General features: G+C 39.0%; 3 protein-coding genes and 1 non-coding gene across 41 annotated transcripts; 2 read left to right on the forward strand and 2 right to left on the reverse strand.

Moving 5' to 3' along the window:
• Window positions 1–10,238: 10,238 nt before the first annotated feature.
• Window positions 10,239–16,001, reverse strand: LOC104610266 (CBS domain-containing protein CBSX3, mitochondrial-like). Of its 2 annotated transcripts, XM_010276800.3 has the most exons (7): window positions 15,890–16,001; window positions 15,713–15,739; window positions 14,104–14,362; window positions 12,866–12,947; window positions 11,028–11,101; window positions 10,841–10,901; window positions 10,239–10,706 (listed from the first exon to the last, which is right to left on the reverse strand). In XM_010276800.3, the coding sequence occupies exons 3-7, from the start codon at window positions 14,359–14,361 to the stop codon at window positions 10,564–10,566; spliced, it is 618 nt and encodes a 205-aa protein (XP_010275102.1). In that variant the 5' UTR covers window position 14,362; window positions 15,713–15,739; window positions 15,890–16,001; the 3' UTR covers window positions 10,239–10,563. The 2 variants fall into 2 exon arrangements, with proteins under 2 accessions (XP_010275102.1, XP_088752636.1); XM_088896510.1 differs by lacking the exons at window positions 15,713–15,739; window positions 15,890–16,001 and adding an exon at window positions 15,229–15,407.
• A 27,911-nt stretch (window positions 16,002–43,912) lies between these two features.
• LOC104610268 (putative cyclic nucleotide-gated ion channel 5) lies at window positions 43,913–176,575 on the forward strand. 34 transcript variants are annotated; one of them, XM_088890611.1, is made up of 13 exons: window positions 50,255–50,694; window positions 51,159–51,213; window positions 63,484–63,526; window positions 68,031–68,134; window positions 68,527–68,639; window positions 74,759–75,435; window positions 96,315–96,906; window positions 101,215–101,253; window positions 128,725–128,937; window positions 130,863–131,179; window positions 138,177–138,315; window positions 173,590–173,826; window positions 175,556–176,575. In XM_088890611.1, the coding sequence occupies exons 6-13, from the start codon at window positions 75,341–75,343 to the stop codon at window positions 176,294–176,296; spliced, it is 2,373 nt and encodes a 790-aa protein (XP_088746737.1). In that variant the 5' UTR covers window positions 50,255–50,694; window positions 51,159–51,213; window positions 63,484–63,526; window positions 68,031–68,134; window positions 68,527–68,639; window positions 74,759–75,340; the 3' UTR covers window positions 176,297–176,575. The 34 variants fall into 34 exon arrangements, with proteins under 34 accessions (XP_088746748.1, XP_088746731.1, XP_088746840.1 ...); XM_088890628.1 differs by lacking the exon at window positions 74,759–75,435 and adding an exon at window positions 87,166–87,282; XM_088890622.1 differs by lacking the exons at window positions 50,255–50,694; window positions 63,484–63,526 and adding an exon at window positions 43,913–44,127.
• A 14,231-nt stretch (window positions 176,576–190,806) lies between these two features.
• On the reverse strand, window positions 190,807–248,754 carry LOC104610270 (uncharacterized). 4 transcript variants are annotated; one of them, XM_010276810.3, is made up of 5 exons: window positions 248,595–248,754; window positions 248,084–248,249; window positions 236,943–236,994; window positions 218,777–218,843; window positions 190,807–191,105 (listed from the first exon to the last, which is right to left on the reverse strand). In XM_010276810.3, the coding sequence occupies exons 2-5, from the start codon at window positions 248,237–248,239 to the stop codon at window positions 191,015–191,017; spliced, it is 366 nt and encodes a 121-aa protein (XP_010275112.1). In that variant the 5' UTR covers window positions 248,240–248,249; window positions 248,595–248,754; the 3' UTR covers window positions 190,807–191,014. The 4 variants fall into 4 exon arrangements, with proteins under 4 accessions (XP_010275112.1, XP_010275113.1, XP_019055467.1 ...); XM_010276811.3 differs by having other exon boundaries at window positions 248,602–248,750; XM_019199922.2 differs by lacking the exon at window positions 190,807–191,105 and adding an exon at window positions 206,944–207,443.
• A 213-nt stretch (window positions 248,755–248,967) lies between these two features.
• On the forward strand, window positions 248,968–249,039 carry TRNAP-AGG (transfer RNA proline (anticodon AGG)). Its single transcript has one exon. It is a non-coding gene; the product is annotated as a tRNA-Pro (tRNA).
• Window positions 249,040–258,187: the final 9,148 nt, after the last annotated feature.

Genomic DNA, 258,187 nt, shown 5'->3' on the forward strand with positions numbered 1-258,187 from the left:
GGCATCGATTATGAGGAAACATTTTCGCCTGTGGCCATGCTTAAATCCATTAGGATCCTGCTACCTGTAGCAGCATACCATGATTACGAGATTTGGCAAATGGATGTCAAAACTGTGTTCCTGAATGGAGATTTTACTGAATATATCTATATGCAGCAGTCGCAGGGCTTCATTGCTGCTGGTTAGGAACACATGGTATGTAAACTTAACAGATCCATTTATAGACTTAAGCAAGCTTCTAGAAGTTGGAACATCCGTTTTGACTATGCTGTCAAATTGTTTGACTTCAAGCAGAATCCGGATGAGCCCTGTGTTTACAGGAAATCCAGTTAGGATAAGGTTACTTTCTTGGTTCTGTATGTAGATGACATTCTACTCATTGGGAATGATGTAGGAATGTTAAGTACGGTGAAAGTATGGCTTTCATAGCAATTCTCCATGAAAGATCTTGGAGAAGCCTCCTATATACTGGGTCTTCGACTCTATAGAGATAGATCAAAGCGGATAATAGGATTATCCCAATCTGCTTACATTGACAAAATAGTCAAAAGATACAACATGGAGAACTCCAAGAAAGGAAATGTTCCTTTTAGGCACGGAGTCACTCTCTCCAAGAAGATGTCTTCCAAGACTTCTGAGGAGATTGAGGGCATGAAAGACGTTCCCTATGCCTCTATCGTAGGGATCATCATGTATGCTATGCCGTGCACTCGCCCTGACATTGCTCAGGCAGTGAGTGTGGTAAGCAGATTTCAAACCAACCTAGGGCAGGAGCACTAGACCGCTGTGAAAAATATACTCAAATACCTACGAAGGACAAAAGAGTTTTGTCTGGTATTCGATGGTAGTTCATTACAAATCCAAGGGTATACTGATGCCGATTTCCAGTTGGATCCAGATGAAAGAAAGTCTACATCTGGATATGTTTTCACGATAAGATCATGTGTTGTTTGCTGGAAAAGCAGCAAACAGGGGTTCACTGTAGACTCCACAACCGAAGCCGAATACATTACCGCATGCGAGGCTGCCAAAGAAGCCTTGTGGATGAAGAAGTTCGTTCACGAGTTGGGAGCAGTTCCATCCAGCACATCACTCATCCCGTTGTTGTGTGACAACAATGGAGCAATTGCTCAGGCTAAGGAGTTATGAGCCCACTCGAAGTCAAAGCACATCGAGAGGAAGTACCACGTACTACGGGAGATTGTTGGTAGAGGGGACGTCCTGATTCAGAAGGTAGTGTCAGCGGAAAATGTAGCAAACCCATTGATGAAGCCACTATCACAGAAAGTGTTTGAGAAACATGTGGAAAGCATGGGACTCCGGCTTATACCAGATTGGACCTAAGTGCAAGTGGGAGCTGTTAGACAGTCTTTGTATGCCCCTAGCTTCAATCAGAATGATGTACTTTTGATGTTTATTGTAAATGAATAAAGTGCATATTTGATTCATGTTCTTGTGGTTTGTTTCTATGTTATACCCTTAAATTGGACACTTAATGAGACTCGTGTTAGTTTAGAATGTTCATACCCGGTGGGTCAGTCTAGGGAGACCTATCCTGATAAGGCTAACACTGATGTGCCACCAAGTCGGTTGGGGTGGCCTGTCTCAGCCGCTAGGGTGAGATCCAAGGCACATGCAGTGTAGGATTAATTGAATCTTTGAACCGGACCATATTTCCAGTATTGCCCTGGACCTTAGAGATTAATGGGAAAAACTGGAAAGTTACACCTGACCCCTAGACTTGATTATGATACTGCACTAGGTGTCGGATTGGGCCGTCTTTGATGTACCAATCAGTGAGATCCTTAGCGGGGGTCAAAACCTGGGTATGTTGGGACAATCTGAGAACTCATCTGAGTGGGTGATCATAGTGACAAGATCAACCCCTTTGTCGGACAAAGGTAATGATCAGGGATGCACTCTCTCTGATGGAAACCAAGACTGCCGGCAACCGATTTCAATCGTTGAGATTTGTTTTGCAAAATATATTTTATATGAGATATAAAAGTATATATTACAGTTTCTAAAATGTTTGCAAAATGTTTTAATTCCCAAGATCCATATAAGCAGAGAGTGCAACACTGTTCCTTGCAGTCGAGGGAGAGGTCATCTTTTGTTGGGCAGTGTTTGATCATTATGGGCTGAGAGGTTAAGTGTAAGGCCACTGAGGGTAATGCCTGATGGGCTAATCTTGCATCTGCCCGCAGTCCCTGGGTTTTTATAAGGTGGTTGAGCCCAATAGAAGCCCATGTGATGGGATTCAGGGGGTGCACTGTCCACAACAGTGTATTCGGCCGGGCCTTGTAACGAAGGCTGGGCCGAACCCATGTGGCTGATGTGTAGATCAATGCTTGGGTCCCACACCATACAAAGAAGCCCAACTGGGTAGCGGTTTGGAAGCAGTTTTGAGCACATAGACTTATTGGGCCTGAAGCCCATTTCGAACTGGCCTATTTTAATTAGTTAAATAGAAGGGGCGGATCTGGGATTAAATCAACTGATAGGATAGAGTCCCACTCTATCCACTCAGAGAGACCAGATCTGAATTCAAATCTGGAAACCTCCTGATAAGATCAGGAGAAGGCTGATCTAATCTGCAAATAAGATAAGGGTCTTATCCTTATCACTTAAGGATAGTCCAAATTTAGATAATGATCTGAATTAGGAAACTCCTGATAGGATCAGGAGCTTATCTCTTTAAGTTTGTAAAGCAGGAGGGGGCGAACAATCTAGATCATCCCAGAAGTTCCAGAGATACTAGATCTCGAATTACAGAGAGAAGAATACACAGTATGACTGCGCCTTCTCCCTGCGATCCCTTCCTGCTGCCGCCATACTGTCAGTTCGTTCTCCAACACTGTAGGAGTGGTCAAGATTGGATCTTGATATCAGTCTTTGCTGAAAGGCTGATAGGAAGTTGTGCTCACTGCCTCCATTGGATTCTTGCTGAAGAATTCGGTTCGTGGGACGGACCCTGCTGATTCTGCTCCTCCATTCACAGTGTCATCTTTAGTGGGAGCAGTTTTTGGTGATCTTCTTTAGGCGTGAACACCTTCATTGAGAGATATTATTTCTCTGTATCAAGTATATCCCTCTCTCACTATTTCGTTTAAAATCTGGTTCGGTTTATGGTTCAAGATTGATCATTGAAAATATGATTTTTCTAAAATAGGGAATACGATTCCCAGTTGAAGGGAGAGAAATTTTTTAAATTCGCCCACCCTATTCCGCAACTTTTGGGCGTCCATGTGATGGATCTCGCATCCCTTCAGTCAACAGTTTTGTGGACCGGTTCTTGGTTTTTCCAATCTGGTCTGGTTTTGAAAACCATGACCTTTGGTAGCTCGTTCAGTCGTATTAAACTGCAAGCAACTCCATTCTTTTTCAATCCAATTAGTGGCTTTTACATAATAGCCAAAAGCAAGTATCGTGGAGTGTCGAGCTGGGAAAGAGTGAATGCTCTACCATGGGCTTCATTAAAGTCAAGCTATGTTTTAGGCCAAGTTTGTGAGTATTTATTTGAAAAATAAGTGCTAATTCAATTAACACTTAAGAGCATTTGGTGAAAAAAATACACTTATTTTAAACAGAGATAGTATAGGTGTTTTTAAAATGATATGGCAGGCCAATATAGGTCAGAAAGGAAATAAACATTTAAAAATAATCCCAAAATTTGGAGCTTTCAAATAAGTGCTTATTCTCAAATACAAATAAGTGCTTATCAGTGTGGTCATGATCGAAATACGTGCTTATTTGAATAATCACTTATTTTTAAACACTCCCAAACTTAGCCTTAAAAGGTTAATAGCAGCGACGAGACATTTGGGTGCCAAAGAGAACTCTGGTGGCTCTCCTCAATTCGTGCACCACCTCGGATTGAGCAACATCAGATAGAAATAAAATCTTTAAACCTATTTTGAAAAGAATGGTCAACAAGCCCAACAACAGATCAAAAAGTTTAAAACATTTATTAAAAACAAAAGAAGGCATTACAGAGTAGACTGATCACCAATAACATAATAGAATGTAAACCACAAAAGAAACTCAAATATGAAAAAATGGTTAGAAAAAATAAGAAAAAGAAACCAAGAGTTGAGAAACGAAATGGTGTGTCAAGCAATGAAACTTTTCTAATGAAATTAATAAGTTGTTCATGAATCATTTTGAAAAATAATGGATGGGGATCCGTCCTCCCATATTCCGTTAGAATTAGAATAATTACAGCTAGCTTGGCTTACGCCCACGTGGCAGTTAGTTACAAACCACTTGTACCACTTGGGCCAATTTGTTGCAACTTGTAAGTTGGTTACCCATCGACCCAAATGTATTTATACCTCATTTCCCTATCAATTAATGCAAGAAAATACGTGTATTCAGCCTCCCTATCTTTGCAATGAACTTACGACATTTGCGATAAGGCTACAAACCCTGCCTCTGTTTTCTCTGCTTTTACATGGTATCAGAGCCTATAATCTCTTCCGCTGCTACTACCTTTTGCAGCTTAAACAACCTGTAATTCCCTCCTGGTTCATCCCTTTTGTTCTCATCATTATCAAAACCCGTTGTTGCTTCTAGTCGTGATGGCCATGGAATCTGATCCAAGCTCTCCTTGCTACTTTCATTGACTCGGCTTCTAAGATCTGGAAAGAGTTAAAGGAGAGATTTGCGTAGAGCAACATCCCACGGATCCATCAGTTGAAACGGGACTTGGCAATGCTACAGCAAGGAGACCTAACGGTAGCTGATTATTTCACCAGACTCAAAGGGTTATGGGATGAGCTCGGAAGCCTCACCGATCTGCCTCAGTGTACCTACGGAGCTTTGAAACAATTCATTGCAGACCGTGAGAAAGAAAAACTCCAATTCTTGATGGGTTTGAATGAATCTTTCAACATCATCCGATCGAACATTCTAGGATCGGATCCATTGTCGAGTTTGAACAAAGCATATTCTCTTGTGATCCAAGAAGAATAACACTAGATGTCTATCTCCCTTCGAGGACCACTCAACCCTGAAGCGGCTGCATTGAACAGTGTATCAAAATCCAACCCTCGAGAATTCGAGAATCGCAATCGTTCTAAGTACGTTTGCGATCATTGCAAGAAAGCTGGGCACACAAGGGAACGATGCTACAAGCTTGTGGGTTACCCTGTCGGATGGAAGAAAGGCAAATCAAATCGTTCTACAAAGTCTGGCAAGACCCCCCAACTGAGTTCATGTGCCAATGTAGACACCAATGATGACGAATCACCTATTACTGGGCTGAGCATTTGACAATATAACCAACTGATGGGCCTGTTGAGCAGAGAGAACCATGAATCAGCTACACATGTAAACCTTTCTAGTAAGCACTCCAATATTTCCATTGGATGGATCCTAGATAGTGGTGCTTCTGACCATATGGCTTCTACTGCATCATTATCTAATTGCACTCAGCCACAAATCTTCTAAACCAATCTTCCGAATGGGATTGTTACAACTACGTCTCATTACGAAACTATGAATCATGGACCGAAACTGGTCATCAATCATGTTTTACATGTCCCAAAATTTCACTGCAATTTACTCTCTATTAGAAAACTTACAAAGGAGCTGCAATGTATTGTTCTATTCTTTCCTTCATTCTATGTATTCTAGGGCCTTAGCCTCGAGGAGGTTTGAGGCACAGGCCTAAAAGTATAAATATATATTTTTTTATTTTTATGTATATAAATACAATGTTTGCACATATGTATGTATATGCCAATTTATTTCATTTTATAGCCTTTCATTTTTATTACATACATATTATTTTTAATATGAACCTTATGTTTTTATTTTATTTTATTTAACTATGTCTATCTAAATTAGGTAATATATACATACATACTAAAATTATTTCTAATACTTTATGCTTTAAGGGTACAATTTATTTTATTTTATAGCATTTTTTATATTTCTATTCATTTTTGTCTTAAAATTAATCATAATTTTATGGTAATAATTTACCTAAATAAAATTATCCATTTATTTAATTAATCATATATATATGATTAATTTCCTTATATATTTTTCTTTCATAGTTAATTTATATATTTATTTTTTATTAAATTATGTTCTTTTTAATAATTTTATTTATAGTTATAACCATTTTTACTAAAAAAAAATATCTTTACTTAATTTATATATGGACAAATTTCTTAAGCTACCCCTACTTTTTAACTAATTGACTAACTTTACCTTTACTGTTTAACTATTATCTTACACTACCCCTACTGTTTTTGACAATTTTCATTGCTATTAAATTTTAACTGAAATAGTAAAATGGCAATTTTACCCTTGGATGGCAAAGTAGGGTGAACGCAAGCTGAACTCAGGGTGGACTCCATATACCGCTGTGACGATGATAAAGATAACAACGATGAAGAATTTCTACGTCACCCATCAAAAACCACCTCACTCCAGAATTCCACCCATCTGGGTGTCCTCCCCCTGCTACCATCGGAATCTAAGCTTCTCCTTGAGAAATTAGAAGACGAACCATACCCTCTTTACTACTCACCAAGCATGGATTTTCGTATCACGGGAGCTCGCTGAAAAACCAACCCAATATGAAGCATAGTCACGGGTAGCGTTGAATTCTCCACCCCCTTCTCCTCTATGTGTTTTAGGAACAACCAAAATTGCCACTGCCACTGAAACTTCCAGCGGTGACAATGATCTTCTTCTTCCTTTACCCCTTTCTCCTCTGTTCATTTTTTGAATTGACCAAAATCGCACACCGTCGCCGCCGCTGCCTCCGCCCCTTCTCCTCTGTCTGCTTTGGATCAACCAAAATTGCTGTTGTCACTACAACTTCTAGCAACGGCGATGATCTTCTTCTTCCTCCAACCCCCTTCACCTCTATTTTTGGAACGACCAAAATCACTGCCACCACTATAACTTCCAACAACAGTGATGATCTCCTTCTTCCTCCACTTCCCTTCCCCTCTTCGTTCCCCCTCTCTGCCTCCCCTGCAAGTAGACCAATTGAAAGTGTTAGTGGTGGCACTAACAAATCAACTTCTCATTGCATCGGAATACTGACTCATGTTCAAAGAAATCAGAGAGATCCACTCCACAACAAAAGATGTGATTCTCGTCTTGGGTTTTTAGCCAAGCAAGTATTGCAGGGGATGTAGCAGTGGTTGAAGAGAGGGATCAAAAGGGGTGCCCTCTTTAGAGCATTTTGAGCAATACTTAGTGCCTTTTTCTGCCTCGTTGAAGCAAGTGGTGAAGCAAGACGACCTCGGCGGTTACGGCAGTTCCCCTGTGGCATTGGGGAAGAGGCAGAGTTCGATGAGGCGGAAGCCCATCTCATGCACCCAAACCCACAGGTTAGACGACTTCTCCTCTGCTCCCTTAGCGGTGGTGCCACCAACTCCCCCAAACCTATGCCACCAGCTTCGGCCTCAAGATCACTAGCTTCAAAGTTCAATAATGGTGTGACCAGCTTTGGGGTCCAAAGAGTGTGTCTTGACCTAAGCATATCCTTAGGCAAACCTAAAAGCCCCACTCCCTCTAATCACTGACATCACTCCGATACCAGACAAAATAGGAATTTGGATTTTACGGAGATCGAAATCTGAGTGCGTAAAGATCAGATTCTGTCAAATATGCAAATCTAATCTCTGTAAAAAAAAGAGAAAAAGAATTTGATCAGATTCAGATGACAAGGACCAACACCCCCTACGTTTCAAACGACCAGTACCGGCGTGGGGGGTGAAGAAAAGGGTATTACTATCATTTTTGAATGGTTTGGCATGTAAGGAGATTATGATGGATTGTGATGGAACCTTAACGGTAGGGGAATAATTAGTTAATTGTCAGAAACAATAGGAGTAGTGCAAGACAATAATTAAACAATAAGGGTAGAGTTAGTCAATTAACTAAATATCACGGATAGTTTAAGAAATTTGCCCTTTATATATTTGATTATAAATGATGAATCCCCCTTACACAAAGATGTTAGGGGAGTTGGGAGCCCAACCCAAAGCAAAAATTGTTTATATGAGGGTATTTTTGTTCATTGCAATGTTTTCGAACCGTCGTTGGCCCGGACGATCAGACCGTTTAGATCAGAAACCATCCAAGCAATCAATTTCGTTTTATCCCAAACTTGATCCCTGGTAAAAAACCATTGAATCAGTCAATGAACCATTGACCCAGATGGTTTGACCACAAAACTGTTCGACTCGAAGAGCGGTTCATGGTTTATTACTTCTGACGAGTTATAACTAGAGTGAAAAGGGAGAAGATCTCTCAAATTTGTGATCTACTAGAGAGTGAGAGAGAGAGAGAGAGAGAGAGAGAGAGAGAGAGAGATCAATTAAGAGATGTGTGAGACAGTGAGAGATTTGAGAGATCTCATGTTTAGAGATTTAGGAGAGCAATGTAGACAATAGATTTGCGAGAGAGAGTGAGATCTGGGACTGAGAGAAATCTCATATCTATTTTCATCACCAATTCGCCACCATCGCCGCCATTGTTGTTCGCTGTCGCTATCGTCGTCGCCGCTGCAGCTTGCAAGTGACCTCCTCCTCTTCCTTCCTTCCTTCTTCTTCTTCTTCTTCTTCTTCTTCTTCTTCTTCTTCTTCTTCTTTTATACTCTTTCAACCGCCGATAGCTTCTCAAATCTCTCTCATTCTCAAACAGTCAAACCTTATTTCTCTTATATTTATATGCATCTTACCCTAATATTTCAATCTAATAGGTACGATGACATATCACATGTTAAAATATTTAAAACCATTTGACCCAAACTATCGAACCGCTGACCCAAAAACCAATGGCCAAAACAGTTCTGTTTTTGAGTCGATTTTTAAAACCTTGGTTCATTGTAATTAGATTTGGTAAAAGGAAACCCTATTCTAACATGTACATTCAGGCCTCGTTTGTTTTCCGGTAAAGAAGGGTGTATAAGTTGGTTCCATGGAAAAAAAGGAAACCCACTTGCCACTATAATGAAACCCATGGAAAATAAATTTTTCAGAGATTATTGATTGCATGAGTAAGTGATACTTGTGTGGATAAGTTACCCACCTGCTGAAAAAAAATGCTCGGGCAACATTTCCCTTGGGAATCACTTACCCGGGGAAACACATTACCCATGTACTACAAAATGAACAAAACCATTAGTAAGAGAAAAACAAATGCATATTTTTTGTTTAAAAGAAGTATTATGAGAACTTTTTTAGTATAAATTGATTTATTTTATTTATAAACTAGTGAATGACCCCGAACCAAGTATAGGGAATTAGTAATGTTAAATTTATATTATGGAATCAATAATGTTAAATTTATATTTAATAATGTTTTAAATAATTATTAAAATTTCAAGAAATATTTATTTCAAATAATAGATTTTCAATAATTACTAGGATATGGATAATTTTCTTTTGGTATGATACGTAGAGGGCTAATGATTAACTGAGATTGATAGAATATAGGCAGAAGTAGTTGTGGATAACTACTTCGCATTTTCTGCATTTTTTAGGAATGGATTGAAAATGATAGTAGTGTTATGGGCTTTAACAGTAATTTCTAAGAAAATGCCACGTGTCTAACTTTCTAGAAAAACAAGAAAACCATGTGTCTGAATGGTGGAGGGTTATAGCCTGATAGTGCATTGTGGACTTAAATAAGAATTTCTCAAAAATTGTCACGTGTTTAGCTTTCTAAAAAATGAGAAGACCACTTGTTTGAATGGTGATAACGGGTTGTGGGCTTTAACAACTTTTCAAAAAATGACATGCATCTAAATTTGAAAAAGCCTGAAAGCCTTTAATATATATATATATATATACGAGGCTTAAATCTAAAAAATGTTAACTAATATTTTTTCTTTTTCTTTCAGATTTAATGCTTTTTATACGAGGCTTAAAATAGAGGCCGTAGTGTTTTCCTTTGGGTTCAAGGGGCCATCGGACTACACAACTGGGTAGCCCATCCCCAAACCCATAATGCCCCCAACCCAGGTACAGACCCTTACAATCAGCAAGAGACCCTACCAACCAACCGGTTGGCACTTTGCAGGCCGTAGCCTCTTAGTAGAGGGTTAAAGGTGCCTGAGACCGAGCGTTTTGAGGCGTGCATAAAATTAAGTGCTTCAGTTTTATCTGTACCCCATTAAAGGCGAAGGGGTATACCGTACGTAAACCATAATCCGCAAACAGAAGCTCCACAACCCACTGAAGTTGAGATCAACCCAAAACGTTTCAGGTAGAGACCTCAGCATGGCCATCAAACGAGAATAGAAAGTTTATAAAGGAATACAAAGTCCCTCATCAGCTTGCTTCCATTATATTAGTTGCTTATTATTCACCGTTTTATACATCAGCAATTCAGCAAAGTTGTAGCAGATAAATGGCAGCAGGAGACGAAGCAGCAGCAGCAGCAGCAGGCACACTATTTACAAGCATTCATTGACGGTCTACCAAATACCAGAAACTCTAAGAGAGCATAGTTTCATGATTCTATATCAACATCTTTCATCATCATCAGAAACGGCAGCAGCAGCCCAAGTAGTAATATGGTATCTTGTGTTTAATAACTCCCCTGTATGTATGCATTCAGGCGGTCCAACTCCTCCCGGTATTCATTCACCACTGCCCGAACAACATCTCCAATGGACACCATGCCTATCATCCCTGTATCATTGATCACAGGAATATGCCTGATGCGATTATCTGCCAATTACCATGGAACCAAAGCCTACATTGTCATTCTCGATTCATTTAATCACCAGTGGATGGTGGACTGCAGCGTCACACCATCAATTACTATTACTAAATGACTTGATAAAGAAAAGCAGAAGATATACCTGACATCAGTTGCATTGCCTGCAGAACTTTGGTTTCAGGTCTAACTGTGATAAGCTTGTTCTGAAATCAGCAGCCAAGACGGCAGTAGATTTGTTATCACAGAATGACAGCCATAAAATATAAATGCCAATATGGCATTGTGAATGAGGAAACTCCAATCAAGTTTAGGGGATGCTCAATGCATACCTCCTCAGTCATTATATCTCCAACCTTAGTTGACTTGGATGACCTTCCTTGAACAATGATCTTCCTGAGGTAGTCTGGAAACAAATCACAAAATTAATAGAAGTGATATCTACCTGGCAGCTATACCATTAAAGATTCGGAGCATCAAAATTATGTGCCCTTATGTGATCATAGAGGACCACATCAATTACTTCTCAATCAACCTGACACAACAATCGTTGACCAAGATGACTTTGCCACCAACAAAAATAGTGTTGACATGAACTCTGTGCGCGCACGTTTGGAGAGAGAGAGAGAGAGAGAGAAATTGCTAGCCATGTTGTCTAGCAAAGAAGTCTAATCATCCAAGGAAATTTACATGTGAAAAGTTAGTTTGGGGATTCAAAAGGAGTCCCCATATTCATCTCTCCATATTTGTGGAATAAATACATTTCAATAATTCCTGTTCCAAGAAAGACATTTCTTTCAACAGATTGTAGTGATATTGATAAAATCCTAAAGGTGTATAACCTCAGTTATAGGTACCTCATCCATAGAGACGAGGGAATGTTTATAAACAAAATATGCTTCCTTGTAAGAAGAAAGGAAATGTTGGTAGTTGTTTTAATGTGTCCTCTAAAGCATATCAAGTTGGGAAATCATTTACATGCACCAGAAACACAAAACAATTAAGTAAACATAAGTTGCATGGGTTCAGATGCATATTTCAGGTTATGCATCCAAGAGTCAACTCTGTTGAACCCCAAAATCTTAAGATACAGTTACTCAGTGAAGATGGTTCTGTTAACTGGGTAGTGCGCACAAACACATTTTCTATCAAACAAAAGACCAAAATTCGTCTAGTAATTTTACACATTATGTGATGAAATCCAATAAACAGAATACTAGCAACAAAAGGATGCAATAATATCTACAGGTTGCAACATCACAATAACTCAACAGTCTACCAAAAACTACACTGTACAAGGCTAAATGGACATTGTATCACTGCATGCATTCAATTTAGGGGGGTGTAGAGAGAGAGAGAGAGAGAGAGAGAACTTTAAATGTTAATTATATCATTTCTTCTTTCAATGAAAGAAAGCATGCTTCAATTTTGATTAAAGTTAAATTCCTTGCAGAAAGTAAATACCAAGCTTTCCAAATACCTGGAGGCCCCCATAGTCCAAAGATTAACATGAATAGATGGTTAAGATCATCATATCAGGTCAAATTAGGCTGATTAAGTGGGCCTATAAAGTGCTGGTGTGAAACCCTAGATCTATCCATATTTATGGCAAAGACAGGATACACAGACCATCTTTAAGTTCTTGATGCTGACCTTCCTCTGGTACACAATATTAAACTTTAGAAATTAATTAAGTATGGTGTCACAAATCACAAGGGCTTGTCTATTGATGTTGCCTCAAATTACCTCCAAATGTAGTTTCGTTCAAGTAGATATTTTACTAAAAATCAACAACATATCACTGGGATTGTTACTCCAATGCATGACAATGTGCACCATAGCCTCACAAGTATTTAACAGCACATAGGGAAAATTATTAGTAAAATAACCACAATTACACTTCAAAGATTGATATCATATCCCAACTGTCTAGTCTTGAATGAATAAAATGTTACACATATTTAATGTGCATTATGCTAGCATTCCTCTGAGGTTTATAATGAAGAAGAGAAGCAATAGCTCAAACTGAATGATGAAAGCATTTTAAATCTCTGCAACTGAAGCATGCTTCATCTTACAAGAAGAATAATCAAACTCACAAGGTATATAAAACATGTTCAATAGACCACTGTCACCACTCACAGAGCATCTTAAGTCAACATTTCATTACCTCTTTCAGTAATAATTCCAGCAATTGACTTCTGCTCCCCTGGTTTCACCACCACCAAAGCTCCAACATTGTTCTGTGTCATCTGGAATAAATAAAGTACACTAAGTGTGCTATACCAATATAACCAATAAAGTGCATCTGCCCTATAGCTAGCAAAATTATGTCAGAACAGTCTGACATGGTTGATAGACCAATGGGTACTTTATCATCATAACAGAAAAACATTGGCCTCGAAATTAAGATCTCATCAGCTGGATCCCAAGATTAGCAACTCCTTAGTCGATGCTCTTACTAGAGGTGGATCAGGAGGAGTTCCTTTTAATTGGGGTATGCTCCTAAAAAGTGATTACCACATATTGTGGGCAGAAGATTGTTTCACCATTTTGTTTCACTTATGTGGTTGGTAAACCCTTCACCTTTCTAGGTTTTTTTTTTTGATAAATCTTCACCTTTCTAGGTTTTGGACAATTGCATGCTCTATTTTAACTTTTTCTTCCTTCTCCTTTAATCAAATCATATCAGTTAAAAAGAAGAAGAAAAAAAAAATTAACCTGATAAAAGAGAAAGTGAAATCCCTTATTTAAATCTTTGAAAATAAAATACACTAGGAAAAGGTTTCCCAATATGTTCACTTAGCAAATGTATGCAAATGGACATATGTAACCTAGGAACCTTCCAGATGGAAGCTCTGATAGTGTTTGGCCTGCTTGCAGAGAATCAATTCTAATGATTAAAAAAGATATTTAAGTTGGGAATGTAAGAATCACTAAATTTGGGAATTAATCATCAGAAGTGATTGTGCACAGCTAGGAAAGGACAGCTTGGAGAAAGAATAGCTTGCAGATCAAAATTCATGCTTGAAGCACACAATTTTGTAGAACAAAATTATACCAAAGACCACCATATTTGGGGTTTCAACAACAAAATAAATAAGTGATTTTTTGGGAAATTTTCTAACAGAAATTTCTAAACATCATTTGGCGATTGAATGTATAATGGGAATATGGGATATACTGCTGGTATATCAGCAATAAAATAAATAAATGTGCAAAATAGTGCACCCACTATGCAATGAATGATCTAAGTCAGACGTATCTTCCAACAACAAAGCTGGTAATAGGAGGCTTGACTGGAAAAGATATCTCATTTACCACCTATAAACCTTTTTCCTAATGCAATGTCAAAAAAATATTACTAAGAACTCCAGAACAGAAATATATAGTGTAGAACATACATACCGATTTTACAGCATCATAAACCATGTCATCAGTTGTGCACCAAAGCCAAGAACCATCAGCACCCTTACCCTTGGTTTTTAGAACATCTGAAATTGTTGTGGTTTCAAAACCATTCTCTTCCAATCGAGCAGAGGACACTGACTCAAAGCGTGAACATATAGCAGGCCGCATGACTGGATCCACTACACGGATGTGTTGCAGAACTGCATTTCTGAGAAAGTTTCCATGTGATCGGATTGCTTGAATTGCACCTTGCATCCTACCAGCAAACAAAATGGAGGCTTTATAAGAAGAAAGCCTTGATAACTCTTTTAGTTCATGTACACCCACAGCTACTAAATATGTGTATGGCATAAATATGATAATAGGAAACATATGTGCATAATTTGGAACTAAGAACAAAGAATAAAACAAATAATTCAGTCAAATAAGCATAATAAGGTAGAAGACTGGCACAATATGCGTTTTTGTTTAATATGTTCTCATTTAAAAGGTTTGAAGTAAAAATTCGGTATATTTTATTTGTGAATACGTATATAATATACTGAACATGCATATGTAAATATTAATATATTTTAAAATTATAAAAATTTATATAAAATTAAAAAACCCAAATCATCATCCCATAGTTTTCGAAATCAGAATTATTCATTTATTATATGTTTTTCCTAATTATTCATGTATTTTTGTATTTTAAAAAAAAATATATGCAATTCTGAACATTTTCTTCCAAAAAATGTCATTAGCATATAACACACATATCATATGCAAATTTGCTAACTATGGATACACCACGGCATGTAAGCAATCTCATACAGAAACCACCAATTCTGAGGTGTGTCTTGGAAAATCTTAAAATGGCTGCATACACCTAATGGAAAAGGTAATTGGTTATAACATTTTCAAGTAGTACAGTAATAAAATCATCATTTCACCTTTATAATTAGATTGAAATAGTACATTAGAATGCAGGCACATCATGTCTCAACAGAACTTCAAGGACAAACTATAATAAGTATATAAAAGAATTCTGGGAATCTGTATAGGTTGACAGTGTGTTGATTCTGGCAACCGTGTAATATTAACAAGAAAAAGGGCATATACATCAGTTGAGATACATAATACCTTTTTCATTAGGAAAAAGATACATAATACTTTCTCAGATGCATAAGATGCATTTTGCTTGTAAAGTGCCGGTGGGCTACTTGATCATGAGCTTGATAAATGATAACTTAAAAAAAGTTGATCATTCAGTAGCTCATAATATTTCATCAAACAAACAAGAATTGCAATGTCTCGCAAGTCAAATTATGGGAAACATGCAGAACTGAACCCCCACAATAAAATACAACAAGATCAAGTTATGAAACCACTATTTGAAGAAGTCGACAAACTGCACAGGAGTGTTAGATATTTCAACTGTGAAGCATCCATCAAAGCACAACTCTACTCCAACCCATTGTTGATTCTAAAAACAGAGAAACAGAAACCAAACACAAAAAACAAATCCTCCAGCAATTTTGATCATCTACAACCTTCTAGTAAAAAAACAAAACATACACACACATACTGTAGCACCCCTGCAAGGCTGCAACAGAAAGAGATATACCTGGTAGTGACAAGTACAATCAAACTTCTGCAATGGGAAGAACAACGGAGACAAGGGAAAACGATGTGAAAGGTATTAGATGAAAGACAGAAAACAAAAGCACACAAGGGAGAGCTAAAAGGAGATTGGGGTTAACAGTAATGGAGTGGCGATGGCAGATAATTCCTGTGGGCGCACCTTAACAAACCCTAGAGCGATGCTCCTGCAATGGAGAGAGGATACAGTCCACTTGGCGAGCAAAAGTATGCCCTTACAAATAAAGAAAAGAAGACAAAGCGGAAATGATGTAGACACCCTTATCCGCAACGCACAAAACGCCAACATCACTCTCCAGTCTGTTCTAAAGAAAATAATATTTTCTTGTCCCCTCCGTGCTCACCGTCCACCGAAGTCATTAGATGAAGACATGAAGTAGAAATTGTATAAACAAAGTGACATTGGTGATTGGACTCATAACATCATGTGGGTCCAACTTGCCACGTCTACCTTGATTATACATTTATATTATCTGAAGTTAGGAACCTGCCACTCAATCCAATGGGTCCCTCTCATGGAGATTCATCGTACCAGAAAATCAACTCAAAATATTAAGGCTCCGTTTGGCTTCATATATTTGCGGGATCCATTTTATTATGGGAAAATTTCCTACCTGTAATTTTGGTCCTACGGCCACTTTAGTCCACGAACTTTAAAATGGATCAATTTAGTACTCAAACTTTTAAAATGTGGCAATTTAATATCCGAATTTTAAAATGAATCAATTTAGTACTTAAGCTTTTAAAATGTGGCAATTCAATACCTGCCGTTAACTAGTTGTGAATAGAGTTGTCAATTGGACTGGATTTGGTCCAATCCGGTCCAATCCAATATTGGTCCATTTATAAATGGATTGGACTAAATCCAACCCAAACCTCATACAAATCGGATACAGTCCAGTCCAATTGAAATGTAAATGGACCGGATTGGACCCAATCTGGTCCAAATTAAATGTTTTCCTCAGAATTTTTCCTATTCACAGTCCGTAAGAGTCCACAACAGTGAAATAATAACAACAATCAACATACAACAGCCTCTCAACACGTACGTGTCATTTTTTCATTGGTCGAGAATTTTGGTAAAGCAACATTCCTTCCAAGCCGCATACTAGAGGTGTAAAGTGGGTTGTGTAGGGCCGGCACGGCACGACCTGTGGGCAGCCTGCGCAAAGTGCAGACTGTGATGTGTTGGCTCGCAGGCTATCACGGGCCATGCCGCCTTCCCCGATGAAAAATTTGGGAGTTGTCCTAGAACATCATGTGGACTTCGAACCCCAGGCCCAGCACAACACGGACCATAGTGCTGGGCCTAGCATGGCTCGTGGGCTGTCGTGCCGTGCCATATCGTGTCGAGCCGCAGGCGGCACGGCCTGATTTACACCTCTACCGCGTACAAACCCTAAAAGGCTAGAAACTTCACCCCCTTCCCCGATAATATGCTATCGTCCGTCCCTACAAATTTGGAGAAATCTTAGTCGTAGACGGTGGCATCACTTGTCACTCGCCAGTAGACCTGTTCATGGGCCGGGTGGCCCGGCCCGCATAAATTTCAAGTCGGGCTCGAGCTTTGCCAAAATAGCCCGACCCGGCCCGACCTATAGTTAAACCTAAGTAAAAGCCCTATGTGATGTCCATTTGAATAAATTTTTTGATTTAAGAAGGTTGTTGATTCACTTATAGGCCCATTGTTCATTTAAATAGGGAAAAAAACATCTGAATTAAAATAGATAATGTCCATTTGAATAGGGAAAAATTCAAATTTCTTTTATTAGGTCGGGTTCGGGCTCGGGCTTCGGGCTTTTTATCAGGGTCGGGCTCGGGCCCAAGTTGTAGGCCCGTTGGTCGGGCCGGGCTCGAGCTCGGGCCTAACATTTTTCTGTTAATAAAGAGTAAAAGCCCGGCCCGAGCCCGGCCCGGCCCGGCCCATGAACAGGTCTACTCGTCAGTTACCACTTTCTCTTTTCTCTCTCTTTGGTTTCTCGACATCAAGTCGGTGCCCTGTATGTGATGCCCGTAGCTTTCATAAGAAACCAAGAAAGAGTGAAAGAGTCAGGTTAGTGAGCACTTTCTCTTCTCTTCTCTCTCTCTCCTCTCTCTGGTTTCTCGACATCAAATCGGTGCCCTATTTGTGACGCTCGTAGCTTCATCAGAAACTAGGAAAGAGTGAAAGAGTCAGGTGATCAGCCTGCTGCGGTAATGAGTTTATCGACGCTTGTGGTCAGAAGAGAGATGGAGGCCAGCCTGTCGGTGGCGTGCCAGGCACTTGTGGTGGAGACGGCGATGGTGGAGTGCAGAGATGGAGAGGTGGGAAGTGCACAGGTTAAGGGCGAGAGGAAGATAGCCGGAGAGGGGCAAATACCGCCGAAGTTCGTTCGAGGCTTCCAACGAAATACTGCCGACGAGACATTGAGATGGAACGACAGAGGTGCCGAACTAGCCTTCAAAAGTTTCCACGCTTCAAACCTTCAACGTTCAAACTTCAAATGAAAATAAACAGACCACCGGGCTCATCTGAAACTTTTGGCCTTGTCCACTTTCGGTCCATTCTATGAATGGACGAGCCATGTTTGGACCGGTTCGAGTCCATATCAATTTTAGGACCGTCCAAATCCATCCATAACACTTTCGATCGGACGGAATCCACCCTGAAACCGGTCCATTGACACCCCTGGCTGTGAACTAACTTTTAAGTGACATTTCAAAAAGATATAAATGCCCTTCAAGTGTTATTTAATTTTCTTTATCAACCATCTAAACGTTAACAAAAAATTAACAGTCTCAAATCCTTGTCTTTTTCCATTCAAGAAAGTTGAGGTCATGTTTGAGTAGGCATTCTAGTGATACCAACTTTCTTGAATAGAAGAGGCAAGGATTTGAGATTGTTAAATTTTTGTCAATGTTTGGATGGTTAATAAAGAAAATTAGATGACACTCGAAGGGCATTTGTGTGTTTTTCAAATGCTACTTAACGGCTGGTTAACAGTTAGTTAACAGCAACTACCGGATTGTCATGTTTCGAAGTTCGAGTACTGAATTGTCGCATTTTAAGGTTTGGGGACCAAAGTGGCACTAGGCCAAAAGTATCAGAAATTTTCCCTTTTATTATTTGAGCAAATTTCTTAAAAATACCTCTATGGTTTAAAAAAACTTACTAACTCTATCCTTACTGTTTACATATTGTTTTAAAGTATCCTTAAATTTTCTAACAATTATCTAAAACCTCCCTTTTCGTTAATTTTCTATCACACTCCATTAACATGATTGATATTTTTTTAAAATACTTAAAATACCCTTCCAAGAAAACTCTAGAAAAACTCTATCTTCATTTTTCGGCCAAACCTCGAGAGGGAAACTAAGTACACTTTAGAAATAACCCAACCATGATTCACAAACTCTTTGCCAATGGCTTTACAATCTATTTTGGTAAATGTTTCATTCTCCTGCGATGTGTTGTCAATTCAGACACCAATTGGAGCATTGAAATCCTGTTATGCAGCCCTAAAAAAATCTGATAAAGTGGATCCAAACCCTAAAAAATTCCCAATTCTCTCATATATGTCATGTCTTGAAGCTTCTATAGTGGCTTGTTCTTAATACTTGCAGAGAACGTGAGAGAGAGAGGGCTAAGGAATTGGTGCTTGTGAGATTTTTCTTTTGCTTATACATTTGTAATTTGTAATTTTGTAATTCTATTTTTCTTTCTTGGCTCGTGAAGACTGAAGAGGCATGATACAAACCACTGCTGCTGCATGATATCATAGGACTCTCTCTTCTTTATGTTTCATTGTGTCCTTTTTTAAGGTTTTATTTGGGTTTGGTTGATTTGTCTATACGAATAGTTGATGGATTCATTCAACGTTATGCTAAGTGGTAGACTTGCTCATGGGCCGGTTCAGATCGGGCTTTGCCTTTATCTTAACAGAATATGCTTAGGCCCGAGCTCGAGCCCGACCCTCATATAAAGTCTAAAACCCGGGCCCGAGCCCAGCTAGAAATTTGGAAAAAAAAATTCTTTTTTATTCATTTAAAAAACTATTTTATTTATATTAAAGGACCTCAAAACCTAAAAAAATAATGAAAGATCTCAATTACTTGAAAAAAAGAACAAATATTGTATTTTATATATATATATATATATATATATTTTTTTTTTATTATATAATACATTATCAAGTCGGGCATGGGCTCGGGCCCGATGTTTTAGGCCCGACCTGAAAAAAAAGGTCGGGCCCAATGTTTTAGGCCCGAGCCTGAGCCTGAGCCCATGGGCTTAAAATCCTATTCAAGTCCGACTTAGATCGGAGATCGGGTCGGGCCGACCCGTCGGGCTTCCCAGCCCATGAACATGTCTACTTAGTGGAGCTATTGGAGTTCAATTTCTCCTCCTTCTACTTTGATTTCTTGGGTTTCTTCTTTGATCTTAACGGAGTCGGATTTTTTGAGTTACAAGTGTCATTTGGGATAGGGATTCGAATGGGCCAGGGTCTTCTTCTTTGATTTTTTTTCTTCTCTGAATTTTTCCAAATGCCATTTTGTTACTTTGACTAAGATGGTTAGATTTTGTAGGTGTTTGGTTTCGTGGGCGCTTTTGAGTTACATACTAATATTTGTTTCTTTGTTTTATAATTCTCAGGAACAATGGAACAAGTATAATTAAGTGATGATGAATGATGTTTTGGTAAGACTTAATCATCTTTACAAGTGTAATTATTTTTCTACAATTTAAAATTTCATTTTCCAAGTAATTTGACAATCTAAAACAAACTTTTCTTGTTTGTTTCTTGACAGTTGAGTCATTTGCAGGGCAGCATTTCTTCTTCAAACATGAAGATCCAAAGTCCATTAGGCCACCTAATTTTTTGAATGGCTGCAAGAATTTTTGGATTAGTGATTAATGAACAACTTTTGTCATTGATTTTTCATTTAAATTTTATCATTGGATGGGTGAAATGATGTTCAATTTATGACTGTTTTTTTTTACACCTTACTTGTTTTTAAGTCCAAAAGTTTGTGATGTTCAGTTGCAAGTTTAAGCTTTATTGGAACTAGAAGTTTTATTAGAAGCCAAGATGGCTTTATTAGTGATGTTCAATTCAGTTTATGGCTGAAACGATGTTCAATTTATGAATATTTTTTTTTACACCTTACTTGTTTTTGGGTCCAAAAGTTAGTGATGCTCGATTATAAGTTTAAGCTTTATTGGAACTAGAAGCTTTATTAGAAGTCAAGATGGCTTTATTAGTGATGTTCGATTAAGTTTAAGCTTTATTATTAGTGATGTTCAATTCAGTTTATGGCTAAAATGGTGTTTTGTTACAGGTTTAAGCTTTATTAGAAGCTAAGATGGCTTCATTAGTGATGTTTAATTACAGGTTTAAGCATTATTGTTAGTGAAGTTCAGTTCAGTTTATGGCTGAAAATTGAAATGATGTTCAGTAACTTTAGTGTGGTGCATTGGTAGGTTTAAGCTTTATTGTGTGTGGTGCATTGGTAGGTTCAGTTCTGTAGCTGAATCATTCAGTCAAATTGGGAGAGATTTTTTTAGCAGCCAAACCGAGCCAAACCAACCCTTCATGTTTAGGTCGGTTTTGTTTAATGGCGGGTTAGTTTCGGTTTGCTCTTTAAGTAACCTGACTAGGTCGGGTCGGTTGAAAAAAAATCTATTAAACCGATCCAACCCGACCCATGAACAACCCTTTCATATTTCTCACTCTGAGCTAATATGATCTTCTACAACACTAAGGGAACCCCTTTATGAATTGTTGATAGATTGACAAAGTCTAGCATTGCCCTAATGGGTGAGTGATGAGTGAGAGAAGATGAATAGGGCTTCAAAGGGCCACTCTGAGTGGAAACCCCCATTGCCATAAGCTCTGTAGCCTTCCTAAATAGAGAAAATAACCTCAAAAGACACAGAATATTCTTTCTACTTACTTTGATTGGGTTTCAATTCAATAGAATTGAAGACGATAAATAAACCCTCATTTCCAATTTTTAGGGCATAAATATGTGGGTAAAACAAGGAAGCTCGATGGGATTGAAAATATAGAACTAAAGATGAGAAATGGAGAGAAAGAAGGTTTCTGAGATGGTGAATGTGCGTGCATGTGTAGTGATTTCAACGTGTCTACTCTAAATTCTTAATAATATTGATTATAACATTCTTTTCACTCATTTTTTCCTATCTTTGTACATAATCAGGTTTGGTAATTTGTATGATCAAATCAATTGAAGTGGAAGATAACGGATAATGGCGCAAAATCACCACCAGAGTAAATTCATTATTGGGACCTAGGAGCTTGGTTTCACCATTTTAGGAGAAATCCAGACATTTCATCGAACACCGTGTCGACATCATCTACACCCATCTCTATCTCCGTTCCTCTCCCGCAACTCCAACTCCACTTTGAGTCTAAGTAGAAGTAGTAGTAGATTACTCATCTAACCGTGCTCATCCTCTATTTATTTGTTTCTGCATGGCAGCCTTTGCAAATAAATATGAAAATGGGTTTGGTCCTATGGAAAGAGAAAAAGCCACCGTTCGCCTTTGTCGGTGGTGACTACTCGTTCCAAACCGTTGTATCCTGTATCAACATCATCACCATCGTCAATGGTGGCTCCTCGTTCCAAACCATTTGTTAATCCCTGTGTCTATGTGAAAATTGTTCTAATTTTTCTAGATGAAATCCCTTTGTCCCAAATCCACTGGTTGTAGATGAAATCCCTTTCCCCTAAATCCGAGTTCATCAGAGGTTCACCTACAACGAGTGATGAAGAGGGGAAGGGGGGTGGAGGAAGAAAATCATCACCATTGCAACATATTGGACCTGGGTGACGAAGACTAGACCAAGGAAGAGAAGCTTATGATTTGACTTAAAGGGCAAAATGGACATTTCAGCCCTTCCATCAATATTTTGATGACAATGATAATTTTCCGAAATAGTAGGGTTAGCATTAGACAATAGTCAAACAGTAGGGGTATACTTAGTCAATTAACTAGACAATAAGGGTAGTTTAGGAAATTTATCTTATATTTTAAGACTGACTAAAAGACAAAACCATTTTTTATCCAAGTGGTGGTTAAGCAATTCAACCATATGAATCAAATTGAGCAACCTATGAAATCATAGTTAGGTAATGAAAGTTTTAAAATAGAAATAAATATAGAAAATTACAAAAAAAACAGTAGAAAAAAATACACATTTAAGATATTTTTATTAATCAAATTAAAAAACAAGTATAATAAACAAGAATTGTTTTTATTGATAATGAAAATAAAATACATAATTTAGAATTAATCAAACATGAAATATAAAAAGGTAATAATAAATAGTTCAACTTTTGGGTTAAATGTGTTAACCTTTAATGTCATAAATAAATAATAAAATATAAAAAACAAAAATAAAAAAATACATAATTTTTGCAAAAAAAACAAGCAAGAACATTTATAATATCATATAAAAATAAAAAGTAAGTGTGATATATTAGAATTATTTTTACACAAAAAAATACAAAAAATAAATGTAGACAAAATTGAACACATCTATAATTCTACATTTACACTACTATTAAAAATATAAACAAGATTATGGAAATTTCTTTGAACTAAAATACTCATTTTTGAATTTAGTCTCTTAATTGTAATGTTCAAATTGTAAATTGAGCTACTACTTTTCACCTCATTCAACTCCCTCTGTTTAAATCTTATATTTTTTTGATAAATGAACAAAGGAAAAAATATAAAACACTACAAAAAGAATAGTTTAGCTAAGCAGGTAGGCCTCTCAATAATACTTAAAACTTCACAACTCAATCCGATTATCACATGTGGATGAGGTGTTTATGCAATTAGTGCAATATGGATTTGATTAATAATAATAAAATAAAATTTATAAAAATAAAAAATAAAAAAATACATAAAATATATATAAAATTTTGGATATATTATTAGTATCAGTACCCGAGGCCTCAACCCAAGCCCAATCTAAGTTTAGTTTAGGCCCAAGTTTTTTTGGCTCAATCCCTTCTTAAAGTTAAAAAACTCAAACCCAACCTGTGCAAAAGCTTTTATTGAATCAGGTTGGGCTTGAATTGGGTACAACCAACTTGCACCCTAGCTCTATTGCTTGAAACTATTTTAACAAAGCCCATGCATCGCACTTGTCCCTACTAGTATAAATCTAAATTAAAAAAGAAAAAAAAAACTTGTTCAATGCCACTTACATATATTGTAGTAGTGGTACTGCATCAAGTAGATCTATGGTGTGGTCCTTAATAAGTAGGCTCATTATTTTCTCATCTTCCTCTACTTTAACTTCATCTTTCAATGAACTTAAATTTTATTTGCAAAATAAATTTTTAAGTTTTCTTAAATAAGGGATTAGAAAACTTTGATATTTTAGCCTAATGGATAGAACCAGAAAATAATTACCGTCTACTTGCCGCAATGAGACGTGATCTACTAACCTCTTTGGTGTGTATTGTAGCATCGGAATCTTGTTTTAGTGCTGGATACAAGGTGCTAGATGAGAGGAGGAATAGGATGACAAATGAAACATTGGAGATGTATATTTGTCTAAAAGTTTGGTTGGATGCAGAAAATAGACTACAAGTCTACAAGATAAAGGAAGACATGACACAACATTCAATGTATCACTAGAAGAAGAGGAAAGTGGGACTTCAAGTTGAAGACTTGAAGAAGTTTTTTTTTAGATTATTGTAAATTTTGAAATTTTCAATTTATTTGTACCTTGTAGGTTATTTGTATTTTTTTTCAATTTCATTGTAAATTTTTATTTTCAAATTTATTAGTATTTTTCTGATTTCATTGTATTTTTTCAATTTCATTTAATCATTTTTTATGTATTGATTATTCATATGGAATAAAATTTTAAGATTTTTTTTTTCAAATTGTTCTTGCAACCATTCAATTTGTCATTTTCCCTTCAATTTTCATTATTTTTTATAATTTTTTAGTTTTTATTTTTTTTTGTGAAAACAAACAAAAAAAAAATAGTATAGGTTAAATCAACCCAGGCTCATGCTAGGCCTCACCCCCAACTTGTACAGGTTGTGCCGACATGACTTACTACAATAGTGATGCCAAGTTGACGCGACCTACTACAAAAGTTGTGCCAAGTCGACATGACCCACTATAGTATGGGAAGAATGAAAATGTGGGTCATGTTGACATTACACCTCTATTAGAGCTCCTGCAAGCAAAAACTCTGCTTGTATAGCATCCAACAACACATTAGGAATATATCTCATACTTTTTTTATTAAATTTAAAGGGAGATGCTCCTAGTGTGAAGTGGGTTTCCCACGCTTTCACATTGTGTGTCGAGTTTTTGTTTGTAGGGAATCCCATCATTTCATTTTTGTAGCTTTTCTTTCAAACCAAACACAACCTTAAAATTTACCCTAATTTTTCAAAAACCTATAGAGTCCCGACCCAGTTAAAAAAAACATTTGATACCTTTGACTATTATCAGAAACTAGGTCATATTATTTTTACTGATAAAATTAACTCTAATCATCTATTAAAAAATTGTTTAAAAATCATATAAAAATCAAAAGATATTTCTTCATTTGTCCTCCTTAAACCCGAGGTGCCATCTTCTATCTATTTTCTCAAGAAAGATGAAAAATTTTGGAAGCCAAAGATCCTACCTTTCCATTGTTATCTTATGATATATATACAAATTTGATGGAGTTCTTGCTCCCCAAAACTTTCTAAAATCCAAAAGACTTCATAATCCAAAAAGAAAAACAAAACTTCTAAATCCTAACTGTACAGGAAATATACAGAATACAGATTCAGGATCTCCTAGGACTCTCACGAACCTTATCTTCGTCCAATACTCCCCCTCAAGGTGATGCATGAGGATTGCGAATGCCCAACTTGGGAAGGAAAAAATCAAACTGTTTTTGTCCGAGAGCCTTTGTGAAAATGTCGGCAACTTGTTCACCAGTACGTACATAGGAAGGCGCAATGGTGCTGGCTTGGAGCTCATTGCGAATGAAATGACAATCAACTTCAATATGTTTGGTTCGCTCATGGAAGACAGGGTTCGCAGCAATGTGCAGAGCAACTTGATTGTCACAAAACAAGCGTATAGGTTGAGGATGAGATATACCCAAAGACGACAACAGACCTTTCAGCCACTTCAACTCACAACTGGTAGTAGCCATTGACCGGTATTTAGCCTCGGCAGAGGACTGAGAGACAGTATGTTGTTTCTTAGTCTTCCAGGAGATGGGGGAATGTCCTAACATGACAAAGTACCTAGTAAGAGAGCAATGAGTTAGAGAACTACTCGCCCAGTCGGAATCACAATAGGCATACAATTGCATATCACTATCAGAGCGCAAAAATATTCCTTGACCAGAACGTCCTTTCAGATAACGAACCACACGTAATGCTGCATCCCAATGATCAACACGAGGACATTGCATAAATTGAGCCAGGACATGGATGCAATAACTGAGCTTCGGCTGTGTAGTGGTTAAATAAATCAAACGGCCCACAAGACATCGGTATCGTTCAAGGTCATCTAGGAGTGCTCTGTCAGCAAGGGCAAGTTTATGATTCTGAGCAGGTTTAGACCCCAATAAGCCAGTTTTTGTAATAATATCAAGTGCATATTTTCTTTGGCAAAGAAATATCCCCGATGATCCGCGAGTCACTTCGATGCGCAAAAAATATTTAAGAACACCCAAGTCCTTTATGTGAAAACATCGGTTCATATACTGTTTAAATTTGTGTATGAACTCCGGGTTATTCCCACCAACGATTAAGTCATCAACATAAACCAGGACGTGCAAGACAAGCCCATTCTTGCGATATGTAAATAAGGAATAATCAAAATAGGACTGTTCAAACCCAAAAGTTTTCAAGGCATCACCTAACTTAGTGAACCAGTTCTAGGGGGCTTGCCACAGACCATACAAAGATTTCCGGAGTTTGCATACCTTTCCAGTCCCGGGGGGCTCCTCCTCATGGAGATCACCGTGCAGAAAAGCATTGTGGACATCCATCTGATGCAATTCCCAATGTTGCGCCACAACAACTACTAAGAAGGTTCGAACTGTGACCATTTTAGCCACAGGGGCAAAGGTCTCGCTGTAATCAAAACCTTCAACTTGAGTGTTGCCTATGACTACCAACCATGCTTTAAATCTTTCAATGGATCCATCAGAGTTGTACTTGATTTTGTAGACCCATTTACACCTGATTGCCTTTTTTCCAAGTGGGAGGTCTTCCAAGGTCCATGTCTCATTATCTTCCAAAGCCTGTATCTCTTGGCACATAGCCTCGCGCCACCGAGCATTAGTCATTGCCTCAGAGAAACGAGTAGATTCTCAGCCTGCAGTAACAGCTCCCAAGAAATGTTTGTGTTTTACAGAAAAAATATCATATGTCACATAATGAGTTATGGGATAAGGAGTACCTGAGGACTGAGATGATGCGGAGAAACAACAGAGGGGTCTAAACGACGAGTAGAGTGCGTGACAAAGTTCTGTAAATAGCTAGGGGGCCACTTTTCTCGGTGTTCGCGGCCTAATAACTCTGTGGTGGGCTGAGGAGCAGCTGGAGTTTCATTATTTCTGCAATCTGTATGGCTCCTTGTCTCATCAAGAGGACCTGCCTCCTCATCATTACCCATGTTCTGATGTCCTTCTTCATCGATTGTGTCGCTCCCCCTGACTTCTATATGAGGTGACTCAGATACCATGTCAGGAGGAGTGGCCCAAGGCAACCCAACATTTTCTTTGGCTACGGGAGGACTGGTTACTGAGGGTTGATGTTCCGGAGTAGCAAAGGGAAACTCGGTCTCACTAAACACCACGTATCATGAGACGAAGTAGTCACCAGACTCAAGGTCGTATAATTTCCACCTCTTTTTCCCAAAAGGGCACCCAATAAAGACACATTTCCTATTCCTAGCGGCAAATTTGTCACGGTCCCGAGTATGCGAAAAACACAAGCAACCAAAAACTCTGAGATGTTTATAAGAAGGACTTTGTCCAAATAGCATCTCGTAAGGTGTTTTACCACCAATAAGGGTTGAAGGTGTCCAGTTGATCAAGTACCCTACAGTCAAAACACACTCACCCCAGAAATTGATCGGAAGATGTGCTTGAAACCTGAGTGCTCTGGCCACATTCAACATATAACGATGCTATCTCTCCACACGACCATTTTGTTGGGGTGTTCCAGCACAGGAACTTTGAAATAAAATTCCTTGCTCGTCAAAATATGATTTCAATGATGTAAACTCTGTTCCATTATCACTTCTCACCATCTTAACCTTCTTATTAAATTGTCGTTCAATCATGGCACATAAATTTTTGAGTGTTCGACCAACTTCACTTTTTTCAGCCAGCAAATAAATCCAAATCGCTCGAGAATAATCATCAACAATTGTAAAAAATTATACAACACCACAGGATACAGGTACTCTATAAGCACCCCATAAGTCACAATGAATTAATGCAAAACAATCAGTCTCTTTAGTGCTGCTTTAAATAAAAATATATGTAGTTTGCTTTGCCTTCAAACAAACATCACAAGTTTTGTTCTTACTATTACTGATATTAAGAAGTAAGCTAACCATTTGATAAGAAGGGTGTCCCAATCTCTGATGCCACAAATCGCATGACCCAATTCTATCTGTCTTGTAAGCATGAACCAGCGCCACACCCTTGAAGACATAGACCCCATCAAGTTGTTCACCCACACCAATCAGAGTCCTCGAGATGCAGTCCTGTATCACACATAAACCTGTTCATGGGCCGGGCCGGGCTTTGACTCTTTATTAACAAAAAAATGTTAGGCCCGAGCCCGAGCCCAGCCCGACCAACGGGCCTACAACTTGGGCCCGAGCCCGGCCATGATAAAAAGCCCGAAGCCCGAGCCCGAGCCCGAAGCCCGACCTAATAAAATAAATTCGAATTTTTCCCTATTCAAATAAACATTATCTATTTTAATTCAGATGTTTTTTCCCCTATTTAAATGAACAATGGGCCTACAAGTGAATCAACAACCTTCTCAAATAAAAAAATTTATTCAAATGGACATCACATAGGGTTTTTACTTAGGTTTAACTATAGGTCGGGCCAGGCTATTTTGGCAAAGCCTGAGCCCGGCTCAAATTTTATGCGGGCCGGGCTTTTTGGCCCGAGGTTAAGGCCACGGGCCAAAAAGCTTGTTCAAGCCCGTCCGGGGGTCGGGCCGGGCCGGGCCTGCCCGTCGGGCCACCCGGCACATGAACAGGTCTAATCACACACAACTTATTAGTAAACGACACAATATAATCTATGTTACGAAGTAACCGACCTACTGACAATAAATTACAATTGAGTTTTGGGACATATAATACGTGCAACAATTTAAAATTATTTCCAAGTTCAACAGTGCCTCTTTTCACGGCCTCGGTGTGCGCACTGTTGGGTAACCTAACAGGACAAGGTGCAACATCATAAGTGTCAACGAGCACATTTACATTCTCTGTCATGTGATGTGACGCCCCAGAGTCAACAATCCATTCAGTGGAGTAATTCTTACTAGAGAGTTTTTCATTAGTCCTGGTTTTGTAAGCATTAAGCATGCTTACAAGAGTCTGCCATTGCTCGTCGTTAAGCCCGTTCAGTCTGGTCCTGTCTCTGTCAGTCACAGCTGCATTAGCAGCCACCTCACGCTCCACTGATGACTGAGCAGCATGAGCTTTTGTCGTACCTCGGCCACGTCCGCCAGAGGGTCCACCCTTGATAATTATTCCAGGATTATCTGATGGATGCAAATAGAAAGGAGAAGACGCTCCAACAGACTTACTCAAGCTCTCACCGTTCATGTCGTTGTTGGCAGCCATGGTGACCGATCAGCAATGCCCGCTGTGACTCAAGAGATTGTGATAAGGTGCTAGTGTTGTTGCTATCTCTGCGCATCAAATCTGTTAGAGTGGGAGGTGTTACAGAGATTCCTCGGCTGAGCAAGACTTCTAATGACGTTTGCTACGGTTGTATTTGTTCGTCCAGCGAACGCAATAAAGAGATAGAGATAGGAGGCAACCTCTATCCCTGTTCAGTTCGTAGGAAAGAGATGATGAACTGTGGATTTCGAAGGATTCATGTTTTTCCCGCTGAGAAGGAAATGTGGATGATGGGGAATAAGCACTGGTCCGCAGAAGACGGTGAGGATTCGCTGAAGATCTAATGACAAATGAGCCGGATTTCTCCACTGTTCTGGTGTCGCGAGGTCAGAGAAGATGAACGGTACCGCCGCTTGTTCCATTCGAACAAGAAGAGGAACAGTGCTCGCCGCCAGTCTTCTGGCTTGGGTTCGAAGGACAGGGATGAGCTACAGTCCTTGAAGACTTCTCCCTCGTGGGATTACGAGAAGAAGAGTGGGGTGTGAAGTAACTGCCACCCCGCCGATCGACCGCTGCTCTGTTTCGGTCCAGAGGAGGAAGAAGAGTCCAGACCTGCCACTGCTACAACAAAGAAATCAGGGACTGGGACTCAGAGTACATCAACGTCGGTGTCGATAAGCTTTACCACCTTAAAGGTCCTACCTTTCCATTGTTATCTTATGATATATATATACAAATTCGATGGAGTTCTTGCTCCCCAAAACTTTCTAAAATCCAAAAGACTTCCTAATCCAAAAAGAAAAACAAAAATTCTAAATCCTAACTGTACAGGAAATATACAGAATACAGATCCGGGATCTCCTAGGACTCTCGCGAACCTTATCTTCGTCCAATAAAAGAGTATCTCAAAAGTGGTTATTCTCACTCTTAAACAAAAGCTTTCTTTCTCACAAGTCATAAGTGTTTACCCACTCAAATGCTAGTTGCATCCACTCTAAGAAAACAAAGAAAAATAAAAACTCATTTCAAATGATGTAGGATCTATAAAGTGGGTTAGAAATAGACCTTAATTTAATCTTTTAAATTAAATAAATAAAATAATAACCTAAATATATAACATAAAAAATGGGTGTCAAAATATATTTATTAAAATACATAAATAAAAATAAGAATACTAGCCTCCTACTTAGTATGGGGTCATTCTCAAGTTTGATGAAGAGAATACCTCCTCCCCCCCAGAAAAAACATCTCATATAGAACGATGGTGTAATAAATTTCATTGTCACAGTTTTCCTTCATGGCAAACTTAATGGGAAAGGTATTACATAAAACGTTAATATCCTAATTCCTAACCATGGTTTCAATCCATCGGTGACCTGGATGGTTGAACTGTTTGGCCCAGAAACCATCAGGAGACCAGTTCTATTTTTACCCTAAACCGCTTTTTGTCTAAAAATTGTTAACTTAGCCTATGACCTGCTGACCTAGGCAGTTGAATGGCCGATTCATTTGATCCGAACAACAGTTTTAGGTGATTTTTATTTTAATTATTTTGTCATTTTTTAATTTTTTATAGACAATTACAGGCCAATTGATTTAGACATGTAATTAAACCTTTGATCCAGAAATCGGTGGCCAAAGCGGTTTGTGTTCTGAATCGATTTTTAAAACATTAATATTGCCGATAAATTTTTACCAGATAAAATGGCCATAAAAACTCATTATAATATAACTTTTAGTAATAAAAAATAAATACTAATCTTATACGCCCACGGTGTTTTGCTTCAACCCCGCTCATGGCTGAAGTCTTTGGCTCTTTTTGAAGTAGTGAAGAAAGCGTTTGGTCTGAGGTGCTCAAACTCCATTATTGAGATAGACAATCTCCTGCTTTTCAATCACTTGCAGCGCTACAGTGACTGACACAGTGAAAGAAGATATCTTGGTTTTATAGAGAGGGATGGATATCAGTTTCAGGTGGGTCCCCTGTGCAGCTAGCTAATTTTGCAGCTCATAATTTGACAAGGATAGGTTTCTTTAATGGTTTGTTGTTTGAAGACAGGGTTTTCCTATTTGGTTTCAGTCGGTTGTTTTTTATTCTTGTTAGCTGTTTTTGTGTTTGTGCTTTTCTCTGGTTTTTTAATCTGTAGGGTAGTGTTGTTGTGGTTTGGTTTCTGTTGTCTGTCCTACTCGTGTTTGTTTCAGGGTTCAATGAATTGACATTTTACAAAAAAGTATACGCTTGTCATTAAGGCTGAGGAAAACAGAGGGCGTGATAGATTCCTATTCCTCTAAAGTTTGGTATTTTGGGCAATCACATTTCTGTCCAAAATATTTATTTTTCAAATTTTATTTTTATATGAATTGGGCTTAGTTCAAATCCTTTTAATATCTTTTTCTGAATTTGATTTATTTTCTAAATTTTCCCTTGATATCGATTTCTCAATAGAAAAGCTATAGCTTTAAATTAATCATTCTTTGTTATTTATAAAGTTTGTATATGGGTATTTTGGACATTTTTATGTCTCTTGTTAGAGGATTCTAATAAAGGGAGACTACTTGCAACTACCAGAAAGTTCATAGAAAGAAATTGCAATTATCAAACTATAGGTGAGGTTTCAGCAATTTAATATATTTGGTTTTTATTTTTAGGGTAAATTGTTTATTGCAATCACCTCCTCTAAACCTTTTAACATAGTTGTAAGTAGACTCTCTTTGTTTGAATCCTCTAAAAAGAGTCATGAAAATGTCCAAAATACCCATCCAATTGCTTTTGACCAAAATGTTTATTTTTCAAATTTTTTCCTCATATGAATGGCTAGTCCAAACCCTTCCATCTATTTTCTGAAATTGATTTGTTTTGCAAATTTGCATTTCATATCAATAACTCAAAGGTGAAGCTACAACTTTAAATTCTTATTTTTTTTATTTTATTATTTATAAAGTTTGTGTTGTTTTTTCCTATAAAAACCAACCACAATAGTAATTACATGGGTATTTTAGACATTTTCAAGCCTTTTGATAGAAGATTATAACAAGGGATCTACTTGCAACTGTTTCATAAAATTTGGGAGAAATAATTACAATTACTAAATTTCCGCAAAGATTTGAACAACGGTGAGAAACATCAAAGGGAGGTTTCATCAATTTACCCTTATTTTTATATGATAAATTTCAAAATAGGCAAATGGATTACAGTTACACAGTTGGGCTAACTCTTTCATACCCCAATAAAAGCAGTAGCCGCATGACTCCCATCCCAAGCTTGTACTACAACTAGCCTAGTCAAATTCAAATCCTCATCAACAGGTGAGCTAGGATATTGTGCTTTGATTACATACTCTAAACTAGTCAAGTATTGTGTATCCCACAACTCTCAATGACCATGTGTCCATGCAATCTAGTTGTTCTACAATGTAAAGCGAATTATCTTATTTGAGTTTAGGGTATTCCATACTATACAATATTGGGGACTGGCAATGGATAGAGCGGGGCATCTAAAACTCGAGACGACATCTCCACCCCACAACACCCCACAATACATCTCTATCGTGTATTGGGAATATCTCCCGATGATATACCAGAACCAATGATGTCATCATCGGGAGATACTCTCAATACACGGCAGAAATGTGCTGTGGGGCATCCTGGGGAAAAATGTTATGGGGCGGAGATATGAACCATGAAAAGTCCATAGTCTCATTGGGGATGGGTAGAGCAGGCCCAACAGGGCACGTGAAACCCACTGATCATACCATGGGAAGCCTATAGTCCCACGGTTTTGATTTGTAGCGTGGTTACTATCTCGAGGGGTGACAAATGACCATCACGACTATTGGATCATTGGTTACTATCTATAGTTGGAGACTTTGCCATCTGATCTTGCCTTCACCAAGATGGGCCTGCTGGGTTCCATCCCAAATGTGCATTCAATCGCTGATGACAAGGATAGGGATAAAAGTGAAGTCTCCACCCTTACATACATACATATACTCGAATCTTTCATAATGGTTGTTTTGAGTAGCACAACGTTACACTTGTAATCTTCCTTAGGGGTGAGCATTATTTGATTAAAATCGAATTATCGAATCGAAAATTTCAGTTTTGGTTTTTTGGTTTTTAGGTAATTCGGTTCTTAATAATTTCGGTTTTCGATTCCGGTTTTCAGATTTAGAAATTCGGTTAACTGAAAAAACCAAATTAGTTAAAATTCATTATATAATATATAATATGCTATATATTTATATATTACATATAAAGTATTATGATGAAATTAAATTTATAATATATATATATATATATTATAGGTTATAATATATAATATTATATATATAATAACTAAATTTGGTTTTTAACCAAAATAACCGAAAACCGAATAAAAAATTTCGGTTTGGTTATTTCAGTTTTATTATAAATTGGTTTCGATTTTGGTTTTCATTTTATTATTTTGATTTTAAAAATTTTGGTTTATTTAATTCAATTTTTAACTGAATAAACCAAATGCTCCTCCTCCCTAAGTTTGATGGTAGAAGGATTCGAATCCACGTCTCTACTGAAATGAACAAAATAATTTGACTGCCAGTATTTACAAAATAATTCATTTTTCTGCAGCCAAATACAACCTAGATGAATAATGCGTTGCTGCTTCAGTACATCGATAAGAAGAAAGAGAGTATGCGCAGTTCACTTTGAAAAACAAACAAACTTTAAAACGATGCATAGTAGTCATCTTTCGTGTTGGATGGGACCCACCTAACAGTGGGCATTGATTGTCTCTTAAGAAGGTGGAAATTAATCGTTTTGACTTGTACCAAACACTAGGGGTGTAAAATGGACCGGATTTGAATTGATCTAAATCAATCGTTATGTTCTTTCCTTTTAACAATTTGTTAAGTTTTACATAAATTAAATTGAATCAAATCATATTTGAATATCGACAATGATTTTTTTTCATAGATTGGAAGGGACTACACAAGACCCGGGGTACCGTGTCCCTTGACGTCAAAGAACCAAATAAAATTAGGAGACCATGGCAAAAAATCCAACTTACATGACCTCCAACAAGGGCATTACGAGCTAACCAATCAATTGCTTGATTTGCGTCCCGAAATACATGACTAAATGTGATACCTGAACTCAAACAAGAGAAAAACATAATGGCACTCCTCAATCATATTCTCAAGTTTCCACAATGGCTCCACAGTCTTGTTTAAGCTATCGATGACGAGTTCTGAGTCTCTTTTGAGGCTGACATGGTATTTGAGGGCGGATTTGGCCCTCCAATGATATTATGACATATGACACCTCATGACAATTAGGTGTAGCCCGACGCTTCACAGGCAGCTCGCCACTAGGCAGCTTGCCACCAAGCAGCCCGACAGCTCGGCATAAGCGGACCAGTACGTGGACATGACTCGACGCAGGTAACAGCTCAGCAAGTATCAACTCGCCACAGAGCGAGCTCGAGCACGCCGATGTCCCGAGCTGCAGTCCGAGTTAAGTTCATCCCAGTTCGCGAACTAGAACAACAAGTTCGCTCCAGGCCCAAGCAAGTGGGCCACCTCGAAGGCAACTCACCTCAGGCAAAATCACCTTGGCACGCCACCAGTAGCTCGTCACAGGGTAGCTCAATACAAAGTAGCTCGCTACGGGGCGGCTCGGCGTTCTACGGGAAGTTTCTCATCTGACAAAGTCGTACCTGCTAGACTGCTCTTGCGTCCCTCGTCTAATGGCGCAGTGCTTGCCAATTCAGAAGGTTGCACCCCTATCTCCCACCTGGCGACGTCGTGCCTACAGGTTGTCTCCCAGCTAGCGGGACCGTACCATGCAACGGTCACTGTAGCCCGCCTGCTCTCGGCCCTGACAGTGATGGCCAGCCGCTCCGAGGTACGACCTGATAGCGGATCGCCACAGTAGGGATTTGGGATCAACCCCACCGAACCTGTCAGACGCCAATATATAAGCACTCTGACCCCCTCAGAGGCAAAGGTATCGCATATTCACCACTCTCTAGCTCTCATCTTCTTGCGTATTCATTCTCTTTCTCAGCTCGCTACCGAGTTCTGACTTAGTATCGGAGAGTCCCCGCCAGGTGTTCAACCCCAGGTCCCTTCGTCCTTCTTGCAGGTATCTCTTGCCCATCGCTAGCTAGAAGTCTCGTCACTTTTAGCCAGGAGTGGCCGGATTGCGCATCATCATTTTTAATATTGATGGTGCTTGTTGTCACTATGGTGATGAGGAAGATATTAGCCATATTTTCAAAGATTGCGATGCATCCATTATTGATTAGTGGATTTGAATTTCTTGGGTGAAGTGCCAAATTTACCCACTTGTCAAAAAAATGTGAAGTTATTTGCTGGTTTATTTGGGAAAAAGAAATGAAAAATTATTTAATGACAATACTATTCACCCTCCTATTCTACTTAATGAGGCCCTTTCTTATTTAGTAGTAGAGGTTCATTCATGTTTTTTGAATGAGGAGATAGCTACTATTCATAAAGTTTGGAGCCCAATTGTTTGGCTTGCCCAATTGTGGGCTCTATCAAGATTAATTTTGAAGCTTGAACTGCATGGGAAGCTCTCTACTTTGCCATCAACTTCAAAGAATACTGATGATGCGCAATTCGGTCACTCCTAGCTAGAAGTGACGAGGCTTCTAACTAGCGACGAGCAAGAGATACCTGCAAGAAAGGCGAAGGGACCTGGGGTAGAACACCCGGTGGGGACTCTCCGATGCTTAAGTCAGAACTCGGTAGCGAGCTGAGAAAGAGAATGAGTACGCAAGAAGATGAGAGCTAGAGAGTGGTGAATATGCGATACCTTTGCCTCTGAGGGGTCGGAGTGCTTAAATACTAGCGTCTGACAGGTTCAGTGGGGTTGATCCCAAATCCCTGATGCGGTTATCCGCTATCAGGTCGTACCTCGGAGCGGTTGGCCGTCACTGTCAGGGCCGAGAGCAGACGAGCTACAGTGACCGTTGCATGGTACAGTCCCGCCAACTGGGAGACAACCTGTAGGCACGATGCCGCCAGGTGGGAGACAGGGGCGTAGCCTTCTGAATTGGCAAGTGTTGCGCCGTTAGACGAGGGATGCGGGAGCAGTCTAGTAGGTACGGTTTTGTCAGATGAGAAACTTCCCGTAGAACGCTGAGCCGCCCTGTAGAGAGCTACCCTGTGAAGAGATACTGGTGGCGTGCCAAGGTGATTCTGCCTGAGGTGAGTTGTCTTCGAGGTGGCCCACTTGCTTGGGCTTGGAGCAAACTTGTTGTTCTAGTTCGCGAACTGGGATGAACTTAACTCGGAGTGCAGCTCGGGACATCGGCGTGCTCGAGCTCGCTTTGTGGCGAGCTGATACTTGCTGAGCTATCACCTGCATCGAGTCATGTCCACGTACCGGTCCGCCTATTCCGAGCTGTCGGGCTGCTTGGTGGCGAGCTGCCCGTGAAGTGCGGGGCTGCACCTAATTGTCATGAGGTGCCATGTGTCATAATGTCATTGGAGGGCCAAATCCGCCCTCATCATTTGCCCCCCACTCCCGAGTTGAGAGTAATTCGGCGAAGGGAGTAGATTTCTCTTTTCGGCCCGAAATTCGATGGGCTCGTAAGCGCTGATTCAGTTCCTTAGGTTCTGGGAGCGACTCGCAGTCCACTCTTGGATTTTGCCCATGCCGAAGAGGCGACTGGGTCTTATGTGGTGCCGAGGTCTCTGTTAGTTCGGTACTTTAGCCCTTAGGCTCTAGGAGCGACTTATAGTCCACTCTTGTTGATTTTGTCCATGCCGAAGAGACGACTGGGTCTTAAGTGCCCATGCCAAGGAGGTGACTAGGACTAGCTCACCCATGACGAAGAGGTGATTGGGTCTTAAGTGCCCATGTCGAAGAGGCGACTGGGACCTAAATTGCCCATGCCGAAGAGGCGACTGGGTTTTAAGTGCCCGTGCCAAGGAGGCGACTGGGACTAGCTCACCCATGCCGAAGAGGTGACTAGGTCTTAAGTGCCCATGCCAAGGAGGCGACTGGGGCCTAGCTTGCCCATGTCGAAGAGGCGACTGGGATCTAGCTTGCCCATGCCAAATAGGTGACTGGGTTTTAAGTGCCCATGCCAAGGAGGTGACTGGGACTAGCTTTCCCTTGCCGAAGAGGCGACTGGGTCTTGAGTGCCCATGCCGAAGAGGAGACTAGGATCTAGCTTGCCCATGTCGAAGAGGCGACTGGGTTTTAAGTGCCCATTCCAAGGAGGCGATTGGGACTAGCTCACCCATGCCGAAGAGGTGACTGGGTCTTAAGTGCCCAAGCCAAGAAGGGGACTGGGTCTTAAGTGCCCATGCCGAAGAGGCGACTGGGACCTATCTTGCCCATGCTGAAGAGGCGACTGGGTCTTAAGTGCCCATGCCAAGGAGGCAATTGGGACTAGCTCGCCCATGCCAAAGAGGCGACTAGGTATTAAGTGCCCATGCCGAAGAGGCGACTGGGATCTAGCTTGCCCATGCCGAAGAGGCGATTGGGTTTTAATTGCCCATGCCAAGGAGGCGACTAGGACTAGCTCACCCATGCCGAAGAGGCGACCGGGTCTTAAGTGCCCATGCCAAGGAGGCGATTGGGTCTTAAGTGCCCATGTCGAAGAGGCGACTCGGACCTATCTTGCCCATGCCGAAGAGGCAACTAGGTCTTAAGTGCCCATGCCAAGTAGGCGACTGGGTCTTAAGTGCCCATGCCGAAGAGGCGACTGGGACCTAGCTTGCCCCTGCCGAAGAGACGAATGGGTCTTAAGTGCCCATGACAAGGAGGTGACTGGGACCTAACTTGCACATGCCGATGAGGTGACTGGGTCTTAAGTGCCCATGCCAAGGAAGCGACTGGGACTATCTCACCCATGCCGAAGAGGCAACTGGGTCTTAAGTGCTCATGCTGAAGAGGCGACTGGGATCTAGTTTGCCCATGCCGATGAGGCGACTGGGTTTTAAGTGCCCATGCCAAAGAGACGACTAGGAGTAGCTCACCCATGCCGAAGAGGCGAATGGGTCTTAAGTGCCCATGCCAAGGAGGCGACTGGGTCTTAAGTGCCCATGCCAAGGAGGCGACTGGGTCTTAAGCAGTGTTGTGGCCCTTAGGTTTTGGGAGCGACTCATAGTCCACTCCTGAACTTTGCCCATGTCGAAGAGGCGACTGGGTCTTGAACAGTGCCGAGCTGCTTGTGAGGTGTCGGGCTGACCGGGTGTCGAGCTGCCTGTGAGGTGCCGGGCTGACCGGGTGTCGAGCTGCCTATGGGGTGCCGAGCTGAATTAATGAGCTTTGTTGCTCTTTATAGACTTGACTTGCCGTCTCCCCTAGTCGGGGACTTGCTCTTCTTCCTTTTGCCGCTTCCGTGGTGCATCCTGTCATCGTCTCTCCTCCTCTTCTCTACTGGAGCTCCGGCTTTTTGATTCATTTCCTCTTCAGTCTCGATGAATTGGTCAGCGAGCTTGAGGAATGCGATGATGTCCTTGGGCTTGTTCACCATTACATGCCACTTGAACTCCCGGTGAGTGACTCCTCCCTTTGCTGCGGCGAGTCTCACAGCGGGATTTAGGTCTGGGATTAGGAGGCAGGTGTCGTTGAAGCGCTTGATGTAGCTCCGAATGGACTCTCCCTCTTTCTGGACTATGCTAAGAAGGCTTTCTTGCGACCTCAGACACTTCTTGCTAGTAACGAAGCCCGAGGTGAATGCTTGTACAAATTGCGCCCAATTCTGTATTGCTCCAGATGGGAGGTTTCTATACCACGTGCGCGCTACTCCTCTGAAGGTTGTGGAGAAGGCAATGCACATGCAGGCTTCACTGGCCCCGACGAGGCGCATTTGGGACTGGAAGGAGTCCACATGGTCATTTGGATTAAACGACCCATCGTACATGTCCAAAGGGGGAATTTTAAAGCCTTTTGGCATGGGATTCGTTAGGAGGTCAAGAGAGAGGGGAGATGGTACCGAAAGAAGGGGCGCGGCCTTCGTGACCCCCGGGTCCCATCCCACCTTACCTTCGGGCTGCTCGGGCTGGTCGAGCTCCGCGAGCTGTTCGGGGATTAGTGCACGGCGGGCTTTGGAATGCCGCCTCCGCTAGCTTTTGGCTGAGTCCGCGCTAGTGCTGGTTGTTTCGGTGCTGTCGGGTCGGGCCTTGGCCTGGTGAGAGTCTAACTGGAACTGGCTTTCATGAGGTGAAGGACTTCGCCCAAAGTTTGTTGCCAGGGCTTCGAACAGATTGCCCGTCAACGAGGCTTCCGGTTGCACATGCCGGGATGGACCGGCCTTGGTGGGGCAGGCGCTCCCTGATCTACCTTGTTGCTGCGAGGCAGCGGGGGCTGTTGGTCCTCTCCTGCCGTGGGATGAGGCCTGGGAGGTCTCCCCCTTGCGGGGAGGTCGGCTACTTCGGTGGCAACCGAACGACTGCTGTTTTAGCGGTGTTATGGGGCACCGCGGTTGGGCTGGCTGCTGGCTTTGTTGCAGTGCTAGGAACTGTTGCTGGTAGAAGTGACACAAGACTTGTTGCTGGCAATGTTGAAGTTGCTGGACTTGCTGCATTTGGGCTTGCATGACTCGTACGCACTGCACTAAGTCACCAAGCTGGCTCTGCCCCACTACGGGGGGGACCACGGCGAATGCAAAGGTGGTGTTCACCGCAGAAGGGAGTGGGGGGTTCACAGCTTCGGCGACCTGGGGTAGGTCCAGCGTGGGAACACCGAAGGTGTTGAGGGGTACAGTAAACTGTCCAATACGTACAGTGGGAGCTTGGAGGTGCCCCCCAGAGGTGTTTGTTCCGTCGTTAAGCTTGGCGTTGCTAGAAGACGCCATTGATGTTGGTGAAAGTTTGGTAGAGAAGCCTTTCAAAATGTTTCCCACAGACGACGCCAATTGATGATGCACAATCCGACCACTCCTAGCTAGAAGTGATGAGGCTTCTAGCTGGCGACGGGCAAGAGATACCTGCAAGAAGGACGAAGGGACCCGGGGTTGAACACCTGGTGGGGACTCTCTGATGCTTAAGTCAGAACTCAATAGCGAGCTAAGAAAGAGAATGAGTACTCAAGAAGATGAGAGCTAGAGAGTGGTGAATATGCGATACCTTTGCCTCTAAGGGGTCGAAGTGCTTATATATTGGCGTCTGCCAGGTTCGGTGGGGTTGATCCCAAATCCCTGCGGTGGCGATCCGCTATCAGGTCGTACATCATCACTGTCAGGGCCGAGAGCAGGCAAGCTACAGTAACCGTTGCATGGTACGGTCTCACCAGCTGGGAGACAACCTGTAGGCACGACGCCGCCAGGTGGAAGATAGGGGCGCAACCTTCTGAATTGGCAGGTGCTGCGCTGTTAGACGAGGGATGCGAGAGTAGTCTGGCAGGTACGACTTTGTCAGATGAGAAATTCCCGTAGAACACCGAGCCGCCAAGTAGCGAGCTACCCTATGACGAGCTATTGGTGGCGTGCCAAGGTGATTTTTCCTGAGGTGAGTTGCCTTCGAGGTGGCCCACTTTCTTGGGTCTGGAGCGAACTTGTTGTTCTAGTTCGCAAACTGGGATGAACTTAACTCGGAGTGCAGCTTAGGACATCGTGTGCTCGAGCTCGTTCTGTGGCGAGTTGATACTTGCTGAGCTGTCACCTACGTCGAGTCATGTCGACGTACCAGTCTGCCTATGCCGAGCTGTCGGGCTTCTTGGTGGCGAGCTGCCTGTGAAGTGTCGGGCTGCACCTAATTGTCATGAGGTGCCATGTGTCATAATGTCATTGGAGGGCCAAATCCGCCCTCATCAAAAACCTTTGTTGATTATTATTATTATTTTTTTTTTTGTGTAGGTAACTTGTTGCCAAGAAGCAAGACCATGGAAATCTTTATCTCGCGAGGGATCCTTAGTGTCAAGATACTATTAAGAACTTTGTTAATAGAAGTTGAAGCCCCTTCTAATCAACATACCTCATTATAAGCCAATTTGGTTGTAAATTTGCCACCAGGAGTTAATTTTCATATAATGTCCTGTTTGGTTCACAAGAATAGGGGTCTGGAATGGGAACCAGAATGCGCTATTCCGATTCCAATTGCTTGGTTGGGCGGAATCGGAATCCCATTCCCATTCCTACTGGAATGGCATTCCCTCATTGGAGGGAATGGCCATTCCCTGTCCCTCATTTGGGAATGAAATCCCATTCTTGCTGATTTTAATTCCCATTCTCATTCCTGTCTGAACCAAACATATTATGGGAATGGACCATTCCGATTACAATTCCGAAGGATTTCGATTCCGATTCTAATTCCAATTCTAACTGTGAATCAAATGAACCCTAAGTTTGTCCTCAACTTGATTTGTAGGAATTTAGATTGGCTTAATCCATTGCCAAGCAACATTGGGAATCAAGGAATGAATTAAACTTTCATTCCAAATATTCCTTTCATTATCAATGACATCACACACCATAAGCTCCTTAGTCTTAATCCGGTCACGGCTAACTATATCCAAAGTCCAAGTATTAGACCAGAATTTTATGTTTCTTCCATTGCCTAGAATCTAACCATATCCTCTCTTGGTCAAATGATGAGATGAAAAAATCCCTCTCTAGGCCCCTGAATCGCCTTTTCTATAATTAGCCTTCCATTTTTGTTTTTTTGTTTTTAAATATTTATCTAACATTACTTTGACCCAAAAATTTTTTTCATCGATGAGAATTTTCTAGCCTAATTTGGCTAACAAGGTCTTATTAATCCAGTGTAGATTCCTCAAACCCAATCCACAAGCCTTTGATGTGCACACCCTTCTCAAATTTACTAGATGGATAGACCTTCTACCAATAGGGAACCATCCTACTAGTGGAATTAACAATAGTCAACTTTTTAGCCAAAGAAAGTGTATTCTTTTTCCAACCCGCAAGGTTGCTAATAATCCTTTCTTTTAGATATTTAAAAAGATCTTTTGAAAACCTACCCTTAATGTTTGGCACTCCAAGACATATCTTGTTTCTCATTTCCAATGGAACTTTAAGAATCTTAGACATTTTTTGGGAGCCTATTAGGTATACCATTAGAGAAATTTATCATCGATTTAGCAAAATTTGGGCTTTAAATCAAAACTCTAGCAAATTTGTCCAAAATGTCTCTAATTTTTAGACAAGCATCAATCGAAGTATTGGCAAAGATGATATAATCATCAGCAAATTGAAGGATGGGGATAATGGGCACTTCCCTCGCAATTTTACACCCAATTATTTTTTCACCTCCAACAGCTTTTTTTTTTCAAGTTTTTTAGAGAGAGCTTTTATACAAAACTAAAATATATGGAGATAAGGGTCTCCTTGCCTAGTGCCTTGAGATAGAACTATATGTCTAATATGTAAACCATTGATAAAAAATTGAAATGAAACAACTCTAATACATTCCATGGCCCAATCAACCCATTGCTTGTGAAACCCAAATTTAATAAGAACTTTCTCAATAAAACTCCATTCTAAACAGTCATAAGCCTTTTCCGTATCGATTCTATATGCCAATATGCCAAGCGTCCATTTTTTTATTTTTTTATTGAATGAATCATTTCATGAGCAATGAGAATGTTCTTAATGATTTATCTATTTAGCACAAATACACTTTGATATGAGAAAATAATATCATCCATAAAAGGGTTAATTCTATTTATCAGAATTTTAGAAGTAATCTTGTAAATCACGTTACATAAGCTTATGGGTCTAAATTGTTGACTATTTGGGTTATTTGTCTTTGGAATCAAAGTGATATGGGTGACATTGAACACCCTATTCATCTTTCTGGAGTGGAAAAATGCATTTATAGTCCTATAGATTGAATCCCCAATAACGTTTCTTTTTTTTTTTTTTTTTTAAACAAAGCATTTAACACATCTAAGGTTGGGGCTTTTAGATCCTTAATAGAGAAGAGTGTAAGAATGACCCGGTTTGGGTCATGACCCGATTTGTGGCCCATCATAGTGGCCACAGCTTGGGTTGGTCAAAACTCTAGAGAGTTCCCAACATGAGCTCATTGGGAATGAGTTGGAGACCTCCCACAATCACTCCATGTTTGTAGGAGTGTAATTGAATTTGAATTTTAAATTCAAATTTAATTAGATAATGGAGATGATTTAGAGAAATAATGGGATTTGGAGAGATTCTCTCTCAACAAAATAGGGAAATTCATTGATAGGAGGGACTAATTAGGAGGTGGAGAGAATTAATAGGATTTTATTTTTCTCCTTGAGTCAAGAGAACCTCCCTATCATTCTCCTTGAAGGTAAAAGTGCTCTAAGAGAGGGATTGGCTTGAGAGGAAAAAGAAAATAGTGGAAAGCCAAAAGAAAAAGAAGGAAACTTAGTGCTGACATATTGGTCTTACAAGAATAGCTCCAATAGTTCCAAACAACCATTGCTTAAGGACGTGATTGCAAGAGGGTTACACAATCTTTCTCAGAACAAAGGAACCTCAACAATTTACACTGGTTTTGTCACCCACCAAGAGATCAAACTCGTGGTCATGGCTTCTGGAGGAGGTAATTTTTTTTAATATATATATATATATATATATATATATATATATATATATATACTGTTTAACATGGTTCTACCATGCTTGATCACCGCCCTGTATTGTCCATTGGATCGGAAATCTCGGGTCCTGGTCATGTTGTTCAATGGCCATCAGAGAGTTTTGTATATTTCCTCATTGCTGACTTCCATGGTAATATTTTGATTCATATCATCGGTGACACACTAATTAATCTCACTAATAAATTCCTTGACACCATTCACTTCCATAGATTTGAATCTTTCCCAAACTTCTTACAAAAGTGGTTTTTAATTTCTCTTTCATAAAAATTCTACTCATTCAAATCATTTTTAATCAGGCAAATCTTAATTTTAATCATTCTGATGGTAAAAAAATTTGTTGTTTTTAATTTCTCTGAAAAGCTATATTCGTGATTGATAAGAGACCTATAATTGGGGTTTTCAGAAATCTTGCATTGGAGTTCCTAGAGATTAAATATAATATCAACCTTTTTCCTCTTTATATTACCAAAATTCTAGGGATTCCATTCTTTAAGTTTAAAAACAAGATTATTTCTTCTTTGTATGAACTGAAATGCTCTAGAATCATTAACGTTGCATTCCGAAGCATTTTTAACTACACCATTGAGAATTGGGTCCAAACACCACAAGGCTTCAAATCAAATATGATTAGACCTTGATGAACATTGAGATTTCATTATTTGGAGCAGAAGGAGAGTATGGTTAGAGATAAGAACCACAAATTTATGAGGTTACTCTCAGGGAATTCACATCTCCAAGAGGCATTTGAGAGCACCCAATCCAACCTTTATCTAGTATGTCCATTTTTTCAAGTAAATTGGGCTCCATTCATTTCCAAATCGATAAGGTTACATAAGTCGATTAACTCATTAAAATCTTGAGTTTGGCTAGGACTAAGACTCCTTCCACCGGTTTTATTAAGACTATTAGCAGGGACCGTGCGATGTACGGGAAAATTTGAAAGATTTAATAATTTTATTTTTTATTTAATGTTGATTTATAAAAAATAATTATTGTTAATTGAATATGAATAAATATTTTTTAATAAATTTAGTTTTATTAATAATTGATAATTTTTATTCTCTTTATTATTTTTAAATAAAATTTTGATTAACTTTAAATAAATAAAAATAATCATAAAAGCTAACATTTTTACTAATTACACTAATAATTAACAATTATATAGGAATGACAACAGGGTGGGTTCAGGGCAGGGCACCCCATCCCTTTCCCTACCCTATAGTCAAGACACTCTACCCCATCCCTGCTCCGTCCCTAGTGTCATGTGGGTTCAGGGCAAGCTAACCACTCCTCAATGCCGGGCGAGTTCAGGGGCAAGGCAGCCCACTCCTCATCAAGGATGGAGAATTCTCGAATTTCCTTGCCTCGTCCCTAGTATTGGGTGGGTTCAAGTAGAAGTGTAAATTTGGTCGTGTTGGGTCGGCACGACACGACCCGCATGTGGCCTACTTGTGTAATTTTGAAAATTTATTTAAATTTTTATTAAATAATTTATTTTCTTTTTAAATGGTTTACTTACATAATTATACTAATTTATCTTATAATTTCTAATATAAACTAACCAATAATTTCCTTTTTTCCAATATTATACTAATTTATCTTAATAATTTGTGTAATTATTTGTTCAAATTATAGTTTTCCATTTCCCATAGTCATTTATCTTTAATAATTTTTAATAATTTGTAATGAAAATTACATAATTTTTCAATGGTTTTCCAAAATCTATCAAATGTAATAAATTTTCCTAAAATTTCCAAAATATTCTAATAATTTTCAATAATTATTTAATGCATTTTAAATAAACTTTCAAACACTTTATTTTACGAAAATGTAGTTTTATGAACTTTTTTGAAAAATTTATTACATTTGTGTAACTATGAGGATTTATTGATTTTTTGCAAATTTTTATTAAATATATATTTTTATTTGGTAGTTTACTAACAAAATTACACTAATTTATCTTTTATTTTCAATATAAATTAAATAATAATTTCATTTTCTAACATTATAATATTTTGTTTTTCAATTTCTATAAAATGTTTTTAATGAGTTAATTAATAATAATATTTATTAATTTTTGGTAATTTACTAATAATATTTATTAACTTTTGGTAATAACACTATTTAATACTCATTGATTATGAGTGGAATTAAGTATTAATCGTATTTAACTATTTATTAATTAATATGAATATTTTGAACGAGGGAGAGGATATAGATTGTGGGGATGCATTTTAGGAATTGATTAGGGAGTGGGGCAACGTGATACTTTCCTATTAGTTTAAATGAGATACCTTAAGAGAGAGATTATTGGAATATTTTTAGGTAGTTGGGTGACATAGCTTAATGGGAGTAGTGGGAAGGGGAGAGGAGAGAAAGTCAAAGAGAATGTAGAGTGGGGATAATGGAGCAAGGAGAGGCATGGTGACGGGGAAATTGCGATGCATGGGCTTTGTTAAGCGAAAGTTAAACAATAGAAATACATAAGATTATATAATTGTTTTATATTTTAACTTTTTAATAAACAATTTGATCAAACTCAACCCTAATTGGTCGGTTTTCTAGTATTTCAGATTGGCTTTGGTTTAATAAATATATATTAATATTTTATATTTTAAATTTAATTTTTTATTATGGGAAAGTAGGAAAATTCCCATATTTCTTATTCTAAGATATTTTTTATCATAGATTTAACTTTTTAAATTTATTTTTTAATAATACCATTGTAATTTATGAAATTTAAAATTAATTTTTAAGTTTAAATCTCTTGAACAAACAAACTAAACCAAAAATAGACCCAAATCGATACAACCCGAGTTGGTGGGTTTTCACTAACGGTCAATCGATTTTGAGTGACAAACTGTAGACTTGACAAGATTGATTTGGTTGGCGAAATAGCTTGCAACTGAACTGAACCAATCATTGAACACTCCTAATCTGAACTAAATTTATAGTCTAATCTCTAATAAATAATAATAGTTTAATCTCCAATAATTATGGAAAATTTATAGCAAACGTACACAATCATTGAAAATAAGTTTATAATGAAAATATAATAGATATATAATAAAAATACAATAATTACAAAAATATAATAAATACTGAAGATATACTAAATCAGTCAATAAATAGTGTAATCTTAAATAATAGTTTAGTCTCTAATAAGTATTAATCTATAAATTATAAAAAATATATAATTATTAAAAATCAATTTATAACAAAAATACAATAAATACGATAAATTAAATTTCAAAAGTTAAATAATAGTTGTTTAATCTCCAATAATTATTGATAAATTTTTATTAAATAACAAAATAAAAATAGATTTATAAAAAATTATTGAAATCATATTTATAAAAAAAAATAATTACTAAAAATAAAATAAATATTAATTATAGTATATACAAATATATAATGAATATACACTATTATTGTAAAATTATTACTAATATATATAATTTTGTTGATAGTTATTTTCTATAATTATTTAATTGATATAAGTGAAATTAGTTATTTACAATATTATTTAGTTATTGAAATAATATTGTTATTTAAATTCTTAAAATATTAATTATTTATTGAATTTAATAATCCATAAAATTATAACTGTACTATTTAAAATTTTGTCACGTTAAATATTTAAAATATTTAAAAATTTTCATTATTTGAATTTTATTTATTTTAATGTTATTACATAATATTAAATATTTTGTTATATTATTTAGCTATTTTTAATGTTTTTTTATTTAAGATTTTTAGTTATTGAAATATTTAAATAATGTTAAATTTTTATTTTTTGAATAACATTTAAATTGTATAATTCGTAAAATTATAATTTATATTGTTACTACATAATTTCATGATGAATTTTGTAAAAAGATTGAATTATTAATGATGTGAATATTTTTAAATCTATTAATTTTTTGTGTTTTGAATAAATATTTTAAATTTAGTATATAATTTCGTTATAACATTTAAATTGTTCTGAATTTTTTTAATTGGAACTTTCTTTTGATAGATAGAGATAAAAAGTGGGGGAGAGGATAAATAGGAATTAGATATAGTTTAGGAGAGAATCTCTCTACTAAATTAAAGATAATTTAAGAGATAAATAGGAATTAGAATAATTTAGTAGATGAATAGAAACTAGAGACAGTTTAGGAAGAAGTGGGGGAAAGTGGTGCCACTTGGCTAAACATTAGAAAAACAAATCCCTATTTCTTTCACTCGGGATTTTCTACTCACTTTTCCTATCCACTCTCTACATGCCGTGAATTGGAGCCACACATCTCTATTATAAATTAAGGGATGTGTGGCTCCAATTCATGGTACGTGAACAGATCAATTTTAATATATATATATAGAGAGAGAGAGAGATTTATGAAAGAGTTGAAATCACCATAAGACAGCGAGCACCATCAATAGTGTCATCAATATTTTTTTAACCAATTCAACATTACCAATCATTCAATTTTATTTGGAGAAGCATAAACAAAAGTATTGAATCACATTAACAGTACAAGTATCCCATAGGATCCACAAGCCGGCCACTACAACAACCCATAGAATCAACAATATGGTAATTACGAAAAGAAAACCTTCTCTAAGGGGGTTAACAGTTTTGTTTATTTGGCCCATAGCGTCCTTTGGTATGCTTTTTGCAACTGGTTTTGTAGCCTTCAAATCATCAGTAGTAGAGTTGCTGTTTTGATCGTACTATTCTTCATCATGGTCGTCTTGCCCATATATCCCAATCCTCATCCATCACTTCATCCCCCTCTCCTTCAAAATTGTCTTCACCATTATCACATATATGATCATTAATTTGTAATTTTTACGTTTTTATCTTTCTTTTTAGCCACTAGATGATCATCATTTGATCTAGCAATTAATTGAGGAAACGGGTCATGGAAGCTTCTCGATCTTGTAACTGTGTTTGAAGCTGCTGCTTCTGAGACTAGTTAATGACTTTATTGGGCCACACATTTCTCCTATTGGTGTTACTATATACGTACCATAAGTATTCCTTCCATATTAGGGAGGAGATATTTTCCATTTTTTCTCTTCCTATTGATTGTTTTTTTTATTTATCGTTAAAGTATTTGCATGGTTTTTAAAACCGATTCGGAGACTGAACCGGTCAGGGGTCCGGTTATTGGGTTGAACAGTCCGATCGTTCAAACTGAACGATTAACCTGTTTTGACAAAAAAATAAAAAAAAATAAGAAAATGTCAAAACTGTTTGAACAATTAACTGTTCAAATCAACGGTTTTGATCAGCAAAATCAATGGTTTTTTGAGAAATCCTAATTTTGAGGAAAAACCAGAAACCAGTCAGGACCAATTCCCGATTTTTCCAATCTGACCATCCAGTCCGATCCGATTTTGAAAACCATGAGTATTTGTGTCCTCTCCATCTCCATCCACAAGAGGTACAAATATATCATCATGAATATTGGATGATATATCATCAAGGTAACAGGGATCTCCATAATGAAAGGCCTTGTCAAATTAACTTTCAGAGAGACCCCAGGAAACATAGTGTGAGCCTTCTTTTCAGTATCATCGTCGAGTTTAATAACTGATCCCACATCTCTAAGGATAAGGATGATTTCAAAATCATCCATCGATCGACCAAAACTCCAAAGGCAGACCAAGGAGTCTGACCGAGATGTCCTATTCTTTCAGTTGTGCTCTTAGAGGATTGAATCCTTCTTTCCGCTGCATGCATGCGCCTTTAACAACAAGGACTGGAACTGGTCAGGTGATCGGTTATGATTTTCCTTAAAACTAGATTTTCCATAAAAATCGTTGATTTTGATCAATAAATCATTAATTCGGACGGTTAATCGTTCAAACCATTTAAACGGTTTTAATTAATTTTTATTTTTATCAGAATAGACTAACCATTTGATTCAAATAGTTACATCATTCAACCCGATAATTAGACCCCTGACCGGTTCAGTCTCCAAATCGATTTTAAAAACCATAGAAAAAACCCTTGCCAATGATTTGCATCCCTATCAAGACGGTCCCAAGTTAAAAATTAGAATGTTGCGGTGACACAAGTGAGAAAATAGGAATATTGTAATAAGATTTCTATTTTCGCACGACACACACACGTTTGTTAATTGTTGTAGGCGAAAATAGTGGAATGGGATGAGAAATAACATGTTAGAAGATACGGAAATAGGTCGACCTCACCGAAAACAAAAATACTGATTACTGAGAAGCGAATGAGAAAAAAATAAGAAACCGGATTTCTTCCTCAGAAAATTTGTGCTTGCACCGTTCTCACAACAAGTTACATCCGTGCATTTGGAATCATTTCGTGCTTGTGTGTTTTCATTGATGGGAGATGTTCCCAATGCACGGCTGACAAATTTTGTGAAGGGAAAATCCGGATTCGAAAAAAAAAATATCGACGGCGGCCAACTTTTTCTTCCCAACCGAGCTTACTCCCAACGGGGTTGACTCTCCGATCATCGTCTTCTTCATCTCCGGCGAAGGTAAGATCATGAATATTCTCCGTTTCCTTTTGTCGATTCATTCTTTCTCTGAAACCTGATTGTTCTTCTTCCCCTCCCTACTTTCTTGGCCATCACCGGTCGGCATCCTAACCATATCCTCTGTCGTCTCCGGCAACTGTAAGGCCAAAAATAGACCCTTCATCTCTACTAGAGATGTCTTCCATTGAGCTTTGTTTGAATGATAAGGGTCATATACACCTATCGGCGATGAATGTCCTCAAAGGACTCGCCGCCATTTATTCCGGCAACCAAATGGCGTTAGATCTGCTAAACCAATCTCAGTGATTATTGTTTCAGCTCTTTGGACCTAACGATTCATTATAATTATTTTTTTTTTGTTTATTGTCCAGACCTGCTAAATCGAAAGTGGTTTGTTGCTGATCTAACGTCTTTTTTTTTTCTTCATGAGATATTGGTCCTAACGATTTGAGTTTCTTGTCCAGAGCGAAATCGAAAGTGGTATTAGAAATCTTTTTTTGGAGCCAACACAACTCGCAGGTACGATATATGCATTTGTTTTTCTCCATTATTCTTCTGTTTTTTGGTAAAAAAATAATTCAGATTACTGATAACTATTTGCTCTATGTTAGTATGACAACTCGAATGCTTATTTTCTTTGTTCAGTATGTTAATGGTGGTTTTGTTTTGATGCATTTATTTATTTATTTATTTGCTTCTGATCTAACCTATTATTGTTTTTTCCTGGATCATCTTCAAGGCCTCTCATGTGTAACAGGGACTCTCTCTCTCTCTCTTCCATTGTCTTTCTCTTTCGTCCCCACACAAATTCTGCTTATTCTGGCCGTATTAGGTGTTATAGGAATACACTTTGTCCTTGCTTCATGAAATTTCTCGATGATAACTTATTTCTTCTCAGTGCAATCAATAGCCATTCTCTTAATCCTAACTAATTTGCTACATGTAAGATTTATTGAAAACCCACTAAGCACCTTGCTATACGTGTACAAAATGATCATTACAATTGCACGCTAATAGGAAACCATCTTTATTGGCCACAAGTTCAATGCCCACCCTTATATTGGGTCTTTCCACAATGATAATGATCAAATGTTCTGAAATATGGGAATGATGTTCCCAATTCCCATGTGGAATTCAGAAAGTCTTGATGCAATTGGGGTTGGTGGTTATGGTTTGGGTCCAAGCCAAACCATATTTAGAGGGACCAACCCACCTTAAGCCTCAAGCCCAAGGTGACTCAATCCCTGCCCAACTTGACAGTACTCTCTCCGATTTTGATTTGCTTCATTCTTCAAGTGCAAATGTGCAGTCATGTAGAATAATGGATCCTTTTTCTTTAGCTACCCTGCTGCTCTCTTATTGCTTGAATAATAGAGAGCCATTTAAAGTCTTCTCATACAAAACCTATGGACATCCTATAGCTTCCAAACCATTTCAAGTCTTCTCTCTGAGGTGCTCTTTGTATCTTTTTCTGTGATTAATGAAAATTTCCTGTTATTGATAAAAAATACAACTCTTGGCCCAGACATGCATTCAAACCAATATTCTTAGAATTAGACCCTAGGCTACCTTTTTTTTTTTGATAAAAGATAAGAGTTTTATTAATTAAGAGAAGTACATGGCAAAGGGGGAAACTTCTGGAGATTACACAAGAATCAAACTTTCACTATATAAGACATCCAAATGGGTGTTTAGCTAGAACATTAGCAAAATAGTTTAAATCCCTTGGAATCCAAATCAAATTTGCATTTAGTGGTTTCAAAGAGTTTCTAGCTTCTGTCAAGAAGTGGTTTAACCTCCACGGGTGATGGGGATCGGTCCAGGCATTATAAGACCTATTATCATAAGAAGAAGGCCAACAAACAGGTTCTGATTTGGCACGGGAAGACTCTTGGGACTTGGACTGATCTGGTCAGGAGTATTTTTGTCATTTTGACCAGTCCCATATGGGCTTGTGCTATAGCATCTTGTTCCTCTAGCTTAGTAGTGTTTCTCTTTTAATTTTCAGTTAATTTGCATTAGTAGGTAGAAAGTTATTATGTTTCTTGATGCACAAGACAAGGAGTTTTTTTTTTTGTAATTATGGTGAACAGTATTCCGGGCCACACAAGTCTCTATAAATAGATATATTCTCTTCCTTTTGAAGCTAATGAAGATTTTTTTAGAGCTCTCTTGCAAGTTTTTTGTATGGAGTGATTCTAGGACCCTTGGAGTGATTACTTAATTATGGTGTGGTGTAGTGAGTGCTGCATAGTGAAGGGTGATCTTTGTGGTTGTTTTTTTTTTTTTTTTTTTCTTACAATGGAAACAATCAAACAGGGTAGTGAGAATAAAACTGGTACTTTGATTTCCATTGATTACCTAAATGTATAGATGTCCTTCAAATTAAATGGTGAGAATTATGTGCTATGGGCTGTCAGTAGAAGTGTTTATGAGAGCCAAGAAGAAGGTAAAACATGTGAAGAAGGAGAAACCCTCATCTAAATCTCAAGGGTATAATGCGTGGGAACATGCGGATGCATAGATTATGACTTAGTTGTGGAATGGCATGGAGCTTAAAATTAGTGTGAATTTTATGTTCTTGGATACAACCAAGGAGATATTGGAAAGGGATTTTGAAGAAGAAGAGATTAAGAAAGCTGTCTTTCTAATGGATAGACCCAAGGCTCCAGGACAAGATGGCTTTGCAATGGGTTTCTACCAAGATTGTTGGGAGGTGTTGAAAGAGGACTTAGTTGAAGTCTTTAAGGAATTTGTAGACAATCATGTAGTAAGCCTTGGAATCAATGCCACTTTTTTGGCTTTGATACCTAAGAAAACTGATGCCAACCACCCAAAAGATTATAGGCCTATTAGTCTGGTGACAAGCATTTATAAAATTCTGGCTAAAGTGCTTTTGTTGAGGATCAAAAAAGTTCTCCCCTCTATCATTAGTGAAACCCAGGGGGCCTTCATTCAAGGGCGACAAATAACAGATCAGATCCTCATTGCGAATGAGTGTGTGGAGGAAATGAAAAGGTCTAGGAAGAGAGGTCTCATTTGTAAATTGGATCTTGAAAAGGGCTATGACTTGGTGGACTGGGAGTTTTTATTAGAGGTGATGTGGAATTGTGGATGTGGGGACAAGTGTAGTTGGATATTTGGGTGTATTAGTACTAGACCTGTTCATGGGCCGGGCCGGGCCGGGCTCGGGCTGGGCTTTTAGTCCCCATTAATGAAAATATGCTAGGCCCGAGCCCGAGCCCGAGCCCGGCCCGACCTACGGGCCTATAACTTGGGCCCGAGCCCGGGCCTGATAAAAAGCTCGAAGCCCAAGCCCGAGCCCGACCTAATAAATTTCGCAGAGAGAGATAGATAGATAGATAGATAGATAGATAGATAGAGAGAGAGAGAGAGAGAGAGATAGAGAGAGAGAGAGAACTCACCGTCGCACTTTGACAGAGATCCCTCATCAGTTCACAACTTCGCATCTGAGAGGGAGAGAGAGAGAGAGAGAGAGAACTCACCGTCGCTGCCGGAGTTATTGCACCGGTGAACGTTCTCCGCCTCACTGTGGAGTGTGGAGGATGTGGAGGTTGGAGAAGAAGGGTTTGGCTAGAAAAAGAAGAGGGAAAGAGGCAAAGAGATAATAAAAAGATGGGGCTATTTGATTAGGGTTTTTTAGGTCTAGGTTTAGGTCGGGCCGGGTCGGGCTATTTTGACAAAACCCGAGCCTGGCTTGAATTTATTGCGGGCTGGGCTTTTTGGCCTGAGTTTAAGCCCACGAGCCTATAACCATGTTCAAGCCCGTTCGGGTGCCAGCCCATGAACAGGTCTAATAAGTACCTATCACTACTCTATTCTGGTGAATGGTATGGTGAGGGACTTTTTTCCAGCTTGTAGGGGTGTCAGGCAAGGAGATCCACTCTCACCCTTCCTTTTTACCTTAGTAGCTGATGTGATTAGTAGGATCATTACTAAGGCTGACAGTGAAGATGCCATATGGGGTTGGAGAATAGGGAGACACGAAGTCCCAGTTACCCGCCTTCAGTTTGCAGATGACCTAATGATCTTTTGTGAAGGAGGTTTTAGTGAAAAGGTAGCAAACCTAAAGGAGTTAATCAAAGGATTTGAAAGTATTTCTAATCTGAAAATAAATCTGGAAAGGAGTTGCATAGCGGGTATAAATTTGGAGGTAGGAGAGGTCAAGGCTATTGCAAAGTGTCTTGAGTGCTCCATCTTTGCTTGGCCCATGTCTTACTTAGGGCTTCCATTAGGGGCCAATCCTAGGGAGAGTAGATTTTGGACCCCAATGATAGAAAAGTTTGAAAAGAGATTATCTTCGTGGAAGAGGAATTATATCTCTTCGGGAGGGAGAATTACCTTAATAAGAGCTACCTTGGCCAACTTACCTACCTATTTTTTGTCTGTCTTTAGGATACCAGTTAGGGAAGCTAGGAAGTTGGAGAAGTTAATGAGAGATTTCCTGTGGGAGTCGGGACAAGAAAAAAAGGATCATTTGGTTAATTGGGAAATTGTGTGCAAAAGTAAAGAAGAGGGGGGTTTGGGACTTGGGAGGGTGACTAAAAAAAGTCAAGCTCTGTTAGGGAAATGGTTGTGGTGATGGCCATTGGAAAGTGAGATGCTGTGGTATGAGGTGGTGGGAAGCATTCATGGGAGATCAGAGAATGGATGGGATGCTGGTGTATCAAGGCAGGCTAACCTAGCAGCACCTTGGAAGGCCATTCACTACACCCTTCCACAATTCCTTAAATTTATCAAGTGTGTTTGGATCCCTCCAAGCCAGATGAAAGGGTGTGGACTCATAGACCCAACGGAACCTTTTCTTGTGCTTCTTTCTTCAAGTCCATCTCTCAACATTCTACTCAACAACCCTTTCCGTTAAAGGGAATTTGGTGTAGGTTAGTTCCCCCAAAGATTGTGGCATTTTGTTGGGAAGTATTCCATGGGAAAGTAAACACTCTAGATAACCTACAAAAGAGAAGACCTTTCCTCTGTATTTCTCCCAATTGGTGTATCTTCTGTAGAGCTCACGACGAGGATTGTTACCACCTACTAATATCTTGTCCCTTTTCTCCCGACCTTTGGGCTTGGCTACTTTCGTTGTTTGGGAGTAGTTGGAGTCTACCAGTAGAAGTTCACATGCTCTTCAACCATTCTACTTTCCTTTGGCCTACAAAAAGAGGGAGACTTATGTGGAGATGTGCTCGTGTTGCCTTGACTTGGGACTCTTTGGGAAGAAAGGAATGCTAGCATCTTTCAAGAAAGGGAAAGGAACAGTCAAGAATTGAAAGACTGTGTGCTGAATAGGGCAATACCGTGGCTAAAGACCTTGGAAAATTTTCATCAATTCTCTTTTAATGATCTTTGGAGAAATTGGTTAGCAGTAGCGAGGTATTCATCCCTAAAGGACAAAGCAATTACAAGCTGGTTTCCTCCATCTGAAGGCTCATTGAAGTTGAACTTTGATGGAAGTAGCATGGGTAATCCAGGATTATCCGGAATGGGGGGTGCTTTGAGAAATGAGAAGGGAGAGATTTTGTTTCTCTACTCAGGTCCCTTAGGAGTTGGGGACTTTATCAGGGCAGAGCTATTAGCTGTTGTACAAGGGGTGCAATTTGCAAACCAGCTGGGGGTACAACACCTAATAACCGAAGGGGACTCCAAAGTGGTGGTGGGTTGGTTGAAAAATCCTAAAGAGGCTATATGGTGCTACAAGAATGAAATGAAGAAATTCAGTTGGTTGACAAGGAATATGTTGGTTACTGTACAGTGGGTGGGGAGATCAACAAATATTTTGTCAGATGTGTTAGCCAAGCAAGGGGTAAATAGGGAAGAATTGTTTTGGGCTCAGCTGTGATTCCTGTATTTCTTTCCCAGTTTACTTGTAAGATTCAAGGAGGGGTTGCAGCTCGCGCCTCTTCCTCGGATGTTGTATGAATTCACAACTGTAAATCAACTTTTGAATTAATAAATTTATTATTATTCATAAAAAAAAGAAACTTTATTTTGGCCAAGATAACATTACCAGGGATACCAACCTTTTCAGGAGTACTTTAATCTGAAGCAAGGAAATTAGAGCCTAGAGGAGTATTTTGCTAGTATGAAAAATCACCGTAATGAGCTTAATGCGTGTCACCCCTTGGTTTCAGATGTTAAATTTCAGCAGCAACAATGGGAACTGTTAAGCAAGAACTAGAGAAGAGAGGAGAGGAGAGGAGAATAGAGAGGGAGAGAAGAGAGGAGACTCGGGTGGACTGAGAGCCCTCCTTAACTCAGTGGGCGAGAGTTAGTATTATTATTTATACTAGCCCAGTCGTACAACATAAAGACGAGAAAATTACAACAGTACCCTTGCGGTACTAAACCTGAGAACATAAACAACTGTTAACACTCCCCCTCAAGTTGGAGCATAGATATCAATCATGCCCAACTTGTCACACAGATCATGATGTCTGGAATGGTTTAGACCCTTTGTAAAGATGTCTGCAAGTTGGTTCTCAGAATTGACATAGGGAGTACACACTTTGCCTGTGATGACTTTCTCTCTGATAAAATGCTTGTCAACTTCAATGTGTTTTGTTCTATCATGTAGCACTGGATTGGCAGCAATGTTTATAGCTGCTTTGTTATCACAGAATAAAGACATAGGTTTGTCCACTAAGAAGCCCAACTCACTCAACAAATTCTTTATCCACATGCCTTCAGCTACCCCGTGGGCCATAGCATGATATTCAGCTTCAGCACTGGATCTAGCCACCACATTTTGCTTTTTACTCCTCCATGTAACAAGGTTCCCTCCTATAAATGTGCAGTAGCCACTGGTAGACTTTCTGTCACTTTGGGATCCAGCCCAATCTGCATCTGTATAAACCTCAACTTTTAAATGTCCGTGCTTTTGAAATAACAAATCAGCACCCGGATACTTCTTTAGATATCGGAGGATTCTCTCTATTGCTTCAAGATGAGAGGACCTAGGAGCATGCATGAATTGACTGAGGACACCAACAACATATGCAATTTCTGGGCGAGTCATAGAAAGGTATAACAGCTTCCCTACAAGCCTCTGAAACTGTTTCACATCCTTGAGAGGTTCACCTCGACTGTCACCTAATTTATGGTTGGGGTCAATGGGAGAGTCAACTGGCTTCACCCCCATCTTCCCTATGTCTTAAAGTAAATCTAGGACATATTTCCTTTGAGAGATGAAGATACCCTTCTTTGATCGGGCAACTTCAATTCCAAGGAAGTATCTGGCCGGTCCTAGATCCTTCACTTCAAACTGAGTGGCAAGAAAGACCTTCAACCTCTGAATTTCATCCTCCCAGTCACCAGTAACAATTATGTCATCTACATATATAATTAGGGCAGCAATTTTACCTTCTCCTTTTTTCACAAATAGTGTGTGATCTGATTGACATTGCTTGTATCCTTTCTGCTGAACTGCCACATGGAATTTGCTGAACCAAGCTCTTGGTGATTGTTTCAGCCCGTATAAAGACTTCTTCAACTTGCACACTTTCTGTTCATTGCCTTGAGCCAGAAACCCAGGGGGTTGAATCATGTAAACTTCCTCTTCAAGGTCACCATTCAGGAAAGCATTCTTGATGTCAAGCTGATGTAAATCCAAGTCCAAATTAGCAGCAAGGGAGAAAAGGACTCTAATGGAGTTCATCTTGGCAACAGGAGCAAAAGTTTCAGCATAATCAACTCCATACACTTGAGTAAACCCCTTTGCCACTAAGCGAGCTTTGTACCTCTCCACTGTTCCATAAGCCCTATGTTTGACAGTGAACACCCATTTACATCCAACTGGAACCTTTCCCTTAGGAAGATCAACAAGATCCCATGTGCCATTCTTATGAAGGGCATTAATTTCTTCCTTCATGGCATTTGTCCATTCAGGAACTGAAAGAGCTTCTGCCACATTCTTAGGGATAGGAACATTGTCAATGGAAGTAAGAAAAGCACGGGATGAGGGTGAAATGTTCTCATAGGAAACAAAGTTGGAAATGTGATGTTTAGTGGTGCACAATCTAACACCCTTCCTGTGAGCAATAGGACGGTCAAGGTCATTAGCAGCAGAGGGATCATTTTCAATAGATTCAAGGACATCATTGGGAGCCAAAATACCTGAGTGAGTATGATCCTCCCCCGAGGAGTCTGGTGGCACTGGAGGTACAACTTCCGGATTTTCCACAGCTCTTGAATTTGGTTGGCCTTTGCGACGATGAGAAAAAACACGAAAAGGCGGAGGGTCAGGAAGAGAAGGGGAAGAAGGATTAGGAAGAGGAGACTGAGCCAATGGCGAAGAATTAGGAAGAGGAGGAAGCTGAACCAGTTTCTCCTCATGTCTACACTCCCCCTGAGGAGAAACAGGAAAGAAAGTCTCATCTTCAAAGAAAGAAACATCCATGGAGACATAGAATTTCCGAGAAACAGGATCAAAACAACGGTATCCCTTCTGAGTAAAGGAGTAACTAAGAAATATGCAAGGGATAGCACGAGAATCCAATTTCCCATAGGTGGGCGACAGATTTTGGACAAAACACCGACAACCAAAGACACGAAGAGGAATAGAAAGAAGGGGAGTCTTAGGAAAGAGAAGTTGATGTGGGGCTTTGTACTCTAACCAATGAGAGGGCATATGATTTATAAGGTAAGCGGAACAAAAAACAGCTTCAAGCCAAAAACGTTTGGGGACATTCATATGAAGTAGTAAACCCCGAGCCACTTCAAGGAGATGTCGGTTCTTCCGTTCGGCCACACCATTTTGTTGTGGCGTGTGGGCACAAGAGCTACGATGAAGAGAACCACATGAAGCAAAAAATTCAGTGAGGTCACTATGAAAAAATTCTTTGGCATTATCTGATTGAAAAATTTGAATTTCAGTCTGAAATTGAGTAAAGACCATCCGTTGGAAATTTTGAATGATTTTTGGTACTTCCTCCCTGGTTCGCATCGGGTATACCCAAGTATATCTAGAATAATCATTAATGAGGGTAATGAAATACTTGTAGCCACTCTCAGATGGTAAAGTAACAGGGCCCCATACATCAGAATGAACAATGTGAAAAGGAGATTCAGATTTACTATTTCGTTGAAGAAACTGAGTTCTACAATGTTTACTTAACTGACACGTTTGACAAGAAAAATCAGAAACAAACATTGACTTAAACAGTTCTGGGAATACAACTTTCAAAGACTGAAAAGACAAATGACCTAGACGACAATGCCATAAATAGACTCTCTTCTTGCAGGGCTGACTCATAGACTCTGTAACATGAAGACCAGCCTTATTCTCCAGCATGTAAAGTCCATCAACCATACATCCCCTACCAATCATCCTCTCTGAGGCCAGATCCTGAATCACACAATGAGAAGGGAAAAAGGTCACTGAGCAATTCAAGGAATTACTAACACTATTAACAGAGAACAAATTAATGGGAAATTTTGGAACATGAAGGACATCAAAAAGGGTAAGACCAAGAGGAAGTGATAGGGTTCCTTAACCAGCTATGGAAGTATATGATCCATCGGCTAGTCTCACCTTGTCTCTTCCAGAAAGAAGGTGATGGGTTTGAAAGTAAGAGGACGTACCAGTCATGTGTTTTGACGCTCCAGAATCAATGATCCATGGAGAGTCAGGGGTGTGAGAAGTAACATGGAAAGCTGTGGCAGGGTTACCTGACGTAGATGCAAATGAGGTTGAGGGAGGAGCATCCATCTGATGAAGTGCTCTACCATAGAGCTCTAAATGGTCACGGAAGGAATTGATAATATCCTCCCTCGGGTCATATCCAGTGAGATGTGTCTGAGTCACAGTAGAAGTGGAGGGCTGATTCTCCCGAGTAACCAAGTTGGCCATGTGATGTTTTTTTGTACCTTGCTGTCTGAGCCTCTTATTCACCTCTGAACCTTGCTTCTTAGTCAGATCTTGAGCCCATTTTGGTTTCCCATGAAGATCCCAATAGGTATTTTTGGTGTGTCGGGATTTCTGGCAATGAGTGCACCACAATTTATCCTTATCTTCTGTTTTTTTCTGGAGATCTCCTTTCCTAGAAGAAGATCCCACACTAGTAGAAGCACCCCCTTTTGCTACCAACACAACTGCATCCCCACCAGGACTGTTCATCAAATTTCTTTTGCTCTCTTCAGATTGTACAAGGGCATAGACTTCTTGAACTGATGGGAGAGCCTTAGAGCTGAGAATCTGAACTCTGATAGATTCATACATAGGATTTAGACCATGTAAGAAGGCAAACACCCTTTGTTGGGAGACAAGTTGCTTGTACATTTTTGCATCCTCATCACACTTCCAATCCACACTCTGGTAATGGTCCAACTCTTTCCAGACAGAGGTCAAGTCAAAGTATTATGTAGATAAAGACCTCTCCCCCTGTCTACAAGTGGATGATGCAGCCTGTAGTTGATAAATTTTGGCATAGTGTCGCAATTCTGAATAAGTAGATTTTGCTTGTTCCCAGATCTGATTTGCAGTTTCAGCCCACACGAAGTTTTTTCTTATTTGTGGTTGCATGGAGATCAAGAGCCACGACATAACCATACTGTTCTCCTGAGCCCATCTATCATATTCAGCATTCCCAGAGGGTGGTTCTTTGATTCTTCCATTTATATAGCCTATTTTCCCCCTTGCAGTGATGTATAATTTGATCCCTCTTGACCACTCTAGGTAATTTAAACCATCAAGAGGGACAACAGCCATAGGAAAGGATAGGTCACCCCCACCCATTCCATTCAACATTGAGGAAACTCCAGATGTGGCTGAATCTTCACTACTCATGATATCGGGATTAAAAAAAGAGGAACCAAATGAATACTGCTGTACAAGGCTTTTGCTGAAAACAGGTCCTTCTGACCTACGGTTTCATTGGGAGTAAAGGCTGAACCCTGTTGATGCAACACTGGAACAGGTCTGTACGACCTACAATCCTTTTAGGAAACTAAAAAAAAATACTGCTGTTGCAGTACATCACCAGGTCTGAATGACCTACAAATGAACCGAAGTCATATGACCTCCCAACAAAATGAAAAAGATGGTGGAGTTCACCACACAATCGGCAGGCCTGGTAGCCAAACAGTCACTGAGATTAACAGGGTAGCCGAACAATCAATCAATAAGATCAATACAACATCAGCTTCAGGGCATCAACAGTCCATCATAGGGTTGAAGGAATAAAAAAAACTCAGTTGAATAGAGCAGCTTGTTAAGGAATACAACCAATCAATAGTCCATCAATCGGCTGAACATTCAATCAATAACCAATCAATCAGTAGGGCAGTCGAATGGTAGATGACCAGTACCTCTTTTAACTTCAGAAGATAGCTTCTCTGTAAGCTAGAACTCCCTCTGCGAACCTCAAGAGATAGCCTCTCTACAGTCAAACAAACGGTGGATGCAACTTCTGGGCTGGAAGATGAAAGGTCTCTATGACTTCTGGGTCGAACTGAGTACACCAGATTAGCAGTTCGATGGAGCCAGCTCTGGAAGATGAAAGGTCTCTATGACTTCTGGGTCGAACTGAGTACTCCAGATTAGCAGTTCGATGGTGACAACTCTGGGAGATGAAGAGTCTCTATAACTTCTGGACTAGAAGATGATGAAGACCATCTGCTCGACATTGAACAACAGGTTTGCTTGATACCACCCTTCAGGCCTGGACGACTTGCTTTGATACCATGTTGAGCAAGAACTAGAGAAGAGAGGAGAGGAGAGGAGAATAGAGAGGGAGAGAAGAGAGGAGACTCGAGTGGACTGAGAGCCCTCCTTAACTCAGTGGGTGAGAGTTAGTATTATTATTTATACTGGCCCAGTCGTACAACATAAAGACGAGAAAATTACAACAGTACCCTTGCGGTACTAAACCTGAGAACATAAACAACTGTTAACAGGAACAACTTGATGTGATAAGGTTTTTGAAATTTGAATATGAACTTGTTAAGGCACAAATACTATGCAAATTTGCTCTTCCCTCTCTTGAGGAGGTGTTTGCCCGACTCCGAAGGATTTCTATTGAACCTTCACATTCTACCTTCTCTGACAGGTCTGTTTTTGTGGTGGCGAGAGGGTGAGGTTGTGGCAGTCGAGGTGGTGGAGGTGCTCGTGGATTTCTAGGGAATCGAGGTGGTTCTATGTTTAACTGTATTGGTGGACGAGGTGGAGGTTGAGATTAAAGGGGAGGTCGTGGTAGAGGACAGAGTAATGGTCCTAGGAGATGCACATATTGTGCATTAGAGGGACATACTGTTAACTTCTGTTATGACTTGCATGGCCCACCCAATACTTAGGCCAATCATGTTGCGACTAGTGGTGGTGGTGTAGTTAGTGAGAACCAACAAGCTGATTAGACACCTTCCACATCTACAAGTGCTTCTAGGAAGGAAATGGTGAACGTTCCATGTGATGAGCATGAGAAATTTCTTCAGACTCCCTCTTAGTAGAACATAACTACCCTTGATCACTCAAGTATGGTTTGCTTGGCATCCAAACCTTCACATTGGATTATTGATTCTGGAGCCTCTAATCATATGATTGGGACTCCATGTGTGTGTTTCTTCTCTTTCTCAGTTTTCACATCTCAAACGGTTATTGTAGCTAATGGTTCTACTTCTCTTATTTGTGGTGTTGGTAATGTTGACCTCACTTTTTTATCTTTATCCTCTATTTTATATGTACCCAAATTTCCATTTAACTTCATGTTTGTTAATAGATTCACTAAATCTCTTAATTATTCCATCACCTTTTACCCCTCTTCTTGTGTATTTCAGGATCTCACGACGATGATGAAGATTGGTGGAGGGCATGAAGCTGGTGGGTTGTATTACCTTGATGGTGGTGGTTCGAAAGTAGCACTTCAATATTCTTTCACTTCTCTCTAGTGGCATTATAGACTTGGTTATCTGTCTCTTAAGGCTCTAAAGTTGTTCCGTCATTAAGTCATATTTTTTCTTTGGATTGTGAGTTGTGTTAGTTTGGAAAATATCACAGAGTTTCCTTGAGTCCTAGGGTTGATAGTCATGTTTTGAGTTCATTTTCGTTAGTTCATTCAGGTGTTTAGGGTCCAAATAAAATTGTGTCATATAATGGCTACAAGTATTTTGTAATTTTTGTTGATGATTATTCAAGGTTAACATGGTTTATCTTATGAAAGACAAAAGTGAATTGTTGTCTATTTTCCAAAAATTCCATGTTGAAATTCTTATCCAATTTGGTGTTCATATTAAGATTCTTTATTCACATAATGTGAAAGAATATTGTTTAACACCATTTCAGCAATATTTATAACAACATGGTGTAATTCATCAAGCTTCTTGTCCTTGCACCCCGCAACAGAATATCATGGCTGAATGGGAGAGTCAACATTACTTGAAACCAAATGTCAAGTTGAGTACTGATGCACGTGAAGAGTTTGAATATCCTGAGAGGTACAAAGATTGGTGGGTAAGTTGGACTATTTGACTATTACTCGGCCAAATATATTATTTGCAGTGAGTGTGGTGAGTCAATTTATGCAACATCCTTGGGTTCCACATTGGGATGCAGTTCTAAGGATTGTCAAATACTTGAAGAGAGCTCCAGGCCATTGATTGTTATACAAGAATGGAGGAACTCTTGAGATAGAGGGGTACACAAATGCTAACTGGGCCAGATTTGTTTTCGATAAGAGATCCACTGCAGGATATTGTACCTTACTTGGGGGGAATTTGGTGACTTGGAAGAGCAAGAAACAAACTGTAGTAGTAAGAATCAGTGCTGAAGCTAAATATAGGGCCATGGCACATACTACGTGTGAACTATTATGAGAGAACAAAGCTCCAATCCGCATTTCTTCTAACCTAGTTTTTTATGAGAGAACAAAGCATATAGAAGTTGATTGCCACTTTGTGAGAGAAAAGGTGATCAATGGAGTGATAAATATGACACATGTGAGTTTAGGTAACCGGTGGGCAGATGTGTTTATAAAAGGGTCGAGTTAGGGGAGAGTGGTTACATATGTAACAAACTGGGATTATATGATATATACTCACCAACTTGAGGGGGAGTGTTAGAGTCGGTAGCATAAGGGGAGTTTAGTTTTTTGTGATTTAACTAAAGGTGAGTTGCTTGTTTTATTTGTGTTTAAGTTGTGTGTCCCATACTTCATGAGGGGCATTATTGCCTTTTTTATTCTAATGCACAAACTATAAATAAAAGGTGGGTCGACTGAGAGAGTGTGATCTTTTTCTTTCTAGCTGAACCCTTTTTTTTATCTCATCTCTTCTCTCTTTCCTCCTTACTTCAGACCTAGTACTGAACCAGTGTTAATCGAACATTAACAATTACCATCCCACTAGTGACATCGACACTTCCAGGTAGAACACTAGTGGTAATTTGAATATCTTTGGGAGGTTCCATAATTTACAACTTTTGGTTACACCAAGCCCTACTTCAAGAACACTCTTACCACTTTCAAGGCACCCTAGTCACAACTAGACCAAAAATAATCCCAACAATTAGGTGCAATCATGGTTTAGCAGTAAAAAGGGCAAAAAAAAAAGGAATTGGTTGCAAAATAGATGGGAAGAATAAATCCCCAATAATTTCCTAGGGCTCAGAAAAACATGAGACCACTCCTCTTCTTTAGAGAAATTAGAGCTGACCTGAATGACATATCTCAAATATTCAAACATCTGCCAAACAAGTAGGAAAACCCATTTTTGAATTTTTCTGTAATTTCAGTCCAAAAAATACAGAGAAATATCTAAAAACCTTCAAACACCCACAATATGCATATCAAGATTTTTCTAAAAGAAGGCACATCAAATCCTACCAAAACAAAGTTCAGTTGTCGCTGGTTGTATGAATGACTGTTAGACAGTGTATGCCCTTAGCTCCAATCAGAATGATGTACATTATGACATTTAATGTAAATGAATAAAGTACATATTTGATTCATGTTATTATGGTGTGTTTCTGTGTAATACCCTTAAATTGGACACGTATGAGACTCGTGTTAGTTTAGAAGCTTCACAAACGTTGGATAGATCTGGGGAGATTTATCCTGCCAAGGCTGACACTGATGTGCTGCCAAGTTGGTTGGGGTGGCTTGTCTCAGCTGCCAGGGTGAGACCTGAGGTACATGTAGTATGGGTTTTCTTGAAACCCTGAACTGGACTAGAATTCCAGTATTGCCTTAGACCTTGGAGATAGATGGGCAAAATTGGAATGTTACATCGGATCCCTAGACTCGATTATGATACTGCACTACGTGTCGGATTGGGCTGTCTTTGATATGCCAATTAGTGAGATCCTTAAAGGGAGTCAAAACCTGGGTATGTTGGGACAGTTCAAGAATTCATCTGAGTGGGTAATCATAGTGACAGGATCAGCCCCTTTGTCGGACAAAGTGAATGATCGGGGATGCACTCTCTCTGATGGAAACCAAACTGCCGGCAGTTGATTTCAACCGTTGAAATTTGTTTTGCAAAATATATTTATATAGAGATATACATATATATTATGGTTTCAAAATGTTTGCAAAAGGTTTTAATTCCCAGGATCCATGTGAGTAGAGAGTGCAGCACTGTACCTTGCAGCCGAGGGAGAGGTCCTCTCTTGTCGGACAGTGTTTGATCATTATGGGCTGAGAGGTTAAGTGTAAAACCATTGAGGGTAATACCTGATGGGCTAATCTTGCATCTGCCCACAGTCCTTGGGTTTTTATAAGGTGGCTTGACCCAATGACCATTTAGTGTAAATGTTGGGCCCATTAAGAGCCCATGGTGATGGACTTAGGGGTTCACTGTCTCCTATAGTGAATTCGACCAGGCCTTATAACAGAGGCCAGGCTGAACCCACGTGACTGATGTGTAGATCAATGTTTGGGTCTCACGCTACACAAGGATATCCAACTGGGCAGCAAATAGGATGGTAAGTGAGCAAATGGACTTAATGGGCCTAAAGCCCAAATCGGACTAGTATAATGTGATTAATTAAAAGATGGCGATTTTGGGATTCAGATCAGCAGATAGGATAAGGGATTATCCCTATCCACTCAAAGAGTCTAGATCCAAATAAAGATTTGGATAAGGAAACTCCTAATTAGATTAGGAGGGCTGATCTTTATCTGCAGATAAGATAAGGGATTATCCTTATCTCTTAAAGAGAGTCCAGATCCAAATACAAGATTTGGATTAGGAAACTCCTAATGGGATTAGGAGAACCTCTCTTTAAAGGCTATAAATAGAGCAGCAAGGGGCAAACCAAAAACACACAGAAAAGAAGAGAGATCTTCTGATTCGCAGATCACAAGAAAGAATTCTTGCAGTTCGACTACTTCAGATTTCTACCCTTTCCTACTCTTGCCACCTCTGCTAGTTCGATCTCCACCTGTAGGAGCGATCAAGAAGAGTTCTTGATATTATCTTTTGGGAGAAAAGATAATCAGAAGTCGTGCTCACCTGCCCTCCGTCGAGTTCTTGCTGAAGAATTCGGTTCTTGCTGAAGAACCATCCTGCTTATTCTGATCCACCCTACGCTGTGTCATCTTCAGTGGGAGCAGTCTTTGGTTTTCTCCTTGGGCGTGAACACCCTTGTTGGGGGTTACTACTACTCCATATCCGGTATATCCCTCTCCTACCTTTTGGTTTCAGATCTGGTTCGGTTTGGGTTCAAAATGATCATTGAAAATGCAATTTTCTAAAATAGGGAATGTGATTCCCACATGGGAGAGAGAGAAATTTTTGAAATTTCGCCCAACCTACCTGCAGGGTTCGGCCATCCATATGATGGATCTCTCATCCCTTCATTGATGTCATTTGGTAGTGTGTGACATCAGTAGGCTACCAAGACAATGAAGCTCCTCAGCAGAAAACCTTTGGACATCCTTGCTTTGATACCAAGTTGTAAAACGCAGGCTAGAAGGAGGAAGAAGATGAAGAAGAAAAGAAGAGGAAGAAGAAGAATAAGAGAAAGAACCATTCATATAAGTGGTGTGTGTTACTGTTCACTCACACAAAGAAGAATTTAGATTAGGTGACCAAGTTTCATATATGCCCTTAGTTATAGGTGCCCATATACAAATAAGCCCTTACCAACAAAACATATTCTCAACAGAACCATTAATCTGCATTGGTGTTTTCATTGATTTAGCATAATCTGGTAATTTTGATTCACTGTGGCAATTGACATTTATGGGGCTTGGGATAGAGATATTGGGGTTGGATTTGGTATGTAATGCAATCTACTTTAGAAGAGTTTTATCCAAGTTGATTGTTAAAAGCTTTTATAAAATTCTGGTGTTGTAATTCATTCTGGTTCTCAATGACAATAACAGGTTTTTGAATTTGAATGGGGAGGGATTTCGACAGGAGCTGTTGGGATTGTAGCTTCATTGTATATACGTTTAGCATCATACGGAGATGGAGAAATTATCTCAAGGTGTATGTCTTGTACCCTGGAAAGTCGATTTTTGGTTGTGTTTGAGTTTCATCAAAAGTTTATGTTGGGGAAAATTTTAATTAAAAAATTAAATTTCTTAACACTTGAAACAGTTAATTGGCAGGATTCCTTCCTGTTCTAGGCTTCTAGCTGGGATTGTGTTTTTTTTTGGTTTTATCACTTGTAAATATTAATTTCATATGTCCTCAAAAGGTGGATTAGTGGACTATAGTTTGCTCCTTGAGCACCATAAGTGTTTGAGAGGCATTGTAGATGCATCCGTCCTCTGACATGTTTAAGTTTGCATTGCAAGAATTTTGTTCAGGTGGTATTTGGTACTTCCATATACTAATTCAACCAAATTGTTTCTAACTAAAACTTGTGTTGGACAGAAAATTTGTGATGTTCTATGATCTGGTGTTGATTTGATTGCCAAGTGGCACAAAATGTTAGATTGTGGTTACAAGTCACAGTTTATGGATGGCCAGAAAGAGAAGTTTGTAAGGTAAAAAATGTATGGGTATCTTCTATCATTAGATTTTTCTTTTTTTTTTTAATGTGGATATGAAAAGTCTTTTTTTTTTTAGCATTTTGGACAATACTTTATTTTTTGTCAAGCACTATCTTTTTGTTTGACAGGCCCTTTTAGCAATTTTGTGTCATTGGGAATTACTTTACATACCTCTGTTGTCAGGAATGAGAAAAAGGTTAGCTTATAAACAAGTAGAGTATAGAAAGTTGGAAACTAGAATAACCCCATGGCAAGAATAAGTGACCAGGATATCCAATCCACAACTTCTATAAAACATCAAAAAATGGTACAAGGATTATAGAATCCATGGTACATTGTTTCTATTTTGGCCTTTCTATTTGAAGATTATTTCCTAAAGCATTTATGAATGTTGGCATTCATTGGAATGACATGTTTATCCTAGATGATAAAGTATGTGCCTCTTTAATAAGGTGTGATAATTTCCTGGGAGCTCTTTCTTGAGAAAGCTTAAGACCCCAAGGTTCTTGCTATCTCAAAAATAGTACTAGTTTCAATTGCTTGTGAAGAAACCTCAAAATTTTGGAAACTGGGGTTCTTGATGGAGTATGGGGGTGAAGTTTTTGTAGAATGAAATATTCCTTTTCCATTTACAAGATCTGTTTTCTATGGCAAAAAAGCGAATACTTGTAGGAAAACTAGCTCAGCATTTGAGTCTTCTTGAAGCATGTTTGGTAGGAAGATTCGTGGGCACTGATTCTGATGCAGAGGAGGTGAGAAGATGAATGGTAAAGGAATAGAATGTGGATGATTGTTGTTTTTTTGATAGAACTTTGATGGGAGTAGACAGTGTGACCCAGGGACCCTTTGGAATAGGAGAGGTGTTGAGAGATAAGGACTGTAACATATTATCTCTTTTCTTTGGTCCAGTAGGTTTGGGAGACTCTAATGGGGCTGAACTCTTAGCAGTTCTACAAGGTATTCAATTTGCACATCAACTTGGAGTGGAGAATTTAATAATTGAAGGAGACTGTTAAGTTGTTGTGGGTTGGCTGATTGATTCGGATTCAGGGGTTTGGTGCTACAGGGACCTCTTAAAGAAAGCCAAGTGGGTAACAAGAAACATGAGCATTATTTTACCTCATGCCTCTCCTTGGGATGCCTGTAATAGTTTTCTCATCTTGTTAATAAAATCACCATTCAATTATAAGAAAAAAGAAAGAATAATACCATTAGATAAAATGGACTTTTTGAATGCAAAGTATAATGTAGAAAGAATGTTAGAGAGGGAGATACAAATAAGCAAATCCTTGTTTTTCTTTTTATTGGGGAGGAGGAGCTTTTGCTAGGAGGCTTTTGAAGAGACAGAAGGCAGGAGAAATTGTAGAAGAAGGTTTAATTAGATTAAAAATTGAGGGTGTATAAGATTTACAGGAATCAAAGCATTGGCTAGTTGGGGAGAAGGGGGTAAAAAATAGGGAGCTATCTAAACTGATAAGATCGGGTGGTGAAGAAATAAATAAAGGGAATTTATATATAACAGGGCTTTGTTTGCCGAACAATGAGGTTTTTGTCATGGAATGTGAGGGAGTTAGTGATGCTTGAAGAAGAATGCATGTTAAGATTTAGTAAGAACCAACAAGATAAAATTCTTATTACCACAAGAGACCAATCTACAGGATTTTGACGTGAAGCTGAGAGTTGAAATTTGGGGATCTGATGCTGGTGAATGGGTGGAGGTATAAGTTGAAGGTCTAGCTGGTAGAATGGTGATAGTGTGGGATTGAAGGCTAAATTCTGAAGTGGGGGGAAGAGGTATATTTTCTATTTTTTCATATGCATGTCTTAAGACTGTGGAAGGAATGGTTGGTCTCAAACAAATATGGACATACTGAAGATGGGGAAAGGGAAGAGTTAGAAGGAGCACATCAACAGTGGGATCTTCCTTGATGTTCAGTGTGGATTTTAACTTGGCCAGATGATTGAATGATATGAAGGGGGGGGGGGAGGGAGAACTAAGTTAGGGGCAATCACTTTCAGCTCAGCCTGACCTGCACATATAAACACACACGTGTATGTGTTATTACGTGTTATGTTTTATGTTTTATACATAAATATTATAATATGACACCTACAGTACATATTATATAGAATATTTTACATTATATGATGTATGACACAACTTCTATATTATATGCCATTTAATATAAAATATTATATATATTTAATACTTTAAGTATAAAGACATAGTCCTGGAACCTGGTCCATGTTCACCCCTAAACAAAGTTATGGCAAGAATACAAAAGTTTCGTGTTTTTATAAGAAGAAATGCATTACTAGATCCTATATCAGGTGACAAATTCATTTTGTCAAATGGTCAAGATCCTCTTATCCTTAGAAGGCTGGATAGACTTTTATTCTCTACTTGTTGGGAGATCTAACATGATGGTTTGATTCAACAAATTCTAACCAACCGTTTATAAGGCCATAATCTGATCTTATTAACTGTGTTTTCTTTAATCCGTGATGACCCTTTATCCCTGTTGCTTTTTGTATTGGTGGTTGTGAAGTGCTAAATGTCTTATTGAACAAAGGAATGGAGTTGGGAATAATAGAGGCTTTTAGGTGGGATATATGTGGATGACACACATTTTTTCTTGATGTGTTGGTGGATTAAGTCTTGAATCTAATAGCCATCCTAGAGAGTTTTGAGATGCTATTAAGCTTGAAAGTGAATCTTTCAATGAGTGTTATATTTAGAGTTAGTGAAACAGCAGTGGGACAGCTAGAATAATGTGCACCTGCATTGGGTTGCCAAATTGGAGAGTTCCCTTTTACTTACTTGGGTATGTGTTGTGAGACATAATATGTTAATGGGCTTAAATTTGTTTTGGTTAGTAGTGGACGGGGCTTATATATTATGTATTTCTTTGTTTTTTCTCAGCCCACCTAGTAAGGGGATTCTATGCAATTTTCTTCTCCTTTAAATCTTAATATAAATTTTTCTGGGTAGAGCAGAAGAGAAATCTTCCACCCCATTCTCAAAACACTTTGACGCTTCCATTCTCTCTTCTTCATTCTTCCTTAACAAACTACATGGTATCAGAGCTCTAGAAGTTTTCTCTTCAAGAATTGGAGCTTCTTCTCTTGTTTTCTTGCTGTTCTTGTCATCTTGTCCAACCCAGGGGAGCTGAAGTTCTAGATTGTTTGTGGGCTCCTAGAGCACCTGTTCTTCCTCTAGGGTCTTTCCTTGGAAGAGAAAACAAGGAAACCCTAAGAAATATTGTTTATGCCCTATTAGGGTAAGAAAAGGAGCAGTCACAGACCGCTAGTGAGATTTGAGTTCCGGTCAAGGATTTTGCAGCAAAGGGGAAATAGCTAAAAGTTTGTTACACCAAGAAGTGTAATCATTCTTGAGATTTCTACTTCAGAAAATTATTAGTGTGCAACATTTTCCTCTTTTTGAAATTTTAGGAACTGTTTTTCCTTGGGCTGTTCCTAGTTTTGGGTCTTCCATTCTCCCTTGCTGTATTTGTTTCTTTATTCCTTGCTCTTGTGTTGTTGGGTCTGACATTTAGTACCTGCTGTCAAGAATATCTACAACCGGTGAGGTTTCATCAAAGGAAAACAAATCAGGAGAGATTCTTCCCATTTTTTTTTTTGATCAATAACAGAAACTTTTATTAATAAAGGAGAAGGAAGAAGATACAACAGGAGGGGAGGTAAAAACTCTTACCCCACCCTAAAAGAAAAACATCATATTCAACACAGCCCAAAAGAAACTAGCTCTTCCCACCCCTCGTTTAGCTAAACAGTCTGCGAAAGAATTGGCACTCCTCTTTGACCATTGAAGCTGAATTTGCATGTCTTGAGTAAGCTGGTAGATTTTCTTTTCTTCATTCGAGAATTTCCACATACTAGCATCTTCCTTTTGCAGCCAGTTAATAGTCAATTTAGAGTCTCCCTCCACCAGCAATTTCCTAATATTCATCTGTTTGGCTCTTTTTATTCCTTCTAATACTGCTGAAATTTCAACTCTCAAAGAATCCCCCCAACCTATAGGTCCTGAAAACATGGCCAAAACTCGACCACCTTCGTCCCTAAACACTCCACCTATACCTGAAGGGCCTGGATTTCCTTCGCTACTGCCATGAAAGTTCAATTTAGTGAACCCCAATGTTGGAGGAGACCAAGCTGGAGCCGGGGAATTAATCAACCGAGCGGACCAGGCAACTTCTTTCCAATTTCTAATGATATCTCCTGCTGAGAATCCTTCAAATAGCTTCATAGACTTGACCCAGTGAATCACCCTAACATAGATTAAGTCAATGGTGGCTTATTTGTTCTTTTCTTTATCATGGAAAGTACGTTGGTTCCTTTCCTCCCAAACTGTCCAGCATACAGCTGCTCTTACCTCTCTTTTTGACATCTCTACCTTTCAAATTACCAACATTAAGTTGGATGAATTCAACTATGCTGAATGGGCTATTTCGGCTAAGCTTGCTATTATTATTAGAGGAATGCAAGGACACATTAATGGACAGACCACTGAGCAAAGGTTCATCAACTAGAGTATAAATCTTGGTGTAAGGAGAATTCCATTGTGATGTCTTGGCTTCTCCAATCTATGACACCCAAGATTGCAAGAACATACAACATTACAGCACAGCGTATAAAATATGGACATGCTTCAAAAAACCTATGGACAGAAAGAATTTTGCTTGGGTGTATAGGTTGAACCAGGACATTGAAGCTATGAACCAAGGAACCTCACTATGGCCACCTACTTTGCAGCTTTGGAGGGTCTTTGGGAGGAACTTGGTCATCATCTGATTTTAGACTGGGAGAGCACCAAAGATAAAGAAAATCATGATTAACAGATTGAGAAAGGCTGGATATTTATGTTTCTTGCAGGGCTAAATCCCTCTTTTGAGAGCATTCGTTCCCAAATCTTAGGGAGGGATGAGCTACCTAATCTGCAGCATGTTTCTATTTAATCAGAAATGAAGAACTGAGAAGAAGTCATTTTCAGCCTACTGAACAATCAGCACTGGTTTCAGGCATTGGTAAAGGAAATACAAATGGTGACAAAAGAAACTTGAAGTGTACTCGTGGAAGAGAAAAACATACCAAAGACACATGTTGGATTCTGTACTCCCATCTCAAACCAACTATGTTATAGAAAGACGGAAACCATATAAAACCCTAGTGGTGGTGGTCATGTGGCTATATCAAATGTGGCTGATAGTGGAAAGAAGAATGCTCCTTCATGTACTTCTACTCATCAGTGATAGACCACTACTCCCAACCCTAACTTTCCTGACTTTATTGCTGAGGAGGTAGAAATTCTTAACCGAGCTATGGCTTGGCTGAAACAATCCTCATTTGCTTCCTCTTCATTTACTAAGTCAGGTATAGCTCTGCCTTTAACGTCACTCAACCTCCTCCACCATACTCATGGGTTATCGACTCTGGCACCTCTGAGCACATGACCAGTATGTCTTCATTGTTTTCTTGTATCACCTTACTCCTAGTCAGGATAAGGTTAAGATTTCTGATGACTCTTTCCACTATTTCTAGGAAGGGAGACATCACTCTTAGGGAAGGAACTTACCCTGAAATCTGTGTTACATGTTCCTAGTTTTACTACAACTTTGTTGATGAGACAAACAATTGAGAGTGGTTGTGGAGCTGGGGGTCTCTACTACCTGAATGAAGATATTGGTGTTTCTCTACAGGCATCTAGTGAGGATGGTTGCAAATAGTCAAGAGCTTATCTCTAGAGTTTTTTTTTTTTTTTTTTGTGGCATGCTAGAGCTAGACTTGGCCTTTTGTCTTTTCCATCATTGAAAACTTTGTTTCCTGAATTGTTTAATAAAGTCTCATTACCGAATCTTTTGTATGAGATATGTTAGATGTCAAAACATTGTAAGAGCACTTATCTGAAGTCTATTAATGAAACTTTTGCTCTTTTTGATTTAGTCCATTTTGATGTGTGGGATCCTTCACCCGTTGTCTTTGTGGATGGTCATTGCTATTTTATTAGTTTCATTGATCACTTTTGCCAATGCATGTGGATTTATCTGATGTAAGAACGAAATGATGTCTAAAGGACTACTACTTTATTTTGTAAGGTAGTGGAGACACAATTTGGCAAAAAGGTTAAGCAATTTCTCTCAGACAATGCAACTGACTACTTCGAGGGTACCTTAAACATCTTCCTTAAAGATGGAATCATACATCAATCATCTTGCACTTACACCCCACAACAGGATGTGGTTGTTGAGAGAAAGAATTGCTATTTACTTGAGACTGCTCATGCCTTGTTGGATCTTCCTGGGTAGTGTAAATACCTGTGACATATGCTTCAGAAAAGAAGGCCAGTTAAATGCCTTTCACCTCACATGTGCTTCCTTTGCCTTGCAAATTGTGAATCCTTATCTCATTTGCTGCTTTCTTGCTCTTTTGTACTTGGAATTTGGGAATTGTGTTGTTCTCTTTTTGGTGGTAGGTGGACCTCTCCACAGGATGTAGTAAGTCTTTTCTGCCCATGTTTCCTGATACAACCAAGAAAGAGAGGAAGAATTATGTGGAAAGCAATTTAGGATGCAATAGTGTGGATTGTTTGAGAGGAAAGGAATGGAAGGATATTTAATGAGAAAAGTAGATTGAAAGAGGAAAGTTGTGAAGTTATAAAAATTAGAGCGGCACATTGGATGAAGACACTTGATATATTCAAAGATTTTTCAGTGAATGACATCATAAGGACACATGGACATGGACTGAAGTGGCATTCTCTTCTAAAGGAAAGGTAAAGATTAGTTATGGAGTGGATACCCCTGTTCTTCTGCATTAGTGTGACAGGCAGAGGGATCCTTCTCTACCATTTCTAGTCAACGATCTCTCTTCTTCATGGTCTTTCCCTACTAATGTTTTGCATGTTCCTAAACTTCTTATAAATTTATTCCTTATTAGCAGCATTACTCAATCTTTTGAACTATTGTGTGACCTTCTTCCCTCATTCTTGTTTTTTAGGATTTGACCTCCAAGAGGATGATTGGTTGAGGAACCATGGTTAATGGACTTTATATATTTTGGAGAATAAAGCTAGACTTATGGCATCTGAGTCAAGTAACATATTGAGTTAGACAAATAAGAGCCAAATTTACCTTTGGCATAGTTGTCTTGGTCACATTTCTTTTGAGTCTTTGAAGTGTTTACTTCTGAATTTGTTTAAGTCTATTTTGGTGTCTAGTTTGCAATGTGAAAATTGTCAATTGAGTAAACATTGTAGATCAATTTTTCTTTCAAGTAATAAAAGGTCCAATTTTCCTTTCAAATTGTTTATTATGATGTTTGGGGCCTTACTACTTTGCCTTCTACATGTGGTTACAAATACTTTATTACTTTGATAGATGATTATTCTTGATATGCATGGGTTTATCCAATGCATTCTAGGGAATAGGTTCCAAAGCTTGTGCAAGATTTCTAGCTTATGGTATTTACTTAGTTCAATGTAGAGATCCATATATTCTAGTTGGACAACCCAAAAGAGGACTTCCATGGGGATCTAAATAAATTCATTGCTTCGCATTGCCTTCACTGTAGTTGATGTGCAAAAACTCAACAAAATGGTGTAGTGGAAAGGAAGAATCTCCATCTCTTGGAAGTTGTTGGAGGTATGCTCCTTCATACAAATGTTCCCAAAAAATTTTGGATGGATGTTGTATTTGTTGCTACATATGTGATTAATTGGATGCCCCCCACCCCAGAATACTTCAATATAAGGCCCCTCATCAACTATTGTATCTTCAGTCACCCTCTTTTCGCTTCCTATGCATGTCTTTGGGTGTCACAATTTTGCTCATTATCTCTTGCCTAGTTAGGGTAAGTTGGACCCTAAGTCTATACCTTGTATTTTCCTTGGTTAGTTGTCATCTTAAATGGCTTGTAAGTGTTTTGACCTAGTATCCCATTGGTATTTTGTGTCCATGGATGTTTCCTTCTTTGACCATGAATAATTCTTGCTTTTCCTCAAGGGGAGAACAAGTGGTGGAGGAGAAATAGGTTCCGTTGATCCACCTTCCTTCCCTCCTAGATCCTACACCTCTGGCTCCTTTTTGTGTCTTTCTACGGTTTCAAAAGATGTGGAACAACCTAAGACTGTGTGATCAATGCCATCAGACTCTCTGGAGGAAAATCTGTCTTCCTAATTAGGTACTTTCATTCCCCTTGATGTTCTTGAACCTATTGCTATTGATGACCTTGGTAATGACCTTGGCATTCCTATTGTCTATAGAAAGGGTGTCAGGTCATGTACCACTAAGCATCCTATTTCCCATTTTTCGTCCTATATCCTAGTTTCATCATCTTTCCGTGCATGCTTGTGTAAAATATGCAAAATTATGGAATAATATTGCATGGAAAGATTGTAAAAATTATAGGCATGGTGGAAGCATTGTAAAATGTACAAAATTATAGAATAATATTTTATGAAATGATAAAAGAAGCACAAACAAACCTTTTAAAATTATCACATTCCAAATCATTAAACAAAGCTAAGGAACTAAGGTTATAGACAAACGAATAGGTTGTGGAGCTGTCTTGTAAAGTGTAAACCTTATGATTCAAAACTACATGATAGAATTAGTTAAAGAAAAATCTGAATTCATAGGAAATGCAAATGGTTCTTATATACCAAGCAAATAATCTATTACACAAACAAAAACTAATATTTAACTTCATGTTTGAAATGAATATTGAGCTGGCTCAAAGTGGTTATCAAGTTAGGTAGTTAGGCGGACAATAATATTGCTACTTAACATATCTACTAAATTATCACCAACTTGTGTTATAAATTTTATTGTCAAATTTCAATAAAATTTTGTGTTGCTACACATGGAAATTGAAATATGTTGTGGAAACTATCTCTTGTACTATACATAATACTGGTAGTGTTCACCAGAGAATATGTTGATAATTTCGCGTCACTACCCTGGAAATGGAAATATGTCATGAAAATATTAGGAAATTTAGGAACATTTTAAACCATGGGCTGGATGCCTTTGTTTGGTGCCTATAATTTGTCAAAGATAACCCATGTGAAAAGGAATAAAGAAAATTGAAGAGAAGAGAAGGGAAGGGAAGAGAAAAAGACAACAGAATGTGAGATTTTTTTAATCTAGTTCGTACAGAGGGAAGACCCCTCTGTTCCCTTTTATATTATTAAAATATAAATATTATAGAGAGGTCCTTGAGAACAGAAAAAATACAAAAAGACCGCCTGCGCCTGAAAACATAATAAAAAGCACCTTACACCATTCCCGCTGAGTTGTAGATATCATACATACCCAACTTGTCACATAGCTCTTCATGGCGCTGGGGAGTCAAACCCTTTGTAAACACATCAACCACTTGTTCCCTAGACTCAACGAATGGTATGCAAATTTCACCCCTTTCAACTCTTTCACGGATGAAGTTCTTGTCGATCTCAATATGTTTGGTTCTCTCATGTAGAACTGGATTGTGAGCAATGCTGATTGTAGCCTTGTTATTATAGTATAGTGACATAGGATTTGAATCCCACACGCCCAGCTCAGTGAGCAGATTTTTCAACCATAATAGTTCAGCAACTCCTTGAGACATAGCCCTATACTCTGCTTCTGCACTTAACTTTGCAGCCATAGACTGTTTCTTACTCCTCCAAGAGACCAAATTTCCTCCTAGAAAGGTGCAGTAACCAACAGTGGACCATCTATCATAAACAGAATCAGCCCTATTAGCATCAATATTACCTTCCACCTTGTTATGACCTTGTTTAGTGAAGAGAAGATCCCTACCAGGGTGTCTTTTTAAGTAGGACAGAACTGTCTTGGCAGCCTTAAAGTGGGAAGGTCTTGATGAGTGCATAAATCGATTCAAAACACGCATAGAAAATGGAACATCAGGTCTAGTCATGGAATGACAGAAGTCTCCCAGTAAGTCTCTAATACTGATGAGCATCAGAGATTGCTTCATCTTCATATTTTCCAATTTTATTGCTTGGATCCATAGGGGTCTCGGCTGGTTTACATCCCATCTTTCCTGTGTCCTTCAATAGGTCAAGGATATGCTCTTTCTTGAGAATGTGTAATTTAATATAGGCAGAAGCATCATCATCATCATCATTTTTCTAGTCAATGGTCCTATCGTGGTCCAACTCGTTCCACATAGATGTGAGAGAAGAATAGTAGGCTATAAGAGATTTGTCCCCTTGCTTATAGGTTGATGATTCAATTTGTAATTGATAGATTCTTGCAAAATGCCTTTGTTCGGAATAAGTTGATTTTGATTGGTCCCAAATCGAAGCCGTTTCAGCCCATATGAAGTTTTTTTCTAAGTGAAGGTTGAATGGAAGAAACAAGCCAAGACATGATTAAATAGATCTCTTGTTCCCACTTATCACAGTCAGCTCCTTCTATAGTAGGTCTCTTGGTCTTCCCAGTGAGATACCCCAACTTTCACTTGGCTCTCAAAAACATTTTTATACTTATAGACCACTCCAAGTAATTTAATCCATCAAGAAGGATGATATAAACTGGGAAATGAACATTCTCCATGCTGCTATTAGCATTAGTTTGCCCTCCAAGAGGATTAGATGTGACTGATGAATAAGAGATGAAAAAGAGCTAAACCGAAGCTCAAACATACACGTGAACAATAGGAAACTTCTAGAACCAAGGAAACATATAGTCGAATGGTTGGAGGACAACAAACATACCGGTTTTCAAACCTGTTTTCTGCAGAAACTTGGTTGTCTACTGCTGGTTCACACAGTTGTCAACCACTTTAAACATGAAAACCACCCAAAATACTTTTCCTTCGAAGCTCACACAGCCTTCCTACATGTCCTGACTCTTGAAAAGTGAAACAGAACCCACAAACAAGAAACAACTGGCCCTACAACCAGAAAAAAGGAAAAAAAGGCTGAAGAGATGAGATCTGGTCAATCAAAGATTACAATGCTGCACCCTTCAAGAAACCAGATTTCTGTAGAAGATGAGAAGGGAAAAAAGGGTTTTCTAACAGATTATGCTCTGATACCATGTATTCTATCAAAGGTAACCCATGTGAGAAGAGTTGTTTGAAACCAAGGAGGATCAGACCTGTTTAGTAAACAGAAAAAAGAAAACAGAGATGAAGAGAAGAGAAGAGAAGAGGAAGGAAGAAGAGAGATTAGAAGAGAAAAAAAGGGGGGTTCGATCAGGCTTGGTCTGCCACCCCAAGTGCTATTTAAAATATGCCTATAATAATGTGGTACAATGACAGGAATACCCCTATCACTAGAAACAACTGAAAAGAGTATTCTAACAGCACTATAATAAAAGGAAGAAAGAAAATAGAAGAGAGAAGAAGAGAAGAAAAGAGAAGAAGACAACAGAATGTGAGGATTTTTTTTTTAATCTAGTTCGTACAGAGGGAGGATCCCTCTGACCTCTTTTATATTAATAGAATATAAATATTACAAAGAGATCCCTGAGAATAGAAAAATTACAAAAAGACCTCCTGTGCCTGAAAACATAATAAAATGCACCTTACAACAGTGTCTTTGGACAACATTCTTACCGTGGGCAATTTGAAGAGAGGCTTTAAAATGACAAGCCTTTGTTACATGTGTAATCCGGATATTTTCTCAGGTTGTAGGGTGGAGTGAAGCCCTATTTTTTTGGTTCTTGTTCAGGTAATCAATTAGTTTCTTTGTTTTCAGTCATCCATTTTTACTATTTGAAATATTTCTTTAGAAGTATTGGACCTATGGGAACTCTGGAGTAGAGAACAAGCAGGGTATAATGTCGGGGCTGAGTCTAGGAGCTTCTATAGACCCTCTTATGACTGACCACTACGAAAGTTGATGGAACAAATTGTCTAGCTTGGTCTCACTTAGAATTCATGTTTTCAGTAGAGTGAAGTGGGGATATATTTCAGGTAGTAAGAAGAAGCCAGAGGATTATCCCTCTTGTGTGAAGTGGATGCAGGAGAACCATATTGTCATAGGATGGTTGGTGAACTCAATGCAAGTAGACATTAGTCGGCATTACTTGACTCTACAAAGGAGATTTGGGATAGTGTTGCAGAGACATATTCATGAAAACTTAATGTTGCCAAGGCATACAAATTGAAGAATGATGTGAATAGTTTACGCCAGAGGGAGTAACCTTTAGCTATATACTACTCTAAGCTGAAATCACTTTTGCAAGAGATTGACTTAATGAAGACAGTTTTGGGAGAGTAAAAAGGAAGTTGGAACATATAGAAACTAATGGAAAGAAACAAGGTGTTTTAGTTCTTGATTGGACTCAACCCTGCGTATGATATAGCTAGGCAGCACCTTTTGATCATTTTGCTAATGTGGGAATGAAACCGTGCGCTCCTGAGGAGGAAAGGAGGTTATATGTGAATATTGTAAGAAGCCGAAGCACTCAAATGATACTTGTTGGAAGTTACATCCACACTTTTTTCCACCCTGGTTCCAAAAACAGTATAATAACAAGAAAACTAGGAATGGGAAGCATGGGAATACCAATGTTGCTATGGATTCAGAAGATGGAGGGGGTCAGGGATAGGAGGTCGACAATGGAGCAGCTTGCAACCATGAAAGCGGAATTGGAAAAATATGCCTGACTCATAAGTCACTTGGAAAACACTGTTGCAACAACTAACTCTTCAGGCAACAACATCATCATTTGCATTTGCCCACTCAGGTATCTGTGCCTTTTCCAATCATGCAACTGTTTTAGGTAATAGTAGAATCCCTTGGGTTATTGATTCTGGTGAATCTGACCATATGACCATATTACCTCTTCCCAATTGTTTTCTAGCCGTGATTAGATATCCTTAGCTGATGGATCTCTTGATCCTATCTTGGGCAAGGGAGACATCAAGACTTAGGACTCTCTTACCTTCACCTCTATTCTTCATGTCCCTAAACTTAGTACTGATCTCCTATCTGTTAGTAGTTTGACAAAATCTTTGAATTGCTATGTAACCTTCTTGCCTTCTTATTGTGATTTTCATGACGTAAAGCCCCAAAAGGTGATTGGGAGTGGCCATGAGGTGAATGGGATTTACTAGCTAGACATGCCTGAGCAAAACTAAGTACAACCCCAAAGAGTTGCTTTTGGGTCTATTTCACTAGAGTTGATTGATCGAGTCATGTTATGTCATTGCTGTTTTGGTCATTTAACTTTTATTCTTTGAATCTTTTGTTTCCTCTATTGTTCAAAGGAATAAGTATGTCAAGTTTACATTGTGAGTCTTGTGAACTCTCTAAACATTGTAGAAAAACATTCTTTGAGTAATAAAAGATCAACTTTTCCCTTCAATATTGTACAATTTGATGTGTGGGGGCCTTATCATTTACCTTCAATGGGTAGCTATTGATCTTTTATCTTATTTATTGATGATTTATTTTGCTCATGGATCTACTTGATGTGGCCTCATGATGAAGTTCCAAAATTGTGCAAAAAATTCATGAATTTATTCTTATCCAATTTAATACTCGTATCGAATTATTCCAGTCCAACAATGCTAAGGAATATTTTTGACAAGAACCTCTCATCTTACCTTGAATATTTTTGAGTCATTTATCAGAGTTCTTCTGTACACACTCCAAAACAAAATGGAGTGGCAAAAAGAAAGAATCGTTACATTGTTGAAGTTTCTAGAAGCTTTCTTTTTTGCTTCATTCTGGGGGGATGCAATTGTTACAACAACAAACCTCATTAATTGTATGCCATCCAAAGTCTTGGGTTTCAAATCTCCTTTCAACCTCCTTTTCCTTGATACATATATGTTTTCAAATCTCCTTTCAACCTCATTAATTGTATGCCATACAAACCTCATTATGCACTTGCTATGTTTGTGTCCCAAGTTCTCAGAGACACAAGTTTGAAACTAAGGCTCGAAAGTGTATTTTTCTTGGATATGCCTCCACATAGAAGAGATATTGTTGTTATGATCCAATTAGTGGAACCCTTTTATTTCTATGGATGTCACATTTGTTGAGTCAATCCCTTTCTATAGTCTTCCACCTCAGGGAGAGCAATCAATTGAGGTTTTTGATATTCCTGGTTCATCTATTCCTTTCCCAGTTCCTACTTTTGGGGTGTCTTCTCCCAATCATGTTCCTGTATAGTTGTCCTCTACACTCAGTTCATCTATTCCTCCTCCACCTCCTCTTCTAGTTAATCCTCCTACCTTCATTACTCCTACTATCATTTAGAGGTGGTACCAAAGGCAAAGACGTAGGGATGAGCAAGTTGTTCCCACTACTACAAGAAAGCCTACTATGCTTCAAACTCCTGAAGAGACAACAAGTTCTACCACTCCATCCACTTTCCCAGACTTGGACCTTCCTATTGCAATAAGAAAGGGTAAGAAGAGATGTAGAGCCCATTGTATCTCTAAATAGATTTCCTATAGACTTTTTTCACTATCTTATTATTCCTTCCTAGCCTTTATCTCTTCTTAGCTTATACCTAAATTTGTTTTAGAAGCATTAGCCAAACCAAACTGGAAGGATGCTATGAAAGCTTAAATAGAAGCATTACATAAGAATGACAATTGGGATGTTGTTTAGGGGAAGGAACCAATTGGATGTAAGTATCATGACGATGGGTCTATTGAGTGATTTAAAGCTTGCTTGGTAGTAAAGGGATACACCTAGATGTATGGAGTAGCTATTTGGAGACCTTTGATCCTATAGTTAAGATGATTTTAGTGCAGGTTCTCTTGTCCTTAGCGGCCTATTTTGATTGGCCTCTCTATTAATTTGATATGAAGAATGCCTTCTTGAATGGGGATTTCCATGAAGAAGTGTACATGTTTCTCCCTCCTGGGGTGTATGGTAGAAAGATGCAAGGAAAGGTATGCAAACTAAAGAAATCTTTGTCAAGGTTCAAAATTTCGATACAGTCTGATATGTCGATAGGGGCGTATCGAACTGTGTCGAGGCTCACATTCTTTTTTTTTTTCTTTTAGTTTTTTTCTCCAACTTGTCAGAGGGGTCGGTTTAAGGCCTGTCTACCCCTTGAACTGGGTTAGGCCCTAAAACACTCCTTGTAGGGGCGTATTGGGAATCCCATGATACGATATACGGCCCAAAATTTTGAACCTTGGTGTCTATATGGTCTTAAGCAGTCTCCTTGAGCATGGTTTGAGCGATTCCAAAATGCATTAATTCTATTTGGTTATACTTAGACTCAGTTAGACCATACCTTCTTTATTAAGCGAAGAGACACTTTGGTGACATTTCTTATTGTTTATGTGATGGCATTGTAGTCACTAGTAGTGATATTGTGGAAGTGAACAGCCTTTATGGCTTCATCAATACAAAGTTTGAAATTAAGGACTTAGGTGAATTGAGATATTTTTTGGGAATTGAAGTTGTTTAATCTAAGGAGGGTATTTTCATTTTCCAACACAAGTATATCCTTGACCTTCTCACTAAAACAGGGAAACTTGGTGCCAAACTTGTGTCAAGATTTTTGCTACTAATGGTGAGCTACTAGTTGACAAGGGAGTGTTTTAAAGGACGCTATTGTATCTCTACATGACTTGACGTGACATATCTTATGCTGCCAGTGTTATTGGCCAGTTTATGCATGCTCTTTGGGATACACATGGCTGTTGCAGAGAGAGTACTATGCTACTTGAAGGGTACCCCCAGAAAAGGAATTCTCTTTGCTAAACATGGTCATATGAAACTAGAAGCATACATAGATGTAGATTGGGCTGGTTGCATTAATGATAGGATGGTGGCTGAGAACATTGTTTCTTAAAAGAGTAAGAAGCAGTTTGTGGTGACTAGGTCTACAAAGCAAAAAATAGGGCTATGGACCATGTAGTTTCAAAGTTGTGTCTCAGATGTCTCCTACAAGAATTGAGCATTGTTTATGATAAGCCTATGATGTTGTATTGTGATAATCAAGCGGCCATAAACATTGCTCACAATCTGGTGCAACATGACATGACTAAGCACATTGAGGTAGATAGACACTTTATATAGGAGAGAGATGCTTTTGGAGTGTAGATGTCTTGACTAAGGGGGCTCCAAAGGCTAAGATGCAGTATGATATAAGCAAGATGGGCATTATTGACATCTATGCTCAGCTTGGGGGGGAGTGTAGAAAGATTGGGGCTAAATGGGCCTTAACTCGCTCCTTTTGTTGTTTTTATTTCTAAGTTGTCTCTTTCTTATATTGGGCCTTAAGTATATGGGCCACCTCTTATTTCTTTTTGTAGAGAACACTGATGTGGGCCCCACAACTATGGTCCCACTGTGTTCGTAGGGTAGAATGTGTTCTAGTCATCCTAGGGTTAGCTGGTGGTCAGTTGGTTATTTATTTCAGTTTTATTTTGTTCTATTTGTTATGTAAATACTAAGGGCAGATCTATCCTTTCCATGTAATGAGCATAACCTATAAATACTAAATAAAAGTGGCGGTGGCAGAATATTAAGATTCTGTCCCTCCTTTCAACCCTTGTGTTCTACTGCTCTCTCCTCTTTCTCCTCTCTTCTCTATACTTTTTCTTCTATTTTCGAACCTGAAATCTATTAGGGTTCAAGGCTGATAGCATTCTCTTGTAAGTTATTTTATTTTCTAAGAGAAGTACTATCAGAGAAGACAGGTTGGAACTATCTAGAAAGGGCGGCCGAACCACTCTCGGGTTTTCTTCTTTCTATTCTCTAGGGTTTTGTCTTACGGCAAACCCTAATGCTGGGCCGAGCCTTGTGATCTACCTGTGAAGCTCTTCTTAAGTTTTCTCCTCAGCATTGATCAGTTTTAGGGTTTCATATTAACCCTACTACAAGTCTTATCTGTATGGTACTGCTTGGAATGTGCGGCTGAGAATTTTTTTTAAGGACTGATTAAAACCGTAATTCTGCTTCAGCATATCAGATTATTCTCCAAGCTGTTTTCAGATTTTTTTGGGGTTTCGAACTCTTATAAGGGGTGAAAACTGTACGGATTGTTGCTGTTGTGTTTGCTAATTGGTTTCAGATCAGACTTATACCTGTTTCATGCACATATACCGTGAATACAGATTGGTTCTATACTGATTTTTGATTGTGATTGATAGTCCAAGTGCTGTTCTTTGACTGTAGTAACCCTAATTTTTTAGACTACTGGTTCTTGACCGAAATGGAGTTTAAGAATCAGGCAGAAGGCAGTTTTGGGAACAACAGTTATGGTGGTGTTTCTGAGATAGGTTTTCAGATTACAACCGTAAGATTTGATGGATCAAACTATTTGGAATGGGCCCAATCAGCCATGATGGCTATTGGGGGAGGGGGTAAAGTAGGGTATCTCTTGGGAGATGTGAAAGAACCCTCCAAGGGAGACCCCATTTATACCAAGTGGGTCCAAGAAAACTACTTGGTTATGACATGGCTATGTAATTCTATGCAGCCTCATATCAACCGAAATTACTTGTGGGTAAAGACAACCAAGGAATATGGGATGTTATGAAAGAAACTTATTCTCAACCCCTTAATGTTGCCAAAGCATATGAATTGAAATGTGAAGTGAATACTCTTAAACAAGGAGAGAAACCGGTTTCGGTCTACTTCTCTACCTTGAAGTCCCTGTGGCATGAGATTGATCACTTAGAGACTCTTGAGTGGGAGAGTTCCAAAGATGCACAGACCCATAGAAAGCACGTCGAGACAAACAGGGTGTTTGAGTTTCTGGCAGGCCTGAACTCAGAGTATGATATTGTGCGGCAACCGATTTTGACTAGAGATAGTGTGACCCTCTCTCAGGCATACTCCTTAGTGCATAGTGAAGAGACCAGGAAGAAAGTCATGATGCAACCTCAGCCTCTTACACCGACCCTTGTAGCTGTTAAACCCAAATCAGGGGGTGATTCAGAAAGGGACAGGAAGAAGGAAGATAAAAGGGATGTGGTATGTGAGCATTGTAAGAAACCCAAACACACAAAAGAAACATGTTGGAAGCTGCATCCTCATTTGGTCCCGACAAAGTTGAGAAGCAAGAAGGGTAATTCTCATGTGACCACTGATTCAACATCCTCGTTTGGCACAAGAGGCACACCCTTAGAGACCTTAGCTACAGTTCGAGCTGCTCTAATATAGTTGGAAAAGGAAGTTGGGAACTCAGCTCAGTCATCGCAGTCACCATCAGCCCTTGCCACATCTGCTTTCGCACATTCAGGTACTCGAGCCTCAGCCCACCATGCCTCAGCTCCAGGTACTACTGAACCCTGTTGGGTAATAGATTCAGGTGCATCCGACCATATGACTAGCTTGCCTTCATTGTTTACCACTTATCATTTATCTTCTGGTAGGGATAAAGTATCTATTGCTGATGGCTCTCTTGTCCCCATTTCTGGTAAGGGTGACATTAAGCTGTCGGATACTATCTCCTTGTCTTCTGTCTTGCATGTTCCTAAACTTGATACTAACCTTCTTTCAGTTAGTAGTATTACCAAACATATGAACTGCTCAGTAACTTTCTTCCCTGACCGATGTGTTTTTCAGGACCTGGAGACGAAGGAGGTGATTGGGACTGGCCGTGAGACGAATGGGATCTATCTGCTCGGGGAGAGTTCTCGTCGGGAAGAGTCAGTGGATAAGAAGTCACTTGTTTCTCAGATTGTGAGTCCGGTTATGCCAAAGCAATACCGATTGGGTCATTTGTCTTTTCGATCCTTAAAGAGTCTGTTTCCTACTTTTCTTGAGTTTATTGAATTGTCCAAGTTGAAATGTGAAAGTTGTGAGTTTGCTAAACGTTGTAGAAACTCTTATTCATTGAGTAATAAAAGGAGTAATAGTTCTTTTGATATTGTGCATACTGATGTTTGGGGGCCATATCACATCCCTTCTATGGGTGGGTACAAATATTTTTTGTTATTTGTTGATGACCATACTCGGTTTTCTTGGGTTTATCTTATGCGTTCACGAGATGTGGTTCCTGCCCTGACCCAAAACTTCCACCAAATGATCCTAACCCAATTTGATGCCAAGATCAAAGTTCTTAGATCTGATAATGCAAAGGAATACTTTGCTAAGCCATTGGCATCTTACCTTCTTAATCATGGGATTATCCACCAGTGCACTTGCCCTCATACACCTCAGCAGAATGGGGTTGCAGAAAGGAAGAATAGGCACATTTTGGAGGTGGCTAGAAGTATTATGTTTACCTCCAATGTCCCTATTCGCTTCTGGGGTGATGCTATCCTCATAGCGGTATATCTTATTAATCGGGTTCCTTCCTGGGTTCTTGATATGAAACCTCCTTTTTCCCTTCTATACCCAAATGAGGAGGTGCTTACTGTTCCCCTTAAAACATTTGGTTGTACCTGTTTTGTTTAGCTTCTCGGACCCCATCACTCCAAGTTTGAACCAAAGGCCTCCAAATGCATCTTTCTTGGTTATGCACAAAGTCAAAAGGGTTATTGCTGCTATGATCCTATCTTAGGGAAGAAGTTTGTCTCCATGGATGTCACTTTCTTTGAGGAGACAACCTATTATTCTGGAGTTTCTCCTTAGGGGGAGAGCAGTGAGGGTAGGGTTAATACTTTTGGGTCTGTTCCTTTACCTATTCCATTGGGTGATGAGGGCTGCAGTAGTGAGGGTGGTCAGAGGGATCATGAGTTGAGAGTCTATCACAGGCAATGCAGGCAGGTTGATCCCGGTCATCAGCAGACCAGGCCAACTCCAACCTCTTCTACGGCTCCAAGTCCAGGTATTACAGTCCCAGGGCCTACAGAGACTCCTTCCACTGTTGCCACTTCACCTCCTGCAGACGACCTTGACCTTCCCATTGTCGTCCGTAAAGGGAAACGGCATTGCACCACATCTACAGCCCACTGCATTTCCCAGTTTTTTTTCCTATGATCGCCTATCTCCCTCCAACAAGTCCTATCTTACTTCCGTTGCTAATGTCCCTATTCCAAGAACAGTGCAAGAAGCCCTATCAGTCCCAGAGTGAAGAGGTGCAATGCAAGTTGAAATGGATGCCCTGTTGAAAAATAATACCTGGGAGCTAGTTGATTTGCCCAAAGGAAAGAAACCAGTTGGATGCAGATGGGTATTTACTGTGAAGCACAATGCGGATGGCTCCATTGAGAGGTACAAAGCTTGGCTAGTTGCAAAAGGGTTCACCCAGACTTATGGTATAGATTACTTGGAGACCTTTGCCCCGGTAGCCAAGATGACTACCATTCGAGTTCTATTATCTCTTGCAGCAAGCCACACTTGGCCTTTGTACCAAATGGACGTTAAAAATGCTTTTCTGAATGGAGACCTGCAGGAAGAGGTTTACATGTAGTTGCCTCCTGGATTCTATTATATAGAGACAGGTAAGAAGGTCTGCCGGCTCAATAAGGCATTGTATGGTTTGAAGCAGTCACCTAGAGCTTGGTTCGATAGATTCAGACTAGCCCTTGGGAAGTTCGGTTATGTACAGGCCCAGTCAGATCATACACTGTTCATCAAGAGGGTGGAGTCCTCTCTAACACTACTTGCAGTATATGTTGATGATATTGTGGTGTCAGGAAATGATAGCCATGAGATTGAGTCTCTCAAACAGCTCCTTCATCAAGAGTTTGAGGTGAAAGATCTTGGTGCACTACGGTATTTTTTGGGTATTGAGGTTGCTAGATCTAAACAGGGGATCTTTGTCTCTCAGAGGAAATATGTTCTAGATCTGTTGGCGGAAACTGGAAAGTTAGGTGTCAAGCCTGCGGATACACCCATTTAACAGAACCACAGGATTAGTGCAGAGAGTGGGGAGCCTCTTGAAGACAAAGTTATGTTCCAGCGATTAGTGGGAAAGCTCCTATATCTCTGCCTCACTCGACCAGATATCAGTTATGCAGTTAGTGTTGTCAGCCAGTACATGCATTCTCCTAGAACCACACATCTTCTTGCAGTAGAAAGAATATTAGCATACTCGAAGAGATGCCCGGGTAGAGGTATACTGTTCAAGAACAATGACCACATGAAGGTGGAGGTCTATACGGATGCCGATTGGGCTGGGAGTGTTGATGACAGAAGGTCTACCTCTGGATTTGTGCACTTGTGGGGGGTAACCTTGTCTCTTGGAGGAGTAAAAAACAGAGTATTGTCTCCCGATCTAGTGCTGAAGCTGAATACAGGTCAATGGCTAACGGAGTGGCTGAAATTCTATGGCTGAGATCACTACTTGAGGAGTTGGGTATTGAGTATGAGAAGCCCCTGATGCTGTATTGTGATAATCAAGTGGTTATTAATATAGCACACAATCCGGTGCAGCATGACAGAACTAAACATATTGAAGTTGATCGACATTTTGTACGAGAGAGGGTCTCATTACAAGAAGTGTGTCTCCTGTACATCACATCAAACATGCAGCTAGCGGATATTCTCACCAAAGCTGTACCAAGGAAGAAGCTAGAGGCGGATCTCTCCAAGTTGGGAATGATAAACATTTATTCCCAACTTGAGGGGGTGTAGAGAACACTGATGTGGGCCCCACAGCTATGGTCCCACTGTGTTCGTAGGGTAGAATGTGTTCTAGTCATCCTAGGGTTAGCTAGTGGTCAGTTGGTTATTTCAGTTGTTATTTATTTCAGTTTTATTTTGTTCTATTTGTTATGTAAATACTAAGGGCAGATCTGTCCTTTCCATGTAATGAGCATAACCTATAAATACTAAATAAAAGTGGCGGCGGCAGAATATTAAGATTCTATCCCTCCTTTCAACCCTTGTGTTCTACTGCTCTCTCTTCTCTTTCTCCTCTCTTCTCTATACTTTTTCTTCTATTTTCGAACCTGAAATCTATTAGGGTTCAAGGCTGATAGCAGTCTTGAACGTCTACTCTTTTTATTGTTTACAATAGAAAACTGTTGAAATAAAAATTTGTAATAGAAAAAGAATATTTCTTGAAGAAGGAAAGAGAGAAGATAGAGATGAGAAGATACTTGAGAAATAAGAGAGTGCAATAATTCTGGCTGCCCTCTTTGCTATTATTTATAGTTTAAATTAATAAAGAGAACAAAGACCAATATGCCCTTATAGGGCAGCTAACACATAAAATAGCATAAAACACTTAAAATAACTACTCAAAAAGGACCCAACAAGAGTGTTGTGGTCCCCAAGGTTTAAAATGTCGATGTTAATGGAAATGTCGCTTACCAAAATATAGGACATATGTCGGAAATGTCGGAAATGTCGAGGGGAAATATTGTAAAAATTATAGAAATTGTGGAAATATTATGAAATATGTGGAAATATGCAATGATATTTTGTAAAATGATAAAAGAAGCGTTAATACATATTTCTAGACTATTATCTTATTCCCAACCATTATATAAAGCTAAAAAACTAAGATCAATAACAAATTAGTAAATGACGACTTACTGATTTATTATGCATTTTGATGTTTTTACAAGGTTATCCGATATTTTATTTTCTTATTTTTAATTCTGATTTATTATAAATTCTAATATATTTATTTCACACTAGTAAATAGAAATACATTTATTCTGATTTTTTAAATATTAAAGTTATAATACATTATGTTTTATTATAAATTTAATAAACCGATTCTCCTTTTTGTAGTATTAAGATAATAGGAAAAACTGTCCTTTTTTTTTGGTTATTTGGATCGATTTGGTCGACATTTCCAAAATATAGGAAATGTTGACCGAAGTAATGTAATTTTTATATTACCATTCATGTCGGTGAGTCTTGACATCGACATATGTCGGGCGACATTAGCGAAATGTCGCAACATTTGAAACCAATGTAGGCCTCACTTCCTATCTAAACAATAAATAATAAAAAACTACCACTACAAACTGAACAAAATTGTCTAAAACCTCAACACTCCCCCTCAAGTTGGGAGTAAATGTCACACATTCCCAACTTGCGTAGATTGTATCTAAGCTTGTTCTTTGCAACCCTTTTGGTGAAGACATCATCCAATTGTAATTCAGAGGAGACATAAGGCAAGAAAACTTCTCTAGTTGATATCCTTTCTCTTATGAAGTGCCTATTAACCTCAGTGTGTTTAGTCCTATCATGCTGAATTAGATTGTGGGTAATATTGATTGCAGCTTGGTTGTCACAATATATTCAGCCTCTGCACTTGATCTAGCCACAACTGACTCTTTTTTACTCTTCAATGAAACCAAGTTTCCTCCCACAAAGGTGCATACCCCCAATGTAGACCTCTTGTCATCTAAACAACCTGTCCAATCTGCATCTGTGTAGGATTACAGTTTTTAACTTTCATGGTTTGAGAAAAGAATCCCTCTACCAGGATGCTTCTTTAGATATGCAAGTATCCTTTCAATGGCTTCCCAGTGCTGAACCCAAGGAGCATGCATATACTGACTCACAACACAACATTAAATGTCTGGACGTATCATACATAAATACACCCGGCCTACCATCCTCTGATATCTTCCCACATCCTTAACCAACTCACCATCCAAAACATTAATTCTATGATTTGGGTCAATAGGACTATTAGCTAGTTTAGTTCCTAGCTTCCCAGTCTCCTGTAGTAAGTCCAACACATACTTCCTCTTAAGAGATGAAAATCCCATGCTTGGATTTTGTAACCTCAATCCCAGAAAATATTTCAGTTCACCTAGATCATTTCCTATAACAACTATATCATCTACATATACAATCAATACTGACAAGAGTGTCTCTCTCCTTTTTATAAAGAGAATATGATCGAATTGAGTTTGTGTGTACCCAAAACGGATAAGTGCCCCTCTAAACCTGTCAAACTATGCCCTATGTGACTGTTTCAAACCATATAGTGATTTCTTCAGCCTGCAAACTTTTCCCTTACCAACATTCTCAAAAAAGCCAATTGGAATGTCCATATATACCTCCTCTTGCATATAACCATTAAGAAAAGCATTTTTAACATCAAGTTGGAGCAGGTGTTATGAACAGGTAGTTGCTAGGGACAAGAATATTTGAACTGAACTCATCTTAGCAACTGGTGCAAAAGTCTCCCAGTAATCAATACCATAGGTCTGTGTATACCCTTTTGCAACCAACCTTGCCTTGTACCTCTTTATACTGCCATCAGCCCTATACTTCATAGTGAACACTCATTTGCATCCAACTGTCTCTTTGTCTGTAGGAAGATCAACTATCTCCCATGTCTGATTCTTAACTAATGCTTCCATTTCTTCTTGCATATCTATTTTCCACTTAGGTTTGGAGAGAGTGTCATTGACATTCCTGAGTATAGATATAGAGTCCAAGGAAGAAAGGAAAGCACAGTAAGAGGGTGATAAGTTATTGTAGGAAGGATGGTGTGAAATGCAATGGGTTGTACACTTTCTCTTGCCTTTGTGGAGTGCAATGGGAAGATCAAGATCAGTAGGATCAACTGCAACAACAGTGTTAGGTATAGAAACACAGGGGAAATAACGAGATCATGCTCAAGGGAAATACCTGGAACTGTATTAGCCAAACCTAGATCTTAGATGGACTGATGGAGAGTGGTGCATGTTCTTCTATTTGAGCATGTGTGGAGTCAACCCTCCTCTAGCGGCGCTGATAGAACTGTGAAGCTGGCCGTAGTGGATTAGGCAATGGGACTTGAGCTGCTAATGGTGGGATAGATGGATCAGATGAAGGAATAAATGAAACAGGAAGACGAAGAGGTTGTGAGTTCTCCACAGACACACTTCCTGAGGAGAACCAACCGAGAAAAAGAAAATAGACTCAAAGAAGGTAACGTCCATAGTGACAAACCTGCTCCCCGACATTGGATCATAACAACAATACCCCTTTTGGTTTTGAGCATACACAAGGAAAACACATTTCTTGGCCTTAGGATCCAATTTCTTGTGATGAGGACCAAGAATGTGAACAAAGGAAACACACTCAAAGATTCTCAACGGTATAAGAAATATCTCCCCATCTGGAAAAAGTAGGCTAAAAGATGCCTTAAACCCCAAAGTGTGTAAAGGAACACGGTTAATCAAATACATGGTTGTGAGAACTGCATGCCCCCAAAAATGAATAGGAACTGAGGTACACACCATAAGGCTTCTTGCCACCTCCACAACTACTATGATGAATCACAACATGCTCCAAAAAATATGTTGCCAAGTCCTTTTCAAAGTATTCTCTAGCATTATCTGATCTGAAGACTTTAGTCCTCACTCCAAATTGCGTGAGAACCATTTGGTAGAACTGCCACACCAAAATAGGTACTTCATCATGTGATCTCATCAAATATATCCAAGAATGCCGTGTATGATCATCCACAAAAAGAGAAAATAATGGTAACCACCCATGGAAGAAATGTTGTAAGGTCCCCATACATCAGTGTGAATAATATCAAAAGCAAAGGAACTTCTTTTATTACTTGGTTTAAAAGAATGTCTACAATGCTTTCCTAACTGACAACTTTCACATTCCAAACTAGACAACTAAACAGACTCAAACAACATTGGAAGCGAAGACCTTAATGAAATGAAAGAAAGATGATCCAAACGATTATGCCAAAGCATAATTTCACTCACTGGCTCTAATCCACTACTATTGCTGCTACTAACATGATGGTTCTGATGTCTTGGAATCTCATCCAAAAGGTAGAGTCCATTCATCTCACGATCACTCCCAATCGTCCTCTTTGATTCTAGATCCTGCAAACCACAATTACCAGGAAGGAAGGTCACTGAATAATTCAAATTTTTTATCCGGGAGCTTACAGAAAGAAGATTAGTATGGAGTCTAGGGACATGTATGACAAAGGATAAAGTAATGTCATTTGTCACTCTAAATGTCCATTTCCCAGCAATGGGAATATGGGAACCATCTGCTGTAGGGACTCTATCTCTACCAGAGCACAACTGGTAAGAACTAAAAAGGGTAGATATATTGGTCATGTGCTTAGATGCTCCTAAGTCTATAATCCAAGGAGGTCCTTCCTTACTTGAGGTGGATGCATGATTTGTAACCGCATATGAACTACCTGTATGAGCAAAGGAAGTAGTGTGGTTGGCTCTTGCACTGTGTTGCCGGTCTGAAGAACTAGAACTGGCTAAATCTTTCTTACTCATAAGTTGTCCATACTTCTCCATTTCAGTTCTCATTGCTGCTACTGCAATGGACTTCAAATCAACTTGGGAAAGGGGTACCGAAGAGTCTCCTATAATTGTACATTTGCATTTCCCTTCTTGTTCTTGATCAAGCTGGTATGAGATGAGGGTAAAGCTTTCAACAAGTGTCTCTAGTATGCTTAGTCTTCTTGCAATAGTCACACACCAAGTCCTTCTTGTCCTCCCTCCTAGCCACATTACTCCCCTTGTCTCTATTTGGCTTAGATTTGACTGTACTAATCAATCCCAATCTGTCTCAACATGACATTCCTCCTGTTCTCCTCTCTAGAGACAAAGGCATAAGCTTTGAGAAAGAGTCACACTTTCTCTAGAAAGGATGTGTTGCTTGGCAATGTTGAATTTAGGATTTAGCCCAACCAAGAACTCAAAAACCCTATTCTTTTCTACCAACCTCTGATAGGTTGTTGTATCCTTCATACCCTCCCAAACCACAGTTTCTAAGTGATCTATCTCCTACCAAAGAGGATAGTTGTCAAGGCGACGCCTAGGTGGGCGCCTAGGTGACAAGCGCCCTTGGAGGCTCGCCTCACCTAGTCGCCAAGCAGTTTTGTGCACTAAGTTATAAAATACTTTTATATTTTTTATTTTTTGACATTATAATTATAAAACGGACATTATTAAACTAGAATATTCATTTTGTGTGTTTATATACTATTTTCTTATCTTGTTAGGGTTTAATCAATGCAAACATACACCTCTATGTATTGGCAGAGGAGTATCGGTACTTGTAACGATACTCCCCCTTTTTATTTCTTTGGTTTTTAATTTCATTTTTAAAATATATATATATATATATTATTTAAAAAAATGGGTCCCTAAAAATACCTGTAAATAGGTATCGGGACCCCAAAGATACAATACAATACACCCAATACGGGGCGTATCATATTGAAATTTTGATCCTTGATTGAACCCTCAAAAATTTCAAAACCTGAACCAATAAGCAAGGGAAGAACTTTAAATTTTGTCTAATCAACACATTTTCTTCTTCCACCTTTTCTTTTCTTCTTTCCTATAAGAAAAGTAGGGGTTCAGCCCCTGTATTTTTTGAAGTTTCTTTCCTTTGTTCTTTTTTCTTCTCATAAAATGTTGATTTTCTAGACTTGAACATGAAATTTATACTTCTCTTATGAAAATTATGAATAATTGTTAAGGAAAGATGGTTATGGAACCTACGGAACTACCCTAGAATATATGGTTTTAGTTTAAAAAAATCCATTGCCTAGGCATCTGTCTAGTTTTTTTAATTATTATTATTGATGTTGCACATGAATATAATTTTGGCCATTTGACATAGATGGATGGATGGCAACCTAAATATTGCCATTGTCTAAAGCACTTATTTGTATATGAGGATAACCATAGTGAATACAAATAAATTTTCTGAATGAGTGAATGATTTTCTTAGGATAGAAAGAAAGGAAGTGAAATTTGGCACCTATGTTGTGTTCTATTAATTTTTTATTGGACTGAAATTGGTATTATAATACTTGGCAACTAATTTTGGTACTTACATGCTTCCTTCCTTTCTTATGGGTTTAGGTTGGACGACATGGATTCCAGATTATCATTGTCATCAGATGCTGGAGTGAACCGATGCGGATTCAACATTGAGGGATTGAATTGTGCTGGTAGTGCAACTAATACTCCATCAGGACCATCGCATTCCTTTAGGATGGGAATGAGGAAGGGTTCAGAAGGATTGTTGTCACTAGGTCGATCCATTCGGTATGGGGTTACTCGTGCAGTGTTTCCAGAAGACCTTAAAGTGTCAGAGAAGAAGATATTTGACCCCCAAGATAAATTCCTCCAGATGTGGAATAAGCTCTTTGTCATATCGTGTATTCTTGCTGTATCAGTGGATCCTTTATTTTTTTATCTTCCAGTTATTGATAAAAATTCAAACTGTTTGGGTATAGATAAAAAATTAGCAATTACAAGTACAACACTGCGGACAATGGTTGATGCCTTCTATGTTATTCGCATGTTTTTCCAATTCCGCACGGCTTATATTGCACCATCATCTAGGGTTTTTGGTCGAGGTGAACTTGTAATAGATCCTGCACAGATAGCTCAGCGGTATTTGCAGCGGTATTTTGTTGTTGATTTTCTTGCTGTGCTACCTATACCACAGGTTTGAAGGATTTTCCTGAGCTCATTATTTCATTTGCTCTCTAAGCTTGCACTAGCTTGATTTTTAGTATGAAATTCATATTCAATGATTTTCCTCTCTACATTTTTTATTTGATAAACAGGAATTTCATTAGAAAGAGAATAATATGTACAATTTTACATAGGCCAAGCCCTCTCCCCACTCATACATATTACAACTTAGCCTAGAAAATTTGATCCCTCAAAACCCCTTGCTTGGATAGAGTATGAACCATTGAGTTAGCTGACTTTGAACTCATTGCACTTTCATCATCACAGACCTTGTCAACCATCTAATCCTTTTAATTTTATTTCTATACATCCAGAGAGTTACTTCATAATTCATCAGCCATCCTATTACCACCTTTGAATCCCCTTCTATGATTAATTTCTGTATGTTCAGTTCTTTTTCTCTTCTTAAACCTTCTATCACTACCATCACTTATGCCTCAAAGAATCACCAACACGAATTGGTCCTGAAAACATCACAACTATGTTACTTTTCTCATCTTTTTTGATGAACTGCTGTTAAATTTCATTAATAAAAAAGAATAATTGAGTACTGATATGTATACAAATAGAAAGAGATACACTTTCTTATCTCTCTCCAAATTCCTCTGCCCCATTTTACAAATATGCCCATAGTAACTGATTTCTTCTCACCCCCTGAATTTGCACTTCTTTTGACCCATTGTTTTCTTCACTTTTCATTTTTGGGCAGAAATGGAGGAACTGGACAAAAGTTTGTATCATCTCACCTAAGTTTTCTGTGCTTGTGACTGGCCAGGCTGCTGGTTTCTTCAAGAGTTTCAGAGGCATTCTTCAAGGTGACCTCCTCTTGCCTCTCCTCTTCATTTGTTTGATGGAGATCCTGACCCAATTCATCAAGCTGGTTGGAGAGACGGGGCAATGGGAAGGTTTTGCAATGGTTCCAGAAGGGGAAAAAGTGTAGGTTCTTCAATTTGCAGATGGCACTCTCTGCTTCATTAATGCAGATGCTGTTCAATTAGAAGGGCTCCTGGGTGTGCTTTGTTGGTTTGAAGTTGTGGCTGACTTGAAGGAAAACTGAGGTAGCCTGTTGATTTTGGTAGGGAGCATGGAAAATGTGGAGGATTTGGCAGTTCTTGTTTGTCATGTGGGGTTACCTCCCTACAAAGTTCCTGGGCCTTCCTTTGGGAGCCAAATGCACTTCAGCTGTTGTCTGGGAGCCAGTTCTGGAAAGTGTGGAAAGAAACTCGCCTCCTGGAAGAATACGTATTTATCTCTGGGTGGAAGGACTATTCTTATAAAGAGCACATTGGCAAATCATCCAGCCTACTGTTTATCCCTGTTCCTAATTCCAGTCAAAGTGGCCTGGAGAATTGAAAAGCTGCAAAGAGATTTCCTCTGGAGCGGTTGGACGGAGGAGAAGATCCACCTGGTTAACTGGAACAGAGGGCTGGTTGTTAGAAAAATTAAAGTCTTTAACCAAGCTCTCCTTTTTGGATCACTATTGTATCTTTGCCCTCTCACAGTTGTTTCCTTTAGTAAGAAATAATGAAATTTTCCTATCTTCTTTAGGGGTATTAGTTTCAAGGTGGGAAATGGTGTCAAGCTGAGGTTCTTTAAGGACTCCTGGTGCTCTGACCTCCCCTTGGCTGAGACTTTCTCTTGGCTTTTTCTGCTGCCCAAGATCAAGAGATTTCTGTTCACTATTTTGAAGTTCTGGGGAGGAACGTAATCTGGAATCTGAAGTTCAGTTGTGGTTTCCAGGACTGGAAGGTGGAGAGATTGGCTAGGTAGGTTGCTCTTGCTGTTGAGCGGTGGTGGATCCTAGCTGGGAGGACGAATGGTGGTGGAAGTGGAGTTCAGATGGCGTGTTTCAGTTAAGTCTTTTTCCCTCAAGTTATCTGAAAGTAGCTTGGGGCTTCTCCCAGAAAAATGAATCTGGAATCCTTACTTCCTGCCAAAGATCAATGCATTGGTTTGGGCTGCAGTGTTGGGCACATGTCTGACCAAGGATAATTTGGTTAGAAGAGTGTTGCAGCTTCTTGACTTTAGCTGTAATTTATGTGGACAGGTGACAGAGGATGTTGACCACATTTTCATTCACTGTCTGGTTGTCTCTTGGATTTGGTGGCACTTTCTTAAGGCTGTGGGAGTGGGTTGATCCATGCCTAGGTCGGTCTAAGGTTTAAAATGTCTATGTCGATGGAAATGTTGCTTACCAAAATATAGGACATATGTTGGAAATGTCGGAAATGTCAAGGGGAAATATTGTAAAAATTAGAGACATTGTGGAAATATTATGAAATATGTGGAAATATGCAATGATATTTTGTAAAATGATAAAAGAAGCATTAATACATATTTCTAGACTATTATCTTATTCCCAACCATTATATAAAGCTAAGAAACTAAGATCAATAACAAATTAGTAAATGACGATTTACTAATTTATTATGCATTTTATTGTTTTTACAAGGTTATCCGATATTTTCCTTTCTTATTTTTAATTCTGATCTATTATAAATTCTAATATATTTATTTCACGCTAGTAAATAGAAAAACATTTATTCTTATTTTTTAAATATTAAAGTTATAATACATTTTGTTTTATTATAAATTTAATAAACTACTTCTCCTTTTTGTAGTATTAACTATTAAGATTATGATAAATTCTGATTTCTTATAAAACTTAATGAATCTATTATGATTTTTAATACTAAATTTATAATAAATTATGGTTTAGTATAAAATCTAATGAATTTATTCTCATTTTTTATATTAAATTTAGAATATGATTTATTATAAAATTTAATAAACATTTTCTGATTTTAATAAATATTTTAAAAATACTAACTAGTTAATATTTTATTACTTGAAAAATATTTTATGTTTTATATTATAAAGTAATTAATTTATTCTTTGTTTTTATTTTTTAATTCTTTTTTATAAATATTTTTTTTGAAATATTAAATAGAAATATTAATGGAATAATTTATATTAATGTACTGTATTATATTAATATAATATACTAATATATTATATTATTAATGCACATTAGTCGACATCTTGTCGACATAATAGGAAAAACTGTCTATTTTTTGGTTATTTGGATCGATTTGGTTGACATTTCCGAAATATAGGAAATGTCCTCCGAAATAATGTAATTTTTATATTTCCATCCATTTTCATGTCGGTGAGCCCTGACATCAACATATGTCGGGCGACATTAGCAAAATTTCGCGACATTTGAAACCATGGGTCGGTCAAGGAGCTTTTGTGGTGCTGGAGCCTCCCAGGTATGTGCAGAAGAGGGAAGTGTGTTTGGCTCTCCATTCCAGCAGCTGTGATTGGAGCAATGTGGGCAGAAGGAAATAGAAGGCAGTTTATAAATTCAAAACGGATGTGACAGGGAGAGAAGCCATGCAATGGAAGAGCCTAAATGATGAAACCACCTATAAGAGGCTGTTTCAACTTAATAGGATATTTGGGTTCTTGACTGGGTTGAACCAAGAGTATGGCATAACTAGGCACCTTATCCTCACTAGGCATGACATTACACTATCCCAAGCCTACTCTTTGGTTTACAGTGAAGAGGGTAGGTGTTTGTTGTTCTACTCATTCACACTAGATTATTTAGCTCATGCAAAAGTAAAGCCCAAGTCATTGCACTTGGTGCTTGTCAACTGAGCGGGAGAGGAAAAGGAAGTGGGTGTAAGTTTTGCAAGAAGTCAAAACATGTTACTAAACCTATTAGAAATTGCACTGTAATTTGAAACTTGCAAGGTTAAAAAATAATAAGAAGAATAATGTTGCAATCATGTCTACATTGTCCACTTTACCATTGATGAAGAATCTTGCTGTAGCCAGGCAGAATTTGACAAGTATAGTAAGTACCTGAGCTAATTGGTGAATATAGTTTGGAATACAGGGTGTATACCTTTTGGCATAGTATCTTCTTCATTTGCACCTCTAGGTACTCGTGAGTTGTGACTGTCAACATTGCTTTTGTCTCAGGTGTCAGAGCATCCCTTGGATCATATACTTAGGTGTTTTTGATCACATGACTAGTGATTCATTGTTGTTCCATTCATACCAATAATGCTCTGGTAGGGATATGTATAGATAGATGATGATTCTCTTGCACCCATATTTGGGAAGGGAGGGGAAACATCAGAATATATAGCAATCTGATCCTTGTATTATTGATGTTTCTAAAGTGAACACCAATTTATTTTCTATTAGTAGCTTCACAAAAAATCTATACTATTTAGTGACCTTTCTTCCTAACTGTTGTGTTTTCTAGGATATGGAGTCGAAGAGGATGATTGAGAGTGGCCATGAGGTGAATGGGATAAACTTTCTATATGTGCTGCATGGAGGAAGGGCTCAATAGAATCAATGTTTGGTGTTTGGGTTTGTATCGCTAAGTCTATACTCTATAGACTGAGCAATACTTTGGCATACTCATTTGGGGCATTTAACTTTTCATTCTTTAGACTTGTCATACTTTGTTTTAGTCTTTTAAGATCTCTTGTCTTCATTGTGAAAGCTGTCAACTAGCTTGATATTGTAGAAGTTCTTTTGTTCTAAGTAATTTAAGATCTGAATTTCCTTTTGTAATTGTTTATTTTGATTATGTAGGCTATATCATGTACTTGTTAGTTGTTACTTTGTTACGGGGGGTCGTTATTTCTTGTTATTTGTGTACGGCTTCTCTCATTTGTCATAGTTCTATTTGACATGTTCTTGGGATGAGATGCACTATTCGACTTGCCATTTTCAAAAAATGATTCTCACCTAGATTGATTCTTGTATTAAAATATTTCATTCAAATAATGCCAGGGAATGCATCAAAGAAAAATGGAATTGTTGAGAGAAAGAACCACCTGTCTGTATATGCCCTCTTGTATTACTGACCTTAAGTCCTCTTCTAAATTGTTATATCCTAATGGTGAGATGTTTTCTGTTCCATTGAAAGTCTTTGTGTATACCTGTTACATTCACATTCTTGGTCCTTGTAGATCCAAATTTGACCTCAAGGCAATCAAGTTTGTATTCCTGGGATATGTTACAATTCCAAAAGGGGTATTTCTATTTTGATTAGTAACTGGGCATGAATTTGATTCCATGGACATTTCTTTTGTTGAGTTCTTACCTTATTTCTCTAGTACTTTTGGTGTGGGTGAGAGAGACACTAGCTTTTATCTTTATCCTGTTGTTCCTCTTCCTATCCATATTCATTAGATTTTAGGTTGTACTCCTATTCATTCTAGTTCCCACCATTGTTTACCTGATCCAAATCTTTAGAAGGAGCTTCAGGTTTATCAAAGGCACAAGAAGGTTGTTCTCACCTTAGAACCAGAGCCTCTTCCACAACTAATTGCCTTGGGTAGGACAGATGTCATACATCTGGTCTAGTAGCTTACTGATCTTGACCTTTTGCCTTGAGAAAGGATGAGAAAAATCCATCAACTGCTCATTGTATTTCTCATTTTTTATCCTGTCTTTTATAACCATCCTATAGATCATTTCTTCTGATTTTATTAAGTTTGTCCCCAAGAATTTATGAAAAAGGCTTTATCTAGACTTAGTGGAGCGATGCAATGAGAATTAAGATGGATGCATTGTTGAAGAATCAGATATGGGAGGCAGACGGTTTTTCAAAAGCGAAGGAACTTGTAGGCTGCAAATGGGTTTTTAATGGTTAATTACAGGGAAAATGGTTTATTTAGAGGCATATAAGGCTGGATAGATGGGGATAGATTTATTTATTTGTGCATTTCTTTGTCTATAATTCTGCTGTCTTTGTCCTGCCATTATAAATTGCCTAGTTGTGCAATAGTATGTGTTTTATTTTAGCCCAAGGGAAACTTGGTAGTTATACATATTTATGCTCTCTTAATAAAGTTACACCCTTCAGAAGTAGTGTTATTCATTCAAATACGCCTTCTACTATTCTTTGTTCTCATGTTACCATGAGAAACCATAGGTTTACATGGTATCAAAACAGGTGTATTGTGGGAGTTAATTGAATAAACTACAGAAATTGACTAGGAGTCAAAAGTTCAAACTTTTTGTATGACTGCTCTATGAACAAGAAGATCTATGCCTTATCTAGTCATGGCAGTTCAAACCTGTATAGTATCTTCTTTTTGAGCTACTTCCATAATTTAATAAGTAATATTTTGCAAGTCATTATCATCAGTTTTTTTTTTTTTTTTTTTTTTTTGAGTTTCTTTTAAGGTTATTATGGGGTGATATTGCCCTCTCTTGGGTGTGTTGAAAACCATAAAAACTTGGCATCAGATTTGGTCCTCTCTCCTCTTTTTTCTTTCTTTTTTTTTGTACATCTGGTGAAGTCCAAACATGAGAACCTAGATTCCTGGAGTTTGGATCTGGTTCCAACACAGGGTCCCAGCAGCCATCGCAGCTGTACATCGGGTACATCTTGCCATGAAGGACAAGGGAGATGTTCCGAATGCACGGCTGCAATGGCTGTTGGGACTGGATCTGAACTCAATTTCTGGATGTTTTTATATAAGGAATAAGACCAAAAGGTTGTTTTTGTAATGAAAGCTGGTTGGATTGGTCAACTAGGATATCTTCCAGCCCGTATTTTTGCATAGTTCAAGCTCAACTTTTGGTTTTGTTTCATTTGTTGACTCTCAACAAGAGTTTTTCTTTGGCAGGATCCATGTTTGACCTTGTCTCCCAGTTCAAGTTCTTGGGCATTTGGACTAAGTTTTTGTGCCTAAGAGCTCCACTTAGAGATACTTGGTAGACTAGTTGGAGACCTTTGCACCAATGGAAAATGTTAGAATTAGTTGCGAGGACATTGTCTTTTCATTGTTATTTTTCTCTTATATCTGTTGTAACTTATCTGGGTCGAGTAAGGAGACTTGAGTTTGATTTCTCTGTAAAGAGACTGGGCCGAATGGGTCCTAGTATCTTCTCTTGTAATATTTTTTCTATTTTCCTGTTAGCTAATGGGCCTCTCTTAATGGGCCTGTTATTTCTTTTTGTTTGATCTCTTTATGTTACTGCCTAGCTGGCCGCCCACTTAAGGGCATACTTGTAATTATTTTAACATTAATTTTTAGTAAAAAGGATTAGAGAAGAAAGGGAAGGATTATTCGAACCTTTCTTCTTCCTCCTCTTTTCTCCATCTTCTTCTCTTGTACTGCTGCTCTTACTTTTCTTCCTCCTTTTTCTCTCTAATTTTTCAAGTTTACACCTATTTTTGAGGACTGGTTTACATCTTTCTCCTTGCTTGTCTTCCCTCTTTTCTTCTCTTTCTCTCTCAACCTTCTTCCTTTTACTTCTTTTTCTCTTTTTTTTTCCACTTCTCTTTATTGGAGTTGGAACATGGTATCAGAGCTTTGAGGGCGGCTGTACAGCACTGTTCACGCCTCAACTTTTTGTGTCGTAGGAATTGAGAATATTCTCTATTCTTTATTGGAAAGGAAAAGGATTCAATAGGACTAATCACCCCCTCAAGTTGTAGTGTTGTGTGAGTTGGTGGTGTTTTTCTAAGGACCCTCTACTCGGCAGTTTGAAGAGGGCAGCCTTGTGATGTCTTGAGTTGTGTGGTAAGTGCTCCTGAATGTGTTGTGATTTTGTGGTGGTTTGTGGTGTGGTGACATATTGTGTAAATGTCTAATGCTTCCCTAGTGTTTTTGAAATAGAAGTGTGGTGATTCTTGTTTTCTCTCCTAAGAAAAAGGTGTGCTACAATAGGTGTATATCAGTTGTTTGACAAATTACCTAAATGATACGCCAGTGATTTCTTCTCATACTCATGGCTTCATCAAGTAGTAACACTAAACCTACAGTAGTTGTGCAATCAAATCTCATCACTTATCAATTAACTATGGTGAAACTTAATGGTACTAATTATATCCCTTGGGCCAAGTCGGTTGAGGTATCTCTCATTGCGAGAGGCAAGTTGAAGTACATTAAGGAGGGTCCATTGAAAAGTAAATCGGAAGGGTACAATGAATGGGTACAAGAGAATGCCCAAATTATGACTTCTCTTTGGAACAATATGCAAAATCATATAAGTGTGAACCTTATATTACTGGACCTGGCCAAGGAGATTTGGGACCATGCCAAATAGTTGTATTCTGGACAAGACAATGTCACAAGAATTTACTAATTATACCAAGACTTTATTTCTCTTCAACAAGGGGGTAAAAGTGATGAAGAATACAATGCTTCTTTAAAAAGCTTGAGGAATGAGCTTATTGTCTATCAACCCCTATCCACTGATTTGAAGACTCGGCAAGAACAAAGAGAGCATCTAGATGTGGCAAGGTTTTTGTATGGGTTGAGGTTTCTGTAATCATTCCCACCTTTAGAGAGATCAACCACAGTGGTTTCCAAAGGAGGTTTTCCTAGTAGAAATATGCATGGTAGAGGTGGAGGTAGTGTGAGGGGTTTTGGCAATGGGCCTAAGGGTGGACATAGTAGTGGTAGAGAGGCTGGTGGTGCAAGAGGTGGTGGAAGACATGAAAAGGAGCAGGATCTGGAAAGAAGGAAGAGAGACCTGATGGATCTACTTCTCCTCCTCCATACTACTCTCCCCCTGAGGACTAGGGTAGAATGGTTTGAATTTGAAAGAAGGAAATATCCATACAGACAAAATACTTACGATCAATGGGATCAAAACATTGGTAACCCTTTAGACTAAGGGTACAACTTACTACGAGAAGGAGACAAATCATGAACAATAACTAATGAGGGGCCTCGTAGTTCAATACTCTGGAGGGCATGCAGTTGATGGCATACGCAACAAGTACAACATCTATCCAAAAATATTTTAGCACATTCATATTTTACATAAACCCCTATGCTACTTTAAGAAGATGTCTATTTTTTCTTTTTGCAACATCATTTTGTTGTGGTGTTCTCACATATGAACTCCTATGAAGAGATAAATGGGAAGCAAAAAATTCATTGAGCTCGCCATGGAAATATTCCTTCGCATTGTATAATTGAAAATTTTGGACCTCAACATGAAATTGTGTGAACACCATCCTCTAGAAGTCCCTTACAATCTTTGGAACTCCATCCTTAGTACGCATGACTTAAATAAAAAGGAAACATAGTTTATTATTTTAAAAGACACATGACACAAACAATTATGCCACAAAAAAACTTAACCTTATTTGATTGACTCAAATGACTATGTAACTTTGAAGATGACATCGAAAAACCATCCTTGTTGCAAGAGCATAGAGACCATCTACTAAGCTTCCTTTACCAATTGTCTTCCTAGAAGTTAGATCTTGAAAAACACATGAACTAGGAAAAAAGGTTATGCTATAGTTTAAAGAGTTTGTGATACTACTAATGGAAAGAAAATTGATAGGAAGATGGGTACATGCAACACATGTGGGAGAAATGTAAGACTAGAAAGGATTTGGCTTTCTAGTCATGTGGTTAAAGGCCCCTAAGTCAATGATCCAGGGGGAATTAGTGGTAATGGAGACATTGAAGGCAAAGGCATCATTACCGAATATAGATGCAAATGAAGTAGAAGGGGTACTGATAACTGAATTGTTTATCTAGAGCAAGGCCCTACCATATGATTCTAGATGATTGCAGAAGAAGTTAATGATATCCTACTTGGGTTCAGAACCCGTGGAATCATAGGTGTTCCAGGGTAGTACCAGTACACCCCTATAGGCTGAGTATCTTGAGCTGCCATATTTGTTGCATTATAATTCTTCTGACCTTGCTACATTATACTTCTTTTGACCCTGCTCTTGGTTTTTTATAGCCCATTTCGGCTTCCCAATGAGATCCCAACATGTGTCACATCTGTGTCTTGAATGCCAACAATGATTACACCACATCTTGTCCTTATCATCAACTTCCTAGGCATCACACTTCTTTCCCACATTAATACCACCTGTTGCAGCTAAGGCCACTTACTGCTCCTCCTCACTTGTAACTGTTAGTGTCGATTGTATAGGGGTATTTTAGACTTTATACTTATGTTTAAATCTGATGTGTAAAGTTTATGTTAAGTGATGTGTCCCATACTTAAGTAGGGACATGGTAGTCTTTTGTTATTATGGATAAAAACATATAAATTTTATCTGGCCGACTAGAGAGAGATTTTATGTTCTCTAGTTTGAACCAGAACTTTCTTCTTCTCTATTCTCTTCTCTTCTTCTTCTACTTCTTCTTCTAGTCTCTCTAATACTTCTTCAACTCTAATTCTAACAGAATTATAGTGCAGATCAGGTTTATAATATGGTATTAGAGCTACTGTGACAAAATTGAATCTGCCAGAATTCTGTTTTTCTCGCATTCAGCTAGGGTTTTTTTATTTTTTCTTCATCATCTGTTGAAGGTAGGGAAAGGGCTGAAAAGGAGTGATTGCCCTTTCCCTTTGGAGGTTTCTATGCCTCCGGTCAGTAGTTTTGTGGATGTTTGCAGTGTTTTGTAGGAAGCCCCCCCTAATTGATGGTGAGAAGAGGGTTGTTTCGGGTGATGCAGTGGACTAGTGAGTGCAGGTTGATTGTTTGGTGATTAGATAGGTGGATTTTGTGGAGTTTTCAGTGTGGATCGAATGGTTGATGAGTTGCAAGCAGTGTGGTGAGAATTCAGGTAGTTGTATAGTAAGGTTGTGGTGTGGAGAGTGAAGAATTCAGTGACGAGTGGTGCTGAGTGCAGTGTGGTGAGAAGTGAATTAAGAAAAAATAATTTCTTTTCAGATATGGGAGATAACAGTGAAAACAAAACTAGTGTGATGGTTCCCACCGACTACCTGAATGTTCTGATGACTTCTATCAAATTGAATGGGGAGAACTATGTCCCTTGGGCGAAATCTGTAGAGGTCTTTCTTAAAGCTAAGAAGAAAGTGAAGCATATAATGGAAGAAAAAACCCTTTACTGAGTTTCATGAGTATGGTGATTGGGAACAAGAGGATGCATAGATTATGACCTGGTTATGGAATAGTATGGAACCCAAGATCAGTGTGAATTTCATGTTCCTTGATACAACCAAGGAGGTTTGGGACCACGCCAAGAAGCTATATTCGGGACAAGACAACACAACTAGAGTGTATCAGCTTTATCAAGAGTACTTTAATCTGCAACAGGGTAATCAGAGTCTTGAGGAGTACTATGCTAGCATGAGGAACCTTCGCAATGAGTTGAAATACCATCCCTTCACTTCTGATGTTAAAATTCAGCAACGACAGAGAGAACAACTAGATGTGACCAGATTTTTTACTGAGTTTCATGAGTATGGTGATTGGGAACAAGAGGATGCATAGATTATGACCTGGTTATGGAATAGTATGGAACCCAAGATCAGTGTGAATTTCATGTTCCTTGATACAACCAAGGAGGTTTGGGACCACGCCAAGAAGCTGTATTCGGGACAAGACAACACAACTAGAGTGTATCAGCTTTATCAAGAGTACTTTAATCTGCAACAGGGTAATCAGAGTCTTGAGGAGTACTATGCTAGCATGAGGAACCTTCGCAATGAGTTGAAATACCATCCCTTCACTTCTGATGTTAAAATTCAGCAACGACAGAGAGAACAACTAGATGTGACCAGATTTTTGGTAGGACTGAAACTTGAATATGAACCAGTGAGAGCACAAATTCAAGGAGGTTCAACTCTTTCGTCTTTAGAAGAGGCGTTTGCTCGTCTTCGGAGGATCTCTATTGGGCCTATAGAGAATTCTAACATCTTTGACGGGCCGGCCTTTGCAGTGTCAAGAGGGGGAAGCCGTGGTGTTAGAGGTGGAGCTTGGGGAGCTCAATCCGATCGTAGTGGTAGCAGTGGATCGGTGTATGGTCGTAGTGGTGGTGGTGGACCTATGTATAGTTGTGGTGGTGGACATATTGGAGGTCGAGATTCAGGGGGAGTTCGTGGTAGAGGACGTAGTTCTGGTCCAAGAAGGTATACACATTGTGGTATGTAAGGGCATACCATCAATTATTGTAATGATTTGCATGGTCAACCTTCAACTTGGGCAAATCATGCGGTGGCCAGTGATAGTAGTTCCAATCAGGAGGGTCATCAAGCCGATCAGATGCCTTCTATACCTACAGATGTTCTTGGGAAGGAGATGATGAGTGTTCCACGTGATGAGTACATAATACAACCACTCTTGCACACTCGGGTATGGCTTGTCTGGCACCCAAACCCAACCCCTGGATTATTGACTCTGGAGCCTCCGATCACATGACTGGAACTCCAGGTGTGTTTTCCTCTCTTTCTCAATGCACTGTAGATTTGCTCATCCATCACTTAAAGTATTGAAGTCTCTTGTTCTTTCGTTGAGTCATCTTTCTGTTTTGGATTGTGAGTCATGTCAGTTGGGTAAATATCATCGTGTTCCCTTTAGTCCTATGGTTGATAATCGTATGTCAAGTCCTTTTTCTTTAGTTCATTCAGATGTTTGGGATCCAAATAAAATAATGTCATACAATGGTTATAAATACTTTGTTATTTTTGTTGATGATTATTCAAGGATGACGTGGCTTTACCTAATGAAAGAAAGGAGTGAATTGTTTTCCATTTTCCAAAAATTTTGTGCTAAAATTCGCAACCAATTTGGTGTACACATTAAGATTCTCCGTTCTGATAATGGCCGTGAATACTTTTATACACCATTTCAGGAGTATTTGGAACTGTTGAGCAGGAGGCCAAGAAGAAGAAGAAAAGAAGAAGGAGAAAAGAAGAAGGAAGGAGAAGAGGAAGAAGAATAAGAGGCAACTGAGTTAAGGCCTCAACAAAACTTAGCTTCAGTCGAGTGAAGCTTTGCATTTATACTATTCTGGCCGTACATAACAATATGTCTACAGAATTACAAAAATACCCCTGCGGGTATTAAGTCTGTGAACAGTACATATATTACACCTGTTAACACTCCCCCTCAAGTTGGGGCATAGATATCAATCATGCCCAACTTGTCACAGAGACCTTGATGTTTGGAATGGTTTAGCCCTTTTGTAAATAAGTTTGCTAGTTGGTCTTCAGAGCTGATGTATGGAGTGCATACTTTGCCTGTGATGATTCTCTCTGATAAAATGCTTGTCAACTTCAATGTGCTTTGTTCTATCATGTAGTACAGGGTTGGCAGCGATACTGATAGCTGCCTTGTTGTCACAGAGTAGAGTCATGGGTTTACCAATTGGAAAACCCAACTCTCCCAATAGATTCTTCATCCACATACCTTCGGCTACTCCGTGTGCCATTGCACGGTACTCAGCTTCAGCACTGGATCTAGCTACCACGGTTTGCTTCTTACTCCTCCAAGTAACAAGGTTCCCTCCTACAAAGGTGTAGTAACCACTAGTAGACCTTCTGTCACTTTGGGATCCAGCCCAATCCACATCTGTGTAGATTTCAACCCTCAAGTGTCCATGTTTCTAGAGTAATAAACCAGCACCCGGGAACTTCTTAAGATACCGAAGTACCCTCTCTGCTGCTTCAAGATGGGTGGACCTAGGTGCATGCATGAACTGGCTGAGGACAGCAACAGCATATGCTATGTCTGGACGAGTCATAGAGAGGTACAGCAATCTTTCTACAAGCCTCTTAAATTGCTTCACATCCTTAAGAGGTTCACCTTGGCTGTCACTTATGGTTGGGGTCAATGGGAGAGTCAGCTGGTTTAACCCCAATCTTTCCAGTGTCCTTAAGCAAGTCTAGGACATATTTCCTTTGGGAGATGAAGATACCCTTTTTTGATCGGGCAACCTCAATTCCAAGGAAGTATTTGGCAGGTCCTAGATCTTTCACATCAAACTGAGTGGCAAGGAAAGCCCTTCAAACTTTGAATTTCATCCTCCCAGTCACCAGTAACAATTATGTCATCCACATATACTATTAGGGCAGCCATTTTACCTTCTATCCTTTTTACAAACAGTGTGTGATCTGACTGACATTGCTTGTATCCCCTCTGCTGAACTGCAATATGAAATCTGCTAAACCAAGCTCTTGGTGATTGCTTCAGCCCATATAAAGACATCTTTAACTTGCACACTTTCTGTTCACTTCCTTGAGCCAAAAAACCGGGGGGTTGAGCCATATAAACTTCCTCTTCAAGGTCACCATTCAAGAAGGCATTCTTGATATCGAGCTGATGTAGATCCCAATTCAGATTGGCAGCAAGAGAGAAAAGTACTCTAATAGAGTTCATTTTGGCAACAGGGGCAAAGGTTTCTGCATAATCAACTCCATATACTTGAGTAAAACCCTTTGCCACTAAACGAGCTTTATACCTCTGCACCGTTCCATCAGCCCCATGCTTAACAGTGAACACCCATTTACATCCAACTGGAACCTTACCCTTAGGGAGATCAACAAGTTCCCACGTGCCATTCTTATGAAGAGCATCAATTTCTTCCTTCATGGCATTTGTCCATTCTGGTACTGAGAGAGCTTCTGCCACATTCTTGGGAATAGGGATACTGTCAATGGAGGTAAGGAAGGCACGAAATGAAGGTGAGATGTTCTCATAGGAGACAAAGTTGGAAATGGGGTGTTTTGTTGTGCACAACCTAACACCTTTCCTGTGAGCAATAAGAAGGTCAAGATCATTAGCAACAGGGAGGTCAGGACTATCATTGGGAGTCAAGTTACCTGAGAGGGTATGATCTTCCCCCGAGGAGTTTGATGACACTTGAGGTACAGCTTCTGGATTCTCCACAGCTCTTGAACTTGGTTGGCCTTTATGGCGACGAGAAAAAACACGGAAAGGTGGAGGATCAGGAAGAGAAGGGGGAGAAGGAGAAGGATTAGGAAGAGGAGGAAGCTGAACCAGTTTCTCCTCATGCCTACACTCCCCCTGAGGAGAAACAGGAAAGAAGGGCTCATCTTCAAAGAAGGTAACATCCATGGACATAGAATCTCTGAGAAACAGGATCAAAGCAACGATACCCTTTCTGAGAGAATGAGTAGCCAAGAAATATACACGGGATAGCACGAGAGTCCAATTTCCCCTGGGTGGGAGATAGGTTTTGGACAAAGCACCGACAACCAAAAAACATGAGGAGGGATAGAAAGAAGAGGGGCCTTAGGAAAGAGAAGCTGATGTGGGGCTTTGTACTCTAACCAACGAGAGGGCATTCGGTTAATGAGGTATGTAGAACAAAGGACAGCCTCAAGCCAAAATCGTTTGGGAACATTCGTGTGGAGTAGTAAACCCCGTGCCACTTCAAGGAGGTGTCGGTTCTTCCGTTTAGCCACACCATTTTGTTGTGGCGTACGGGCACAAGAGCTCCGATGAAGAGAGCCATGTGAAGCAAAGAACTCTGTGAGGTCACTATGAAAAAACTCTTTTGCATTGTTTGACTGGAATATTTGAATCTCAGTCTGAAATTGGGTGAAGACCATCTGCTGAAAATCTTGGATAATTTTTGGTACTTCCTCACGGGTTCGCATTGGATATACCCAAGTGTATCTGGAATAATCGTCAATGAAGGTAATGAAGTACTTGTAGCCACTCTCAGAAGGTAAAGTAACAGGGCCCCACACATCAGAATGCACAATGTGAAAAGGAAACTCAGATTTACTATTTCTTTGAGGGAATTGAGTTCTACAATGCTTGCTTAACTGACACGTTTGACAAGAAAAATTAGAAACAAACATTGACTTACACAGTTCTTGGAAAACCAATTTCAAGGTTTCAAAAGACAAATGACCCAGACGACAATGCCACAAATACATTTTACTCTTTTTGAACTGACTCATAGACTTTGTAACATGAAGGCCAGCCGTATTCTCCAGCATGTAGAGTCCATCAACCATACGACCCCTACCAATCGTCCTCCCCGAGGCTAGATCCTGAATCACACAATAGGTAGGGAAAAAAGTCACAGAACAGTTCAAGGAATTTGTAATATTATTGACTGAGAACAAATTCATAGGGAATTTTGGAACATGAAGAACATCAGAAAGAGTAAGGCCGAGGGGAAGAGAGAGAGTTCCTTGACCAGCTATGGAAGTGTATGATCCATCAGCTAGTCTCACTTTATCTCTTCCGGAAAGAGGGTGATAAGTTTGAAAGTAAGAGGACATACCAGTCATATGTTTTGACGCTCCAGAATACTTGTAACTTCACAATCAGGACTCAAGTTTGATACTAGCCCAAACAACTTTGGAACAAGAGTTTAATAGAATCAAAAGATACATGAACAAGATGACAATGCCATAGGTGCAAAACACTCGATTTTTTACTTGTAGAGGACTCAACTTGATCCAGCATTTGTTGTTCCAAAGCTTTATCAAAAGGTTAGACTCCCTCAACTTCATGTCCACTTCCAATCGTCCTTCTCGTGCTCAGGTCCTAAAAAACACAATGGGTAGGAAAGAAAATCATTGAGCGATTATGAGACTTGGTAAGAGAACTAACAAATAATAGATTTTAAGGAAAGGTTGTGGTCAAGATTAACTTCACCTAGACCAAAGGAGATAGGAGCTTGGGATCCATCAACAACTGTGGCTTTACTTTTTCCAGTGGTTAATGTGTATGAAGAAAAAGAGGAATACATACCAGTTAGGGGTGCTCATGGTTCGATTAACCGAACCATGGGGTGATTTTCTAGACTGAACCGACCTGTTCGATTTTTAAATTTAACCGAACCGATGCACCGGTTAACCGCGGTTTGGTTTTTCAGTTTTTTATGCACTGAAAATTTAAAAAAAAGGGAAAAAACCTTCCCTCTTGCAAAAAAGACCGAGTGAGAGCCGTTGGACGATGGTTTGAGATAGAGTGAACAAAATTGAGTCTAAGACTGAGAGAGATGAGAGATTGAGAGAGGTGAGTGACTAAGACTGAGAGAGAAGAGACTAAGTGAGTCTGAGTGAGTGTCGAGTGAGAGAGAGACTGAGAGATGAGAGATAGAGAGGAGACGCCAGACGGTCTGATAGAGAGTGAAGGCTCTGAGTCTGAGAGTGGGAGAGTCAGAGAGATGACTGATGAGAGAATGAGAGCCAATGAACAGAACTGACTATTGAGAGAGATTAGAGTGAGAGACACTCACTAAGAGTGAGAGACATTGTCGGTAAGTCTGGCTCGTCGGGGAAGAAGAAGAAGAGTCCGAGAGAATGAACAGAGAGTGAGACGGTTGGTCGCCTAGTCGGACGTCGGAGGCCGTCGGTGATTCGGTCGGAGGCCGTCGGTGATTCGGTCGGAGCGCGGAGCACCGGAGGCCATCAGTTCGTTGGGGAAGAAGAGAACTGAGAGAGTGACAGAGAAAGCTCAGAGAGGGAAAGAAAGGGGAAACTGGAAAGGTGTGGCGGAGGTAGCCAGGTAGGAGGTTGATTATTACTTAATATTTATTAGGGATTTGATTTTCAAAGAGACTGTCAGACACTCAAACTGAGAGACTGGCAGTGCCGCAGTGACACAGCGTTCGGTTTTCAATTAAAATAAAATATAATATATTTTCATTTTCATTTGAAAGGTTCAATTTTTGAAGAGAAAGGTTGAAAGTCTCAGATTGCCGAACTTTTTTATTCGATTTTCAAAAACAAATAAAAATATAATATATATAATATTATATAAATATATATTATTGTATATATATTGGCCAGTTCGGTTAACCGCCAATTTTTTTTAAATGGTTAACCAAAACTGTCGGTTTTTTGGAAACACCGAACCAATCGGTTCGGTTAACCAATTTTTTGGTTCGGTTTCGGTCGGTTTTTTGGGCTGTTCGGTTTTCGGTTTTTTTTTGCTCACCCCTACCAGTCTTGTAGGCATTGGCCCCAGAGTCAACAATCCATAGGTTATTAGTGGAGAGGCAAGAAAGAGGCCTCTTAGTTTATCTATTAAATCAGTAGACTCCTAAGAGGATGTCATAAGAACAGTCAAGGAAAAAAGAGGAGAGAAAGAGAGAAAGTGAGAAAGGAGAAGTGTAGAAGAGAAGACAAGGAGGAAAAGGTCTGGTTCGAATGAGAGAAAAGTCAACCCTCCCATTCGGCCAGATTTGTTTTATATTACTAAAATATTGTGGAAAAGTCACATGTGCCCCTACTTAAGTTAGGGACATTAGATCTAACATAAGCTTACACATCAGCACCTAAACATAGGCACGAAGACAGAAATACCCCTACATACTCGACACTAACACTCCCCCTCAAGCTGGAGAGTACATATCATATAATCCCAGCTTGTTACATATGTAGTCCACTCTACCCCAACTCAATCCTTTAGTAAAAAAATCTGCCCACTGGTTCCCTATGTTGACATATGCAGTGTCTTATCACTCCACTCAGAACCTTCTCTCTAACAAAGTGACAGTCAACCTCTATGTGCTTGGTTCTCTCATGAAACACCGAATTAGAGGAAATATGAATTGCAGCTTGATCGTCACAGTAGAGCTTCATCGTAGTATCAACAGTGTATCCCATCTCCTGTAGAAGGTTCCTTAGCCACACTAATTCACAAGTAGTATGTGCCATAGCTCTATATTCTGCCTCTGCACTGCTTGCCACAACTGTCTGCTTCTTGCTTTTCCATGTCACCAAATTACCCCCAAGAAAAGTGCAATAGCCTGTGGTAGATCTTCTATCAGATACAGAACCGGCCTAATCAGCATCAATATATCCTTCTATTTCAAGTTTTCCACCACTTCTGTATATCAAACCACGACTAGGAGCCCCCTTTAAATACCTTAAAATCCTTAGAACCGCATCCCAATGTGGAACTAGAGGTTTCTGCATGAACTGACTTACCACACTAACTGCGAATGAAATGTTTGGCTGAGTGATGGTTAGGTAGTTCAATTTACCTACCAGTCGTTGGTATCTACCAGGGTCTTCAAACACTTCACCCATTATCACCGCTCAGTTTAGTGTTTGTTTCCATAGGTGTTTCAACTGGTTTAGCGCCTAACAAACCTGTTTCTTCAAGCAAATCAAGAACATATTTCCTCTGACACAAGTTAATACCATACTTAGATCTTGCTACTTCTATCCCCAAGAAATACTTCAATTTACCAAGGTCCTTTTTCTGAAAATGTTCCTGCAGAAAAGTCTTCAACCTATCAATGCCCATTTTATCATTTTCGGTAATGACAATATCATCTACATACACCACCAATAGGATCTTCCCTACCTGAGAGTCATGACTGAAGACTGAATGGTCAACTTGGCACTGTTTCATACCAAACTTCTTTACCACCTCACTAAATCTGCCAAACCATGCTCGAGGAGACTGTTTAAGCCCATAAATGACCTTCAGTAGTCGGTACACCTTACCATCCTCCCCCTGAGCAATAAACCCCGGTGGTTGCTCCATATAGACCTCCTCGAGCAGATCACCATGCAAGAAGGCATTCTTGATATCAAGCTGATAGAGGGGCCAATCATACATCTAGCAAGAGAAACCACAAAACGGACTGAACCAATCTTAGCAACCGGGGAGAAAGTCTCTGTGTAATCAATACCATAGGTTTGGGAATACCCTTTGGCAACCGGTCTAGCTTTCATCCGCTCTACACTACCATCAAATAAGTACTTAACCATATAAACCCACTTACAACCAACAACCTGTTTACCAGGAGGAAGAGTGGTGAGTTCCCATGTATGATTATGGGCCATAGCTGAGAGTTCTTCCATCACACGACACCATCCTGGAGAGGCAAGGGCTTCCTGGACATCCTTAGGGATAACAACAGAGGATAACAAAGAGATAAACTGGCGATGGGAAGCGGAAAGGTGAGTCAGTGAAACATAATTAGAAATAGGATGAAGGGTACAACTGCGTTTACCTTTCTGCAAGGCAATGGGAAGATCAAGATTAGATATTGGGGTTGGGGTTGGTGTGGGAACAGTTGCAGGATCTGTCGACGATGATGAAGCTGGAGGAGGAGCCGGTACATGTGGGCGATGTGTATACACGTGATGGATAGGCGGTCGTTCAACAGGTGGTGGCACCAGAGGTAAGGACTTGGTCATAGATAGAACAAGAGGAACAAAATTCACAACTAGAAGAGGAAGGGGAGGAGGTGATGAAGAGGAAGAAACATCATCGGACCCCAAGAAGAATGGAGTAGACTCAAAGAAGGTAACATCAACACACACAAAGGAACGTCGAGAGTTAGGATGATAACACTTATACCCTTTCTGAGTCTGGGAATAGCCAAGGAAGATGCACTAAATAGATTGTGTATCTAACTTGTCCTTTCCTGGCCCCAGATTATGAATGAAGCAAAATACCCAAAAACTCGAGGAGAAAGAGGAAACGGAGACAAGGTAGGAAACAATGTGGGGAATGGAGAATGACCATCAAGGATAGATGTGCGCATCCGGTTAATCAAGAAGCAAGAAGTAAGCACTGCATCACTACAAAAAGGTTTGGGAAAATTCATGTGATGCATGAGGGATTGAGCTGTTTCCAAAAGATGACGATTCTTTCTCTCAACCACTCCGTTTTGTTGTGGGGTGTAGGTACACAAAGTTTGATGAATAATGCCATGTTTGTTTAGGTATTCTTGAAATGAGGAAGAGAAATATTCACGACCACTATCGAAACGAAAAATTTTAATGTGAACACCAAATTGGTTGTGAATCTCAGCATAAAATTTTTGGAAATTGTTAAACAATTCACTCCTTTCTTTCATTAAATAGAGCCACGTCATCCTTGAATAATCATCCACAAAAATAACAAAATATTTATATCCATTGTATGACATTACTTTATAAGGACCCTAAACATCTGAATGAACCAAAGAAAAAGGACTTGACATACGGTTATCAACTCTAGGACTAAAGGGAACACAATGATGTTTCCCCAACTGACACGACTTACAATCCAAAACAGACAAATGACCCAATGAAGGAACCAAAGGCTTCAAAACTTTCAGTGAAGGATGACCAAATCGATAGTGCCATTGGAGAGGAGAAAGAGATGATTGGAGAGTTGTTGACGTACTTCCACCATCATCAAGATAATACAATCCACCTGCTTCATGCCCTCCACCAATCTTCATCCCCGTTTTGAGATCCTGAAAAACACACGAAGAGGGGTAAAAGGTAATGGAGCAATTAAGAGACTTGGTCAACTTACTAACTGACATAAGATGAAAAGGAAATTTAGGGACATACAAAACTGAGGATAAGGATATAGGTTCCATGTTAACATTACCAACACCACAAATGGAAGATGTGGAACCACTAGCGAGGGTAACAGATTGTGATGTTGGGCAATGAGAAAGGGAAGAAAACACACTTGGAGTTCCAGTCATGTGATCGGAAGCTCCAAAATCAATAATCCAGGGATTGGGTGTGGATGCCAGACAAGCCATACCTGAGTGTGCGAGAGAGTGGCCGTTTTTTGCTGAGATGTGGCCTGAACAAACCTCTCATACTCATCATCTCCTTCCCAGTAACATATGTGGATGTAGAAGGTATCTGATCAACTGAATGATTCCTGTCTGAAGCTACTGTCACTAGTCACAACATGATTGGCCCAAGTTGAGGGTGGACCATGCAAGTCATAGCAATAACTAATGGTATGTCCATCCATACCACAATGTGTACACCTCCTCGGACCCGAACTACGTCATCTGCCATGGGCTCCCCCTGAATCTCGACCTCCAGTACGACCACCACTACGGTTATATGTAGGTCCATTACCACCACTCCGACCATATGCTGGTCCACTGCTGCCACTATAGCCAGACTGAACTCCCCGAGCTCCACCTCTAACACCACAGCCTCTGGATACTGCAAAGGCTGATCTATCAGAAACATTAGCGTTCTCGGTAGATGTAATGGAAATCCTCCTAAGTCGAGCAAACACCTCTTCTAAGGAAGGGAGAGCTGACCCTCATAGTATTTGAGCCTGCACTAGTTCATACTCAAATTTCAGGTCCACCAAAAAACGAGTCACATCAAGTTGTTCCCTCTGTTGTTGCTGAATTTTGACATCAGAAGTGAGGGGGTGATAAACATTCAATTCATTACGAACGTTTCTCATACTAGCATGGTACTCCTCAAGATTCTGATTACCCTATTGTAGATTAAAGTATTCCTGATACAACTGATATACTTTGGTTGTATTGTCTTGGCCCGAATACAGCTTCTTAGCATGGTCCCACACTTCTTTGGCAGTATCAAGAAACATGAAATTTACACTAATCTCGGGTTCCATACTACTCCATAACCATGTGATAATCTGTGCATCTGCTTGCTCCATATCATTATACTCATGAGAATCTGTGGAGGGTTTTTCGTCCCGTATGTGTTTCACCTTCTTCTTTGCCTTAAGAAAGACTTCTACAGATTTAGCCCAAGGTACATAATTTTCTCCATTCAGCGTAATGGAGGTCATTTGAACATTCAGGTAGTCAGTAGGAACCATCACACTAGTCTTGCTATCACTGTTGTCTCCCATTGCTGAATTCTGGTATTGCTGAATTCGGCACACTAGACCACACTACACACTGATTTCAACACTTACTATTGCTGTAAACTGCACTCTTTACACCACAAACCCTACCTCACAACTACTTGAAACTTCACCACACTGTTTGAGGAACACTTCCCCTTCGAATCACACTGAAAAATGCACAAACCCTAGCACACTACAATCAGAAATCCCACTATACAGTCTGAAACAGACTTATCATTTAATTCACACCAAGAAAATGCATAGAACCTCTTACTTGATCCCCCGAAAATCAGACCACACAAGGCACCCACTGCACCACACGAATCAGCTCTCTTCTCTTCATCGATTAGGGAAGGGCTTCTTAGAAACTGCAGCAACCGATAACAAACACCACAACTGGAGGCATAGAGGCCTCCAAGGGAAGAGGGCGATCACTGCTTTTCAGCCCTTTCCCTTATCTCCAACTGATGGCGAAGAAAGCAAGAGAAAACCCTAGACTGGGTGTGCAGAGAACAGCTAGGCAGATCTGATTTGCTCAGTTTTGCTCTGATACCATATTAGAGTTCGGCCTGCCTGTTAGATTGATAACAGTCAAGGAAAAAAGAGAAGAGAGAAAGAGAGAAAGGAGAAGAGTAGAAGAGAAGACAAGGAGGAAAAGGTCTGGTTCGAATGAGAGAAAAGTCAACCCTCCCATTCGGCCAGATTTGTTTTATATTACTAAAATATTGTGGAAAAGTGACATGTGCCCCTACTTAAGTTAGGGACATTAGATCTAACATAAACTTACACATCAGCACCTAAACATAAGCACAAAGACAGAAATACCCCTACATACTCGACACTAACAATTACCAACTACAACCAAGTGTGTATTGCCCTTCTTTCTTGTCTTAAACTTTTCAGGTTTCAAGTGACAATGAAGCTTTCAACATTTGTTCTTAGTATGTCTGGGCTTCTTGCAATATTCACAAATTACATCAACAGACCTCTCAATGATTATAGACTTACTATTGGTTTAGCCCTGTTAAGAAATCAAAAAGCCCTATTTTTCTTAACATATTTCCTGTACTTCTCCCCATCTTCTAGATCTTCCCACTCTAAGGCCTCCGAATGATCAATTTCTTCCCACAGGGACTGTAAGGAGGAGAAGTACATAGCTGCAGTCCTCTCCCCTGACACAAACGACAAGCCTCTCTACGGAGCCGATAAATCCTAACAATGTTTTTGGCTTGAGAATAGGTAGCCGTGACCCTATCCCAAATATCCTTAGCAGTGGATAAGAACATGTGGTTATGGGCCATTTGTGGCTGCATGGAGTTGTTTAAGGTGAAGCCAAAATAAGAAAGAAAGAAGAAGAGAAAAAAGGGAAAAGTAGTGAGTTATGAAGGTGTGTCTTGGGTTACTGTTCACACCAGAGACAGCCTTTATAATTTTGCTGAAAATACAAATTTTCCTTTACTTGGGCACCCAAATACAAAGGGGAAATAAAAACCCAAACAAGCCCTTTCATCATATTGCATATTCTCAACACTCCTACACTCCTCAGATTGTACTAAAGCATTGACCTCCTAGGCTGAAAGGAGATCCTTCCCAAAATTTGTACCTTGATTGATTTATACATGGGGTTCAACCCCAAAAGCAAGACAAATACCTGTTGTTGGGAGACAAGAGATTTATAAGCTTTTACATCTTCATCACATTTCCAATCCACATTTTGATAATGATCCAACTCCTTCCAAATCAAAGTCAAATCTGAGCAATACACAAAGAGACTCCTCTCCCCCTACTTACAAGTAGATGATTCAGCTTGCAATTGGTATGTTTTTGTATAGTGTTTCTGCTCCAAATAGGTAGATTTTGTCTGAGACTAGAAGCCACGATATCACCATACTATTCTCTTGGTTCCATTTCATGTTCAGCACTTCTTGATATAACCTATTTTTCCCCTTACCATTGATATAACCTATTTTCCCCCTACAATAATGTAAAGCTTAATTCTGTTACACCACTCAAGGTAGTTAAGTCCATCAAACGGAATTACAACCATAGAGAAATTCATATCCAACCCCCACTCAATCCATTTTGGTTAGAGGAAACACCAAAAATTGTAGAATTGAAGTCCATAGAGAAATTCATCTTCAGCCACAAACTCAGTTGAAGTCACTTTTAATACATTTCACCACTAAACTAAGAATAAGAATTGAAGTCACTTTTAATACAAGCCAGCACTAAGGAAAAATAAGAATTGAAGTCCACAGGAATTATTTCACCATCTGAGCACAAAGCAACACCACTAAACCAATGACAGCAATTGTTTTTCAAATCTAAACAAGTCCGACAACCACAGTCCAGCCCCACTCTAGGTTATTTGATCACCACGATCACAAAAAGGAATATACTACTGCTGCCGCACCAAAAGCAGGTCACACCTGACCTACGACTGCTCATACCTGATCACAGAGGATCACATGATCCACATAAGAGGTTCACCGGACCTACAACTACTCATACCTGGTCACGAAGGATTACACAATCCACATACAAACGTTGGGAACTGTTAAATCCCCTCGCAGCATTCAGCACCTTGTCCTTAGAGCTTTTATTTCTTGGCACACAACCAAGAAAAAGAGGAAAAAAGAAAACATTTCACCTAGAACCAATCGCAGGTGAGTTTCTTGAGTCTTAGTCTAGGAAAAACAGCAAGAGAAGGGAGAAACAAGAGCAGAAAAATATGAGAGCCTAAAAACAGAACTGGCAGGGCAAAATTACAAAGAAGTCCCTGTGGCCTAAGTAATAACAAATGTCAACAGTTAACATGTATATTTGATAGGTAATGATATTAAAGCATTTCATCAGATGGTGCATCTTCCTGCTCTATATCCAACCAAAAGCTACAAAGAGTGACCATTTACAGATTTTCATACATAGCTATCGCTTTAGCAAGATGATCTGCTATTGCATTATCTGACCTTGTAACAAAGACAATGAACTGTGAGGAAAGGAAAAGGTGCTTCTTTATTTCAAACCATTCACTGGCCTATTGAGGTAAACCAATTTCTACTCAAAGCCTTTTCTTGTGGTTCAATCCCCCCAAGGTGAAGGTGTTCTGTTGGGAAGTTGGTAATCAAATTATTAATACTAGTGAAAGGCTCCAAAAAAAAGTGGAAAAGCCAGTGTCTCTCCCCTTGTGTGTATTCTATGCTTGAGAAGTGAGGAAAACGCTAACCATCTTTTGCATCTCTGTTATGCTACTCAGCTTTGGAAACACATATTCTCTATGGAAGGGGGCATCTGAATTGCCCAATCAGATGTTATGGAGCTGTTCAATACAAATTTAATGGCATGCAAAACCTGAAGACAGAAATTATTATGGCAGTGTACACAGGCAACAGTGATTTGGAGTTTGTGGAACAAAACAAAATGCAAGAACTTTTGAAGGTAAAGCATTAAGGATCAAGAGGTTGATTGATCTTATTATGGTAAGGGTTGCTCATTGAATTGGTGAGTGATGATTTTAAAGGATTCACCTTAAATGATCTTCTAATAGGGTGGAAAATAATCCAGGGGAGTCTGGAGTTGGGGTGCAATAAGAGATCATAACAGAAATATTTTGAGCTTTTCTGGCTCAATTGAACAAGGCAATTCTGTAGCTAAATGCTGGCCTTGAATGATGAGTATGAATGGTATGCAAGATGTTAAAGTGGAGGGTGACTACTATAAGCCATAATTCACTGGATGAAGAAACAAGAGGAGATTCCTTGGAGTTTCAGACCTTCAGTTAGGCAAAATTCCTATGTAGCAGTGTGAATAGCTGATTCATCTGAGTGCCTAGAAGTGCTAATGCTTTCGTTGATTTTTTAGCAAGAACAGGGGCTATAAGGGATCATATGGAGTAAGTATTACCAGGGATAGGTATCAATTTGTAACACTATTAGTTCTTATATGACTTAGCTTTATACTCCTTTGTTCTGCTGCCCACTTTCTTTGGAAGTGTGAGAGAACAAGAATTGGAAGAAATTGATATCTTTTTCAACTGAGAAAATAGTACATATATATACAGCCTTGTAGATACTAAAATAGGAAGAAAATCAACTACCTCCTCCAAGAATAATTCCTATAATCAAGCTATTCCTAATTGGGCTAATACTCCATAATTACAGCCTATAATTACAACCTATAATCTCGTAACACTCCCCCTCAAGATGGAGCATAGATGTCAATCATGCCCAGCTTGTTACAAATATAAGAAACCCGAGCTCCATTAAGAGCTTTTGTAAAGATATCTCTTAACTGCTCTCCAGTCTTCACATAAGCTGTAGAGATCAAGTTTTGTTGAATTTTCTCACGAACGAAATGATAGTCTATCTCAATATGTTTAGTTCGTTCATGAAAAACTGGATTCGAAGCAATATGAATCGCAGCTTGATTATCGCACCATAGTTTTGCTAGAACTAAGACTTTAAGACCGACCTCAGTTAAGAGTTGAGAAACCCACATAACTTCACACGAAGCTTGTGCCATTGCTCTATACTTAGATTCTACACTAGATCGCGACACCACATTTTGCTGCTTACTCTTCCACGAAACCAGATTACCACCAACAAAAACACAATAGCCAGTAGTGGACCTTCGATCAATCTTGGAACTCGCCCAGTCCGCATCGGAAAAACACTCAATATTACTGTGACCATGATTCCGATACAGTATCCCCCGTCTAGGAGCTCCTTTCAAGTAACACAAGATTTGTTCTAAGGCTGCCCAATGATGCACTGTAGGAGAGGACATAAATTGACTTACAATACTAACTGAGTAAGCAATGTCAGGACGAGTCACTATGAGATAGTTCAACTTTCCAACTAATCTTCTATATCGTTCAGGATCATCAAAAGCATCTCCATCCTTTGTGAATTGCTGGTTAGGAAGCATTGGAGTACTGCATGGTTTGACTCCCAGTTTCCCAGTTTCTGTTAACAGGTCCAAAACATACTTCCTCTGAGACAGAAAAATGCCTCTTTTACTCCTTGCCACCTCAATCCCCAAGAAGTACTTTAGGTGCCCCAAATCTTCAGTATTGAATTGGCTCTGCAAGAAGGATTTCAAGGATGAGATTCCCTGCGTGTCACTCCCAGTGATAACAATATCATCTACATATACAACAAGTAGAATGATGCGAAATGTGGACTACTTATAGAAAACAATATGGTCAGATCTGCTCTTCCTCATCCCAAACCTCTCTACTGTCTGACTGAATTTTCCAAACCAAGCTCGAGAACTCTGTTTTAGTCCATACAGCGATTTTCGAAGACGACAAACTTTCCCAAACTCCCCCTGAGCAACAAACCCAGGTGGTTGCTCCATATAAACCTCCTCTTGAAGATCTCCATGCAGGAAAGCATTTTTAATATCAAGTTGGTAAAGTGGCCAATCATATGTAGTAGCTGCCAGAGAAATAAATAATCGAACTGAAGTCAATTTTGCCACAGGGGAGAAAGTATCAGAATAGTCCACTCCATATGTCTGTGCATAGCCTTTGGCCACCAGGCGAGCCTTTAGGCAAGCCACTGATCCATCAGAATTAAATTCGACTGCAAAGACCCACTTGCATCCAACCGCTTTCTTACCAGCAGGTAAATCGACCAGATCCCAAGTACCATTCTCAGTCATGGCATTCATTTCCTCAAGCATGGCATCACGCCACCCAGGATGGGATAAGGCCTGGTGAATAGATTTGGGAATCCCTACAGAATCAAGAGAGGCAACAAACGAACAAGAAGTAGAGGACAAACGATCATAGGTAACATAAGAGGAAATTGGATAAGTACATTGACGTTTACCTTTCCGAAGAGCAATAAGTAGATCAATGTCACTGGGCATTGGATCCGATGACGAAGAAGAGACCGGTGTCGGACTTGTCACAGGAGGATTAGGTCGTCGAGAATAGACATGAGTAATAGGTGGTTTTGGTTGAGAAGGTGGTGGTGGTGGTATTGAAACAACACTAGAGTTTGGACCGGTGACATGATACACTAGTAGATCATCATCCTCTTGTGGACACACAGGTGTAGATGGAGCGGTAAAGAAAGGAAGATGTTCATGGAATGTAACATCAGCTGACACAAGATACCTGTTCAAGAGAGGAGAAAAACACCTATACCCTTTTTGGAGACGAGAGTATCCCAGGAAGACACATTTTAATGACTTGGGGTCCAAGGAAACCTGCGGACGAACATCACGAACAAAACAAGAACATCCAAAGATACGAGGTTCAACAGGAAACACAGATTTATTAGGAAACAAAATCTTATAAGGAATCTAATCATTTAGAACAGTGGAGGGCATGCGATTAATCAAAAAACACGCTGTAGAAACAACATCAACCCAAAACTGTTTAGGAACATGTGTTTGAAATAAAAGAGCCCTGGCAGTTTCAAGAAGATGTCTATTTTTCCTCTCAGCCACTCCATTTTGAGATGGAGTATCAACACAAGATGATTGATGGAGTATTCCATTCTGAGCCATGTAGGTCTGAAAGGAATCAGAGAAATATTCTTTGGCATTATCACTTCGCAATGTTTGTACAGACACATCAAACTGGGTTTTTATTTCAGCACAAAAGGTTTTAAAATGTGAAAGCAACTCAGGACGAGATTTCATTAAATAAAGCCAAGTCATACAAGAAAAATCATCCACAAAGGTAACAAAATATCGAAATCCAGTCTTAGACATAATGGGACAAGGCCCCCAAACATATGAATGTACTAACTCAAAAGCATGACTAGCCCTTTTATTAACTCGAGAAACAGACGATAGACGATGATGTTTTGCAAACTGACAAGACTCACAATCTAAAGAAGATACATCATGAAATTGAGGGCATAACTTCTTTAGCAAAGGTAAAGAAGGATGCCCCAACCGACAATGTGCTTCAAAAGGGGATAAAGTACTGGAATAGGCAATGGTCCGGGGTTCCTGGGTATCCAAAATGTACTGACCTCCTGATTCTCGTCCTTTACCAATAATCCTCTTCGTCATAAGATCCTAAAACAGACAATGATCAGGAAAGAATGAGATACAACAATTAAGAGTACGTGTGAGTTTGCTAATAGATACCAAATTAAAAGAAAATTTTGGTAAACTCAATACGGATGACAAAGAAAGTGTTGGTGTGGGATTGATAGTGCTAGAACCAAGGACAAAAGAAATAGAACCATCTGCTAAGGTGACTAAAGAAGGAAAAGTGTGTGATTGGAAAGTGGAAAAGAGACTAGGATTACCTGTCATATGATCTGTTGCACCAGAATCAATGACCCACTGAGAGGAAGAAGAAAGAAGACATGTATTGGTTTTACCTGACTCAGCAAGGGCAGTGATGGACTGAGAGGAGTTCTTTAATGCCTCTTGATATTGGGTAAATTTCGCATATTCATCTGCAGAAATTGTAATGGTCTGATCTGACGATGGATGAGGAGCATCACTCGTAGTTACAACATGAGCTGACTAAGACCCAGAAGACTTCTGGTTTTTCTTTAGCAATTTCTAGCAAGTCCTTTTAGTGTGACCTAGTTCATGACAATAGTAGCAAACTACTCCCCCTGTTTCCTGAGTTCCAGCATTCCGACCACTATTACTGCCACCTTTGCTACTATTCTAAGAACGAGACCGGCCAGTTGATCCACTATTCTGACTAACCAGTGCACTAGGTTGTTGTACAGGTGAGGTATGGGAACTAGTATCTGTACGAAGGACCCTAGTAAAGACCTCCTCTAAAGAGGTAATCTCAGGATTAGACAGAATCTGTGACTTAGCACCATCAAATTGAGGATTAAGGCCAGCCAGAAAACTCATGATAGCCATCTGTTCACGTTGAGTCTGCTGAACTTTGATATCAGTACTGAAAGGTAACAAGGCGTTCAATTCCTCATAAGTGCGTTTGAAATTCATGAAATAGGTCTAAAGAGACTGATCCTGTTGTTCAGCCCGATAGAATGCCTTGCAAACATCAAAAATACGGGAAATATTTTCTTTACCAGAGAACGGAAAAGCCAAATATTCCATTAGTTCTTTTACAAACTCACAGTGAGAGACATGATTGGCGTACTCATTCTCAATAGAACTACGGATTTGCAAAAACAATTGAGCGTCAACCCTTAGCCATTCAGTACGAGTCTCATCAGTAGGAGGGTCCTTAGTTAGATGGTTGTCCTTAGAGATACTTCGTAAATACAAACGAACAGTCTTACTCCAGTCTAAATAATTAGTTCAGTTTAGTTTTTGTTCAGTGATTTTAGACAGAATGGGGATAACACTAGGCATAGCCCAGTTCTTCTGTTCAACCGCCATCATAAACACAAGAAAATAGACTTTTGACAACCAGCAAAGCCAATAAAACACACTTAAACAGAATCGACAGCAGATGCAACACCCAAACAACAAGAAATCACAACTGGCAGCACCGAAATATCAACTGTATAAAAAAGAACAGAGAAGAAAGACTTTCCTGATGGGCAAACAAACACCACAGGAGTAACACCGAGGCTGAGGGGATCGTCGGAAAGTGAAGGTGGGTCCGTCACACGCGCTTCCACGCTCCGGCGCGTGACCGAGGGGCAGAAACTGGTGGCGGCGCATGTGGCTCACTCGCTGGGTTTCCGGCGATGCGACTTGGTGGGTAGGCCGATCTGGGGATTCCACTTCCACTGGTAGGGGTAGTGAGATGCAGATGTCACTCGGAATGGATGACCTAGAGATCGCAGCTGCTGCTCACTTGGGCAGCAACGGGAAGAAAACCAGAAATTAATTTCAGACTGGAATTGGTGTCTCCAGCTCTGATACCATGTGAGAGAACAAGAATTGGAAGAAATTGATATCTTTTTCAACTGAGAAAATAGTACATATATATACAGCCTTGTAGATACTAAAATAGGAAGAAAATCAACTACCTCCTCCAAGAATAATTCCTATAATCAAGCTATTCCTAATTGGGCTAATACTCCATAATTACAGCCTATAATTACAACCTATAATCTCGTAACAGGCAGTTGGGAGTTGCTTTTAATGAAATATAAATGCTATTTATCTAAAAAATAACTGCCAGGAAAGGCCTTCATCCATCTGATGACAACTTGGAGATCGATTTCTTTCTTAGAAGTTAAACTCTGTTTAGAGTTCCTTAAATCAAGTAGGGGCTGTGTCACAATTACTCTTAACTTCTTTTTTGTAAGTTCTCCCCATTTAAATATCCTTAATTTTTTTGGGGGAAAGTGTATTAGGTGTACCTTAATTTTTAGGAATCCCATGTTTGAGATAATTTTCAAAAAAAAAAAAAAACAGGTTATGTTGCATTATCTCTTTAATATTTAAATGGTTTAATGGTATTTTCTGTTTCTCATGTTTAGATTGTTGGGTGAGTTTGATTAATGACTTTTTTGTTATGTGCAGATTGTGGTATGGAAGTTTCTTCGAAGATCAAAAGGTTCAGATGTTCTGGGTACCAAACAAGCATTGCTTTTCATTGTGTTGCTTCAATATATACCCAGATTTACCCGGCTGGTACCCTTGACTGCAGAATTGAAAAGGACTGCCGGTGTCTTTGCTGAAACTGCCTGGGCTGGTGCTGCATACTATTTGCTGTGGTATATGCTTGCTAGTCATGTAAGTTGGCATATTTTGGTCTTGGAATGTCATTTATCTAATAGCTTTGTTTCAATGTGGACATGCTATTTTGGTTTATTTCTAGGGGTGATCATTTCAGCCCGGCCCTGCCCAGCCTGCACAAGCCTGACCTAGAAATTCCAGGCTTGGGTCTAGGTTTTCTGTTCAGGCCCTGCCCAACCCCGGCATATTTAAATATATGTATTTTATACAAAGTATATATACGTATATATGCTCTTTTATGTCATATTATATATTTTATATATAAATATTATACTATGAGATTTATAATATATATATATATATATATTATGTAATATTCTATATTATATAATGTATAAAGTAAATTTAAGCCTGGGCCAGACCTAGGCCATAGCCCTTATCAAATCCCAGCCTGGGCTGACCCATGCTCACCCCTATATATTTCTCTATTGTATTGAGCATATTCTCACTTCTTTCTTATCTAAGAGCATTCTGGTCTTTTTATCCTTTAATATTTATATAAATATAGAATAGGATGCTGATGCCCCCATTCTTCATGTTCATTGAGTTCTCTCTTCTTCTCTTTCACACCTTCTTTTCTTCTTCTCCCTTGCATTGAACACTTGGTAGACCATTTAGATTAACCCAAGTTGGTTTCGTAGCCAAAAGAGAAACAAGATTGGATTTTTTTTTCTTTTGCTCTAGACAATTGGACTTTTCAGAAACATTCATCTAGTTGCCTTCCCAAATAGAGAATCCTTGCCATCCACCCTTGCAGGTGATCTGTCCTTTGATGCCTGGTAGAGCAGGATTGAATTTTGGAGCATTTTTTGAGTTCTCAAACTGATTTGAGAGGTTTTTCTTTTGTGATTTTTGGTGAAAAATAATAAAAAAAATAGTTTTTCATATTCTGATTTGTGTGATCTTGTGAGTTAATGAAAGCATATGGGATCTGAAGTTCTTGGTTTGGTGGTTGAGTATAGGAGAAAGGCACAATGACAGTCTACCTGAAAGAGATGGCCTTGTAGGAGGAGCTTTTGGTGAGCTGAGAAAGGTTACAAGAGAAGGGTTTCTTAGATCAGAGATCTGAGACCAGGGAGAAGAAGGCTGGGAGCAGAGAAAGGTATCAGACTTACGAGAGACAGAGCTTACACAAGGCTGGGTTGTGAATATTTCTTGAGGGGGGGTTCTCAGAAATCCCATATTTAGGAAAATATCTAAAGATTCCCTAGGGAAGGGAGGGAAACTTTCCCATTTTAGGGAAGTTGTTACAAGTTTGTTAGATCTAAGACCAATGTTTTAAGACACAGAGGCATGATGTGAGGCGTTCCACTACCTAGAGGTGTGAGGCGTAGTTCAGAATGTAAGAGACGTAAGCCTCTCAAACACAAGGAGGCACAAACCTCCTTCAGATGAGGGGGAGGAGGAAGAAGAGGAAGGAGGATCTCATTTTTCTTTATTTTTAATAAAAATCTTTCCTTCCATTTCCTTTTCTTTTCTTTCTTTTCTCTTTTTTTCTTCACGTTCTTTCTTTTTCTATCCCTTCCCTTTCTTTTCTTTCCTTTTTCTTTTTTTTTTTTTTGTCTCTATATATGAGGGGTGTGTGAGGCCCATGAGTTATATGCCTCTAGATGATATTTCTGGCATGTTTCTTATATTTAGATGACCAGCATTTCCTACTAGTAAGTTCAGAGATAATCTCTAGGGTCCTCTAATTTGGTTTGTATCTACAATAACAAATCTAGGGATGAGCCTGTCACCGAAGTACTAACCAACTGAATTTTTTGCCTGTGAGTTAAGTTGCTAAACTCTAGGCACTTGCCATTCATCATGTAATTTCATGGATTCGCTCTTGCCTTTTGGTCTAATGAGCTAAATTGCAGTCAGTATGCTCTTAAATTTTATGGAGCACATCTGACCTATACTAGATGTAATATCCACAGATAGTTGGGGCTTTTTGGTACTTGCTAGCTGTTGAACGCAATGATGCATGCTGGCATAAAGCTTGTATTACTAATACAGTTGGAAATGTAACTTGCAACACAAATTACTTGTATTGTGGCAACCGGCATATGCAAGGCTACAGTGAATGGCGACAAATCAGTACAGATGTTCTTAATAGAGTTTGTTCTGCAGAAGGTGACGATCCACCATTTAACTTTGGAATCTATACACTGGCTTTGACCTCTGGTATTGTCACATCCAGGAACTTCCCAACCAAATTCTGCTTTTGTTTGTGGTGGGGTCTACAAAACTTGAGGTAATTCACCCCTCTTGTTCGTTTATTTCTTTCTGTTATTCTACAAGACTCAAATTTTGGGATATTTAGGAGTGTTATCCATTAGAAAATTCTATATTACCTTTTTGGTTAATTAGGATCCAAGATACCATTGCAGTAGAATGTAAGGTTGGTCTATGCCAATAGTAGAGTTTTTCCTATAGATTTCTGGCATGTTAGCTGTTGACATGACACCTGCACAAATATGTAATGAATGCATAATTGGACATTCTGGGCTTATAAACCTTTATTTATTTCTAAAATTACAAGTAGGTAAATGCACAGCATTGCAGTTCAGGTGTTACCTGGGACATTTATTCTTTTCTTATATTTGGTAATTTCTGAAGTGCAGAAACACAAATATTTGGATGCCTACTTACATGGGTATATTGTTATATAGCATTATCTACATTTCATGATTTTAAGGGTCTGTCATGTCTGAATCGGGAACCTCATCTCTTTGTTTAAAATCATGTTGAAGAGATGTTGAAGAAGAAGAAGAAGAAGAAGAAGAAGAAGAAGAAGAAGAAGGAAGAAGGAAGAAGGAAGAAGGAGGAGAAGAAGAAGAAGAAGAAGAAGAAGAAGAAGAAGAAGAAGAAGTGTCGAGAATGCTTTGTGTGGCACTGTTCACACCAAGAGACTTTTCATTTCTTCTTCATAAGCAAAATTACAAAGGTTCCCTTGAATGGGCACCCAAGTACAAAAACACAAAAGGAAAGAAATGCCATCATACTCTTAACACTCCCCCTCAAGCTGAGCATAGATATTTATCATGCCCAGCTTGTTCAAATTGTTGTCGAGCTTTGATTTGGGAACACCTTTAGTAAGACAATCAGCCAATTGGTCTTCAGACCACACATAAGGTAGACAAATCTCTTTACTGGCAACTCTTTCTCTAATGAAATGTCGATCAACCTCTATATGCTTTGTACGATCATGTTGAATAGGGTTGTGGGCTATGCTTATGGCAGCTTGGTTGTCACAATATAATATCATTGGAGTATCAGTTTGCGCTACCATTTCTTTCAACAAGTTCTTCAACCACAACAATTCTGAGACTCCATGTGCCATAGCTCTGTGCTCTGCCTCTGTACTAGATTGAGCCATAACCGATTGTTTCTTACTTCTCCAAGATACAACATTACCACCCACCAAAGTACAAAAGCCAGAAGTAGACCGCCTATCATCAATAGAACCTACCCAGTCAACATCAGAATAGGCCTCTACCTTCATATGCCCATGATTAGAATACAATATCCCCTTTCTTGGACATCCCTTCAATTAGGCAAGTATTCTATTCACTGCTTGCATATGAAATGATCTAGGCTTGTGCATGTATTGGCTGACAACATTCACAGCATATGATATATCTGGTCTAGTCAGACACAAGTAGAGAAGGCGACCAACAAGTGAAGAAGAACATCTCCATCATCAACTCCCAGCTTATGATTGGGATCAGTTGGAGTTCCATCTGGTTTACAATCCAATTTTTCTACCTCCCGAAGCAAATCAAGGACATATTTCCTCTGAGAAATATAAATGCCCCTCTTTGACCTTGCTACCTCAATCCCTAGGAAATACCGGAGATTTCCGAGATCCTTAATTTCAAATTCAGTAGCAAGGAAAGACTTCAGTTCAGCAATCCCAGAGATATCATCCCTTATGATAACAATATCATCAACATATACAATAAACATAGTTATGTTTCCATTTGCTCTCCTAATAAACAGGGTATGGTCAACTTGTAACTGTGAGAAGTCAACTTTTAAGATAGCTTTCCTGAATCTGTTAAACCAAGCTTGAGGGAACTATTTAAGGCCATAAAGGGATTTCTTCAAACGACAAACCTTTCCTTCACTCCTAAGGATGTTCACTCCTGGAGGAAGTTCCATGTAAACTTCTTCCTGAAGGTCTCCATTAAGGAAGGCATTCTTAACATTCATTTGATACAAGGGCCAAGAATAGTGGGCTGCAAGAAACATGATAACTCGGATTGAATTCATCTTGGCTACTGGCTCAAATGTTTCCTAGTAATCAATGCCATAGGACTGGGTGTACCCTTTTTCCACAAGTCGAGCTTTGTACATTTCAATTGAGCCATCAGCTTTATGCTTCACTGTGTAAACCCACTTGCATCCAATAGGAATTTTGCCTTATGGAAGAGAAACAATTTCCCATGTCTGTTTTTTTTTTTTTGAGTGCCTCCATTTCCTGGTTCATAGCATCCTTCCAATGAGAAAACTACACTGCCTCAATAACATTGTAAGGGATAAAAACAGAAGCAATAGAAGAGATATAGGCACAATAAGAGGGTGACTAAGTATCATAAGACACATAGTTTGAGATAGGATACTTAGCACATGTTCGTCTTGCTTTACAAATTGCAATAGGAAGGTTGAGGTCAGAATCTACAAGAGGAGGTTCAACAATAGATTCAACACAAGCATTCGAAACAAAAAGAGGTTCAGAATCCAAATTACCTGAGTCCAGGAGGTCAAATTCTAATGGACATTCAATCTCTAGAGTATCCTCTTTCTTCGTCTGACGAACCACTGATGTCAAGACCGAGGAATAGGAGGAGGCACGAGAGGACTACTACGATCATAGGGAGGAGGAGGAGGAGAAGAAGGATTAACAACATCAATTGCAGGAATTAGCATACAAAAGGGAGTCCGATCTTCATTAACATCCTCCCCCTGAAGAGAAGGACGAGAGACAGAGAAAAAGGGAGTAGACTCAAAGAATGTGACATCTTTGGACACTTACCTTTTTCCAGAACAAGGGTCATAACAATGATACCTCTTTTGAACTGAAGAATATCCCAAGAAGACACACTTGATAGACTTTGGATCAAATTTCAGCCTAGAAGGACTCATGTCATGGACGAAGCAAACACACCCAAAAACCTAGGGAGGAAGATGGAATGTATCCTCATCAGGAAAAAGAAGTTGATGAGGAGACTAGAGATGCAGGGTCTGCGAGGAAAGTCTGTTAATAAGATATACAACTGTTTGAGCAACATCCCCCCAAAACCGAGTTGGAACATGCATCTGGAATAACAAGCCTCTGGCAACTTCAATCACATGTCTGTTTTTCCTCTCTGATACCCCATTTTGTTGGGGAGTATGAGGGCAAGAACTTTGGTGAATCACTCCTTTTTCTTCAAGGAAGGTTTGAAAGTGCTTCTCAAAGTACTCCTTGGCATTGTCAGATCTAATAATCTTAATCTTCTTCTCGATCTGTGTCTCCACCATACTAAAGAAGCCTTTCACAATTGAAGGAACTTCATCTCAGCTTCTCATCAAATACAACCAAGTATACCGCAAGTAGTCATCAACAAAGAGAATGAAATATTTGTAGCCACCCATACATGGAATACAATAAGGTCCCCAAACATCAGTATGTATTAAATGAAAAGCAACATTACTTCTTTTGTTACTTGCAAAAAAGGTTGTTCTACATTGCTTTGATAGTTGACAGACTTCACATTGCAGACCAGAACTAGACAAGGACTCAAACAAACTAGGAAACAAAAACTGCAAGAAACCAAAAGACACATGCCAAGACGATGATGCCACAATTTCAATTGACTTAGTTTCTCATCATGACAAGACACAGACTAGCACATCAACCCTAACATTGGAGACTAATCAAGAAGATAAACTCCATCGGCTTCATGTCCATTGCCAATCGTGTTCCCTATACTCAGGTCCTGAAAGACACAATGAGATGGAAAGAAGGTTACAAAGCAATTATGAGACTTTGTAAGAGAACTAACAGATAAGAGATTTCTATGCAATTGTGGAACATGGAGTACAGAGTTCAAAGAAAGGCTATTGGTAAATTTAACTTCATCCAAACCCAATATTGGGATCTGGGATCCATTGGCAACGGTAATCGTACCTTTCCCTGAAAAAAGTCTAAGTGGTAAAGCAGGAAGGCATACCAATCATATGATCACTAGCTCCTGTGTCAATTGTCCAAGAGCTAGAGGGTGGGACATGACATGCAAGTGCAGTACCTGATTTTGCAAAGGCTCTAGAAGAAGCATTTGAACCAGTAAATGTATGCAACCTGCTCTTTTCAAGATGGTGTAAGATGCCTCTCAATTTTTCCATCACATCAGAGGTGTCATGAGTAGATGCCAGAGTCTGAGAATCATGACTTGTAGTAGCAACATGAGCATTTACTTTCTTTCCAGTTTTAAGCTTCTCAGGTTTCAGGTGGGGATTTAGTTTCCAACATCTATCCTTGGTATGCTTCGGCTTCTTATAGTATTCACAAAATACCTCTTCGTGTTTACCAAAACTCTGCTTAGGCTTTGTGGACACAAGAGCAGTGTGCTCACCTACAGACACTTGCATTATAGCATTCCTCCTACTCTCTTCATTTTGTACAAGAGAATATGCTATGGGGAGTGACAAAATATCAGCACTAAGGATGTGTTGCCTAGTGAAGTCATAATCAGCATTCAGCCCAACAAGAAAATTGAAAACTCGAGTTTTTTCAATGTACTTCCTGTATTGTTCAGCATCAACAGGATCTTTCCACTCCAAAGCCTCAAGATGGTCAATTTCTTCCCAAATTGATTGTAAGGAGGAGAAATACATGGCCACTGATTTCTCCCCCTGTCGCATATTACATTCTTCTCTTCGCAACTGATAGATCCTAGCAGTGTTTTTCGCTTGAGATTAAGTTGTAGTTAGTCTGTCCCAAATATTTTTAGCTGTTGGAAGGATCATATAGTTACGGGTGACGTGTGGTTGCATAAAGCATACAAGCCATGACATAACCAACAAATTATCCTGCTCCCATTTGGAATAGTGTGGATCTTCAGGCTTCTGCTTAGCTTCCTTATCGGTAATAAATCCAAGCTTACCTCTTCCACCAATTGTAAGCTTGGCTGATTGAGACCACTCAAGAAAATTTGTCGCATCAAGTTTTACAGTAGTAATTTGTCCTCCAGCATTGTCATTGCTTCCCGGGAGAACATAGGTAGGTATCCGGACGTCTTTGTATGAGTCCATTGATCACAACCCCTCGAAAAAAAAAATCTCACCAGTACCACAGTCTTCCAACAACAGCTGAACTCCCAGACACCTTTTCCACAAGATTAGACACGAGTTACAACAAAAAACCTAGGAAAAATAGGTATTGGAGGAAAAATATGGAAAGAAAAAAATTCCCAAAAAAATTTTAGGGCTCTAAAAAATTCAGGACTACTTCCTACAGTCCCAAGGGTTTATCACGACTCAAACACAAGAGGTTTCAGTAGTAACCAATCCACCATACGAGCATGCAAGCCCTAAATTCCAGATCTGGATTTTTTGCCAATTTTCATCCGAAAAATCCAAAACAACTTCAAACCACCATGAAACTTATACCAAAATTCCCCTAAAATCAGGGCGAATCAGTGACCATAAAAAACCCATGAAGATGCCGCCAACTGTACGGACTGCTGATGTCAACTGGCTGCGTGCTGATGTCAGTAGATCTGTCTGTGAATCATGACCAGCAGCAAAGAGTTTTCTTGATTGTGTCGAGAATGGTTGGTGTGGTACTGTTCACACCAAGAGACTTTTCATTTCTTCTTCATAAACAAAATTACAAAGGTGCCCTTGAATAGGCACCCAAATACAAGACACAAAAGGACAGAAATGCCCTCATGCTCTTAACAAAGGGTCTGTCATGTCTGAATCGGAAACCTCATCTCTTTGTTTAAAATCATGTTAGTTATCCACTACATGGGTCTACACAGCTATAGAGGATACACATGTAAGGGTCCAATTTTATGAGTTTGAAGTAGGGGAGCACATTGTTTTTGGGACCACAGGATGCATAATTGTAATCTAAGGCCAAAACATGGCTCCCATGTAAGATAGTACATATGCCAAAGACCAGTGTGAACAGCTGAGGTTGGGGGTAACTGTCTGTCCCTTGCAAGGCTCTGCTCACAATTAGCTCTTTTCCAAAATGTTTGATTGAATGGTCATAACCATCCTATTATTGCAATGGATGCAACATCTGAAGGGATGAGAGATCCATCATATGGATGGCCGAACCCTGCAAGAAGGTTGGGCGAAATTTCAAAAATTTCTCTCTCTCATCTGGGAATCGCATTCCCTATTTTAGAAAACTGCATTTTCAATGATCAATCTTGAACGCAAAACCAGACCAGATCTGAAACCAAAAGGGAGCAGAGGGATATACCTGATACGAAGTAGCAGTAACTCCCAATGAAGGTGTTCACGCCCAAGAAGAAGACCAAAACCCGCCCAATTACTAAACGATGTAGGTTCTAACATCCAAATTCAAGTGATTGGGTTGGATGCAAGATCCAGTGTTGGATCTTCAGAGACCATTGACGGCCCTACCTATATGGTTGCGGTATGCTCCAGTTGGGTTGGATTAGCTAAGATGTCATCTCAGCCAGCTGTTGGGCCTAACAAGAAAATATCGTTTACAATATTTTCTTGTATAAGTTAATCACCCAATTGATAGGCAGCAATATTTTCTTGTCGTTTACAATATTTTTGCAATTTACAATCAAATGAATGGACTTGAAGTTATATAGTATGCATGTAGCTTAAAAAAGTTATACTGTCTGCATCTCCATATTTGTTCCAAATGGCTAAATGATAGGTTAGATCTGACTACAGCATGAATATCCTCATACCAACCAGATAGTCCTCAACTCACTCCAGTATTACTATTCCCATCCATTACACTGATACTTGATAAGATAGAAAACATTTACAGATATACTTATCCTGTTATTCAATCAATAATTACATGTATATATCCCAACAATTTTCTTGGGATAAGCATCCAACTGGTTTACAAACTGTTCTTTTGTCTAAAATTGTTCGACTGAAGTGGTGGTATTCTCTTTTTTAATTTTCCTTTCATTGGTTCATTCACATTTAAGTAACTAATAAGTTCATAGTCTGATCAATATGTTTGATACTTTGATTTACAGTCTTGACATTTCTTTTACTTTCAACAGTACCCTTGGCCAGGGGCTAGAAACCAGTACGTATCCTGGAGAGGTTATCTTTTCCATAGCACTTGCTATTTTTGGACTTATCCTGTTTGCTCTTCTAATTGGCAACATGCAGGTAAATTCAGAACCTATTTATTTGTTTACTGACTAATGGTTGTTTATGAATAATGGGAAAAAACCTTAGAGAAAGAAGAAGAAGATAGAATAAATAGAAACAAATTGGTAGAATGGCTGCTTGGCCTTCCTCCACTACTCTTGTTAATTTATTACTAATAACAATTAACAAGTCATTGTTCTAGGACAAGAATGACCTTGATAAAATACAAGTAATATGGCTCCTTAATTGATACATATTATGCACAAAGGTGCAAGTGGCCCCAATCTACTTGAACCGACAACATTCTTCAATTTCATCTTCATAAATCCAGGTTCACAGGAGACATGGGAAAGTTAGATGTAGCTCAAGTAAACCATTTAGTAAGGGTACAACTTGTGTGACATAATGTGCCTAACCAAGCACTACTTTAGTTATACTAGATGAACGGTCAACCATAACCTGGGTAAGTATAGGTTCTGAACCCATTTTTGTATTTCTCTGTTTGTGTGTTTTATGCTTAGAAAAAAAAAAAAGAGAGAGAGAAGGGAGAAGGAAGAGAGAAAATGCAAAATAGGTAGCAGAATCAAGAATAACTCGTGCAAGTGGGACATATCGTAAGTAATAAAAACAGAATATAATGTCAAGTAAAATTACTGTATTACTCCTAGCTATGCACATGATAACACTGCTATTAGCACTAAAAACAGTAGAAAGAGGGAAGAAGAAGAGAGAAGGGAGAGGAGAAGAGGAAGAGTTGAGATCTTCAATTGGATCCAGCGGGGCCAGATTTTATTAATATATATAGGCAACAATTAAAAAACATCAAAAAGAGTTGAGATCTCCAAGTGACTAAGTTTCCTTCCACAAAAGTACAATATCCATTGTTAGACTTTTTGTCATCAACTGCCCTTGCCCAGTCGGTATCGATATACACTTCAACTTTCAAATGCCCATGCTTCTAGAATAACAAACCAGCCCTTGGAACTTCTTGAGGCATCTAAGAATCATTTCTGCAGCTTCAAAGTGTGTAGTCTTGGGGTTATGCATAAACTGATTGAGGACACCCACAGAATAAGAAATGTCGGGCCTGGTCATGGATAGATATAAGAGTCTCCCTACAAGTCTCTGGAACTTATTCACATCTTTTATAGCTTCCCCCTAACTATCACCCGACTAACGATTAGGGCCAATGTGTGAATCAATTGGTTTCACTCCTAACTTGCCTATGTCTTCTAATAGATTTAGGACATATTTCCTTTAAGAGATAAAGATGCCCTTTTGAGAGTGAACAACTTCAATCCCAAGGAAATAATGTAAGGGACCCAAATTTTTCACCTCAAATTGAGTGGTTAAGTATTCCTTCAACTTATATATTTCAGTTTTCCAATCCCCTGTGACCACTATGTCATCAACATATACAGTTAGAGCTGCAATTTTCCCATCGCCTCAGTAGAAGTTCAGGACTGTTATCAGTCTTGAACCCTAATGGATTTCAGGTTCGAAAATAAGAAGAAAGGTAAGAGAAGAGAGGAGGAAGAGGGAGGAGAAGCAGTAGAAAACAAGAGTTGAAAGGAGGAGCAAAAGCTTAATGTTCTGCCGCCACCACTTTAATTAATATTTATAGGTTATGCTCATTACATGGAAAGAACAGATCTGCCCTTAGTCTTTACATAACATAATAGTGCAAAATAAGACTGAAACAAATAGCAACTGAAACAACTAAATGACCAACGGCTAACCCTAGGAAGACTAGAACACCTACCGTACGAACACAGTGGGACCGTAGTTGTGGGGCCCACATCAGTGTTCTCTACACTCCCCCTCAAGTTGGGAATAAATGTTTATCATTCCCAACTTGGATAGATCCGCCTCTAGCTTCTTCCGTGGTACAGCTTTGGTGAGGATATCTGCCAGCTGCATGTTGGAGGTGATGTACAGGAGACACACTTCTTGTGATGAGACCCTCTCTCGTACAAAGTGTCGATCAACTTCAATATGTTTAGTTCTGTCATGCTGCATTGGGTTGTGTGTTATATTAATAGCCGCTTGATTATCACAATACAGCATCAGGGGCTTCTCATACTCAATACCCAACTCCTCAAGTAGTGATCTCAGCCAAAGAATTTCAGCCACTCCGTTAGCCATTGACCTGTACTCAGCTTCAACACTAGATCGGGAGACAACACTCTGTTTCTTACTCCTCCAAGAGACTAGGTTACCTCCCACAAGGGCACAATATCTAGAGGTAGACCTTTTATCATCAACACTCCTGGCCCAATCGGCATCCGTATAGACCTCCACCTTCATGTGGCCATTGTTCTTGAACAGTATACCTCTACTTGGGCATCTCTTCAAGTATGCTAGTATTCTTTCTGTTGCTAGAAGGTGCGTGGTTCTAGGAGAATGCATGTACTGACTGACAACACTAACTGCATAACTGATATCTGGCCGAGTGAGGCATAGATATAGGAGCTTTTCCACTAACCGCTGGAACATAACCTTGTCTTCAAGCAGCTCCCCACTCTCTGCACTAATCCTGTGGTTCTATTCAATGGGTGTATCCGCAGGTTTGACACCCAGCTTTCCAGTTTCCACCAACAGATCTAGAACATATTTCCTCTGAGAGACAAAGATCCCCTGTTTAGATCTAGCAACCTCAATACCCAAAAAATACCGTAGTGCACCAAGATCTTTCACCTCAAACTCTTGATGAAGGAGCTGTTTGAGAGACTCAATCTCATGGCTATCATTTCCTGTCACCACAATATCATCAACATATACTGCAAGTAGTGTCAGAGAGGACTCCACCCTCTTGATGAACAGTGTATGATCTGACTGGGCCTGTACATAGCCGAACTTCCCAAGGGCTAGTCTGAATCTATCGAACCAAGCTCTAGGTGACTGCTTCAAACCATACAATGCCTTATTGAGCCGGCAGACCTTCTTACCTGTCTCTGTATCATAGAATCCAGGAGGCAACTACATGTAAACCTCTTCCTGCAGGTCTCCATTCAGAAAAGCATTTTTAACGTCCATTTGGTACAAAGGCCAAGTGTGGCTTGCTGCAAGAGATAATAGAACTCGAATGGTGGTCATCTTGGCTACCGGGGCAAAGGTCTCCAAGTAATCTATACCATAAGTCTGGGTGAACCCTTTTGCAACTAGCCAAGCTTTGTACCTCTCAATGGAGCCATCCGCATTGTGCTTCACAGTAAATACCCATCTGCATCCAACTGGTTTCTTTCCTTTGGGCAGATCAACTAGCTCCCAGGTATTATTTTTCAACAGGGCATCCATTTCAACTTGCATTGCACCTCTCCACTCCGGGACTGATAGGGCTTCTTGCACTGTTCTTGGAATAGGGACATTAGCAACAGAAGTGAGATAGGACCTGTAGGAGGGAGATAGGCGATCATAGGAAAAAAACTGGGAGATGCAGTGGGTTGTAGATGTGGTGCAATGCCGTTTTCCTTTACGGATGGCAATGGGAAGGTCAAGGTCATCTGCAGGGGGTGAGGTAGCAACAATGGAAGGAGTCTCTGTGGGCCCTGGGACTGTAATATCTGGACTTGGAGCCGCAGAAGAGGTTGGAGCTGGCCGGGACTGCTGATGACCGGGATCAACCTGCCTGCATCGCCTGTGATAGACTCTCAACTCCCGATCCCCCTGACCACCCTCGCTACTGCAGCCCTCATCACCCAATGGAATAGGTAAAGGAACAGCCCCAAAAGTATTAACCCTGCCCTCACTGCACTCCCCCTGAAGAAAATGACCCAAATCTACACGCTCACTACTCTCCCCCTGAGGAGAGATCCGAGAATAGTAGGGCGTCTCCTCAAAGAAAGTGACATCCATGGATACAAACTTCTTCCCTGAGACAGGATCATAGCAGCAATAACCCTTTTGAGTTTGTGCATAACCAAGAAAGATGCATTTGGAGGCCTTGGGTTCAAACTTGGAGTGATGGGGACCGAGAAGCTGAACAAAACAGGTACAACCAAATGTTTTGAGGGGAATAGTAAACAACTCCTCATTGGGGTATAGAAGTGAAAAAGGAGGTTTCATATCAAGAACCCGGGAAGGAACCCGATTAATAAGATATACTGCTGTAAGGAGGTTTCATTACCCTTTTTGTTTCTCAACTTTGTCGGGACCAAATGTAGATGCAGCTTCCAACATGTTTCTTTTGTGTGTTTAGGTTTCTTACAATGCTCACACACCACATCCCTTTTATCTTCCTTCTTTCTGTCCCTCTCTGAATCACCCCCTGTTTTGGGTTTGACAGCTACTAAGGCAGTTGTAAGCGGCTGAGGTTGCATCATGACTTTCCTCCTGGTCAAAATCTGCTGCCTCACAATATCATATTCTAAATTCAGTCCTGCCAAAAACTCAAACACTCTATTTGTCTCGATGTGCTTTCTATGGGTCTGAGCATCTTTGGGACTCTCCCACTCAAGAGTCTCTAAGTGATCAATCTCATGCCACAGGGACTTCAAGGTAGAGAAGTAGACCTAAACCGGTTTCTCTCCTTGTTTAAGGGTATTCACCTCACATTTCAATTCATATGCTCTGGCAACATTAGGGGGTTGGGAGTAAGTTTCTTTCATCACATCCCATATCTCCTTGGTTGTCTTTGCCCATAAGTAATTTCGGCTGATATGAGGCTGCATAGAATTACACAGCCATGTCATAACCAAGTAGTTTTCTTAGACCCACTTGGTATACATAGGGTCTCCCTTGGAAGGTTTTGTCACATCTCCCAAGAGATACCCTACTTTGCCCCTTCCCCCAATAGCCATCATGGCTGATTGGGCCCTTTCCAAATAGTTTGATCCATCAAATCTTACGGTTGTAATCTGAAAACCTGTCTCAGAACCACCACCATAACTGTTGTTCCCAAAATTGCCTTCTGCCTGATTCTTAAACTCCATTTCGGTCAAGAACCAGAAGTCTCAAAATTAGGGTTACTACAGTCAAAACAGCACTTGGACTATCAACCACAATCACAAAATCAGTATAGAACCAATCTGTACTAACAGTAGATGTGCATGAAACAGGTATAAAACTGATCTGAAACCAATAACCACACACAACAACAACAGTCCGAACTGTTTCCACCCCCTTAGAAGAGTTCGAAAACCCCAAAAGAAAACTGAAAAACAGTTTGAAGAACAATCTGATATGCTGAAGCTGAATTGGGGTTTTAATCAGTCCTAAAAGCAAATTCTCAGTCGTACACTCCAGACAATACCGTACGGATAAGGCTTGTAGTAGGGTTAATATGAAACCCTAAAACTGATCAATGTTGAGGAGAACTATTAGGGTTTGCCGCAGTATTAGATCACAAGGTTCAGTCCAGTATTAGGGTTTGCCGCAGGGTTAAGACAAAACCCTAGAGAATAGAAAGATAAAACCCTAGAATGGTTCGGCCGCCCTTGCTAGATAGGTCCAACCTATCTTCTTTGATATTACTTCTCTCAGAAAATAAAAAAAAAACTTACAATAGGATGTTGTTCGCTGCCTTCCAAGGTTACCCGAACCCTAGCCTTCTCTAATTCTTCCTGATCACCAACACGCTGCAACTGTGGCAATTCTTCAAACAGCTGCTAAACCCTCTAGAGATCTCCAAGAATCAGTCAATGAACTCTATTTTCTCAACTTTCAGCCTGTTAACAGGTGTATTATATGTACTGTACACAGTCTTAGTACCTGCAGGGGTATTTTCGTAATTATGTAGTCACATTGGTATGTACGGCCAGAACAGTATAAATAGAAAGCTTCACTCGACTGAAGCCAAGTTTTTTGATTGAGGCCTTAACTCAGCTGCCTCTTATTCTTCTTTCTTTTCTTCTTCTTGGTCTCCTGCTCAACATGGTATCAGAGCAGGTCTATCCAGGCCTGCTGCGAAGGAGCTATAATTGCTGAGGTCTCTCTCCACTGCTGCTGAGGAGCTATGGTTCTGATGCTTGAAGACAACGAAGAGGAAGCTTCTCTAGTGCTGCGGTTAGTCTCCACCGCCGAGTAGGGCTCTGCTACAAGTAAGCTGACTGTTCAACTTCCTAGCACAGAAAAAGGGTTCGGCTACATGTATGTTTGCTGGTAACTGAGGTTGCTTTGGCTAAGAGGACTGTAAAAACTTGAAGGAAGGCTGTGCTTCCTATTGCTGAAGGGAAGTTCGAGTCACGACTGTGCTGCCTATTGCTGGTACTAAGAAAAAAGGGTTCAGCTACAGTATCAGGTGCTGGTACTGAACTGTTTTTTTTTTCTGTTTATGGCTTCTTGCACGACTGTTAATGTCCCAAAATCTGAGTAGGGACTGTTCACCTTCCTCACGATTGTTTGTTGCCCTAGTCTGCTCCCTAAGGGACTGTTGATGAACCCTAGAACTTGAAGTGACTGTTCGGCTGCCCTGGAAAGAGGATATCAGCTGATTAGGTGTGGTGAATCACCACTTGTATTGCTGTTCCTACTGTGTGTTTTTTTTTTGCTGAAGAAGCTGTATCAAAGTTATGAACTGTAGGTCATTCAGACCGGGTTGCACTGCATGTGCAGTTCGTATATTGTTCTATGGACTCCTACACAGTGTAGGTCATAAACCCTAGTACTGCAGCTGCAGTGTTTGTGCTTGGTTCTCTGTGAGGCCGAAAATCAGCAAGTGTCTAGTTGTGGACTGTTGCAGCTTTGTAAGACTGTGCATTGGTTTTGTGTACTTCTAAACTGAGAATCATGAGTAGTGAAGATTCAGCTACATCCGGAATCTCCACAATGCTGAATGGAATGAGTGGGAACTGACCTATCCTTCCCTATGGCTGTTGTTCCTCTTGACGAGTTAAACTACCTAGAGTGGTCAAGGGGGATCAAACTATACATAACTGCAAGGGGAAAAGTAGGCTACATAAATGGAAGAATCAAAGAACCACCCTTTGGAAATGCAGAACATGATAGATGGGATCAGGAGAACAGTATGGTCATGTCATGGCTGTTGATCTCCATGCAACCGCAAATAAGGAAGAACTTCATGTGGGCTGAAACTGCAAATGAGATCTGGGATCAGGCAAAGTCCACATATTCTGAACTTCGACACTATGCCAAAATTTATTAACTGCAAGCAGCTTCATCTACTTGTAAACAGGGGGAGAGGAGTTTATCAGTTTATTACTCTGACCTAACAACTGTTTGGAAGGAGTTGGACCATTACCAGAATATTGAGTGGAAGTGTGAGGAAGATGCAAAATTGTATAAGAAACTTGTCTCACAGCAAAGGGTGTTTGCCTTTTTACATGGTCTCAATCCTATCTATGAACCCATCAGAGTACAAATTCTGAGTTCTAAGGATCTTCCTTCAATTCAGGAGGTTTATGCTCTTGTCCAGTCTGAAGAGAGCAGAAGGAACTTGATGAACAGCACCGAAGGGGATGCAATTGTATTGGTGGCAAAGGGGGGTCCCTCTACTAGTGGAGGACCTTCTTTCAAGAGAGGGGATTTCCAGAAGAAAGCAGAAGATAAGGAAAAATTGTGGTGCACTAATTGTCAGAAGCCCCGGCATACCAAAGATACCTGTTGGGACCTCCATGGGAAACCGAAGTGGGCTCAGGATTTACCTAAGAAGCAAGGTTCAGATGGTAGTAGAATACCCGGGCAGCAAGGTACCAAGAAACACCACATGGCCAATATGGTTACTCGGGAGAATCAGCCCTCCACCTCCACTGTGACTCAAACACCACATGGCCAACATAACTACTCTGGATCCGACCCAAGGGAGGATATTGTCAACTCCTTCCGTGACCATTTGGAGCTTTATGGTAGAACAATTCGCCAGATGGATGATCCTCCCACCAACTCTTTTGCATCCACATCAGGTAATCCTGCCACAGCTTTCCATGTTGCTTCTCACGACCTTGACTCTCCATGGATCATTGATTCTGGAGCGTCAAAACACATGACTGGTATGTCCTCTTTCTTCCAAACTTATCACCCTCTATCCGGAAGAGATAAAGTGAGACTAGCTGATGGATCATACTCTCCCATAGCTGGTCAAGGAACTCTATCTCTTCCCCTTGGCCTTACTCTTTCTAATGTTCTTCATGTTCCAAAATTTCCTATGAATGTTTTCAGTCAGTAGTGTTACAAATTCCTTAAATTGTTCCGTGACTTTTTTCCCTTCCTATTGTGTGATTCAGGATCTGGCCTCGGGGAGGACGATTGGTAGGGGTCGTATGGTTGATGGACTCTATATGCTGGAGAATACGGCTGGTCTTCTTGTTACAGGGTCTATGAGTTAGTTCAGAAAGAGTAAAATGTATTTATGGCATTGTCGTTTGGGTCACTTGTCTTTTGAATCCTTGAAAGTTGTTTTTCCAGAACTGTGTAAGTCCGTGTCTGTTTCTAATTTTTCTTGTTAAACGTGTCAGTTAAGCAAGCATTGTAGAACTCAATTTCCTCAAAGAAATAGTAAATCTGAGTTTCCTTTTCACATTGTGCATTCTGATGTGTGGGGCCCTGTTACTTTACCTTCTGAGAGTGGCTACAAGTACTTCATTACCTTCATTGACGATTATTCCAGATACACTTGGGTATATCCAATGCGAACCTGTGAGGAAGTACCAAAAATTATCCAAGACTTTCAGCGGATGGTCTTCACCCAATTTCAGACCGAAATCCAAATATTCCAATCAGACAATGCAAAAGAATTTTTTCATAGTGACCTCACGGAGTTCTTTGCTTCTCATGGCTCACTTCACCGGAGCTCTTGTGCCCGCACACCACAACAAAATGGTGTGGCTGAACGGAAGAACCAACACCTTCTTGAAGTGGCACGGGGTTTACTACTCCACATGAATGTTCCCAAACGTTTTTGGCTTGAGGCTATTCTTTGTTCTACATACCTCATTAACCGAATGCCCTCCCGTTGGTTAGAGTACAAAGCCCCACATCAGCTTCTCTTCCCTAAAGCCCCTCTTCTTTCTATCCCTCCTCATGTTTTTTGGTTGTTGGTGCTTTGTCCAAAACCTATCTCCCACCCGGGGGAAATTGGACTCTCGTGCTATCCCGTGCGTATTTCTTGGCTACTCATTCTCTCAAAAAGGGTACCGTTGCTTTGATCTTGTTTCTCGAAAATTCTGTCTCCATGGATGTTACCTTCTTTGAGGATGAGCCCTTCTTTCCTGTTTCTCCTCAAGGGGAGTGTAGGTATGAGGAGAAATCGGTTCAACTTCCTCCTCTGCCTACTCCTTCTCCTTCTCCCCCTTCTCCCTCTGATCCTCCTCCTTTCCGTGTTTTTTCTCGTCGTCGTAAAGGCCAACCAGATTCAAGAGCTGTGGAGAATCCAGAAGCCGTGCTTCAAATGCCATCAAATTCCTTGGGAGAAGATCATACTCATTCAGGTAACTTGATTCCCAACCTCCCTGTTGCTAATGATCTTGACCTTCCCATTGCCCACAGGAAAGGTGTTAGGTTGTGCACCACTAAACACCCCATTTCCAACTTTGTTTCCTATGAGAACATCTCACCTTCATTTCGTGTCTTCCTTACCTCCATTGACAGTATCCCTATTCCCAAGAATGTGGCAGAAGCACTCTCAGTACCAGAATGGACAAATGCCATGAAGGAAGAAATTGATGCTCTTCATAAGAATGGCACGTGGGAACTCGTTGATCTCCCTAAGGGAAAGGATCTAGTTGGATGTAAATGGGTGTTCACTGTTAAGCATGGGGCTGATGGAACCGTGGAGAGGTATAAAGCTCATTTGGTGGCAAAGGGTTTTACTCAAGTATATGGGGTTGATTATGCAGAAACCTTTGCCCCTGTAGCCAAAATGAACTCTATTAGAGTCCTTTTTTCTCTTGCTGCCAATCTGAATTGGGATCTACCTCAGCTCGACATCAAGAACGCCTTCTTGAATGGTGACCTTGAAGAGGAAGTTTATATGGTTCAACCCCTTGGTTTTTTGGCTCAAGGAAGTGAACAAAAGGTGTGCAAGTTGAAGAAGTCTTTATATGGGCTGAAGCAATCACCAAGAGCTTGGTTCAGCAGAGGGGATACAAGCAATGTCAGTCAGATCACACACTGTTTGTAAAAAGAGTAGAAGGTAAGATGGCTACCCTAATAGTATATGTGGATGACGTAATTGTTACTGGTGACTGGAAGGATGAAATTCAAAGTTTGAAGGGCTTCCTTGCTACTCAATTCGAAGTGAAAGATCTAGGACCCGCCAAATACTTCCTTGGGATTGAGGTTGCCCGATCAAAAAAGGGTATCTTCATCTCCCAAAGGAAATATGTCCTAGATTTGCTTAAGGACACTGGAAAGATTGGGGTTAAACCAGCTGACTCTCCTATTGACCCCAACCATAAGTTAAGTGACAGCCAAGGTGAACCACTTAAGGATGTGAAGCAATTTCAGAGGCTTGTAGGGAGATTGTTGTACCTCTCTATGACTCGTCCAGACATAGCATATGCTGTTGGTGTCCTCAGTCAGTTCATGCATGCACCTAGGTCACCCCATCTCGAAGCAGCGGAGAGAGTTCTACGATATCTTAAGAAGTTCCCGGGTGCTGGTTTATTATTCCAGAAACATGGACACTTGAGGGTTGAAATTTACACAGATGCAGATTGGGCTGGATCTCAAACATGTACAGGTGTATTATATGTACTGTACACAGTCTTAGTACCCACAAGGGTATTTTCGTAATTATGTAGTCACATTGGTATGTACGGCCAGAACAGTATAAATAGAAAGCTTCACTCGACTAAAGCCAAGTTTTTTGATTGAGGCCTTAACTCAACTGCCTCTTATTCTTCTTCCTCTTCTCCTTCTTCTTCTTTCTTTTCTTCTTCTTCTTGGTCTCCTGCTCAACACAGCCTTAGATGGTTCTCATGTGGTCGGCTGGACTAGACTCACATGAGAAACCTGGCTCTGATACCAAGTAGAAGTTCAGGATTGTTATCAGTCTTGAACCCTAATGGATTTCAGGTCCGAAAATAAGAAGAAAGGTAAGAGAAGAGAGGAGGAAGAGGGAGGAGAAGCAGTAGAACACAAGAGTTGAAAGGAGGAGCAGAAGCTTAATGTTCTGCCGCCGCCACTTTAATTAATATTTATAGGTTATGCTTATTACATGGAAAGGACAGATCTGCCCTTAGTCTTTACATAACATAATAGAGCAAAATAAGACAGAAATAAATAGCAACTGAAACAACTAAATGACCAACGGCTAACCCTAGGAAGACTAGAACACCTTCTACCATACGAACACAGTGGGACCGTAGCTGTGGGGTCCACATCAGTGTTCTCTACAGCCTCAAATTGAGTATGATCTGACTAACATTGTTTAAGCCCCATCTGTTGTACAACCAAGTGAAACTTACTAAACCAAGCCTGAGGTGACTACTTTAACTCATATAATGATTTTTTAACATGCACACCTTTTGCTCACTACCTTTGGCACAAAAAACTGAGAGGCCGAGTCATGTATACCTCCTCCTCTAGATCACAATTCAAGAATGCATTTTTAATGTCCAATTGGTGAAGATACCAGTCAAGATTAGCTGCCAGTAAAAGGAAGGGCGAAGGTCTCCACATAGTTCACTCCACACACCTGTGTAAACCCTTTTACCACCAGTCTACTTTGTACCTTTCTACTATACCATCAACCCTATACTTCACTTTGAACACCCACTTACATTCCACTGATTCTTTTCCTTCAAGAAGATCTACCAACTCTCAAGTGTCATTCATATGCAAGGTATTAATTTCTTCCTTCATTGCATTTGTCCATTCAGGTATCAATAAAGCTTCTGCCACATTCTTAAGAACAGAAATGTTGTCAATGGAGGAAAGAAAAACACGATATGAAGGTGAAATACAATCATAAAACACAAAATGGGAGATAGGACGATTAATAGTACAAGATCTAACACCGTTTCTCTTATCAATAGGAATATCAAGATCATCAATAGCAAGTGGATCAATATTAAGAAGGTCAGGCATATCAATAGGGACAAGAGTACCCGGCTGAGGAGGATCTACCTTTGGAGAGTCTGATGATGTTAGCAGCATAGCTTCAAGCTCCACGGCTCTTGAATTCTGCTGGTCCTTGTGGCAACAGAGCAAAACACAAGATGAAGGAGGATCAAGAAGAGGAGGCAGGTTGAAGTACATTTCATGTGATCAGTTACTCTGGAGTCAATGATCCATGCAGATGAGGTGGAAAGGAAGCAAGTCGAACCAATACCTGATGTCTAAGCAAAAGTAGCAACGGAAGCATGAGATGATACAGCAGAAGCTATCAAACGATTGTAATCTTCCTTGGAAATGGTTATAGTTTCACTTTCCGGTTGATTGTTTGGCGCCAACACTTGAGGAGTAGTAGACACACCATTTGTCAAGATTAATGATCAATTGGTAGATTTGTGAACCAAGGCTCTGCACTACCCTCAATTTGATTTTATTTCTAGCTAGCCAGGCCCTTAATGATATGTATACATCAGCTTGAGGTGGAGTGTTGAGAAGTGTATTTGATTATATCTTGGGTGGCATAATTTTGTCTTTTCCCTTTCTTTAATAAGGACATTCCGGTTCAGACATTTACCACAAGAGACCTTTTCATTGAGACTTGAGAGAACTTTCTCTATACATTAAAGAAAACTTCAGATCAAACAGAAATGATTGTTTTTGGGTGTAGGAGGCGTACATGCCTAGGTTTCAGTTATTAACAGTTTTTTGGTGGTTTCCTAGACTCCCTATATCAGCAGCCTGAAGAGGGGTCTGTTTTTTTCTTTTTTTTTGATAAATACCAAAGAGGGCTCTGTTTCAATGTTCAGACTGATCATCTCAGTTCTCTATCAGCTGTGATGATCAAGTGGTTTGATGTGGTGTAGCAGCAGCCTGATTGTGTGGTTATGAGGCTGTGCCAGCAATTCAGGTAGGTGTTTTTTTTTTTGGGTTTTTCAGTGCTGAAAATTGGGTACAGTAGATTCTAGCTTTGTTTTTTATGAGTAAAGAGCTTTCTTGAGTAGCTTTTAGTGGACCTAAATCTGCTGTGGTTACAGCATAAATTTTTTGAATTCCCAATTGACTACAATAAAGCAGTCAAGCTTAATGGTACCATTTATGTACCCTAGACGAAGCCGGTGAAAGTTTCATTGATTAGGAGAGGAAAATTAAAGTATATTAAGGAGGACCAGCCTAAGAGTGGATCTGAAGGGTACAATAAGTGTTACAAGAAAATGCCCAAATCATGACATCACTATGGAATAGTATGGAGAATCATGTAAGTATTAATCTTATGTTCCTGGACATGACTAAAGACATTTGGGATCACGAAAAATAATTATACTCTGGACGGGACAATTTGCAAAGTGGGATAACTGGAATCAATCTGCAAGAAAGGGAACTTCTACAATTTGCTGAGCTTCTAGGGTATGAGGTCAGGGATTAGCCTTTAGATTATCTAGGCCTACCACTTGGAGGTAACCCCAGGTCATATGGGTTTTGGAAGCTGGTGGTGGAGAGATTTGCAAAAAGTCTAGCATTGTGGAAAAGGAATTATATCTTTGGGAGGTAGAATAACTCTAATCAGAGCAACTTAGGAAAATCTCCCCTGTTACTTCCAATTCACATTTTGTATCCCAACTAGAATTGCAGGGAAACTTGAGAAGTACATGAGGGATTTCTTGTGAGACACGGGGGAGGAAAAAATGATCCATCTAGTTAAATGGGAACAGGTCTGTAAACCAAGGAATTAGGGGGCCTTGGTTTAGGGAATTTGACTCTTAGAAATAATTGTCCTACTAGGTAAATGGTTGTGGAGATTCCCATTTGAAAGAGAGAGGCTATGGCACAAGGTAACTGAAAGCATTCATGGGATGGCATAAAACGGCTGGGATGAAAATTGGGCCTCTTGTGCAACATCAGCTTCTCCTTGGAAAGTCATTCATGAGGTATATACCCAACCTTCCTTAACTTTATCCACCTTGATGTGGGAAAAGGGAACAAAATCCAGTTTTTGGAAGACCTTTGGCTAGGGGAAACACCACTTAAAAAACACAATTTTCTGAGTTGTTCGCCTCAGCAAGTGTGTCAATGAGTAAATTATCCATGTCCTATGTCCAACTCATATTTGTTTTTCCATTCTTGTTTTCAGGCTGAGAGCTAGAAGAGTCCATTTCTGTTTCATGCCAATCAAATGCATAATGCAAATCAACAATATATATCCATAACACCAATTAATACAAGGTATTTTTGTAAAAATAGCAATTGGCAATTAATAAAGTCAAGCATCATAATTAGTTAAAGAAGTGAGTGCACACAGAAAAAAAGTTATACAACAAAAGTTATATTAGAAAGAAAGAGTTAAACAACAGGAAGAAATTAATGTCAAGCCCTAGATCGATACAAGACATAATCAGCCCACATTTGGGTAGTTATGTCTTCTCTGAGACGAATTCCTTCCCTTGATTGTTCATTTCTACTAGCTCGTTGAGATAGTTGGGAGGTTTGTGTATTTTCTGCTCTATCATCATTTAAATCATCAATTCCTGCATCATCCTCAGTATCAATTGCTTCTCAATCATACTGACGCATGATGAAATCATACGGATCCACACCAATGACATGGTTGTGTAAGATGCAGCATGCAGACACAATCTTCACCTGTGATTTAAAAGGGTAATGTTGTTGAGATACCAAGATTGGAAAGCGTTTCTTCAATACCCCAAAGATCCGTTCAACACGGCATTTCTAAGTGATGAGTGTCGAAGGTTGAACAGTTCTTTTGGGTTCTTAGGTTGATGTGCACCCCATTCCTTTAGAAATGGGGTAATGAACCCAGTCTTTAATGAAAATCCTGCATCTACAAGATAATATTTACCTATTTAAAATATAAAAAGTTAGAAAACACGTACATACTTACCTATTAAATAAAAATGTCTCTTGTGAGAGTTGTTGGTTGAATCAAGTACCTATCCTCCAAGCTCAACAAAGCATTCAATACGTTGTTGAAATGATGGCTCACAGTCTCACCAAACCGATTGAAATGAAAGCCCATTGTTCTATTCCTAACGTTGTGTGCCAGTATGTGTAGGAAGCGTGCCACTTGTTCTTCTACCGTGCACCTCATTGTATTATCTAGTCTTCCTGTCTCACAAATAATCTTGCATAGCCTTGCAAAGGCTGCTTTCCCCATTCTCAATTGGTTATAACAATCTATTTTTTTTTTGTCCATATAATCTATCCAATAAATCCCTTCGTTCAAAATCTCGGTTCACGGATGGTTCCCTATCAATATAATCCACATATTCTTGCAACATTGAAAATGTAACTGCAACCGTAGCAGTTGCAGCCCTAACAATTGCATAAAGCAAATTTTGCTCCATCTATTTATAGGAAATAAATAAACAAATAAATAAATAAATTGGGGAATTCATTCTAGAATGCCTATATAAATTACATGCTGGAAAAGTAGCAGTTGAAAAACAGCCCACTTGATGTATGGAACTGTTTGAGATTAGATGCAAACCAGAAAATAAACAAACAAGAGAGGAAGAGAAGAGAGAGCTGGCGGCAATGAGTGTTAGAGAGTAAGAGGTTCGAACATAACCTCTCTCTAACACTCTAAACATCTTATTAATAAGTTAATCTTTGACAAATTATAGAGAGGCCCTTGAGTGGGCAGGAAAATACAAAAACAGAACATTACAGAGTATGGGCCCAGAATAAGGCCCACAACAGAGAGAAACATAACATAACATGAAATGACAGTCTATGGGCCATTCGGCCCATCTTCTCTACACTCCCCCTCAAGCTGAGCATAGATGTTAATCATGCCCAGCTTGCCAGTGTCATGTTGAAGCCTTGCCTTGGAAATGCCCTTGGTGAGGAAATCTGCCAATTGTCCTTCAGAAGTAATGAATGGAAGACACACTTCACCGGAGGAGACTCTTTCACGAATAAAGTGTCTATCAACCTCAATATGTTTGGTTCTATCATGTTGTACCGGGTTGTGAGCAATGTTGATGGCAGCCTGATTATCACAGTACAACATCATGGGTTTGTCATGATCAATCCCAAGTTCTTCCATTAAGGACCTTAGCCACAACAATTCCGAGACTCCATGTGCCATGGCTCTATATTCTGCTTCTGCGGAGGATCGAGCCACAACTATTTGTTTCTTACTCATCCAAGAGACAACATTACCAGCCACCAGACTGCAATACCCTGAAGTAGATCTTCTATCATCAATATTTCCAGCCCAATCAGCATCAGTATAGGCTTCAAGTTTCAGATGACCATGTTTGGCAAGTAGAATTCCTTTTCTTGGAGAGCCTTTCAGATAGCACAAAATTCGTTCTGCTACTGCCATATGGGTATCTCTAGGAGCATGCATGAACTGGCTAATGCAACTGACAGCATACGCAATATCTGGCCTAGTCATGCACAGGTACAAAAGCTTCCCAAGAAGTCTCTGAAAGACCCTTTGTCTTCCAACAAAGTTCTATCCGAAGCTGAAAGTTTGTGACTCATATCAATAGGAGTTGCAGTTGCTCTTGCACCCAATTTTCCAGTTTCAGACAACAAATCAAGGACATATTTCCTCTGGGAAATAAGAATCCCATCCCTGGATCTGGCAACTTCTATGCCAAGGAAGTATCTCAACTCCCCCAGATCCTTAATCTCAAATTCTGTACGGAGGAAAGACTTAAGGGCCAGAATGCCTGAGGCATCATCACCAGTCACTATAATGTCATCAACATACACAATGAGATACACTGCTAGAGATCCACTTTTCTTCACAAAAAGAGTAGCTCTAAAGTCTCCAAATAGCCGAATTTAACAAGTGCAACTCTAAATCTCTCAAACCAGGCCATAAAGAGATTTCTTCAGTTTACATACCTTTCCTTGCATATCTTTCCCATACATTCCTGGAGGAAGACACATGTAGACCTCCTCATGTAAGTCACCATTCAGAAATGCATTCTTTACATCTAACTGATAGAGAGGCCAATCAAAGTGAACTGCCAGAGATAAAAGAACCATCACAGATGTCATCTTAGCAACAGGGGCAAAAGTCTCCAGATAGTCAATCCCATATGTCTGTGTGTAGCCTTTTGCAACAAGTCTGGCCTTGTACCTCTCAATAGTCCCATCTGCCCTGTATTTAATGGTAAAAACCCACTTGCATCCAACTGGATCCTTCCCTTCAGGCAAATCCACCACCTCCCAAGTACCATTTTCATGTAGAGCATCCATTTCAGTCTGCATGGCATCTCTCCATTCTGGAATCCCAAGAGCTTCTGATACAGACCTAGGAATGGGGTTAGAAGCAACTGAAGAGAGGTAGGCACAATATGAGGGGGAAAGTAGGTCATAAGAAAGGTGTTTGGAAATGCAGTGTGCAGTACACTTCCACTTTCCTTTCCTAACAGCAATGGGGACATCAAGATCTGGGAAGGATGATTCCAAAGGAGCTGAAGCAGTACCTGTTATCTCATCTGTGATTGGGAGTGTATGAGCCTCATCTATTATAAGGGAAACCACTTGCTCATTCCTAGATCTCTGCCTTTGATACACTTTGGGATTATGGGTAGGACGAGGAGGTAAAGAAATAGGAGCACTAGGACAAGAGGAATGAAGTGGCTGATCCTCCTTTGATTCATTTGGTGAGGATATAGATTTGTCAAGAGACTCAACTGGGACAGGAAGGAGAAGAGCAAAAACTTGTGACAGACTCTCCCCCTATTGACAATGTCCTTCCTGAGAGGAACCATAAAAATGAGAAAGTTCATCAAAGGTAACATCCATAGAGACATGTCGGGTGCTAGTCTTTGGATCAAAACAACAATAACCCTTTTGTGTGGGGGAGTAACCAAGGAAGATGCATTTGTGGGCTTTTGGTTCAAACTTGTGTCTCTGCACACTTGGAATGTGAACATAACAGGTACAGCCAAACACACGAAGAGGAATTGGGAAGAGATCCTTGTCTGGATGAAGAAGACTGAAGGGGGATTTAAACCCTAAAACCCTGGATGGCATACGGTTTATGAGATAGGTAGTAGTAAGTACAGCATCACCCCAAAATCTTGTGGGAACATGTGAGGCAAATAAAAGGCTCCTTGCAACTTTAACAATATGTCTATTTTTCCTCTCAGCAACTCCATTTTGTTCAGGGGTTCTAACAAAGGAGCTTTGGTGAATAACCCCCATGTCAGAGAGATACAAGGATAAACTCTTCTCAAAATACTCTTTTGCATTGTCAGATCTGAAAACCTTAATTTTGGTATCAAATTGAGTTAAAACAAACTCATGAAATTGCCTCACAAGTCTCGGGACTTCATCTCGGGATTTCATTAAGTATATCCAAGTGAATTTAGAAAAGTCATCAATAAACAGGATAAAGTATCTGTAACCCCCCATAGAGGATAAGTGGTAAGGCCCCCACACATCAAAGTGTACAATATGAAAAGGAAAAGAAGATCTTTTATTGCTCACAGGGTAATTTTTTCTACAATGCTTTGACAACTGACATGACTCACAATTGAGACTGGACACACTAACTCCCTTAAACAATTTGGGAAGCAAATGACTTAAAGCAGAAAAAGGTAAATGACCCAACTAACAATGACTCAACATAATTTGACTAGCAGACTATGAAGAAGTAGAACCAAAAGCAACATTCTTGGGATGATCAAAGCATTGGCCAGGGGTGTCGAGCAAATATATTCCATTCACTTCATGGCCACTCCCAATCACCTTCCGAGACTTCAGGTCCTGAAACACACAGTGAGAAGGGAAAAAGGTTACACAACAATTCAATGACTTGGTCAAGCTACTTACAGATAACAAGTTGGTATTTAACTTAGGTACATGAAGAGTGGAAGATAAGAGTAAAGAGTCTGTAGGCTTGACAGTTCCCTTGCCAGAAATAGGGGCAAGAGAACCATCAACTAAGGTGATTTTGTCACGACCAGGAAGCAAATCATATGACACAAACAAAGTGGAAAGGTTGGTCATGTGATCAGAAGCACCTGAGTCAATGATCCAAGGGGTCTTGGGATTACCTGAGGTGGATGCATGGTTAGCAGAAGCCCTTATACCTGAGTGAGCAAATGCGGTGGTGGCTGGATTTCCAGAAGGGTTGGATGATGAAGTTACACCTTCAAGCTGGCTGATCATCTTTCCAAACTTCCCATATTCAGCTTTCATGGCTGCCAATTGTGCACTAGCAGACTCAACCTCTGTATCTGTACTTGTGGCTGCATGTGCACTTCCTGTCTTTCTACTATCATTCTTCTTCTGGAATCGGATAGGGACAAGACTGGGATGCAATTTCCAGCACTTGTCCTTAGTGTGTTTCGGCTTCTTGAAATATTCACACACCACCTCCTTCTTTCCTATGCCACTGGGAGCTCCTGTAACCCCTTTGGGTTTAATTCCCATATTTGCAAAATGATCATTGGTACTGACTCCTTGAACCTGCACTTGCCTCCTACTTTCTTCACTACTGACCAAAGCATATGCTTGAAACAATGAAACATCTTCCTCGGACAAGAGGTTTTGCTTTGTAATGTCATATTTTGAATTCAGCCCTGTCAAGAACTCAAAGACCCTATTCCTTTCAACCAATTTCCTGTATGTTTCAGCATCCTTAGGGGTATCCCCATGTCACAGCCTCTATCAAATCAATCTCTTGCCATATAGATTTTAGGGCTGAGAAGTATGCTGCAAGTGACTTCTCCCCCTGTCTTAGATTCTTCACATCACTTCTCAGTTTGTAAGCTCTGGCAACATTCAACTTCTGGGAGTAAGTTTTTGCAACACTATTCCAGATTTCTTTAGCCGAGTTCATCCACAGATAATGCTGACTAATCTGTGGCTGCATTGAGTTCACAAGCCACCCAATCACTGTGTAGTTTTCTTGCACCCATCTCTCATAAGATGGATCATCCTCTGGAGGAGCTTTCTTGCTCCTAGAAATAAAACCCCATTTTCCTTTGCTACAAATATGGATTTGAAAGAATGGTAGGATCCATCTAATGGACGCCATAAAGGTTGCGGAATGGGTGGGGCGAATTTCAAAAATTTCCTACCTTCTCCCAACTGGGAATCATATTCCCTGAATTTAGAATACAATATTCAAGGATCTACTTGAACCCTAATCAAACCAGATCTGTACCAAAAGATAAATGGGAGGATTATACCTGATCCGGAGAAGCAGTATCTCCCAAAGTTGGTGTTCACGCCCAAAGAATGCTCCAAGATCTGTCCCTGCTGAAGATGACACAGCTGTGGATGGAACAGAACCAGCAGGGTGCGTCCTACACACTGGATCCTTCACAAGAATCCCCTGGATGTACTAAACACTGAATTCTTTCAGTCTTTCTTGCAAGACTGATGTCAAGAACTGGTTTCTTGACTTTCTTTTCTGCAAAGATCAAATCTTGCAACAATGCAGATGGCGGCGGCAGGAGGAGATTTCCAGAAACGAAAAGGCTGAACTGTTTTCTTTTCTGGAGAGAATGAGATCTAATCTCAATTCGCAGGAACCTTTCTTGCTTACCAGAACCTCTTGGATCGAAATCTTATTTCTCTCTCTTGGTTCATTCGAAAATCTCCTCTCTTTTCTTCTTGATTAAGAAATCTCCTAATTAGGAGTTATCCCAATCCAAATCAGTATTTGGATAGGGGATAATCTTAATCCCTTTCCCAGATAGAGTTAGCTTACTCCTGATCTTATCAGGAGGTTACCAGATTCAAATCTGATTTGAATTTGGTCTCTAAGAGTGGATAAGGCTAAGAGCCCAATCCTTTTTGCTAACTGCAATCTCAAATTCGCCCCATTGATGGGTGATCATATCAGCCCACTTCGAAATGGGCTTTTGGCCCATTAAGTATTCAGTGTTTAATTAGTTTCCAATCTGCTGCCCAGTTGGGCTTCTTTGTATGGCGTGGGACCCAAGCATTGATCTACACACCAGCCACATGGGTTCGGCCCAGCCTTTAATACAAGGCCCAGCCAAATTCACTGAAAATCTCAATGAACCCCTTGAGTCCATCGTATGAACCCTATGGGCCCAACACTTACATTAAGTGGTCCCTGGGCCAAGCCATCTTATAAAAACCCAGGGACTGTGGGCAGGTGCAAGATTAGCCCATCAGGTATTATCCTAAATGGTCTTACACTTAACCTCTCAGCCCTTAATGATCAAGCACTGCCCGACAAGAGAGGACCTCTCCCTCGGCTGCAAGGAACAGTGCCGCACTCTCCTCTCACATGGATCCCGGGAATTAAAACCATTTGCAAACATTTTGAAGCCGTACATATATATGTAAATATATTAATTTTGCAAAAACAAAATTCCAACGATTGAAATCAACTGCCGGCAGTTTGGTTTCCATCAGAGAGAGTGCATTCCCGATCATTACCCTTTGTCCGACAAAGTGGCTGATTCTGTCACTATGACCACCCACTCAGATGAATTCTCAAACTGCCCCAACATACCCAGGTTTTGATCCCCACTAAGGATCTCACTGATTGGCATATCAAAGGCAGCCTGATCCAACACCTAGTGAAGTGTCATAATCGAGTCTAGGGGTCAGGTGTAACTTTCCAGTTTTGCCCATCTATCTCCAAGGTCCAGGGCAAGACTGGAAATCTGGTCCGGTTCAAGGATTCAAGTAATCCCATGCTGTATGTGCCTCGGGTCTTACCCTGATGGCTGAGACAGGCCATCCCAACACTTGGTGGCACACCAGTATCAGCCTTGGCAGGATAAATCTCCCCAGACTTATCCAGCGGCTGTGAACATTTAAAACTAACATGAGTCTCTACAAATGTCCAGTTTTAGGGTTTTACACAGAATTAAACCAAACAACATGAATCAAACATGCACTTTATTTATTTCCACTAAATAACAAAAGTACATCAAAATGATTGAAGCTAAGGGCATACAAAACTGTCTAACAGGATTTTCACTGATTGTGACCAAGCCAAGTAGTTGGTCCCATCAAGCTTAACTGTAGTTACAGCCAGCATAGAATCGGTTGGGGTTCCCAAAATCTGTCCATATTCAGCAGCATTCTTGTTTTCAAGGCTTGAGAAATCCATCATGTACAGGCTCCAATTAGGATTTTCAATAGGTTTCCCAAGGTACTGGGGTCTTGATGAGTTTAGTTTGAGCTGAATAGGCAACAACTAGCTCACAGAATCAGTTCAATCTTGATAACTGTGACAGTCCAGTTCGGTGGTAGTTCTTTCTTTACTGTTTCAGCCTTCAAAGGACATCCAGCAAACCTCCAATCACAAGGTATTTCAGGTTCCCAACAGCTGTTGTCCCAAAGAGAAGAAAAAAGACCACAGTCCTTAAGAGACCTTTTGTCGAACACTCAGTGTGCAGTAGTTAACAGCCTAGTGTTAACTAGAAGAAACCACTTCAAAGTGTTCAGTATAGGTCCAAGAAGAGGCTGGGATGAAGATGAGACTAGTACCACTTAGTTTTAGATCAGTTTCAGCAGCTTGACAGTCCAATAATCAGCCAAATAGCACTTCCAAAACAACCCAGAAATTTCTGAGTAGAATCAGTCCAGCAACAGTGGGCCGAATGGAGGTGGGCTTTGAATGCTTTAACAGTCCTCCCAAACAACAAAAAATGACCCAGCAAAGGACTGAGAAAAGACTTACAACAAGAGAGTCTCTGGATTGAACTATAAACCAGGCCGAACACTTGTTCTCTGAGATAACTTCGAAATTCTTTTTCTCTGATTTCAAATCAAGCCAAACAACTTGCTCTCTGATTCTTCCTGGTCACCGAACCCTTCTCCAAGTGTATAGAAACTTGGGCACCCTCCAATGACCTCCAAGAACCAGGCAGATGACTGTAAACTTTCAGCCCTAGAACCTCCTCATGTAGTTGGCTGAACTAGAACCACATGAGGGACACGCCAAGCAATGGCCCGCTCTGATACCAAGTTGAAAAACAGCCCACTTGATGTATGGAACTGTTTGAGATTAGATGCAAACCAGAAAATAAACAAACAAGAGAGGAAGAGAAGAGAGAGCTGGCGGCAATGAGTGTTAGAGAGTAAGAGGTTCGAACATAACCTCTCTCTAACACTCTAAACATCTTATTAATAAGTTAATCTTTGACAAATTACAGAAAGGCCCTTGAGTGGGCAGGAAAATACAAAAACAGAACATTACAGAGTATGGGCCCAGAATAAGGCCCACAACAGAGAGAAACATAACATAACATGAAATGACAGTCTATGGGCCATTCGGCCCATCTTCTCTACAGTAGTCAATGAAAAAAAAAAAAAAAGAGCAACCATTAACCATGAATAAGTTTACTTCCTTCACTATTACTAATCAAAGCTACATGAAAGCACACATTACACTTATTTTCTTTTTTGATAGCTAAATCATCATAATGATGCATACGTACTCATATACATGATAAAGAATGAGAGTCTCATTTCAGAATTTTTGATAGCTAATCTCATTAAGAACTGATAATCAATGAATTCCACAAATGCGCTAGAATTCAGTTATCAAAAATACCAGGGATGTCCTTCATAGTCATTCAAAATTTACTAATATGATTGTTGTTGTCGAGGCAGTGATTGAAGGGTAATGGGTTTGGCCACTCCATTATATTGTATGGTCCCTTTCTTGATAAAAACAACAAACAATGAACCATTTATTGTGTGGATTCTTAGAGCCTAAACCTTAGAATGTTCAATCAGAGATATGGTTCTATTATTCTCTTCCCTTTCCCTGGCTGGATCTCATTGAGTCATGTCCTTTCCCCTTCTTCTTTACTTTTTTTTTCCCTTCTTTCCTTCATTACTGAATAAAAAACAATAATTGCATTTTTTAAGCAGATTGATTGCTTTCAACCTAAGAAAGATTATATGAAAGTAAAGAACTAAGGATCCCTACCTACATTTGCGTGTACAACAAGAAGTGGGGTGGGGTTCAATTATCTGCCATTCATGTGGCACTGTTTTAACTCAGTGGGTCAACTGGTGGTGGGCTCTTGTCCAATTGGAATAGTCTTGAATGAATGACTGCTGACAGTTGGAGTTGGACTTGGTAATTCATCTGAGTTACTCGTAGGACTCGGCCCTCCAAACCATTTTCCCAAATATTTTTATGCTCTTTGCTTTTCTTAGCTTCAAGCTTTATTCTTCCTTATTGGGTCATCACTGTTGCACACATGAATTTGTAACTAGTTAGGCATCGGTCCGGTCGGGTTAATATTTCCTTTCTTTGGTCAAACCAAGTTATTATTGTTGGATTGAAGTCTTTGTATGTATGAGTATTCGGCTGATAAGAGTTCTTATTAGCCTATACTTAAGTTTAAGTTGTCCTGTACTGGGCCTTTGTTAATGGGCCTAATCCTGTTTAATGTTTTAAGTTGTCTGGGTGTCCCATCACTAATCAGGGGTATTCTAGTAACTTCCTGTATCATTGTACTACACCATAATATAAATAATAGTACTGTCGACTGAGCAGGGCAGTTCGACATTCCAGCATCTCTTCTTCTTCTTCTTCTCTTTTCTACTACTTCGGCTACAGTAATTTAGCTTTCATGGTATCAGAGCATTAGCTTCTTCCTGGTTTCAGCCAGCACACACTCTCTTCTCTTGCTGTCTTTTCATCTTCTCTCTTCCTTTTCTGGGTTGCTGTAGTGAAGACCTAGGGGTGTAAGAGAGTAAAGCAAGTTCGAACCTAGGGTTTCTCCTGGTTGTAGGACTCAAGGGAAGTAAGACCCAAAAGTAGATGTCCTACTAGGTTATTTCCAGCAAATAGTAGCTATTTGGCTACTAAGAGAGGTCTGTGTAGGACAGACCTAGTTGAGGACTGATTTCAGCAGTCCTAGCACTAGCCGAAAGGACCTTAGCTACTTCTACAGTTGCAGCTTCGGTGCTCCAGCAAGACTCGCACAGACTTAGCTTCTTCTACAGAGCCACTGTTCACTTGCTACTATTGCAGCCTCGAACTGTTCACTCACTACTGTACCCGAACTGTTGCAGTTTTTGGTTCAGCCCAAGTGAAGTCTATCTAGTGTTCTACCAGCACTGTGAACACTTCTACCATCATAGCAATGTGGCAAACAGCTCCAAGTTCAGGGTGGTTATCAGTCCGAAACCCCTCACCACTGCTGTGAGATTACCTAGGGAACTGCCAGCTCCAGATTGTTCAGCACTGTGAACCCTAGTTGAGGACTGATGTCAACAGTCCTAGTATTGGCCGCAAGGAAGGGCACTCTCTTTACAGTTGCAGTACTCAAAGTTCAAGTGGAGTTTGCATAGCACAATAGTTGAGAACCCTTAGCTTCAGGTCGGTTACCAGCCCAGAACTCCTTGCTTGCTGTTGTAACTGAACTATTTCAGAACTGTGACAGTCTCGGCAAGTCTGAAACTGTGTCGAGTGCTGTCAGAACCTGCTGTGATCATTTCAGCCAATCAGATCTGCTCCAGAACTGGTTCAGAACCTTCAGAACTGCTTCGGCTAGTCTCAATCAGTGTCACCTACACAGTGGCTGCAGTCAAGATGTCTTCAATACCCAGAGATGTTTCTTCTAGAGATAACAGGCCTGCGGCAAGTGGGAATTTTGTCACCAGCAACAATGATGACAACTCACAAAATACACCAACAGTGTCTTCTTCTCCTATGGGACAGGTTGCTGATTCCTCTGGAACTGGTACATTGGGCTTCACTGCTAGTGAGGTTGAGATCCTTAGTAGGGCATTAACCCGTCTAAGAAATAATTCTTTTGCTTCTACATCTCTTACTAGATCAGGTACAGCCTCTGCCTTCAGTGCCACTGGCTCTATTGACTCTACTTCTTGGGTTATTGATTCCGGTGCTACTGACCATATGACACATATGTCTTCCCTATTCTCTTCATATCATTTGTTGTCTGGTCAGGATAAGATGAGAGTTGCTGACGGGTCTTTCTCCACTATCTCTGGAAAGGGAATTGTTGACCTAAGCAAGGACCTCTCTCTTAAATCAGTTTTACATGTTCCCAGTCTTACCTCAAATCTCTTGTCTGTTTCAAAACTTACCAAAAATTTGAACTATAGTATAACCTTTTTTCCTACTCATTGTGTCTTCCAGGACAGATTGACAAGGAGAACGATTAGGTGCGGTCATAAGTATGGAGGCCTCTACTACCTTGATGCAGACATCGGCTCAGCCTTACAAGCATCTGCTGCTAGGAATCCAGAAAGTGTGGAGTCAATAGCTAAACTGCATCTTTGGCATGCTAGGCTAGGTCATGTGTCTTTCTCCTCATTAGAAATGTTGTTTCCCGAATTGTTTAAGGGCATTACAAGTCAGAGTCTAACCTGTGAAGTATGTCAAATGTCAAAACAATGTAGAACTATGTATCCAATTTCCAGCAATGAAATTTGTGCTCCTTTTGATTTGGTTCATTCTGATGTTTGGGACCCTTCACCCATTGTTTCCTTTGATGGCTTCCGGTACTTTATCAGTTTTATTGACCACTACTCTCGTTGTACATGGATCTACCTGTTAAAAGGACGGGATGAAGTATCACGGATAACCATGGCATTTTGCAAGATGATTGAAACACAATTTAATAAGAAGATTAAGCAATTCAGGTCAGACAATGCTGCTGAATACTTTGAAAAATCCTTGAACTTATTCCTGGAAGATGCTGGCATACTACATTAGTCATCCTGTGCTTATACTCCTCAGCAGAATGGGGTTGTTGAGCGCAAGAATAGACATCTATTGGAGACAGCTCGAGCCTTACTACTCCAACACAAAGTCCCCAAGCAATACTAGTCTCAAGCTGTACTTTCTGCATCATATCTGATAAACCGGATGCCATCTAAGGTGTTGGGTATGAAAACCCCTTTCTCTGTTCTGTGCCCCACTCTTCCAGACTTTCCCCTTCCTCCTCGGGTCTTTGGTTGTATATGTTTCATACATGTGAAGGATCCAAAGAAGACTAAGCTGGATCCTAAGGCTACAAAGGGAATATTCTTGGGGTACTCTCCTACACAAAAGGGTTACAAGACTAAGCTAGATCCTAAGGCTACAAAGGGAATATTCTTGGGGTACTCTCCTACACAAAAGGGTTACAAGTGTTATGACCCTGTCTCCAAGAGAAAGTATATCACCAGAGATGTGGTGTTCTTTGAGTCTCAACCCTATTTTCAGTCTTCTCAGAATCCTCTTCAGGGGGAGACTAGTGGGATGGAAGAGGATTCTCATTCTCCCTCCTTTTTTGTTCCCCTATCTGTCTCGGGTCTTCCATCCTCTCCTCCTACTCCTTGTTGTGACATTCCAGGTCAACCCAGTGAGGCTCCCACTGTGCCGGTTACCTCTCCTGATGCTGCAGATGTTCTTGAAGGCTCCAGTAGGCAACAAAAAGAGATACTTACAACAGAAGAAAAAGGGGTCCTCAACCTCATGACAGCAACCAGTTGGACTCGGATCAATCTGTCTCTACAATCCAAGGTAATTTCAACTCTCATACTTTTGATTTGGATCTTCCTATTGCTCTCCGTAAGCCTATCCGCTCTTGCACCACCCAGCACCCCATTGCTAATTTTGTTTCTTACTCACATTTATCTCCTACCTATCACTTCTTTGTGTTTGCTCTTTCCTCTGTGCGTGTTCCTTCTAGGTACTCAGAGGCTGTGTCTGATCCAAGGTGGAAAGAAGCTATGAATGAAGAGATGAAAGCCCTAATGAAAGCAAGAACTTGGGAATTAGTGGATCTGCCAGAGGGGAAGACCACTGTTGGGTGCAAGTGGGTGTTTACTATAAAGCACAGGGAGGACGGGTCCATTGAAAGGTACAAGGCCAGACTTGTGGCAAAGGGGTTTACTCAGAAAGAAGGGATTGACTACAAAGAAACCTTTGCCCCGGTAGCAAAGCTCAACACAATTCGGGTTCTATTGTCACTAGCAGCAAATTTTTCATGGGAATTTCATCAGCTGGATGTGAAGAATGCCTTCTTAAATGGTGACCTTCATGAAGAGGTATTTATGGAACCTCCACCAGGCTATGACTTTAGTAGAAAGGTGTACAAACTGAGGAAAGCATTATATGGGTTGAAGCAATCTCCCCGTGCATGGTTTGAGAGGCTCTGTGGGGCCATGAAGAAAGTGGGGTACACTCAGAGTGGTGCAGTCATAAGGAGACAGGATAGCAAACTTACTGCACTCATTGTTTATGTGGATGATATGGTAATTACCGGGAATGACTTGGAAGAGATAAAAAGACTGAAGGAGTTTCTAGCTTCTGAATTTGAGATCAAAGACTTGGGTCATTTGAGATATTTTCTTGGGATTGAAGTTGCCAGGTCAAGAGAGGGAATCTACATATGTCAGCGGAAGTATGTTCTTGACCTCCTAGAGGAAACAGGCATGATGGGGTGCAAGCCAGCAGATACTCCAATGGAACAAAACCATGGCCTGCAGGAATCAGTAGGGGAGGACTGCTGTGATAAAGAGAGATACCAAAAATTGGTAGGGAAGCTGATATACTTATCCCTCACTCGGCCAGATATTGCTTATGTTGTGCATGTTGTCAGTCAATTTATGCACTCTCCAAAGATTCCTCATATGAAAGCAGTTGAAAGGATTCTCAGGTACTTGAAGACTTGCCCAGGGAAGGGAATTCTCTTCAGGAAAAACAATAGAATTGAAATTGAAGCCTACACTGGTGCAGATTGGGTTGGGTCTGTTGGAGACAGGAAGTCAACCTCGGGTTACTGTACATTTGTGGGAGGAAACCTGGTCACGTGGCGCAGTAAGAAGCAGAATGTAGTGGCTAGATCAAGTGCAGAAGCAAAGTATCGAGCTATGGCCCACGGGGTTGCTGAACTCTTATGGCTCAGAACTCTTCTTAATGAACTTGGCATTAAGGCTGAAGGTCCTCTCAGACTGTATTGTGACAATAAAGCTGCCATCAAGATTGCCAACAATCCCGTGCAGCATGACAGGACAAAACATATTGAGATTGATTGGCACTTTGTTAGAGAAAGAATTGTCTCGGGTGAACTCTGTGTGCCTTATACTCCATCTGAGATGCAAATTGCGGATGTACTGACTAAAGGACTGGCAGCAGCAAAGTTTACGGACATGCTTGGCAAGCTAAACATGATTGATATCCATGCTTAGCTTGAGGGGGAGTGTTGGATTGAAGTCTTTGTATGTATGAGTATTCGGCTGATAAGAGTTCTTATTAGCCTATACTTAAGTTTAAGTTGTCCTGTACTGGGCCTTATGGGCCTAATCCTGTTTAATGTTTTAAGTTGTCTGGGTGTCCCATCACTAATCAGGGGCATTCTAGTAACTTCCTGTATCATTGTACTACACCATAATATAAATAATAGTACTGTCGACTGAGTAGGGCAGTTCGACATTCCAGCATCTCTTCTTCTTCTTCTTCTCTTTTCTGCTACTTCGGCTACAGTAATTTAGCTTTCAATTATTTCCTTTTCCCTAAACAAAAATCTGATTTGGGTTTAGAAATCAAAATATACAACAGTCTATGCACACCACCACAGATTGAGTGGTCTTCAGGGATATGGACCGGGATATGTTCCCGGGCTTGCCAACCTGACCGACCACTGAAATCTGAAATCGGCATACTCTTCCAAATTAACCAAATGCAATTAGTTTTCTTTATTACCTTGTAAACTTTTGTGGCACTGTTTGTTTCATTCCCTTATTAGTGGGTGAATTGTTTTTGTTTCATTTTGGGCGGGGGCTGTTTTTGTTTGCAGGGTCCAACAAACTGCCCTGTTTTTGTTTGCAGTGTCCAACAAACTGTAAAATAAATGTTTGCAAGATAATGAGTTTGTTTGTTTGTTTGCAAGATAATGAGTTAATGACATAAGAAACTGTAAAATAAATGTTTCCAGGGTCCAAGAAACTGTTTTTGTTTTTGTTTGCAAAATAATGAGTTAATGACATAAGAAATGCTCATTCCCATATATAAAAATCAGGTGGTCTCTCAGTCGAATGTAAAATAAATGTTTCAAGTCTCATATTTCAAAAATGTGACATTCACTGTATAAGTGTAGATACTAACTACATAAGAAGGAAATCATATATCTACTCTTATTATAATGAGTCCATTTATTTTCATTGAACTTCATTAGAAAACACCAAAAACCATATCATCCAACCTTGAACATTTTTCTACCCTTATAGAGAAAAAAGAAATAACTTCCATTTGATGATAACTAGATAAAGATGGAGAAAGTTAGTCTAATCAGATTAATTATTCCTTTTTTATACAACTTTACTGCCTCTACTACATTGAAGGGTTATAGACAAATTCATCCATCAGATAAGGGATACGCGTTCACTTTCCTAGTCCACACAAATCTTGTATCCTAGTCCACTGAAAATGCTTATTTTGAAAGCAGGGATTTTCTGATAAAATTGACCACATGAACAAGGGGAAGTAAGTTAAAAAACATTTGGCCATTTTGGAGACCCAACCAAATTTCTTTTTCATTTAATGACTTTTCTAAATGACCAAATTAGCAAATCCAATCAGCAAATCATTACTTCCACTACAGTTGGATCCCCTTTTGTACCTTTTTTTTGTTGTAAGTGTAAAATATTGAATTGTATTAACCAGAAGACACAGTTACAAAGACCCCTGTATACTAAGGCACCAAATATTGGGAATGTACAATAGGATCTATATGGCAGTATGCATTCCTGTTTACAGAAAGCACTTTACAAGAGGAAAATTCTCGACCCTCTGAAACTTTTATGAATAGACAACCATGACTACAGCCTTCTCACCAATTTCCTTGCCAACATATCCTCTGAGATGCACTATGTTCAAAGATGTGACTGTTCCTTTTAACCAAGAGGGTCCAACAAACTGCCAAAGGAATCATGTTTTACGCTGGTCTGCTTTCTTACTTAACCCCTGCATATACCAGCTTTCCAAAACTTCCCTATCTTTGTTTGCAGGAAAGGACTTTTTGTCTAGGCCTTATTGGCACACCTAGGTACTTAGCTAAGAAGTCAGCAGGCTTATTGGCACACCTAGGTACAACCTGTATGACCTTATTATCCCCCTCAACATACTCAGAAGAAAGACCAAGCTCCCAACCAAACTGAAGAGAAACAACTTCTGTTTCTAGAAAAATTGAGCTTAACAAATCCACCCAAAGGTCTACTCCTGGAAAAATTAAAAGAAAAAACACCAAAAAAAATTTGTGCAGTACGCATCGGTTTGATTTGCATTAATCAAATTCTTGTATCATGTAAACAGAAAACATGTAAAGATCATGGAGAGAATGATTTACATTTGGGTTCATAGTCAATCATAGAGACCACTGTACCAAGATAAATCACTATAATTCTGTACAAAAGCTACTGGTGCAAGTCTCTGAATACAAGCTGCTTCAGATCGGAAAATATTAATCATCCAAATATTTACATTTGGATGCCGATGATCAGAACAAGGGGACATAAGTCCATCAACAACCGCCAAGATAAAGTCAAAGAAACAATTAAAGGACTGAGCATCATGACTCATGATGCTTCCCAGAATAAGATGATTAATCATGACTCATGAACACTTTATTCAAGACAAAACAAATGCAGTTCATGTTATCAAAACATTCAAATGGATTTATGAATTTTGTTTTGCGAAAGAAAATTGAAAAGAGAAAAACTTCAATCATCAAAGTTTTTGTTTTGGAATGGTAGAATACTGATGTATTTCATTCTATTGCCAATCGGCATATTTATACAGTAAGCTGCTGCAATAAATAGAAAGAAGAAAAAAACTAGAAAGAAAAGAAAATAGAAAGTAGAAAAATAGAAAGAAAAGAAAATAGAAAGTACAAGAATAGAAAGAAAGAAATAGAAAGAAAACTTTCTAAATCAATCCTTCCACAATCCTAGGAATATATACAATTCTATTTTTACACAACTACCAAATATAGATCTGCACCAGTAACCCCACGTTTTCCAACACTCCCCCTCAAGCTGGTGAATAAAAATCCTCCATTCCCAACTTGGCTATAATTCCTCGAAAGTCTGTACTATTGAGCCCTTTAGTAAGTACATCGGCCAGTTGTCCTTTTGTAGACACATAGGGAGTGCAAATCAACCTGCTGTCCAGTTTCTCTTTTATAAAGTGTCGGTCAATTTCGATGTGCTTCGTCCTGTCATGTTGAACAGGATTGTGAGCAATATTGATGGCTGACTTGTTATCACAATATAGTTTCATAGGCTCTTCTCGTGGAACCTTCAGGTCTTCTAAAATTATCTTCAACTAGAATAATTCACACACTCCTTGTGCCATAGCCCTGAATTCTGCCTCTGCACTTGACCGAGCCACTACATTTTGCTTCTTACTCCTCCAAGTGACTAAGTTTCCTCCCAAAAAGGTACAGTAACCGGAAGTGGACCATCTATCTAATGGAGGTCGCGCATAATCGGCATTTGTATATGCTTCAAGAGCCAGTCCCCCATTTCTTCTGAATAAAATTCCTTTTCCTGGACTGGCTTTCAAATAGTGCAGAATTCGATGAGCAGCCTGCAGATGAACTTCTTTAGGATTATGCATAAATTGACTTATTACACTTACAGCGTATGCAATATCTGGCCGTGTATGTGCAAGATAAATGAGTTTTCCAACCTGTCTTTGGAACATCTCCTTGTCTACACTTGCATTCTCGCTGGCTTCTCCAAGTTTATGATTGGGATCAGTTACCTAGATGGTTCCCAATTAAAAAAAAAAAAACGGCCAAAAACTATTGAACATGTCAATGAATCAACAATTCAACCACTTAGGTCAATGAATCATTGTCCGATTTAACAGTTTTTGGCCAAGAACAGGATCAACGAGTCAATGGGTCGATAGTCCTTCGCAGGGCCCCTCCGCTAGTCTAATTGTTGATCAAGTTAATTGTTTTTGTTTTTTGTGCAACAAAGTGGTTTGGATTGCATATTAAAATATTTGTTTGGATGACAAGCCAATCAATTTGATTGTTCGATTCAACCACAAGATGAAAACATTGATATAAACTAAAAATAAGAAGTTTAAACCATACTTTAAGTTGAAAGGTAACAAATCCACTAGTATGCCATGCTTCAATTAGATGACTTTGTTACATAAGTTTTGATGAAAAATGCTGAAATTTTATGACTAGAATAAACATAAGCTTGAAGGACATTTGTATAATAATAATTCATGGTTTTATAAACAAGAGTTATTTTATTAGTGATGAAATATAATGCAAAATTTAAAATTGACTTAAAAAGTAAAACCTAGAGCTCTGATACCATGTTTTGGAATGGCAGAATACTGATGTATTTCATTCTATTGCCAATCGGCATATTTATACAGTAAGTTGCTGCAATAAATAGAAAGAAGAAAAAAAAATAGAAAGAAAAGAAAATAGAAAGTAGAAAAATAGAAAGAAAAGAAAATAGAAAGTACAAGAATATAAAGAAGGAAATAGAAAGAAAACTTTCTAAATCAATCCTTCCACAATCCTAGGAATATATACAAGTCTATTTTTACACAACTACCAAATATAGGTCTGCACCAGTAACCCCACGTTTCCAACAGTTTTCTTACTTCAAACAAAAATAGCATTGTCCAGAGCTGGAGCGGAAGTGGAAGCTTCTTCGCCTAGGAGGAAAATTGGCTCCTTCTGTATCCTAAACCGGATGAGAGGGAGAAACTTGGATTCTTCGTAAATCTCTCCTCAAGGCTGAAACTCAAAAAAAAAAAACCAATTTCATTCTTCAGCACTTCACTTCTTACAAAAAATGAGAGAGAAAAAGAGTGAGTAACGACATAAAGAAAACCTACTGGATTCGAAGTTTCAGTGATCTACGCAAATGGGGTTAAAATGTTAGATCTGGACATGGATGCATGCTCGTGGAGAGTGTGATTTTATTTCGGCAAAACCTTTGCCGGAGACAATGAAGAAAATGGCTGAGCTTCCAGCCGTTGAGGGGAAAAACATGGGGTTGGGGAAGAAAGAACCATGGACCGAAAAACAACAAAAAAGGGTAGAACAGGACCGCTAGAGAGAGAGATACATGGATCTTGTGTTACCTTTCAGAGAGATGGCCGGAGAAGCTACCGGAGATATGGCCGTTGGATTGCTACTTCGAAGGGAGAGGAGACTGTCGACTTCTTGCTTTTTCTTTTCTTTTCCCACCGAGAAATTTTCTTAGCTTTTTCTTTTCCCACCGGGGTTGCACTGTTTTGGTGCGGTCCCGCTCACTTCATTTTGGGATCCCGCGTCCCTCTTGTTTCTCATCCCAAAATACTATTTACCAACAAACAAACACGAGAAAGGGAGAATCATTCGGGAATATTCCCTTTTCTCATCCCTTTCTCAGTAAACAAACAGACCCTAATGGTTCCTTTCCGTGAGAATTATGGCATTGGAGATCTGTTCTACGAGGAGAGGTGAGAGATTTGAAAATGTCCTCCCGGAGGGCAGAGGTTCTTTATTTTTAGCATGCAAGAGTTGTTTAAGGTCTCTATTTAATTCAGTAGCCCATTTAAGTCTGAAGCAGTTGTTTTGTTCAATAATTTAGGCAGATAATCATTTCTATCAGTGAAGATTTGCTAATGTTTTGCCATTCCTAGATTCTTGTTCTGGGTCAAAGGTTTGCACTGTCAAATTTTACATGTAGAATAGTGATCAACCAACAATTCATTTGAGAAGATTTATTAGTTCTTTTCTAACTATAGATTATCTTTTCCTTTGGAGATTTTTAATATTATACTTACATTGAACTAGTGATCAAGAAAATAAAGAAAATGCATTCAGAAAATGATTTTCATCTATGGCATAACAAGAGAGAGATAAGTGAATGAAAATTTTTAGCATTAGTGTGAAAATACTTATAAAATTTTGACTAAACTATGGAATATAAGGGGCTGTTTGATAACCAGCTGAAATGGCTGAACTGAATGGCTTATTGCTTTGTCTTTTAGTGAATAAGTTTTTAGGAGGCTGGTGAGCTTTTTAATGGCTGAAGCTGAAGTTAAGTTAATCACCATACCCTCTAATATTTTATTAGTTAATTATTTTATTCACTAAAAGAGAAAACAACAAGTCATTCAGTTCAGACCCTTCAGCCATTATCAACTGGACCAAATATTTGCAAGTCATCTTCCATTTGCAGCACATGTTATCACTCAGCAGTGAGCAGTCAGCACCTTATAGAGTAAATGTTAGCATGTTATGTGCAGTTGTTGCTTGAAAATATTCATCTTGGTAATTTGGTAGCTGTGATGTTGTACAGACCTATCTCCAATCTCTTACAATTCGGCTTGAGGAGATGAGAGTCAAAAGGCGTGATTCAGAGCAGTGGATGCATCATAGGTTGCTGCCACAAGAGCTCCGTGAGCGAGTTAGACGGTACGATCAGTACAAGTGGTTGGAAACACGAGGGGTGGATGAAGAGAGCTTGGTTCAGACCCTACCAAAGGACCTTAGGAGAGATATCAAGCGGCATCTTTGTTTGGCTTTGGTTAGAAGAGTAAGTTTCTTATTTCATTTTCTATCTCCCTTTGTCGGGGGAGGGGGGGTGGTCCAAGTAAAAAGGCAATTGTGAAATTTATAGGTTCTATATAACAAAGTTAAAGGGGGTCATTGCTTGGAGCAATGGTAAAATCTTAGACTGACAACTGCAACTAACATGGGTTTGACTCTGAGAGGTCTATATGCAGTGCATCCTTCCCAAGATCCTAGATAGTTGGGGCCACCATTGGTAATGATCTTTCTTGACTCCTAAAGTGTACATTTCAACCTATAACTCCCAGAGGTTAAGTTCTCATCCAGTCCACTCCCAAGACCTTGGATTGCCAGAACAAGCATATAATGGCAATCTGACAAAATTATGGTTAAAACATACCTACTAGTAACCAATAATAAGTTAGGTATCAAGAAAGTCTTTATGATATACTTGCTACATCTTAATTTATCATTACTTTACAGTGATAGATTCTAGGAGGGAAGGTCTATACATGATTAAACCATCTTAGTCTAGTTTCCCTCATCTTATCACCTATTGGAGCTACACCTAGTTACTACAAATAAGTTCATTCCTGATTCTATCCTTCCTAGTTTTCCCACTCATCCATCTCAACATTCATATTTTTGTCACACTCAATTTTTTGGACATGTCTTTTGATTGGCCAACATTCTACTCCTTACAGCATTATTAGTCTTTCAATTGTTTTATAAAACTTCCCTTTTAGCCTAAGTGATATTCACCTATCACATAAGAATCTGAATGCACCCCTCAATTTTGCCCATCTTGCTCTAGTTCTATGAGTGGCATCCTCCTCAATCTCTCCCTTGTCATGGAGTATTGAATCAAAGTAAAGCAAGAGATCATATTATATTTTGGTCTCCAATCCTAAGTGTACCTTGATTTGCACTCCTATTGATATTATTATTAAATTTGCATTGCATATATTCTACTCTACTCCTATTTACATTAAAATTTCTTGTTTCTAAGGTATTTGTCCATGATCCTTGTTAACTTCAGCACTATTAATACTATGTCAACAAACAACAAGCACCACGGGACCTCCTGAATATGTGTAATCAATTCGCCCGTGATTAGTGCAAATAAATAAGGGCATGTACTATACCAAGAAATTGTTTGGGACAAAGCAGAAATATCCATTATAGGGTGTTTCTTTTCCATCTGATCACCTGAAAGGATAAATGGAACTTTACATCTGATTTTATGTTTATTTGGTTGTGGTGGTGGTGGCAAATGTCTGCAAACTTCAGTGTGGAAGTCTCTTGCCTCTACTACCCAGACATTTATTTTTTTTTATCAATAACAGATTCATTCAATTCATTGAAATATCAAACTATTTACAGCAGGGAAGACAAAAATTCTTATCTTCCGAGTATAACTTAAACCCTCCAAAGAGAGACACAAGGAAACAAAAGAAACAATTAAGTTACAGCTTAGTCCAAAACATTGCTTCCCTTTCTATCCCTTCTTTAGCTAATCCATCCGCCAAAGAGTTAGCTGATCTCTTAACCCAACGCATCCTGATTTCCATCTCCCGCACCAGCCACCTGAATTTATGTAATTCCATAAATCGCAGTTATCTTTAATCAGCCACCCTATCACCACCTCCGAGTCCCCCTTCAATTATGAGTTTCCTAACATTCAACTCTTTGGCTTTCTAAACTCTAAATTTATTTGTCCTGACCTTAGAGTTACTCTTATTGCTGTTTGCCAGGTTCCTCTGTTTGCAAATATGGATGAGCGATTACTAGATGCCATTTGTGAGAGGTTGAAACCAAGCTTGTACACTGAGAGAACTTACATTGTCAGGGAAGGTGATCCTGTGGATGAGATGCTCTTCATCATACGGGGTCGGCTGGAGAGTGTGACTACTGATGGTGGGAGGAGTGGATTTTTTAATCGTAGTCTACTTAAAGAAGGGGATTTTTGTGGGGAGGAGCTCCTGACCTGGGCACTGGATCCCAAGGCTGCTTCAAATCTCCCATCATCTACCCGCACAGTCAAAGCTTTGTCAGAGGTTGAGGCTTTTGCCTTGATAGCAGAGGAGTTGAAATTTGTTGCCAGTCAATTTAGGCGCCTTCACAGCAGACAGGTTCAGCACACTTTCCGTTTCTACTCACAGCAATGGAGGACATGGGCTGCCTCCTTTATCCAAGCAGCATGGCGTCGGTATACCAAGAGGAAACTTGCAGAGCTTCGACGTAAAGACGAAGAAGAGTTTGATGAGGGGGATGACTGGGATGAGGAGGAGGAGGAGGAGGAGGAGGATGAGGGGGATGAGGTGGCTAGTGAGAGTACAGGTGCTGGTTCAACCCGTCTTGGTGCAACCATTTTGGCATCCCGGTTTGCAGCAAACGCTCTTCGAGGAGTCCAAAAGTTACGGAATTCAAAGAGCATTAAGGAATTGAAGCTTCAGAAGCCTCCTGAACCTGACTTCACTGTTGATTATGCATAATGAAATGTTGACGAATATTGCATGGACTCTACTCAAACTCAATGGATGAAGTGTCCAACACCGCATCAGACTTCAACAGTTATGGATTTTTAAAGGACACTTGTATATGACATTTCTTTTTTCTCCTTACTTGTACAACATGTGTATAGCAAATGTGGACAATAAATTTCATTTTTTTTTCTTGTAAAATGTTATTAATAACAAAGATAATATACCTAATTTGACAACAAATGTCATTTTTTCTTATAAAATGTTATTAGTAACAAAGATAAATTTGAAGACCTTTGTGTAGGTTTGTAATGTAGAAGTTCCACAAAATATGTACTGTTTAAATAGTTTTCGGAGGGGCCAATGGAACCGTCGATCCGTTGACTGGCCAAAAACCGTTGAATCGGTTAATGATTCATTGACTCGAGCAGTCAAATTATCGATCCGTTAATTTATTCAATAGTTTTTAGCCGTTTTTCTTATTTTTTTAATTGGGAATCATCCAGGCAATTGGTTCCGTTTATCTTAAGCTCGGTCTCTAATAAAAAATCGTTGAATAGGTCAATGATTCATTGACTCGGACAGTCAAACCGTTGATCCATTTAATGGTTTTTAGTCATTTTTTTATTTTTTTATTTTTATTGTCAAAACAGGCCATTCGTTCGATCTGGATAGTCGAACCGTTGACCCGAAAACCAGTGGCCAGAACGGTTCTGTTTTCAGGTTGAGTCACACGCTCGAATGACATAACACATATGGTATTGCTCAATGGACCTCATACACTCAATTTTTTAATTGTGAACCGTCCAGGCAACCAGTTCTGTTTTATCCCAATCCCGATCCCTAGACAAAAATCATTGAATCGGTCAACGACCCATTGACCCGAGTGGTTAAACTGTCAACCCCTTGACCCATTCAATGGTTTTTGGCTTTTTTTTTTATTTTTGTTGTTAGAACGGGTTGTCTGTTCGAACTGAACGATCGAATTGTCAACCAAAAAACAGGTGGTCAGAACGATTCCATTTTCGGGTCATATAAGTCACACGCTCGAATAACATAACATGTATGATACTGCTCAATGGACCTCACACTCAATTTTTTGCCTGTAATTTTTGTTGTCAAAATGGGTTGTCCGTTCGAACCAGATGATTGAACCGTCGACTCGAAAGTCGGTGGCCAGAATTGTTCTGTAATTTTTTGCTTGTAACTTTTTGTTGTCAAAACAGGTCATCCGTTCGAACCGAACGGGTGAACCGGTGGCGAGAACGGTTCCGTTTTCAGGTCGTATGAGTCACACGCTCGAATTACATAACACATATGATACTACTTAATTGACCTCACAAACTCAATTTTTTGCCTATAATTTTTGTTGTCAAACAAATTGTCCGTTCGAACTGGATGATCGAACTGTCGACCCGAAAACTAGTGGCCAGAATGGTTCCATAGTTTTTTGCATGTAATTTTTGTTCTCAGAATAGGCCATCCGTTCGAACAGGACGATCGAACCGTCAATTGTCAGAACGTTATTAACAACATTTATCAATAATAGTAAATAATTATACTATTTAATTAAATAATCATTAATTATAGTTTTAATAATATTATTTAGTTATTTTTAATATAACAGTAATTATTAAATTTATAAATAGGATTTACTAACAATATTCATTAAATTAATAATTACCAAAGTTAAATTAAATTAACAGTATTTATCAGTAATAGTCAATAATTATATTATTTTATTAAATAATCAATAACAATACTTTTAATAATATTTTTAATTATTTTTAATATAACAATAATTACTAAATTTATTAACAGTAATTATAATTTTAATTTAAAGTAAAATTAAGGTAAATATCTATTTATTAACAATATTTATAATAACAGTAATTATTAATTATAATCACTAATTATATATTTATTAAATTACTGGAATGATCAGTAATTATTAAAATCGGGTTACTAAATTTATTAACAGTATTTTTTAATAACAATATTTATAATTTTAATTTAAAGTAAATTAAAGTAAATATCTAATTATTAACAATATTTATGATAACAGTAATTATTAATTATAATCACTAATTATATATTTATTAAATTACTGTAATATTCAGTAATTATTAAATTATAGTAATTAATTACTATAATAATCAATAATTACTGTTATCTTATATATTAATTACTATATATATGTATATATATATAGAGAGAGAGAAATAGGAAATAGGTGCTCGCACGTGGGATCTACTCGTACGAATAAATTCCATTTCCTGGATGCAAAGAGCACCCATTTCCTATTAATATATATATATAGATAGATATATATAAGATACTTTTCTATAGATGTATCCACAAGTCATTGTTTCTTCATCTTGCCAAATCAAACTCTAGGCACTGATTCTCAGGACTGTCCATGTTACATAATTTTGTGTAAAGCATATAAATCATTTAAGGTTAGATAAAATATATTATTTTTATAATTTTCAATTCTTATTAAATTTTTTGGGAAGTTTAAAAATTAAATTATTTATTTTAATTTTTATAATTATAATTTTTAATTTTTATTAAAATTATAAAACAATCAAAAAGTAATCAATATACGGTTTCATCAACTAGTCACCGATGTGTTTCCATATTGGTGCATATCAAACTGTATCTATTGATATGATGCGATATGGCTCGATATGAGAGTGTATCATGTCAATAAATACAACTCATGGGATACGTACGTGTTATATCATATATCCATGATCATGGATACGGATTTAACATGATAGTAAATAGTTTTTCCTATGTGGAATAACATGATAGTAAATAGTTTTTCCTATGTGGAACTGTAACAGAAACCATATTATACACCATTGTAAAATTTAGATTTACATTTGCAAGCACTACTCCACTATTCTGATCCCACCCCCCCCCCCCCCCCCACCCCAAAAAAAAAGAAAGGAAATGGGAGGTATTATATTCTTTGAATTAGAATTCTCTTTCGTTGTATTGAGAATCTATAGTGTAAGAATGTGTTGGCATTTGTAATCCTTTTGTATTTGGGCGCCTAAATAAGGGCAATATTGCAATTTCTTCTTCCTTAATATAAATGCTTATTTTAAGGGACACACCCATATTTCAAAGCAACCTCTTCTTCTTACTCAGTATCAGAGCACTTGACTCGATTGTGGAAAAGCTTTGCTACTGGCCAATTTCTCACCCACGAGTTTTATTGTGGATTGACCCACTCTTCCATAGAATTTCTTAACAAGAGTGGCCCCATGCTTTGCAATGGGATGTTTTACCTGAAAATCTATCCCACATTTTTTATTATATATATTATTAAAAAATAAAATATTTTTTATTATACAGTATTTAATGTAATGTACATTTTTAATTGAATATGTGTATATTTTATTAAGTATTATTTTTATATAAAATTAGTACTCCTAGCATTCTAATGATTTTTTATATTGTATTTCAATTTAGAAATATTAATTTCATAAATTACTCTTAACAATTTATTAATATATTTATTATGTATATTACTAAAAACTAAAATATTGCTTCTTTGTGATTAACAACAGAGATCACCTCACTTGTTGTAGTGAGATGCATGGAATCAAAATATAGGGTGTGGACTGAAATGCACAACACCTTGCAAAATGCATATGGGAGTGTGGTGTTGTTCAATCCATAGTTCAGAACAACTACCATATTGTGGTGTGGATGAAAACACACCACCTAATTTCTCATCTACATTACAAAACACCCCCTAAGCTTATTATCACAAGAAAAAGTAAGTTGGAATTCATTATAGCCAAAGACATGAAAACCAAAGCCAAAATTGCCCATAACTATATGTTCATCTCCACTGTCAAAGATATTTGGAATAGGATTGCTACCACCTACTCCTAGGCTAAAAATACAAATAGAATATATCAGCTTCGGAAAGAGGCTTATAGTATGAATCAGGAGGAAAGAATGGTGACCATGAATTTTTCTTTTCTACAATCACTTTGGGAAGAAATGGATCACTTGAAGGCCCTAAAATGGAAGGATTCCAAATCAATGAGAAGTATTGAAAGTATATTGAGGAGAAACAAAGTCTTTGATTTCTTAACTGGCTTGAATTCTAAGTTTGATCCCACAAGGAAACATATTCTTAGTATATAAACATTGTTTCTCTTGCAACCACCTACTCACTAGTGTAAGGGGAGGAGAGTAGAAGGGTTGCTATGATGCAATCTCTAGTGATTGAGCACTCAAACTTTATGTCATCTAAAGACCCAAAAAGAGCTCAAGTACGCACATTGTCAATGAAAGTCCCAAGATGTGATATGTGAGTACTATAAAAGGCTTAAACATACCAAAGATAAATGTTAGAAACTAAATCCACTTTTGAAACCAAAGAGGTTTAAGACTAGGAAAATAGTTAATGCCCATTTGGCCATTATTGGCAATGATGTTCAGCATACTTCTATTCCACCTTCTCCGTAGGACTCTTCTAATATAATGGATAAACTCCAGAGTATCTTAATGCAACTTAAAAGGAGTGGAACACTTTCTTGTTCTTCCCCTAATAACTTATGGATTATAGATTTTAGGTCTAGTGCCCACATGACTGGTATGCCTAAATTCTTCACCTTATATAAGTTAATTCCAGTGAAAGGTAAGATTACTGTAGCTAGTGGATCTTAGATTCCAATTTCTAGTCTAGGTGAAGTTAAACTTACATACAATCTTACCTTGGGCTTTGTCCATCATGTACCTCAATTATACAAAAATCTATCATATGTTAGTTCTTTTACAAAACTTTTGACATGAGGTTGATGGAGTTTATCTTTTTTACCAAACGTTTGAACAAGGTTTTTTGTGCTAGATCGAGTCTTATCCTAATGAATAATTTAGTCTTTCAATTGTGGCATTGACATCTTGGCCATATCTTTTGGTTCCATGAAATTTTTGTCTCCAAATTTTTTAATTTTATGTTACACTTGAATCTTCAATGTCTGTGTTATTGAGGAAACTCATGATTAGTTGCACAAAAAGCACCTGGTGGTTGTGCATATACAAAAAACACTTGACACACACACACACTACAAATCTATAATATATCTCTAATATTGATCATTATGTCGCATATACTGCCCTACCCAATATTAAAAACAATTTGTTTGAACTTTATGCTATCGAAAGGGTCAATGATTCTATATTTGAGAAATAACCATCTGATGATATCAATCAGTTGATTGGTTATAAGTTTTTTGATGTCAAGTCTTTCTGATATCATAGTCTAACATTTTCTATATATTTCTCATATTTTTCTATGATTTTATGTAATTTATCTATTTTCAAATTTTTATTATTTATATGAAAACATGGGCTGATCAAGATGGTTGAATTTTTTATGTACCACCCAAGTATAAAAATATTTTATTTCTAAGAAAATTTTAAATTGTGTATTCCATTTTGATCATCAATAAAAATAAAACAAAATCTATGGTGCATGAACTTCCCCATGAAGAAAAAAAAAAAAACACAGTAATAAAGCAACATTATAGTTGAATCTCTAAAATTGTTGAAGTCTTCAATGGTAAATACACATTGTGAAGCATGAACCAATGAAAAGAAAATAGACCATGTGGCATCTTTTATATGATTGATTGAAATTTTGATTTAACATGCAACAAATATTTGAATGCATCGTAGTTGGCTTTTGAAAATAATACTTATTATTTAATATTATGGTTATACAATATTAGAGATGGACCAAACTTTTCTACAAAATCGGTAATTTAGATATGGCATCGTGAGTTGACCCATTTGAATTGGATGAAAAATAAGTTTTACTTTTTAAGTCAATTTTAAATTTTGCATTATATTTCATCACTAATAAAATAACTCTTGTTTATAAAACCATGAATTATTATTATACAAATGTCCTTCAAGCTTATGTTTATTCTAGTCATAAAATTTCAGCATTTTTCATCAAAACTTATGTAATAAAGTCATATAATTGAAGCATGGCATACTAGTGGATTTGTTAATGGTTTAAACTTTTATATCAATGCTTTCATCTTGTGGTTGAATCGAACAATCAAATTGATTGGCTTGTCATCCAAACAAATATTTTAATATGAAGCAATCCAAACCACTTTGTTGCACAAAAAACAAAAACAATTAACTTGATCAACAATTAGACTAGCGGAGGGGCCCTGCGAAGACTATCGACCCATTGACTCTTTGATTCTGTTTCTGGCCAAAAACCGTTAAATCGAATAATAATCCATTGACTTGAGTGGTCGAATTGTTGATTCATTGACATGTTCAATAGTTTTTTGGCCGTTTTTTTTAATTGGGAACCATTTAGGTAACCAATTCTGTTTTATCCTAATCTTGGTCCCTGCCGAAAATCATTAAATCGGTCAACGACCCATTGACCCAAGTGGTTGAACCGCTGACCCGTTCAATGGTTTTTGGTCTTTTTTTATTTGTTTAACTTTTGTTGTCAAAATGGGCCTTCCGTTCGAACCAAACAGTCAAACCATCGACCCGAGAACTGGGGGCTACAACGGTTCCATTTTCAAATCGTATGAGTCACAAGCTCGAATGGCATAACACGTATGGTACTACTTAATGGACCTCACACACAATTTTTTGTTTGTAATTTTTTTGTCAAAACAGGTCATCCATTTTTTTATTTTTTTAATTAGGAACCATCCAGGCAACCAATTCCGTTTTACCCCAATCCCAGTCCCTGGCCAAAAACCGTTGAATTGGCCAACGACCCATTGACCCAAGTGGTCGAATCGTTAACTCGTTCGATGGTTTTTGGCCGTTTTTTTTATTTTTTATTTTTTATTTTTTGTTGTCAGAATGGGCCATTCGTTCGAACCGGATGGTTGAACCATCAACCCGAAAACCAATGGCCATAACAGTTCCATTTTTGGGTTGTATGAGTCACATACTCAAATGACATAACACATATGATACTGCTTAATGGACCTCACAGAGTCAATTTTTTGCTTGTAATTTTTGTTGTTAGAATGGATCATCCGTTCGAACTGGACGATCAAACCGTCAACCCGAAAACCAATGGCCATAACGGTTTTGTAATTTTTTATTGCCAAAACAGGTTGTCCATTCAAACCGAACAATCGAACCATCGACCCAAAAATCGGCGGCCAAAACGGTTCCGTTTTTGAGTTGTATGAGTCACACGCTCGAATGACATAACACATATGGTACTACTTAATGGACCTCACAAACTCAATTTTTGCCTATAATTTTTGTTGTCAGAATGGAACCGTCAACCTATTGATCCTTTGACCCAGTCCCTGGCCAAAAACCGTTGAATCGATCAACGACCCATTGACTCGAGTAGTCAAACCATTGACCATTGACCCGGTCCCTGGCCAAAAATCATTGAATCAGTCAACGACCCATTGACTCGGGCGGTCAAACCATTGACCCGTTTAATGATTTTTGGTTGTTTTTTTCGTTTTTCTAATTTTTGTTGTTAGAACAGGCCATCCGTTCGAACTGAACAATCAAACCGTCGACCTGAAAACCGGTGGCTAGAACGATTCCATTTTTAGTTCGTTTGAGTCACACACTCGAATGACTTAACACGTATGGTACTTTTTAATGGACCTCACATACTCAATTTTTTTCCTGTAATTTTTGTTGTCAAAACGGGTTATCCCTTTTTATTTTTTTAATTGGGAACTGCCTAGGCTACCAGTTCCATTTTACCCCAATCCGGGTCACTGGCCAAAAACCATTGAATCGGTCAACAACCCATTACCATCAACCTGTTGACCCGTTCAATGGTTTTTGGCCGTTTTTTATTTTTTTTTATTTTTTTTGTTAGAACGGGTCATCCGTTTAAACCGGACGGTTGAACTGTTGACCCAAAAATCAGTGGCCAGAACGGTTCCATTTTCGAGTCATGTGAGTCACACGCACGAATGACATAATATCATGGTTTTTAAAATTGACCCAGAGAATGAACCAGTCAGGGGTCTAGTTATCGGGTCAAACGGTTGACCCGTTCTCAAAAAAAATAAAAAATGGTCAAAACTATTCAAACAGTTTGAACGATTAAATATCTAATTATTAACAATATTTATAATAACTATTATATATTTGTATAATTAGATAATTATAATAACAAAATTTATAATTATATAATAATTATTATATATTTATATAATTAAATAATTAGATAATTAGATAATTATATATAATTAAATAATCATCTTACAATTTATATAATTAATAGAAAATGGGTACTCTGACGTAAAAATTTACTCGCACGATAAATTCCATTTATCACACGGAGAAAGCATCCAATCGAATTAATATATATATATTACCTTACTGGTTGAACCTAGGGCTGTACATGCGTCAGTTTAGTTTGGTTGTACAGAATTTTGTCAACCGAACGGAACATCGCGAGTTGACTATTATACCAATCGAGTACAGAATTGGATGCTCGGTTTCGTCGGTTTAAACTGGACCGAGATTTCTTTGTTTTTGCTTTGACTCATTTATTTTTACATTCTTCTCGAGACTCCAAATGAAAATGAATTTGTGTTAAAAGAAAAGTTCATTCTGAGATTCTATGCATATCTTTTATTAATTATTGTTTGTTGATGGTAGAGTTAAATATATATATGAAAATAACTTTCATAAGTAATAAAAAAACTTTACTTGATCAATTGATATTTTATTTCAAAATCAAACCATAAAGTAATAAAAATACTAATAAAAAATAGAAGAAAGGACATTAGAGGAGTTAGATTGATGTTTAATAATATGGATACTATTTAATGAGTAATTCACATTTGTACTATGCCTAGGTCCATGGGCTAGGACGAGGATCTTGGTTAGAAAAGAGTTTTTGTATTTTTTTGAATTTTCATTAGGCATTAGGAGGTGGGACATGACTAAATGAGAGAGAGAAATCATTTTTCATTTTAAGGAGGTAGGCTAAGTAATGTTCCACATTGATGTCCTTGGTTCAGGTTGGTTTTACTCGGTTTACAAACTCATGAACCGAAACCCTAATCGGTCAATTGGTTTATCTATATTTTAAAACCAAAACCGACCACCATCAGTTCAAGTCAAACCGGTTTGGTCGGTTTTTACCATTTTGTAAATAACCCTAGTTAAACCATGTCCTATTTGACCAAGTCAATAGGCCATGTGTAAGACATTAACTCTGTTTTTTTATCCATTTCCATTTTTAATAACAATATTTTCACTTTTCAAATATATTTTTGTTTAATATGCATATTATATAATATTAAAGACATGCTTAAATGTTATGTGAATTTTGCAATAATTTTATAGACCTTTTAATTATTTAATTTACGACATCACAAGTTGATTTGTTCGATTAGGAGGGAAATGTAATTCCAACCGATTATTAGAATATCAGTCTTTTATCATGTCGTTAAATCAAGATTGATTTACCTATCATTCAACCAAAATTCTAGATCTATTTACCACTGAACTATTTGCCTATAAAAAACAATTAACTTGGTTAACATAATTAAAGCATTGAACCATTTGACCTAGTTAATGTGGTCATGGATTAAACATCAATTCTTTTTTTTTTCTAATTTGTGTATTTCATTTTCATCATTAATAAAAAGAATTATTATTTATCATACTTTATTTTAATATTGTGATTATATAAAATTAGATATGTCCCCAAATTATCCTACAATTCTATATATTTTCTAGAATTTTATTATTTAATTATAACATCATAGTTTAACCAATTTGACCTTAATAGTTGAATTGCTAACCCACAACCTAGATGGAAAAACATTTTTGCTTTTGGACAGGTGCCCAAAATTTTCTACAATTTTCTTTTTTTTTTGTATTTTTATCTATTTTTAAATTTTTACAATTTAATCATGGCATCATGGATTTGCCCATTTGACTCAAATGGGTGAAATGCTTACCCACCACGTAAATGGGAAAAAAGAATTTCATTTTTTAGTGAATTTTAAAAATATAGGATTTATACTATTAAAATTATTGTGTATAGATTAAGTTAGTTGAATGTAATGTTGAGAAATAAACAAAGTATTTAATGATAGAAAATGAGATCTAGTGCCTTAAATATGGGACTTGATGAGAGGAAATTCAATGAATTGAATAGTAGAATTTAAATTACCTTTTTGGCCCTCACAATCAAGGTTCAAATTATCGACACGTATCGGCCCGTATTGGCCAATATGTATCATTCCGGGACCCTTCAGATACGCCCCTATAGTGGGTGTATCGAGGGTTTGACCGGTTCAGGGGGTAGAGGAACCCTAAACCGGCCCCCCTGAACCGGTTTCAAAAAAAATAAAAAAAAGGCACAAAAATGTGTATCGATTCGCCTAATATTCCTCTACCAGCGTATCAGGTGTATCGATATTTTGAGTCTTGCTCACAATAGAGAGGACCAAATTCAAAAAGAGGAATATTTAGTAAAAAAATTAAAGAATTTTAAGACTTTATTCTGTTATTCATACTTTTTACAGTAATATAGATATATTATAAATATAAAAAACTAAAAATCGAAGAACCAAACCAATCAAAAATTGAATCATTCAATCGACTAACCAATTAATTTTGATTCTATTTTGGGTTGGAATTTTACAAAAATCAAAGGACCAATTCAGTTTCAATAAGAAAGCCCACTATGCGCTTAACTAAACTATATATATGCACCCCCTAATTTTTTGTAGTTCTGTTTTGATCTTTCGATGAGCTTAGCTCCCCTGCCTTACCTTTCTACTTCTACAAAGTTTTTACCAAACTTACTAATGATCTAAGTTTTTTTATTTATTGTTCCTTATTATTTTCCCAAAACCAAAAAGGAGAGGACCATTTCACATTCGACCCAAGGATCAAAATTTCAATAAGATAAGCCCTGTATTGGGTGTACTGTATCGTAACTTTTGGGTCCCACGGGACCCCTCTCTTTTTTAATACAAAATATATATAAAAAGGTATACAAAAACCAATTTTTGAAAAAAAAAACAGGGGCATATGTTTTTTTGTTCCGATACACAGGGGTGTATCAATACTTTGAACCTTGCTTTAACCTCTACGTAAAACTCCCAATGTAAGAAACATAAAATTTTTGAAATTTACCAAAACTAGTAATTACAACCATGGTTTTCAAAATCAGACCGGACCGGACGGTCAGACCAGAAAAACGGGTAACCATTCAGCCCCCTCGGGTCCGGTTATACTATAAACCGTTAATGCCTAAATAACTGTTGAAAAGGTCAAAAAACCGTTAGCCTGGGCGGTCGAATCGCTAAACCATTCAACCTGAACAGCGGTTCGCGGGTTATGAAATTTATTTTCGTTGGATTAAAAAAAATGAAAAACAAAAAATAGGACACTCATGTCCCCCGATTCCTAAGTCTTACAAATTAGGGTTAGAACAAAAGTTCATTTTCATTCTAACTTCTAATATGCTACGGCAGTAGCAATTGGCAGTTGGCAACAGCAACAAGGAGACAAGGAGACAAGGAGACAAGGACTGCGGCAGCCAGCAGTGAGTTGAATTTTTTGCTTAATTGTGGGACTGCATTATTAGTTATTGGTTGTGTTAATTAACTACCACTTTTGTCGCACACCCTGTGTTGTTTTGGATTCTTTTTATTTGTCCCAATTAACTACCAGTTGGCATATCCTTTTTATTTGAAAACTCAATATGATACCATGGCTGTTCATTCATGAATTTCAAATTTTGTTATTTTTTAATATTTCAATTCTTCATAATAATACAATCAACTGAATCAAGGAATATTGGCTTGAGCAAAGTGACATGTTTCCGTATTAAGTTCATGTGCTAGCTGAATTGCACCCATAAACCAACACCATCTACCTAGCATCCTCAACATGCACCATAGCTGTAGAATTTCTGTATTTTTTAATGTTTTTTGTGTTTTTTCTGTATTTTTAGAAATTTTTTATATTTTATTTTTATATTTTTTATGTATTTTGTACTGTATTATTTTTATATTTAGATAGTTTTATTTTGTGTATTTTTTCTGTATTTTATTTAATTTTATGTTATTTTTTATTATTTACAAATATATTTTTATTTTTAATTTATTTATGACATCACAAGTCAAACCGTTTGACACAAACGGTTGAACCGCTTAACCGAAAATCGGCCCCCTGACCAGTTCTGTTTCCTAGTCGTTTTTAAAATCCTTGATTACAACCACGAACTGGAAATTGGTAGCCAGAATCCTGTCAAAGAGAATCTTTTTAGTGAGGAGAGGTCTTTGTCCAAATAAGTTAGACACAAGGAACTAGCTCATAAAAGAACAGAACAAATCTAGTAAAAAATTACATATATACGATATCACATACAAACGGATTTTAGCATATTTAACTAATGGAGGGGAGGTCTTTGACTGATAACATCACCCGAGCGTAAAGTCTTAGGACATGTTTGTTTGCACTGATCTCTCACCTTTGGAAAGCAACTCACCTCTGAATGAAAAGTTGTGATTTTTTTGCTTTTTCTGACATCTTAATGCAAAGAATGTTATTCTGATATCTAGATGATGCGTTCTAAGAAATTGACAACTAATAATTTTACCCTAGACAATACATTGACAAATAATTGCTTTGAAAAAGTTAAGTGATTGGAAATGAATAAAAATTAATTAATTTGTAGAAAATTATAATTTATGTTTTAATAAATTATGTAATTATTTAAGAATTTAAAAATGCTTGTAATTTTATGTACTTAATTTTTTAAATAATTTATAATAGTATTAAATAATAACACATAATATTAATTACTAAATAGCAATTAATTAACTAAATGATATTTATTAAATAATAGTAATTAGATCATTATGTAATATTATGTAAATAATGTTAAATAAATATTTAATATTTAAATATTAAAATACATAATTCATAAATTATTAAATACTTAAGTAATTAAATCATTAAATGAATACTAATCACTAATATTAACTAAATAATATTCATTAAGTACTTAATAATTGTTACTTAATTTTAATTGATATTATTCCCAAAAATATTCACTATTTAAATTACTTAGTTATTATTAAGTAATATTCTATAAATAATTTAATGATGATTATATATTATTTTAATCAATATTTAATTCATTTAATAATAATATTTAATTAATCACATAATCATAAAAATAATTAAATAATATAATTAGCTAAAAATTAATTATCTCATTACATAATTAAAAAATATTATTTAACTATCTAAGTCAATCATATTAAATTGGATAATTAAACTAAAAGACTCAGTAGCCCATCTAATTAAATAATCAAATAATTATTAACTAAAAAATTAAATAATTAATAAGTAGGAATTACTAAATAAATTACAATGATTATTTCAAAATTAACTAACCAACTCCCCCACCCCTGCAAAACCCTGGTGGTAATGGGATTTGATCCAAGTCTCTGCTACAAACAAGTCAGCGATACTACTAACAAATGGTAACTATCAGCACGTAGCCAGGTACATAAAGCCTCAACCACAATCTTGAACATCGCATTGCTATCACACTGCCATATTAAATAAACAAATGTAAAAAGAATAAACAAATTTAAAAGCGCCTAAGGTGTTCTAAAAGCGCAAGGGCCAATTTGCGCCTAAGGTGCAAGGTGCAAGCTGAGGCATGTGCCTTTTTAAGCAAGGTGCAAAATTATAAAAAAATAATAATAAATAAATAAATAAAAATAAAAATTCAAAAAAAAATACCAATTTTTTTAATAAATGTAAAAATTTCAAAAAACATTAAACATAATGTTAATAAAAAATATAAACTTAAATTTTACAATAAATGTTTTACAGAACCTATTATCTAAAATTAAAATACATAAACATAACATGTAAAAAGTATTCAAATGAAAATTTAAAAATAAAAGCAAACATATAAAACATTTTCAAGCATGTAAAACCCACAATCCCTTTTTTTCCTTAATTACATTACTTCAAATAGCTAATGTGATGTAAAACATATTGCATTCTTGATTTTATGAGTCGCCTTTGTACCACGCCCCTTGAGCAAAGCCCGAACAAATCTATGTTGGTCTGAAATTCTTATTTTTCACATAAAAAATAATGATTTTAAAACTTTCACTGCCTTTTATGAATATATTTTATTGCAATGAATGAATGACTAGCATTCACTCGCTCGGCTCAACCGTTAGACTCAAAAACAAAGCGCAAAATTTTAATTGAAAGGGGTGCGCCCAGGACCTGAGACGCATTTTGGGGAATGTGCCTCGCCTGTGCGCTTAAATCACTGCCCATATTCATGCAGTCTTTCAACTGATGAAGTTTATAGTAATAAAGGCCATTACTCAATATTTGGTCCTAAGTATGTGGGATCTTTGGAATGGGTACGGTCTAACTCCTAACCTTTGGCTTTTTTTACACAAAGTGACCACTTTCACACTCAACCACGTCCTCGTGCTTGCCAGACCATGATATCAAATAATATTGTAATGGGCCCTATATTTATAGTAGCAGTGTAAATTAAAAAAAAAAAAAACTACCAAAACTTTCAACTCTTCATAATGATAATTGGCAAGAAACTAAAAGATTCAACTCTTGACAATCACTCTCTAAAAACCTAAAAGGAAAAAAACTCACATAAAAAAGTTTGAATTTGAACACAGTATTTTTTTTTTATTTTACTTAATGCCTTTTCATTTTGACCTCATTTTTTGAAAGCATCATCCCAGAGAGTTTGTTAATCTCGTACAAGAGTCCAACTGAGAACAAGAAACTGCACAGGGGGAAAAAGAAAGATATTTACCAACGCATTCATTGAAAACTTGTAGCATTTTATTGTGAATGTTTGTACCATATCAAAGTAAACAAACTAGCAAACCTTAATAATAAACAAAGATATTTCTCTTCTCTCAACAATATGAACACAATTTGCATTTTCCTGTGAATGTCTGTAGAGTACTGAACAGATAACAAACAAGAAATATTTGATGAAAATGTTTCTCTTTACTTGTTTTTCAATTTTCTTTTCAGATCAATGACCAAAAAGAATTCATAAGAGACAAATGCAATAACCTTAGATTTCCAAAAAGAGGATGACCAAATGCCAAGGCCTCTTAACAAGGTTAACTCAATCACCAAGGATAATGTTACAGTCCTAAATGGTTACAGTGCTTGTCTTGATGTGTATTGATCAAGCACATAACATTTGGTATTAGAGCCACATCACGTCTCAAGTTTGAATCACGGAGAGGGCTACCTGAGAAAAGGGCTTCCTAGAGTAGAGTGAAAATTGTCATGGAAAGGGTTACCTAGAGTAGAGTGAAAGCCATCACAGATTGGGCTACCTGGAGCAAAGTGAAAGCCACCAAAGGGAAAGGGCTACCTGCTGCCTGAGTGTGAACTATCGTGGAAAGGGCTACCTACCACTAGAGTGAAAGCTGTCATGAAGAGGGCTACTTACTGCTAGAGTGAGAGCTGCCTTGAGTGAAGTAGTAGAAACATCGGCTGCGGAAGCATAGTGGTATGTTACAGTCCTAAATGGTTAAAGTGCTTGGCTTAATGCATCCCATCGTATTGGTCAAGCACATAAGAGATAAACATAACAGTATACAATTATACCTAGATCTACAAATCTGTAAGGAGAAGTTATCTTAGACCAAGTGAAATAAGTAGTGCTTATAGAGATGGAGGGTCTAGAGAAGTTGCACCTGATAACTAGAGCAATTGATATAAAGAAGCAAAATGTGGACATCAAATTCTGTGAATCCTCAACTTCAATCTAGCTAACTTAATAAAACTGGCGAGGTGCAACATTCACAAGATATTGTTAGGGTCATAGTAAGTAAGGCTTGGCTCTTCATTATTTGGATGTTAAGATTAAAAATATCTTTGTTCTAATAAAATATAAGATGCTGGTATATGTTAATATCTTCTAAGTTTCTATTGAGAGCCTTATATTTTATGTTCAATTTTGCAGAGTTGTTGCTTCTATTTCTTTATAGTTTCTGTTGCATTATTGGGTTATGGTTTACTCACAAGCATAGAAGACCATCAGCGGCGCCCATAAGAAGTGATCTGTTGCAAGTTGAAGGGGCTAGAAGGGCTAGGGGTAGATAAAAAAGAACATGGGTAGTAGTAAACAAAAATTTAAGTGTCAATAAGTTAACAATGGATATGAGTATATAACAATAAATGGAACGGAATGGTGAAATGAAACACGATTCATGTAACCGACTCCATATCTTTGTATGTATATGCATATTTCTTCTTGAATTGGAAAAAACAAGTATTTCAATTCTAAAGGTGCCAAAAAAAAATGTTTTCCAGTAAAAACACATTTACAAAATCTGCTTTTTTTTTCTTTCATTTATCCACTATTTACATGTAGATAATTGTATCAAAACCAGTGTTATCAGAAACAGACCATATATAGATCCGTTTTAATCACTGGGTAACAGGTTGAACAGTTGACCGGTTTGATCATCCAAAAAAAAAAAGAAAAAAATAAAATGATTCCAGGTTATCTTTTTCAGCCATTCTACACCAAAATAAGGATAAAACAACAAATATTAGATGTTAAAACGCTTGTTAACACATGTATTTAGGGTTATGTAGGGCTAAGTCAACATTTCTAAGAACTGTGCAACCAAAAAACTACTGGGAAACTTATTGCCCAACCAGCGGCATAAAAATTTACCTCCAACAGCACTGTACTATTTTAGAAATTTTGATTTTTTATACCTTGCAAATTCAAATTTCCGTCAACTCCACTAACCCACACCCACGTCAGCCCGACGTCCTATCATATTATTAAAATACCCAAAATACCCCTGGTACCCAATTGACAATCAGCCCTCCATAGAAAAACCCAAAAATGCCCCTCATTTAACATTCTGCCATGGTTAATCTCTCTCCTCCCAATGTCCTTCGTTTGAAGAAGACGACAGAGTTACTGCAAGTGGAGGGCTGCCACTGGTGTTCGTTTGAAGAAGAACCCAGGAATACACATAACATCCCACCGCAGTTAATCTTCTCTCTCCCAACGGCATTAATTTTCTCTCCCCTCCCAACATCCTTCTTCATTTAGCTTGGCCTCTGGTTCACTTATATGTTGCTTGTAACGGTTTTTTTGCTCAAAGTTTGTGTCTCTTATTTCAATTCGGCGCCGTGTTTTCAGGTAATTAATAGCTGATTTGGCAGCAGATCGAACGGACGGTTCCGTCGTGTCACAAACGCCCCCTTCGATGAGCATTTCTTCACCCCATGCGTACAAGACGATGATTCCCTAACATTTGTTGCCCACCGCCCTCATGGTCAAACTAGGCCGCCACAGGTCGCACGCGTCTGTGATGTGTTTGAGGCCCTCCATAAGTGATATCTCAACTTCAATGGGCCAAATAACAATGCTACGTTAACGTATCAGTACGATATTCAGTTTGTTAACGTATCAATATAAATATATTTGGTTTGGGGTTGTACCATGGAACAAATAGTGCCAACTAAACTTACCAAATTAAAGATTTAAACATAACCGGTCAGTTAAAGCCAAATATAGTTGTGTAAATATATATAGCTACAACTCTAAACAAAATTATTACAACCAAATCATTCTCCCATATCTATTTCCCCCACGGGCCGATCCCCAAACATTGTTTCCGGTGGGCCATACGTTGTTTCCGCTCGACCCACTTGATGTTGCATCGTTCTCTAGCCAATCACGCAATTCATACAACTCTTCGTTCTCCCTCTGCAATGCCCGATATTGGGCTTTGTCTGCCTGAAGTTCCTTCTCTAAATACAGCTTTAATGTTACAACCTTTTACACTCATCATAATTTGCATCCTTCACATGGATGAGAGGGGTCATTTTTAAGTGCTGCATGGCCCGCATCGCTGCCATTTACAATGATGGCTCTGGCGTTGGCACAATATCCCTGTAAAATGTCATATTCTCTCCCCACACATGCACTTGGATTGCCGCTTGAAAGATGTGTTCAAGTGACTAAATAGCGAAGTTCAGTCTTGGGAGCCTGCATGCAGCGACAATTTTCTTGAGCATACCATAATGGGATTCCTCAACTACAATGATACCGTTGTCCATTGAACTAGCTAGGAAAATCTAAACACGGGTTAGATAGAATTACAATATGTGTGTGTGCGCATGTTGACGTGTCTTTGTAGGGATTTACATATAGAGTAAGCCTAAAAAATCAAGACGTGTTAAATTTGGACGTCAGGTTCGGTCAGTGCAAAGCCGTTCAAACACCCTCCGAGTAGCATATACTCCGAACCATCGGGAACAAATCCACATACCTTTAGATTTGTACAATGGGTGTCAAACGGGCTTTGCACTATCTGAACCCTCGAGCTTCTTGAATGTGGGCCGCTTGAGAGAAGACATGTCCACGCTGGACATGCAAGAGAGCTATGCATAACTGGTTTGGGATTGCGATAGAAGACATGCAAATACTGAGAGATCAGTCCCATATATATGGTTCAATGAGACAAACATAACACATCCATTGAAGTTGCACATTGTTACCTCTGGAGTTGAAATTCTAGCGACATGCGTCAGAAAGTCTTGCAACACCTTCGCACCGATTGGAAATATCACAGACAAGGATTGCAGCAAGCTTACCTCGATGAGTGGCTCGCCCTCCTCTGTATTTCCCCATATATACCAATCTTTATGCTAAAGACAGGGCTACAGTCATGGGTTGTAGCCTTGTGAACTTCTTTTGTTAGGTTGAACGACGAATCATTGAGGTAAGCCTTGTCCTCTCGCTAGGTCCATAGTCTATAGTGAAATCAGGGAGAAATGACCACTCCTTGCCTTCGATAGGATCTATCCTCCGTCCACATTGTCATTAATATGTGACTAGCCATTGCAATTGAATACTGTTGGCTGACATTAGAGGTGAATACTGCAAAAGCAATGCCGAAAGACCACTCCATGTGGAAGATTTGACCGATCCTAGCTCCATTCCACATTTTGATAAAAGTGTGACAACTCACTGAAATCGGATGGAGCTACAACTCACTGCAAAATCAAAGAAAAAAGATACAAGTCGCTCATCGATGCACCAATAGGTAAGAAATCACCACACGCTTCCTTTTTTTAGTTGTTTTCAGTATTTTAGTATGAAGAACCCAGGTTCCACATTTACTTGGTTTATCATGCAAAGTTATATTAGTTGATTAAATTTGTGACACAGTTATACTGCTCCATGAGACAAAATTGGAATATATTAATTTGGGTTTCAAGGATCTCAATTTCGGGAAGGAGCATTGGGCAGAGTCGAGAGCTAAATGCAATGGGTACCAATGACCCTTTGCACGAGTTTGGTGAAGGAGCAACGTTTCTCTTTGCACGAGTTGCTTGCATTCTTGTTCTTTGGAATCTAGTTGTTCTTGTATTTTTTTGCTTGTGCGTGTACGACTGTATGCACACTTACAAATTCTGTTTGGAGTGGGGAGCATGTGGGGACATGATTATTGAACATATTTGGTTTAAATTGTCAAAGCCATGGCCAACTCATGCATCAAGACTGTTTACTGTACTTTAAATAACAAGTGCCATTATTCCATGTGCTGGCAGGTTAAGCTCCATTCCTTCATGCATAGGGAATTGCAAAGAACTGAGTGAGGTGGTGATATCTGTACCCTCCTTTAATTGATATTTGTACCGTCCTTTAATAACAAGTGCCATTATTTTTAGGGAGACTGTTTTAGGATCACCCATTCTTTAGTGGTGATATTTGTACCCTCCTTCTCAAGGAGTTCAACATTGAAGCTACTGTTCACAGGTGGGGTGGATACTTAGGGAGTTTAACACTGAAGTTGTTGTTCACAGGGATGCCTTATTTAGTGATAGCTCCCTTCCCACTTTATTTCTAGAGAGAAATGTTTTAGGATCCACCCATTATTTGGGTGGTGATAACTGTACCCTCCTTCTTAAGGAGTTCAACACTGAAACTAGGGTGGATGCTTGGGTAGTTTAACACTGAAGCTGGTGTTCACAGGTGGGGTGGATACTTAGGGAGTTTAACACTGAACTTGTTGGTTGTTGTTCACAGTGATAACTCCCTTCCCACTTTATTTTTCAGGAGACTGTTTTAGGATCCACCCAATCTTTGGTGGTGATATTTGTAGCCTCCTTCATAGGGAGTTCAACACCAAAGCTGGTGTGGATAATTGGGGAGGTTAACACTGCAGCTGGTGTTCACAGGTGGGGTGGATACTTAGAGAGTTTAACACTAAAGTTGTTGTTCACAGGGATAACTCCCTTCCTAATTTATTTATAGGGAGACTTTTAGTATCCTCCCATTCTTTGGTGGTGATATCTGTACCCTCCTTCTTAGGAATTCAACACAAAAGCTAGTGCTCACAGGTGGGGCGGATACTTGGGGAGTTTAACACTGAATCTGCTATTCACAAGGATAACTCCCTTCCTACTTTATTTCTAGGGAGACTATTTTAGGATCACCCATTCTTTTGTGGTGATATTTGTACCCTCCTTCTCAGGGAGTACAACATTGAAGCCAGTGTTCGCAGGTGGGGTTAATACTTGGGGAGTTTAACACTGAAGCTACTGTTCACAGGGACGCCTTATTTAGAGCAGCAGCTTCAGTGTTAAACTCCCTAAGTATCTACCCCACCTGTAAATATCAGCTTCAATGTTGAACTCCCTGAGGAGGGTACAAATATCACCACCAAAGAATGAGTGATCTTAAAACAGTCTCCTTAGAAATAAAGTAGGAAGGGAGTTATCCTTGTGAACAGTAGGTTCAGTGTTAAACTCCCTAAGTATCCACCCCACCTGTGAACACCAGCTTCTGTGCTGAACTCCCTAAGAAGGAGGGTACAGATATCACCACCAAAGAACGAGTGGATCCTAAAACAGTCTACCCATAAATAAATTAGGAAGGCAATTATCCCCGTGAACTACAGCTTCAATGTTAAACTCCCCAAGTATCCACCCCACCTGTGAACAACAGCTACAGTGTTAACCTCCCCAAGTATCTACACCAGCTTCAGTGTTGAACTCCCTTTGGCTACAGATATCACCACCAAAGAATGGGTGGATCCTAAAACAATCTCCCTAGAAATAAATTAGGAAGGGAGTTATCATTGTGAACAGCAGCCAGCAGGTTCAGTGTTAAACTCCCAAAGTATCCTCCCCACCTGTGAACACCAGCTTCAGAGCTAAACTCCCCAAGCATCCACCCCAGCTTCAGTGTTGAACTCCCTAAGAAAGAGGATACAGATATCACCACCCAAATAATGGGAGTATCCTAAAACATTCTCTCTAGAAATAAACTAGGAAGGGAGCTATCACTAAATAAGGCATCCTTGTGAACAACAACTTCAGTGTTAAAATCCCCAAGTATCCACCCCACCTGCGAACACCAGCTTCAATGTTGAACTCCCTGAGAAGGAGGGTACAGATATCACCACCAAAGAATCGGTGATCCTAAAACAGTCTCCCTACAAATAAAGTAGGAAGGGAGTTATCCTTGTGAACAGTAGGTTCAGTGTTAAACAACCAAAGTATCTACCCTACCTATGAACACCAACTTCTATGTTGAACTCCTAAGGAGGGTACAGATTTCACCACCAAAGAATGGGAGCATAATAAAACAATCTCCCTATAAATAAATTAGGAAGGGAGTTATCCCCGTGAACAACAGCTTCAGTGTTAAACTCCCTAAGTATCCACCCCACCTGTGAACACCAGCTGCAGTGTTAACCTCCCCAATTATCCACACCAGTTTCAGTGTTGAACTCCAAGGAGGCTAAAAATATCACCACCAAGGAATGGGTGGATCCTAAAACACTCCCTAAAAATAAAGTAGGAAGTGAGTTATCACTATGAACAGTAGCCAGCAGGTTCAGTGTTAAACTCCCTAAGTATCCACCCCACCTGTGAACACCAGCTTTAGTGTTAAACTACCCAAGCATCTACCCCATCTTCAATGTTGAACTCCCTAAGAAGGAGGGTACAGATATCACCACACAAATAACGGGTGGATCCTAAAAACATTCTCTCTAGAAATAAAGTAGGAAGGGAGCTATCACTAAATAAGGCATCCCAGTGAACAGCAGCTTCAATGTTAAACTCCCTAAGTATCCACCCCACTTGTGAACACCAGATTCAATGTTGAACTCCCTGAGAAAGAGGGTACAAATATCACCACCAAAGAATGGGTGATCCTAAAACAGTCTCCCTAGAAAATAATGACACTTGTTATTAAAGGAGGGTACAGATATCACCACCTCACTCAGTTCTTTGCAATTCCCTATGCATGAAGGAATGGAGCTTAACCTGCCAGCACATGGAATAATGGCACTTGTTATTTAAAGTACAGTGAACAATCTTGATGCATGAGTTGGCCATGGCTTTAACAATTTAAACCAAATATGTTCAACAATCATGTCCCCACATGCTCCTCACTCCAAACAGAATTTGTAAGTGAGCACACAGTCGTACACGCACAAGCAAAAAAAATACAAGAACAACTAGATCCCAAAGAACAAAGAACAAGAATGCAAGCAACTCGTGCAAAGAGAAACGTTGCTCCTTCACCAAACTCGTGCAAAGGGTCATTGGTACTCATTGCATTCAGCTCCAAACTCCGCCGAATGCTCCTTCCCGAAATTGAGATCCTTGAAACCCAAATTAAAATATTCCAATTTTGTCTCATGGAGCAGCATAACTGTGTCACAAATTTAATCAACTAATATAACTTTGCATGATAAACCAAGTAAATGTGGAATCTGGGTTCTTCATACCAAAAAATTAAAGACAACTAAACAAAAGGAAGCATGCGATGACTTCTTGCCTATTGGTGCATTGATGAACGACTTGTATCTTTTTTCTTTGATTTTGCAATGAGTTGTAGCTCCACTCGACTTCAGTGAGTTGTCACACTTTTTACAAAATGTGGAATGGAGCTAGGATCGGTCAAATCTTCTACAGGGAGTGGTCTTTCAGCATTGCTTTTGCAGTATTCACCTCTAATGTCAGCCAACAATATTCAATTGCAATGGCTAGTCACGTATTAATGACAATGTGGACGGAGGATAGATCCTATCGAAGGCAAGGAGTGGTCATTTCTCCCTGATTTCACTATAGACTATGGACCTAGCGAGAGGACAAGGCTTACCTCAATGATTCGTCGTTCAACCTAACAAAAGAAGTTCACAAGGCTACAACCCATGACTGTAGCCCTGTCTTTAGCATAAAGATTGGTATATATGGGGAAATACAGAGGAGGGCGAGCCACTCATCGAGGTAAGCTTGCTGCAATCCTTGTCTGTGATATTTCCAATCGGTGCGAAGGTGTTGCAAGACTTTCTGACGCATGTCGCTAGAATTTCAACTCCAGAGGTAACAATGTGCAACTTCAATGGATGTGTTATGTTTGTCTCATTGAACCATATATATGGGACTGATCTCTCAGTATTTGCATGTCTTCTATCGCAATCCCAAACCAGTTATGCATAGCTCTCTTGCATGTCCAGCGTGGACATGTCTTCTCTCAAGCGGCCCACATTCAAGAAGCTCGAGGGTTCAGATAGTGCAAAGCCCGTTTGACACCCATTGTACAAATCTAAAGGTATGTGGATTTGTTCCCGATGGTCTGGAGTATATGCTACTCAGACGGTGTTTGAACGGCTTTGCACTGACCGAACCCGACGTCCAAATTTAACACGTCTTGATTTTTTAGGCTTACTCTATATGTAAATTCCTACGAAGACACGTCAACACGCGCACACACATCGTAATTCTATCTAACCCGTGTTTAGTTTTTCCCAGCTAGTTCAATGGACAGCGATATCATTGTAGTTGAGGAATCCCATTACGATATGCTCAAGAAAATTGTCACTGCATGCGGGCTCCCACGACCAAACTTCGCTGTTCAGTCGCTTGAAGACATCTTTCAAGCGGCAATTCAAGTGCACGTGTGGGGAGAGAATATGACATTTTACGGGGATATTGTGCCAAAGCCAGAGACATCACTGCAAATGGCAGCGACGCGGGCCATACAGCACTTAAAAATGACCTGCTGCATCCATGTGAAGGATGCAAACTATAATGTGTGTAAAAGGTTGTATCATCAAAGCCAGTATTTAGAGAAGGAACTTCAGGCAGCCAAGGCCCAATATCGAGCATTGCAGAGGGAGAACGAGGAGTTGTATGAATTGCACGATCGGCTAGAGAACGATGCTGCATCAAATGGGTCGAGCGGAAACAACGTATGGCCCTCCGGAAACAATGTTTGGGGATGGGCCCCGTGGGGGAAATAGATATGGGAGAATGATTTGTTTGTAAAAATTTTGTTTAGAACTGTAGTTATATATATTTACACAACTATATTTGGCTTTAACTGACCGGTTATGTTTAAATCTTTAATTTGGTAAGTTTAGTCGACACTATTTGTTCCATGGTACAACCCCAAACCGATTATTTGACAACCCAAACCGAATATATTTATATTGATACGTTAACAAACTGAATATCATACATATACGTTAACGTAGCATTGTTATTTGTACATGTCTGCTAGATGGCGAAGCGGCCCAATAGGTTTTTGGAACATGCTGGTAGAAAAGTAAGGCTCGGGTTGCAGCTAGTAGATGACCATTCATCCTTTCTGCTACTCCGTTTTGTTGTGGAGTATTAATGCAGGAGGATTCATGGATAATCCCTTCTTTTTGAAAATATGGGGATAAAGTTTGGTTGAAATAATCCCGTGCATTATCCGATCTAAATCTTTTGATCCTAACCCCAAACTGATTTTGGATCATGTTATGGAAATTTGGGAGTATACTACTTACATCTGATTTAGATTTAAGAAGAAAGATCCAAAAGACCCTAGTGCAATCATCAATAAAAGAGACGAACCATCGTGAGCCAAACACATTTGGAACTGTGGAGGGTCCCCATATATCACTATGGATCAAAAAGAATGGGACTGAACTTCTCTTGTTACTGATTGGAAAGGGCACACGTTTGTGTTTTGCAAATTCACACACATCACAATGAAAATATTCAACACTCAATCCTTTAAACAAGGAGGGAAACATAGTTTTCAGAATTCCAAACGATGGATGTCCTAGTCTAAAGTGATGAAGCCAAATGGTGTCTTTGTTGGATGATGAAAGGAATGACAGAGATAACTTATCCTGGAAAATATTTGATTTGCATGATTCTTCAAGATAGTAGAGTCCATTCTTCTCCTTAGCAAGTCCAATCCTCTTCCCCGAATCCTGGTCCTGAAATATACAGTAAGAAGGATAGAAAAGCACATTACAGTTCATGTCATGGGTGAGTTTTTGGATGGATATCAGGTTAGTGGACAATTTTGGAACATGAAGGACACTTTTTAGTGTAAGTGATGGATTAATATGGATATCCCCAAGGCCAGCTACAGTAGTAAGGGAACCGTCTGCAATAGCTATTTTTCGATTGCTTGGGCAGGGGGTATAAGTGCTAAAATGTAGTAAGGAGTGAGTCATGTGATCTGTGGCACCCGAGTCAATAACCCATAAATCCCTAATAGGTTCATCTGAGACATTTAGTCCGTGAGGAATAGAAAACTTACCTGAGATTGCAAGAGAGCCTATACCACTAGGTTTCTCCAACGATCCCAGAAGCCCCCTTAACTTTTCGATCTCCTCCTTATTGAACTCGGTCTTGTCTGGAGGCTTTTCTTGGCTCGGCTGATTTGTGGTGAAGTTAGATCGACTTCGACTCTTCTATTGTCCTCCTCGGTAGCCCCATTCCCTATTCGATGGTTTACCATTCAGCTTCCAACACTTCTCTTTGGTGTGCCTTGGTTTCTTGCAATAGGTACACCGAAGAGACTCCTTGTTGTCCCGTGCAGAGGACAAATCTGTCTTCATTCCTTCCAGTATTTTCGGTTGTTCCATCCTTATAGTCATGGCTGAACCTTCTAGTACTTGGGGTTCAAGCATAACCCCCCTACAGCTTTCTTCAGCACGAATCAGAGAATTAGTCTCATTTAGAGATGGTACCTCGTCTTTGCCGAGAATCTAGACCCTAACTTGATCAAATTCTGCGTTGAGTCCTGCAAGAAAATCATAAACGCGATCTTTTTCGATAAAACTCTTTAGGATTGCTGCATCCGCTGCACATTTAGTCTCAATGCACCGATAATGATCGAGTTCTTGCCACAGGTTCTGCAGTAAATTTGCATACTCGGTAACTGTCTTGCTGCCTTGTTTAGTTGCTCCAGTCTTGACTTTGATTTCGTACACTTGTGCTGCATCACGTGCTTTTGAATATGTTTGTCGGATGGCATCCCAGATCTCTTTAGCCGTGGATAAAAACATACACGTGTCGCTGATTTCAGGGTTCATTGAATTCCATAACCATGACATGATCATGGAGTCAGCTTCGTCCCATGCATCAAATCTTGGATCTCCTTCCTTCGGTTCCGTCCCTAAGAGATGGCTAAGCTTTCCTTTTCCCTTTAAATATGTTCGAACAAACCGAGACCACTTCAAATAATTTTTCCCGTTCAACCTATATGCTGCCTGAATGTTTTGCAGGTCACCAGATGCTTGATGTGAGGAAACTTCTTCCAATTGTGCAGTGGTATTTGATACAGTGGTTTCTGACATATTGGGCGGGCTTCAAGAAAGAGATAAAAGCAGACAATGAAGGTCTGAAAAACTTAGTAAGGGTTGGCGATGAAGGCCTAAAGAATCTTTCAGCCAATGTAAAAAAAAAGGTAACTGTAATGCTCCACCAAACTGAAGGGTGGATCAAAACCACTCAAAATCAAAACTGATCCAAACCAAACCAAAAGGATTCAGTAAATCTGCTCTGGGCAACACTAGATCTAAGATTTCAGACTGATCTGATGTCTCTACAAAGAGATCCAAGAAAAAAGGATGAATCCGAGGGCGCAGCAGTCCAGAAGAAGCAAAAATGTAGAGTTCAGATCTGTAGCCGATCTCGAAGAAGAATCAAGGACACTCAAGAACCTCCCAAATACTGTTAGAGAGTTCTTGAACCAGAAGCAGAGATGACCAAAGAGATACTATGTGTGGATTTAGTCGTGACCAGCTCTGATACCATGTGAAAATTTGAGAGAAAAAATGAATTGATTGTATTATCTTGGAAGGAGCATATACACAACTTTATATAGAATTACAGAGCCAATTTACAGGGTGATAAAATAGGAAACTAACTTTTCCTAAAAAACTAATTTCTATATCAGTGGGATTCTCCAATTAATATCCCATGATTCTAGGATATCCCATGATTCTAGGAAATTAAGTTTCCTAAACTGATGGACCTAAAATTATGGAGAATCAATCAGAGAATCAATCTTCTACTTTCCAACAGTTACAAGCAACAGATAACTAAATGAGAGGCCAAGCTAAATGATATCCAAAGAGACATGACAGTTGACATGCAAAAATGGACATCTCCGACGGAAAATTGAGCGTCTAGAGAATAAGGGTGACTCAAGCGTGTCAAATAACCACCATTGGTAAATAGTATTTTGATGATAATGTTGTCTCATTGCAATTAATGTTACTACGTAATTTCTTTCATTTTTAGTGCTCAAATTCTCTTACATTAAGAACTCAATGTGTTACCTAATCAAAAATGTCATCGGTATAATGATCACATTCTAGAAACAACCGTATCACATGTTTAGAAGTATCGGCCACGTCCGCCCGCATACAAAGGCAAATGGGCCTCGAGCTTCGAATGGTCGGGTGCCCTAGGCCCCCGACACAAGCACTACGCTGATCAACACTATGTTGAAACACACAACAATACTATTATCATGCAAACCACAATTCCACACCTATCAGCCGCGTCCACCCACGTCCGAAGGCAAATGGGCCCAGGCTTCGAATGGACAGGTGCCCAAGGCCCCCGACACAAGCACTACACTGACCATTGGATCATTCCATTCCGATAGGTGAAAAAAATAATCCACCAAGTGTGGACTACACTAAGCTGAAACACACAACAATACTGTTGTCATGCAAACAATAATTCCACACCTATCAGCAGCATCCGCCCGTGTCCGAAGGCAAATGGGCCCAAGCGTCAGAAGGTCGGGTGCCCAAGGACCCCAACACAAGCACTACGCTGACCATTGGGTCATTCCATTCCAGTATGTGCAAAAAATAATCCACCAAGTGTGGACTACACTAGGCTTAAACACACAACAATACTCCTGCCATGCAAACCACAATTCCACATGTATCAGCCGCGCTTGCCCGCGTCTGAAGGCAAATGGGCCCGGGCTTTGGATAGCCGGTTGCCCAAGGCCCCTGACACAAGCACTAAGCTGAACATTGGGTCATTCCATTCCGGAATGTGCATCCACACTAGGTCGAAACACACAACAATACTGTTGTAACGCAAACCACACTTCCACACCTATCAGCCACGTCCGCCCGCGTCCGAAGGCAAATGGGCACGAGCTACGGATGGCCAGGTGCCCGATGCCCCCGAAACAAGCACTACGCTAACCATTGTGTCATTCAATTCCTGTATGTGCAAAAAATAATCCACCAAATGTAAACTACACTAGGCTGAAACACACAACAATACTACTATCATGCAAACCACAATTCCACACCTATCAGTCGTGTTCGCCTGTGTCCGAAGGGAAATGAGCCCCAACTTCGTATGGCTGGGTGCCCAAGGCCCCCGACACAAGCACTACACTAACCAATGGGTTATTCCATTCCGATATGTGCAAAAAATAATCCACCAAATGTGAACTACACTAGGCTGAAACACACAATATTGCTGCAATGCAAACCACAATTCCACACCTATCAACCGCGTCCGAAGGCAAATGGGCCCAGACTTCAAATGGTCGGTTGCCCGAGGCCCTTGACACAAGCACTATGCTTAACATTGGATCATTCCATTTCGGTATGTGCATCCACACTAGGCTGAAACACAAAAAAATATTGCTGTAATGCAAACCACACTTCCACACCTATCAGTCACATCCGCCCGCGTCCAAAGTCAAATGGGCCCGGGCTTCGAATGGCCGGGTGCCCGATGCCCCCGAAACAAGCACTACGTTGACCATTGGGTCATTCCATTCCGGTATGTGCAAAAAATAATCCACCAAATGTGGACTACACTAGGCTGAAACACACAACAATACTATTGTCATGCAAACCACAATTCCACACTTATTAGCCGTGTCCACCTGCGTCCGAAGGCAAATGGGCCCGGGCTTCGGATGACCGGATGCCCGAGGCCACTGACACAAGTACTACACTAACCATTGGGTCATTCCATTCTAGTGTGTGCAAAAAATAATCCACCAAGTGTGGACTACACTAGGCTGAAACACAACAATACTGTTGTCATGCAAACCACAATTCCATACCTATCGGCCACGTCCGCCCGCGCCCGAAGGCAAATAGGCCCGAGCTTTGGATGGCTGGGTACCCGAGGCCCCCGACACAAGCACTACGCTGATCATTGGGTCATTCCGTTCGGTATGTGCAAAAAATAATCCACTAAGTGTGGACTACACTAGGCTGAAACACACAACAATACTGTTGTCATGCAAACCACAATTCCACACCTATCAATCGCGTCCGCCCGCGTCCGAAGGCAAATGGGCTGGGGCTTCAGATGGTCAGGTGCCCGATTCCCCCAAAACAAGCACTACACTGACCATTGGGCCATTCCATTCCGATATGTGCATCCACTCTATGATGAAACACAAATCGATACTGGAATGGAATGACACAATATTGACCATTGGCTCATTCCATCTCAATACGTGCATCCACCCTAGGTTGAAACATACAACGGTACTGATCCCATGCAAACCACACATCCACACCTATCGGCCACGTCGGCCCGCGTCTAAAGGCAAATGGGCCCGAGGTTCAGGTGGTCCGATCCCTGAGGCCCCCCTACACATACTCTATAATGACCATTGGTTGATTCCATCTCGGTGTGTGCACAAAATAATTCACCAAATGTGCACTACACTAGGTTAAAACACACAACGGTACTGATCTTTGCAAACCACCCATCCACACCTATCGGCCGTGTCCGTCCACGTCCAAAGGCAAATGGGCCCGGGCTTTAGATGGCCAGGTGCCTGAGGCCCCTGACACAAGCACTATAATGACCACTGTGTCATTTCATCTCGTTAAGTGCAGAAATAATCCACCAAATGTGGACTACACTAAGCTAAAAAAACACAACAATACTAAACCACACATCCACACCTATCGTACGCGTCCACCTATGTCCAAAGGCAAATGGGCCCAGGGTTCGGGTGGTCCGGTCCCTAAGGCCCCCAACATATGCACTATAATGAACATTGGGTCAATCCATCTCAGTATGTGCATTAAATAATCCACCAAACACTAATTTTGATTTCGTTGTTGTTGACTTGTTGTTAAGTCCTACGTATGGATATATGTATTTAGGAAGATAAATCATTTATGGTGGAAGTGGATAAACGTATTAACATAACACATAAAGACTAATCAGATAAAAATATGGTAAATGTCGGACATGGGAGAATTATGAAAGAAAGTACTTTTACAAAAACAAGTTTACGTAAACAGATTACAGGCAAAATGTTTGATCCGGCATAAACATCCAATCATTTAGACACAGTCTGATCTCATTAATGGTGACCGCTTCCATCATTTCGTGTATTGATATTCCACAAGCATTCCACCTCGTCACGCAATTGCAAAAACTCACGTCTCAATGCTAGATATGCTGTCCTCACGTCCTCGAGTTCGGCCTCCCGTTCAAGGCAAATACGTTGGTACTCTTTCATGGCATCGAAGCTTGCATCCCTTATGTTGATCTGTCGACATGATCGCAGATATTTGCTGGCCACTCGGGCAGCCATTTCAATGGATGCATCGGGAGTATCGGTTGTGTCCCCATAGAAGCTTCTCACATCACCCCACGCAGTCATAGTAACCACTGCGTAAAATTTGTTGCCCAAAGTATTTATGGTAAATCTTGGAGGTGGGAGGTGGCAAGCAACCGCAGTTCACCTCAAGATATCAAGCAAGGATACTTGGACCTCAAAGGGTTCCTCCATTCAAAACTACAAAACAAAACAAAATAAAAAAAAAAAAAAATTCTAAGAACATGTAAAAGGTGAGAGAAAATGGATACCTAACAAAAATGATATTAATTTCATTAATAAATTAGAAAGCAGGGGAAAAAATTCTTGTCGTTGCTCAGTTACATAGAATAATAAAGATAACAAAAGAGAGAAAATGGAAAGAATGGCAGCGAAGGAAGAAACAAAGAGAGTTAGAATCTTACATTGTGTGAACAACTTGGTTGTTTGATTGCTTCAAACAAGATCAAAATAAAGATCCAAAAATGAAGGGAAATGCGGGATTTATAGATAAAAATGACATAGTGCGAGAAAAGAAATAATGTTAGAATCTTACCTAGTCTTCCACTGCTCGAAAGAAAAGGTTTGGTCTTTGGATGTCGCATATAAAATAGTGAGTAAAACTAGTAGAAAATAGTGAGTAAAAGTAGATTTCGTTTCCTTCAAACAAACACCGGTGAATAGAAGAAATGAAGAAGGAAGTTGGGAGGGGAGAGAAGATTAACGCCGTTGGGAGAGAGAAGATTAACTACGGTGGGATGTTGTGTATTCTTGGGTTCTTCTTCAAACGAACGCCAGTGGCACTGGCAGCCCTCCACTTGTAGAAACTCTGTCTTCTTCAAACGAAGGACGTTGGGAGGAAAGAGATTAACCGTAGCGGGATGTCAAATGAGGGGCATTTCTGGGTTTTTCTATGGAGGACCAATAGTCAATTGGGTACCAGGGGCATTTCGGGTATTTTAATAATATGATAGGACATTGGGCTGACGTGGGTGTGGGCTAGTGGAGTTGACGGAAATTTGAATTTGCAGGGTATAAAAAATCGAAATTTCTATAGTATAGTGCTGTTGGAGGTAAATTTTTATGCCCCTGGCTGGGCGGTAAATTTCCCAAAACTAAAAGTGGGGCATTTCTGGGTTTTTCTATGGAGGGCCGATAGTCAATTGGGTACCAGGGGTATTTTGAGTATTTTAATAATATGACAGGACGTTGGGCTGACATGGGTGTGGGCCAATGGAGTTGACGGAAATTTGAATTTGCAAGGTATAAAAAATCGAAATTTCTATAGTATAGTGTTGTTGGAGGTAAATTTTTATGCCCTTGGCTGGGCAGTAAATTTCCCAAAACTATTTTTGTTGCAGGTTCCTAGTTCAAATGGTTCGATGATTCAGTCCAGTCCAAGTCTAACAATACTAATCAAAATATAGTACATTTAGAGATTGCACAGGGATATTTTCGGGCATAAAATGAAGTCTGAGTGAGCAAGTGAGTGTGTGTGCGCGCGCACGCGCGTGAGAGAGAGAGAGAGAGAGAGGGGCAAAGGGTGGCAAATGGGTGGGTTGGGTGAGGGTTAAGTATCAACCGACCCACATTGACCCTCTAACCCATTTGCCACCCTATTTATTGGGTATTAGTGGGTCACAACCCATCTTGACCCTAACCCACCTATATGACCCGCTAATTTAAGGCAAATATTAAGAAAACACGAATATTTTACCCAAACAAATAAATATTGAAAACTATCATAATTAATAAAACCACAAAATTGATATAAATTTGTAGAAAAAATAAAATGATAAAACTAAAAAAACATATATTGTTGTAAAAAGTTGAAAGTGCATAAAATACCGAAATTGACAAAAATTCAAAATAATTATATATTTCAACCCAAAACTTGTGGAAATAAAAAAAATGATAAATTTCAAAAAAAAAACATTTCTCAAATAAGAAAATAAAAATGTATAAAAACATAGAAAAAATATACAAGAAAAATGCAAAAATTTGAAAATAAAAAATTGAAATTATAAAAAAAAAAAACAACAAAAAATATAAAAATAAAAATACAAGAAATTTATAAATTGAAAAAAAACCAACAAAAATTATAAAAATGTTGAAAATGTAGATAGTGTTCTACAATGGTGGGAAGAACAAAGAGATCTGGTGCAATATCAGAAAGGCTTGGGAGAACATAGATCTAGGTTCGCACCAAATCTTGAACCTCCATCACTGGCTATCCTTCAACTGTAAAAAAACAGAATATCCTCTTGTTTTGTAATGGTGGAAAGACCAGAAAGTCGGTGAGAATCCAATCTCAGTTGTCGATTGTCATTGCAATGGCACGAAAAAAAATCCTCTGGCCTTATTTTGCAATGGTGGAAAGACTTAGAATCCAATCCCAGTGGAGCTATTAGAACCTCTATTTGTCAATCGTTGGCCGCCACTGCATCTCCTCACTCTCACCTTCTGTCGATGGTGAAGAAGAAAAACACAACCCTCATCAAACTATTTGAACCATTGTTAATCACTGGCCACCATTGCATCTCCCTTCTCACTCCTTCTGTCAATGGTGGAGAAGAAAAACTCAGCCATCATAGAAGTATTCAAACCTCAGTTCTCTAGTCACTGGCGCCACTGCATCTCTCTCTCCCTCCATCTTCCATCCTTCGACTATTAAAAGTTGAAACCCTAAACCCTTTCCCCTCCCCTTAGTTTGTATTCAATCATTATGTTGTGACCCAATGGGTACCCTTGACCCAACCCCACCCTGACCCTTTTCTCTTGACCCCAGTGGGTCACTTAACCCATATTGACCAACGTAAGAGATGGGTGGGTTACAATGTGGGTGGGTTGTGTGGGTCAAATGGTTAAGGGTCAAGATTGCCAGTCATAGGCATTCTACCATCAATTCAGGCAAGAACTCACTGAATTACACAAATTCAGGTCTTAAGTGTCTAATTGATCGGTGCAACACTCACCATAGACAGGATTGCAAATGTCCAACCTAGAGGAATGTTCCCTTTTTTCATTTCGCTTGGTAAGCTTTTTATTAATAATGAAAAAATAACAACTTACAAATAGAACATGCCAAGCATCTCTCAAACTTAAGCCAGCAGGTGCACCTATCCCGATCTATTGCATTTACATTTCATGCTCAAATAAATAAACCCAAAGCTACTAGAATCTATTTGCCCCTTGTTTGGCCATAGCATCTGCCAAACAGTCTTTTGATATATGAACCTAATGGAAATCGGCTTCCAATTCCCTCTCCAGCTCTCCCCCTTTTTGCTTTGAAATGAAAGTTACCTTTTCTAGAAAAAATCAGATTCCAAAGAGAGAACCTTACAAGCCAACTAAACAGAATGTACCCAACCCTGCTACAAAAAAGAGCAAACACACCCAACCTACGACATTCTAGGCTAAAACATTTCAAAAGTCAAAACTGAATAGAGACTAATATTCATATTACATAAAGACCATAGACTGAAAATGATAGAAATACCCCTGCCACAATAACAAATGAAAAAACAGAAAGATAAAAAAACTAATAAATGGAAATACTTGAACAAGTTGACAACATGTTCCCCTTTCATTCATCAAACTTATACCCTTTCAAGAATTTTATCAAACATGTGAAAGGCACAATGAATCTTGGTGCTGGAAATACTTGAAGAAGTTGACAACATGCATCACCAAGGATCTTCAATGGAAGGAAGAAAAAAAATCACAATGACAGAAGCACTCCCCTGTCTTGTAATTGCCAAATCTATGTTCCCCCATCCTAAGAATGTCCTTGTAATCACTCCAGAGAAATTCATATCAAGCTTTGATGACCAGCAGACCATATAACCAAATATAGAATCAAGTTCAACACTGTTAAAGTTCGGCCTGCCCTAGAAGTCTGTTTTGTTTGTTAGCTGTAAAGTAAACAGCAAGAAGAAAGAGAGGAAAGAAGAAGGAAGAAAGAGGAAGGAGAAGAGAAAAGGTCTGGTTTGAAATTAGGAAAAAAATCAACCCTAGTTTCGGCCAGACCTGTTATTATATTATTAATTGATTGGAAAAGACATAAGTGCCCTTATTTAAGTAAGAGGCACTCGAACTAACATAATAGTACACATCAGCACTCTCAACAGGTACAAAGACCGAAATACCCCTTCACTAACAAACACCATTGACCAGTTTCTGGAAACAAGATCCAAGAAATCACCCCTACAGTTGTAAAAACTAGAGAAAAGGGGGTGCTCACTCTTGAAGCCCTAGAAAAAGGGGTTGTTTTCTTCTTCTCCCAGGTGTCTTCTGGTCACCTTTCTAGTATCTTTCTTCCTCCTTTTAATAAATTATAATTTATTACCAAAAAAACCCTAGAAACCTCAACAATCCAAAACTGCCCACTCCAGAATGACCCAAGTAAACAAGAAATACAATACTTCTCCCATGAGACTAACCTTTAATTAATTTTCAAAAAAAAAATCATCTAAACCAGGCAATCCAAAAATGAATTTTTTTTTTTTTTTGAGCTAAAAGGTAACAGATTTCATTGAAAGAGGAAGTGTACATGAGAGAATGTACAATGGAGGCACTAAAACACACTTAAACATTACACAGGCATAACTCTATCGCTATATAAGAAATCCCCATGAGGTCCTGCTTTGGCCAGGCTGTCTGCTACAGAATTTAACTCTCTGGGGATCCAGAGCAGGAATGTATTCAGATATTCTAATACATCTCGAGTCATTCCAAGTAATGAACCAGCCTCCAAGGTCCTCCATTTTTCTCCCCCAGCCATCTGATGGTATTGCTCGAATCCCCTTTAATGATTAGGGATGATTATCCAAGCTCTCTTGCAACCCGAAGTCCTATTAACACTGCTAAAACTTCAGCCTTTGTAGAATCAGCAATCCCTATTGGGCCACGAAACGTCAACAGAAGACTTCCATCCCTTCCCTTAAAAACTCCACCAATCCCTGCTAGACCAGTATTCCCAAGGGAACTTCCATCAGAGTTCAATGTTACCTCCTCTATCAAACTTGGGTGGGGGTTTTTTTGTTGCTTTTAGAGAGGAAGGAGAAGAAAAAAGGATCTCCACAGTTTTTCTCTGGAGATCATTTAAAGAAATACCTCTGAATTCAGCACCCATGAGTTGCATAAATGAAGTATGTGGGATATCAGCTCGTCCATAGCTCTAGCCTTATTGTTGAATTTTCAATTATTTCTCTCCTCCCACACCCCCCAAAACACTGTTTGTACCATAGTGAGCCAAAAAACTTTTCCTCTGTTTCCAAGGCCTTTTCCTTGCCATTGCCAAAGGAAATCTTCAATGTGTTCAGGAAAAACCCAGTAATATCCTACCATGTTTGAGAAGAAATACCAAATTTTCCTTGTTTCCAGGCAGTGAAGGAGAAGGTGCTCAGCAATCTCACGACTCTCACCATTGTTAAAGCACATCATACAAATATGGGGGGAAATGCACAATCTACCTTCGTTCTTCCTCTGTAATAAGTCACAAGTATTTTTTTTTTTCAAACAAGCCTCCCATAAGGACACCTTAGAAGGGATGTGGGGGAGCCAAATCCTTTTATAAGGAAATCTAGAATTGCTGGCATCCAAAGTTAAGGACCTGAAAAAAGTTTTGGTTGAGAAATTTCTGGCTGGATGAATTTTCCAAATTCTTTGGTCTAGATTTGAAGGGGACAGGTAAGCATAAGCCTCTCTTACATTTTGCAGCAGATCTGCTAGTTCAGCTATTTCTACCTCCCTTAATGGCCTTCTAAGACTTAGGTTCCAGTTATGGGTAGTTGGGGAATTTTGGATACAGGCTGCAACAGTGGCTTCTTGGTTTCAAGAGAGGTTATAAATTCGATGATAAGAGTTGGCTAATAAGCTGTCTCCCCACCATAAATCAATCCAGAATTTTATTTTTTTCCCATTCCCTACTATGTATCTAACGAAAGTGATAAAGACATCATAGATAGAGGAGATACCTTTCCAAGGGTTGTTGGCTCTCACGCGGTACAAGTGAATCTTGCTATCCCAACCGTTGGTATTCTTTTCATACAAGATGCTAATCACCAAAGTCCAGAGAGCATCAGATTCCAATGGGAATCGCCATAGCCACTTCCCTAAAAGGGCTGCATTCCTTTCTTTCACGTGTCCTAGACCATCACCCCCTTCCTCCTTGGATTTGCACACTTGATCCCAACTGACTAGGTTCTTGCCCTCACCTCCATCTCATAAGAAATCCAGCTGAAGTTTTTCAATTCTGTTTTTAACCTTTGCTGGAATTTGGAATATTGAAAGATAGTAGACTGGCAAGTTAGCTAAGGAGGTCTTGATTATAGTGAGTCTACCTCCTTTTGATAGATAGTTCTTCTTCCATGTGGCCAACCTCTTTTCACACTTCTCCATCAATGGACCCCAAAAATGTGAGGCTCTTGGGTTTCCCACCAAAGGCATTCCCACATAAGAAGTGGGAAAATTTTCCACCTTGGAACCTAATGTTTCCTTCAGATTGTTCACCAGGCTCACTGACATTGATTCCCAAAGGGCTACTTTTGGAATAATTAACTTGGAGACCTGACACCATCTCAAAGCACCTGATTATTCTTTTTAAATTGTTGATGCTTTCCAAATCCGCCTCTAAGAACAAAATTATGTCATCAGTGAAAAGCAAATGGTTCACTGGAATGGCTTCCCTTCCCACTTCAAATCCTCTCAACAGATAGAAACTAGCCGCCTTCTCAATTAAATAGCTTAGGACATCAGCCACCAGTGTGAAGTGAACAGAAATGGGGATAAGGGACATCCTTATTGGAGACCCGAGCTAGCCTGAAAATAGCCTTTAGGCTCTCCGTTTAACAGAATCAAAAACCAAGCGGAGCTGATGCAACCTTTTATCCACCTCACCCATCTGTCTCCAAAACCCCTCAGTGTCAAGATATTTAAGAGACACTCCCAATCAGTTTTATCATACGCTTTTTCCAAATCCAACTTGACAACCACTCCAGGTTTGCCCAACTGTCTTCTTTCTTCAATGCATTCGTTTGCCACCAAAATGCTGTCTATGATTTGCCTTCCTCTCACAAAAGTGTACTGGTTCTTGGAGATTAAATCCCCCAACACCCATCCGTCCGGGCCTGGAGCCCCATCTCCATCCATCCATGCTGAAAACAGCTTCTTTGACCTCCAGCTCTTCAAAATCTCTCTCTAACCAAGCCTCCTTCTCCTCCGACAAGACAGGTCCATCCCAACTGCTCAAAAAGTAACTTCTGCTAGTGCTCTTGGTGTAAAGATCCTTGAAATAAACTATTAAATTATCTGCAATTTCCTCTTGATCCTCCACTTCTCTTTGGTCTACCTTTAGTTTTGAGATGTAATTTTTCCTTCTTCTTCCCGAAGCATAATTGTGGAAGAACCTTGTGTTATTATCCCCTTCCTTCAGCCACTTTACTCTAGACCTCTGCCTCCAGTACACTTCCTCTCTCCTAACCACTTTATCCCACTCTCTTCATAGAGAATCCCTCCAGCTTCTACCTTCGCTGTCCATCACCCCATTCTGCTCCTCTTCATCTAGTGTCTCCATTTCCTGAATCATAGCAATTTTCTCTTCATTGAAAGTTTTGAATTCTTCCTTAACCCAAGATTTCAGCTTTCTTTTTAAATATTTCAGCTTTCTTTTTAAATATTTCAGCTTTTGTTGAAAGCAAAACCCATCCCAGCCTTCTACCTTACGTTCTTCCCACCATTTGGCTATATTAGACTTGAACTCCTTGTGTTCTGTCCATACTTTCTCCAATCAGAAGGGGGTTTTACCTTTTCTTAGCACTTCCGTTTGGAGCCTACTGGCCAGTGTCTGAGATACATCTGGTTTTTATCTCCTGAAACAAACTTGGGAAATGCTCCTCCCAATCTGCAGTAACCAGAAATCTATCAAGCGTACAGCTGATTGAATTTTCCTGAAGATTAGACCAGGTGAATCTTCCATGTAGAAGAAGAAGGTCACACAGGTTATGTCTGGCAACAAAATCAGAGAATTCTCTCATGCTTCTTGTTACCCATCTACTTCTGGAACTTTCATGGCTGAACCTAATAACGTTGAAGTCGCCTCCCACGCACCAAGGGAGGATGTCTTCAGCCTCATGCTAGGAGCCTAGCTCATCCCAGTCTTGCTCTGTTGGAAGGGGAGTTTGGCCCATACACCCCTGTCAAAATCCAATTGAAATCGTCTGATAAAGTCCTGAACCAAACAGATATAGAGAATTCTCCAGCATCTACCTCTATGCCTGACACCATCTCTTCTCTCCAGGCTATTAGGATTCCTCCAGCTGATCCATTGGCTGGTAAAGCTGCCCACTTTCTTCCCCTGATTCCCCAAATGGCCATTAAAATCTTCCTGTCCACCAATTCTTTCTTGGTCTCCTAGAGAATGATAATGTCTGGGTTTTCCCTTTTGAGAGTTTCTTTTACTACACTTCTTTTCAAGTTCCCTCCCAATCCCCTAACGTTCCAACTTAATATTTTCATCTAGGTTTTGGAATGCACTTTCCCTTACCTGTTCTATTCCCTGCACTTTTTGTCGTTCCATATTTTGCTCTACCATTCCCCATTGCAACCTTTTCAATTCTTTATTTATTCCCTTTCTTTTCCCCATTCCTTTCTTAAATCCATTTCTCTTGCTCCCTTTTCCCCATTCCTCTGTGTCACCCTGAAACTTTTCATTTGATTGTCTTTGAGATTCAGAGCCTCCCCCCGACTGCATAGAGTATGGAAGTAACCTTCAGTTGGGATAGCCGATCTCTTGAACCTGGTTCACACAAAGAATATCCCCACCAATTATCAAGAAACAGGCTAGGAACTCACTCCCCAAAACACTGCAAGGATAGCTTCAACAAAAGTTAAAATTAAAGACAGAGAAGGCAAAGAGGTTGGTGTTTGCTCCCTACTTTACACACAATCTCTGTCACTTCCTACTACCTCTTTAGAAATATGCGAGTGGCCCAATAATGGCAAATGGCACCTAGAAAACAATTCTCATGACAATGTTCGGGATTGAAGCAAATCTCTTATTTTTCTTGTAACTTTTGGGTAAAATCTCTAGGATACTTTCTTATGCATCAAAAAAATCTGAAAAAAGTTACCAAAAATCCTCTAAAACTCAGGCAATTTAAGAATGAAATAATTTATAATTATGAAAAAGGAAAGTTATTATTTTGAGATATTGGAAATTTACTGTTTATTGTAAACCTATGAGTTACCATTTATAGTAAAAAAATCAGATCTAATAACATGATCTCAAGAGAAGGCAAAATTTTAGATCAGGGAGATCAAATAACAAGACTCACAAGGGGGTGATTGCACACACGCACACGCAAAAAAAAATAACAAGAATTGAATGAATAGCAACCAAGAACAATAGAAAAAGAACAACCTCATCATCATCTAAGCCTTATCACAACCATATGGGATCAGCTACATGAATCCTGTTTCACCATTCTGTTCTGTTAGTGACATCCATTGTTAAACTATGAGCACTTAAATCATTCCTTACTACTTCACCCCATGTCCTTTTCAGTATGCCCTTAGCCCTTCTAGCCCCTTCAACTTTCAATAGATTGCTTCTTATAGGTGTTGTAGATGGTGTTCTATGCACACGACCAAACCATCTTAGACTACTTTCTCTCATTTTACCACCTATTGAAGCTACTCCTAGGTTCTTCTGAATTCCGAATGACTTCATTTCTGACCATATCCATTCTAGTTTTTTCACTCATCAATCTCAACATATGCATTTCTGCTACACTTTTTTTGGACATGTTTCTTCACTGCTACATTCATTTTTTGGACATGTCGTTTCTTGAGTGCCCAACACTCTGCTCCAGACAGCATTGCTGTCCTTACTACTATTTTATGGAATTTTCCTTTTAACTTGAGTGGCATTTGCTTATCACATAAGACTCCACTTGAACCCATCCTGCTCTAGTTCTATGGGCAACTTTCTCCTCAATCTCACAATTGAACCAAGGTAACAGATAAGGTCACATTGAGTTTATTATTATTATGAAAATTATAAAGCATACATTCTGTTTTGGTCCTACTTATTTTAAAACCTCTTGCTTCTAAGGTATTCGTCAATGAACTTAATTTTGCATTCAATCCTTCACTAGTTTCATCAATTAATACAATGTCATCAACAAACAACAAGCACCATGGGACCTCCTCCTGAATATTTAGCAAAAGAACAACCTATCAAAAAAAAAAAAACAATAGCAAAAGAACACACAGCAAAAGAGGCTGCGTACATCTGTCCATCCCCAGACCCCGCATTGGCGGGAGCCTCGTGCAATGGGCTAATCAATTTTATTAGTCAATGACTGAAAGGCATTACAAGCATCCATTGGAGAGGCATGAGATGCTACCTCTCCCAATAACAAGTTACATATTACATTTGAGACCAATACAAACAGTTTCTATTCAGCCCTTTGCTTAGCTAGAGCATTAGCCATCCCATTGGCTGATCTTTCCCATTGTATCTACATATTCATATTTCTAGTGAGCCATTTAAATTTCTTCATCTCATCTCTATACCACAAAATTATAGTCTGGTTCCATCATCCATCCCACCATCAGTTGTGAGTCCCCTTCAACCACCATATTTGATATATTCAACTCACTTGCAATCTATATTCCTTGTAGTTGTAGAAGCAATTCAGCTCTAGCAGAGTCACCCATTCCCACTGGGCCCGAGAACAAAGCCATAGAATTACCTTCTGCATTTTTCAACACCCCTCCTTATCCCAGAGGGGTCTGGGTTACCTTGGCTGCTTCCGTCAAATTTATCGCCACATAACCTTCTAGAGGAGGCACCACACCAAATTAACCTTTTCCTTCTTAGACAAGCTTCCAGACACCACCTCCCAATTTCTCCAAATATCATCAAAGGAGAACTTTTAGTTCTTTCATTGAAACACTTCTAAGAATCCAAATTTGTTTCTTTATCTTTCTTCAAGCTCCCAAAAAAAAATCTTGCAAAATCTTCACTGCCTAAAAAGAACAGACTCGACTTCTTTCCAACTTAAAAATCTATCTCAACATTAATCTTTTAATCTACATGAACAACCTCACCTAATGGGATGACCTCTTATCCCTTGCTGATCCAACTCTCCCTTGACTAATCTCTCTGAACCATCAACAAGGATCTTTTGCTTTTTTTTTTTTGCCTTTTTGTTATTATTTTGTTTCCAACTAGAGATTCCCAATAAAGCAATAAGAATGGTAAAACAAGAATTATTGATCCTCAAAACAAGACCTCATTCATTTGAGAATTTTACGTTGGTTCATTGGCTTCTGCAGTTGCAAACAAATACCTTTTGACATAAAAAAAAAACCAAAAAAGCCAAAAAAAGAAACATAAACAGACATTTTATGCCAGCTGACCAATGACAAGTAACTCCAAGATAAAGTTTCGAAATACAATACAACACAATACAATACCAATCCAGAAATAAAATGGTAAGATAAGAATCAACTTTGAATAGCATTACCATGTTGTGACACAAACTCGATGCACTGTGCTAGCTGCAACTAAAGCAATAGCTTCTGCTAATAAAACTGCAAGACAGAAGATAAATGAAGATGACAAGCATCAGTTCTTTTACTTTCCCGTTCCTCTTCATAAATAACTCAACTTAACTAAGCCTTGTCCCAACTATATGGGGCTGGCTTCTTTTTCATAAATAGACAGAAATAAATATGGTAGATCATAGACTATCACAGATAGGACAACAATTTGGAGGTTCGGTTCTGATTTGGACCCTATTCCAATTTCAGCCCATCTGCTAAAACACTTAACCTAAACCCAACAAATTAAATTCATTTGATTCTTTTTATGGGTACCATAATGCGTCTGGACTAATACCCATCCAAGTAGCTTGCCAAAATCATACTAATTAGTTGGATACATCTAGTTATATGCTATGATAAATCCAATGGTTCAGGCCACCCAAGTCACATTCAAAGGTCAAGATCATGATTTATGCCATCTAAGATTAATCTCATGATTTTGGATGGATGTACAGGTGTTGTATCAATAGCAAAACAATGATAAGCTGTGTACCAAGATCGAACTGAACTTTTTTTATAATTAACAGGGATTTCATTGAAAGAAAATAATATGTACAATTTTACATTCTATTTTACAAAGGTTCCAACTCTCAGCCACTCGAACATATTACAACTTAAACATTTGGTCCCTCACAACCCCTAGATTAGCTAGTGTCAACCATAGAATTGGCTGATCTTTGAACTACTGCACTTCCAAAATCATAGTCCTTGTCATAAGCCATCCTATTACTGTTAGAGAGTGTATGCCCTTAGCTCCAATCAGAATGATGTACATTATGACATTTAATGTAAATGAATAAAGTACATATTTGATTCATGTTATTATGGTGTGTTTCTATGTAATACCCTTAAACTGGACACATATGAGACTCGTGTTAGTTTAGAATCTTCATTCTTGGTCTGTAATTAATTATTTTTTAATTTTTAGATGGAATGTATAGGAATTCAATTCTAATATAATATTAATAGAAAATAGGTTTTCTATTTTAGTTCATTCGAAGATGAAGCAGAAAGCGCAGAGGAGAGATTTTCGCAGATATGGGTTCAGCCATCTGCGATTTGCAGTTTTGGAAACTGCATGCTGCGATCTAAATTTTGTTTTGCAGGATAGCAGTCCTACGAACAGCCCTCCTACTGATTCTTGATTGTCTTGTATCAGTTATTTATTTTCAAATCAATTTTTCTTGAATTAAATATTGAATTAAAAATCAAACCCTAAACCCATTCGAACCAGATTGGACCAAATTGGTTGGACCGAATCTGTGGTTCGATGGGGGCTGTTCTCAGCCCTAATTTTTCACTCATGGGTCCAGGAGTTGATGGTTAATTGCAAGATGCAATTCAGCCCACATCTATAAAACCCAGTTTTAAAATGTTAAAACTACTTTAGCCCATTTCAACATAAGTTATATGGGCCAAATTGCTCCTTGCAATTCAGCCCATATACCTAGATAATATTAATTAGTAATATTATGAATTTATACGGGCTTTAATTATGGGTTTTACAGTTATTTAATTGATTGGATCAATTGTAGTTTTCATGCATGTGATGTATGGATGTGTGATGTGCAACGCTCATGGGCCATAAGTACTTGGCCCATGCTGAATCGAATAAGTGGCTCTTACACACACCATGGCTGAATGCACATCATTGCCATGGTGTCCTTAATTTCATTGGATGATCTCCCTTCATGGTGGGCCCCACACCAGCTTCCTTCCCAAGAGGAATCGTGCGGAACCCTAGCCGTTTAGGGCCCATCTAAATCTGGCTTTATGAAAGTCAGTGGGAACCACTTTAGTTTGACCTAAATTAAAATAGGGCGTAATATTTCGTTCCCTCCACTGAAATATGAGTGCATGTGATGGGAAGATTCATATGATAAACTCTTTAAAGGCCTTCCATCATTAACATGAAGATGGGTCCTTCAGTAATGAGGAAATGCACCATAAAATTGGGCTATCCATTTACTGTTGGATTGTTTCATAAGATGATAGGGGCGTCATAGACCGATGTGGGAGGGGCCTATCCTAAAATGGAAGACTCTCTCACGGTACCTTGGCGTTCACGAATATGATGAATAAGCACTCACTGGACAGAAAGATTTAACCTAAAATGGCAATAAACTTTGTCTGATAGAGGCCAAAATGAAAGCTCATAAGATGAGTGAATGTGATCCTTCACAGAAAGGTGGTGGGATTATGCAGCTGAAACATTTGGCTCCATGCACCCTATGTGATTTCTCACATTTCCAGAGACAATTCGCAGTCTCCGTCACTAAGATAGGAGAGAAATCTCAGAGATGAATAAATGGAAATGGAACATAAATTAAAAGCCATATCTATGTAGATAACATGAATTAAATAAGGTTGTGGACTAATATTTGTTTTGCCCTTTATCAGAAATGGCAAACAGTCAATTCACTAAACTGTTGGACGACAACAAACTTAAAGGCCCAAATTATACTGACTGGTTCCATAACCTTATGCTGGTCCTAACGTCCAAGAAATTGGACAATATTGCAAAAAACCTGCTCTGGATCGTTCGAATGACAGGGCTTCTGAGACCAGACGAAGAGAATATCAAGAATGGGAGGAGAAAAATTCTCTTGCCCAATGTTGTATTATAGCCCCTTCGGATAATCCAATAGAGGGACAATTCGATAAGATCAAAGTGTCCAAAGACATATTGGATAGTCTAAAAACTATGTATGAGGAGCAGAACTGTTCTACTTGTCAGAAGGTCTTAAAGTTGTTTATGACTGCACAGATGACCGAGAACCAACTGGTTCATGACCATTGTCTGAAGATGATGGGTTATATTAATGAACTAGAGGCTCTCGGGTCAGGGATAGACCATGACACTAAAATTGATGCTATCCTCAATTCCCTGCCTCCCTCCTTCAATCAGTTTACAATGAACTATAACATGAATAAACTAAATGTTAGCCTTCAGGAACTTAGCAATATGTTGCAAAGGGCTGAAAAACTGATTAAGAAAGATAAGCCGATAGCCATGCTTGTTGAAGGTGGCAAATCAAACAAGAGAAAGCAGAAGACTAAAGGAAAGACTCAGAAGAAAAGTAGCAAAGCTAAGAAGCAGAAGAAGGATAAGGCATCGGATGCCTGTCACTTCTACAAACAAGTCAGCCACTGGAAGAGGAACTGTCATCAATTTCTGGAAACTAAGAAGAAAGGTAATTTCGAATCTTTTATTATAGAGACCAATTTGTTGGTCACTTCTGCTTCCTGGTGTATTGACTCCGGGGCTTCAACTCATGCGTGTAACTCACTACAGGGGTTTAGGATAAGCAGAAGACTGTGTGACGGAGAAGTGACGCTCTATTTGGGAACTTCTGCAACAGTTGCAGCTACAGCCATAGGAACTATAGAATTAGTTTTCAGAGAAGGAATTATTATACTGAAAAATTGTCTTTTCGTACCAAATTTAATAAGAAATGTGATTTCTATATCAAAATTGTGCATGGATAGTTATTCTATCTTATTCAGTCGTGATTACTATTGAACGGAATAACAAATTCCTCGCATACGGAGAACTTGAGAATGGTCTCTATGTTCTCCATCCTTCTCTGGAAACGAACATTGCCGAAACTACGTCGAAAATAATCCCAAAGAAGAGGACCTGTGATACAGTGAATCTCACGTGCATGTGGCATTACCGACTTAACCACATTAATATAGATCGTATCACAAGGTTGGTAAAAGATGGTCCTTTAGATTTTCTAACTGTAAAAGATCTTCCAACTTGTGAACCTTGCCTTCAAGGTAAGATGATGAAAAGGCCATTTAACGGTAAGCCTGAAAGATGTACAGGCACACTTGACCTTATACATATTGATGTATGTGGTCCCCTGAATGTTAGGGCACATAACCAACATGTTTATTTCATAACCTTTACCGATGATTATTCACGGTATGGTTACGTATACCTAATGCTACATAAGTCTGAATCTTTTGAAAAGTTCAAAGAATTCAGACAAGAGGTCGAAAAACGGTTAGAGAGAGAAATTAAGACAACTAGCGCTTCCTGCTACAACACAACTAAACGGTGTGTCAAAAAGGAGGAACCGGACTTTATTGGATATGGTCCGATCACTTCTCGTACACTCAGAGTAACCCACATCCTTTTAGGGTTAAGCATTAGAGACTGCGATATACGTGCTGAACCGGGTTCCAACCAAATCCGTTCCGAAGACTCCCTATCAGCTTTGGACTGATAAGAAACCAAGTGTAAAACACTTGAAGATTTGGGGTTGTCCGGCACATGTTAAAAGAACAGGTGCTGACAAATTGGAATCCAAGACCAGTCGTTGCCTATTTATAGGCTACCCCAAGGGCTCTGTGGATTACTTATCCTATTATCCAAAAGAGCAAAAGGTGTTTTACAGTCGAAATGCCTACTTCCTAGAAGAAGATTACATCATGGATAATCGTCATCAGGAAGTTGTTCGTGATATGGAAAGCCCAGGAGTAGTGGGAGATGTCCCACGAGCTCCAAAAAATAACCAAACTAGGAGATCTACCCGGGTTTCTAGGCCTCCAATTCGTTTCGGCTATGACAAAGAAAGTTACTTGGTGGAAGCCACGACCAGAGAAGAGGATCCCGTGACTTATACGGAAGTTATGTTGGACATAGATTCCTTGAAGTGGGTAGATGCCATGAGAGCTGAGATGGACTCAATGGAGACCAATGGAGTCTGGACTCTGATAGATCCGCCCCCTGGGGTAAAAGCAATTGGTTGCAAATGGATCTATAAGAGGAAGAAGGGCCCCGATGGTAAGGTTGAGACCTACAAGGCTTGTCTTAGGGCGAAGGGGTACACTCAGAAAGAAGGAATCAATTATGAGAAAATGTTTTCGCCCGTGGCCATGCTTAAATCCATTAGGATCCTGCAAGTTGAAGCAGCATACCATGATTACGAGATTTGGCAAATGGATGACAAAACTGCATTCTTGAATGGTAATCTTACTGAAAATATCTATATGCAGCAACCGCAAGGTTTCATAGCTGTAGGTCAGGAACACATGGTATGTAAATTAAACCGATCCATATATGGACTTAAGCAAGCTTCTAGGAGTTGGAACATCCGGTTTGACTCTACCGTCAAACAGTTTAACTTTGAGCAAAATCCGGATGAACCCCATGTCTATAGGAAAAACCAGTGGTGATAAAATTATGTTCTTGGTTCTGTATGTAGATGACATTCTACTCGTTGGGAATGATGTAGGAATGTTGACAACGGTGAAAGTGTGGCTTTCACAGCAATTCTCCATGAAAGATCTTGGAGAAGCCTCCTACATACTCTTCGCCTCTATAAAGATAGATCGAAGAGGATAATAGGATTATCTCAATCTGCTTACATTGACAAAATAGTCGAGATACAGCATGGAGAACTCCAAGAAAGGAAATGTTCCTTTCAGGCATGGAGTCTCTCCAGGGGTATGTCACCCAAGACTCCCAAAGAGATTGAAGGCATTAAAAGAGGTTCCCTATGCTTCAGTCGTAGGGAGCATCATGTATGCCATGTTGTAAACTCGTCCTGACATTTCTCAGGCAGTGAGTGTGGTAAATAGATATCAATCTAACACAGGGCAGGAGCATTAGACCGCTGTGAAAAACATACTAAAATATATCTTCACGATAGGATCGTGTGCTGTTTGCTAGAAAAGTAGCAAACAGGGGTCCACAGCGGATTCCACAACCGAAGCCGAATACATTGCCGCAAGTAAAGCTGCCAAAGAAGCCGTATGGATGAAGAAGTTCATTCAGGAATTGGGAATAGTTCCATCCGACACATCACCCATTCATTGTTGTGTGACAATACAGGAACCATTGCTCAGGCTAAGGAGCCACGAGCCCACACGAGAGGAAGTACCATGTACTGCGGGAAATAATTGGAAGAGGGGACGTCCTAATTCAGAAGGAAGCATCAGCATAAAATGTAGCAGACCCATTGACTAAGCCACTGACACAGAAAGTGTTTGAGAAACACGTGGAAAGCATAGGACTCCGACTTATACCCGATTAGACCTAAGTGCAAGTGGGAGCTGTTAGACAATGTATGCCCTTAGCTCCAATCAGAATGATGTACATTATGACATTTAATGTAAATGAATAAAGTACATATTTGATTCATGTTATTATGGTGTGTTTTGTGTAATACCCTTAAACTGGAAACATATGAGACTCGTGTTAGTTTAGAATCTTCACATCTGTTTGATAGATCTGGGGAGATATATCCTGCCAAGGCTGACACTGATGTGCCGCCAAGTTGGTTGGGGTGGCTTGTCTCAGCTGCCAGGGTGAGACCTGAGGTACATGCAGTGTGGGTTTTCTTGAAACCCTGAACCGGACCAGAATTACAATACTGCCCTGGACCTTGGAGATAGATGGGCAAAACTGGAATGTTACACCTGACCCCTAAACTCGATTATGATACTACACTAGGTGTCGGATTGGGCTGTTTGATATGCCAATCAGTGAGATCCATAGAGGGGGTCAAAACCTGGGTCTGGGTATGTTGGGACAGTCCGAGAATTCATCTGAATGGGTGATCATAGTGACAGTCGGCCCCTTTGTCAGACAAAGTGAATGATCGAGGGTGCACTCTCTCTTATGGAAACCTAAACTACCAGCAGTTGATTTCAACCATTGAAATTTGTTTTGCAAAATATATTTATATATATATATATATATATATATATATATATATATATTATGGTTTCAAAATGTTTGCAAAAGGTTTTAATTCCCGGGATCCATGTGAGTAGAGAATGCAGCACTGTACATTGCAACCGAGGGAGAGGTCATCTCTTGTCGGGCAGTGTTTGATCATTTTGGGCTGAGAGGTTAAGTGTAAGACCATTGAGGGTAATTCCTGATGAGCTAATCTTGCATCCACTCACAGTCCTTGGGTTTTATAAGGTGGCTTGACCCAATGACCATTTAGTGTAAATGTTGGGCCCATTAAGAGCCCATGGTGATGGACTCAGGGGTTCACTGTTTCCTACAGTGAATTCGGTCAGGCCTTGTAACAGAAGTTGGGTTGAACCCATGTGGCTGATGTGTAGATCAATGCTTGGTTCCCACGCCATACAAGGATAGCCAACTAGGCAACAGTTAGGAGGTTAAGTGAGCACATAGACTTAATGAGCCTAAAGCCCAATTCGAACTGGCTTAATAAGATTAATTAATTAGGGGCGGTTGGCGGTTCTGGGATTTAGATCAATAGATAGGATAAGAGATTATCCCTATCCACTCAGAGAGTCCAGATCCAAATAAAGATTTGGATTAGGAAACTCCTAATTTGATTAGGAAGGCTTATCTTTATCTGCAGATAAGATAAAGGATTATTCTTATCTCTTAAAGAGAGTCCAGATCCAAATACAAGATTTGGATTAGGAAACTCCTAATGGGATTAGGAGATGCTCTCTTTAAAGGCTATAAATAGAGGAGCAGGGCAAACCTCCAAGAGACAATACTCAGTTCGCAGATTACACCAAGAGAAGAATCTGCAATTCTACTCCTGTCTTCTACTCTTTACTGCGCTTGCCGCCCCTGTCAGTTCGATCTCAACCTGTGGGAGTGATCAAGAAAGGTTCTTGATATTGCCTTTTAGTAGAAAAGGCAACCTGAAGTCGTCCTCACCAGCCCTCCATCATATTCTTGTTGAAGAATTCGGTTCTTGCTGAAGAACCGTCCTGCTGATTCTATTTCACCTCACACCGTGTCATCTTCGGTGGAAGCAGTCTTTGGTTTTCTCCTTGGGTGTGAACACCTTCATTGTGGGTTTATTATTACTCCGTATCAGGTATATCCCTCTACTCCCTTTTGCTTTCAGATCTGATCCAGTTTGGTTTCAAGATTGATCCTTGAAAATGCAATTTTCTAAAATAGGGAATGTGATTCCCACATGGGAGAAAGAGAAACTTTTGAAATTTCGCCCAACCTTCTTGCAGGGTTCGGCCATCCATATGATGGATCTCTCATCCCTTCAATTACCACCATTGAATCCCTTTCTAAGATTAAATTCTGCGTGTTCAGTTCTCTTGCTCTTCTAATCCCTTCTATCACCGCCATTACTTCTGCCCTCAAAGAATCACCACCACCAAGTAGCCCTGAAAACATTGCAACTGCATTACTTCTCTCATCCCTATAACCCCCCCCCCCCCACACACACACACCTGACTACCCTGAGTTCCCCAAACTACTGCCATTAAAGTTCCCCTTTATGAAGCCTTCTTGTGGGGGTACCCACTCCATGACCCTTAGGGACTTCATTTTTATTTTTTTTTTATCAATAACAGTAGATTCATTAATTAAGAATAAAATTACAGAGGAGAGGAGCTAAAATATCTTAACTCCACAAAACAGTCAAGTCCTTCCATTAGGGACCCTTAGCTTTGGTTCCCAAGAAGAGAGAAGATATTCACTTGAGACTATAGACCAATCAGCTTGGTGAATAGTTTGTACAAGATTATTGCAAAAATGTTGTCTCTAAGGATTAGACAGGTGCTCCCTTCTATAAAGCTCACAATTAATGAGCCTTTGTGAGGGGAAGGCAGATAATTGATCAGATTCTTATAGCTAATGAGAATGTGGAGGATCTTAAGAAATCAAGAAAAACGGGGTTGGTTTACAAATTAGATCTTGAAAAAGCTTATGACTTGGTAGATTGGTCCTTCTTGTTGGAGGTGATGGTAAGTTTTGGGTTTGGAGATAGATGGTGCAAATGGGTGTTGGGGTGTGTTAGGACCTGCCACTACTCTTTTCTAGTTAATGGGATAGTGGTGAATTTTTTTCCAGCTATGAAAGGTATAAGACAAGGAGACCCCCTTTCTCCTTTCCTATTTACTTTGATTGCAGAGGTCCTGGGGAGTTTGATCTCTAGAGCAGATGCTAGGAATTTAAGAAGAGGGTGGAGAGTACAGGGTAGGCAAGGAGGAAGTTATATAGTGGGAGTCAATTTGGAGGAAAGGGAGATACTTGAAGATGCAGACATTATGGAGTGTGTAGTGTCTAACTAGCCTTTGAATTACCTAGGTCTGCCTCTAGGAGACGATCCCCAAAAAGGAAGTTTTTGGGATCCAATACTGGAGAGAGTTGAGAGGAGACTCGCTTCTTGGAAGAAGAATTACTTATCTCTTGGAGGAAGAATCACCCTAATTAGGTCTATGCTTGCTAACTTGCCTGTTTATTATCTATTTATCTGTCGATTTTTAAGATTCCAACAGTGGTGGCTAGCAAGTTGGAAAAGCTAATGAGAGAATTTCTGTGGGAACCGGGGGAGGAGAAAAAGGACCATAGCATTGGGTGGGAGGTAGTGAGTAGAGGTAAGATATTTGCTGGTCTTGCCATTTGGAATATCAAGAAGAGGAACTTGGCTCTCTTAGGGAAGTGGTTGTGGAGGTTCCCCATTGAGAAAGAGAAGTTGTGTGCTAGGATTGTAGCTAGTATTCGTGGGATTGCGGACAATGGATGGGACTCTAGGATTCTGGCTAGGAGTACAAGAGCTTCACCTTGGAAAGCAATTCAAGCTGTCCTGCCTCTGTTCTCTCCCTGGATCAAGTATGATTTACATTCAGGTAACATCATCAAATTTTGGGAATGGGTTTGGATTGGAGATTCCCCTTTGAAAGACCAATTTCCAACTTGATTTGCTATATCTAATTTTAAAAATGAACCTATCTCCACTTTCCTTGTACCTTCTAACTCGAATTCTGGGTTTGGGTGGAACTTGGGTTTGAGAAGAGCCATTAGGGACACAGAATTGGACAGTACTTTAACTCTCTTGGGCATACTTGATGGGATTTTTTTAGACCCCACACAATTAGTAGAATTTGGACCCCATCTCCCTCTAGTTCCTTCACTTGTGCCTCCTTTTTTAAGACACTCAACCAGTTGACCTTTCTAGCTTGTCTTTCCCTGTAAAGGAAGTCTGGTGTTAGTCTATCCCTCCTAAGGTTGGGAGTTTTTGTTGGGAAGAGTTTCTGGAAAGAATCAACACATGTGATTAGATTCAAAGAAAGAGACCCAATAGAAGTTTATCCCCTCATTGGTGTGTTCTCTATAAGGCTGATGGTGAGTCCGGTTACCACTTATTAATTTCCTGCCAATTTGCAAAAAGTATTTGGGAATGCTTTACTTCTTTGTTTGGGTGCAGTTGGAATCCCCCTCTGAATATGCAAAGCCTATTTACTTCTCCTTCATCATTCAACTGATCAATGAAAAGAGGAAAGGTTATGTGGAGATGTGTTAGAGCTGTTGTATGCTGGTCTATTTGGGAGGAAAGAAACTCAAGAATATTTTAGGCTGAAATCATTGGATCTGTTCACAGACTTCTCAGTGGATGATCTGCTACGAAACTGGAAGGAAATTGCAAAATCAGTCCCACCTAAGATGAGTTCAAGTCCATCACGGAATCCTCCCCCTCATGGCTTCATCAAACTGAGTTTCGACGGTAGCACTTTGGGAAACCCAGGGCCTTCTGGCATTGGGGGAGTTCTAAGGAATGAACAAAGGAATATAATAGCCATGTTTTCTGCTCCTATTGGAGTGGGAAACTCCCTTAGGGATGAGGTAATGGTGGTCAGAAGGGGTAAAAAGAGCAAGGGACCTGAATATCAATAAACTGGTCATAGAAGGTGATTCTGAGGTGGTAGTGGGCTGGTAAAAGAAAAGACAAGATTGGGCTCTGGAACTACAACAATGAGAAGAGAAAGTTTTAAGTGGTTGACTAAGGACATTGATATAAAATGTATTTGGGTAAAGAGAAGTGCCAACTCCCTCACCAATGGTTTAGCTAGGCAAGGGGTGCATAGGGATTCTATTTTCTGGGCTCATCTGTAACTGGTTATTCTCTCCTTGGTTGTTTATTCTGATCCTTTGGGGAGCTAAGATATTTTATCTCCCCTCCTTTGTATTTTAATCTCTTATATTAATTGTTTCCTGTCATTGGTCAAAAAAAACTAAACAATTAAGGCAGCAGAACAAGCAAAAGGTTTTCCCTGTGAAGAGGGGTAGAATGTTTGGGCTAGAAACCATTTTGTTTTTATCTTGTTTTAACTCTCCATCATCTTCTTTCTTCACCATATAATAATAAAACCCCTGATCAGTTGCTAAATGAGAAAAAAAAAGAAAGTGATAGGGAGGTGTTCATTTTGCTGTCTTGTGAGTGTTGCTGGGGGAAACAAATGCATGCATAAACAAAGCGGCAGAGAGCAGACCAAGAGGATATGTTTCTGGTAAGAATGGTCCCTGTATATATGTCAACTCAGAACATTTTAGAAGCCCCAACCAAACTCCTTTTTATTTCCCTTTCCTCATTTGCTTATGCAGAACACATGGCTAAACTATTGTTTTTTGATAAATTGGGAGATGAGTCGTCGTCGTCGTCGTCGTCGTCATTAACCACATGGCATATGGGATCAGCTACATGAATCCTGTTTCACCATTCCATTCTGTTCAGCAGCATAACCATTGTTAAATTTTGAGCATTTAAATCATTTTTCACCACTTCAACCCATGTCTGTTTTGGTCTGTCCCCAGCTATTCTAGCCCCTTAAACTGGTATTAGATCATTTCTTCTTACAGGTGCTGAAGGTGGTCTTATCCACACATGACAAAACCATCTTAGTCCACTTTCCCTCATTTTATCACCTATTGGAGGTACTCCTAGGTCCTTTCGGATGAATCCATTTCTAATTCTGTCCTTCCAAGTTTTCCCACTCATCCATCTCAACAACTGCATTTGTGCCACACTCATTTTTTGGGCATGTTTCTTGACTGCTGCACACTCTGTTCCATACAGCATTTATTTCACTTTGGGAAATGGATAGCACCTTATTTTACTGCATTTGATTCTACACAGATAGCATTTTCCCAAGACAATACCTAAAATATGACAATAAATACTAAACTCTTCAAGATTAAATTTTGAATTTGAATAAAGCTTTTACCAACTCCAAGTCCCAGACTCTCAATTAAAACCCCCCCTTTATCATCAACAGTAATCAGCTTGCATGAATTTCAGAAATGAGAGACAGAGATCACTCCAAATGGTTTGAAGATGATGAAACAGTCTTGTTTAAACATCCTCATTTTTTTACAACATCTTGATGAAGAAATTGAATTTTATGATTATTTGCAATTTGATATAATTGGAATTATTTTTTAAGATAAAATAAAAATTTTATTAAAAGAAAAAGAATTATATCAAACCAAGAGGGTGATAAGAAATCACCACACAGCTTCTACAACAAGGCCACAAAGACTTCAAAAACAACAACCAGGAATGAATCCAGAATTTTCCAAGATAAAATCAGAGACAAATAAAAGCTAAACCAGAGCAACACCCTCAACCCATAGCTTTAACACTGCACAAATTGGAATTATAACCACCTTTTCCCTGTTATAACCATCTTTTCCCTGAATTAGAGCATTCTGTTGGGAGGTATTTCATTTCCAAGCTCCCTTTACCATCTTTTCCCTGAATTGGGCTCTTTCTTATGAAAAAACCTTGCATGGTTACACCTACTAATCTCCTATTTAGTATCCACTAATGATTGGGAACACTTTCTTGCCCAATGTGGAGCTATGTGGACACCTCCCCAGAAAATGACACCTTGTTCTGACCTACTTCTTCTCTCCAAGAAGGAAAAGGGGGAATATTCTATGGACATATACACGAGCAGCAATTCTTTGGACCATTTGGGAAGAATAGAACAGCAGGATAGTTTTCAGATAAAGCACAACTACGGGGTGCATAATGACTGCGTAATAAAAATCAGAATCATTCACTGGATAAAGATTCTCTCCCAATAGCACCCTTTAAGACTGGTTCACAGTGGCATCCAATGTGGCCACCCCTACCATAGATAATACTAAAATTAAATTTCGATGGCAACACATGAAGGGATGAGAAATCCATCATATGGATGACCGAACCCTGCAGGAAGGTTGGGCGAAATTTCAAAAATTTCTCTCTCCCATGTGGAAATCGCATTCCCTATTTTAGAAAACTGCATTTTCAATTATCAGTCTTGAAACCAAACCGGACCAGATCTGAAACCAAAAGGTAGGAGAAGGATATACCTGATACGGAGTAACAGTAACTCCCAACGAAAGTGTTCACACCCAAGGAGAAAACCAAAGACTGCTCCCACTAAAGATGACACAGAGTGAGGTGGAGCAGAATCAGCAAGATGGCTCTTCAGCAAGAACCAAATTCTTCAACAAGAATGTGATGGAGGGCTGGTGAGCACGACTTCAAATTACCTTTTCTACCAAAAGGTAATATCAAGAACCTTTCTTGATCACTCCCACTGGTGGAAATCGAACTGACAAGGGCGGCAAGAGCAGTAAAGAGCAGAAGACAGGAGCAATCAAACTACAGATTCTTCTCTCTATGTAATCTGCGAACTGAGTAGTGTCTCTTGGAGGTTCGCCCCGCTCCTCTATTTATAGCCTTTAAAGAGAGCATCTCCTAATCCCATTAGGAGTTTCCTAATCCAAATCATGTATTTGGATCTGGACTCTCTTTAAGAGATAAGGATAATCCCTTATCTTAACTACAGATAAAGATCAGCATTCCTAATCAAATTAAGAGTTTCCTAATCCAAATCTTTATTTAGATCTGGACTCTCTGAGTGGATAGGGATAATCCCTTATCCTATCTGCTGATCTAAATCCCAAAACCGCCCCTAATTAATTAATCTTATTAAGCCAGTTCGAATTGGGCTTTAGGCCCATTAAGTCTATGTGCTCACTTAACCTCCTAATTGTTGCCCAATTGGCTATCATTGTATGGCGTTGGACCCAAACATTGATCTACACATCAACCACATGGGTTCAGCCCAGCTTCTGTTACAAGGCCTGGCCGAATTCAATGTAGGAAACAGTGAACCCCTGAGTCCATCACCATGGGCTCTTAATGGGCCCAACATTTACACTAAATGGTCCTTGGGTCAAGCCACCTTATAAAAACCCAAAGACTGTGGGCAGATGCAAGATTAGCCCATCAGGAATTACCCTCAATGGCCTTATACTTAACCTCTAAGCCCATAATGATCAAACATTGCCCGACAAGAAGGGACCTCTCCCTCGGCTGCAAGGTATAGTGTTGCACTCTCTAGTCACATGGATCCCGGGAATTAAAACCTTTTACAAACATTTTGAAACCATAATATATGTATGTATATCTCTATATAAATATATTTTGCAAAACAAATTTTCACGGTTGAAATCGACTACTGGTAGTTTAGGTTTCCATCAGAGAGAGTGCATCCTCAATCATTCACTTTGTCCGACAAAGGGGTTGATCCTGTCACTATGATCACCCATTCAGATGAATTCTCGAACTGTCCCAACATACCCAGGTTTTGACTCCCTCTATGGATCTCACTGATTGGCATATCAAAGACAGCCCAATCCGACACCTAGTGTAGTATCATAATCGAGTCTAGGGGTCAGGTGTAACATTCCATTTTTGCCCATCTATCTCCAAGGTCCAGGGCAATACTGGAATTTTGGTCCGGTTCAGGGTTTCAAGAAAACCCACACTGCATGTACCTCAAGTCTCACCCTGGCAGCTGAGACAAGCCACCCAACCAACTTGGCGGCACATCAGTGTCAGCCTTGACAGGATATATCTCCCCAGATCTATCCAACAGATGTGAAGATTCTAAACTAACACGAGTCTCGTATGTTTCCAGTTTAAGGGTATTACACAAAAACACACCATAATAACATGAATCAAATATGTACTTTATTCATTTACATTAAATGTCATAATGTACATCATTCTAATTGGAGCTAAGGGCATACACTGTCTAACAGCACATTGGAAACCCAGGGTAGTCAGGAGTAGGCGGTGCCATCAAAAATCATGCAAACATTCTAGTTAGTTACTCAGGTCCAATAGAAAAAAACTTAATCAAAGCAGAACTCTTTGCTGTACTACAAGGCTTATGGCTGCCAAGATCAATGGCTTACAGAAATCTGTTTGTAAGAGATTCAAAGGCAATTGTCGGTTGGCTGAAAAGATGAGTTAACAGGACCTTGACATATATGACATCAGATCAGAAAGATTATGTTTCCAACCAATATTGTGGAAGCTAATTTTGCTTGGGTGACACAATAAGCAAATACACTGGCCGATGCACTAGCCAGAGAAGGAATTCATGAACAATTGCTGAATTGGGGGAAGGGGGGCATTGATGTAGGACCAGCTTAATTCTAGTCCTTAGAGAATGTTGAATGGTTCTCTTTGATCAGAAATTGATGGTTGTTGATGGCTGTAATGGCTTCTTGAAGGAATAAGAAAAAAAAATAGGGAGAGAAAGAAGAGAGAAAATACCCAGAATCACTCATGGGGTGCCTAGAATCTAGGGTATCAAATCACTCACCATAGTAAGCATAAGCTGAACAAAACTCAATAAACTTCATTGCTCTTTGTGTAAAACGTCCATACATATTTATAGACTCTAAACTAATATTAATCCTAGGAGTCAAAGTGTTAGACTCATAATAGTCCTAGGAGTCAAACTGTTAGACTCAATAATTCTACGACTCAAACTAAGCTGTCATATCCTATTTCATAAGACTCAATAACTCTAATCCTACTTATACAATGACTCTGAAATTTTAAACATAAATAAACTATAAATAGACAATCAAACCCTATTATTGGACACTACAGAAAAATTTTTGATAAATACCCTACAGAAAAGTTTTGATAAATACCCCACAGAAATATATAAAATTTCACAAAATTCCAATTTTGACTCTTCAGTTCCTGCATCAGGCATCCCCTCGATTTTTTTTTTTTTTGAGAAATGGTTAATTTCATTAAAGTAAATAAGAAAAAAAATAAGGCTGCTGAGGGAGAGATTTCCCCAACAGCTGGATACAAGGGGAGAAAAGCCAACAGGCTAAACATTACACAGTAAACTCATTTTCCCACAAAATAGCACCCCAATGATCCACAAAGTGCTTAAAGTGAAAACCCCTGAAGAGATCACCAATTGAAACCCACTTAAGCAGAATTTTTTTCAACAATTGCACACACTTTCCCTGAGGGAGCAACTTGATCTTCAAACAAGTGGTTGTTCCGCTCCTTCCAAATGCACCAGAAAACCACCATAGGAGAGACATTCCACAAGGCTTTAGCCCTTTTGAGGAAAGCCTGCCCATGCCAAGAAGACAAAAGGGGGCATCCTCTCATTTGAAAGGTATTACTGGTACCTAGGGGCATGTAAGGACATCTGGGGGAAACAGCAGCATCAGCATACAGAAGAACCTTCTTGCATTTAGACATTACTTTCAGGTACAAAAAGAGAGGTAGGACCTTGTGGAGATGCACTAGAGCAGCACTAATTTGCACTGTGTGGGAGGAAAGAAATGCAAGAATTTTTTAAGAGAAGGAACAAAGTACAAAAGCCTTTGTTGAATTATAACATTGAGAATAGCTCATTAGGCAAAAAGTTCGAAGCTGTTTTCGGATTCCAAGATTGAAGATTTCTTCAGAGCTTGGGATATCACTGCTGCATCCTCAACTACAAAACAAAGATCTATTGAGGTGTGGTCTCCTCCAATAAATGGTTGGAAGAAACTGAATTTTGATGGGAGCTGTTTGGGTAGCCCAGGCCCCTCAGGTATTGGGGGAGTCATTAGGGATGAAGAGGGGAACATAATTGCTTTATACTCCGGCCCTGTGGAACAGGGTGATGTGACAAGATCAGAGTTTTTGGCTGCAGTTTTTGGGGTTGAGAAGGCAAAAGAATTGGGTATTAGTAGGCTGATTATTGAGGGAGATTCTAAAACTGTGGTTAAGTGGCTGGTTAAAGGGGAGGGGGTGGCATGGCATTTGAGAAATGAGTTCAGAAAATTCAAATGGCTGCCACAGGACATGTTAATCCGAGTGAAATAGGTGAGGAGAGCTGCTAATAGCTTGGCAGATGGCTTAGCCAAGCAAGGGGTACATAGAACACATGTTTTGGGCTAAAATGTAGTACTGATTGGGAACAGCTTCTATAGCTGGTTCCTTTCACAACTTGTTGTAATCATGTTTCTCTCATAATTAATGATTTATTTTCTGTGTTGCTGATTAAAAAAAATTATACATTACTTCATTCTTCATCAGTAAAATTTTCACGGTTCTAGATCATAAAAACTATATATATAAACATCTTTAGGTCACATGTAATACAAGAAATGGCCAGCCTAATCTGGCTGTAATTAGGGGATTTAGTTTTATGTAGCCTGTCTATGGGTAATTTAAATTCAAATTACTGCTCGGGCCTCTAGAGAAGAACAAGGTAGCATTTTCATGGTTTTTTTTCTTCCTTCTTTCTTTCTTTCTTTCTTAAGAAATGGCCAGCCTAATCTGGCTGTAATTAGGGGATTTAGTTTTATGTAGCCTTCTATGGGTAATTTAAATTCAAATTACTGCTTGGGCCTCTAGAGAAGGACAAGGTAGCATTTTCATGCTTTTTTTTTTTCTTTCTTTCTTTTACGAGGTAACATTTTCAAGGTTTATTCTCTTCTTGTAAAGGACCTTTTTCTAATTTCTTTCAAGATTTTTGGGACTTTCTCACATAGACCAAAGGGAGGGATGCACATATGTGGATTAGATACCTAATGCCCTTTTATATGCTTTCCCCGAGTTGGAAACAGACTCTGTATGTGCAGGGTAAGGCTGTGTACATTTGTCCCTCCCCAGACCCCACATTGGTGGGAGACTCATGCAGTGGGCCACCCTGCCCACTACCAACCAACAATGGTAAATGTAGTCCTTATTGATACACTGATATCTCTATTTAAAGCCTTACTATCCTTCTTGATCAACATTCTTTTATCATTAACAAATTCTAAATTTCTAATTGTAATTGATCAAAAAAAAACAAATTCTAATTGTTGAATAAAGAAAGCTAATAGACACAAAAATGTCTGCTGTATATTTGTTGTCATTCCTCATGGCAGCATTTGAATACTAAACAACACAAAAAAAAAAAAAGAAAATCATCTAAAGTAGGGAGAGAACAAAAAAAATGTGATCAAATTGCACTTACCAGCACCCCACCCAGTTCTGATGCCACATGCTTCCTGGAAATTCCCTATGAACTGCAAGATAGACAGCCAAGTGAAGTCAAGCTTCAGCTACATATTCCATATAACTAATCATGTAAGTGAATTCAAGAAATAGCAAAATGTTCTATATAAAAATGCATATTGCTAGACAGTGTAGACTGCATGATAATCTTCACAAACGGTGTCAAATCAGTTCAAAAGGTATGACAAAGACCAAATAGTTATAATGGTTCAATAATGATATTTTTTTTTTAGAAACAAGATATGAATAAGTACAAGTGTACAACAGAGAGTGTTCTATAAGGACAGGGGCCCTAAGCTTAAAAGAACATAATAGAGAACAACAGGATAGAAAAGATAAAATCAAAAATGGAACACTATCTACAAAGACTTAGTTCAGGGTAGATAAACCTAAATACAATTCAGACCTACTGAGTCCACTCCTATTCAACTTGTCAGACAGAGAATTATCTGACATTGGAATCTATCTAAACAAGCTATAAACTCTGGATTCCGAGGATCTATCTCTTTTATACAATGATGTAACAACAAAGAACCAATATCCCCCCCCCAAATCTTGACTCTCTAGAAGGCTTGAAGCCATAAAGGAGGGGGAAAATGAAAAGAGCAGGCCAAAAGAGGAAATCATAGACACAATAAAATTAAAAGCTGCACAGCGGGGAAGACTTTTGGATGTCTTTCAATCTTATTCCTTGAATGATATTTTGAGGAACTAGGAAGAATTGGCACTTTCGGCTCAAGGAAAGTGTTGTACAGAGAGAAGAGAGAAAGGGAGAGAGGAGATGAGAGACGAGAGGACTGAGAGCCCAAAAAGATACTGCAGGCGTCACAGTATGTTATATTTATACTAGGGCAACAACAACTAAACATAAAGAAAAGGAAAAGTACAATAGTACCCCTGTGGTACTACACATATATAAAATAACATCTATTAACACTCCCCCACAAGTTGGAGCATAGATATCAATCATGCCCAACTTGTCACATAAAACATGATGTCTTGAGTGTAGTCCTTTTGTAAAAATGTCTACAAGTTGGTCCTTAGAGCTGACATAGGGAGTACACACTTCGCATGTGATGACTTTCTCTCTGATAAAATGCTTGTCGGCTTCGATGTGTTTTGTTCTATCATGTAGCACTGGGTTAGCAGCAATGTTTATGGTTGCTTTGTTATCACAGAATAGGGTCATAGGCCTGTCCACTGGAAAACTCAACAGATTCTTTATCCACATACTTTCAGCCACTCCATGAGCCATTGCTCGATATTCAGCTTCAGCACTGGATCTAGTCACCACACTTTGCTTTTTACTTCTCCAGGTAACTAGGTTTCCTCCTATAAAGGTACAATAGCCACTAGTAGACTTTCTATCATTTAAAGATCCAGCCCAATCTGCAACAGTATACACTTCAACTTTCAAATGCCCATGTCTTTGAAACAACAAGCCAGCACCTGGAAACCTTTTAAGATATCGGAGGATTCTTTCTACTGCTTCAAGATGATGGACATAGGTGCATGCATAAACTGGCTAAGGACAGCAACAGCATAAGCAATGTCTGGGCGGGTCATAGAAAGATATAACAATCTCCCTACAAGTCTCTAAAACTGTTTCACATCCTTGATAGGTTCACCTTGGCTGTCACCTAATTTATGGTTGGGATCAATGGGAGAGTCAACTGACTTCACTCCCATTTTTCCAGTATCCCGAAGTAAATCTAGGACATACTTCCTTTGGGAAATGAAGATACCCTTTTTTGAGCGGGCAACTTCAATTCCAAGGAAGTATCTTGGAGGCCCTAGATCCTTTACTTCAAACTGTGTGGCAAGAAAACTCTTCAACCTCTGGATTTCATCCTTCCAATCACCAGTGACAATTATATCATCAACATATACTATCAAAGCAGCAATTTTACCTTCTCCTCTTTTCACAAACAGTGTGTGATCAGATTGACATTGCTTGTATCCTTTCTGTTAAACTGCAACATGGAATCTGTCGAACCAGGCTCTTGGTGATTGTTTCAGACCGTATAAAGATTTCTTCAACTTGCACACCTTCTGTTCATTGCCTTGAGCCTGAAAACCAGGGGGTTGTATCATGTAAACTTCCTCTTCAAGGTCACCATTCAAGAAAGCATTCTTGATATCAAGCTAATGTAGATCCTAGTCAAGGTTAGCAGCAAGAGAGAATAGAACTCTAACAGAGTTCATCTTGGCAACAGGAGCAAAAGTCTCTGCATAATCAACTCCGTACACTTGCGTAAACCCCTTTTCCACTAAACGAGCTTTATACCTCTCCACCGTGCCACAGCCCTATGTTTGACGGTGAACACCCATTTACATCCAACCGGATCCTTTCCCTTAGGAAGATCAACAAGTTCCCATGTGCCATTTTTATGAAGGGCATTAATTTCTTCCTTCATGGCATCTGTCCATTCAGGTACTGAAAGAGCTTCTACCACATTCTTAGGGATAGGGACACTATCAATGGAAGTAAGAAATGCACGAAAAGATGGTGAAATGTTTTCATAGGAAACAAAGTTGGAAATGGGGTGTTTAATGGTGCACGATCTAACACCTTTCCTGTGAGCAATAGGAAGTTCAAGGTCATTAGCAATAGAGGTATCAACTGTAATGGGGTCAGGGACATCATTGGGAACCAAGGTACCTGAGTGAGTATGATCCGCCCCCGAGGAGTTTGATGGCACTGGAGGTACAACTTCTAGATTCTCCACAGCTCTTGAATTTAGTTGGCCTTTGTTACGACGGAAGAAAACACAAAAAGGCAGAGGATCAAAAAGAGGAGGGAGTTGAACCAGTTTCTCCTCATTCCTACACTCCCCTGAGGAGAAACAGGGAAAAAGGGCTCATTCTCAAAGAAAGAGACATCCATGGAAACATAGAATTTCCGAGAAACTGGATCAAAACAACGGTATCCCTTCTGAGTGAAGGAGTACCCCAGGAATATGCAAGGAATAGCACGAGAATCCAATTTCCCACGAGTGGGAGACAGATTTTGGACAAAGCACCGACAACCAAATACGCGAGGAGGAATGGGAAGAAGGGGAGCCTTAGGGAAGAGAAGCTGATGTAGGGCTTTGCACTCTAACCAACGAGAGGGCATACGGTTAATGAGGTAGGTAGAACAAAGAACAGCCTCAAGCCAAAAACGTTTGGGGACATTCATATGGATTAGTAACCCCGGGCCACTTCAAGGAGATGTCGGTTCTTTCGTTCAGCAACACCATTTTGTTGTGGTGTTCGGGCACAAGAGCTACGGTGAAGTAAACCACGCGAAGCAAAGAATTCCGTGAGATCACTATGAAAATACTCTTTCGCATTATCTGACTGAAAAATTTGGATTTTAGTTTGAAATTGAGTGAAGACCATCCGCTAAAAATCTTGGATAATTTTTGGTACTTCCTCCCTGGTTCGCATGGGATATACCCAAGTATATCTAGAATAATCATCAATGATGGTAATAAAATACTTGTAACCACTTTCAAATGGTAAAGTAACAGGGCCCCACACATCTAAATGAACAATGTGAAAAGGAAATTCAGATTTACTATTTTTTGGAAGAAAATGAGTTCTACAATGTTTACACAATTGACACGTTTGACAAGAGAAATCTAAAACGGACACTGACTTAAACAGATCTGGAAACACCACTTTCAACGACTCAAAAGATAAATGACCAAGGCGACAATGCCATAAATAAACTTGACTCTTACAAGACTGATTCTTAGACTATGTAACATGAAGACCAGCCTTATTCTCCAGCATGTAAAGTCCATCAACCATACGTCCTCTACCAATCGTCCTCCCCGAGGCCAGATCCTGGATCACACAGTAAGAAGGGAAAAAGGTCACTGAGCAGTTTAAGGAATTAGTAACACTACTAACAGAGAACAAATTAATGGGAAATTTTGGAACATGTAAAACATCAGAGAGGGTAAGGCCGAGGGGAAGAGAGACGGTTCCTTGGCCAGCTATGGAAGCATATGATCCATCAACTAGCCTCACCTTGTCTCTTCCAGAAAGAAGGTGATAGGTTTGAAAGTAAGAGAACGTACCAGTCAAGTGTTTTGACGCTCCAAAATCAATGATCCATGGAGAGTCAAGGGTATGAGAAGCAACATGGAAAGTTGTGGCAGAGTTACCTGATGTAGACGCAAATGAGGTTGAGGGAGGAGCATCCATCTGACGAATTGCTCTACCATAGAGCTCTAAATGGTTACGGAAGGAATTCATAATATCCTCCCTTGGGTCAGATCCAGATGAATGTGTCTGAGTCACAGTATGGATGGGGGGTTGATTCTCTCGAGTAGCCATGATGGCCATAGTGTGTTTCTTTGTACCTTGTTGTCCTGACTTTTTATTCATATCTGAACTTTGCTTCTTATTCAGATCTTGAGCCCATTTTGGCTTTCCATGAAAATCCCAGCATGTGTGTCGAGGCTTCTGGCAATGAGTACACCACAACTTATCTTTGTCATCCATTTTTTTCTGAAGATCTCCTTTCCTGGAAGAATTTCCTCCACTAGTAGTAACATTCCCTTTCGCAGCCAACACAACTGCATCTCCACCAGAACTGTTCATCAAATTCCTTCTGCTTTCTTCAGATTGTACAAGAGCATAAACTTCCTGAACTGATGGAAGATCCTTAGAACCGAGGATATGGATCCCTGATAGATTCATATGTAGGGTTCAAACCATGTAAGAAAGCAAACACTCTCTGCTAGGAGACTAGTTTTTTGTACAGTTTTGCATCTTCATCACACTTCCATTCCACACTCTGATAATGATCCAACTCCTTCCAGACAGAAGTCAAGTCAGAGTAATATACAGATAGACACCTCTCCCCCTGTTTACAAGTAGACGATTCTACCTGTAGTTGGTAGATTTTTGCATAGTGTCGCAGTTCCGAATATGTTGATTTTGCTTGTCCCTAGATCTCATTTGTCGTTTCAGCCACATGAAATTCCTCCTTATTTGAGGTTGCATAGAGACTAAAAGCCAAGACATAACCATGTTGTTTTCCTGATTCCATCTATTATATTCAGCACTCCCAAAATGTGGTTCTTTTATTCTCCCATTAATATAACCTATCTTCCCCCTTGCAGTGACGTACAGCTTGATCCCTCTTGACCATTCTAAAAAGTTTAAACCATCAAGAGGGACAATAGCCATGGGAAAGGATAGGTCCACACCCCCACTCATTCCATTCAGTGTTGAGGAAACACCGGATGTAGCAGAATCTTCACCATTCATGATTTCAGATTCAAAAAAAAAAAACAACACCCAAAAGAGGAACACAGCCTTAAAAAGTTGTTACAAAAGGTACCGGCCACTTCCAGACCTTCAGACCACCAAAAAAGTTGTTGTTGCAGCACATAAACAAGGTCCTTACGACCTACAGTTTCACAGGGATCAAACGACCCCACAAAAAAGGAAAAGAAAGAGGTGCAGCTCACCTCACATCCAATCGGCAGACCTAGTACAGGTCCAACGCAGGCACACGACCAGAAAAGAGAAGAGAGAAAAAAGGTTACTTCAGTCGAACATCAGGACAGACGAATAGCAGATGTAAAAAAGAGGTTACTTCAGTCAAACATCAGGATAGCCGAACAACAGATGATACCAAGTTTGTCACCCACGAAACAAAGTCTTCTACATGTTGGGAATCTGGTACGAAGAAGAGGAAAAGACAGACTGCTCGACTTCACACCCTTCAGACCTGGACATCCTGCTCGGATACCATGTTGTACAGGGAGAAGAGAGAAAGGGAGAGAGGAGAGGAGTGACGAGAGGACTGAGAGCCCAAAAAGATACTGCAAGCGGCGCAATATGTTATATTTATACTAGGGCGACAACAACTAAACATAAAGAAAAGGAAAAGTACAAATAGTACCCCTGCAGTACTATACATATATAAAATAACATTTGTTAACAGAAAGGAAAGAATAATCATGGACTGGAGACCCCAGGCAAACAACTACGTAAAACCTAACTTCAACAGAAGTTTTATTGGTAGTCAAGGCATGGTTGGGTTAGGAGGTATCTTCCGAGATTCTGAAGGCTCTGTGTTAGCTTTATATTCAGGACCTTTAGAGCATGGTGATGCTTTGAAAACAGAACTATTTGGACTATTCCATGGTTTAAAATTTGCTAAGCAATTTGGATTTCATTAATTAGAGGTAGAAGTGGGTTCCCAAGTGGTCATTTATTGGACAAAATGAAGTAACCAAATCCCATGGATCTATGGACATACCCTTCAGGAAATTGAAAGCATAATAAGGGAACTAACAGTGACTTTTAAATGGGTGAGAAGAGCAGCAAATGGGATGGCAGACACCCTAGCCAAGCAGGGGGCTTTAAGACAGCAAATGTTTTGGGCAAAGTTGTAATCTTTTGTTTGTTCAGGGTGGAAATAATCCCACCTTGATGTAACATTACAGTTTGCCTTTAATAAAATATAATCTTACTGATCAAAGAAAAAAAAGATTGGGAAAAATCTTAGCAATAAGTAGACTACCCATGCCTAATGGGACCAAACGATGTAAGACCATTACCAAATGCTTCAAAACCAAATTGATGTGGAGAAACTAAGAACCAAAAATGAGACTGAGGGTAAATACGGGCCAAGAGGTGTTTATTGATAATTTTAGTACTAAAGGAAAACATTAATAGGACTGTGGAATTCACCCTTGGGGCTGTGAATCATCCTTGAGGCTATAAATCAACTAAGTTAAATTCATCAAAAAAAAGGTTCTAAGTTAAACCACTGCAACTGTAAATCATCTTCAGGGCTGTGAGCCTGTGAAAAAATAGAAAATAAAAATACTAAGTATAAGGATGGATTTTTCTGGGGGTGTGGGGATCAGTAACTGTCAAAGATATTTTATTAATAATAAGAGACATGGTTATATACATTATATGCTTAGATAGGTAGCTAGCCACCCCTGCTATTGAAATTACAATTCCCCCTGGTTTATCAAGCCCCATTACATATTGTTTCTTGTAGCACCCTGTTTTGCAAACTCGTCTACTGATTGTTAGCAGCCCAAGATACCCAGTTGACGTTGACCCTCATCTACTCCATCAGGTTTCTGATTTCACTCATCATATGCTTGTGGCTCCACATACAAGTTACTCTCCAGCCATCTTTACACCTTGAGTCCCATTCAATAATGATATCTGTTCAGTTCAGTGACTTTGCTCTTCTTAGGCCTATCAGATTATCAGGGCAGAAGTAAGTTCTGCCCTTGTTGGGTCTCCCATCCCAAACAGATCTGAATATATAGCAATTATATTCCCTTCATTGTTTCTGAACACTCCTCCAATCCCTGAAATCCCCGGGTTCCCTAGACTGCAACCATCAAAGTTTAACTTGAAGAAAGAAGTTGGTGGAGGGCACCATAGCTCAGCTACTTGCAGCTTACCCATAGAGGAATCAGCCACTGTTTTCTGCTGATAGCATCAAGGGAGAAGGGGACAAATAGTTCCAGAGTTTTAACCCAGAGTGCTACCTTGATAATGATATTGTCAACAATTTGCTTAATTCCTCCCTCCCTATCCTTGAACCTGAATAACTGTGAATTCCTTCCTCCCAAACACACCAAAAGACTCTGCCCTTGTACATCTCCAAAGGATTTTTTCACTCTTTCTAGCAAGAGAGAAGAAAGTAGCATCAAATAGCCTCATCAACTCCAGTGGAGGAGATCACCTGCAACCAAACAATGAAAAGAAGTGTTTCCAGAAAGCAGACACAGTTAAAGGAGTAGAGGGATGGAACTTCTTTATGAAACTTTGTATAGACGTTTACGATGACGGATTGTATGAGACAATACAATTCGGAGGCACTCTAAGCAGTTTTTCCATTAAAATGCAAAAAGAAATCCCTTTGTGAAGAACTATTAAAATTCCAAAAATTGGGGGTCTAGGTGGTGGTTTGAGGTTATATTTAGTAGGACGAAAGATTATATGAATTTATGAGTACAACCAAATACAAAAATGTTCAGAGATGGTTCAGAACAAAAGGCCAAAACAATTGAAACAGGAAAACTTTGGGCTATGATGTAAACACAAGAAGAATGTACTTGGATCAATTTCAATATTTTAGAGTTCTTGGATTTTGGTTTTATGAGCCATTGATGGCTGTAATGGCTGATTGCAGAATTATTGTACTTCGACTCAAGAAAACCCAATAGCTCCTAAACTACTTAACCAATGATTGAAATTTTAACACAACCTAAACCTGAATAGATTTAAATAAAATAAATTAAAACTATAAGGCCAAATCCCATCAATAAACAGTGAAATGACCAGAATAACCCTGCCGTCTAAAATTTAAAAAATACATAAATTTCATAAAGCTCCATATCAGACATCTGGCACCTGCATTAATAGCCTTACCTCGATAACCTTAAAATTGAAGGAGAACATGCATCAAAGCTAAGTTTGACTACTTCCTATAATGGGGTGGAACCTAACTTGATTATTGACCTACCTCAGGTCACTTCAATAGCAGCTTCCTTTTCTTGACCATGAATCTATTGAAGAGTCTATAAAATCATCTATTGTCAAAACCCTATGAGCTACTCTACCAACAAATAATTCTAAAACAATATGACAAGTTTTCTCCTCCCAACCCTATATAATGAAAATGAAATATATGATGAGACAATTTTCCAAGTTTTCCACCTTAGATGGAAATATCAATCAATTCAAAAATACCTGAAAAGTAGTGTATGGGGAAGGTCCATATGACAACCAATACATATACAGAGCTAACTCTTGACTAGTCAGAAACTGACTTCCTAGGGGATCCACAACAATCAACCATGAACCCCCTTAGTCTGTTGCAATATTAATAGGTTGAAGTAGATAACCTATAAAAAAATCCAAGGGTATAGGACTAGGAACAATGAAGAGGAAAAAGTAGCCATTTTTTCAAATTAGAGAAGACTACCATTTATGGGATTGATCAAAAAAAAAAAAAGTTGTCAGAAATTAACAACTTATGAACTTAAAATTAATCAGTTGAATGGAAGCTAAGAGATTAGAGGCTGACATGACAACTAGCAAATATTTGGTGACTCAAGGTCTGGCTGACTGTTAAAGTTTGCAGAGGAAAAAGGTAATCAATTGGGATTCAATAAGAGACAGTAAAAGGACTCTTTCATTTGAGTAAAATGGGGGGGGGGGGGGGGGTAACTACTAACTACAGCTAAAGTTTTCTTTTTTTATAATTTTTAAAATTAAGTTGGAATTTCGATAATCCGTATGAAACATGAGGAGAAATTCATTGGTTCTTAAAAATCTCTGTTTCTCCTATTCTCCCTCTTTGCATTCATACTTCTTTCCTCATGCATATCTATTCCTATTTTCCTTGTTTAGATCAATTTTGACCTTTTCTATTTCATTTAAAACAGTATATTGTTGAATTTTGTTGGTAGGGATTTCTGGTATGTGCATCCATGTAGGTTATGTCCTTAGGTGGTGATGTACATAGTACTCCAATTCCAGTGATTATAGATCTGGGCAAGATACGCGTGACATACAAGATGGATCAGAGAAAACAATTTTGGACAGTTGCTGAAGATCGCTTGTTGCAAGCTTGATTTCAAGAAATACCCTACATTACTGGGGCAAATATGGTGGTTTGGGCATGATAGGGACAAAATATTGGTTCTTTCAGTATTTGGAACTGATGTCATAGGGGTAGCTTTGAGTTTGCGGTAATGCTCTTACCAGACTAGGATCACTACACGGAATAATGTGAGGCTATAGTCTGAGAATTGACAAAAGTGTATTACAAGAGATTTGCCAAAAACAAGATAATAGGCTGGGGAAGGTTTGACAGGGATTCTCTAGCTGAATCTGAAGAGAAGAGAATGACAATCCCAATGGATTGTATGGGTTGGTTGAGAGTACTCTGATGATCTCTTCAGAACTTTTGATGATCCTTTCTTCACATAGTCTTCCTATTTTTAGATATTGCGTCCTTGGTGGGTTCCATGCCAATGGTGCATTATCCTGTTTTTACCAGTTGCATCACAGCCTGATTGTCAGCATTGCCACCATTTAAAAACAAAAAAGATTCCCATGGTGGTTCTGGCCTGTTTTCTCATGGTGATTTCTTATATCATTAAGATACAAATAGGTTTGAGCCAAAACTGTCTTTCCAGTTGCCACCTCACTTTTTGTGAAGATGGTTCCCCAACGGTGTACTCTGTTTCCTGTGTTTCCTGGACATACATATTTGCCTTATCAGGCAATTGTGTCTAGGGCTGCAAATGGGTCGGGTTTAATCAGATAATCAAAGAGTCAAGTTTGATTCATTAATATTTTGATTTGAATTGAATGTTATCCATCGGATTTATATTGGAATCTGATTGAGATTGGAATAGCATTAGCAAATTAAACTAAAATTCATCAAGATATTATATATTACTAATAAAATGATTTGATGCACTCCCTTTAACAAAGCTGCCATTAGGATGCATCCCTCCAACCTCCTAACCACGTGTTCGTACTCGGTGCCAAACTGCCAATGTGTAAATTGCTTCAGGAGAACATATGCTTTATGACAATGCTTACTACAGTTCACTAGTGCTGAGTCAGATATCAGATGCCTTATCTGACATGTGCTTGATGATGAAAATAATACCAACAAATTCTATCTATATTTCCTATTGGTGGCAATCTGAACCGATAGGAAATCTTTAACTTTAAAAGATCGCTCAATGAAAGTTAAAACTTAAAACCTTGGTATGGCTGATATTATAGAAGCATACATACAGATAAACACAAAGAAAAAACAAACAAATGATATAGATTAGTGAAAATGTGAAATATGATATAGTTCCAACGAGTCGCACCTCTAACCAACCCTAGTTCAAAGAATTTAGCTCTCTACAAGGACATTTGCACATGGAAACAAAAACAGGAGAAAAATATGGGGTTGCATATATGGAAAATGAAACAGAACACTATGAAAAAAAAAATTTATTACAAGAGTTCACAAGACAAAGAAAAAACATATATGAAATATTAGTAAGATACCTACGTAAAAAACCACTGGATCAATTAAAAACTCACTGTTAGCAATACAACGAATATTAGAGAGCTGATGAAGCCTCCGAGTATGGTAAATAACTCTGAAGATGCTAATTTCCCTCTATACATCTCCTGAAGCGAGAGGATGACAGCAAATAGAAGAAACGAGTACAGCATGGAGCTCCCCGGCCCTGCCATGAATCTCAGGCTGCATGAACAAAGAAGAAAGCATGAGGACCCAAAATATGTACTAGAACCCGAATAAAAGGAAGGTAATGGAGCACCCACGATCGCCAAAATATTAAATTCAATAGATATGGTTGAAGAATCGAGGTTAGCAATACATTCCGCCTCCTGGTTATAGGTCAACAAGGGAAATTTCAAGAAATTCCCACTGTTGTCAAAATCATGGAAAAAATAAAAAATAAAATTTTTTTTACACCACAATCTAATCTAGCCTAGTCTAATCTGATCTGATGCAAATGGAGTCCATAATTATAATCAAGAAAACTAGAAGAAAATGGTAGAAGATAAACAAACACAGAGGCATTACATTCAACCTCTCCTTGATTTTTTATTCCTTCTTCAATCTGCAATTCTTCCGCTGTTCCACTTCCACCACGACGAAACGATTGATAGAGGCTTTTCAGATCCGGGTTTTTGAGAATTTGTCTTAAACCCACGAGGCTGGATCGTGCCGGTGACATGGTAGTTGAGATGGCTACCTGGCATTATTCCGAATGAGGAGACGCGGGATCGGTCCTGCCGAACTGCAACCACACTAAAGGTTAAAACTTCGGGCTCAGGCCTGGTCCAACCCGAGGTTAAGCCCATCCAGGCCCAACCATAGCACCCACTTATTTGTCAAGTGCCATATAACAAAGTTACGCGATTTTATAAAACCAGATTGAAAGATAAGCAACAAAGGGCATTTGGTCTAGTGGTATGATTCTCGCTTAGGGTGCGAGAGGTCCCGAGTTCAATTCTCGGAATGCCCCACAAATTTTTATATACGGGGGAAAATTAACCTGTACATTTGGAAGCTCGTGTTTGGTAGCTCATAATCATTGGAGACTATTCAATAATTAGCAAGATACATGCTAGTGACTAAGACCACTAATGTGTTGCTTAAACTTATGAGGTTAGATTTTAAGCACGTTTATGTTTAAAAGAAACATTGAATTTAGACTATTCAATGTTTTAATGATTATGTAGGTTATGGACTTGTGTGAAACATTTGTGGGTCTCACACCATATAATATTTTGGGCCCAAAGTGGTATGCAACACATTTGGACATGAATCATTAAAGAAAATGGGCCTACCAATTACTAATATGATTAGTTAATGATAACTTGATTTGGGTTGAAAATGAGTATAAATCTAATATGGAGCACCTATTATCTCAAGAAAATAATGCTTATCAATTAAAGACAAAATCGTAATCCAAATTTGATTTGGATCAACTTCTAATTAAATTAGTATATTGCTCTATATAAGGGACTAAGACGGAAGGGAAGATTTACCCTAGTTCTCTCAAATCTCTTGCTCTCTTCTTTTTTTCCTTGCATCCTATAAACCCTACTTCGACCCAATTGCGATAGCTGATGATTTCCTTAGTTATCTACTATGTTTTTTGCAAGAAAAATATCAAAGGACATCAGGTTCACATACCCACTTTGATCAAAGCAAGTTGGAAATAAGTTTTGCTAAAGCAATGTTATTGAATCAATTTCGTATACACACCACACCATCTTTAGTTGGAGGTCGATTTTGGGATTGATATTGGGTGTGCACTACAATTCTGAGAGTTTCACGCTGTGGTCTCCGTATTAGGTATAATCAGTTTTGATTTGGGTTTCAAACCTGGTGTGATTTAGTGCAAAAACGAGATTGAAATTTCAAATTTCAAAATCACTAGGAAATCGGTTCCCAAGTCAAATTAGGAAATTCACCAAATCTAGTTCGGCCATGTGAAATCTGGTTTCTAAACCATCCAACACCTTACACAAAAATGTCAACTCCTTAGTAATGCCTTCATACACACTATTGATGCTTCATACTATTTAACAATGTCAACTTGTATGGTCTTCTCCACATGATGGAATCAAACCACCTTACTTGGTCGTCTAATACATAGAAGACTGAAGAGAATAAACACAAAGATAAGTTGTTGAAATGGTTATTGCCCAATTTTGTTGTCGCACAACTTAGGGGATAACTTGTGCCCAATATGTCATGCAAACATCTTGGCAAAACCATTATATAAGCCTTAGTGTACAAGTTCAAAGTGCCTCATTGGACACTTATCAAAGTGCCTGACAATAGTCTTGTATAGGATATATAATCCACATTCGGTTCCACTATGGCTACTTGGCCTAAGCATAGGGTCAAACCCATGCATGTGCATGCTACTTGATCCATCGGAGTTTTCGCTGTAGGTGACACAAGAGCCAATTTGTGCTTTGGTACCAACTATCATGGGATTATTTTTTCTTATTGCAAACGATTATGTGATGGCATCAAACTACTATACTTGATCAATCAATACATAGAGGAGTGAAGACAATAAATACACATAGAGGTGTCAAAGGGCTACCACCCAATTTTGTTGTTACACGACTTTGAGGATTACTCATGTCCAATATGTCCTACAAGGCTATAAATATCTTTGCCAATCCATTATATAAGCCTTAAGGTATATGATTTAAGTGCCTTGTAGGACACTTTTCCAAAAGCCCAATAATATATATAAATACACAATTTGCATCCAATCCCATTACGACCACTTAGCCCAAGCATAGGGTTGAGGCTAGAGGTGGAAACGAGTTGAACTTTTCACGAGCTATTCGAGCTCGACTCAGACTAAGTCGAGCTTCAAGCTGAATTTGAGCTCTATACATGGGTCGTATCTTATTCGAGTCGAACTCAAATACACAACAGCTCGAGCCACGAGCCGAGCCGTTGAGTATTTCGAATAAGATACGACCCATGTATATATATATGTGTGTGTGTGTGTGTGTGTAATACTTATTATACATATTATGCTTCTAGAAATAATGTTATTGGTGGGGATATAGATGTATGGTGGCCCCATTCACATCCTATTTTAACCATGTGTGTGTGTGTGTAATACTTATTATGCTTCTGAATGTTATTGGTGGGGATATAGATCTATGGTGGCCCCATTCACATCCTATTCTAACCTAAGAAAGCAATTAGCAAACCAAAGAGAAAGAGGGAAAAATCAATCGAATAAGCTAAGAAACCCTTTTAGTTTCAACCCTCCCTCTCCTTGTGAGCTTGTGACTCTGTGAGACTGCGAGCTGTGAGGAAAAATAATTGTAGAAAGAGAAAGTCTTAATTGTTTTTATGTTATTACTAGAGTAAAAAAAATCATTACATGCTATTACTAGAGCAAAAAAAACTATATTAGATCCTATTCCTATTATATATTAAACCATTTTGCTTATTTGATTCTATGTCACTTGTGGGGAATTCTCTTAGGCAATCAAGGATAAATTGATTTGAAGTTTGAAGCATTATTACAATTTATAAAATTAGGGATAATTTTTATTTTTTTTATTGCTGCTCAAATTTGACAATAAACAAGTACTAATCTACTCCTTACACACTAACCATATAATATCTATCAACCGTACATTGGGAATTTATGATTCAATTAAGAGTACCGAGGAGATTAAGACCGTATTTGCTTTGTGAATATATTATTTTAGGGGATTATTGTCCTTGGCTTGGACAAGTTTGGTCATTTGTGGTACAATTAAGAATAAAAACATTTTATTGTGTCGCAGCTACAGGATCAGAATTTTTTATGCACTTAAACCCTTGATCTAACTCTTCATTAGCTTAAGAGAAGATAAAGGGTTTTCACTTTGAGGGGTGAGAGGTAAATATTGGGTCTATGGTGAATGCCATATTTAATGATCATGACTGCATTTGCTTGTGTCTTCAATGTGCTTACCTTCAATTCTAAAGTTTTGTATGACATACACGTAGCCCATGCATGTGCACACACACACACATACAACTAATGAAATGGAGAAGTAGCTCAAGTTTGCACTTAAATATAACGATGATTGTTTTAATTACAAACAATCCCATTGCAGGTGCTCCTTCTAACACAAATGGTACTCAAACTGGATTTCAGAGTCCTATTGAAGTTAATGAAGATGGTCCAATATCGAAGTCAAAAAGATAGAAAACTTCATATGTATGGTTGGAGTTCGCAAAGGTAAAAATTGTTGATGGAACAAAGAAGGCGCAATGTGTCCATTGCAAGAGTAATTATCTATACAATCTACTGGAGCTACAAATCATATGGGCCAGAATTTGAAATCATGCATACCAAGAAAAGTGGCTCCAAAATCTGAGAAACAACGTAAGTAGCAGATGACTTTAAATTTTCAATCCATAAATTTCAATGTTGATGTAAAAATTGCGGGTCCTCCTCTCTTAGATCCTATTGTTGCCACAGAGTATGACCATTCCAAAATGAGAGAAACAATTGTTCATTGGGTTCTTATGCATGAGCATCCATTTACTATAGTGGAAGATGAAGGTTTATTTTTATGATGAAAATGTGTAATCCATCTTTTGAGAATATTTATTGGAAGACACTAAAGAACGACTATGTAGCTATGTATGAGGATCAAAAGAAGAAGTTGAAAAAATCTTTCAAAGGATATTTCAAAAATTAGCATAACCACAAACCTTTGAAGTCACAAAACCAAAGGATTGAGTATATGGTGATAAATAATCACTTCATAGATGCCAATTTGAGGTTACAGAAGCATGTTATCAGCTTTGTTCATGTTCCTCCACCTCGTCGAGGTGTCGATATTACAAATGCAATTTACAAGTATTTAAAGAAGTGGGGCCTCAAGAATAAGGAATTTAAAATTTCTATGGATAATGCATCATATAATGATTCATGTTTGAGGTTTTTGAGAGAGATATTTTCTCATAATAGAAAATTGCTTTGTGATGGAAAATTGTTTCATATGCGATGTTGTGCACATATTATGAATTTGTTGGTTCAATATGGTCTTAGTGAAATTGGTCACATCATCGAAAATGTGTGTGAGAGTGTCAAATACATTAATAAGTTTGAGATGGGAAACAAACTTTTTTTCTGAAATTGTACAATAGTTACAACTAGGTACAAAGAAATTGATTATTGATTGTCTTACCCATTGAATTAAACTTTTGAGATGTTGTCATGTGCTTTGAAATTCAAATATATATTTATAAGATTTTAAGAAAAGGAGCCCAATTACGACTACTTGCCAACTCTTGAAGAATGGGAAAAAGTGGAGAAAGTATGTGAGGTACTTGAAGTGTTGAGTGTAGTTACCAACATTATTTATAATAGTGACTATCCATTTCTAATTTGTACTTTAGTGAGATCTATAGGGTAAAAGAATTTTTGAACTTAAAATCAACAGATGAAAATGATTTCATTCAAATGATGGTTAGGAAGATGAAAGATAAGTATTGGGGTGAATGTAATCTATTAATGGCAATGGCTTCCGTATTGGATCCGATGTGAAAATTGAGGCTGGTTGAAATGTGTTTCCCATAAATATATTATGAAGTTTAAGTTAAAAGAAACATTGAGCATGTTCGAGGGGCTTTATACCAACTTTATGATGAATACGTAGCTGCTTATAATGCTTCTAATAGTGACCAATCCTCCACTAAAGGGAATGGTAGCAATAGGTATTTTGCAAGTTATAGTTCCAATTCTCAATCATCAACAAATTCGGGATGGTCAAAATTGATAAATTATGTAAAGAGAGTTGAGACCATTCTCTCACCAAAATTAGAGTTAGATATGTACCTTGAGGAGGGTGCGTATATTTGTGAAGAAAAAAAGTCACACTATGAGTTTAATGCTTTGGAATGGTGAAAGGCAAATAATTTGAAATATCGGGTATTGTCAAAGATGGCAATTAAGATTCTTGCTATTCCAATATCAACATTAGTTTCAAAAGCTACATTCAATGTTGGTGGTAGGGTAATTGATTGTTATCGTGCATCTTTGGCTCCAGAGACTGTTAAAACTTTGATTTGTGGAGGGGATTGGATTCATGTCCTTCATGGGGTGAAGAAAAAACAAAAGGTATTTTACACTTAATTTAATTATTATTGCTTATTGGCACACTATTTATTTATTTATTTTGCCTTAATTTATTGTTCGTAAATTATTAAATTTTGGTTATTTTTCATGTTTGTACGTGGACAAGAAACTTATTGAGATAGTTCTACCCATTTTTTAATGATGCCTTCAACTTTGGGTAAATTCTTTGGATGCTCTAGGACTAGGAGATGTGATTATGTCAATCATTGGTTGTGGATTCAATTATTTAGTATATTTAACTTATGGATTTTTCTAGTTGCTTTATGGTTATGGTTAGAAACTTCGAATTGATATTTAATTTTTTTTAATGTTTAACTATTATGGTTTTTGTGAGATGTTATTTGATGGTTTTGTTTAATTCTTAATGGCACTAGCATCTTACATCTGAACAAAGCTTATTATACTCTACTCAAAACCAATCACCAATGATTTTCTTTATGGAGCTTGTGTATTTCAGTGTTTATTTGCTTGATTTTTTATATCATCTTTGTTACTCCCATGGTGAGAGATGAGGGACTTGTGGAAGCTTTGAGGGCTTTGGTTATACCCATGTGATCATACACAGTTTTTCTTTCAATTGATTAATTTTGTTAAACCTGTTCTTTTCTTTTCCCCTTATCTAAATTGGAAAGAAGGCATATTGGTCTTGCTTTGACAGCATTGATTAAACTTAGAAAAAGTGGGGTTATTAGCCCTACTGATCATAATGTAGTGGTTAGCACTGATCATGGGCTGAAGTTCACACAGTCCAAGATTGACTACCACTCAAAGGAGATTGTAGACATGACTTGCAGGTATGCTAACCCACTAGTGCATGTAAAAGCAGATTTTGGATCAGTTATGGATGTTTTAAAGAAGTATTTATCGAGCAAGGCTCCAAAACATTAGTCCTCTTGTGCTTATTATAAGTTTGGAATGTTTAAATGTTTGAATGTTTGATTCCCCTTGTTTCTATTAGTTATTATTGTTGTAGTTTTATGCATTTTTCTTGGTTGCCTCAATATCTGTAGCATTTGATGCCAAATTTCCAAAGTAGCAATATTATCTAAAAATTACTGATAAAGCATGTTTGGTCACTGATTTCTTTTTGTTAGTATTAATTTTCTTTATTCTCTTTGCTGCTGCATTGGATTGCTTTGCAGAACTTGATATTCAAATTTGACTTAGATATCATCAAGGGAAAATGAGTTTCTACACCTGAATTGTAATCCTCAAATCCAAATGCAACTTTTAAGTTTTGAAAGGAAAATGAGCATTACTCATAAACATGCACTGTAATGCTTGTTGTTTCTTAGGGTATATCAGTGCTATGAAGTTTGCTTTTGCTTGGCCATAATGAGAAATACCAGAGATACAGCTAGTAAAACTTAAATGATTTCCATCACATAGAAATCCTCTTATAAACATATATAATGTCATTTCATTAAGATTGTGTTTGGTTTGAAGGAAAAAAATATGGAAAGGAAGGGAAATGTAGGGAAACCTATACAAAACTTGTATAGGTTTCCCTACCTTTCCCTACTTTTTTCCCTCAAACCAAACATAGCTTAAGGGTTAAGGATATAGTCTTTGAACAAAACTCTTGCAACAGCCAGCAACCATGAAGCTCTTCGCTTGGAATTGTTGGGGTTGTAGCTGTCCCTTGACAATGAGTAATTAGAGATTGATGCATACGAGATTTTATACGATGTTTCTCTCTAATACCAAAAACAAGTTAAAGCAAAAATGTTTTTCTTGTTAGAAGTTTTTTTGGTGAAGTTACTGCTAGAAGATTAAGCTTTCAAAAATAACAATGGGGTTTCTGCAAATGGTCTTCTTAGCAGTATAGCAGTATATTTATATGTTATAAAGATTGAGTACTTTAACATTTTTGTTTGTTTCTAATCATAACATCATTCATTGTTTCATCAGGCATATATTTCAATTTCCGTAGTGTTTAACCTGTTTGGTGCCTAGGAAGCACAATCTAAAATTTTGTAATAGCTTTACTTTCGATCTTGAGCTCGAATAGGCTTGGTTCATTATCGAGCTTAAGTCGAATCGAGCTTGAATATATAGTTTTTTCATTCAAGTTGAACTCGAACTTGAATATATTTCTAGTTCGAATTGAGCTCAAGCCTTGTAATGTTATACCAAGCTCATCTCGAATACCCAAATATTTGGCTCGTCTCGGTTCGAATCCACCCCTAGTTGAGGCCATGCATGTGCGCCAAGTTCCAAGGTAAGTTACCAATCTACCTTTCAGATGGCATGTGCTAATCTTCGCTACATGCCACATGTTCCAACCAACAACCACAACCACCTCCAAACATTATCCATCCACCAACAAAGATAATTAATCATAATTAATCACAACCATTTGGTTTCATGATAACCCTACACTTGTGTGCCATAGAGGCTTGTAGCCATATGTGTGCACATCTAGCACTTAGCTTGCCTGTCTCTAGCTAATGTAGCTCTCATCTCACCTTAACTAGCAAGCTTATAACTTAGCTAGCAAAGGACCTTGCTTGCCTAACTTAATTAGTTGCCATCTGCCATGCCACAATAGTCATGGTTGAGTTATTGTAGCATTATGCATGCATGATTGCTTCCAAATCCTTGTTGACTACATAATGTCTTCACAAGATATGTGTGTCCCTACAGCACTTGGTCACCTGCACATCAACCCACCATTGGTTGTGCTTTCCTTGACTAGTTACCAAACCATGTGTGCATTGAGGGATTGTACCATGGAAGATTCACTACCCCTTCTCAAAGAGTACCCTTTTTTATTTTCAAAGAATATTGTAATAATTCAAATAAAGGGAAAACTCCATCGATAAAGCTTGGTCCAACCACACAAGGAAAGAGTTAGATCAAAGCCTGAGGACGAAATAGCCTTAGAGGAAATCCAATGAGCCACTAGATTAGAGCTTCACAAAAAACAAACTTAATCTAACTTTAATGGAAACCTGGCACTAACTCTTGAATGTCTAAAAATAAGGGACAATGCATTCTAAACCTGCTTCCTTTAAGGTGGGAGATGTGAAAAAAGTAACTCTTTATGCTGTGCTTGGAAACAATGCAAATAAGTGTGAAAAACATGTAGAGTGTATTCATATAAATTGCAAAATTGGGTTAGTTTTGCACTGACATGTTTTACCTTCTTACCAAATAGACTTTTAGCTGTAATGGATGCAAACATGAATTCCAATAAAGCATATGCTCTCTCTCTCTCTCTATCTTTTTTTGTTTTTTATTGAAAGCCCACTTGAATGCAAATTTAGTTTTTTTTTTTGATGTGCTTTTACATCTTATTATCAATGTAAATATGTATTGGTCTGTCATTTGTCAATGCATAAATGTAATGTTGCCAAACACAGGCAAAAGTGAACCATAGTGCAAATTTACCCTGAATCGGGATTTACACTCCATTTGCATCGTTTCCAAACGCAGGCTTAACATTTGATTCCAAAATAATATTAGATAGGCCCAATCGTGATGCGAGAATCGACCACAACACACATCTAGAGCCTTAGCCACAGTTGTTGAAGATGCTGCTAATTTGCCCATATCAAAAGCAATCACTTGACCATTCAAGTTCTTAATGATAACTCCCACACCTATCACTCCATTATCTTAAAAAAATCTGCATCAGTGTTTACTTTAAATACTCCCACTAGCAATCTTGACTAGTCACTTATATTCTTAAAAAGTATCTTAAGCTTTTGGCACTTCACCAAAAGATTACATCAAAGTTTTTGAACATATATTGATATATTTACAAAATTCCTATTCATATCCCCAACATTTTAGACTATCACATTGCCTTGTGCCTAATGCAACTAGCATTGTCTTAGATTGCAACTAGTATTATGGTCCTTGTATGAAGCATCTTAATTCCTTGTGGAAGTCTAATTGACTAATCCACCCCCAAGTGCTCACAACCCATGTGCATTGTGGCTCTAACCGTGTTGGCCTTGTTTGAACCAAGGCCCATTTA

Source organism: Nelumbo nucifera, chromosome 1 (genome assembly GCF_055504915.1).
Source record: "Nelumbo nucifera cultivar China Antique chromosome 1, China Antique-T2T, whole genome shotgun sequence".
NCBI classification, from domain to species: Eukaryota; Viridiplantae; Streptophyta; class Magnoliopsida; order Proteales; family Nelumbonaceae; genus Nelumbo; species Nelumbo nucifera.

What these genes read in the sequence shown, in the direction of transcription:
- LOC104610266 (XM_010276800.3), bottom strand. Translation starts at nt 14,361, where the DNA reads ATGCAAGGTGCAATTCAAGCAATCCGATCACATGGAAACTTTCTCAGA. An exon ending in TTTATGATGCTGTAAAATCG is followed by an intron (nt 12,948 to 14,103) that starts GTATGTATGTTC and finishes TATTTATTCCAG; the next exon opens with ATGACACAGAACAATGTTGG. An exon ending in TGGAATTATTACTGAAAGAG is followed by an intron (nt 11,102 to 12,865) that starts GTAATGAAATGT and finishes ATTTGTTTCCAG; the next exon opens with ACTACCTCAGGAAGATCATT.
- LOC104610268 (XM_088890605.1), top strand. An exon ending in CTGTGCTACCTATACCACAG is followed by an intron (nt 96,907 to 101,214) that starts GTTTGAAGGATT and finishes TGTGTTTTCTAG; the next exon opens with GATATGGAGTCGAAGAGGAT. An exon ending in GGTATATGCTTGCTAGTCAT is followed by an intron (nt 128,938 to 130,862) that starts GTAAGTTGGCAT and finishes TAATATCCACAG; the next exon opens with ATAGTTGGGGCTTTTTGGTA.
- LOC104610270 (XM_088896532.1), bottom strand. Translation starts at nt 241,678, where the DNA reads ATGAATCTATCAGGGATCCATATCCTCGGTTCTAAGGATCTTCCATCA.